This window comes from Bidens hawaiensis, unplaced genomic scaffold (genome assembly GCF_021521415.1).
Source record: "Bidens hawaiensis isolate Kalapana, Puna unplaced genomic scaffold, B.hawaiensis_p1.1 tig00005806_1, whole genome shotgun sequence".
NCBI lineage: Eukaryota > Viridiplantae > Streptophyta > Magnoliopsida > Asterales > Asteraceae > Bidens > Bidens hawaiensis.
Genome location: NW_027491382.1, coordinates 5,208 through 293,565, shown reverse-complemented (window position 1 = coordinate 293,565; position 288,358 = coordinate 5,208). Strand labels below are relative to the sequence as shown.

General features: G+C 38.1%; 1 protein-coding gene and 1 non-coding gene across 2 annotated transcripts; one reads left to right on the top strand and one right to left on the bottom strand.

The window, feature by feature from the left end:
• Positions 1–12,538: 12,538 nt before the first annotated feature.
• Positions 12,539–14,772, bottom strand: LOC143630747 (uncharacterized). The gene is made up of 4 exons (XM_077099671.1): positions 14,488–14,772; positions 14,345–14,376; positions 13,738–14,260; positions 12,539–12,661 (listed from the first exon to the last, which is right to left on the bottom strand). The coding sequence occupies exons 1-4, from the start codon at positions 14,770–14,772 to the stop codon at positions 12,539–12,541; spliced, it is 963 nt and encodes a 320-aa protein (XP_076955786.1).
• A 27,230-nt stretch (positions 14,773–42,002) lies between these two features.
• On the top strand, positions 42,003–42,108 carry LOC143630756 (small nucleolar RNA R71). The gene has a single exon (XR_013153231.1). It is a non-coding gene; the product is annotated as a small nucleolar RNA R71 (small nucleolar RNA).
• Positions 42,109–288,358: the final 246,250 nt, after the last annotated feature.

Here is a 288,358-nt window from a genome sequence, read left to right as displayed (position 1 = left end):
GAATCAGTAAAAGCGGTGAGTTCAAACTTATCGTCCTTGGGGTACCACAACCCGATGTCGGGATTTCCCCTCAGATAATGTAAGATACGCTTTACTGCCACTAGATGAGTCACTCGGGGACTCGATTGGTACCTGGCACACAAACAAACAACAATTTAAGAATGCCGATTTCACATCCATCTGATAAACCTTAAATCTTTTATAGGCTGCATAGGCAAGAAAAATACGTATAGCCTCCAGTCGTGCCACAGAAGCATATACTTCAGTGTAATCTATGCCTTCTTGTTGATTGTAACCAAGAACAACCAATCGTGCCTTGTTTCTCATGATTACCCCGCGATCGTCCTTTTTGCACTTAAAAACCGATTTAGTCGGAATAGCCTTTTTCACACGGTCGGGTTTATCAATTAAGTCCCATACACCCAGTCGAATAAACTGTTGCAGTTCCTCCTGCATTGCTTCAACCCAAGATGATTCCTTGAGTGCCATCGTGACACTTTTTGGTTCAATCTGTGAGAGAAAGCAAGTGTATTGTGCAATACTAAGGATGCCCGAAGAGTGCAAATCCGCATAAGCACAAACTGTCGAATCCTCAGTAGGAGATAAGTTACACTCAACTTGATCATCACATACATTAGCTAATTGGTGTCCTGTACCAACCCCGTCGTTCACATCACCAATTATTTGTTCCTACGAATGATTATAATGAATCATTAAGGAAGGATTAGCATGTACAGATACGTTGTTACTCAGATTGGTGATATTTTCCTCTGCCGTGTCTAAAGAGACAGTTGGTGAGTCATCATCAATTAGAATAGGCTCGTTTGTGTCTATAGCGTCATCTAATGGAATTGACGATGAATCAACAAAATCAGCTTCATCGGATGACTCGGAAACCTCATTTGACAATTCTGATACATTAGGAGAGTCATCAACATCGACCGAAGAAGGTCTTGGAATAGGAAGACATTGTTCTTCCAAATATGATCTTACGAAATCTTCAGGTACTTCTTCAACTACTGATGTAAACCAATTAAATAATCCGTGGTAATCGAACATCCAATCGGGACCCGTACCGGTTGGAGGTGTAGTATAACTTTGGCAATAAACGTGATACTATTCTTCCACACAACCAGAAGAGATATTGAAGATTCATTTCTTAGGAGAATTGTATCCCAAAAAATAACCCTCAAAAGCCTTTTCATCAAACTTTCCAGCATCTCTCTTCAATACAGTACACGGACACCCGAACGGTTCCAAATACTTTAAGTTCGGCTCACGATTGTTCAGAAGCTCATAACTTGTCTTCTTGAACCTCTTTACAGTTAGTATGCGATTCAGTGTGTAGCACGCTGTATTCACAGCTTCGTTCTAGAATTGAACGGGTAGCTTAGAATCAGCAAGCATCGTTCTCGCAGCTTCAATCAAAGTACGATTCTTTCTTTCAGACACACCATTTTGTTGAGGAACATAAGGTGCACTGAATTCCCGATGAATTCCTTTCTGAATGCAGAAGAAATCCAATACATTATTCTTAAATTCAGTTCCATTAACACTCCGTATTCATCTGACATTCAGTTTGTAAAGTGATTCGATCTTCGTTATAAGGTTCTGAATTAAGATAGGCGTCTGATCTTTCGATCCCATAAATAGAACCCATGAGTATCGTGAGAAATCATCAGTAACCACCAAGCAGTATAAATCACCAGCTATACTAGCACGATTCACTGGACCAAAGAGATCCATTTGAAGTCGTTCTAGTGGTGTAACAATCGAGTTAAGTGACTTACTTGGATGTGATTTCTTCTTTTGTTTCCCCTTTTTGCATGCAATGCAGTGATCATTAATCTTGGAATTCTTAAGTGAAACACCATCCACCAGATCATTTGAAATGAGAAATTTCATTTTTCGTATGTGAATGTGCCCCATGCGTCGATGCCAAAGAATAGAATCGTTTTCTGTATCTTTCGAAACGAAACATGTAGCCAAGGGCGAAACACTTACATTACAACTCATGTCTAGTACATAAATATCATTTGATCGAGGTGATCTCATGACAACCATATCTTTAGGAATCGTGTATCCCGATTGAAGAATAACTCATTCCATGTCTATGAAAATTGTGGTAAACTTTTTATCACATATCTGTGATACGCTCAACAGATTATGATCCACCTTTTCACAATAATTAACCTTTTCAAACGTCACTTTCCCGCTTGAAACTTCTCCTTCCTTAGTAATCATCCCACCGTTGTTACCAGCAAACGCCACGTAACCCCCTTGAATATCTTTGACGTTATTTAGAAGATTCAGGTTTCCAGTGATATGCCGAGAACATCCACTATCCAATAACCACTTGTGATTTTTCACGGATCTAGATGAACTCTACACAACAAGGTAAAGATATTAGTTCAAAAAGGCAGCCCAAGCCTCAGTCTTGGGCTCTCCCTTTAAAATTTTTGGAGATTAATTTAACTTAAAACTGACATTCGGGACTTGAGAATAAGTGAAAGGTTTCTTGGTTTTCTTCTTTAAGTACCCATCAGGTATTCTTCCTGAATCAGTATTGTTACAAATAGGTTGAGCATAGTCAACGAATTTGTTTGATACATTAACAGAATCAACCCGAACCACTTTCTTCGGATTGATATTAGAATACATTATGACACACTCATCAACTTGATTTTCTTTTAAATTTTGAAACAAATCAGTCTTTTGAGTTGATGAATGTTTGATATCATCTATCTTTGCTTTACATCTCTTTGAAACATGACCAGGTTCACCACACTTGAAACATAACCAAGGATCTAAAGATTTGAGTGGTGAACTACTTATTTTGGTAGCAAAGATTGATTAGTATCAATCTTGGGTTTCTCAAACGTTATCGACTTTGGAACTTCATGTTTTAACCCCTTTTTGTTTTTATAAAATTCAATATTTGTTGAGTTCGAAGAATTTTCCAATCCTGAAGATTTGATAAATTTAATGTGTTTGAAAACATTACTTTGAGATTTCACTTGAACATTAGCAGATTTTGATTGATAGAATTTTTGTTCAAGTTCGATAACTTTTGAAGTGTCATCCTGATATACACTTTCAATCATTTTGGGTTTGAGAAGGTTCAACGGAACTTCCTTGTCCGAAAAGACTTTGGATAAACCCTTTAATTTATACACTTTCCCATTTGAAGAAACAGACTGAGGATTGACGAATTTCATCAACTTCTCATCAGACACAGTCGGTTTATCTGACTTCTTCGGTTTAGGAATTACACTAGGAATTTTCACTGAATTATCCAAAGGCTTTGAGCCATAAACGGATTGCTCAAACTCTTCAGGTTCACACAGAATATGATTGCCAGCAGGTATATTCTTGTTTTTGACAATCTCATCTGGTTCAGACAACTCCTCGATAGAACTGTCCAATTCATTTTTGGTAAATACAACTTTACTTTTGATATGAATCTTTTCTCAAGTAGTTTTGGTTGAATCAATATCCTCAGATTCAACAGTAGGCATTTCTGAACATTTTTCCACATCAGGAATGCTACTGTAATCTTCCTTAATAGGAGGAGGAATCTCGACATATCCCAAACCCGCTTTTCCATTTTTCTTATGAGAATTGTTTACTTCAATGATCTCATTTAATAGAAATGAGAAATCTCGAAATTTTCCAAGTTTATTTTTAAGTTCCATAACTTCATTTCTAAGATTTGAAATTCAAGTTCGGAGTCGTAGAATCTCCTTAAAATGTTGTTCAACCACAATTATCTTACACTGAATCTCATCTTTGAGATCATGATTGCTTTCAGACAGATTTTGAATTTTTAGAGTAGATTGTTCTAGTAATTTGGATTTCTGTCTATAACATTCATTGATCATAAAGTGATCTTTTATGAGTTTAGTGTTATGATTTAAAGCTGTTTCAAGTTTTTCTTTGAGTTCAGCACATTCAGAACACTCAATCTCAACAGAAGAGGATTCAGATACATTAACTTGAGATGTAGGACATACCTCTTCGATCTTAGCCATACAAGCATAAGATTCACTTGATCAGGAATTGACTAATCAGATTCGATTTGCACAGATGAACTCTGATCAGAATCAGTTTCAGAGTCCGAGGAGTCACTTTCTCCCGATACATTATCACTGCTTGCATCTTCAAACTTCTCAACTGGTTCAACAACAGCAAGGTTGGCTTGATTTCCCAATAACCTTTGAGACCTGTCTAAACCATCATTTGCTACAAGAGCTTGAGTGTTGTTTGACTTATTCTTGTCAGCTTCTGAAGAACTCCTTTTACTTTGATCATTTCCCAATGAATTCTTACTTGGAGATCTCTCAGCATTGCATGGACCTATAAGGCCTCGACCCCGGGAACCCTACAGTTGGCATTCATACAAAACAATTATAAAAATATTTAAACTTGAAAATAGCTCATTCCATTAAAACAACCAATTTAGAGTATAATTCAGCAGAAAACATAAATAATAAAATAAGTTCCCAAAACCTGGGAAATAAGCCCAAAACCAATTTAAATGTATTTAAATAAATGTTAAAGAGAAAAGGTTTATTATTATAGAAACATCCTACTAAGCATGCCCTTCACCGTCCAAGTAGCTTCGTGCACGTCCAAGCGGTAATGCATCCACCTCCTAACCTGAAACTCACACTGACATGCACACAAAGTCAGCTTGAGCTGAGTGAGTTCAAGTTTAAAATAATTAACATCAATAATTAATAATCATAATAGTCACTTCAAATGTTTTAAACTAAAAAAGGGATACATCAGTTAGGCCACCATCTTCAATAAATAATCATCCTTATATATATATATATAAATATCCTTATAAGTGCATCCCTATATATATATAACATCCAAGTAATAACATCAGGGTCAAGCAAACGTACAACCCAAACACGTAACATCTCATCAACGTATGCAAACACAAAGTAGGCATACGTGACGTCCGTAGTCGATAACGACTACTAACATCGCCAAATATTGGCCATAAAATAATACATACATACTATAACATCCAAAGGCCTACCATATACAAGAAAGCCTATATAAAATAGTTTAAACGTTTCATCAAGAAAAATCGCTTAGGTGTGCATACTAGCCCAAAACTTAAAAAGAGTTAAAAGGGGCATCATGAACTCACATGAAGTCAACCAAACACCTGCAACGAGCTAGAGAATCTCTAAGTGCACACTTACAAGTAAGAGCCTGTAATTTGTACACAACGCATTACTAAACAAGCCCGTAATAACACACTCGTCTAACGGACCGTCCAAACCCAATTGTTTTGACCTAAGACCTAGCCCATACTCATTTTACTTTACCTCAGCCCCTAAGACCTTTCAATTAACCACTCCCACCCTACGATCATGGTCGGGGCTAACCACGATGCACAACTCACCCGTTTGTGCCCTAATCGAGTCGAATACGTGCGTAATAAATCCTTAATTCAATTGCCAAACAAATCAGCCCCATATGGACCAAATTCCCATCTTAAACTGTCCATGTATCATAATTATGTCACCCGAGTCAATATGGTTGGCGGTTTCTTTACACAACACTCAATTTAACGTTTAAACAACAATTTTGCGCGCAACTGACTAGATTGACTAACCACCAACCAAATCAGCCCCGAGTACAAAAGAAATAATTTTCTCACAGCACTTAAGTCCATCTAGGGCTATGAAAACTGATTCGGTTCAGAATTCAATCGATTAACACATCAAACTCAACAATTAACGATTCTACACTCGATAAACCCTAGTTTTCGAACTAAAATCAATTGACCGACCTAAACACCTACAATGACCTGAAATTTTAATATGACGTAAATGCCATACCTGAGAATCTTTCTACTCCAGAAGCCCTAATTTTTATCCACGGGAAGCGGGTCAATTGATCCTCAGCCGAAATCTGCCATACGAAAAGAATCGGCAAAATTGAGCATCAATACGACTAGGATTGAACGAAGGGAGTGTTGGGATTGTAGTACACACCTTGAACCACTTCTAGTAGCTTGGAATTGATCAAAAGTTGAAGAACAAAGGGGGGGGGGGACTGCTAGCTGCGCCGATCGGACCACAAGGAAAGGGAGGGTTAGGGTTTTTTGTTTAATGTTATAATATAAAAAGTTTCATTCTAGCCCCTCCAAATTGAAGTATATGGCATCTTGGAAGAAAATTTAAATGCTTTAACGTACCGGAATGACGAGAGGGCTTCTGAGAAAGGTCGGTTAAATCCCGAGAATTATACATACTTTACATGCTTTAAATCTTTAAACCGGAAATTAACGGGTGTTACAGGACCCGAGTACTCTTTTCTTGGTTTATCACATTCTTTGGCAAAGTGACCAAAGTCCCCGCAATTATACCTTTTAACCTTTCTGACAATCATTGCCATATTCCATTTGAGATCCATTAGTTCAAGATGATTGGGATCAATTTGAACATAGTCTTCATCGGTCAACTCACTTGTTGCAACTTTGCTACCAACCAGTTGTTCATATGAAGTCATGAATGCACACACAAAAGCAAATTGCTGTTCAGCTTCTTGAAGATTTACTTTTGGCAACGAACTTGAAGCATTTACAGAAGACTCAAACTTTGCACCCGTTGCCATAAAGCATACATTAGGTGAGCTGTTTAAATTAGATGTCTCATCTTGAGCTTGAGTGAAGAAAGCAGTGATTGGGACAGAACTTGAACTTAAAGAAGTGTTTGCTGGCATTGCTCCACCATAAAGTGAAGGATTCTGGTTTTGATTATCCTTCAATGAGTTTTGGCACTTCAACTCAAATTATGTTTCTTCAATCTTGTTAATAAATTGCACTGTAGTGAGCTCTGCGTTACGAAAGAAACCACTCTTTTCACACAAACAGGAATGTAGAATATGATGAGGGCAATGCGTTCTTCAGTGCATCAATTTTATCGGCTTCAGTTGGCTCAAGATTTACACTTGCCATTTCCATAACAAGATGACTAAAACGATTAATCATCTCTTCCACAGTTTCATTCTTCATCAAGATAAAATTTCTAAACTAAAACTTTACAAGAGTTTTCTTACTCTCAAGCGTATTACCCAAGCTTCTTCTTTTCAGAGTATCAAATAAAGATGCACAACTCTTTATAGTGCTATATTGATGAAAAATTTGCTCGGGCAAAGCCATGGTAAGGGTAGAATAAGCCTTTTTCTCATTCTCAAAATCTTTCAGTTCTTGTGCTTCATAATGCTTAAATTCCTTTGGAGTCCACCCCATATTGTTACTACCAACAAGAGGTGCTGCATAAAAAACAACGAGATACCGTACGCTGCTAGGATGCACCGATCCCAAATGAGCACGAAACCTCGGTTCCCATCGAGCAAAATCTGACAGTTTTAGCAGTTTTGGACACTTGTTATGACTACCAATCTCGTTGTCCATCGTCAGCATTTTTGCATTAAAGCATTCTGGGATGCCAATGCATAGATTGAAGCATTCTGAGAAACCATGAGATAACACTTTTGAAACTTAGAGGACTAAACTTGTCAACATTTAAAACTTATGGTTACTGTTCAAACGAATGAGAGAACAGTAACGAATGTGTGGTATAACGAATGGAGTGATATTTGTTACCAATTCAAGTGTTTGTGAAGAGTAATGAATGTGAATGGTAACAAATGTGAAGGTGGTGATTGAGTAGCGAATAAGATTTTAACGAATGCTGATTGACTAATGAATGTGGTTTAAGCGAATGTTGAATAACGAATGAGGTTTAAGCGAATGTGAAGGAGTAGCGAATGATCAGTTAAGTAACGAATGAGTATTCAAAAATTTCAAACTCTAGATCTTAGTCTGTACTGGTTCAAAATCCTTGATACCTATAATAAACGATTCGTAACTCAAATCCGAACCTTACTAGGTTAGTCCGTAATCACAACCACTTCAATCCGAACCTCAATTGTTCAAATTACCAACTACCATTGACAATCCTATTCAAAACTTCAAATCAATATCAATTCCGTCAAACACTTCACTGATGTGCGTCTTATAACCATATAACAATGACCCTCACAACTAAGCTTTAAATATAAAACGAAAATCCTAAAACCACACACAACCGGCAAGTGTATCGATCGCAAGTAGTATAGACCTAGGAAGTCCGAGTATCGAACACGTGGACACGTAAGACGCTAACGATTACTAACCCTAGACAAGACCTACCTTAGAATAATATTTAATTGATTTTTGATTTTTAATTACTTAACTAAACTAACCCAACTGACTGACAAAACTTACCAAAAATAGAAAACTTAACGGGGAACTAACTGTGTTAACTTAGGATGGAGAAAAACGTCTACCTAGGTCTGAATCAAACTGTAGGCCTAACAAGCGAATGGATTGAATGATATCAAGACATCGGTCCCTAAAGATGACACGACTCAGTATCGCTCGGGCTCACTGGATTACCTCTCGGTCTCACTCAACAAGCCTAAACTACTCAAAATCGACTAAAACGACCAAACCGGGAAACAATTATTAACGTGTTCTAATGTTGACTCACCTCTCGGTCTCACCAACACTCGACCCTAATGGCGATGATTACTACACAACCAAGGATAGAGGAACAATTCAACTTAAACCAAAATAGATCAACTAGTCGCTCAAAACACCTAAACCTGACAAGAAACAAACTCGCTCTCGCTCAATCCTTATTCTAGCATGCAAAGGCAATGAGACAACCCTAACTTCTTATCATCTCTCAGTCTCAAAGAAGGTGCCTAACCGCTGTACTTAATCCAATAAATCATGCAACAAAACTCTACGGTTGTTCCTACCGCAAACAAACCCTAAACACAAAGTCTAGAATCAAACAAGCACCGATCAATCAATACAAAACTAATCAACCGACACACGGGGTTTATGCAATGAACACCAAAATTTCCAGCCACTAAACACAACCTATTTCATGTCTAAATCAAACTTTACAATAACAATTCAAGTCTATCAATCAAACAATCCATAAAACTCATCAAACACTAACAATTAACATCATTCCTAGGTAGAACTAACAAGTTTAGCTTCTCATAATTTTTGGACAGCAGCAAACACTTAATAAAATCATCAATAAACTCATCCCAATCATATTAACAATCATTCAATGATCAAAAAATATCAATAACAAGTCAATATCTCAAGCAATTGCAAAACTACTAATCAATTGAACAAGTATATTAAAGATGATGAACAATGTTACGAAAGAAAGGATATGTAGATGAATAGGGGCTGTTCTTGGCTGCTACAACTGATGAGAAACGTCCCCGAGGCTTGGTTCTTGTGTCTTCTTCCTTCCCTAGCCGTCACACGATCAAACCCTAGCCGAACAACACTTTTTTCTTTCTTTTCCCTCTGTTGTGCTTGCGATCGGAAGCCAGCTGCCCAAGTTAGGGTTTTTTATCTTTTTTTATTATAATATTAACAAGAGGCTTGGGCTTTTCCATGACGTAAACGGGCCGGGCTTTGAGTTTTACTTGAAAACGTATGCGTAAAAGGCTCGTAAACTCTTCGAAAAGCTCGGTTTTTCTTCCTTTCACCCTTTGCCTAGAAGATAAATAAAAATATGTAAAACCTATCTAAAACAAGTTAAAATACATAAATTGTAATACAATACGTAGATAAAAGGCGCAAAAAATACGTGAGTTTTGCAACACATCATTCACCAATTCACTTCAATCCGAACTCAAATCGAACTCAAATCATCCATAACTAGTTACTATTACCTAATTAATGGTGCAATTACACATAGAACAATCCAATTACAATTAAACAGAAACCTCTGTTTTACCTAATCAATGAATCCGATCAATTCATGATGAAAGTGATACAATACTTGACGATTATACGATTAAACAATGAATTACATCAAAGATCAGATCACAGGCTTTGATACCACTTGAAAGAGCCGGTAAGGATCTAGATCTTATGATGACATTGATGAATTCATTGAATATGTATACAATTAGGAACGAATACATTATGTGTGTGTAGTGTGTGTGTTGAGAGCGTATTTTGACAGAGTAATAATGCAAGAGAGGAAAAATATCAAAACTGTTACATTAATGAATATCTTACAGGGTATTTATAGGGGATGGCCACATTCGTTAAGTTAACACTTAACGAATGTGTCATTCGTTACTTTAAACCATATGAATGTGCTACTCATTCATTAATACATTTAACCATAACGAATCACCCTCATTTGTTATCTTATTCGTTAATCAAGGTTAACAAATGAGCTTACATTTAATACGAATGTGTTACATTCGTTACGAGGTAACGAATGTAACTTACAATAGAGCGAATGTGCTTATATTTACATTAAAGCCCATACATTATAAGATAATTACATTAATACCCTAATAAAGACCGAGACGTACAAAACATGTATTAACAAATTCCAAACAATTAAACAATTAAATCTCTAGCCAAACCTAACATGTTTCTTTTATTTATCTCATGAAACATCCCATACACATTTACATCTTAATCCGGTGCCTTAATCACAATTATTAATACCCGGACACATGTGCAATCCTACTATAATAAGCTCATGCAACTGTCAAACCTCCACCTACAATTGTTTTAGTAATTATGCAAATCAAGAGGTCTTATCTCGGGTTGTAATGAGGCCAAGGGTTAAGGTGTGGAATGTGAATTTTGAAAGTAGCGTATGCGATCAGATCCTGCCAAGTTATTACATACAACTAATCAAAAAGCTAAAACTTTTCTAACTATAATACTGATTTTTTTTTCACTATATAAATTGACTTCATGTTATTATTTTTTTTTTCCACTTGAATAAACTAACAATTTACTATTTCTTCATACTTCTTCAATAATGCAACAATTACATAACATACCTATTAACTAGACCAGATCTTTTCACGATTAAATATTTCAAGGGTAATCGATAAACAATAAGCACTACGTTCAAAATTGGATATCTAAAGACCAAACCCCCACCCCTCTCATTGCCCACGCTCATATTTGTAATGTATGAGGCCCAACCCCCAAGACCCACACTCTCACTCATCCCAGAAGAGGTTTATCCTAATTGCCTCTATCCTTTTTGCATGCATACCAAGCTAAGGTCTCGGAAAGCAATCAGTGTACGAGTTCTAACAAGGAAGGTCACATTTTCCATCTCACTACTATATGCACCCCGAGTCTCGAATTACTCCTATTACATGAGATAACTAACTCAAAACATGTCACCTTTAGCTAGAAATTTAATAGAACTCGTACCCAACAACTAAGACATAATCATACAAAGGAACCTGACCATGATAACGGACCTCAATCTCACTATCACATTTCTTTTAAAATTTATTTATTTATTTATTATTATTTACTGTTTTTTTTGTTTTTTTTTTGTTTTTTTTTGTTTTTTTTTAAGATTACAAAAATTTTTTTCATCTCTCATTCCCACACTTGAGATACATTGTCCTCAATCTAGGATCTTTATTTAAAACACCACTGACAAACACAACCCTTAAATCCAAACTTGTCATTACTCTACGCAACCTCTTAAACCCAAACATAAACATAAAATAAGATACAAAAATGTACAAGGGAACACCTGATTCGCTGCCGACGCAGCTCAATAGTAGGGTGGTTGCGGTGGTCCAAAGATGGACGTCATTACGTCCGTGAATTCGCCAAAACCAAATGCCCCTTGATCCTCTCCACCAGCTTGACCTTCTTCCTGAGCTTATCCTGAACCTTGAGTTTGACGCGGATCCAACCATTCTGAATGATGCAATGGTGGCATGGGATAATTCACAGTACCGTCGTATGGCGGCAACGTGGTGTAGTCAACAATCGGTGGGTCCGCCACCACAGGTTGCCCCAAATGCCATGCTTCATGCATTCGTCTTTGACGATCATCCTTATACCGATGGTTGATCTCTTGTTGTTCAGCATAAGCGTGGGTCCGGTTCCACACTTCTTGGCGATCATACATTTGCTTTTGGGCGCGTTCCATGCTTGCGCCCATGAATGTTTGGTGATCAAATGATGCTTGGGCTGTCTCGAGCCAATGATAAAAACAATGCTTCCAACATCGTACTCCAAGTTGGATGCTTGTCTGGTTGGAATTACAAGTCATTCAGAGCTGGATATACATAATTGTGTTGAGGCTTACTATCAAATCTTGCAATCTGCCTCAATGTTTCAAATGACATGGTTACTTCAATGTTGTTGACAGTTCCAATAAGCTTCATCGCCGAAGGTTTATTAAATAATGGACACCTTAAGGTTGCCACCCATTCTTCAATTTCATCGATAAAAATATACTTCTCATTATAATCGTAACACTTGAGAGCTGCTTCCCAACCCAATGCTTAAATCGATCAAAAACATCAAACGGCCCAAACTCCCGTTCTGGAAACACCTTCTCACATATAAATGCATCGGACTTCTTTGTCAATTTATTCATTTTCTCATGAAACAACTCTGGTTGCTATCTCAAATCGTGATCTGTTAGTGGCCCATGAGTCCAGTCCGGTTTAACATAGTGCACCTCCGCCTTTTCGCTTGTTCGGCGGCGGTGTTGCTAGAAGAACATGCAATTCCGTTTCCTTTATCTTTACCAGAACGTCCCATCTAAACACAATGACAAACATTGACCAAATTAGTATTCATCCCCATATACATTCCCACACTTGCTTGTTTCCATGGTTGTGAATATATGAAAGTCATAAACCATTTTCACAAAATTTTGACAGCATTTCATTTAAACATAGAACATATCCCATTTTCAACTTTTGTCAAACTATATTTTTCCATACCATGTTCACAACCATAACACAATTTCAAACTAACATCAAACTTTCTCATATTCAACAAGCAAGTGTAAGCAATGTACAAACATGTAATCATAACTAATGAATTTGGTAGTAATTGAGTGTAGAAAACATACGTTTAAGTCGGATTAATACTCTATCACACTAAACACTAAACACTTGCAAAACCCACTTGTTCAAAATTTTCAGACAAAAAATGTCCAAAATCGAACCCCAAAAAGTTAAGATTGATGAAAACCGAGCAAAGAATGTGATTCCTTGTGAAAGTCTAGTCAAGTTTTACCCGAAAATCGTTGATTTTGGTTAAGATTTGAAGAAGATATGAATTTAGGGATTAGGGTTTGGTGGAGGATGAATGAAGAAGATGATTATGATATGAATGGAAGGAAGAAGAGATAAGTGTGTTGTGTGGATGGTATTTTTCGAATTTTATTATTATAATTTTTTTTATACAGCTGCGTTGCACCCCGACCCTTCATAGTCCACCTTAAGCTACGGTAGCTTCCTTAGCGTAACAAGGCTGCCGTAAACAGAGGTTGGCCAGCGTAAGGTTTCATGTCCACCGTAGCTCATGGTGGACACCGTAGGCTACGGTGGCACCTGATGGGAATTTTTTTTTTTTTTTTACTAAAAACTAAATAAAATTATTTACAAAACAAAAACTAAAAATTACCCTCTCCCTCATGAAAAACCCAAGTTGTCCTCAACACGGTAAAGAAATTACTAAAAATTTCCCACACTTGATTTGGACACACTCTTAAACAAGAACGGTAATATTTTTAAAACCAAATTTGAACAAAAACTAAACTAAACTATAGAACAAACCTGGACCGTTTAATTGGTTGTTTCCTCAGGTGACCGCAACAGGTAGCCCACCTTGTCCACTTCACACATGTTAATATCCCTACCCTCCAAGTATGGTTTAAGTCGATGTCCGTTCACAGTTTGTCTTGCTTGATTGTGCAAGTCTTCAATTTCCACATCACCAAACTTTCCCACTCTTGTTATAACATATGGTCCCATCCATTTGCTTTTCAACTTTCCGGGAAAAAGCTTAAACCGTGAATTATATACCCACACCTTTTTCCCTTTTTCAAAAACCCACTTTCTCAATTTGGCATCATGAACTTTTTTCAACTTATCGTTATATGCCGATGCACATTCATAAGCCTCATCCCTTATCTCTTCCAATTCTGTCAACTTCAACTTCCTCAATTCACCGGCTTCATTATAATCCATGTTCACACTCTTAATAGCCCACAACGCCCGGTGAGCCAACTCCATAGGCAAATGACATCCTTTCCCATAAACCAACCGATAAGGAGTTGTTCCTATGGACGTTTTGTAAGCAGTTCGATACGCCCATAGTGCATCATCCAACTTCACTGACCAATCCTTCCTATCAACCCGCACCGTCTTCATCAATATTTCTTTAATTTGTCAGTTGGACACTTCAACTTGTCCACTTGTTTGCGGGTGATACGGAGTAGCAATACGATGATTCACATTATACCGCTTCAACAATTTCCCGAAATTGAAGTTCTTAAAGTGTATTCCACCATCGCTTATAATCACTCTCGGGATTCCAAATATTGCAAAAATATGGGATTGAACAAACTAACATACCACAGCGTGATCATTGGTCCTTGTTGCTATGGCCTCAATCCACTTTGAAACATAATCCACTGCCACTAAAATATATAAGTACCCACAAGAATTTGGAAACGGGCCCATAAAGTCAATTCCCCGTACATCAAAAATGCCAACCACCAATATGGGTTGCAACGTCATCTCATCTCGTTTTGAAATTCCGCCCATCTTTTGACAATTAATACAATGGCGGGCATATTCACTTGCATCTTTAAATATAGTGGGCCAATAAAACCCACTTGTAAGAACTCGATAACCCATCTTTTGCCCACTAAAATGACCGCCGCGGATGAATGAGATGTGCCCAAAATCTCTTGAACTTCCAATTCGGGAATGCAACGCCTAATGAGTTGATCGGCACCAACTTTGAACAAATAGGGATCATCCCAAAAATATTGCTTGACTTGGGATAGAAATTGGCCCAATGTTTCGGTATCTCACCCGTGGCCCGATAATTAACAAAATGAGCATACCAAGGTGTAGTGAAAACGGCTAACAATAGTTCATCCGAAAATCTTTCATGGATTTCATGTGAATCATCAACACCTTCCAAAGGAATCCTCGATAAGTGGTCCGCCACCACATTTTCACACCCCTTCTTATCTCGGATCTCCAAATCGAACTCTTGTAACAATAAGACCCAACGAATCAAACGGGGTTTTGCATCTTTCTTCTCCATGAGGTAACAAACCACATTATGATCCGAGTAAACCACCACCTTACTTCCCCATATGTATGACCGAAACTTATCCAAGGCATACACCACTGCAAGTAATTCTTTTTCGGTAGTGGTGTAGTTCAATTGTGCCTTGGATAATGTTTTGCTTGCATAATAAATCACCAACGGCTTCTTGTCAATTCTTTGACCCAATCGGTGCTACAACCCACCTTCAATCCTAGGTCAGTAATATGTATGCTCCTGATAAAAAACGAGGGTTCTGTGTTTATGTAAAATGATGCAACCATGTTGTTCTGTTTATTCTTCAAGTTTTAATTGATTCTCTGTTATCACTGTTAGATAGAAGTAGAATGTGACGTCATATGTTCTTGAAAAGGGACCCTAATAGAAGTGCTTTGAGTTTGAAATTATCATTCACGTTCCAAGCTTGTTGTTTGGTTTATCAAATGCAAGTCTGGTGTACACAAATTTCATAATAATTCCAATAATGCCTATACCAAATCCTTATACCATTTACTTTCCATTAACTCCTGTTCATAATACCTGAACATGATCAGTGCCTTTTAATCATTTATTTTCTCCAATTCAAGAGCCCCTTGTTGACCCATCAAATACCATATTACAAATATAATAAAGCTGGTAAAACAGTTCCAACTATGAACCTGCGTTCTTTCACTACGTGTTGAAGCTATATTAAATTTGCAAGCTGTCTTGATGCCGAATTTCAATATGCAGTTTTTGATGAAGTTATTGCTATTTATTTAGTATTTTCCTTAATTTTTTGCCATTACAAATTGTAATTAGTGATGTATTTGAGATGATATTATTATTAAATCGCCATGGATGGAGAAAAAACACGTCTGGTTGATGGAAGAGAAGAGAAGAGAGATTATGTCTGATCATGATTGATGGAAAAACAGACACGTATAACAGGCAAAGACACTTGGCAAAATGAAAAATGAGAAAACCATGATACAAACACTAAAGCCCATAATACAACAGTTGACTGCACAATTCTCCCATAATTGTTATTATATAAATTAATTTTTTGAATCAACGAAAATTGGACATTTTTATAAGTTGCACAAATGTGGTCTTATGAAAAAAAAAACATTGCTATCGATATACTGACAACATAACAAAATGGGGAAGAGTAGACCTAAAAGCATTCCTAAAAATGATTTCTTACAATTGTTGAGCTGATGGAATAAGAATAAAAATGTGTTAGTAGCATTCTTAAAACAAAGTCTATATTACTACTATTCGACATTTAGATCCGTCTCTTAATGTACCTGGTCAACTGAGTTGCATATATAATTGTACATGCAGAAGCATGCTTGTATGCAAGTAATTCATGTGTCTCAAAAATATATGCATACGAACGGCCCATAAAGGTTTGCTAGGATTCGTGACGAGATGGTAATATGTTTTTGTTTGTACGTGTTTTTTGTTTTTCTAGTTGTTTCATATGTTTTGGTTGATATTTATGTTGGACTCGTTCTGCCCAAGACACATATTATAATTGATGTGGCTAGTATGTTATGATCCAAGTGGGGTCATACCCAATAACAAGCTAGACAAACATCAATTATATTTGTTTATATATGATATAATCATAAGTAAATAAATATTGACAATTATGTTATTTGGAAAAAGGGTTTCTAAATACAATGTACTTGTGAAATGAATAAATCATATGGATAATTTATATTTTGAGAGAGAACATTCCATAGTGTTATTTAAGATAATTAAATAACAATATGTGAAAATGGTTACCTAGTATGTTGCCTATATGTTGTGTTACACTTATAAGTAATAAGTTTTATAACACAAATATATAAATGGAAGGTTTAAAAATAATAATAATAATAATAATAATAATAATAATAATAATAATAATAATAACAAGGAAGAAATCTCTTTCTCTCTTATTATTTTATTGTTATTTCAAATGTTAGTGGAGACATGCAAGGTTTCTAATTGGTGCCATGGGTGGTGCCAAAAGATACACACTTACTTCCTCTTTCACTCTCATTTTTTGCAAGTAACAAAAAAGTTTTCTACTCTCTCTCTTTTCTCTCTAATTTTCGGCCAAGAGGAGGAGCCAATGGATGAAGAAAATTTTTGAGTGCAAATCCAAGCTACAAGGTGTTTGCTTGAAGGCTTGAACGGTATACAAGCTTGAGGAACTCCTATCTTGAAGTTCTAGCCTACCATTCATCATCCCTTTCACATTTCCTTGGTTTTGAAAGGTAGTCTTAACATACATGGACTTATAGTGACATGCATGTGTTTGATAGTATGTGTTTCGTATTTGGATCCGGGTTTGGGTTTTGCATGTATAAAATTGGTTTTATAAACTATAAACTAACAAGATTTAAAACATTTATCCGCTGCGTTTTTGGTAAAAGTAAGGTTTTATCACTTTGATAATCTTGTTAAAACCCAACAACGGCATTAAGAACCGCTTATACGAATGCATGCTTCATTAGACCCAAAAATTTTCGGGTTTATGGTGGGTTTACCATATGGCCGAAAGTTTTTGGGGTTTTGGTTTCTTCATGGTTCTTCAAGGTTATACTTTACATGCATGTGGTAATCTTGAAAAACTAAGTCATTTGGATGATTGTTTACTTTGTTTGGACAAAATCCGAAACTTTCGGTTTGGTTAAGGTTGGGCCGAAAGTTTTGAGGGAAAGGGGAACCATTTTTTGGTCTTGGATTATTGCATATTTGGATGTGTAATAGATGTTCATAACCTAGCCATGGCCTTGTGTTTGGTTGTATGATTGTGTTGTGGTTGATAATTTATTCGATATGGTTGTAATATTATTTGGGTTTTGTAATCTATTTATTCATTCATTTGGTTTGTAATAATTAATAGGTTAGATGTATTTCTTTTACTAGAAAATTGTATTAGGATATATTTTGTAAAAGAAGATGCAAGGAAGGAAACCCAAGTAAAAGATGGAGACCACAACACAGAGTGAACATTTGAAGCATTTGGATGCGGGATCAAGTGGGAGTTCACCGACACAAGTTCATGTTCTTATAGGTCCCTTAGGAGAGACCTTTTTGACACACTTGTCTTCGGTCAACAAGTGTAGTCAACATTAGGAGGCAATGGTTATGAACTTGTGCTTGTATGTTTTATGCTTGCATGGTTGATTTTCTTTTGTTTGTGTTATTGCAATATGGTTTGCTAACTACTTAAAATCAACAACTAGCATAAAATTGGTTCCTTAGAACTCGTTAGGTAATAAAAATTGGTTTTATTAAAGTTTATTGATTTCTTAATAAAATGGGTTTTATTAATAGAAACTTTGAAAATGGGTTTTTCAACTAAGTACCATACATTTGAATATATGCAAATTAAAGGTACATAAATTGTTTTCCAATCTAGAATTTAGAAAACGAAAATCCCTTTATAAAATAAGTCGAACACCATCCTTTTATACAACACTCGAATCACTTGGGAACTCGATATGTGATAAAGGTCATCTAACCATGTTGGAGGAAACTTGGGAGTTTGAGGTGAGTTTACCATATAAGTGGGATAAGGGTCACCTAACCACTAGTATATGTAAACTCACATGTGTGTATAAGTAGGATGACTTAAATTGGAAACCATGTGAATAGGGCCACCAAAACATGGTGTACAATGGTGTTGATGGGATTAAACATGCCAACTAAACATAAGATGTTTAACCGATCCCATAAAACTAGAAGTTGCAAAGGGTTGCAATCGTTAAGCGTTGACTACCTTGTTAATTTAAATAGTAGGATAAAGGTCACTTAACTACAATTTGAATGTAACGTTGGGTTCTAGATTTTAATCATTAATTATCTTGGAGACATAAAGGGTATTAAAGATTAAAATAATTGATATCGAAAATACTAAAATTGAGCTTTGTTATGTTTGTAGATGGCCGCAATCAACAATCCACCTAACGTTATTATTCCACCCGTAAATAACCTATCACTAAGATCTATTCTCGATAAGGATCGTCTAAACTATACCAACTTTATGGATTGGTATCGTAACTTGAGAATCGTTCTCAAGTAAGAAAATAAATACTATGTAATAGACGAACCTATTCCTGATGAACCTAGTGTTGATGATGCCGAAAAATATAATAATTGGGTAAAGCACAATGAGGATTCGGTGCAAGTTTTTTGCCTCATGTTGGGAACAATGATTCTCGAAATTCAAAAGGATTTTGAACTTCATGGGGCAAACGACATGATTACCCAACTTAAGGAAATGTTCCTTACACAAGCTAGGGTGGAGCGCTTCGAAATGGTTCGAGCGCTTCATGCATGTCGTATGGAAGAAACCCAATCCGTTTCCTCCTATGTGCTTAAGATGAAAAGCCACATTGATCATCTCGAGCTCCTTAATTATCGTGTCTCAAACGAGTTACCCACGGATTTGATCCTAAATTGGCTAACCAAGAAATTTGAGACTTTTGTTATGAATTATAACATGAATGGGTGCGACAAGTGCATTGGTGAGCTTCATGCAATGCTCAAGACGGCCGAGACGAGAATGGATAAAAAGGTTTTACCCGTTCTCACGATTAATGAGGGAGGCAATAGGAAGAGGCATCACCCGGAACCTAAGGCAAGGTTGCCAAAGGTAAGGGACAAGTCATGGCTAAGTTCAAGGGAAAGGCGAAAGCGGGACCACCCAAACCGAAGGAAAAGAAACCAAAGGTTTGCGGGGAGGATCCGTGTTTTGGATGTGGGGAGATAGGACATTGGATGAGGAATTGTCCAACCTATCTCAAAGAGTTAAAAGGTAAGAGAGATGCGGGGCAAATCTCGGGTACAACTTTCATGATTCATGTTGATCTTAATATTATTTCCTCTAAAACATGGGTATTGGATACCGGATGTGGAACTCATAATTGCAATTTGTTGCAGGGGTTCAAAGGAAATGAAGGACTCAAGAAGGGAGATATTAGTCTCTTCATGAGCAACGGAGCAAAGGTTGTTGTCGAAGCCCGAGGGGACTACATTTTGAAGCTTCCAAATGGTTTGGAAGTTATTTTAAATAATTTTTTGTATGCTCCTAGTTTGACTAGGAATATTATCTCCGTTTCTTTGTTAAGACAATATGGTTATGATTTTAAGTTTATGGATGATTGGATTTATGTTTTCATGAATGATGTATTTTATTTTAAAGCAATGCCATCTAATGGCATTTATGAATTGCTTCATAATAACACATCTTATGATAACATGTTATACCAATCAAGCACCAAAAGACTCAAAATGGATTTGAGTAAAACTTATCTTTGGCATTGTCGCCTTGGTCATATAAACAAAGATCGCATACATACACTTCAAAAGAATGGTCTTTTGGAATCAAGTGAAGGTGATTCATTTGATTAATGTGAGTCTTGTATGTTAGGAAAGATGACCGAGGACCCCTTTAGTGGGACAAACGAGTTATTAGGTATCATACATTCGGATGTACGTGGTCCTTTTAAGGCAATGACAAGGAATGGTGAAAGATACTTCATTACCTTTATTGACGACTATAGTCGTTATAGGTATGTGTACTTGTTAAGACACAAAGATGAAGCTTTTGAAATGTTCAAAATCTTCCAAAATGAAGTACAAAATCAACTCGATAAAACCGTCAAAGTACTTCGTTCGAATAGAGGAGGAGAATACCTAAGTGATGCTTTCCAAGATCATCTTAGGAGTTGTGGGATCATCTCACAACTTACTCCACCCGGAACACCACAACACAATGGTGTATCCGAAAGGAGGAATCGAACTCTATTGGATATGGTTCGATCTATGATGGCTAGAAGCAGATTGCCTCTATCATTTTGGGGTTTCGCTTTGCTCTCCAAGGCCCGTATTCTAAATATGGCCCCAACCAAGAAAGTGGACAAGACACCTTTTGAAATATGGAATGGAAGGGCTCCATCATTATCATATTTAAAGGTATGGGGTTGTGAGGCTTATGTCAAGAACAACACCTAAAACAAACTTGAAAGTCGATCCACTAAGTGTATCTTTGTAGGATATCCCAAAGATTCTATGGGATATTATTTCTACAACCCAACCGAGCAAAAGGTGTTCGTTGCTCGAAAGGCCGAGTTCTTGGAAACTAAGTTCCTTATGGAAGGTACTAGTAGAACGGTGGAACTCGAGGAGGATCGAGAACCATAAGCCGATACACGTTTGGTTGATACTAGCAATCATCAAGAGGTTGTTGAGAATGATCAAATGGTTGATCAAAACACACAAAACGTCAGCAAATTCGATAGAATTAGTCATCCACTCGAATGATATGGATTTTTCATGGATGGATGCTATGTCGTAGATTCGGATGAACCCACCACATACCGTGATGCAATGTCACAATCCGATTGTGACAGATGGCTTGAAGCCATGAATGTTGAGATGCAATCCATGCATGATAACCAAGTATGGGATTTGGTTGTACCACCTCTTATTTCCAAACCGGTTGGAAGTAAATGGGTTTTCAAGAAGAAAACCGATATGCATGGAAACTTGGATACTTATAAAGCAAGACTTACTCAAACTCATGGGGTTGACTATGATGAAACTTTTTCTCCCGTAGCAATGCTAAAGTCTATTAGGATATTTTTTGCCATAGCCGCACATTATGACTATGAGATATGGCAAATGGATGTCAAAACCGCTTTTCTAAATGGGCATCTTGAGGAAGATGTCTATATGGTTCCACCAGAAGGTTTTGTCGATCCTAAACATCCTAACAAAGGATGCAAGTTAAAGAAATCAATCTATGGATTGAAACAAGCATCTAGAAGTTGGAATCACCGTTTTGATGAAAAAGTTTAAGAAATTTGGATTCATCAAAAATGGTGATGAAGCTTGTGTGTATAAAAAAGCTAGTGGGAGCATCATTACCTTCTTAGTATTGTATGTTGATGACATACTACTATTTGGGAATGACATTCCAATCATGGAAGGTGTAAAAGCATGGCTTGGAAGTTATTTTTCCATCAAAGATCTTGGTGAAGCCGCCTATATTTTGGGAATAAAGATCTATAGGGATAGATCAAGGCGGTTGATAGGTTTAAATCAAAGTGCATACATTGACAAAATCTTGAAAGGGTTCAAGATGGAAAACTCTAAGAGAGGTTTGGTACCTATTCAAAGAGGAACGATATTGAGTACATCTCAATGTCCAAGCTCAAAGGATGAGCACGAGAAAATGAATGGAATCCCATACGCATCGGCTATTGGATCCGTCATGTATGCAATGGTATGCACTAGACCGGATATGTCATGCGCTTTAAGCATGACAAATAGATTACAACATAATCCGGGAAGTAGCCATTGGATGGCGGTTAAGAGTATATTGAAAACCTTAGAAGGACTAAGGACATGTTTCTAATATACGGGTCAGGTGAGGAGGAAATCGTTGTAAAGGGTACACGGATGCGAGTTTCCAAACCGATCGAGATGATTCTCAATCACAATCGGGATATGTTTTCATTATGAATGGTGGGGCAGTCTCTTGGAAGAGCTCAAAACAAGATGTGGTAGCTTTGTCCACCACATAATCGGAATACATCGCCGCCTCATTGGCAGCTCATGAAGCTGCATGGATTAGGAAATTCATTGCCGACCTAGGGGTGGTCCGTACCATTCAGGACCCTCTAGAAATCTTTTGTGACAACGAGGGTGCGATTGCTCAAATCAAGGAAAGGGTTGCACATCAAAAGACGAGGCACATTGAGCGGAGGTTCAACTACATAAGGGATGAAGTTGAAAAGGGAAAGATATGTATTCGCAAAGTTCACACCGATCTAAACATTGCGGATCCACTCACGAAGCTCCTTGAAAGGCCAAAGCATGAAGGTCACACTTGTGCCTTAGGACTTCGATATTCTAGTGATTGGATATGATCGAATTTTGTATTTGGATATCGGAACAATTGTTATTTTGACTCATTCATATGATTATGGTTTATGATTATGACATTTTGAGTTATGTTCCATTTTTGCATGTTTAGATCCATGATTAAGTTACTTATTCTAAATGTCAGTAGTCGCTCATATTTGTGGGAGCAAATATGAAGGTAAGACTATTATGAACTTGGATTGGTGGATATTCATAAGGTATGAATATAGAGCAAGGGTTGCTGCCAAGGTTCATAGATATTTATGGGATATAAATATTGGACTAACCCGCTCTCAAATGTTACTACATGGAATCTTTGTGATTGATCATAAGTAAATTTGAGGAAAGGCGAATATCATAGTATCCTCCGACCTGAGATACATATTGGGTCTTGATATTCACCAAGTATTATGCTTTGACTTAGTTCTTCGCTGCTCTGAAACATGACGGTACATAAGTCTAAGATCAGGTATGGTACTAGGTGATTGTGAAAGACGTATGTAGTCAAAAGGGGATTTGTCCCTCTTATTCGTTGAGAGTAAGATGTCTAAGGCCTGCTAAGTTAAATCAACAGAGAATGATCACTCTATGTCTTTGGATTTGACATGACGTCTGAGGCAAAAGGATAAATGATAGATTCACCTAAATCATTTCAAGTAAGGGACTTGAAGGGGATGATGTTATTGAATGGCAATTTGTCATGCATATTAGGAGTAGTAAACCGTAGTTAGGCGGTATTTGCTACTTGCATCAATCTTCTATGTATCTTGTGCAAGCGGGAGATTGTTGGACTCGGTCTGCCCAAGACATATATTATAACTGATGTGGCTAGTACGTTATGATCCAAGTCGGGTCATACCTAATAACAAGCTAGACAAACACCAATTATATTTTTTTATATATGATATGATCATAAGTAAATAAATATTTATGTTATTTGGAAAAGAGTTTCTAAATACAATGTACTTGTGAAATGAATAAATCATATGGATGATTTATATTTTGAGAGAGAACATTCCATAGTGTTATTTAAGATGATTAAATAACAATAAGTGAAAATGGTTACCTAGCATGTTGCCTATATGTTGTGTTACACTTATAAGTAATAAGTTTTATAACACAAATATATAAATGGAAGGTTTAAAAATAATAATAATAATAATAATAATAACAAGGAAGGAATCTCTTTCTCTCTTATTATTTTGTTGTTATTTCAAACGTTAGTGGAGACATGCAAGGTTTCTAATTAGTGTCATGGGTGGTGCCAAAAGATACACACTTACTTCCTCTTTCACTCTCATTTTTTGCAAGTAACAAAAAAGTTTTCTACTCTCTCTCTTTTCTCTCTAATTTTCGGCCAAGAGGAGGAGCCAAGGGAGGAAGAAAATTTTTGAGTGCAAATCTTAGCTACAAGGTGTTTGCTTGAAGGCTTGAAGGGTATACAAGCTTGTGGAACTCCTATCTTTAAGTTCTAGCCTACCATTCATCGTCCCTTTCACATTTCCTTGGTTTTGAAAGGTAGTCTTAACATGCATGGACTTATAGTGACATGCATGTGTTTGATAGTATGTATTTCGTACTTGGATCCGGGTTTGGGTTTTGCATCTATAAAATTGGTTTTATACACTATAAACTAACAAGATTTAAAACATTTATCCGCTACGTTTTTGGTAAAAGTAAGGTTTTATCACTTTGATAATCTTGTTAAAACCTAACAATTTATGCTATCATGAATATAGAAATATGATAATTGTATCAAGGAATTTTCTACCTTAGCCCAAATGTTTGAACGTGCACGTAAAAGGATAGAAGGACGGCACGTGTGTGTAAATAACACGACCAGAAAAGTTGTAAGTTTGTATTTCGATGCCATGTTATTTCTTTTGTTGAAACTAAACTAATTTTTATCAAGGGTGTTTGTTTTTTCTTTAGGTTTTGGGTTACTCGGGTCTTTTACAAGTGGGACACGTCAAAACTGTTTTGGGTATGTTTAGAAATAAGACAGGTTATCTAAATATATTCAACTTTTAATACTTACAAATCAGTAACTTGAAATTGGCATGATCTTTGATTTGGTAAACAAATTCAAGTTCTACCCATTATCTAAATATATTCAACATCAAAATTCCCATATCCACAAACAAATTGAATCAACTTTTCAGATAATTTTTTTAGCCCCACTCTAATTAGTGTAAAATTTTTGTTTATGGTTGCTTTTTAGTTGAACAGCTTTCCACTGAATAAAATGATATTTCTTGACTTCACAGGTACTGTGCGACAACTATAGCTGACGAAACTATACAACCGCTGTGCCCAAACAAATTGTTCATATATGATTTTGACCAACATAGCCTGCTAACAGGTAACCCTCTGTTGTTTATATTCAGTATATATATTCTATTATTTGTTTCACAATTAGTGATGGAAAAGTGGGCAAGTTAGGCGTGTTACATAACAAGTCAAAACGGGCCATTTGGGCATTTTAAAGCTAAACTCATAAGACTTGGTGTATTTCAGGGTGAGACTATCCAAGAAAAAAGACCAAGTAATGTATCAACATTTTATGTAAGCACCAACTAGAGGCATACACGTAATGGCTTTAGCCTATAAGCCTATCTTTAAGTATATTTGTAGTTCAGAAAACCTGTCTATATATGTTAATATATTAGTTTGATTTTTCTATACGTTTTGTAACCTTTGTTTCACATAGCTGTTCTCTTTTTGTAAATCGTTATAGGTAAGTGAAGCTAGAAACTTCAGCAGAGAAGAAGTTGAAATGAGCTCAACTTTTCCGGTGTTTCCGTATATATGAACACACAACAAGTGCTCATGTATAATGTCAGAACATCCTCAAAAATGGTCATGTTAGTCTGGTTCGCCTTGCCTGCTTTTATATGCTGGTGTTTTGTCTAATTGTTAGTTGTTCGGGTCATTTTCTTATACATGTTTTTTCTTTTATATTAAGAACAATGACTTCATAAATGAAAGAACTTTTAGATTTGTTGGAATCCATACTAATGCTTATTAATATGGTTGATGATGGCATGATAAATATCAAGAGAAGCTTTGTAGCTAAGATTTATGGAAGTGAAATTCTCACCCAAAAGAACGTATAGACTCATAAAAGCTTTGGAGCCAAGTTTTATGGAAGTGAAATTATTACCCTAATGAACGCTTAGACTTGTCGTGTAAACTTGGAATATATTACATATTACACATTTTTTTTTCTAGCAATTGGAATATGTTTTGGATTGAACTTATTATTGAAGTTATAATATTATGAATTCCACATTTACACTTTTATCAAGCTTTTATTTTATATATTTGTAGATCATTTGATTTATGCCGCACAAGTTTTTATTAGATTGTGGCAAAAAATTGTGCCACTAAAACTAATATGGATATGTAACTAAGATTATTTTTTAAAGACATAAAAATTGTGCCACAAAAGTCTATTTTTTATACTGTGGCAAAAAAGAAAAATGCCACTAAGGCTCATAAACTTTGTGCGGCATATAAAAAAAATGCCACTAAAAGGCTTTAATGTCACCGCTTCTAGTGGCACTTTTTTTGTGTGCCACACATTCTTAAAGTGGTCTTTAGTGGCACTTTTTTTTCCTTTTAGTGATATTTTTTGTATGTCACTATATGGCATTTTTTTTGTAGTGTTTGGTCAATAAAAGGTAACGGAAAATGGTCTTTTGAAGTGGCTGCATTTTATTTCCTATAATTGATGCACACTCGCCACCCGGCTACCGGTCAGGTAGCGATTTGTTCACCACTTTCATCTTTAATTACCTGGATGCCTGACGTGAGGTCGAAGACTCACTCAAAAATAAACCAATTACAACTAAATAGATAGCTATAAGTGGGTGTCGAACACAGAAAGTTTGTGGAATATGTGTTACTAAAGTAGCTTAGCAATTAAACTAATATAAAAGTAAATGACAAAAAGTAATCTTCAAGTTGATTTTGATTGAGTTTTATGAACTAAAATAAACTAGCAAATAAGTTGTACACAATCGATTAAACAAGTATTCCTCTTGGAGTTCGGGTTATTACGTAACACTCTTGTTAAAGTTCAATGGATAAACCATAATATCCCGGTTTTTTGTAAATATAATTGTTTGTGATTAATCAAGAACTAAGTACACGGATTCCTAGAACGCGAGGTTGCTACTTGGTAATCAATCAATATGTTTAACCCTAATTCCTTCCACTAAATCTCAATTGTCAACGACACCAAGAACGTATAGATTGCAATTAGGTTTAAACGATATGGACAATTTCCAAACAATCACATAAACATCATGATTATCCTAACATAAACAATTAGACAATCAATCCAATGTTCAAGAACAATTAACATAAAGTGCATTGTAAATAACCTTACATCCAAGAGAAATACCAAAGAAATTAGCCACACATGGTTTGGTTGATCATCATTGCTTCAATTGTATTGTTCGTAAGAATCAAACACACAAACTAATGATTGTTATCACCAAAAACAATGTCTTGGACTCTAGAAATCGCCCTAGGGTCGTCCTAATTGAAAGATATCTCAAAAAACAACCAAAAACGGCCGAAAAGGTGGCCCAAACTCGGAAGTTATGAGTCGGACCGTGGTCCACGGTCCAGACCGTGGGCCACGGTCCATCCACGGTGCATAGAATGACCACGGTACGGTGAAAACTGTCATTTTGGAGCTGGGTTGACCGTGGTCCACAGTGTTGACCGTGGGCCACGATGGAGTTTTTGCTCATTTTCTTGTTTTCTTCATATCTTTCTCGTTTCAACTCCGTTTTCTTCGCCGTTTTCACCCACGTTCTCGTAATTTTATCCTCTACCCCCCTCCTACCTGCAAACATATGAGTAACCCTAGTCAACAAATTCCATGAAATTATGTTGGTTAAGCCAATGCATTTATATCTTTTAACTCGCTTAACGGCTTCCCTACGAGTCACTCGTCACATTCCCACACTTAACCGTTGCTTGCCCCCAAGCAACACTTCAAACAACAATTGTTTTCAAACTACAACCACCAAACATACCAACAATCCCGGTTTAGTCAAGGTCCCAAATCATACACCAATCCCTCATTATTAGAGGTTTGCATTAGTGTCACTTAATATTATATTTAAAACATAGAATTCTAGTCAACCTTAACATGCTTTATTTTTTACTCACACATAACACACCGTCACTCATTAACTCTCTTGTCGGTGATTGTTCCATATATTACAACAATACTCGATTCTCCTTGCATACGCTTGTACCATCATCAAATCTCCACCTATTCATGCTTTAACACAAATGCAAATCAAAAGATCTTAAACGGGTTGTAATGGGGCTAGGTATAAAGGTATGGAATGGGAATATTGAAAGTGGCTCTGGCGATCCGATCCGGCTTATTACATCAAAACTAAATGAACAATAAAATAAACGACTATATACATTACTAACTTGCATCACAAACTCGATACACACTACTTTGGACATTGAATCCCAACTTTTTCTTTCTTTTTTCTCTTTTTTCTTTTTTTTTTCTTTTTTTTTTCTTTTTTTTTCTTTTATTTTTCGAGTAAACATAATACTTAATACTTCCTATTGATTAGTACTATAACAATTACAAATACAAAGAAATACCTACTAAGCCGGATCGTCTAGCAAAATAACATCGGGGTTTGATCAAATAAAAAGAATGGGTCCAATAAAGTTTTCTAAGGGAACCAACCCCCCGCCCCTCTCATTGCCCACGCTCATATGTGTAATGTATGAGGCCCAACCCCTAAAACCCACACTCACGCTCATCCAGACGAGGCTTAAACCTAATTGCCTCTATCACTTTTGCACTTATGCCTAGCTAAGGTCTCAAAATGTATTGACAGTACAAGTTCAAACGGAGAATAACCAATCCATCACCGCTCTTTAATTTCCCAATACTCAAGTGAATATGGACATGTTATGCGGGTTATTATACCGAAAGCATGCTAACCTTGACTAAAATAGTACTCAACCTCATTTTTAAAACAACTAAGTGAACCTGACTTTCAAGGAATTATGACCATGAAAATGGACCAAAACTTTACCCCGCCATCTTACCACTTTCCGGTTTTCTTCAATTTTTTTTAAAAATTTTTGAAAACGAAAAATTCCCCCATCCCCACACTTGGGATACATTCTCCAATGTATGGGTTTGAGAAAATAAAACAAAGACATTACTATTTAAAACTCCACTTCCATTCATGAAAAACCCGTGTTGTCCCCAACATAGTGTCGTAGAGAAATCCCTAAGAATTTCCCCACACTTGGTTTTTGCTGAGATGGTAGCTTAAAATACCATTAATAACAAATAAACTAGAAATTATAAAGCAAAATAAAAATAAAAATATACAAAATGTACAATTACCACCTTTATGAAACATTTATGGCATTCAAGGTAGGTGACTGCCCCTCTCCCCTGCAGTCTTCTCATTATAAGCACGCTCTTTTTCAAGCAACTGTTGCCAGTCTTCCAGCAAACCAGGGTCAGGCCCGAACATCTTCATCGTCCACCTTGGATCATTTAAGTTAGGTGGATGTCTCACTCTCGTCTTCCTTGGTCGGCCACCTTTTTCTGCCACCTTCTCACTCTGTTAATGTTCAACTTTTTTCTTCTCAACTGACCCGTCAATCACAAAACACTCCATTTTCGTGTGATCCTTTCTCAAGGATACACACTTGTTAACAGAATCCGCCTTCAAGCTTTCCTTGTCAACAAGAGGGTCAGTTGTATTTTCAAATAATAATAACCATTTATCACGATTCCCACATTTAATTCCTAGGGTCCCCTTAGCACAATCAATTTCTGCAAGTGAAGTGGTGAGGAAGGGTCTACCCAATATGACCGTGGGTTGCATATTAGTTACATTTTTAGCATAATCAAGTACTAAAAAGTCAACCGGGTAACAGATATCCTCCACATGTACCATCACATTATATATCGTGCCTCGGGGAAGTGTATGGGTTTGATCCGCTAAAAGCACGGTGGTGTTTACTTTTTGTAGCGGACCAAACTCATACTGGTCATATAAACTACCGGGCATGATACTAACACAAGCTCCAAGATCTAGCAGTGCCCGATCAGTTTTAAATTCACCAATTTGGATTGATAAAAGGGGCAGTCCTGGGTCTTGAAGTTTACTCGGGATAATATTATTATCAACCCTCTCATCCCTTATTTTGGTTAATTTGTGATTTAAACATTTATCATAAGAACAATTTTCACAAAAAGATATTTCATTCGGTTGTAATTCAGAGTTATTTTGAAACAGTGTTTCATAATCACTCACATTTTCAGTGTCATCACTAATCTCTTCCACCACCACCTCAACAAACTGTGGTGTTGGATCAACTTGAACACTAGAAATTCCAAAATTAGGTAAAAGACTTCCGCATTGATATGCACATTGTTCTCCTTCTTTAAGCTCGAGCGGTTTTTCTTCAAATTCTCAACATCAGTTGCAAGTTGACCCATTTGAGTGGTCAACGATTGAATGGCTTTGTCACGGACTTCATCCTTTTGCATGCGCACTTCATCAAGTTGATTTCTCCTTTGCATGTCTTGTTGTATCATCCTAAGCATATCCATGACTTCATTCCCACTTGAAGAACTTTGATGTGTTGTAAAACACACGTATTTTCCGCACCTTTTATCTACGTAATATATTATATTTTATGTGTTTTTACTCGTTTTAGATAGGTTTTACATACATTTATTAATCTTGTAGGTTTTGGGTAAAAGAAAGGAAGAAACCGGGACTTTTCAAGCTTTTTACGAGCCTTTTACGCATACAAGTTCAAGACAAAGCTCAAGGCCCGACCCGTATGCATCATGGAGGCCCAAGACCATATTATATTATATTATATAAAAAAATAAAACCCTAATCAGCCAAGAGAGCTGCTGATCGGATACAGCAGCACAACAGCAACACAACAGCAGCCAACAGCAGCAACAATAGCAGCAGCAACAGCAGCAACCAACAGCAGCAGGAAGAAAAGAAAAGAAAAAAAAAGTGTTGTTCGGCTAGGGTTTCATCGTGTGACGGCTAGGGAAGGAAGAATACACAAGAATCTAGCCTCGGGAAGGTTCGACATCAGTTTACACAGCAAGGAACGGCCGGGAATTCATCATATATCCTTCATTTTTTCACATTGTTCATTACTTTGATTATCTTGTTCAATTGTTTACTAGTTTTTGCAATTGATTGGTAGATTGAATTGTTTATGAGTATTGTTGATTGTTGAATGATATTTGAGATGATTAGTAGGAGTTTTATGATGTTTTATTTGATCAATAGCTGCTGTCCAAAAACTATGTTCGGCTAAACTTGTTAGTTCTACCTAGGGAAGATGAAAATTGTTGAGTTTTGATGAGTTTAATGGATTGTTTGATTAATGGACTTGAATTGCTATTGTAAAGTTTGATTTAGACATGAAATAGGTTGTGTTTAGTGGCTGGAAATTTTAGTGATTCATTGCATAAACCCCGTGTGTTGATTTATTAGTTTTGTATTGATTGATCGGTGCATTGTTTGATTCTAGACTTTGTGTTTAGGGTTTGTTTGCGGTAGGTACCACCGTAGGGTTTTGTTGCGTGAATTTGTGATTAAAGTACAGCGGTTAAACATCTTTCTTGAGACCGAGAGGTGACAGGAAGTAGGGTCGTCACATTGCCTTTGCATGCTAGAATAGGGATTGCGCGAGAGCGAGTTCGTTTCTTGTCAGGTTTAGGTATTTGAGCGACTAGTTGATCTATTTTGGTTTAAGTTGAATTGTTCCTCTATCCTTGGTTGTGTAGTATTCATTACCATTAGGGTCTAGTGTTGCTGAGACCGAGAGGTGATCCTTCATTAGAACACGTTAGCAATTATTTCTTGGTTTGGTCGTTTTAGGCGAATTTGAGTAGTTTAGGCTTGTTGAGTGAGACCGAGAGGTGATCCAGTGAGCCCGAGCGATCCTTAGTCGTGTCATCTTTAGGGACCGGTGTCTTGAAGTTATTCAATCCATTAGCATGTAAGGCCTACAATTTGATTCAGACCTAGGTAGACGTTTTTCTCCATCCAAAGTCACTTCAGTTAGTTTTCCTTTAAGTTTTCTATTTTTGGTAAGTTTTGTCAGTCAGTTAAGTAGTTCAGTTAAGTATTTAAAAATCAAAAATCAATATAATATTATTTTAAGGTAAGTCTTGTCTAGGGTTAGTGATCTTTAGCGTTCTAACGTGTCCACGTGTTCGATACTCGGACTTCCTAAGTCTATACTACTTGCGATCGGTACACTTGCCGGTTGTGTGTGGTTTTAGGATTTTCGTTTTAATATTAAAGCTTAGTTGTGAGGGTCATTATTATAGGGTTATTAGACACACATCAAGTTTTTGGCGCCGTTGCCGGGGACACGGTTTTAGGCGTTTTGAGAGCAATCCGAGTTAGGACTTATCTTTTTTGCTACTTGTAATTATTTTTGTTTTATTTTGTTTATTTGTTAGAATAGTTTAGATAATATTATTCCTAATTATAGTTATATGTGACAGACTCGATCTCTAGGACCACCCGACACGGAAGCATTTCCCGAGCCAGAGAGAGTTTCCTGAGAGACGTCGTCCCGTTTCACCTTCATCCACTTCTTCATCCGTTGACCCCGACGATAGGGATAGGATCATGGGCGACATTCCACCACCGAGGAGGACAGTTGCGGACCGGGCCCGGCCGGCCAATGCTGGCGCGAGATCCAGCATCGCACCACCCGCCATTGCAGATCCCGTCGAACATTCTGAATACCATTGCTCATTCTGCTCAGTTTCACGGGTTGCTTCATGAGAACCCGCACTCTCATCTCACTCGCATCGTGCGTATTTGCGACACTTTCCATCTTGCGGGCGTTTCCGAAGACGCCGTTAAGCTCCGCGTCTTTCCGTTTTCTCTCGCTGATCAAGCGAGTCTGTGGCTCGAGTCCCTCCCACAGGGCTCTATAGCTACTTGGGCTGCCATGCAGACCCAATTTCATGAAAAATACGATCCTCCGGCTAAGGCCGCTCGTTTGCGTAACCAGATACATTCTTTCCAAATGGAGGACACAGAGGGTTTTTACGAGACCTGGGAAAGATTCAAGAATCTATTAGCATTGTGCCCGAACCACGGCTTGCAAGATTGGGTAGTCATCAAAAAGTTCTATAATGGAGTGACGTACGCGACGCAGAGTATGCTCGACACGGTGGCGGGAGGAAATCTATTGACAACCAAGGACCCCGACGAGTGTATCGCTTTACTCAATGGGCTAGCTATGAGTGGGTACCAGAGACCACCCGCCAGAGGAGGTAAGACCGTCGATTCCATCTCACGAGGCATGCATTCGGTGGACACGACCACCGCACTGACGGCACAAGTCGAGGCATTGGCGAAGATGGTGAAGGATATGCAGACGAAGAACAAGTTGTGTGATCTCTGCAGAGGGGCGCATGATACCGTTCAGTGCCCAGTCAGTTCCCAAGAGGAGGCCGTAGACTTCGTAGGAAATCCAAACCGAAATCCAAATTCTTTCAATTCGTATAATTCGGGATGGAGGGGAAATCAGAACTCCAACTGGAGGAGCGGCAACCAGTCCGGTTATCAGCAGCGTCAGAGCTTATTTCAGGATGCCGGTGAGGGAGCGAGCAGTGGGGAGATGAAGCCCACTTTGGAGGAGATGATGGCGCAACAAACGCAGAAGCTGTCAAAACTTATGTCACGAGAGGATTCCCGACACAAAGAGATGCAGGAGAAGCTAGAGAGCACGACCAGTTCATGAGGAATCAGGGAGCGTCAATTCAGAGTCTCGAGCGGCAGATGGGAGAGATAGCGAGTAGGTTGAACGAGAGGCCGCAGGGTTCACTACCAAGTAACACCGAGTAGAACCTAAATGGATTCGCCAAAGCTGTGACAACGAGGAGTGGTGCAGGGGCACGAGAGGAGCCCGGGATTCAGCAAAGAGGAGTCGTCGAGGAGCTTGTAATTGTAGAGGAGCAGGTGGATGAGGAGATTCAGATGGAGTCTCCAACGGCCCAGGTGCATAGGAGAAGCAGCTCAGGGAGTTCAGCACAGGCCGAGAGACAGCAGCTACCAAGCAAGCTGCCGAGAGTCTACAAGCCCAGAGTACCATACCCCGGAAGACTCCGCCGAGACAGAGATGAGGAGCAGAATTCCAAATTTCTTGATCTTTTGAAGCAGCTTCACCTTAACATTCCATTCCTTGAGGCACTGACTCAGATGCCTAAACACGCGAAGTTCCTCAAGGATATCCTTTCGAATAAGGTGAAGCTTGCTGAGGTCGCTTCCATCCCATTGAGTGCTAGCTGTTCTGTTGTCTTACAACGGAAATTACCGGAAAAGATGGCCGATCCAGGGAGTTTCACGATTCCCTGCATCTTGAGTGATGATACGGTTATTCATGTGATGGCCGATCTCGGTGCCAGCATTAATCTCATGCCGTATTCTGTGTATCGCAAGCTGGGTTTAGGCGAACCGAGGCCTACCAGGATGAGTATCCAGCTTGCTGATCGTTCTGTGAAATACCCTCGAGGGGTGGTCGAGAACACGCTGGTTCGTGTCGACAAGTTCATCTTCCCAGTGGACTTTGTCATTCTGAAACATGAACGATGATGATAGCGCACCACTTATTTTAGGCCGACCATTCCTTGCCACTGCACAGGCGTTGATCGACGTCTGCGAAGGTAAGTTGATTTTGAGAGTTGGGGATGAGAACGTCACCTTTGACGTTCGACAGTCACTGAAACACCCCAAGTCTGCTGATGACTCACTGTACTTTATTGATACCATCATGGAGCATGTTGGGGAGTTTTTCAGCGAGATCTGTGGAGGATTTGCCTCTGACACTCAGATTCTTGATAGGGACATTCCGGAGATTGAGATGGTTGCAATGACCGACCAGTCAACGGAAGATGACGCCGAGTCACATCACCCTGAGTCTGAAGTGTCTGCTGAGATTGTACGTGACGATCCGATGGACCAACCTTCTGTCGAGAGCCCCCCTCCTTCTTTAGAGCTTAAGGAGTTACCTGCCCATCTGGAGTACGCGTTTTTGGATGAAGAGAGGTAGTTGCAGGTTATTGTCCCATCTGCTTTGACGGAGGTCGAGAGAGAGAGACTGTTGAGTGTGCTTCGAGAGCATAAGGAGGCCATTGCATGGAATATTATCGACATCAAGGGTATCAACCCTTCGTTTTACACGCATAAAATCCTCATGGAGGATAATTATAGGACTGTCGTTTAGCCGCAGCGGCGGCTTAATCCGAAGATGCAGGAGGTCGTGAAGAAGGAGATCATCAAACTCCTTGATGCGGGGATCATTTTCCCCATTTCTGATAGTTCGTGGGTTAGTCCAGTCCAAGTGGTTCCTAAAAAGGGTGGCATGACTGTCGTCACCAATGAGAGGAACGAGCTCATTCCCACTAGGACTGTGACCGGTTGGAGAGTCTGCATCGATTACCGCAGACTGAATGATGCCACGAGGAAAGACCACTTCCCTCTACCTTTCATTGATCAGATGTTGGAGCGTTTGGCAGGTAAGCAGTACTACTGCTTCTTAGATGGTTTCTCCGGGTACTTTCAGATTCCTATTGCTCCCGATGACCAGGAGAAAACCACGTTTACTTGCCCATACGGTACGTTTTTCTATCGACGTATGCCATTCGGACTTTGTAATGCTCCAGCCACATTTCAGAGATGCATGGTGGCTATATTTCATGACATGATCGAGGACTCCATGAAGGTGTTAATGGATGATTTTTCTGTATTTGGGAGCTCTTTCGATCGGTGTCTCTCCAAACTTGAGAGGATGTTGGCCCGATATGTTGACACCAACCTAGTTCTTAACTGGGAGAAGTGTCATTTCATGGTACGCGAGGGCATCGTTTTGGGGCATCGTATTTCGAGTTCGGGATAGAGGTCGACCGAGCGAAGGTCGATACTATCTCTAATCTTCCCCCGCCCACTTCCGTGAGAGCCATCCGGAGTTTTCTGGGTCATGCTGGGTTCTATCGCCGGTTCATTAAAGATTTTTCTAAGATTGCGAGACCCATGACCAAACTCTTGGAGAAGGATGCCCCATTCGTGTTTTTTGAGCAGTGTATTGAGGCGTTTGATCTTTTAAAAGACAAACTCATTAACGCCCCAATCATGATTGCTCCCGACTGGTCGCTTCCTTTTGAGTTGATGTGTGATGCGAGCGACTTCGCAGTCGGAGCGGTTCTTGGACAGCGGAAGGACAAACACTTCCATCCGATTCACTATGCTAACCGGACCCTGAATGGTGCACAGGAGAGTTACACCACCACCGAGAAAGAGCTTTTAGCTGTGGTGTTTGCATTCGACAAATTCAGGTCCTATTTTGTTCTGTCCAAGATGATTGTGTACACGGATCATTCTGCCATTTGTTATCTCTTTAGCAAACAGGATGCTAAACCACGCCTTATCCGATGGATCCTCTTGCTTCAAGAGTTTGATATTGAAATCCATGATAAAAAGGGGGCCGAGAATGTGGCGGCCGATCATCTTTCGCGTCTTGAGGGAGCTGAGTTAGGAGAGCCGGGGGTCAGGATCAATGACCACTTTCCGACAGAGAGTCTTATGTTTGTTTCGGCTCAGGATGAGGGTTTCCCATGGTTCGCCGACTTTGCAAACTATCTTGCTGACGGGGACTACCCGAAGATGTCTTACCAGCAAAAGAAGAAATTCTTTGATGATGTCAAGTTTTACCTGTGGGACGACCCGTATCTTTTTCGTATAGGTGCTAACCAGTTGATCAGGAGGTGTGTTGACGTTAAGGAGGGATGGCAGATTCTGAGCCATTGCCATGTTGGACCGACAGGAGGTCACCACGGTGCGAGTTTGACGGCAAAGAAGGCGTTTGATTGTGGTTTTTATTGGCCTTCGATTTTTAAGGATGCGCACGCGTTTGTGAAGAGTTGTGATCGTTGCCAGCGTGTCGGCAACATCTCGTCGCGAAATGAAATGCCCCAGAATGCTATTCAAGTTTGTGAGGTTTTCGACGTGTGGGGCATTGATTTCATGGGACCGTTTCCATCTTCGCGTGGGAACAAGTATATACTCGTGGCGGGTGATTATGTCTCGAAGTGGGTTGAGGCCAAGGCCTTACCCACTAATGATTCCCGAGTTGTACTCCGTTTTCTCAAGAGCCTTTTTGCTCGTTTTGGTGTCCCGAAGGCGTTGATCAGTGATAGTGGAACTCACTTCTGCAATGCGCAGATGGAGAAGGCGTTGCGTCGCTATGGGGTCACCCATCGGCTTGCAACCGCCTACCACCCACAGACTAGTGGGCAGGTAGAAGTGAGTAACCGGGGGATCAAACGTATTCTTTAGAAAACGGTTGGTTCGAATCGTCGGGATTGGTCCGACAAGCTGGATGACGCGTTGTGGGCCTTCCGTACAGCCTACAAAACTCCGACCGGTTCCACACCGTTTCGGATGATTTATGGGAAGGCCTGCCACCTGCCTGTTGAGTTAGAGCACCGTGCTTCTTGGGCCCTACAAAGGGTCAACTTCGATATGTCTGCCGCAGAGAGCACTCGTTTCCACCAGTTGCACGAGTTAGAGGAGCTGAGAGATCACGCTTACGCGCAGTCATTTAGGTATAAGGAGCGGACGAAGGAACTGCACGATAGGAAGTTGAAGGGTAGCAAGCAGTTCAAGTGTGGGGATTTGGTTTTATTGTATAACTCCCGGTTGAGGTTATTCCCGGGAAAGTTGAGATCCCGATGGTCGGGACCGTTCACTGTCACTAAGGTCTTCCCGTACGGCACTGTTGAAATAGAGGATAAAGGTGGGAAGTTTAAGGTGAACGGTCATAGACTGAAGCACTACATTGGCGAGCCGGTGACTGACCAGACGGTCGAGGTATTCTACCTTGACGCGCTCTCCGTGACTTAGATGCGACGGATGCACACTCGGGAGACTGCCCGAGTTGTAGAGTTTGTATTTATGTATTTGTGTGATGCTATCTGTTTTCTTTGTTTTTTCTATTTCAGGTTGTTCCAAGATGAAACCGCTCGTACTCAATCTCCATTTGAGTCGGTCGATTTAAGGAGTATCCTATATATAAAAAAATGTTTATTTCTTTATGTTTTTGTTTTCCGTATTGTACGCCGCTACATGCGAGCGATTTTGAGTTTTGCAGGTTATATTATACGCATGGTAGCTATGATGGCGTCTTGGAATAGGTTCTCCCGAGGTTGCGGCCCCGAATGAAATGCTATACGGTCGTTTGGACACCAATCTGCTGTTGAAGATTCTGCACACAAACCAGGGGAGTAACCCGTTCTTTGTTTTTACTCTTGTATACTTTATTTTTATTTTCTGTTTTATTTTTATTTTATTTTATTTCTTTTCCTTATACTCATCGAGGACGATTTCGTTCTAAGCGTGGGGATGGGGTTTATTTTACTTAGTTGTAAAAAAATTTTTGAAAAAAAATAAAAAATAAAATAAAATAAAAATTTGAAAAAATTTAAAAAATAGTCCCTTGAAAATTGTTTTCTCTACGTTAATCAGGAGATGATATTATTACCGAGTAGTGGTTATTTTATAAATTCTTGGTGGTTTCAAAAATATATATATAATAAATAAGAACAGTGCCCATTAGACCCGCACGTAATGTATGGTAACCGAACTGTTTGGACTCAGTAATCGTGTGTCGGTAGGCTCAGCCTTTGAGAATGAAAGGGCGGTTTGGTTGTTGACCTAATTGAACCTTTTAAATGGCCCGACTATAGTGGGAAACATCTTAGGGGTTTTGTTTGTTTAACTAAGCTCGTGACAGGACTAGAATGAAAAGCCGGGTCATACTCAAGCCTCGAGTCACATGATCGTCTGTATATTATTTGTATAATCTTTTGTATATGTGTCTATTCCTGTGAAGCTCCGTACTTTGTTGCGCGGTGGCGCAGACCTAAGCCTTGATGCATTTCTGTAGTTTCGTCCAACATGGTAAATAAAAAAAAAACAAAAAAAAAATGCAAAAAAGCCAAAGGCAGAAAAAAATTATTTTAAATCAAAACCACCATGAAGGAAACTACTGTCGGTCGATCTTGACCAAGCTAGAGTTTATAGGTTGTATATGAGTCAAAATGTTTTAATCATGTGGCAATAGGTTTAAATCAAGTTGGGGTGGCTCGACCCGGTAAAACCATAATGGAATTGGTGAATTGGCAACAGGGCTTTTAGGTGTGGGTTCCACTTAGTCATACAAATTAATAGAATTGTCACGCCTTATTTGCCTCGGTAAGTATTAGGGGCATGGGTTTAAAGTGGACAGCAATACCAGCAATCGACCTGATCTAGCTTATTAGGTGAAAGTTGGAAGAAATATCTGGGTAACGGGTCACTTGTTCTAATACTTAAAAAAAAAAGAAAAAAAAAATATTAATAATAATAATAAATAAATAAAACCAAGAGTTGTCGGTTGAACTCGGGTATGATCCTGTGTAGTATTCTTTTTCAGGGACGAAAAAGTCTTAAGTGTGGGGATATTTGATGTATTGTAAAACACACGTATTTTCCGCACCTTTTATCTACGTAATATATTATATTTTATGTGTTTTTACTCGTTTTAGATAGGTTTTACATACATTTATTAATCTTGTAGGTTTTGGGTAAAAGAAAGGAAGAAACCGGGACTTTTCGAGCTTTTTACGAGCCTTTTACGCATACAAGTTCAAGACAAAGCTCAAGGCCCGACCCGTATGCATCATGGAGGCCCAAGACCATATTATATTATATTATATAAAAAAAATAAAACCCTAATCAGCCAAGAGAGCTGCTGATCGGATACAACAGCACAACAGCAACACAACAGCAGCCAACAGCAGCCAACAGCAGCACAGCAGCAACAACAGCAGCAGCAACAGCAGCAGGAAGAAAAGAAAAGAAAAAAAAGTGTTGTTCGGCTAGGGTTTCATCGTGTGACGGCTAGGGAAGGAAGAATACACAAGAATCTAGCCTCGGGAAGGTTCGACATCAGTTTACACAGCAAGGAACGGCCGGGAATTCATCATATATCCTTCATTTTTTCACATTGTTCATTACTTTGATTATCTTGTTCAATTGTTTACTAGTTTTTGCAATTGATTGATAGATTGAATTGTTTATGAGTATTGTTGATTGTTGAATGATATTTGAGATGATTGGTAGGAGTTTTATGATGTTTTATTTGATCATTAGCTGCTGTCCAAAAACTATGTTCGGCTAAACTTGTTAGTTCTACCTAGGGAAGATGAAAATTGTTGAGTTTTGATGAGTTTAATGGATTGTTTGATTAATGGACTTGAATTGCTATTGTAAAGTTTGATTTAGACATGAAATAGGTTGTGTTTAGTGGCTGGAAATTTTAGTGATTCATTGCATAAACCCCGTGTGTTGATTGATTAGTTTTGTATTGATTGATCGGTGCATTGTTTGATTCTAGACTTTGTGTTTAGGGTTTGTTTGCGGTAGGTACCACCATAGGGTTTTGTTGCGTGAATTTGTGATTAAAGTACAGCGGTTAAACATCTTTCTTGAGAACGAGAGGTGATAGGAAGTAGGGTCGTCTCATTGCCTTTGCATGCTAGAATAGGGATTGCGCGAGAGTGAGTTCGTTTCTTGTCAGGTTTAGGTATTTGATCGACTAGTTGATCTATTTTGGTTTAAGTTGAATTGTTCCTCTATCCTTGGTTGTGTAGTATTCATTACCATTAGGGTCGAGTGTTGCTGAGACCGAGAGGTGATCCTTCATTAGAACACGTTAGCATTTATTTCCCGGTTTGGTCGTTTTAGGCGATTTTGAGTAGTTTAGGCTTGTTGAGTGAGACCAAGAGGTGATTCAGTGAGCCCGAGCGATCCTTAGTCGTGTCATCTTTAGGGACCGGTGTCTTGAAGTTATTCAATCCATTAGCTTGGTAGGCCTACAATTTGATTCAGACCTAGGTAGACGTTTTTCTCCATCCAAAGTTAGTTAAGTTAGTTTTCCGTTAAGTTTTCTATTTTTGGTAAGTTTTGTCAGTCAGCTAAGTAGTTCAGTTAAGTATTTAAAAATCAAAAACCAATATAATATTATTTTAAGGTAAGTCTTGTCTAGGGTTAGTGATCTTTAGCGTTCTAACGTGTCCACGTGTTCGATACTCGGACTTCCTAAGTCTATTCTACTTGCGATCGGTACACTTGCCGGTTGTGTGTGGTTTTAGGATTTTCGTTTTAATATTAAAGCTTAGTTGTGAGGGTCATTATTATAGGGTTATTAGACACACATCAAACTTTGACCCGAAGACCCACTTTGACCACTTCTCGATTGTTGAAATTGACTTTGACAGCCTTGATTGTTGTATTGTTGGTGTGGAACATAATTTCCTTGATTCCCTTGGAAATTTGGATTGGATTGAGTAGCCGGATTCCCATAAAGAAATTTGGGATGATTTTTCAACCCGGGGTGGTAAATGTTTGAATTCATGTTATAATTTTAACCACCTCCCCCTTGACTTTGAAGTGCATTCACCTCCTCCACTTGTACTTGTCCCACCATACACACATCTGATACATGGCCCAACTCATTAAAATTTGTACAAACATCAATTCTTTGGTTAGTGGTTTGTACTCCTACATCTTTTACGGCATGGACTTGCGGTCTTCCAATTGCCGGCCTTGCTCTCCTTGCGGTTTGAGCCTTTCTCTTTGATGTGACCGACATTTACTCCAAGAATGCCCAATCATCGTGTTCATAATTGGTACCGAATGTACCATTTGTGATTGAAATTAAATCCCGCTCATCTTCCGTATTCAACCCCTCATGAAAAGCATTTAACAACTCCCAAAGAGCAATGCCATGGTGAGGACAATTCTTGATCATCATATTGAATCGCTCAAATGCTTCATGAAACATCTCACCCGATTGTTGTTGAAAGCTTCTCAAACTTCGTCTGGCATCATTTGTCTTTTGGGCCGTGTAAAACTCTTCCAAAAACCTTTTTTGCATCTCGGCCCAAGTGTAAATTGATGCGGAAGGCAAAGTGTAGAACCATCTCTTTGTCTTATCTTCTAACGAGAATTGGAATAAAACAAACTTAACCTTATCCCGTGAAAAGCCTTGACCCCTGATCATGTTGCACATAGAATCATATGCCTCTAAGTGAAAATAAGGTTCTTCGGTTGTTAAACCCTTGTACTTGGGTAAACTTTGGAGTGCGTTGGTTCTAACCTCAAATGTTCTTCCATTTTGATTTTGAGGAATGACCACCGGAGATGGGTTATTGGTGATGATCGATCGAAAATGAGCTTCAATTGCCCTAACCATTTCTCTTTCATGACGTCTTGGTACCCCCAGTGGTACTCTCGGTTGGCCCATTTGTCGGAAAACGGGCCTTTGTTGAAATTGCGGTTGGGGATTTGGTTGTTGAAATTGAGGTTGTTGATAATGTAGTTGTTGTGGAACTTGTTGCAATGGTTGTGGTTCTGTACTTGATTGATATTCGGGCCACCCCATTGTTGCGGTTGAAGTTCGGGTCCATACCCAAACTGCCCTTGCACCCTCAATTGATTCCCATCAACTCCACTTGCATATCCTTCTTCAAACTCTTCATACCCTTCATTGTTATCGTGATAACGTGGCCCACCAAACGACTGCGGGCCCAACCTAAGACCCAGTGAAGTATGGATGATGGGTGGGTCTTGTGGTAATATGTATGGTTTATTATAAGGTGGGTTTTGTTGAGATTGGAAAGGTGATTGTTGTGGTGTGTTTGATGATTGTCCTTGAATAGGCATGAAGTTGGTTAAAGGTAGAAGGTTAGCTGGTGGTTAAAAGCTGAACACGGTTGAGGTAGGCTCACTTGTAGGGCTTGTAGTGGTAACGGTTTCATTGGGAGGAGGGTTTTCCGGGTTGATGGGTGGTGGCATAGGTGGTACAGATTGACCCGAAGCCATGTTTGTGGTGTCAGTTGTTCGACTGCGTGTGCTTGGTGACCTGATAATCTTATTCTCCCTTTGAAGAATCAGATTCTGACAAGCAGTTCTTTCAATTTCCAGATTAAATGCTAACGGTGAAGAAGACCGCAAGCGTCGCGTATGCATATACCTATAAGTACCTGCACACTAGCACAACCAGTGTAAAACTGACAATAACAATTAAACAAAAACTACAAAAAAATAACACACGTTGCGCTCTACTACTCCCCGGCAACGGCGCCAAAATTTTACGTGAGGTCGAAGACTCACTCAAAAATAAACCAATTACAACTAAATAGATAGCAGTAAGTGGGTGTCGAACACAGAAAGTTTGTGGAATATGTGTTACTAAAGTAGCTTAGCAATTAAACTAATATAAAAGTAAATGACAAAAAGTAATCTTCAAGTTGATTTTGATTGAGTTTTATGAACTAAAATAAACTAGCAAATAAGTTGTACACAACGATTAAACAAGTATTCCTCTTGGAGTTCGGGTTATTACGCAACACTCTTGTTAAAGTTTAATGGATAAACCATAATATCCCGGTTTTTTGTAAATATAATTGTTTGTGATTAATCAAGAACTAAGTACACAGATTCCTAGAACGCGAGGTTGCTACTTGGTAATCAATCAATATGTTTAACCCTAATTCCTTCCACTAAATCTCAATTGTCAACGACACCAAGAACGTATAGATTGCAATTAGGTTTAAACGATATGGACAATTTACAAACAATCACATAAACATCATGATTATCCTAACATAAACAATTAGACAATCAATCCAATGTTCAAGAACAAATAACATAAAGTGCATTGTAAATAACCTTACATCCAAGAGAAATACCAAAGAAATTAGCCACACATGGTTTGGTTGATCATCATTGCTTCAATTGTATTGTTCATAAGAATCAAACACACAAACTAATGATTGTTATCACCAAAAAAATGTCTTGGACTCTAGAAATCGCCCTAGGGTCGTCCTAATTGAAAGATATCTCAAAAAACAACCAAAAACGGCCGAAAAGGTGGCCCAAACTTGGAAGTTATGAGTCGGACCGTGGTCCAAGGTCCAGACCGTGGGCCACGGTCCATCCACGGTGCATAGAATGACCACGGTACGGTGAAAACTGTCATTTTGGAGCTGGGTTGACCGTGGTCCACGGTGTAGACCGTGGGCCACGATGGAGCTTTTGCTCATTTTCTTGTTTTCTTCATATCTTTCTCGTTTCAACTCCGTTTTCTTCGCCGTTTTCGCTCACGTTCTCGTAATTTCATCCTCTACCTCCTCCTACCTGCAAACATATGAGTAACCCTAGTCAAAAAATTCCATGAAATTATGTTGGTTAAGCCAATGCATTTATATCTTTTAACTCGCTTAACGGCTTCCCTACGAGTCACTCGTCAATGCCGACTTTCTTTGGGACTACCTGTGTTGGAGTTACCATGCACTATCTGAAATGGGATAGATAATTCTCGCATCCAACCACTTGATTACTTCGTTTTTCACCACTTCTCTCAAGTTGGGATTCAACCTCCTTTGAGTTTCCCGAGTAGGCTTTGCATCATCCGTGGTGATGATTTTGTGCAAGACTATGGATGGACTAATACCATTTAAATCTGTTATAATCCACCCAATAGCCGCCTTGAAAGCGTTCAACACTTCCAACAACCCTTCTTCTTGAGCCTCATTCAAATTAGAGGCAGTGATAACTGGCAGCGTCTCACCTTCTCCCAAAAATGCATACTTGAGATGACTTGGAAAGTCTTTCAATTCCACCTTGGGAGGACAAATCAATGAGGGTTTAGTATCCGAATTGATTTATGTTGGTAGACTTTCAACCTGATGAGTCCACAGTGGTCTTCTGTCTTGCAATGCCAATGCATCTTGCTTCCTTTCCTCCAACTCCAATGCACAAATGTGAACCTGTTCAGAATCATCATAAACACAAATATCCAACATACCTTCCTCATACTCCTGTGGTACACACCCATCTATAATATCTGCCATAAAACATTCTTCACTAGCCAAAGAATTAGAAATATTAGTAAACACATTTAAACGCATTTTTCTATTTCCGAAGGCCATATCAACTGTACCATACCGGCAATCAATAATAGCATGAGCAGTGTTTCAAAATGGCCGACCCAATATGACATTTTGTTGTTGTGTTGGGTCAACCGACGATTAATACAAAATCAAAAAGTCAACAGGATAATAAAATTCCTCTACTTTACAATAACATCCCGCACTATCCCCCAAGGAAGTTTAGGAGACAAATCAGCCAATACAACTGTGGTCCCAACCCTTTTAGGTGGACCAAAATCGTATTGGTCATACAAACCCCCCGGTAGGATACTCACACCCGCTCCAAGATCCAATAGCGCCCGTGACATTTGAAAGTCACCTACTTGAATGTTGATCAAGGGCGCTCCCGGGTCTTGCAGCTTATGTGGGAGGTCACCCGTAAGAATTGCACTCACTCGTTCAGTTAAATCAACTCGTTTAGGAACTTTTTGTTGTCTTTTCTGAGTACACAATTCTTTTAACAACTTTGCTTAGGTGGGTACTTGATTTATTGCCTCAAGTAAAGGAAGATTAACTTTAACCTATTTGAATGCCTCCCACATCTCCTCATTTTGAGGACCCCGTTTTAAAATCACGTTTTTCTTGCCCGGATCTTGCAAAGCCGAAGGAAATGGAATTGCAACCTCTTCCGCTTCCTTGCTTTTATCATTTAAAATCTCCTTTTGATCCGAATTTTGTTTGAAAACGTGGATGGTTTAGGAGGTTGAATGGGTGAAGATTGTTCATCTTCACTTTCTACCCCCGTCACCTCCTTTACCACACCTTCAACTAATTCTAGCGTGGCATTGATTTTAAACTCCTTTCCACTTCTTAAAACACTTACCTGATTAATCGTCACATTGCGAGAAGTAGTATGAGTGATGTTCACCTTGGCGTCACTCGGGAGTTGATCTTTGTTCTTCTTCAAATTGGATACCTCAGTTGCAAGTTAGCCCATTTGAGTTGTCAATGATTGAATGGCCTTGTCGCGAATTTCATCCTTTTGTACACGAACTTCATCCAACTGATCCTCTTTTGCATCTCTTGTTGCATCATCTTTAATATGTCCATCACTTTATTCCCACTTGATGAACTTTGACCCGAAGACCCACTTTAATTACCACCAGACTGCTGAAATTGACCTTGATTTCCTTGGTTATTCCCACTTTGAACATTTCCTTGATTAAAGTATTGTTGACGAGGAAGAAAATGGGTTTGAGACGTCCCTTGGAAATTAGGATTGAGTTGAGTTGATTGATTTCCATAACGAAAATTTGGATGATTCCTCAACCCGGGGGGTAAGTGTTTGAGTTCATATTATAATTCCAATTACCACCTCCTTGACCTTGAATGGCATTTGCCTCTTCAACTTGCCCTTCCACACCTGGACACGTATCACTAGCATGTCCCAACCCATTACAACTTGTGCACACATCATACACTTGATTAGAAACTTGAGGTGCTTCATTATTAAAGGCATGCACTTGTGGTCTTGTAATAGCCGGCCTTGCTCTTCTTGCTGTTTGAGAATTTCTCTTTTATGTGACCAACATTAGCTCCAAGAATGCCCAATCATCTTGTTCATAATTGGTACCGAATGTACCATTTGTGATTGACATTAAATCTCGCTCGTCTTCCACATTCAACCCCTCATGAAACGCATTTAGCAACTCCCACCAAGCAATTCCATGATGAGGACAATTCTTGATCATCATGTTGAACCTCTTGAATGCTTCATGAAACATTTCACCCGATTGTTGTTGGAAAGATCTCAAACTTCGTCTCGCATCATTAGTCTTTTGGGCTGTATAAAACTCTTCCAAAAACCTTTGTTGCATCTCGGCCCAAGTGTAAATCGATGCGGATGGCAATGTGTAGAACCATCTCTTCGCCTTATCCTCCAAAAAAAATTGAAACAACACCAACTTTACCTCATCCTGTGAAAACCTTGGCCCCCGACCGTGTTGCAAATAGAATCATATGCCTCCAAGTTAAAATAGGGTTCTTCCGTTACAAGACACTTGTACTTCGGTAAACTTTGGAGTGCATTAATTCTAACCTCAAATGTTCTTCCTTGGGGGTTTTGAGGAATAACCACCGGAGATGGGTTATTGGTGATGACCGGTCAAAAATGGGTTTCAATTCCCCTAATCATTTCTCTTGCAGGCCGTCTTGGTACCCCTAATGGCACTCTCGGTTGGCTCATTTGCCTATACATGGGCCTTTGTTGCACATGTTGTTGAAATTGCGGTGAGGCCCACCCCATTGTTGCAAATTCTGTTGCGGTTGTGGTTCGTGTGCATACCCAAATTGCCCTTGAATCCTTAATTGATTCCATCAATTCCACTCGAATATCCCTCCTCAATACTCTTCGTACCCTTCAATATTATCACCAAATCGTGGCCCACCAAACCAATGCGGGCCCGTCCTAAAACCCAATGAGGTATGGATTATGGGTGGGTCTTCCAGTACTGTATATGACTAATTACAAAGTGGGTTTTTTTGAGATTGGAAAGATGATTGTTGTGGTGAGTTTGATGATTGTCCTTGAGTAGGCATGAAGTTGGTCAAGGGTGGAAGGTTAACTGGTGGTTGAAAGCTAAACACTGTTGAGGTGGTTATACTTATGGAGCTTGTAGTGGTAATGGGTTCACAGGATGGTGGGTTTTGTGAATTGATGGGTGGTGGCATTGGCGGTACATTTTGTTCCGAATTGATGGGTGGCATCAGTTGTTCGAATTTGTGTGCTTGGTGACCCAACAATCTTGTTCTCCCTTTGAAGAATCCGATTATGACGAAAAGTTCTCTCAAATTCAGGATCAAATGCTAACGGTGATGAAGACCGCAAGCGTCGTGTATGCATATACCTGTAAGTAACACTAGCACAACCAGTGTAAATCTGACAATAACAATTAAAGAAAAACTAAAAAAATAACACACGTTGCGCACTACTCCCCGGCAATGGTGCCAAAATTTAACGTGAGGTCGAAGACTCGCGTAAAATTAAACCAATTACAACTAACTAGATAGCCGTAAATGGGTATCGAACACGAGGAGTTTGTGGAAAATGTGTTACTAAATAGCTTACAATTAAACTAATATAAATGTAAATGACGAAAAAGTAATTCTCAAGTTGGTTTTGATTTGATTTTATAAACTAAATAACTAAACGAGAGTTGTAAACAATTGATTAAACGAGCATTTCTCTTGGAGTTCGGTTATTACGCAACACTTTTGTTAAAGTTCAATGGAAAAATCATAATATCTTGATTTTGGGTAAGTGTAATTGTTTGTGATTAATCAAGAACTAAGTACTCGGATTCCTAGAACGTGAGGTCGTTACTTGGTAATCAATCAATATATTCTCAACCCTAATTCCTTCTACTAAATCTCAATTGTCAACGACACCAAGAACGTATAGAATGAAATTAGGTTAAAACGATATGGACAAATTACAAACAATCAAACAAACATCATGATTATACTAACATAAACGATTAGATAATCAATCCAAATGCAAGAACGATAAACGTAAAGAGTTTTGTAATAACGTTACAACCAAGAGAAATACCTAAGATTTTAGCTACACATGAGTGAAATCATCATACCAATGTTTAATCCAATGCAATCAAAGATTATGATGTTAATCCTCAATTAGAAACACCCAAAATATTGTTCCAAAGCACCAAAATCCCCCACACCAATTATCTAGTTCGGAATAACCTTCAAAGTATGTCAAAAAGCACTTATAACATAAAATTCGAGTTGTAACTGCCATCAGTGTCAGGGTCCTCCGTAAGCTATGGTGGCCACCGTAGCTTACGGTGGCTTTGAAACCCATTACACCAGAAATGTTCTGTTTACGCCAGTCCTCCTACGCTAGATCCTAACGTAGCTTACGGTGGCTACCGTAAGCTACGGTAGCCTCAATTCCTTATCTCTTATGCTTCTTTGACTTGTTGACTTCTATCTTCAAATCCCAAGTCCTTTGCTCCTCTCCATCATAGTTCCCTTAAATCACCTTTTCTCAGCGCTTGTACCTGCAAACACACATAATATACTGTAGTAACCTAAATCCTTCAATTAACACGTAAACGCACATGTTTTAATTAGATTTACTACACTTAAGGGTGGCTTTACAATCCACCCGTCAATAACCAATTTTACCACTGAACTATAAGATAGTTCTATCATCTCTTCTTCCTGATTGATTGGTACCATTCTGAGTTCTTGCCCTTTTGGTGGTTCAGGTTCAGACTGTTTGTGCAATTGGAGTTTGTTCTTCAGTTTGTGTTCTTTTTAAAGCCTCCAATGCAGCCCTTATTGCCTCATCAACTTCCTTCCTCATTCTCTCTTCTTCTTCTTCTTGTGGTTTCTTCTTCATCTTAATGAGTGTTTTAGGCACCTCTTGATCAATCTCCTCCTCTTCCTCTTCAGCCAACACCCTCTCTCATTCTTGATTTATCAAATTTATCACAGTCTTGACTGATTCAACTTCTACCATATCTGGATCTATTACATCATCCTTCTGAAGTATTTCATATCCAGAAGTTACTTTTGGAGTGGATTTAGGGTGAAGATCTTCTTCTGTCAAAGCAATCCCTTTTCCTTTCTTCATTCTTTTCTCCATTTGTTCTGGGGTTTCTTCTTCTTTATTAGACTCCCCCTCTTCCTGTCCCCCTATTTTGGTGCATCTGACGTCTTCTCAACCTCAGAGTGCTACAGGGTTCGAATCTTCAACAAGGCCTGTTGCAGGGCAGTCTCTAAAGCCTTGTTCCGTACCTCCAGCACTACATTTTTCTCCTTCAGCGTAATGTTCGCAAAATCCAATTCTGCATTTTCTAAAATAAGATCATAGATGTCCGGGCTGGATGGTGGTGTTTCCTAAGTGGGTTTAAAATCTGGTTCAGAGAATGGTTCAGGTGAGGAGGTTTCTAGTGATGGTAGTTTGTAGGATTCAAGTTCTGTAGATAAGGGTTGGGAAGTTTGAATGGACTCGGTATGTATAGGTTCTTGTAGAGGAGGGGTTGGTGTTGAGATATGTGTGTCTTGAGCAGTTTTGCCTGGTGGGGACAGGTGGGGTTGAGACGATTTGGTCTTGAATAGGAGATATAGGTGGAGTTGGAACAAGAGTTTCATTAATTGGTTCAGGCCCTTAATTTATGGTATCAGTTGTGGAAGGAGATGAAGGAATGTTGTCATTAGCAGGCTTGGATTCAAGTGAATCAGTATCATCATTTTGCTCTACAGGGTTTGGTGAATCTGGTGGAGTGATTTTCTTAATGTTGTCAGTGACATTTGATACCACATTGGCTATAAAATCAACTTCATCAATATGCTCAGGTGCCATGTTACTAGGACCCACAACTAGTTCATCAACTGGTTTAGTAACCTCAATTTCTGGTCCTGTATCACCATCTTGATTCTCCATGTGTACATCAGATTCTGCACCTATAAATGTGACCATCTCATTTCCAACAGGAGCTTCCACACGCTCATTCATTTCAGCATTATGACCCAGATCCTCAACATTTTCGGCTTCAAGAGCAATTGGTTCATTGATAGGGTCATTACCAGCACCATCACCTCCATACCCTGATCATTATCATCATCATTTCCACCATCATTTCCTCCAACATTCTCATCATCTTCACCCTCGTCATCATCTTCTTCACTATGTCCTGGGTGTGAATTACATCAATGGCACCCAATGCAGGAACTAGTAACCAAGGGAGAACATCCCAATCATTTTTGTCATCAAACTTGCTCCTGACATCCTATATCCTCTGACATATGTTTGGGTCTTGCAACCTCAATACTTCTCCCGTCAGCTATAGGTTCTGTAAAGACCTATTGATGAGTATCTGTAGAAATCTTGGATACATCAGAAATCTTTGATTCACAGCCTTCTCAGCATTTGAAACCAACCCATTAAAGATGAATCGTGAAAAGTTGAATGGTTGTTGGTATAGAATGGCTACTGTCATTGTTTCTAACTCTCTGCTCAACATAGTCTAAGTCCCTTTCCTTGGAGATAGGGACTGAATCACATGATGTATTAGGAATCGGTAAAGTAGGGGAAAACTTCCCTTTTGAAATTGTCCTTCTTTAACATCCGCTTGATATCCCATAGTTTCTTGGAAGATCCTCAGCAATCTTGGGACCAAATACGATGGCTGCACCTCATGATTGTCATTTAATTGTAATGCCACTCTGATCAATGCTTCAGTGATTTCAATATCTTGATTTAGGACAGAGGCTTCAATCCTCTTCCCATTGACATCATTAACATAAGTGACCGAATTCCAGAAATCAGTGATGTGATTTCTATAAATCGTTGGATTCTCTGTCAAAGCTACCCTCAGGTTGGAATTTTGGAGGAAATTGAGCATGAGCTACAACTACCTGTTCTCATTATCTACCTCCAATTGGGCACACATATTATGTCTCTTTTCGAATTTCATGGCCATCAGTTCTGTAAAGTAGAAGAATAGTCAGTATACATAGATGCATAAACGATAGTCGAGTGTAGTAAGAGAAGAATAGTGTCTTCAGTAACTTTTTCCGTAGTCGTATGCGTACCTCCACAATTAAATTAAACAATCAGTAACCGTTCAATAGAAACCCTAATTTCAAAACTTGGGGTTAAGATAACGATAATCGATATCTTACCAAGGTCGAAACAGAGCTAATGGCTATAATCGAAGTAGTATAACAAATAGATGGTCTGAGTAAGCAGGGGATGAACGAGCAAGAGGGTTTTTCAATTAGGTTTAAAGCGGGAGAGGAAATATGCGAAAAATTTTCTAAGTCCTCCTTTTATACCTAACGTTTGGTTGGAACAGTACTCTTTTGTCGTCTAGTACACGACAGTTGTCATTTAATTCAAATTAGCTGTACCACCCTTGCTCGAGCAAACAACCAAATAACCAGCTGTCTCCCACTGTACTCGAGTACTCATCTTAGAACATGCTCGACGTACAATAAAACTTTGGTTATGAAATGTTCATTTATGGTTTGCTCAAGAGTCAGTATACTCGAGTAAACTTAGAAAATGTTTATCCTTTTGAGATTTTTCAATACAGTATTCGAGTACACCCATGCTCGAGACCCTTAACCAGTATCCAACTTTTCACATAATGTGAAGTCACACACATGCTCGAGTATATGGTCATGCTCGAGATTTTCTCAAATCACTACAACCTTAAGATGCAATCTTAGTATGCTTGTGAGAACAAGCATGCTCGAACAAGTTTTACCAATTTCTAACACTCAACATTTATGCTCGAAGTATATAAGAATTAATCAGTTGATCATTCATACGCGAGACACACTTAGAACAACTCTTACTCGAACATACTTAGATAATCCTGTGAATGCTTATGGTGGTAGAGTACATGCATGCTCGACAACACTTATTCTATCCTTCCAGTTTGTGCTCGAACAATTGAGCCTAGTCTAGCACACACTTTTGCTCGAACTGCTTAACCAAATTTATCCTTCAATTTCTTAAGCTCGAACTCATAACCTTAAGTAGCTAGCACACAACCTTGCTCGAAATACCTAAATCAAATGTATCATTAAATTTCTTAAGCTCGAACTCATGACCTTAAGTATCTAGCACTCAACCTTGCTCGAAATACTTAACAAATTCTTTCCAACTCTCAAGCTCGAATCCTGATGCCAAAGCATTTAACATGCAATCATGCTCGAAATACATAACATCAATTATCATATCATAGTAAGAGCTCAAAAGTAAGATGCATGTAGAAATACATAGACGAATTTAACAGTTCATTTAGCATACTCGAAGCAGTTTATTCACACATACAGGCAGGATTCTTTACTCGAAACACTTAAAGCTTTTCAGATTTGATTTTGAAAACCAACAAATTATTTGCCTATCAGTCTAGACATTTTTCACACAAACTTTGCTCAAATTTCAACACTTCAAAAATTGGGAATTTGGACACTGAGCTAACTCAAGCATTTTAGTCTATGGTGAAGTAAGAGATCAAATTTCAGTTGATGTTTCATTTAAAATGTTTTCATAGAAAGATCTCAACATGGGATCATACTCTTTTGAGCAATGTCACAACACGTCATGGTCAGTATTATTTTAACTTAAGCCAGGTTGACAGCAGGTATACTTAGCATAATTTTCAGTGCTTTCTGTGATACTTATTAATTCCAATTAAGGCATAATATAACAATGGTTATTACTATATTTTCAGGTTGTCTCTAATCTCTACTCAAGGCTTATTTAGCTTTCTCCAAGTCACCCCAAGTTGACTTCAACCCAATGAAGTATGGTCAGTACATTCTAAATCTTAAAATAAACTAAGCTTTACAAAACTTTCAGAAGATAGTTTTTTTTTTTAACTTGTCTTTAGCTCCTTTTTGTAGCTTTAAGCTTTACTTTACTAGACATTCACATTGTATGAATTTTCTTAATAATAATACATTAATTCCTAATTGACCAATACTTCAAGAGGCTTGTGTATGACTGGATAATTACCTTTCTGCCCATCATTCGAGGAGATATGCTAGAGAGCATACCCTATCTTCTAATGTTTAACCACGTCAGACTTAGCAGGATTTAGGTTTATATCACATAGGCAAATACACATTATGGAAAGCTACCATACCATGTCAGTGACTGTACTTCAAGCCTTTTAAACTGATAATTCATGTGTTAGTTGTCTCAAACAGTTTTCTATCATTTCCCAAAGGTTGGATAAAATTTCTATCCAAAAACCTTTAAGCTTCTACAAAGCTTGTAACTGAATAATCTTATCATATCTCCTATGAGATCACCAAAAACAGTTTTGCTTAGTCAAAAACAATTTTAAAGTTTAAAAGCCATTTCTTCAGAGAGTTAATTTTAAAACATGATTTGGAAAAAAAATGTTGTCTTTTAAGAATAGTTGACATGCAAACACTTCAATACTAGCACACAAGTTCAGACAATTCATCCAGACTTGATGAATCTTTCATTCGAGCATACAAGTCTTATCGAGCAAACTTGAAATATGTCATGTCAATGCGTGTGCTCGATGGAAATAACTTGAAATTTATCATTACAATCCATGTGCTCGATGAACTTCATAGAAGTTTCATTCTGCTCGAGTAATAGACATGTGCTCGAAATACTTGGAAAGTTTTCCAAAGCAGGTGTATATGCTCGAGCAGCTGAGACATGTTATCTTTGCTCGAAATACATAGATAAGTCTTCAAGTGGCACTGTTTGTGCCCGAGGAGCAACAAGCATAGATTCATGCTCGAAATACTTAAATCTACAAAAAAATATATCAAGTAAGCACAGATCTAAGTACAGAGGATATCAATCAGTAAATACAAGATATTTTCTCCATAAACAAGTCAAAAATCATGATTCATTCGATCCAAATTATCAGTCAAGCATAGCAACAAATCATTCAAACATTCACAGTGAGTGGTATAGATGGTTAGTAAGCATCTCACTCAAGCACACATCATCAATCAGATTTCATCAGCATTTATCATACCTAGGCATTTTAACAGAAAGTGAAACCTGTTTTTATCTAAAGGTTTGGTAAACAGGTCAGCCAAATTATCAGATGTATCTACCCTTTTCATTTCTATTAAGCCTTTTTCACATCAATCCCTAATAAAGTGATGCCTAATCTTAATGTTCTTAGTTTTAGAATGTTGAACAAGATTCTTAACAATGAACATAACACTAGTATTATCAATTAATATAGGAGTGAGTAAAAAATTTAGACCATAAACCAGCAGTTGATTTTGGATCCATAAAACCTGTGCACAGCATGCAGATGTAGCACTGTATTCAGCTTCAGTAGTTGAGATGGACACAGTAGTCTGCTTCTTGCATTGCCAAGACACCAGCCTGTTTCCAAGAAACTGGAAGCCTCCTGAAGTTGATTTCCTACTCATGTTGCAACCATCATAGTCACTATCTGTGTAGGACATCAAGTCAAAAGAGGGGTTCTTTGGGTACCAAATCCCTAAGTTTGGTTTTCCCTTAAGATATCTAAATATTCTCTTTACTGCCAACATGTGTGAGACCTTGGGGTTAGCTTGAAATCTTGCACAGACACACACAACAAACATAATATCTGGCCTAGATTCTGTTAGATTCATCAATGATCCTATCTTGGCCCTATACTCATGCTGGTCTACTGGCTCCCCCTTTTTATTAGGTACCATCTTCTCATGTGTGTCCATTGGAGTGGACACTGTCTTGTAATCCTGGCACTTGAATTTTTTAAGAATTTCTAGAACATACTTTGATTAATTTATGAAGATGCCATCTGCCTTCTGCTGCACTTGAAGTCCAAGGAAGAAGTTCATTTCTCCCATGGAACTCATTTTGTACTTTGACTTCATCACCTGTTCAATGTCCTTACACATATGTTTATTTGCAGAACCAAAAATGATGTCATCAACATACACTTATACGAGCAGTAGATCTTTCTTCCATTTCTTGTAAAATAGAGTCTTGTCTATAGGCCCACGGCAGAAGCCATTATCCAACAGGTGATGTAGTCCATATAAAGCTTTACTTAGCTTGTACACCTTCCTGGGATGAATTGGATCTTCAAATCCATGTGGTTGTGTCACATACACTTCTTCATCAATCTTCCCATTTAGAAATGCAGACTTGACATCCAATTGATAGACTTTGATGTTCATGGATGCTGCATATGCTAGGAAGATTCTGATTGCTTCTAGTTTTGCAACTGGAGCAAAAACTTCTTCAAAGTTTACTCCTTCATCTTGTAAGCACCTAGAGCAACCAGTCTTGCTTTGTTCTTGATAACAATCCCTCTTTCATCTTTCTTGTTCCTGAAAACTCATTTGGTGCCAATTGCATATTTTCCTCTGGGTTTGTCAACCAAATCCCAAACATGTAAGTCTCTAAACTGATCCAACTCCTCCTGCATAGCTTCCACCCAGCTGTTATCTTTCAAGGCTTGATATATGTTCTTTGGCTCAACTTGGGATAGGAAGCAAGCATAAAGACATATGTTTGCTCTTTCAGAAACACTTCTAGTCACTCTTACATGCAGGTCACCAATTTTGTTTTCTGCAGGATGGTTTCTTACAACAGCGGTAGTCTAAACAACTTGTTGTGCTAAAACTTCTGATTCAAGATTTGTCATATTCATATCATCAGTTTCATTCTGAGGAATTTCTTCAGGTTCACTAGTATCTTGGTGTATAGTGTATGTAGAGGAGGATGCCTCATTAGTTCCAATCTAAAGAGAATCAAACAGAGACTAAAATCTGTCTGTTTGTTCTTGATGAATCTGCTACTGACTCTGCAGTGGTTCACTCTCCACTTCAATGGTGCCTTCATTTGATACTTCAACTACAGATTCTTGATTAGTTACTTCCATCTCAGTTGGTCTACCATTTCCTCTTTCAAAGTTGAATCCATTTTCTTCTGAGGTAACAATTGACCACAAGTTGTCCAAATCAATTTGCTTATGTTTTCCGATCTCTTCAATGCTTGTTCTGTACATGCTGTCATCCATGTCTTCATTGTAGATTTTGAATGATTTGATGATCTTTTCCAAGTAAAAAAACCATTTAGGTCCATCCACATTGTTAAAGTGAATTTCACTGAAGATAATATACGAGGATTCAATCACCACCATGTGCTCCTTGACATAGACTCTGTAAGCCTTTGAGTGGGATGAGTAGCCCACAAAGAAGCATTCCAAAAATTTTGATTGGAATTTGTTGAGATAATCTTTTGTGTTCAGCAGTGAGAATCTACATCCAAAGGGCTTCAAGAACATCACATAAGGTTTTCTTTTGAAGATTATCTCATATGGAGTCTTGTTTTGAGTCTTGTTCAACAGAACCCTGTTTTACATATAGCAAGCAGTGTTGATAGCCTATGCCTAGAAAGTAACTGGCAGATTTGCAACAGCTATCATGGTCCTTGCAGCTTCAATTAATGTTATATTTCTTCTTTCCGCAACACCATTCTACTCGGGAGTTCTTGGAGCACTATATTGTTGAAAGATCCCTTTAGAACCGTAAAATTCTTCCATAAGTCCTTTTTTGAACTCTATTCCACTGTCACTTCTAATCACTTTCACCCTTCTTTCAAGTTGATTCTCCATTTTCAACACATAAGTCTTGATTTTCTCTGGAGTTTCACCCTTGCTTCCCATGAAAAAGACCCATGTAAACCTTGAAAAATTATCAGTTCTAACTAGGCAGAATCTCTTCTTTCCAATGCTAGGAACACTTATAGGACCAAACAGATCTATGTGAAGTAGTTCTAGCACTTCATCAATTGAGTTTATCATTTTGCTCTTTTGGGATGAGTTATGTTGCTTTCCTTTGACACATGATGAACATATTTCCTCTAGTTTGAATTCTCTTGTAGGGAGACCCAAAACATGTTCACCTTTCACCAGCTTGTTTATGTTCTTTAGATTGACATGACACATCTTCCTATGCCACAGTTTTGATTCATTTTCAGAGGCTTTGGAAACAAAACATGAACCACCTCTAGATATTGTAGTATTCATTCTGAGCTCATAGAGATTTCCATTTCTTAGAGCCATCATCATAATCATCTCAGGTGGGATGACAAATTCAGGCTTGAGAATCAAACAATGTTCATCATTAAAAGCCACTTTGTATCCTTTGTCACATACTTGAGAGATGCTGAGTAAGTTATACTGTAGTCCTTCAACATGCAGCACATTCTCAAAGGATACTTTGCCATTGGTGAGAGTGCCTCTTCCTACAATCTTTCCTACATTCTCATCACTCCCAAAGGCAACTGGTCCTTCATGTTTTCTTTCATAATTCACCAGAGCTGCTCTGTCACAGGTCATGTGCCTGGAACAACCACTATCCATATACCATATATCATCTCAATTCATGGGCTGTTCCTGCAAAAACACACACAAGAAGATCAGTTAGATTCCGAGTCACAAACTACATCAGTTTGCAAGTCAGAGTCAATTGGAGTTTCAACAGGAGTTGGAAGTGGATCTTCATAGACTATTTCACATTCATCATCTGAATTTGAGTCTGAATCAACTGGTGACTTGATGCTATTTTAAGTTTGATCAACCACATAGTCTTTCCATTCCTTCATCTCTTGTTTAGTCTTTCATTGATATCCTCTTGGTTCAAATCCCTGTTTTAGGACAAAATTTTCATCTCCATTTAGAACACCAGGTCTTAACTTTGCTTTCCCTTTATCACTAGACCTTTTTCTCTTCACAGTTTTGCTTGAGACCATTGGTTCTTCCTTGATCTTCAGTACAGATTTTAATCTTTTCTCCAGGGTTAATCTGCTTCCTCTCCATCAAAAGAGTTCCTTTCCCCATTCAGACACTTCTCATACATTTCCTTATAACCCTTCATGTCAAATCCACTCACAATATCAGGAATTTCAAATGTTTCTTCAGTCATCCAACAAGAATCAGTGTGATGTCCGTAGGCATCACACTTCTTACACCACGCTTTTGCAAAACTTCCCATGTCTTCAAGTAGTTGTTTGTCCTTAATCCTGTCACTGGGCTTGGGAAAGTCAAAACCTAAGGAGGTTTTGGGACATAAGGAATTGGTGAAGTCCATCTTGATGGGTTTGCTAGTGTCAGGTATTTGAGTATACTTTTCTTTCAAAAACACAATCTTCTTTAACTTGTATGTAGTTCTTGAAGGGATTCCTTCTTGCTCTTTTCCATATCTTCTCATAGGCACAAAATCAACATCCCCAATGTCAAAGAGTTCATGGTTTGAAAAAACTGAATAGATTGGCGGATGGGTTTGATCATATGAAGATTTTCTTGATACATCAGTCTTTCTTTTGATCTCAGATCTGTCACAAATATCAAACACCACATGTTCTATCCTCATCTTTTCATAATGTTTCTTGAGCTTAGGGGTTATCTTAGGCAACTTTGGAATCCTTTTATCATCTCTTTTGCTTGAATTCTTCTTCTTTTGTTTGCCTTGTGAAGATTTGTCACTACTGCTTATGCTCCCTTCACTGGAGTATTCACTCCATCTCTTCTTTTTGCTCAAATCAGTATTCTTGACTTCCTTAACATCTGCCTTCTCAGGTTCTTTCATGACAAACTCTCCATCTTTGCTCACAGTTAGGTTCTCATATTGTTTCACAAACTCAGGTTTGTCCTCTAACACATTCTTGAACTGCTTCAAGTACTCATTCCTGCTTTCCTTATCTACTTTCTGTGGATATTTATCACAAAAAGGTGGTGGTACCTTCTTGTATTTTTCTTCTTCGGTCATTTTGTCCACATATCCAACAATGTTACAAGTTGACACCAAGTTCTTTAAGAAGTCCATTTGTATCAATAACTCTGCATTCTTGAGTTTTTCTTCAGCATACATCTTCTTTAAGCCTTTAATCTCAACACTCATTATGGATTGTGTCATGTAGGCTTGCATGCAGTCTTATTCTAAACTCTTTATTTGATTTTCATAGGTGCCTTCACTTGACTCAAATGCATTCAGGATAGCCTCTTTCCTTCCACACTCTGTTTTCCACCTACCAATCTCCTGATTTAATCCATCAATGGTTAATAGAAGATCAGAAATAGAATGTTCAGAATGTATCTTTGAATCAGAAGATTCTCCTTGTTCTTGCACTTTTGCCATAAAGCCACATTAGCCTTTTCCATTTTAGCCTCATGATTGCTCCAATCGAAATTCCCATCCTGTGGTGCCCTTGTAACAGCAACATTTCCCTGGTCTCTTGCTTGATTCACAACATTTGTATTTCCTTTGTTTTGGTTGTTTTGAATACGTTGTTGATTGTTTCTTTGAGACTGAACTTGTTGTTGGGGTCTGTTCTAATTTTGGCAAGGATTTTGATTAACCATTTGATTTCTCTGTTGGGATCCCTGGTAATTCTGATACTGATTTTGATAGAATTGGTTTTGATTGAGTTGATTACTAAACTACTTTGGTTGATTACATTCTCTAACAAAATGTCCTGGTTGCTGGCAGTTGTAACATATGACCTTTGATTTATCAAATCCTATTCGGTCATTTAGCCCAGAAAACGATGATCTCCCAGTTTGGTTATACAACCTCTTGCTTCTGACTGCCAACATTGCAGCTTGACATTTTATATCCATGTCCTCAAGTTCATCTGCATCATTCTGTTCTAAGTCTTCCTGCACTACACTTGTATGAATGATGTTCGTTGCAACAAATGCATTGTAGGAATCAGTAAACATTGAGAATAAGGCCTGATAGTCAGTTTCCTAGCCTAAATTGTTCTGCACATAAGGAGGATGTCCACTATTTGTAGAGGCAACATCATCCTCAATTAGTTGGACATTGAACCTTGATTGTCCTCCACACACAGAGCCTGATTCAGATGGCTCTTCTACAATAGGCTGTTGGTTAGACTTAAGATTGAGATTTTCCATAGGTGCCACTAAAGCATTTGCCATTGGAAAGCTAGGTTTCTCTTCTCTTATCATATGATTTTCTATCATTTCATGTTCAGCAGCCTTCAGGAATGCTATTACATCATCCAACTTGAAGCTGGGAAAACTTGCTTTCTCCTTGATAAATTTGCTGGCTGTGTACCATCGTCTAGATAGTGAAGACAACAGTTTCTTTTTAATTCAAAATCAGAAATTAGTAATTCAGTAGTTTTGATTTCATTCACTATGGTCATGAACCTCTGCAATACTGACTTTAGTCGTTCACCTTCCTTGAATTTGAAAGGGTTGAGCTACTGCTTCAGTCTGACTTTCTTGATATCTCTCAACTTGGTGTTTCCTTCAAACATATCTATGGCAGTATCATACATCTCCTTAGCTGTTTTGTGATGATTAACACTGGTCAAAATCTCCTAAGATAGACCAATTTTTAACAGAGACAAGGCCTTATCATCCCTCTTCTTCATTTTGAGTTATACTGTTGCGTTGTTGTTTGCAGCGTCGGATGGAACATATTGTCTTCTCTAATTGAGGTCGACAGTTCAGGGTTGTTATAGTTCAAAGCAGCTTCAAACAGCACCTTCCATTTGATGAAGTTTTCTTGACGTAAAAGACATAGAATCTTGTTTTTTGATACTTCTTGATCATCCATCCTGCTCAGATTTGAGATTTTAAAGATGAAAACATGCTTCAAGCTTTATCACAAACCTTCAGTCCCGTGGCCTTTAGTGAGCTTCGACAGCTCTGATACCACTAGTCAGGACAGTTAATCTGGTGCAACCTTAGATAGGTTGACAAGAGCACACAGATCTATTACCCAAAGGCCTATCGAATGTAAGGCCCCGTTTCCGGTAACCCTACTTTGGTGTTGGATTTACTCATAAATACAGTTATAAAATAAAAGTTAATTAAAAACTTTTCGCGGAATACTTAATATTAAACATTCTTACATAACATAAGTACTTGTCTTAACGAAATACATTAAGTCTTAAACAATAAAATAAACGACACATGAATCTTCCGTCTTCGATGCCAGTCTTCATCCATTTGCCACGTGTCCCCCCTCATTCTACTTACCTGCGTGCATACTAAAAGTCAGCTACGCTGAGTGAATTCTAGTTTAACAAGTTATAGGATTATTCTACACATTTGTACCCGTAGGTACCATTCTTACCTTTGTCCTGTTCTTGTTTCCTTTCGTCTTACATTCACATTACTTTATTCTTTCATTAACAAATAATTATTCTTACACATTCTTTTATTTACAAACAAACATTACTTTATTCTTTCCTTAATCTTACTCTTTCTTACAAAAATACAGTTATTCTTACATTCTTGCATAGATATTATAAGGGTCTGCCACCCGAGCTCTTGTACCGATATCATAGAGTCAGCCACTCTATTTTTGCCCAGGTATTATAAGGGACTGTCACCCTGACTCTTACATTATATTATTTCTAGACTCTTACAATCATGTTAAGTTAGACAACTAACACATACAAGTTCTAACATTTTTCTTTCATTCTTGCATTAGTCATTCTCATTAGTCATATAAGTATATATGTTACTAGTCTTACAAGTATGCACATAGCCCCGAAAACATTTTAAGAGAAATGGGGCTAGAACTCACCTGAAGTCGGTTTCTCTCGCCATTAATGGTAATGCCCTTCCTTAGCTGTGCACGGCTAACTGTACAACACATTACGCGTATCTATTATCCATTACTACTACTTCATACATCTAAGTTAATGAAACCCTCAGCTAACGGGGGTCCGGGGGCAGCGCCCCTACTAGCGGGGTCTAGGGGCGGCAACCCCTAGCAGGGTCCAAGGGGCAGAGCCCCTGGCTGGAATTTTTATTAACATGTCCTTTATCAAAAACGCATCAGAAAATGGATTTCATGAAATTTCGCTTGGCTATTTCACATGGAATTTCGCATGGAATTTTGCTTCACATAGGAAGTTTCACTTCGCATGGGATTTCTCTTCGCATGCGATTTGGCTTCGCAAGCGATTCGCTTCACATGCGATTTCGCTTCGCATGGCGTGCGATGCGAAATTCTTGGATTTCGCATGTCATGCGATGCGAAGCCCTTTTTCATACAAAAAACCCCTTTTTACTTCATTTTTACTATTTTAAGGCCATTTTCCTCTGAGACTCTTATTTAACACCCGATTCTACTCTTTTTATGGGTTTTGGGTCATACCAACTTTGTATACCCATGTTTTTCATGGTCCGAACATCATCTTTTGTCCTATAACACCCCCGTGAGGTTATAACATACCAAGTTTATGTTTTTCTTACGTTCTACAACCCGATCTATCGTTCTATCAGTTTGCATGTCGAAATCATCCACGAAACTTAACCTTGTTGGCCAAAACTCACCTTTGGCTTCGGGTTCGGTTCGGATCTGGACAACTCGTAGATCTGAATGTGTTCTTGTTATTTGAAGATACTTGAACACCAAATTCTTCCTTACTTTAATTCCGGATTTGGATTCGGGTCTTGAGAGAGAGTATGTGTGTGTTTCTTGAGTGTGTGTGTGTGTGTGTTTGTGTGTTTTAAAAGGAAGAAAAGAAATGAAGAAGTGGTTAGGTATATATATAGGGGTTTCATGGGTCCCACCACCCACTCCCAATTCCAACTCTCAAACACTTAACACACGACTATTTTAACGACACACAGCTATTAACAGTATTTTTTGTTATTTAATATTTAACAAAAGTTGGATGTTACAAGTCTACCCTCCTCAAAAGAGGTTTCATCCCCGAAACCTAACTATTACTACTAAACAAATGCGGGTAAAACTTGCGCGTCTCTTCTTCGACCTCGCAAGTGGCATCCGATCCCTTACGGTGCTTCCATAGTACTTTCACCAAAGGAATAGCCTTACGACGAAGAAGCTTCTCCTTGCGGTCGACTATCTCAATTGGCTGGTCAACATAATTCAACTGTTCGTCCACCTCGATGTCCAGCAGTGGAACATGGGACGTGTCATCAGCTTGACATTTTCTCAAGTGAGCCACTTCTAGCTCTTCAGGTTGGTCTAGCTTGTAAGCCACTTCGCCCACTCGGGCTAAGATTCTGAACGGTCCAATGTACCTCGGACTCAACTTCCCTTTCTTCCTAAAATGAATAATCCCCTTCCAAGGCGAGACTTTAAGCATCACATGGTCCCCAATATTAAACTCAATCGGCCGTCTTCGCTTATCGGCTATGACTTCTGACGATCTTGAGCAGCTTTCATCCTGGCCTTAATTTGATCAAATCTCGAAGAGGTTTCTTGCACCACTTCTAAACTTCCAATTTCTTTCTGACCAATTTCCCCCCAACATATGGGAGTTCTGCAACGTCTTCCATACAACATTTCGAAAAGAGGCATGCCAATACTTGAATGATAACTGTTGTTGTAAGAGAATTCTGCCAAGCGCAAATGATCATCCCAACTTCCTGCAAAGTCTAACACACAAGCACGTAGCATATCCTCAAGGGTTTCGATAGTCCTTTTAGACTGCCCATCTGTTTGAGGATGATACGCCGTGCTGATATTCAGTCTTGTTCCAATGGCTTCGTGGAACTTCTTCCAGAATCTTGAAGTAAAGGGTATCCCTGTTTGACACAATCGATAACGGCACCCCATGCTTTGTAACCACTTCCTTGACGAACACGTTTGCCAACATTTCTAACGAGATAGCTTCTCGTATAGGCAGAAAGTGAGCACTCTTTGTCAAACGGTCCACAATCACCCATATGGTATCATGGTTTCTAGCTGTACGCGGTAACTTAGTTATGAAATCCATGGTGGTGTGTTCCCATTTCCATTCCAGTATCTCCAACGGCTGCATCTTTCCATATGGTTTTTGTTGTTCGGCCTTAACATGTAAGCTAGTTAAACACTTACTGACATAATCTACTACTTCATTCTTCATACCCGACCACCAGTAGTCCTTCTTCAAGTCTATATACATCTTGGTAGATCCTGGATGAATAGAGTATTAAGATTTATGGGCTTCGCCTAGGACTCGATCTCTAAGATTCCCATGACGTGGAATCCACATCCTGTCAAACCTAGTTTTTACGCCATGAGTATTATCTATCAACTCGTTCTGCTTCCCAAAAATCCTTTCTTTCTTCATCAATCCTTCACCTACCAACACTTCTGACTGCACCTTGCTGATCTCTTCAAAGAAATCTAAGTTGATTATCAACTTATAAGACTTTACTGTCGCGACGACTTCTGCGTTCTTCCGGCTCAAGGCTTCAGCAACTACATTAGCCTTCCCCGGGTAATACTTGATATCACAGTCATAGTCCTTTATCAGTTCTAACCACCTTCTCTGCCTCATATTCAGCTCTTTCTGCTTGAAGAAGTATTTCAAACTCTTATGATCTGTATAAATAGTACACTTAGTACCGTACAAGTAATGTCTCCAAATCTTGAGAGCATGCACCACAGCTGCTAACTCTAGGTCATGCGTCGGGTATGTGCTTTCGTGAACTTTCAACTGTCTAGACGCATAGGCTATAACCTTCCCTCGTTGCATCAACACGCAGCCTAACCCTTGATGTGAAGCATCAATACAGACTACCAAATCTTCTTCACCATCTGGCAGAACAAGAATTGGAGCCTGGGTGAGTTTTTTCTTCAACTCTTCGAATGCTTCTTCTTGACACTTACCCCAACTGAATACTACAGTCTTCCAGGTCATGCCGATCAACGGTGCGGCTATCTTGGAGAAGCCCGGAATGAATCTTCTATAATAGCCGGCTAACCCTAGGAAACTGCGTATCTCAGTCGGGTTTCGCGGAGTCTTCCAATTTTTATCGCTTCAATCTTAACTGGGTCCACAGTAATCCCCTCAAGATTAATTATGTGACCTAAAAACTGTACTTCTCGTAACCAAAACGCGCACTTGGAGAATTTAGCGTACAACTTCTCCTTTTTCAGCACTTCTAATACCTCTCTCAGATGCTCGGTGTGATCAGACTCACTCTTTGAATAAATTAAGATATCGTCTATGAAAACGATAACAAACTTATCCAACATTGGCCGACATACCCTATTCATCCTATCCATGAATGTTGCGGGAGCATTAGTGAGACCAAACGACATCACGAGGAACTCGTAGTGTCCATACCTCGTCCGAAACGCTATCTTAGGGATGTCTGCCTCTTTCACCTTCAGCTGATGATAACTTGATCTGAGATCTATTCCTGAGAACCATCTTGCACCTTGTAACTGATCGAACAAATCATCGATCCGTGGCAATGGATATCTATTCTTCACAGTAAGCTTATTCAAATCCCTGTAGTCAATACACATTCTGATGCTTCCATCTTTTGTTTAACGAACAGCACCGGTGTGCCCCACGGGGAGACACTCAGCCTTATAAAACCTTTTTCAAAGAGTTCTTGCAGTTGGGACATCAATTCCTTCATCTCAAACAGCACCAAACAGTAAGGTGATTTCGCGACGGGCTGAGCTCCCGGTATTAATTCTATCTTGAATTCTACTTCTCGTTCCGGTGGTAACCCCGGAAGGTCCCCAGGGAATACTTCTGGGTAGTCACACACTACAGGAATGTCTTTCACTTCCTTCGTCTCGGCCGTAGCTTTGACAACATACGCTAGGTAGGCACTGCACCCTCCCATTAACAAACCTTCGGCTTTGATCATCGAAATGACGTTAAGCCCTGAACTTTCTTTATCACCATAAACCATTACTGTACTGCCATCCGAAGACTTTAGTCTACCAATCTACTCTTACACACTATCTGAGCCTCAAATTCAGACAGCTAATCCATCCCCAATACTACATCGAATCCTCCTAAGGTCATCACGTATAGGGTAACAGGGAATTTGTGTCCTTCCAACTCTATCTTACAACTCTTAACCATTCTCATAATTTTAACCGAGGTCTCACTAGTGGTTTTTATCTTAAAAGTTTCAGGCACATGAAAACATTTCATCTTTGCTGTCTTACAAAACGAGGTAGCTACAAAACTCCTAGTCGCACCTGGGTCAAACAACACAGAAGCAGAAATACCATTTACTAAGAAAGTACCTATCACAACATCAGGGATATTCTTGGCCTGTTCCTGGGTAAGCATGTAGGCTCTCATCTTTAGCCTGTTCTGGTCAACCACTTTCTTACCACTTCCCCCAACTTCATTTGCGGTGCATTCTCTTGCCATATGGCCAGTCTTTGCACACTTGTAACAGACAGGCTCGCTATTACAATCACGAGAGTAGTGCCCTATCTTCCCACACTTGTAGCAAGTGTTCACTCCTGAGCCCCACTTACACTCTCTCCCATGCATCTTTCCACAAGTCTTGCACGGCTTCCTTTCCCACACTTTCTGTATCTTCTCTTTTGAATGTCATGAATGGTATACTCACGGTGTGTCATCTTTCCTGACTTCAGATCCATGAACTTCATCTCCGCCCTCTCAACTTCAGCATCCTCACAGAACTTCTTCATGACCATCTCCTTCAAATCTTCCCACCTCAAAGCTTTAATCTCAGCAGCAGTCTTCCTTTGCTCTACTGTCTCCCACCAAAACATAGCTTCATCCCCAAACGATTGGGTAGCAAAACCCACTGCTCGGTTGGGGCGAAACTCGCTAATTCGGATAACCTTGTGCATTATGGTTATCCATCGGAGAGTAGCGATGGCATCCCCTGTACCAGACAGTTTTGGCGGGTCACAACCCTTAAACAACCTGTAGCTGCACCCACCTTGGCCTTTCTTACCATCACCGACCTTCACAGACTCATCTTCACTTGATTCCTCTTTCTCAGCCTTTTCGTCCTTCTTATTACCTTCCCCAGTCTTCTCAATAGTTTCTGCACGGCTCCCAGTTGGCTTTTTCTGTTGAAGTTGCTGCACTGCAGCAGCTACTACTTGGGTAATAGCAGCTTGAATCGCCGGGTCGAGCTGATTTCCTTCGTCTCGCGCAGTCACACTTCTCTCTCCATCAGACTCGACAATCGGTTGCTCGGGGGCTATTTGGGTAACACGTGGTTTACCACGGTGACTCTTGCGACTCCCTTGTCCAGCAGTCTTCTTAGCACCAGCCATTCGTATTCTATAAGAAAACACAAACGTCGTCACTTTAGGAATTGTTTAGTATAGGGATAGTAAGGCTAACAGGTAATAACAGTGGCCAGTTGTGATTAGCTGATCACAGTACTCTCCATGTCCTACACACTTCCCTTTGTGAGTCCACTTGTGCTAGTTTCTACGTATAATAGTTGGTTGATCACACGTTTCACATCATCGCACACAAACAAGCAATTCTAAATCTGGCTATTAAGTTAGCTTTCTTACTCATTCTTTACTATACACAAGTTCATCATCAACTTACTCAAGATGATTAATTTTTAAGCATTCTTGGGAGACACATGGCATTCTTGGACTGACATCTTCTTTCTTTTCTTCCTTAAGTCTCATTCTCTGTTCTAGTTAAAGCATGAAGGATGCTTATTCTCTCGAACTTATGCTCTAATACCAACTTGTAAGTCCCCATTCCCTGTAACCCTACTTTGTTGTTGGATTTACTCATAAACACAGTTATAAAATCAAAGTTAATTAAAAACTTTTCGTGGAATACTTAATATTAAACATTCTTACATACCATAAGTACTTGTCTTAACAAAATACATTAAGTCTTAAACAATAACATAAACGACACGTGAATCTTCCGTCTTCGATGCCAGCCTTCATCCATTTGCCACGTGTCCCACCTCAAGCAACCCGCCTCATTCTACTTACCTGCATGCAAACTAAAAGTCAACTACGCTGAGTGAGTTCTAGTTTAACAAGTTATAGGATTATTCTTACACATTTGTACTCACATGTACCATTCTTACCTTTATCCTGTTTCTCTCGCCATTAATGGTAATGCCCTTCCTTAGCTGTGCACGGCTAACTGTACAACACATTACACATGTCAATTATCCATTACTACTACTTCTTACATCTAAGTTAATGAAACACTCAGCTAACGGTGGTCAGGGGGCAGCGCCCCTAGTAGCGGGGTCTAGGGGCGGCAGCCCCTAGCAGGGTCCAAGGGGCAGAGCCCCTGGCATGAAATTTCGCATGGCCATTTCGCATGGAATTTCTCTTCGCATGGGAAGTTTCGCTTCGCATGGGATTTCGCTTCGCATGCGATTTCGCTTCGCATGGCGTGCGATGAGAAATTCTTGTATTTCGCATGGCATGCTATGTGAAGCCCTTCTTCATGCGAAAAACCCCTTTTTACATCATTTTTACTATTTTAAGGCCATTTTCCTCTGAGACTCTTATTTAGCACCCGATTCTACTCTTTTTATGGGTTTTGGGTCATACCAACTTTGTATACCCGTGTTTTTCATGGTCCGAACATCATCTTTTGTCCTATAACACCCCCGTGAGGTTATAACTTACCAAGTTTATGTTTTTCTTACGTTCTACAACCCGATCTATCGTTCTATCAGTTTGCATGTCGAAATCAACCACGAAACTTAACCTTGTTGGCCAAAACTCACCGTTGGCTTCGGGTTCGGTTCGGATCTGGACAACTCGTAGATCTGAATGTGTTCTTGTTATTTGAAGATACTTGAACACCAAATTCTTCCTTACTTTATTCCCGGATTTGGATTCGGGTCTTGAGAGAGAGTATGTGTGTGTTTGTGTGTTTTGAAAGGAATAAAAGAGATGAAGAAGTGGTTGGGTATATATATAGGGGTTTCATGGGTCCCACCACCCACTCCCAATTCCAACTCTCAAACACTTAACACACGACTAATTTAACGACACACAGCTATTAACAATATTTTTTGTTATTTAATATTTAGCAAAAGTTGTATGTTACATCGAATATCCCGGCGGAATCAGGATATTCAATGGATGGGAACGAATGTGTGATATAATGACAAACAAAACGATAAAAATAATATCATTAAGAACACATTCAAAGACAAAGATTAACTGTATTAAATGTATCATTTAATGAGACAGTAAATGGAATGTCTAGGGTTTCGTGACGGCTACGACGGTACGAGGAAACAAAGAGAATATTCATTGGAATGTTTGTGCCCTCGTGTTGCATGCGTTGTCAGCATGTAGGTTCCCCCCGGGGCGTCGTTGATCGATACGAGATCCGCACGAGGTCTAGGAGTGCGGAATCCTCCTAGACTCGTTTATTGGTGTAAAGATGAAGAACACAAACACGTACACGAACAAATACACGAACAAATACAAGAACGAATACAAGAACGGGATAATCAAATCTGCAGATTCTTATATAATAATCAAAACACGTTACATACCGTAACCAAACAGAAAACACGACTGACCCGAGGTGAGCTCTACCTCGGGTCGTCTCACACGACTCTCCTTGTCTCTTACTCTCTCTAAACAAACAAACTTCTCAAAACACACACTAATTTCTGGATTCTTAAAACTAAACAAGACACACGCATATATATATATAAACTTCAGTAGGCGTCAGTAGGCGAAGTTGTTACTAACTTCGCCTATGGCGAAGTTGTGATAACTTCGCCTAAGGTGAAGTTGTCCTAACTTCGCCGTTGGCGAAGTTGTTCTAACTTCGCCTAAGGCGAAGTTGTTCTAACTTCACCTATGGCGTCTCCGCTGGTCTGAATTACATAGCGACGGTCACAAAATGCACCAACAGTCTCCCCTTTGACCGTTGCTCTCAATTCTAACAAACACAAAAGATCATCTGGTACAAAACATGCACCAACAGACTCCCTCTTAACTGATGATCTTCTGTTTGCTCATCAACCAGCCGTGTCTGAAACTGTCCTGTAGCTTCACAAATCTACCAATCACCCAGCGTCTTCCATATCAGATCTCCCCTTCAGTGTAAGCTTCTCCGACTATAAAGATTGAGGTCTTTGAAATGCATGCATCCTCGTGCCAATAGATCATCTCAACCAATCACGTGAGTCCATCTGACTTCACCAACACGTGAAGTTGGGCGTCCTCCACAACTTCACCAACTCGTCGGCATACGATAAGGTTTAATCTTCAACTACTCAACATCAAGTGATCAATTTCATCATAAAACCACCTTGACAGAATCTAACACATGACCATTAATTAATCCGAAGCATCTTCAATCACCAGGGATAACGATCAAGAACATAAACACTTTAGTTCCCGATTAAATCCAACCTGTTCTAGAATTTTCACTCTAATAAATAAGCATCACGTTTCAGGATCCAATTCTCGAACGCCTTGAAAATAACATAAATAATATACTCTGACCGCAATCCAGTAATGACAAAAACCTTCAGTTCAATTTGACTTTCTTCAGTTGGTCAACCTCGAACAACAACAATTTCATTGCCCACAAACACCCAAATATGTGTCAATATCCAGTTTCAATCAATATCCCATTCACAAACTCAACTTCATATCCAGAGTTGACACGTATTTGTTCACACGTAAGACCCAGAGATAACAAGTTTCACTCGTTGACGGAACAACATCTCCGGTCTCACAATAATCGTGTACACCTGGCCATACAGACGAAAACACCAAAATACTTTTTTTTTTTTTTTAAACTCGTTAACTTCGCCTAAAGTTAACATCGCTCCTCCTTAACTTCGCCTGTCCATAACTTCGCCTGGCTGAAAAGCGAACTTGTGAGGTAGGCGAAGTTGTGGATAACTTCGCTTAACCTTATATCTTCGCCTAAACCATACGAACAGTGACGGCAACTTCGCCTGATGAACAATAACTTCGCCTGCGGCGCTGTTCGGCCAGAAACGCACAGAAACGTGCCAGAAACACCAAAACGCAGAACTCGAACCATAGCATAAGAGCCTAAGGCTCTGATACCACATGTAGGTTCCCCCCGGGGCGTCGTTGATCGATACGAAATCCGCACGAGGTCTAGGAGTGCGGAATCCTCCTAGACTCGTTTATTGGTGTAAAGATGAAGAACACAAACACGTACACGAACAAATACACGAATAAATACAAGAACGAATACAAGAACGGGATAATCAAATCTGCAGATTCTTATATAATAATCAAAACACGTTACATACCGTAACCAAACAGAAAACACGACTGACCCGAGGTGAGCTCTACCTCGGGTCGTCTCACACGACTCTCCTTGTCTCTTACTCTCTCTAAACAAACAAACTTCTCAAAACACACACTAATTTCTGGATTCTTAAAACTAAACAAGACACACGCATATAAATATAAACTTCAGTAGGCATCGTAGGAGAAGTTGTTCATAACTTCGCCTATGGCGAAGTTGTGATAACTTCGCCTAAGGTGAAGTTGTCCTAACTTCGCCGTTGGCGAAGTTGTTCTAACTTCGCCTAACTTCGCCGTTGGCGAAGTTGTTCTAACTTCGCCTAAGGCGAAGTTGTTCTAACTTCACCTATGGCGTCTCCGCTGGTCTGAATTGCATAGCGACGGTCACAAAATGCACCAACAGTCAGCATCTCTTAAAATGGAAACCTAGGATGCATTTATAGACCCTGACATTCCTTCTAGAATCCCTAATCATTAAAAAATGAAATACAAAAACAAATACAAGTGTAATAGTCTTCGAGCATGATATGTATCTTGCTCGAGTAGACTCAGTATGCAAGGTATGCTCGATGAGTGTCTTCGAGCATACTTTACTTAGAATATTTTCACAGAAAATATTCTCCTCTAGCAAGCTTCATTCTTCTTGATCAATCCTTGCTTTGCTCGAACTAGTCCATCGAGCAAGCTCATTCTTCTTGATGCCTTCAATCCTATCTTGAGACTTATTGAACAATATTTAGCATGCTCGGATGTAAATCTTGCTCGGGGGACTGAACCATGCTCGAAGTCCATGCTTTGAGCATATGACATCTTCTTATTGCATCCATGCTTGTCACCATGTGCTCGGACATCCTGTGCTCGGATCACTTGGTTAAAACTTGAATGCTCAAGTTGTTTGCTCGATTGGCAATACATATTCGATAGAAGAACACTCTTGCTCGTTGAAGTGTAGCTTGCTCGAAGCCATCAACACTTAGAAGAATTCACCAGAAATGGTTCTAAAGACCATGCTCGAGGTACTAAACCATGCACGACAGTCCAAGCTTGCTCGAAGTCCATACTTAGCCGATTTTTAGAGGAGGTTGAGAAGATTCCAATCTTCCTTATCAAATATCCGACTCAATAATCTCCCCCCCTAAATTGGAACAAGCTCAGATGCACCAAAACACACATGCAAACAGTCACACATGTATCTGTTCGCATGAAGCGGACCAACAATATGTTATTTCTTTGTAAACTGAATGAACTAATGGTTTGCATGATAAGATTTTTGGAACGGGTTCATATGAAAACTGTATCTCAAGATGAATGTGAATATATGCAGCGGTAGGAGTTTAATGGGTTCGTGGTTCCAACAATGCTATGTCGAGTATGACCAGGCCCAGATCATTTCCCGTTTAGATTGAATTTTCAAAACCAGATCCGGACCATATATGGAACATGATCTATTAAACAGGCTTCACTATTCTGGTACACTGGTTAGGCAGGCTTGACTCATGAAATGCTCACCCCTAGTCCGATAAATTATTATATGACATAATCTAAAGATTATGATTTATAAAGATACAATGCTTAGAAAGTGCAGGTGAAAAATATACATTGCGTATATGTAATACATATATATAAGGTTGGTTCGAGGCTATGATTTGATTATGAACAACCCCATCGTACTTATATTAAATATTATATTCATTTTTTTCTTCTATACCACATTAACACCAGCAAACAGTTGATGCAGACTTGAACGTTATCGTATCTCCAAGCCATATGTTTTATGGTCCTCCTTCAGTTTTATAAACTCCTATTTTATTTTCAACAACGCATTTTTCTTTTCTTGGTCACTTCCTTGATGTCAAATCTTCATCACCTGGTTTACAAATTAAATTAAACAGTTAGTGTTTATATGTAATTCATATATGTAATAATGTATTCCTACATATATATATGTTATACATCATTACGACGCATATGTTATACAAACATATAATTGTGTTTAAATAAAAATATACATAATGGAGATATTGTATGTATGTTATATACCTAAACAAATGTTGCATTCACATTATCATTGCAATTTTCAAATACACTACGCATATGCATTATTAATAAATACACGTGGCTACACTGAAATTGAAAAATACATATTACATATACGCATTATAACTAAATGTATACACTTACACCAACATTACTATTTTCAGCACTACATATATGCAGTATTAACATGAATGTAATACTGCATATATGTACTACATGAATTTAATATATCAAAATTGCAAATGTGTGCAGTCTGCCATATATATATACATTAGTGCTGCATATATGTACTGCATCAGTGCTGCATATATGCAATATATCATCACCATGTATAACATATACAGATCATATATATTCTAAATTGTACCTCTTCATCATAATTTTCCTCCCCATACTCATCATCTTGTATTCCTTGTCCACTATTAACATTTGTTTCATTTTCGTGACCTTGCTTGGTCTTAATGCTTGTGAAATATATGTAAGGTCATTGATATGAATGTATGCAATCACAATACTATACGCATTATGTAATAAAATATCTAAAGCGTACCATATCAAAACTGTTATTTTCATCATTGTTCTCCGAATCAACCTTGTCCATTGTCCAATAACTTCCCATGTTTCACTTTCGGCTTATTCTCTTTACTCTCTTGTTTTCATTTTTATATCACATATGCAATGTCATAATATAAAAAACGTGTAAAAATTTTGCGAAATGTAGCTGCAACAGTTATGACAAAAAAGTTAACATGATAGTGGATTATGATTCGAGTACCAATTGTCAAATTCATTAAATGTGTTTTACCATGAAGAATATGTAGCTTAAAATTGGTGGGCATTTCATCAAACAGTTGGAGGGCATGCTGAATCGAACGACAAATTAAGCCTATATTGATCAAATAAGCACAAAAAATGAACAATCATATACGCAATATAACTAAAACGAGTTTATTTACAGATATGCATATAACTAAACATATGCATTTGCATTAACATTACTATTTTTAACACTAAATATATGAAATACAACAAAAAGATATGCACTAAAATACATCATTTATGTACATATATGCAATATTAGACTGATCATGTAGGATACCTAAATTGATATCAATAAGTGTCACTACATAACGCATCGTTCGTAACTTTCGTCAACAGTTAATGTAATTAAGTTCATCAACGTTATGCTGTTCTTCGTAAAAAAAACAGAGTAACGCTGTAAAATGCTTGTAGAATGCCTAATTGACAATGATAAAGTGTAAATTGAATAATAAATAATGTTTACCTGCTAGTGTCTCTGAGTTTTTTGCTAGGTTTGGTAATCAATTGGATGAAACGGAAGATCAAAATGGTGATTTTGAAGAAACCCCAGTTATTGGTGAGCAGTAAGATGATGCGTGACCGGTGATGAACAATATTTTTTGATTTTGTGCAGTTCCAGTTTTACCCTCCTTCAAAAAAACCCATATTTTTTTTCTTTTTCTCCCCTTTCTTTTTTTAGCCATTGACCAACTAAAGATCAATGGTTCTAATGGAGTTCTCTAGTTCTCTCTTTAGGGGGGAGTTCTCTCTTGATCTCACCCCTATATATATATATATATATATATAATTTTTAATGGGGTTTATAAAGGTTTGGTGTTTTGACCGAAAATAAGGGTTTTTTGAGAAAGAAGTTTTAATATGATATGGCGGTGTGCGAAGTTCTAGCGTTATGGTTGCTAGCAGTATAAATTTCTTTAACAATTATAACCAATCTTCACATGGTATTTTGAGACATCGCTCTTTAAAAAATTATATATACATAATTGTTGCCATCCTTCCCTATATTTCACCCTTAACTGACGTCTCCCACACAACCCAAAACTGACAAACCTCTTTCATCTTTCTATCTACAATGGGTGATCAAACAAACACAACCCAAACATTCATTGTGAACACAACATTAAGAAACCTCATCATTGTTTCTTTCCTTGTTTCCCTCAAGCTAACATGGCAAATTACCTTGGGTGGTAAACCCAAATTAAAGCCCTGCTTCATGGTCTTCACCTATAAAAATTCGTTGGCGCCCCCAAATTGGTTTCGACAAGACCAACTACTCTTTGGTTCCCTAGTTGGTAGTTCATAACCACAAATCTTTCCATTGGTAACTAATGCTAATTCTAAAACCTCTCTCGAAGTGTGAAAGATTCTCACTACCTCCTATGACTCACCATCTAGAGGCCATATTGTTAGAGCATAATGTCTATTGCTAGGGTCTTAGATGTCTTAGATATGATTGTATTGGGCTTAAAATGTCAAATGTATAGTTTGTATATTTGGATAGCGCATAAGTCTCAAGGTCCACTTATGCGCCGTATATCATATCTGCTCCTTGTAGTCTTTCATGTGTTTCCTATAAATAGAAGGTTAATATGCAGTTTCTTAATAAGTTCAAGAAATTTGCCATGTTGTGCCTCCATTATTTTTACTTTTTCAGTCGGGCTGGATAAGGAATTAGGGGAACATATGGTTTCACATGTTCTATGACAGGTTTAGATTTAGTTGGTTTTGGTTTATTGTTGGGTGTGCCAAGATCCTCGGTCTCACCTTCAGATTGGATAGGTGTAACTTGTGAGTTGTTTGTAGCAATTCTAAAACTTCTTAGGGTTATGGCATTGGCTTGAGAATTAGTAATTATGTTACTAGGTGGTCCTCCAAGCGGTCTCTCGGAAAGTAGCTAGGCTAACTGACCTACTTGGTTTTCTATCTTTTGAAAGGTAGCCTTCAAGTTCCTTAGCTCTACTTTGTTCTTTAGGAATCGGTCATCGGCCATTTTGCTTGAAGCTTCAGTACTTGCTATGAGTTGCGTTAGAAGATTCATCACTATAGATCCACCATTCGACTGTTGGCTAGCACTTGCACCTTGGTTCTAGTATGGTTTAGGTTGAGAGGGTTGGTTTTGATTGAAACGTCGTTTTTCAAAGCCAAGTGGATTTTGTTTGTTGGCCCATATTCAAAGCAATTTTGGATTTTGAAAGTTCCACATATTCGAAGCAATAGGGAAATATGAGATAAAGGATCTTCATCGAGAAGTCCATGAAATTGGACAAAGTTTTCAATCATATGAATGGTACTAGATTTGATTTTGAATTTTGCAAGAATTTCGGATGGTGCAACGCCATTTCCAATGCCGCAAGTGTCGTCTTACCTTATTGGCTTTTGCTCAACTCGTTATCTAGTTCTGCCAACAACGGTTCCTCCTGGTTTTCCTTGGTTGTTATATCTCCTTTCGGTTCGTCCTTACTTCGGATGCTTTTCGTGCATAAGAGCGTGTTCTTGGGTGAAAGTGGCGTTCGGGTTCGGAAAGTCGTGAAACGAGTTCGGGAGTAGATGTAGAGAACATAAAGTAACAAGGAAAGTAAAATAGAAAAGTCTAATATCACAACTAAAAATAAGCTAAACTAAGCAACTTATAAAACTAGTAAGATAAAAATAAAAATTAAAAATAAAGAAGATAGGAAAATATTTTTGTTCTTTTTTTTCTGATAAATTTATAAATATATACACTATAAAAAGGTTTAAAAAATAATTGGATTGTTTGAAAAATTCATCAGGTGTCCCCATTATCGACGCCAAAAACTTGAGTCGATGTGTGGTGGATATGAAAAACTTGTGAGTTTTTCAAAAGGTTATTTCACACAATGTCTAGTTTTAAATTGATAAAAATGATTTTTTATCTTAAGTAAACCACACACAAGTAGGTAAGCGTACCTATCGTAAATGTAGAATAGTATAGTTAAGAACCAAGTATCGATCCACGGACACACTTGTTTGATTTTTACTACTAAATCCTTGTACTTATTTTAACCGGAAGTAAAAATTATTGTAGTTTTGGTTTAACAATGTAGTTTTTAAAAGAAATTTAAAAGCATAAATTAAAGACAATATTTTTGGGTTATTATACTTTTAAAGAGATGACCAAGGATAAAAGTGTATCATGTTGGTAGACACTCCTCTTAACTTGGTTTAATAATTAATTAGTAAACATATGATATATACTTGCTATGGTAAATAAAGGTCGGGATAACACCTTATTCCTAAACTATGCTATTCAATAATAATTAAAAAAAAGAGATATGCAAAGCTTCATGACCTCCACTAAAGCATCATTTTATGTAAGCAAGTGATTTGTACTAAGTATTTATAAGATAACTTACTTTAAAGATGAGATAACCCCTTAAATTACTAAGTGAATTATCCTTGATATTTTAGTAAAAACAACCTTTGTATTATACTTAAAATACAATTTGTAAATGATCAACCTTGAGTTACCTAGTATTAGCCCACACAACTCTTGGACAATTAAAGAACTCATTTAATAACCATCTAAGGGTTGTTTAAAATAGGTTATGTTTCACACTCACTTGACAAATAATTAACCAATTCTAGTGGAAGAACCTCAATAATCTGTTTTCACAACATTGTCAGCATTCTCATTTTAAGACGATCAATTACTACTAATACTTCATTTGGTCCATGTTCATATTAGGATTTATGTTATCAACCAAGCCCTTAGAAGAATGACAGATTCCCGACTTATCATCAAGCACGTTACTTTAGGTCTCTTTTAAAGCTTATTATCCAAGGACTCAAAAGAGTGGTAGTTCCCTGGCTTATCGTTAAGCTAGTCACTTGGGGTATCTTTTAAAAGTATTTTCACATTCCTCATCAAGTGATAATTACAACATAACCTTTACTTATCATAAACCGGTCATATGTTTAACCAATATTATTAAACTTCAATTAAGACTCATTATAAGCCAAGATTATACTATTGAAGTTTAGCCAATAATAAGCATAATGTAATACATTAAAGTAAAAGACACAAACATGATCAAATTAGAACAATCTAACAAATTTGGATGACTAATCTTTGATGCTAATAACTTTTCCAAGAACTTAATCTCCTTGATATTTAAAGGATGGATGAATGGGTAACTCCCTTATTAATGGTAGTGAAAGGAGGTGGTTGAAGTGGATTTAATGTTCTTAAAAGTTATGTTAAATGTGGTGGATGAGAATTCAATTTAAAGGACGAGCTAGTGACTCAACACAGCCCATGTTGAGCGGTGCAAGACCGTGTTGATCAGTTTCTCTTATTTTATTTAATGCTCATTGTTAGATGGTACAGAAGGAGAGAGAACACAGCCATGGTGAGCCTCGAAGTGTTCATTTTTGTCTTTTCTCTTATACTATCAGCATGGGAGTGTTAAGAGTCAACATAGGCCATTTTGAGCTTCAGAACCTTCTATTTTGTCTTTTCCTCTGATACTTTCAACATAGGGTGTGTTGATGCTAACATGGCCATGCTATGACTTCCTAAATTTTGTCTTTTCTTCATATGTTCTTAACATGGCCATGCCTTGATTCAACACGGGGTGTGATGAGTTCATTTTCACAGTTTTTCTTCATTTTTCTTCGTATATCAGCTCTATTTACTCCTTAGGGTTATTTTTACCTAGAGATAAAAATTATAAACATTAGTGGTAATTTATTCTAATATAATTACCGATGTTACAACTATTTGGAGATATTTTAGTGTGAAAATATGTATAAATTTTTATACATCAGCTTTCCTTTGGATCTGAGTTGAGCATTTGTCTTTTAGCCATGGGTGTCGTGGCAATCTTGGAATCTAGCATCTCAAACTTGACCAACATATCTTCAACATATTTACCCTGATGCAAAAGAATTCCATATAAACTATGAAGAACTTGAAGACCCAGGAAAGTGGTCATCTCCCTATCAGAAATCATTTCAAATCTTCTCTTCATTACTGTCTCAAACTCTACACACAAGTTATCACGTGTGGATCCAAAAATGGTGCCTTCCACATAGATTTGAACCACTGTAATATCTTTCTTGACCATCTTGATGAATAGGTTCTGATCAATATTTCCCCGTGTATACCCATGTTCTAGAAAATGATATATGTATACCCGTGTTTATCCAACTCGTAGACAAGAGTTGGATGTTTTGGATCTTCAAACCGTGGTGGCTGGTCCCCATAATTTCTTTGTTGACCTCACCATACAAAATATGTTGTCTTGACATCCTTATGATACAATGTAAATCCCATGAATAATGCATATGCCAAGAAAATTCTTATAGCTACAAGATAAGCCATTGAAGCATAGACTTCAGTATAATCAAGACCTTTAACCTGACGGAACCCACGAACCACAAGTCGTGCTTTATTTTTCACAATCACCCCACTGTTATCTTGTTTATTACCAAAAACCCATCTTGTGTCAAGTGACTTCTTGCCTTCAGGTAACTACCAACTTTCAGACTTTCAACTAATCAAACTGATTCAGTTCTTCGTGCATAGTATCAACCTAACTTAATTCCTGTAAAGCCATATCAATACTCTTTGGCTCTATTTGAGATATGAAACAAGAGTAGAGACATTGATTAATTTCACCCCTTTGATTTTTGGTTGTAAACCATGTTTCAACTGGACAAATAATATTCTCGACTAGGTGATTTCACTGAACACTCGTAGGAATCGAGTGAACTGGTACTAATGTTGAGACTAGAAGATTCGATTGTCCTTTTGTTGAGCCAAGAATCGAACTTCCCAATCGAGAAGGTGAAGAATTGTTAAAATAGGATAACAATAATTTTTTTTATATGGGGGGGGGGCGCCCGCTAAAAAGGGGCTAGGTCCGCCAGTTTGGCATGCATTATGCCGTTTCGGGCATAAATACGCTGAAGATCAGTTTGTTCCAAAAAAAAAAAAAATCACGTGCGTCTGCTATAAGCTGATGTTACCTGATTAGGGCTGTTCACGAGCCAAGTCGAACCGAGCGAGCTTCTGCTCGAACTCGGCTCGAACTGTAACCGAGTGGCTACGAGCAAGAAAGCATTGCTCGAACTCGGCTCGAATTGAAATCGAGTGGCTCGGCTCGGCTCGTTTTCGCTCAGACTGGAATGAAGAATACTAGAGGACTAAATTTTAAGACGGAGAGTGGCCTGTGAATAGCCGTTAGCATGCGACTCGGATTAGGTTTCTTCGATTCAACGACGTGTATAGAGCGGAGGGGAGCCGTGGCATGGATTGCGACGGTGTGGATCAAGAGAGTGACGGCCTGATATTGTGATGGTACTGGATTGAATTGATGCATGTTAGCATTTAGGGATTTGGTTCATGTTGAAGGAGATTGTGACTGCTTGGTGGTGGTGGTGGTGGTGGTGGTGGATGCATAGGATAGGATAAGGGCATTCTGAAATTTGGCCATTTACGATATTGTGTTACTTGCACCCACCATTGCATATTATTTATTATTTATTTAATATTTCAAGTAAACTAATGTAAATATAGTTAAATTTAATATATTCAATATTACTTATAAAATTAAATATATCTTTGTACATATATAATTCTAAGTATATATACAATGATATGTATATATATATAAATAATAAAACAAAATTAAAATATTCGAGCCGAACCAAACCGAGCTAACCCTTTCTTGTTGCTTGGCTCGTTTACAAACCGAACCGAGCAGAGCAGCTCGTTTACAATCGAGCAAAAAAGCGAACGAGCAATTTCCGAGCAATTTTCGAGCAAGCGGCGAGCGGTTTGGACGGCCCTAGCCTGATGACGTTCTTGTTTCCGTTTCAGATGCGGGCTGATCCAACAATTAATTTCTAGCCCATATATTGCCCTTTTATTTATTTCTAACTTCATTAGACCCATGATCCATGTGGCTTCACAAAACTCCTGAATCCTAATAAACAAATCGATTACTTCACCTATATATTAATTACAACAGTGATCAGTTAATTGTATCATCTAATTTTCTCTGCTTCATTATTATCATTATTAAGAATCAAGTCAAGTAAACCCTTCCACGACCCAGAAGGAAGCCAAACACCAAAAGAAAGTTACATCAAAATGAAATTAATCCAGCTAAACCAATTTAACGAGTTACATTTCGATCTATTTTTGAGCAATAGAAAACCCAAAGATTTGACATCATTAATAACACATCTTCCCTCAACTTCCATACTTTCAAAAAGTTTGTCATTTCTGGCCTTTCAAATACTCCAAACAATAAAAATCACAGCATGGAACCTCATTTTCCCAATCCCCTAACCCCGCTTAAGATCAAAATTCTAGTTATTCTCTAACCGAGAAAGCATAGAGCAGCTGGACTTTACACTACGAGTTAATCGCTAACCATACCCCTGTAGAAACCGAGTAGCATGTAAAAAGATGACCTTTAGTCTCAAGATCAATGTTACAATACACAGATGCATGGTTCGGAACTGGAATATTACACTGTCTTTATTGGATTCTATCAATTTCTGCTCTCCAAGCATGGATTTTATACTTATCCTGGGTCCACTTGTAGGAATATGGGACACTTTTTATATTAAAATTAATACAAATAATAACGAAACTCTCGTTATTAACATAAGAAAATAAGTAGTACAAATATCGTAATATAAAATATAATAAACAATGAAATAACATAATAAATATGTTGATGATTCAACTCAAGAACCTCAAATAGTAAAGTCTTTAACTTGTTCTTCAGCAACATTCTCTTGTAATCTTCTTGACACAAACTTAAACAATAAACTTTCCAACTTTTACTACATCAACAACTTCTAGTAGTCTCTTTGGCTGCAAGAATGAACGAAACAAAAGTTGACGGTTGAGTCTGAGGCACGTGTTCAACATGCTTCCCTTAAAATAGATTCCGCGCCTCTACATAAGAAAACGCGTCTGTCTCCCAGGGTACAACAGCCGAAACAGTTAGTACGGCCAGAGATGTCCACGCGCCCGAGGTTACATTGGGGTAATTAAAGTGTAGTGTTAGAACTTATGGAACAAATAATAGAATAAAGAAGTAAATAAATCAAGTAGAGAAACTCATCTCTATAGGTTTGAAAACTCATATTTATAGTTTTCCAACATATGAGTCTTTAAATATTTCTTCTTCACCAATAACTCTTCTTGCATGCATGCATTTTCCATTGAATTTCTAGCTTGTATTTTTTCTAGCTTCTTTCAAATAAGGCACATAGCCTATTATATACATAAGAGTTAAGGGTGAGTAAAGTCTCATTTAATTAGAAATTTAATAATCTAATAAAAACTAATCAATTGTCATCAAAAGGCTCTACTCAAGAGTTTCATGACTAAATGAAGAGTTTAATATTAATTATTCTAATTAATCTTCATTAGCTATATTTAATTTTCCAACAATCCCCCGCATGATTGGAGATTGATCAAAACACACCCAAAAGTCCAATAGAACCTCGACAGTCGAGTATTGCAGGATAGGTAGGTGTTAGCTTTGAACCTTCCTTTGTGAAGCATACTTAGTCTCCTAGAAGTAGTAGACGTGATGTCCTTGCACAAACCCCCATTTGTGTAGACGACAATACACTTCACATAATACTCTCCTTAGCCAGGCACATCCCCTCATTGTCGTGTCTATTATGGTCCTGAAACACAAGCCTGGTTTTGTGAAAGCTCTAGGAATTGCGCGCCCCACAATTTCATTCAAAGCGGCCCCACTTCTCTTTCACATAGGTGATTATCCTTAAATCATTAAAAGCATTAAGGTTATAATGATTTACATAAATCATTAACCATATATTATGCTTAGAGTCACAACATGTCACTGTGGTTATAGGAATGGACTAGGAAGTAATTAGACTCCCTTGATAATTTAGGAGGATATATATATTAGCTTATGTGTTAACTTATACATAAGCTGCGCCCCCACAGTGACCACCCGTAGATATATAATTAGGTTGTTCTATTGAACTTAGATCTTGGGATCTCCAGTCAACTAAGTTCGGTTTCCTTCATATACCCTTTTTCATGAGCTTTAGTCTCATTCCACAACTTGATCTCTACTAAACCCTCAAGTTTTTGGATCTATAACATTATCTTTGACTTTGTCTAGTTACTATAGATAATTTGCATAGTTGAGATCAGTTGTCATGATGTGTTCTTAACTTATAAGTTAAGTGGCCACCTGAATCTCGTTATAATATTTGTCTTTGTAAATACACTTATTATTAAGGCAAACACATCTCCATTATGCACTGCGACCTTTTTGTCCTCCACTTAGTCGTGTGTTTGCAATGTTAGATTGGATTAAAAGAATCCTCATTGCCAAACCTTCCAAGATTAAATGCAATACACCTCCACATTTAAGTGCTATTGGATAACATCATCCAACTTTTGAATGAGGTAAAGAAAGGTTCTTCCTTTTTACATAAGTTTGATAAATCATATCAATAACTATTTCTATATACTTCTAAAGGGTAGTTTCTTAAATAGCTTCCCCCCCCCACCCCACATTTCTTGCATTTTGATATAGTTTATTTAACTTGACTTACGAAGACAACTCGAAACTCATGATTTGAACAAGACCATGTCTTTGTATCAATGAGTTAATCAATGCTTACTAAAAAGGAAAACTTTCATAAGTTAATTATCAAACATCACCAACTTAGAAAGATTCTAAATCACCCTCTAAGGCAAACCTAGAAAGTTAAGGTCTTTTTAAGATCCTCATAAGTTGTATTATTTCCTTATATTGAATGAAAACCCACTTCAAATTTGTCTATACAGAAACTCATTCACATGCTTGTGTATCTTTTGAATGTTTCACGTTAACTAGTCTTCGCAAAGCACCATAATTAACAAGTACTAGTCTAGCATGCTATAGACTACAATATTTTAGCATGTGAACAAAAGATGCATCATTCTGATTCTTCACAGACATAATATTATTACAATATTACTTTGAAACATTAGCTTAGACAAAGTTATGAGACTTGTTCATAATCCCCAAACGTTATTTTTTTTTTTTTGGAAAATCTCGCAAGTTAGTGCATGTAGCACATAAATAACTTCATCATTCATTTAAGGAAAATAATTGTTTTTCCTTTGATCTTCAAGAGTTCACCATGGACTTATATGAACATTAAACACAAATAATTCATCACCAACGAGATAAAGTCACTATAATGTTGAGATAAAGTCAATTGGATTGACACTTAAACTCTTGAAATTCACATTTGCTTCTTAAAGCCATTTATTGAGATACTCTCCCAATATGAAAGACAACACTCTCACATAGTTAAACAACATGGATGGTGGTAGAAAATCTACATATCCATCAATATTATAAGAATATTTTAATGAACATATATTTCTTTATATATGATCAATGTGTTTATGATTCACACTCGGTGAATTTCCAAAGATATAATCTTTCATGAATTTTTTAAGAATTTAAATATCTCGTCAGGATATATTAGTTCATATTAATTCATATATTATAATTCATACTTAATGAACTTCCAAGAAGTTTAATTTCTTATGAACATATATTAGTTTATATGTTATTATTCACACTTAGTGAATTTCCAAGAAGTTTAATTTCTCATTAACATATATTAGTTCATATTATAATTCACACTTAGTGAATTTCAATGATTTAAATATAATATTCTTGTGTATTTCATTTTAATACACTCACCCAGTTCTTTCATGACCTTCTCAAAATGTATTTATACATTTGATGTCTCATCTTAGACTTTAGTTAATAAACTCACAAGTTGTTTCTTATGCAAATTCTTCTTGCACTATCCGTTTAAAATTATCCATTTTGTTTTAAAATGCTAATTTAATCCGTTGTATAATTGCATGTGTTATTCGAAGATATTGAACACAAAATAAAAATACAACCGAACATACAAAATAAAGTGTAAAACACTTTTTAAAAGCAATGCAAACGGATAAAAAGACGACATCTAGATAACGAATCTCAAAGTGTTATTATCTTTAACACCTTCATTGTTCAATCGAAATCATCGCAATGATATCCTTTTATGACATGACTTAGAGGTACTCCCTCAATAGTTCCTTATGAACTCATAAGGATAAGATACTTGTTTCATCTTGAAACTATATATTTAAACAATCAAAATTTGTCCAAAACAACAAGGTGTTAACTTAAAGCACGTTGTGAATTTTAACAGAACTTATGTTCATAAGAACAACAAGTTTTAATTTTATCGTTTATTCTATAAAATAATTTGTTTCTTTTGAAAAGGTTTAAAACCGTTGGTTTCACAAAAGAAATCGAATCTAATACGCACGTTAGACTATTAAAATGTTTGGACAAGCGTTGTTTAAAGTTATAAAATAACTCTTGCTAACACACTTATTATTAGAAAAATTAAGCATCGAGAGAAAACTTTTTTTAAACTATTTGTGAACCCTGAGAAATAAGCAAGTTGTTATCAGACACCAATTTATCTAGATGTCGTCTTTTATGTGACTAGCCACCATATTACACCATTTATGTGAACCTTGAGAAATAAGCAAACACCAATTTAACCTAAATCAAGTTGTTATCAGAGAAAACCAAATCACACGAAATAAAAAACAAACATAATATTCGTCCGATCAGAGACGATAACAAAATCCAACAAAAATTTAACCTAAATAAAGCATAATATGATGAAAACATACCTATTTGTACCTTGCCTGATCTTAAATTTTAAACAACAACAGCAATCATCAATCCCTCAACCATAAGCGACTCAGATGGCACAGGTAGTTTAAAAAACCCGATTCAGAAACACAATCGACGGTAGCATAGGAAACGCAATTGCTCAGAGGTTGCGTCAACAAAAGGAGGAGGTCGAGAGAAGAATTGAGTTGTGGGTATTTATGAAGTTTGAACAGTTTGATAAAGCATTCAATTGAATTAATGATGGAAGGGTAAAAGTTGGATCATATTAAATTTTGTATATGATTGCAATTAAGGTCGCTAGAGGAAGCTTTAATGTAGCCAGAAGTATGCAGCACATTAAAGTTTAACGACGTCTCACTGGAAATTGCCACTTACCATTTTATCTTCATTATATATATATATATATATATATATATATATATATATATATATATATATATATATATATATCATCCCTTCCCTGTATAAGAGAGATTTCAATTAAAAACCCCTTTGAGTGAACTCTAAAGAACTCAGTGTAACGATTTTTTTTTTTCGAATTTTTTTTAACACATGCGTAATATATGTAAGTTACATACACGTAAAAAAATTACACAATTTTTTACGCACCGAGTCGACTTTTTACACATGTGTAACGGACGTAAAAGTTAGTGTAACCACTTACATATTTATTCTCTCTCCTACTTTGACTTTTTTGCCAGATTTGATTTCAACCACATATTCCAATCCATTTAATTAAATGTGTGGCCTAGAATTAAAGTTTTTAAGTTGTTAAAACTCACCATGTTCTCAAAATATCATTCCCCTGTATATATATATATATATATATATATATATATATATATATATATATATATATTATAAGAAAATAAAATAATAGTATATTAATACTATACTAGAAATAATATACTAGTGGTAGCATTTAATAAACATTTATAGTAGATAGACTAAATAATAATAATAATAATAATAATAATAATAATAATAATAACTATTATGATAAAGATAATAACCCTAAATACGAAATGATAACACTAATAACGAAAATAGTATAATAAAAGGTTATAACTGGAGATAACCCCTTCTCTTACTGGTCCTTAACCTTAATTCTACGTCTCCAGGAAGTCCTATCCTGAACCATGTCCTCAGAGAGGTGCAAATCTAACAAATCATACCTAATCCTCTCGTCCTAAGCCAATTTGGGTCTACCTCTACCCCTTCTCCCCTCTACAAATCTAGTTTCCACTTATCTCACAGGAGCCGTTTGTTGTCTTCTTTTTACATATCCAAACCATCTCAATCTCCCCTCTCTTATTTTATCTGTTATACTAGCTACCCCTAGTCTATCCCGAAACGTCTCGTTTCTTATTCGGTCTAACCTTGTGTGCCCACACATCTACCTTAGCATCCTCATCTCCGCTACCTCAAACTTACGCGGATGTGTCTTTTTGATGGCCCAACAATCTGTTCCGTATAGCATCACTGGTCTAACCGCAACCCTATAAAACTTTCCCTTTAATTTAGTTGGGAACCTCCTATCACACAATACCCCAGTGGCAGCTCTCCATCTACACCATCCTGCCTGGACACGATGGACTACATCACTCTCTATGCCCCCATCACTTTGTACAAACGAACCTAAATATTTGAACTTGGTTGACTACGGAACCCCTTGGCCTTCAATGGTGATTTGAACGTCCTCGTCATCGTTTACTCCACCAAAGTCACAGTAAAGATACTCCGTCTTTGACCGACTAATCTTTAATCCTTTATTCTTTAAAGTAGCTCGCCACTCCTCTAGCCTTATGTTGAGATCTTGTTTACTCTCGTTGATCAACACAATATCGTCTACGAAGAGCATGCACCATGGGACAGGCTCCTGAATTGACTTTGACAACTCGTCTAGGACTACTGCAAAAAGAAACTTGCTCAACGCTGATCCCTGATGAAGGCCTACCTCCACGGGGAAGAAGTCAGTATCCCCCACAGCCGCACAAACACTTGTTTCAGACTTGGAATACATATCCTTAATTATCTCTATGTATTTTCCAGGAACCCCTCTACCCTCAAGGCTATCCCAGAGAAGTCGGCGTGGAATACTGTCGTACGCTTTTTCTAGGTCAATGAACACCATATGTAGGTTACGCTTTCTCTCTCTATACTTTTTCATTAATCTTCTTAGGATGTGTATCGCCTCTGTGGTTGACCTTCCAGGCATAAAACCAAATTGGTTCACTGATACCAGAGTTTCTCGTCTAAGTCTAGCCTCAATAACTCTTTCCCAAAGTTTCATAGTGTGACTTAGGAGCTTGATACCTCTGTAATTACCACAACATTATGCGTCTCCTTTCTTCTTATAAATTGGGACTACGACACTACGTCTCCATTAATCTAGCACGTTATCGGTTTTTAAAATAGTGTTAAACAAAGTAGTTAACCAAATAGCTCCTTCCTCTCCCAAACACTTCCATACCAAGATTGGTATGTTGTTTGACTAGCTACTCAAAACTAAAAATACCCAAATTGGTCACTTTCTAAACGGTTGGATCCAACAAATTAAAACCGACATTCGACTGAAGTATCTGACACTTTTTCGATTTTGAACCAACCACATCCAGAATAACCACGCAAACGGTCGCTCCTAGCCGTTTGGTTCTAGTGCCAACCGTTTATTAAACAGTCGGTCTCTGACTTTTTAATAAACGGTGGGCCCTATAATTAAACAGTCAGGCCCTCATATGTATTCCACTGGGCGCTCATATCTCTTCCGTTGGGGCTTCATGCCTATTATGTCCGGCCTTCATATATATTTTGTGCTTAAACCAAGAACTCGGACAAATTCATGCGCTTTACCATTCACTTGATAAACTACACGAACAAATTTCAAGACGATAACTGAAACCGAATTGCTAGAAGCGGTGTTGCCGAGCCACCTGACTAACTGAAGTACTTTGTTGATGACGGCCCGAGCATCCTTTTGAATCAAATGCTAAATATGTGCTGAAGTGGTGCTCTCGATAGTTTGTACGAGTTCGACTTTTTTTTGTTGATTAAACATCTTGATTAATTGATTCTTTCTTAATTTGTATGTATTTTTGGCTATTTCTTTTTTGTTATCTACGAAAAATTATGCAGGTTTATTGGTGGGAGGACCTAGTTGTTGCTTTGATTCTTTTTATAGTTGTTGCATCAGTTATAGCTTTGTTTCCTACACATGCTGCATCAATCAGTCATTAAAACGAGTAGTTTGATGTCAGATTTGGTTCAGAAAACAGTGGGTATTATTATTAATCATATGCATTTTTTTATTAATTATTATATATGTTTGAGTTAATGGCATTTTCGTCCTTGTGGTTTGCTACTTTCGCGACTTCAGTCCAAAGTTTGAAATTTTGTCAATTTAGTCCTTATAGTTTTAAACATTAGCCAATTACGTCCCCTTGTCTAACGACATCCAACTATGCCGTTAGTTTAAGGGGTATTTTTTTCTTTCTCCGTTTTATTTTTAGTTAACGGTGATTTTCGTCCCTATGGTTTGATATTTTTGCCACTTCAGTCAAAAGTTTGAAATTTTGTCAATTTTATGTTTAATTTAATTCAGATTTTTTTTTTGTCTATAACCCCTAAGAGCACGATCCACATCCAAAACCATAAGCGTCGACCAAAACAGGTCTGCATTCACTTTGTCGACAACAATAATCATACCCCCCCCCCCCGTATGTAACGTCCGTTAATTTCTATTAGGTGTTGGAAGCTATGTAGAGTTTGTATAATTTTTTGGGTGGTTTGATCCGGCATTCTTCGGAGACCTCCTTGTCACTTCTGTAAGTTAAATTTCTTAACCTTTCACCCATGTTATCACAATTATCAACTTCGAGGGTCTAGAGTGTAAAATTTAGTTTTATAACATGAAAAACCCTAACCTACCCCCTATTTCCGATCGGCAAATCCTAGGGGGGTTCTCCTCGTTTTTTGTGCATTCCGATCATCCTCCAGCCGCCCAAGTTCAATACCAGTTTAATGCTAACCTTATGCAAGTCTTTTACACCTAAATTCATCATTAAATCTCCCTTATTGATCGAAAATCGCTTGTTTTAAGCTTAACCGGTGGCTACCCTTTTAAGCATCTTTGGAGGCTGTTTTAATTGAAGCTCTTGCTTCATCATCTTCCTAGGCATGTCTTGTGTATCATACTTTAGTATCATGAGCTTTGACATTCGTTAGATTGGTCAATTGTTGATAAAGTGAAAACTAGGATTCGGTTAACTAGTTTGCAAATTGTTGTGTCTAGTGCGTTGTTTGAGGAAATTAACAACCAATTCAGATGTTGTAGCTTCCGTATGGTTTGTTGGCTGTGAAAAACTAATTTTTTAGGTTAATGGTGCTGAATTGCTCGTCGGTTGCTCAAACAGGTCGGTACAACGCAAATTCGCGTTTATTTGTTAGTTTGTGTGTTGTGCATGCGAGTTGTTGGCTACTCAAACGGGTCGGTACAATGCAAATTCGCGTTTATTTGGTAGTTTGTGCGTTGTGCATGCGAGTTACCGACCCATCCAACTCGTGAGGTGTCGTGTGGACACGTTGGCTGTGATTTTATTAAATTTGGTCCACAAGGGGGCTGAGTTGGTTGCTAAGTGCATAAACAACTCGTAAACGCGCATATTTGATACAACTATCAACTTTCGGGGGTAGTTTGGGAATCCTTTGCCCCCAGAATTATTTAAGGACGGGTTCGGTTAATACAAAGCCCCGGTGGCTGTTGCAATTCAAATTAATGAGGACGAGGCTTAAGGCCAATAAAACCATGTTAAGACGCCTCGTAGGATAAGCGAGTCGGTTCGGTTCTATTAGTAATTATTGTTCGTAATCCGACAAGCGTTTGATTTATGGGAGTACTTAGGGGTTCTTTAGCTCGTTGTTGATTGAGTGGCTCGTGTCAGGTGAGTTCATGATGCCCTTTTTAACTCTTTTCTCATTTTGGGCTAGCATATACACCTAATTGGTTTTACTCGTTTAACTGTTTAAATGATTACGCGTAGGCTTACTTGTATTATTGAATATCTTGGGATGACTTATATATATATGTATATGCATATGTTACTCTATAGCCTACGATTGGTATTATTAATTAGTTCTTTGTGTGTATGGTGATTTTGGACGGGCCAAACTATACTACTCGGGTTCTTAAAAACCTTGGCAAGTTCTTAAATCCCTTGGGGGGGGGGGGGTGGGGCTCGTGTGGCATAATCATCATTATAATTAGTTCTTTGTGTGCATGGTGATCTTGGCCGAGACAAACTATACTACTCGGGTTCTTAAATCCCGTGGGGGGGGGGAGCTCGTATGGCATTATCATCATTATAACAGGTTCTTAAAATCCCTTATCATGTGCTTAGGCCGTATGCATGTTCGACCGCGATTATATTATTTGGTTATTATACCTATATGTCTTATCGTTGTACATTTGCCTATTATTCCATATACTGTTTTATACTTATAATCTTGGAATCATTTATACATGTCATTTATTAAAACTTGAACTCACTCAGCTCAAGCGGACTTTGTGTGTATGTTAGTTTGATTTGCAGGGTAAGGATTTAGGATTATCGCTTGGCCGTGCTAGAGACTACTCGAGGTAATTCCCTGAAACCTTACTATATCGATAAAACTAAAATCGTTTCTTTGGTTAATGCTAAATAGTTAGGGTTTAGATATTAACATATCGTAGTAAACATCCTGGTCGAAATCAACATCAAGAGGTCGAATATCCCACATTTCCATGTTTGCTCAAGAAATCGATACACTAGATCGGATGTGTGTTCCTCAAATCGTGGTGTTGTTCTTGAATTCTTCAAATCGACAACTTTACGGGTGAATTCGTCGAATTCAAGAACAATACCACGATTTAAAGAACACACATGCAATTTAGTGCATCGATTTCTTGTGCAAACACGGAAATGCGAGATATTTGACCTCCTTATGTTGATTTCGACCCATATGTTTGCTACGATATGTTAATCTTTAAACCCTAACTATTATGCATTAATCAAAGAAAAGAAGATTTTAGTTTTTTCGGTATACTTTGGTTTTAGAGAATTACCCTAACCACTTTACCAATGAATTCCATCATGTAGCAAAAAAAAAAAAAGCTGAATTAAATTAAACATAAAATTAACAAAAATTCAAACATTGGACTGAAGTAGCAAAAGTATCAAACCACGGGAACGAAAATGACCATTAATTAAAAATAAACAGGAGAAAGACAAAAATACCCCTTAAACTAACGGCATAGTTGGATGCCGTTAGACGGGGGGGGGGGGGGGGACATAATTAGCTAATGTTTAAAACTAAAAGGACTAATTTGACAAAATTTCAAACTTTGGACTGAAGTGGCGAAAATAGCAATCCACAGGGACGAAAATGGCCGTTAACTCTATATGTTTTAACAAATTTTTAGTTACAATTAGTTCGAGTCCAAATGAAAGAAAAATTGAAAAATAACGGACTGCAAGAGAAGACTTGGAACATCGAATAGAAGAAATGCAAAACTAGTGTATGGAAGATGGGGAAACGTTATAAATATCAAGATTAGTGCTATATTGTGAACCATTTGAATTTAAGTTATATTTGTGGTTGATTTGTAAAATTTGTTTTGTATTATATATAAGTTTTTCTGCATTTTTAGCATTTTTTTTGAACGACAAAAAAATTTTATAGAATTAGAATACAGCTCAGCAAGCAGCTAGGCAATAAAACACCAGAAACAGAAAACAAAAAACCACCCAACTACATTTTGAACCCCTTCCATTCATCCTAAAACAAAGCCAATCTAGTCCTACATCGAATCCACAAAAAATGACCATTAACAAAAAATATACAGGAGAAAGACAAAAATACCCCTAAAACTAACGGCATAGTTGGATGCCGTTAGACGGGGGGGGGGGGACGTAATTGGCTAAAGTTTAAAACTAAAAGGACTAATTTGACAAAATTTCAAACTTCGGACTGAAGTGGCGAAAATAGCAATCCACAGGGACGAAAATGGCCGTTAACTCTATATGTTTTAACAAATTTTTAGGTACAAGTAGTTCGAGTCAAAATGAAAGAAAAATTGAAAATAACGGACTGCAAGAGAAGACTTGGAACATCGAATAGAAGAAATACAAAACTAGTGTATGGAAGATGAGGAAGGTTATAAACATCAAGATTAGTGCTATATTGTGAACCTTTTGAATTTAAGTTATATTTGTGGTTGATTTGTAAAATATTTTTTGTATTATATATAAGTTTTTCTACATTTTTAGCATTTTTTTGGAACGACAAAACAATTTTATAGTATTAGAAAACAACTCAGCAAGCAGTTGGGCAATAAAACACCAGAAACACAAAATAAAAAACAAAAAACCACCCAACTACATTTTGAAACCCTTCCAATCATCCTAAGACAAAGCCAATCTAGACCTACATCGAATCCACAAAAAATCTTGAGCTTTTATCTTCTTAACCAATTCCGTCATGACAACCGGCTTCCCATCAAAAGCCAAAGCATTACGAGTCTTCCATAAACACCATATTGTAATTAAAATGATAGCATTTAGAGCTTTGGCCTTCTGCTACGCTAAACCAGAATGTTTATGTATGTCCAATAGGTCTCTAAAACGGAATGCGTAAACGCTCAGGATTTTACACCATTTGCGAGATAATCTGCCATAACATTTGGGCCAAACCGCAAGAAACGAATAAGTGGTAGACACTTTCCTCAATTTCTTCACAAATCAGACATATAACTGATTGGTGGATTAAGTTCCTCCTCTCCAACGAAGTTCTTACCAGAAGTCGCTCCATTTCAGCCCTCCACGCAACCACTCCGATCTTCAATGGGACACAGTTGTTCTATTCAAATAGATATTCTGGAACCCCTCCAAAATATTCGGCTAGTTTTAGTTTGACACTTCGAACCGTGAACCCATTCTGTTCATCTAGCAACCACCTGTACAAATCTCCACCCTCTTCAAAAGACACCGAAGATCAAGCCAATAACAATTGTCTTAGCTCGTCTAGTTCAGTAGCCCAAGCCGGTAATCTGACCCAGTTCCATGTATTACAGACCTCATTATCTATAATACAGATTCTGTCAGCAACACTACACGTTTTTTCTTCTTCAAGATCAAACAGTCACGAGAATCTTAAGTAAAACGGGTTGTCTCCTAACCAAGTAACTAGTCAGAACCACGCACCACCTCCATTTTTAATCGAGACTCGTATAAGATCTTGCAAATTAATTCCGGTCTCAACCAACTGAGATGAAATGCTAACAATTTGTTTCCACGGTCCCGTTAGTGAAACGTTAGCCAGGATGGCCTGCCAAGAGTTTGAATTATGGTAACTACCCTTCTCCACAGACCATCTCTATCTATTTTGAATCTCCACCACCATTTCGCGAGCAATGCGAAATTCATGTCCCTTAATGAACCGAACCCCAGACCACCATATTTCTTCTCAGCAATGACTTTATCCTAAGCTATTCAGTTCATCTTTGCCTTCTCTTCAGAATCGTCCCCCAAAAAAACATTCATCTTATCCTATCCAGTTTTTCTAATACACCCACCGGAGCCTTGAACAACAAAAAATATTATGTCGGAAGAGAGTTAAGAACCGATTTTAGGACCGTAATCCGCCCTTCAACTGATAGGTTCTTACCTTTCCAATTTGATGAGCGGTTTCTTAAGAGTTCGATCAGCGAATCCCATAACTTAATAAGATTCATATTACAACCAATAGGCAATCCAAGGTGAATAAACGGGAATATCCCTTCTTCATATCCAAGAATCTCCGCCAACTCCCTTGTTTCTCTTGGTTGTACACACGTTCCAAAGACCAGAGTTTTAGACATATTAATCTTTATGCCTGACACTAAATAAAAAAATCTTAATATACGACATAAATTCTATGCATTTGCAACTTCCCATTCACCAACGAAAATAACATCATCTGCATTTTTAGCATAACTAATCATGATTCTTTTTTGGAATATGCAGGAGAAGAAAATAGAAAATAAAATATTATTAAATGTTTTGAAAATGCATAGGAAAATAAAAATAAATAAATATTTGATGCGTCGGAAATGCGTAGGCGAATATAAAAAATAAAAAAGGAATAATTAGATGGCATCATAAATAACAAAATACATTAATATGCGTATGAAATATGTAAGAAAGTGAAAATAAATGTTTTAATTATTGGTGTTGAAATGCGTTGGAAACTTCCAACAGACTTTTTTGTAGATAACGTGTTAGAAATGCATAGAAAAATATTTTTCATGAGACTTTTTCCAAAAAACTAGTTTTTTTGGAAATATATATGTTGGAAAGGGTGATTTCCTACGCATTTCCCATGAAAAATAGCGTAAGAAGTCAACAGCTTTTCTAGTAAAGTTTGTGTGAGTTTTGGTAGGTGTGAGAAAGGTCACCAGAAGGGAGTTTACCTCGGGTGGATCAAGCTTAAACGTGCATGTATTTCGGTCACGAATTATTCATTCGCTTATCAATACTAATACAATTTCTTGCTTGTTTGTTGTTGATTCGATCACAAACAAACACATTCCTCTCATGATTATCAAGAACAATCTCCTGACCATGGAATTTACATCAACTTAATTGCCCCATGTCCATGTGCACTCCGAATGATTATCCTCTTGGAGTCTTCGGAAAGTACAAATGTTCGTCGTCCAATTGTGCATTGATATGGGCTATGCCACATAGGCCGAGGGAACCCTCAAACATCTCCAGATATAGATAGTCCAATGTGGATAAAATAATTTTTCAGTATCATTTCAATATAATTACTTTACTAGTAAATGACTTTTGAACGGCAGTTGTACAAAGTATGTGGTTTTTGAAGTCTACCATCTTTGGCTGTTTAGGGTGCCGCTTTCACAGACGTGGAGGCACCCTCAACAAGGGCGCCAGTGGAGGATTAATCCAACTTGAGATTTTACATGAAGTCAAGGCCGTACCTCTAAGTCGATCTAGTATGTGATGTTTGAACTTTTTATATATAAATAAACTTTTAAAAATCTATGTAAGTAATATAACAGTTTTTAGCTTTCTTTTATATATAATCAGTGTTTAGCTTTCTTTTCTTTATTTTCCCTACATTATCTATTATCTAATATATATAAATAAGAAGTTTGGTGCCACTAAGCCGCCATTATGCCACTTGGCGGCACCTAATTTGTCCATGGATTTTTGTCTACAACCCCTAAGAGCATAATCCACACCCAAAACCATACGCATCAACCAAAACAGGTCTACATTCACTCTTTCGACAACAATAATCATACCCCCGCTTGTATGTTACGTCTGTTAATTATGTTAAGTGTTGGAAGCTATGTAGAGTTTGTATAATTTTCGGGTTTGATCCGGCATTCTTCGGAAACCTCCTCGTCACTTCTGTAAGTTAAATTTCTTAACCTTTCACCCAAGTTATCACAATTATCAACTTCGAGGGGCTAGAGTGTAAAATTTACTTTTATAACGTGAAAAACCCTAACCCACCCCCTATTTCCGATTGGCAACTGCTGGGGGGGGGGTTCTCCACGTTTTTTTGTGCATTCCGACCATCCACCGGCCTCCCAAGTTCAATTCCAGGTCCGTGCTAACCTTATGCAAGTCTTTTACACCTTAATTCATTGTTATATCTCGCTTATTGATCGAAAATCGCTTGTTTTAGTCTTAACCGGTGGTTGCCCTTTTGAGCATCTTTCGGGGCTCTTTTAATTGAAGCTGTTGCTCCATCATCTTCCTAGGAATGCATTGTATATCATACTTTAGTATCATGAGCTTTGGCATTCGTTAGATTGGTCAATTGTTGATAAAGTGAAAACTAGGATTCGGTTGACTAGTTTGCAAAGTGTTGTGTCTAGCGCGTTGTTTGAGAGAATTAACAACCAATTCGGATGTTGTAGCCTTGGTATGGTTTGTTGGCTGTGAAAAACTAATTTTTGAGGTTAATGGTGCTGAATTGGTTGTCGGTTGCTCAAACGGGTCGGTACAACGCAAATTCGCGTTTATTTGGTAGTTTGTGCGTTGTGCATGCGAGTTACCGACCCATCCAACTCGTGAGGTGTCGTGTGGACTTGTTGGATGCAATTTTATTAAATTTGGTCCACACGGGGCCGAGTTGGTTTCTAGGTGCATAAACAACTCGAAAATGCGTATATTTGATACAACTAGCAACTTTCGGGGGTAGTTTGGGAATCCTTTCCCCCCAGAATTATTTAAGGGAGGGTTCGGTTAATACAAGGCCCCGATGGCTGTTGTAATTTAAATTAGTTAGGACGAGGGTTAAGGCTAATCAAACCATGTTAGGACGCCTCGTAGGATACGCTAGTCGGCTCGTTCTATTAGTAATTATTGTTCGTAATCCGACAGACATTTGATTTATGGGAGTACTTAGGGGTTCTCTAGCTCGTTATTGATTTAGTGCCTCGTGTCAGGTGAGTTCATGATGCCCTTTTTAACTCTTTTCTTGGTTTGGGCTAACATACACACCTAATTGGTTTTACTCGTTAAACTGTTTAAATGATTACGCGTAGGCTTACTTGTATTATTGAATATCTTGGGATGACTTATATATATATGTATATGCATATGTTACTCTATGGCCTACGATGGGGGGGGAGGCTCGTGTGGCATAATCATCATTATAATTAGTTCTTTGTGTGTATGGTGATCTTGGCTAGGCTAAACTATACTACTCGGGTTCTCAAATCCCGTGGGGGGGAGGCTCGTGTGGCATTATCATCATTATAACGGGTTCTTAAAATCTTGTATCATGTGCTTAGTCCTTACGCGTGTTCGACCGCGATTATATTATTTGGTTAGTATACCAATTTGTACTTATCGTTGTACATTTCCCTATTATTCCACATACTGTTTTATACTCATAATCTTGGAATGATCTATGTCATTTATTAAAACTTGAACTCACTCAGCTCAAGCTGACTTTGTGTGTATGTTAGTTTGATTTGCAGGGTAAGGATTTAGGACTATCGCTTGGACGTGCTAAAGACTACTCGGTCGGTTGAAGGCATTCCTCGTCGAGACCTTATAATAAAAAGAACATTTTACCTTATATTTGGTTATGGGATTTTAATACTTAACTTTTTCAATTATTTATCGTTTGGTATTTTTCTCGGTTTTGGGGAATTTTTGATACTTATGATTTTTCCGCTGTTTATTTGCTCTGAACTTGTTTTAAATAAAATGAATTACTTTGGGTTTTAAATTTTTGTGAAATCTTGGAAATGATTACCAACTGTAGTATTCCCGGGATTCGGGGTCTTACATCGTATTTAGTTTCTAGTCATTTCCTAAACTCTCCCCATGGTGGAATTCATTGGTAAAGTGGTCAATGCAATTCCCTGAAACCGTACTATACCGATAAAAGTAAAATCGTTTCTTTGATTAATGCATAATAGTTAGGGCTTAGATATTAACATATCGTAGTAAACATCTTGGTCGAAATCAACATCAGGAGGTCGAATATCCCGCATTTCTATGTTTGCTCAAGAAATCGATACACTAGATCGCATGTGTGTTCTTCAAATCGTGGTGTTATTCTTGAATTCTTCAAATCGACAACAACTTTACGGTTGAATTCGACGAAATCAAGTACAATACCACGATTTAAAGAACACAGCGATTTAGTGCATCGATTTCTTGAGTAAACATGGAAATGCGGGATATTCGAGCTCCTTATGTTGATTTCGACCCAGATGTTTGCTACCATATGTAAATCTCTAAACCCTAACAATTGTGCATTAATCAAAGAAACGATTTTAGTTTTTCGGTATAGTTTGGTTTAAGGGAATTACCCCGACCACTTTACCAACGAATTCCATGATGGACTGAAGTAGCAACCAAAAAAAAAAACTGAATTAAATTAAACATTAAAATTGACAAAATTTCAAACTTGGGACTGAAGTAGCAAAAGTATCAAACCACAGGGACGAAAATGACCATTAAAACGGCATAGTTGGATGCCATTAGACGGGGGGACATAATTGGCTAATGTTTAAAACTAAAAGGACTAATTTTGTTGGACTCGTTATGCCCAAGACACATATTTTTATTGATGTGGCTAGTATGTCATGATCCAAGTCGGGTCATACCCAATAACAAGCTAGACAAACACCAACAATATTTGTTTACATATGATATGATCATAACAAATGAATATTAACACTTGAGTTATTTGGAAAGGGGTTTCCAAATAAAATGTACTTGTGATATAAATAAATCATGTGGATGATTTATACTATGAGAAAGAGCAATCCATATTGTTGTTTAAAGGGGTTAAGTAACAATATGTCAAGCATGTTACTTATATTGTGTTATGTTGGGAAATAACACTATTAAGTTTTATGATATAAAAGAAAATAAAATATTGATAATATGAAAAAGGGAAGGAAGGGCTGCCCCCCCCTCTCTTTTTCTCTTGAATATTATATTATTATTCTCCACTTAGTGGAGGCATGCAAGTGATTTCATTGCTCCCTTGGGTGTTGCCATATTTGAAAGACTATATCTCTTTCTTTCTTGTATCTTTCTCTTATAATATCCATACACAAGAAAAGCAATAGAGGAAAACTCTCTCAACTCCTCTCTTCTTCTCTTGGACGGCCAAGAACAAGACCAGAGGATAAATCCTCTACGCTCCATTCTTCTCTTCCTCTCTTTGGACGGCCAAGGAAAAAGGAACCAAGGATAAGATACAAGTGTTGCCAAATCCTAGCTACAAGTGGTGTTTGTTGGAAAGCTTGGGGTATGCTAGCTTGAGGAGCTTCATATTCAAGTTCTTGCCTTCTTCATCATCATCTCCTTCCTCTTCCTTGGATTTGAAAGGTAGCTTTAACATGCATGTACTTTTAGTGACATGCATGTGTTTGATAGTATGTAGTTCCTATTTAGATCCGGGCTTGGGTTTTGCATGTGTAAAATTGGTTTTATACATATCAATTAACAAGATTTAAAATTTATATCCGCTGCGTTTTTGGTAAAATAGGGATTTTATCACTTTGATAATCTTGTTAAAACCCAACAATGGCATCAAGAGCCGCTTATACGGATGCATGCTTCATTAGACCCAAAAATTTTCGGGTTTATGGTGGGGTTTTACCATATGGCCGAAAATTTTGGGGGTTTTGGTTACTCCATGGTTTTTCAAGGTTATACTTTACATGCATGTGGTAATCTTGAAAAACTAAGTCATTTGGATGATTGATTGTGTTGTTTGGACAAAACCCGAAACTTTTGGTTTTGTCATGTTTGGCCGAAAGTTTCAAGGGTCAAGGGGAACCATCTTTGAGTCATTGTGTTATTACATATTTGGATGTGTAATAGATGTTCATAACCTAGCCATGGCCTTGTGTTTGGTTGAATGTTTGTGTTGTGTTATTTATTCATTCGATATGGTTGTAATTTATTTGGGTTGTGTAATCTATTTATTCATTTCATTTGGTTTGTAATAATAAGTAGATTAGATGCATTTCTTTTACTAGAAAAATGTATTAGGATATATTTTGTAAAAGAAGATGCAAGGAAGGAAGCCCAAATAAAATGGATGGAGACCACAACACGAGGGTGACACCTGGAGCAATTGGATGCGGGATCAAGTGGGAGTTCACTGACACAAGCTCATGTCGTTTTGAGTCCCTTAGGAGAGACCATTTGACACACTTGTCTTCGGTCAACAAGTGTGGTCAACATTAGGAGGCTATGGTTATGAACTTGTGATTATGTATTTTATGCTTGTGTGGTTGATTTACTTTTGTGTTGTGTTATTGCAATGTGGTTTGCTAACAACTTAAAATCAACTAGCATAAAATTGGTTCCTTTGAAATCGTTAGGTAATAAAAATTGGTTTTATTAAAGGCTAATGATTTCATAATAAAAATGGGTTTTATTAATAGGAACTTTGAAAATGGGTTTTTCAATTAAGTACCATACATTTGAATGCATGCAAATGAAAGGTACATAAAAAGTTTTCCAATCTAGAATTTATAAAACTAAAAATCCCTTTTATAAAATAAGTTGAACACCATCCTTTTATACAACACTCGAATCACTTGGGAACTTGGTGTGGGATAAAGGTCACCTAACCGCATTAGAGGAAACTTGTGAGTTGAGGTGGGTTTGCCATATTTGTGGGAAAAGGTCACCAAACCACTTGTATGTGTAAATTCACACGTGTGTGTAAGTAGGACGACTTAAATTGGAAACCATGTGAATAGGGTCACCGAAGCATGGCGTACAATGGTGTTGATGGGATTAAACATGCCAACTAAGCATGAGATGCTTAACCGATCCCATAAAACTAGAAGTTGCAAAGGGTTGCAATCGTCAAACGTTGACTACCTTGTTAATTTAAATAGTAGGATAAAGGTTACCTAACTACTATTTGAATGTAACGTTGGGTTCTAGATGTTAATCATTAATTGTCTTGGAGACATAAAAGGGTATTAACGATTAAAATAAATGATATCGAAAATAATAAAATTGAGCTTTGTTATGTTTGTAGATGGCCGTAATCAACAATCCACCTAACGTCATTATTCCACCTGTTAATAACTTATCACTAAGATATATTCTTGACAAGGATCGTCTAAACTATACCAACTTTATGGATTGGTATCGAAACTTGAGAATCGTTCTCAAGCAAGAAAAGAAATACTATGTATTAGAAGATCCAATTCCCGATGAACCTAGCATTGACGATGCCGAAGACCATAACAATTGGGTTAAGCACAATGAGGATTCAGTGCAAGTTTCTTGCCTCATGTTGGGAACTATGATTCCCGAGATTCTAAAGGATTTTGAACTTCATGGGGCATACGACATAATCACCCAACTTAAGGAAATGTTCCTTACACAAATTGGGGTGGAACGCTTCGAAACGGTTCGGGCGCTTCATGCATGTCATATGGAAGAAACCCAATCGGTCCCATCTTATGTACCTAAGATGAAAAGCCATATTGATCATCTCGAGCGCCTTAATTGTCGCGTCTCAAACGAGTTAGCCACGGATTTGATCCTAAGTGGCTTAACTAAAAGGTTTGAGACATTTGTTATGAATTATAACATGAATAGATGGGACAAGAGCATTGGTGAGCTTCATGCAATGCTTAAAACGACCGAGACGAGAATGGGTAAAAAGGTTTTACCCGTTCTCACAATCAATGAGGGAGACAATAAGAAAAGGCATCACCCGGAACCCAAGGCAAAGGTTGCCAAAGGTAAGGGACAAGTCAAGGGCAAGTTCAAGGGAAAGGCTAAAGTGGAACCACCCAAACCGAAGAAGCTAAAGGTTAGCTCGGAGGATCTGTGCTTTGGATGCGGGGAGATAGGGAATTGGATGAGGAATTGTCCAACATATCTCAAAGAGTTGAAAGCTAAGAGGGATGCGGGGAAAACCTTGGGTACAACTTTCATGATTCATATTAATCTTAATCTTATTTCCTCTAACACATGGGTATTGGATATCGGATGTGGAACTCATATTTGCAATTCATTGCAGGGGTTCAAAGGAAATGAAGGATTCAAGAAAGGAGATATTAGTCTCTTCATGGGCAACGGAGCAAAGGTTGTTGTCGAAGCCCAAGGAGACTACACATTAAACCTTCCAAATGGTTTGGAATTTATTTTGAAAGATATTTTGTATGCTCCTAATTTGACTAGGAACATTATCTCCGTTTCTTTGTTAAGACAATATGGTTATGATTTTAAGTTTATGGACAATGGTATTTGTGTTTTCGTGAATGATGTCTTTTATTTTAAAGCAATGCCGTCTAATGGCATTTATGAATTAGTTCATGATAACACATCCTATGATAACATGTCGTACCAATCAAGAACCAAGAAACTCAAAATGGATTTGAGTAAAACCTATCTTTGGCATTGTCGCCTTGGTCACATAAACAAAGACCGCATACATACACTTCAAAAGAATGGTCTTTTGGAATCAAGTGAAGATGATTCATTTGATAAGTCTGAGTCTTGTTTACTTGGGAAGATGACAGAGGACCCCTTTAGTGGAACAAACGAAGGGGCAAAAGACTTATTGGGTATCATACATTTGGATGTATGTGGTCCTTTTAAGGCAATGACAAGGAATGGTGAAAGATACTTCATTACTTTTATCAACGATTATAGTCGATATGGGTATGTGTACTTGTTAAGACACAAAGATGAAGCCTTTGAAATGTTCAAAGTCTTCCAAAATGAAGTACAAAATCAACTCGATAAAACCATCAAAGTACTTCGTTCGGATAGAGGAGGTGAATACCTAAGTGATGCTTTCCGAGATCATCTTAGGAGTTGTGGGATCATCTCACAACTTACTCCACCCGGAACACCACAACATAATGGTGTGTCCGAAAGGAGGAATCAAACTCTATTGGATATGGTTCGATCTATGATGACTAGAAGCACATTGCCTCTATCATTTTGGGGTTTCGCATTGCTCTCCGCGGCCCGTATTCTAAATATGGCCCCAACCAAGAAAGTGGATAAAACACCTTATGAAATATGGAATGGAACGGTTCCATCATTGTTATATTTAAAGGTATGGGGTTGTGAGGCTTATGTCAAGAACAACACCCAAAACAAACTTGAAAATAGATCCACTAAGTGTATCTTTGTAGGATATCCCAAGGACTCTATGGGATATTATTTCTACAATCCAACCAAGAAAAAGGTGTTCGTTGCTCGAAAGGCTGAGTTCATGGAAACTAAGTTCCTTATGGAAGGTACTAGTAGAACGGTGGAACTTGAGGAGGATCGAGAACCACAAGCCGATACACGTTTGGTTGAAACTAGCACTCAACAAGAGGTTGTTGAGAATGATCAAATGGTTGATCAAGACACACAAATCGTTCGCAAATCCGGTAGGATTAGTCATCCACCCGAAAGATATGGATTTTTCACGGATGGGTGCTATGTGGTAGATTCGGATGAACCCACCACATACCGTGATGCAATGTCACAATCCGATTTTGACAAATGGCTTGAAGCCATGAACGTAGAGATGCAATCCATGCATGACAACCAAGTATGGGATTTGGTTGTACCACCTCTTAATTCCAAACCGGTTGGAACTAAGTGGTTTTTCAAGAAGAAAACCGATATGCATGGAAACATGGATACTTATAAAGCTAGACTTTTAGCAAAAGGTTTCACTCAAACTTAAAGGGGTTGACTATGATGAAACTTTTTCTCCCGTAGCAATGCTAAAGTCTATTAGGATATTGTTTGCCAAAGCTGCACATTATGACTATGAGATATGGCAAATGGATGTCAAAACCGCTTTCTTAAATGGCCATCTTGAGGAAGATGTCTATATGGTCCAACTCGAAGGTTTTGTCAATCCACAACATCCTAACAAAGTATGCAAGTTAAAGAAATCAATCTATGGATTGAAACAAGCATCTAGAAGTTGGAATCACCGTTTTTATGAAGAAGTTAAGAAATTTGGGTTCATCAAAAATGGTGATGAAGCTTGTGTGTATAAGAAAGCTAGTGGGAGCATCAGTACCTTCTTAGTATTGTATGTTGATGACATACTACTATTTGGGAATGACGTTCCAACCATGGAGGGTGTAAAAGCATGGCTTGGAAGTTGTTTTTCTATCAAGGATCTTGGTAAAGCCGCCTATATTTTGGGAATAAAGATCTATAGGGATAGATCAAGGCGGTTGATAGGTTTAAACCAAAGTGCATACATTGACAAAATCTTGAAGAGGTTCAAGATGGAGAACTCTAAGAAAGGTTTGGTACCTATTCAAAGAGGAACGATATTGAGTAGGTCTCAATGTCTAAGCTCAAAGGATGAGCAAGAGAAAATGAATGGAATCCCATACGCATTAGCTATTGGATCCATCATGTATGCAATGGTATGTACTAGACCAGATGTGTCATATCGCTTTAAGCATGACCAGTAGATTCCAACATAATCTGGGAAGTAGCCATTGGATGGCGGTCAAGAGTATATTGAAATACCTTAGAAGGACTAAGGATATGTTTCTAATATACGGTTCGGGTGATGAGGAACTTGTTGTAAAGGGTTACACGGATGCGAGTTTCCAAACTGATCGAGATGATTCTGGAACACAATCGGGATATGTTTTCGATATGAATGGTGGGGCAATCTCTTGGAAGAGCTCAAAGCAAGACGTGGTATCTTTATCCACCACGGAATCGGAATACATTGCCGCCTCATTGGTAGCTCAAGAAGCTGCGTGGATTAGAAAATTCATTTCCGACCTAGGGGTAGTCCGTACCTTCAGGACCCTCTAGAGATCTTTTGTGACAACGAGGGTGCGATTGCTCAAATCAAGGAACCTCATGCTCATCAAAAAACGAGGCACATTGAGCGGAGGTTCAACTACATAAGGGATGAAGTTGAAAAGGGAAAGATATGTATTTGCAAAGTTCCCACCGATCAAAACATTGCGGATCCACTCACGAAGCTCCTTAAAGGCTAAAGCATGAGGGTCATACATGTGCCTTAGGAGTTCGATATTCTAGTGATTGGATATGATCGAATTTTGTATTTGGATATCGGAACAATTGTTATTTTGAGTCATTTATTTGATTATGGTTTATGATTATGACATTTTGAGTTATGTTCCATTTTAAAATGTTTAAATCCGTGAATAAGTTACTTATTCTAAATGTTCGTAGTCGCTCATAATTGTTGGAACAAATATGAAGGTAAGACTATTATGAACTTGGATTGGTGGATATTCATGGGATATGAATATAAAGCAAGGGTTGCTTCCAAGGTTCATAGATATTTATGGGTTATAAATATTGGACTGACCCGTTCTCAAATGTTACTACATGGAATCCTTGTGATTGATCATAAGTAAATTTGAGTAAAGGCGAATATCATAGTATCCTCCGACCTAAGATACATATTGGGTCTTCATATTCACCAAGTATTATACTTTGACTTAGTTCTTCGGTGCTCTGAAACATGATAGTACATAAGGCTAAGATCAGGTCTGGTACAAGGTGATTGTGAGAGACGTATGTAGTCAAGAGGGGATTTGTCCCTCTTATTCGTTGAGAGTGAGATGTCTAAGGCCTGAAAGTTAAATCAACAGAGAATGATCACTCTGTGTCTCTGGATTTGACATGACATCTGAGGCAAAAGGATAAATGATAGATGTACCTAAATCATTTCAAGTAAGGGACTTGAAGGGGATGATGTTATTGAATGGAACTTCGTTATGCGTATTAGGGGTAGTAAACCGTAGTTAGGTGGTATTTGCTACTTGCATCAATCTTCTATGTATCTTGTGCAAGTGGGAGATTATTGGACTCGTTATGCCCAAGACACATATTTTTTTTGATGTGGCTAGTATGTCATGATCCAAGTCGGGTCATACCCAATAACAACCTAGACAAACACCAACAATATTTGTTTACATATGATATGATCATAACAAATGAATATTAACACTTGAGTTATTTGGAAAGGGATTTCCGAATAAAATGTACTTGTGATATAAATAAATCATGTGGATGATTTATACTATGAGAAAGAGCAATCCATATTGTTGTTTAAAGGGGTTAAGTAACAATATGTCAAGCATGTTACTTATATTGTGTTATGTTGGGAAATAACACCATTAAGTTTTATGATATAAAAGAAAATAAAATAATGATAATATGAAAAAGGGAAGGAAGGGCTGCCCCCCCCCCTCTCTTTCTCTCTTGAATATTATATTATTATTCTCCACTTAGTGGAGGCATGCAAGTGATTTCATTGCTCCCTTGGGTGGTGCCATATTTGAAAGACTATATATTTTTCTTTCTTGTTTCTTTCTCTCATAACATACCATACACAAGAAAAGCAATAGAGGAAAACTCTCTCAACTCCTCTCTTCTTCTCTTAGACAGCCAAGAACAAGACCAGAGGATAAATCCTCTACGCTCCATTCTTCTTTTCCTCTCTTTGGACGGCCAAAGAAAAAGGAACCAAGGAGAAGATACAAGTGTTGCCAAATCCTAGTTAGAAGTGGTGTTTGTTGGAAAGCTTGGGGTATGCTAGCTTGAGGAGCTTCATATTCAAGTTCTTGCCTTCTTCATCATCATCATCATCTCCCTCCTCTTCCTTGGATTTGAAAGGGTGCTTTAACATGTATGTACATTTAGTGAAATACATGTGTTTGATAGTATGTATTTCGTATTTGGATCCGGGCTTGGGTTTTGCATGTGTAAAATTGGTTTTATACATATCAATTGACAAGATTTAAAACTTATATCAATTGCGTTTTTGGTAAAATAGGGATTTTATCACTTTGATAATCTTGTTAACACCCAACAAATTTGACAAAATTTCAAACTTTGGACTGAAGTGGCGAAAATAGCAATCCACAATGACGAAAATGGCCGTTAACTCTATATGTTTTAACAAATTTTTAGGTACAATTAGTTCGAGTCCAAATGAAAGAAAAATTGAAAAATAACGGACTACAAGAGAAGACTTGGAATATCGAATAGAATAAATGCAAAACTAGTGTATGGAAGATGAGGAAACGTTATAAATATCAAGATTAGTGCTATATTGTGAACCTTTTGAATTTAAGTTATATTTGTGCTTGATTTGTAAAATATGTTTTGTATTATATATAAGTTTTTCTGCATTTTTAGCATTTTTTTTAAAGGACAAAACAATTTTATAGAATTAGAATACAGCTCAGCAAGCAACTAGGCAATAAAACACCAGAAACAGAAAACAAAAAACCACCCAACTACATTTTGAACCCCTTCCAATCATCCTAAAATAAAGCAATCTAGACCTACATCGAATCCACAAAAAACCTTGAACTTTCATCTTCTCAACCAATTCCGCCTTGACAATCGGCTTCCCATCAAAAACCAAAGCATTACGAGTCGTCCATAATCACCATATTGTAATTGAAATGATAGCATTTAGAGCTTTGGCCTTCTTCTTCGCCAAACCAGAATGTTTATGTATGTCCAATAGGTCTCTAAAACTGAATGCGTAAATGCTTGGGATTTTACACCATTTGCTAGATAATTTGCCATAACATTTGGGCCAAACCACAAGAAACGAATATGTGGTCGGCAGTTTCCTCAATTTCTTCACAAATCAGACACAAATCTGATTGTCGGATCAAGTCCCTCCACGCAACCACTCCGATCTTCAATGGGACCCAGTTGTTCCATTCAAAAAGATATTCTGGAACCACTCAACCATATTCGGTTAGTTTAAGTTTAACACTTTGAACCGTGAACCCATTCTGTTCATCTAGCAACCACCTGTACAACTATCCACCCTCTTCAAAAGACACTGAAGAACAAGCCAATAACAATTGTCTTAGCTCGTCTAGTTAAGTAGCCCAAGCCGGTAATCTGACCCAGTTCCATGTACTACAGACCTCATTATCTATAATACAGATTCTGTCAGCCACACTACACGTTTTTTCTTCGTCAAGATCAAACAGTCTCAGGAATCTTAAGTAAAACGGGTTGTCTCCTAACCAAGTATCTAGTTAGAACCGCGCACCATCTCCATTTTTAATCGAGACCCGAATAAGATCTTGCAAATTAATTCCTGCCTCAACCAACCGAGATGAACTGCCAACAATATGTTTCCACGGTCCTGTTAGTGAAACGTTTGCCGGGATGGCCTATCCAGTTTTTCTAACACACCCACCGGAGCCTTAAACAACGAAAAATAGTATGTCGGAAGAGAGTTAAGAACCGATTTTAGGACCGTAATCCGCCCTCCAACTGATAGGTTCTTACCTTTCCAATTTGATAAGCGTTTTCTAAAGAGTTTGACCGCCGAATCCCATGACTTAATAAGATTCATATTACAACCAATAGGCAACCCAAGGTGAATAAACGGGAATATCCCTTCTTCACATCCAAGACTCTCCACCAACTGCCTTATTTCCCTTGGTTGTACACACGTTCCAAAGACCCGAGTTTTAGACATATTAATCTTTAAGCCCGACACCAAATAAAAACATCTTAATATACGACATAAATTCTACGCATTTGCAACTTCCCATTCACCAACGAAAATAACATCATTTGCATTTTTAGCATAACTAATCATGATTTTTTTTTTTGGAATATGCAGGAGAAGAAAATAGAAAATAAAATATTATTAAATTTTTGAAAATGCATAGGAAAATAAAAATAAATATATATTTGATGCGTCGGAAATGCGTAGGCGAATATAAAAAAATAAAAAAGGAAATAATTAGATTGCATCATAAATAAAAAAATACATTAATATGCGTATGAAATATGTAAGAAAGTGAAAATAAATGTTTTAATTAGTGGTGTTGGAAATGCGTTGGAAACTCCCAACAGACTTTTTTGTAGGTAACGTGTTATAAATGCATAGAAAAATATTTTTCATGAGGCTTTTTCCAAAAAGCCAATTTTTTTTGGAAGTATATATGTTGGAAATGGTGATTTCCTACGCATTTCCCATGAAAAATGGCGTAAGAAGTCGACAGCTTTTCTATTAGAGTTCGTGTGTGTTTTGGTAGGTGTGAGAGAGGTCACCAGAAGGGAGTTTACCTCGGGTGGATCAAGCTTAAACATGTATGTATTTCGGTCACGAATTATTCATTCGCTTATCAATACTAATACAATTTCTTGCTTATTTGTTGTTGATTCGATCACAAACAAACACATTCGTTTCATGATTATCAAGAACAATCTCCTGATCATGGAATTTACATCAACTTAATTGCCCCATGTCCATGTGCACCCCGAATGATTATCCTCTTGGAGTCTTCGGAAAGTACAAATGTTCGTCGTCCAATTGTGCATAGATATGGGCTATGCCACATGGGCCACGAGAACCCTCAAACATCTCCAGATATAGATAGTCCAATGTGGATAAAATAATTTGTCAGTATCATTTCAATATAATTACTTTACTAGTAAATGGCTTTTGAACGGCAGTTGTACAAAGTATGTGGTTTTTGAAGTCTACCATCTTTGGCTGTTTGGGGTGCCGCTTTCACAGACATGGAGGCACCCTCAACAAGGGCGCCAGTGGAGGATTAATCGAACTCGAGATTTTACATGAAGTCAAGGCCGTACCTCTAAGTCGATCTAGTATGTGATGTTTGAACTTTTTCTATATAAATAATATAACAGTTTTTAGCTTTCTTTTATATATAATCAGTGTTTAGCTTTCTTTTCTTTATTTTCCCTACATTATTTATTATCTAATTATATAAATAAGAAGTTTGGTGCCACTAAGCTGCCATTAGGCCACTTGGCGGCACCTAACTTGTCCATGGATTTTTGTTTTTTCGTTTTTGTATCGCAACGAAAATAATGGAAGCCAATCGAACGCCAATTATGTTTTTTTGTTTGTTTTAACTCCGATATCGTAACGAATGTGACGGAAACCAACAGTATAGACTCACCGCCTCAACGCCTGGACCAACAGCGTTCAGATTTTACCGATGCCTTAGTTTACCGACTACGCCATCCCATTGGTCAACTCAACGCCCGAGACCGACAACGCTCGTTTTTACCATTGTCCGAGTTTACTAACCGACGCCACCCATTTGTCCACTCATTTTTTATATTTTATCATTTTCTTAGCTAAGATACCGTAACAAATATGGTTGAAACCAACCAAATTGGTGTCCCCGCAAGTGGCACTTGGTGGCACCTTATTAGTCCGTGAATTTTGTTATTATTTTTTATTTGTTTTTTTGAGTTGAGTTACCATAACTAACGTAATGGATACCAAGGAAATGTCATTAGTGCCTGCATCATAACGAATCTGAAGGAAACCGACCGAATTTGTGTAGACGCACCGCCTCAACGTCCGTGACCGACAACACTCAGGTTTAACAACACGCAAAATTTACCGACCGACATCCCCCCTGGCATCCATCATTAGGGCGCAACTGCCCTATTGGGCCACTTGGTGACATAATATTAGTCCATGAATTTTGGTTTTTTTATTTAGTTTAGATAACATAGCAAACATACTGGAAACCGACCAAATTAAAGTCAATTTTTTTTTACTTTTGGTACCAAAACGAACCTGACGAAAACTGACCGAATTCGCGTAGACTCACCACCTCAATGCACGCGACCGACAACGCTAATGTTTTACCAACACACAAGTTTACCGGCCGACATCCCCCCCCCAATTAGCCTCTGGTCCACCTCAATTTTTTTATATTTTTCAATTTTTAGCTCCTGTTTAGTAACGAACGTAATTGAAACTGACCGAATTCGTGTCGTGTTACCGCCTCAATACCTAGGATCGATCGATAACACTTGATTTTTACCACTGCCCGAGTTGCCGACCAAATAAATATCGTTTTAAACACTTTTGTTCTTTTTTATATGTTAATTTGACGCATTAATTTTTTGGGTTTTAACGCTCAAATTTTACCAACGATGTCTACACCGTAAAAGACGCAAACGATAACAACTGAATTCGTATCGATTCACCATCCTAACGCTCGGGTTTCAACGTTGGAGTTTTGACAACTGTCCCGGCGCAATACGCCAGATAAAAAAAACTAGTTTCCGTATAATTTTTGTTGAAACAAAACCAATACTGTGGTCTTTAGTTTCACAATATTTTGAATAGGACTCCGCTATTAATAAATTTTATATCAAAATATAAATAAAAATGTTTAACTTAGTATTTAGACCTGTTTTTCAGAGGTTAAGAAAATATACAGACAATCTGAGTGAAAATTCTCATAAGATCATTCCTCAAGTTGACTTTTATTCTTCTAAATATGAAGCGTTCACATCAAAAAAAAATAAATGGAAACAAGTTTACATATTAGTAAAGAACAAACAAATTAGATTATAATATATATTAAAACCTATTGTTGGTGTTACAAATATTTTTTTTAGAATATTTTATTTTATTTTTCAAATATATATTTTTGTTTAAATATGCTTATTTTACGAATTTGTTTTTTGTGTTTAATTCAAGTACCACAACCAAACTAATCGATACCAACCAAAATCGCGTCCAATAGCTGCCACAGCGCTTAGGTTTTGCCGATGCCGCAACGCTTAGGTTATGTTGCTTTAAATATGTTCAATCAATGAGTTTACTTTTGTAACCCCAATCGACGACGGATTATACGTCAGGCCGGTACGTTGATTGTTTATAAATTCATAAGAGTATTAAAGTGACAATATATTTATTTCATTTCAAAAATTGCAAGTAAACAATTGATCTAATCATTTGAATATATTAGTATCACATTAATTGATTTCATATTGAATTATGAATCAGTTAATATTATCAAAGTGAAATAGCAGTGGAATTAATCAAGGCAATGGAGGTTTCATATAGAAGAACACTTTTGTATTAATTATAATCAAATGATTACAACCTACTGCTCCCCCCTCAACCTTAGCTCATCATTCACTCTGATTTTCTGGTACAAGAGTACATTTATCTGGTGAATTTTGTGATGTGTGAAAAAGTATTAATGAAGAAGAGACTCTCTTAATCATTTTATACAAGTTGTTTATATTAATTCTGATGAACTAATCTAAACAACTATCTATTAAAGAATCCTATGAAAACTACTAATCTTGTTGAAACAATTGATGTTTAATCAATCAGTTGTTTGCCTTCAGTCTTTTGGGTCTTCAATAGTTTGATGAGCAGTTGTTTTGTCTTCAGCCTTTATATCTAGTGTTTGACTTGGTCAGATGTTTTATGAGCAGTAGTTTGACAAAACCATAATTGAGAACAACTGATGTTTGAGCCATCAGTTATTTGGTTTATGGCCATCAGTTATTTGCTAGGTCCAACAATCTCCCCTCCCCCTGAAATGATGATGTAAAAACCTTTTCATATTGTGCTCCATTGTCTTATTTTAACAATCTCTTCAGGCTGAATCTTCAATCAAATTCTAAAATTTAGCACCTAGGCTGTTATCATCTTCCATATGCAATGGAAAGTCTGTTAGCATATACAAGTCTTTTTCATCCAACATGGGTACATCTTACAGATCTACCCTTTTTTAGTCTCATTTTCCAAGGTCACAAAGGAGTAGTTTTTCTTTTACTCCATTTGATAATCTTTGACTGGACCTTCAATTGTTGAAGTAGAAGATGTTATCAAAGAAGATGATAAGGGTGTAACATCTCGGATTTTTCTTACTCGTATTCCTTTACATATAACCCGATTCAGAACCATTATTCGGATCCTTATTATTAACAAAATCAAATATTTATAAGTAATTAAGATTGTATTTTCATTTTTTGTATCCTTTATGTTTCCAAAGTTGTTCATTTCTTGTTTTAACTCTAAAATAATCAAAAATCAGGTTTTTTTATAAAGTTCAATGACTAAAATTGCCAAACAACAAAACTCCCACCCCCTAGGGTCGGGGCGTCTCGCGGCCAAGGGAGGTGATGGCTGTCGCGCGGTGCTTTAGGTTGCCTGTGCAGATCTTTTGATTATTTTGCTTTCTTAGTTCGTTTTTGGTACAAATTCGCTTAATTTTAGACCGTATCGCTTGAATTAAGACCAAAGAAAATTAACTTGGACTAAGTACTTGTCCTCCTACATTACCCCTTCATCAAGAATGAAATTTGGCTACATATATAGTTGATTTGATCATTAAAGCTTTATTCGGTTTCTTAAACGAGTAAACTAACTAAAATTGGTTCGTTTTTTTTTATTCTATATAAACACAACATATTTTTTCTGCCACAACTTCCCCTAAACCCTAAATATTATATTCTAGCCGTCATTTGCCTCTAACCTTCATATTCTTGCTCGTTTTTGCCATATTACACGGATAAAAAAGCTTTGATGGTTGACTTTACCGTTACTTCAACCTTTGACTTCACTTTTTGGTTGATTCATATATTTTCCGGGTAAGTTGTAAGCTGTAAATCATTCATATATACTCCTTAGTTGATAACCCTCAATAGATTTATGAGATTGAGGGGTATTGACTGATCAATTTGACTTAAACCTGGTCAAGGGCATATTGGTCAATAAGTTTGACTAATCAATTTCTCACGCTTCTGGATGGAACCGACTTTTGGTCCAGAAGACTTTTATTTTCATATCGATTTTTTAAGGTAACTAACCAAAACCCGACTCCCGACTCGCTGTTCGGATTCTAGTCACTACCTACTCCCTTAAACGTTTAAACTATCATAACCGGAATTCTAGACATCCGTTTGTAACGATTCCAGTGGCAATGATTTTGATTTTACTCATATTTATTTATATCAAAGTTTTAGGTTTTTTTGATTTACTTCGTTCGACACGTTAAAGGATGATTCATTTATTTGTTTATCATTTACTCTCATTCTTGTTCACTCGCTTACGCAATAAGGTGAGTTTGATCATTCCCCTTTATTTTACTATTTTTAACATTTTGGGGACATATGCGTATCTATTTATATTTTGTATCATATATATACACAAACTTGCAAACATAATTATTGTGTGTATTTCAATTAAATGTTAATTGCTATTTGCTTATGTGTTTACATTCTATTATGTCCGGAGAGGTCATAATAGCCTAGTAGCCATATATATACATAAGCTAATTACTATTTGCTTATGTATTTCAATTAAATCCTAGTAGCCATAGCCCGTGTTCATGAGGCATGGTCAACCGACAATCACTTTAGTATGTTAGTCATAGTAGCTAATGCCCGATTCGCTAGGCAACAGCCAATTGACACATTATTTGTTTATGGTTTGATTGACTATCACTCACATTATTTTGTTTGCGCATTTATCATTTATTATATATTATATATTTATTGTTAATGAAAACTGATGATCATCTCACTCAACATGTGTTGTTGACAAATGTCTTTATTTTCTACGCATATGCAGGTTAACAGTTGATTTGAAGCTAAGGTGAAGAACACATATAAAGACCTTAGGAAATATAACAGAGAATGTTTGCTCTATTGTTTAGTTTGGGATTATTATTGTTATATTTAGAAATTGTGCACCTTACTTGAAATTTGAAATAAGTAATTTAACAGATATTGTCATATTTTTATTTATGATAGTGCCTTGAATTATGAACAATCAGCTCACGCCCTGGCATTTCCGCCTTAGGTTGGGTTGTGACAGAGGGTAACTTCTAAATATTAAAGTCAAGCCCAATTTTGGCTTCTCTGTGAATATACTTTATTGCCTGTAACACCTCCTCACCTGTTTGTCTTTTCCTTTTGGCTTGCAAAGCCAAATCGTAGTTTTGATCCCTTCAGTAGTATTTGAAGTCACCATGACAACACTTTGGGTCTTCCTTTTCCTTTTGAGTATTTTGATTTTTGATAATGCTTTTGGTTCAGGTTACCTACCTGGACTTTTCTTTCTTGCTTGCACAAGGACCATGTATGCAACCCTTAGCTTATCAATTCTCCATTTGGGAGTTTCTCTTATGAAATGAAACTCTACTTCATCTAGTCCCATTTTCACCTTGAGGACTTCTCTTTGCTTATCCTCATTCAATATTTCCTTGGCAATCTCCCAATCGGGTTCAAGATGATCCTGATTAGGGTCTTCAACAAGCTTTTTAATCCTCTTACATTTAGCATTTAGTTCTTCATCCATCCTCTGAATTTCTAGAAGATACTTCGTACTTAGCATGCTCTTGAAGCCATATAAGTGCTCACTTCTTTACTTCAGACAATAGACCCTTACTAGCAATTGTTTTTTCGAAAACAACTAAGCTTCTCTCATAAGCTTCTTGCTCAAGGTCTCTTGTCTTCAGAAGCTCTTGTTGGTAAACTCTTGCAGCTTCCTCATCAGACATGATTTTTGCTGCTCCTTCTAATGCCTTTGCATCCTCTTTCTCTTGAAAAGAGATAAGGTCTTCAACATTTTTAGGCTTGAATTTCTTGGAAGGAGGAGATGGTGGTGAGTCAACTCCTTTTGGCAGGATTAACTTTCTTCTTTTTAAACTACTGTCATGTTTTGATTTCAAGGTTTCAACAACTTTTGGAATAGCTGTTGGTTCCTGAAGAACCTTGGGTGCTTCAACAGTCTTGAAACTACCGTTGGTCCTTGTGGAGCACCAGCAATTTTTTGAAGCTTCAACAGTTGAAACAACTGTTGGTCTTTGTTGAACATCAACAGCTTGGGAAACTGTTGGTGAAACAGTTGATTGTCGTTCATCAGTATTTTGAATTGCTGGTGTTTCTCCTAATTCATTAGTTCCTTGAGAAATAACTGGTCTTTTTGATCCTTTTTTCCCTTTCCACCTTTTTGAGACTTGAACTTTAGTCATTTTGTCTTTAATGAACTTGTCTCATCAGGTTTTTATCTTAATTTCCAATCTAAAGCCTTCTTTTTTGCCTCTCTTTCATTCTTTAGCATCTATCTCAGCCTGGCCTGTTCTTCAACAACTTTGTTTGCACTTTCATTAGGCTTCTTTTCAGATGCTTTTTGTGACGCTTCTAGGGCATTCTCCCCCCATTTTTGGCATCAACAGCAGCATCAAACTGTTCTTTGAACCATGGTGCAGGAGGAGCAATGCCAACGAGTTCAGCCAGCTGATTTCTTTAGTCTACCATTTGTTTTGTTAACTCATTTCCATGAGTGTTTAAGGATTTTCTCAACATTGTTGTGTCAGTTTTGACCTTTGTTTTAAGAATTTGGAATTGGTTTATGAGGAAGGATTTTAACTTAGCATACGCTGAAGAAGAGGTGGTTATATCCTCTGATACGCTAAAGCTTTGTGTAGCTGGTGACTTTTTAGTGACTAGTTAGTGGATGTAGGATTGAAATTCACTCTGGATGGAGACCAACAGTTGGGTATGATCTGAGGTCTGGGGTCTTACAACTCAATAGTCTTACAACTCAAGAAAATAATTAGTGGGATCTATTTTTGTAACTGCTGCTGCAGATGCATCAATAGTTTATGTAAGGCCCCGAACTCCGGGAACCCCACAGTTGGTAATCACACAGAACACTTGTGATAATAATTAAACTTAAAAACAATTCTTTGCATTAAAATAGCATTACAGAGTATAAATCGGCGGAAAACGTAAATAGATGAATGAGTTCCCAAAATCAAAATTAAGTATAACTTTTAAAAGTCCTTTGAAATAAAAGGTTCATAAGTAATTCTTCATTCCAGTATGCCCTTCACCGTCCAAGTAGCTCCGTGCACGTCCAAGCGATAAGGCATCCTCTTCCTAACCTGAAACTCACACTAACATGCACATAAAGTCAGCTTAAGCTGAGTGAGTTCAAGTTTTAAATAAGTAGCAACAGTTTTAATAATCATTCCAACGATTTTAAAACAGCAAACGGAAGTACATCGGTTAGGTCACCACATTCAATAAATAGTCATTCTTACGTGTGAGCATCTCTATACGTGCATTCCTATATATATCAATATATATATACATATAACATTCAATAATAACATTCAGGGCCGAGAAAACGTATAACCCAAACACGTAACATTCAGCGCATGCAAACACGAAGTAGGCATACGCAACATTCAGTAGTCGAGACGACTACAAACATTCAGGTTCGAGCAAACGTACAACCCAAACACGTATCATTCGGCGCGTGCAAACACAAGGTAGGCATACGCAACATTCAGTAGTCGAGACGACTACAACATTCGCCAAATATTGGCCATTCTAAATATATATATACATACACATTCTATAACATTCCAAGGCCTACCGATACTAGCAAGCCTATGTAAAACCATTCAAAATATTTCATCAAGTAAGAAAAACACTTAGGTGTGCATGCTAGCCCAAAACATAAAAAGAGTTAAACGGGGCATCGAGTACTCACCTGAAATCAATCGAACACCTGCAAAGAGCTAGGAAAATCCCTAAGTGCACAATCACAAGCAAGGGCCTGTAAATTATACACAACACGTTACTAAACTAGACCATAAGAACACTCTTGCCTAATGGGCCGTTCAAGCCCAACACTATAGCCCAAGGCCCAACAACTTGGCCCAAGGCCCAACAACTTGGCCCAAGGCCCAACAACTTGGCCCACGGCCCAACAACTTGGCCCACGGCCAAACAACTTGGCCCAAGGCCCAACACTTGGCCCAAGGCCCAACAACTTGGTCCAAGGCCCAAGGGTAATCAAATCGGGTCGAATGCGCGTGTAATAAACCTTAAAACCATTTGTTAAACGAATCAGTCCCAAATGGACAAAATTCCATTTTAAATCTTTTTATTCATCAAGATTATGTCACCCGAGTTGATAGGGTTGATGGTTCCTTTTTACAACTCTTACTTTAACGTTTAAACGAAAATTTGCGCACCGCCGACTCGATTGACTAAGCACTAACCACAACAGCCCCGAGCATCAAAAAAAATAATTTTTCCACAGCCCTTAAACCCCCCTAGGGCTGTACAAACTGATTCGGTCAGTCACCTGATCAATTAACGCATCAAACTCAACAATTTGCAATTCGACACCCGATAAACCCTAGTTTTCGAACTAAAATCGATTGACCGACCTAAACACCACCAATGACCACGAAATTTTAACATGATGTAAATGCCATACCTGGGGATCTTTCTACACCGGAAACTCTAATTTTTATCCACGGGAAGTGGGTCAATTACACCTTGGCCGAAAATCTGTCCAACGAAAAGTTTCGGCACAATTGAGCATCAAAACGATTAGAGATGAGCAAAAAGAGTGTTGGGGATTGTACTACATACCTTGAACTACTTCTAGGAGCTTGTAATAGATCAAAAAACCGAAGCCATGAAAGGGGGGAGGGGCTGGAATGGGCCGATCGGCAGCTGCAGCTAGAGTTTCTTCCCTTTTTTTGTTTAATGATATATTACAATTATGTTTTATCCGAATCCCTCGAATTTGCAAGATTTGGCGACTTGTAAGTAAGGTTAAGTGTATTAACGTGGCGGGGATTACGTATAGGTTCTCGAGAAACGTCGGTTAAGTCCCGAGAGTTATACATATTTTACACGTACTAAATCATTGAACCAGAAGTTTGACGGGCATTACAAGTCCACCCCCTTACAATGGGATTCGTCCCCGAATCCCGAGGCGACAGAAACAACTGCGGATACAGCCTCATCATCTCATCTTCGGATTCCCATGTAGACTTGGAACCTCTACGGTGCCTCCACTGCACCTTCACTTGCTTAACCACCTTGTTCTGTAACCGCCTTTCCTGACGGTCAAGTATAGCAATAGGCTCCTCCACATAGTTCATCTTACTGTCAAGCTCAATATCCTCAAGAGGCACATAGGCCTCCTCATCCGCTAAACACTTCCTCAAGTGGGACACATGGAAAGTAGGACGAATCCCCGCGAGCTCATCGGGCAAATCCAGCCTATATGCTACCTCACCGACTCGGGCCAATATACGAAACGGGCCGATAAACCTCGGACTGAGCTTCCCCCTCTTAGGAAAACGAATAATGCCCTCCCAGGGAGAAACTTTTAACATAACCCGATCCCCAGCCTCAAACACAATAGGCCTTCACCTTTTATCTGCATAAGACTTCTGACGATCCTGCGCGGCCTTCATAACTGCTTTTGACCAATGGAACCCCAACAGACTGGAGTCCTACACCTCCTACCATACAACATTTTAAACGGTGGCATCCCAATCGTGGTGTGATAATTGTTATTATACGAGAACTCTACCAACGGTAAGTGACGGTCCCAACTACCACCAAAGTCGATAACGCAAGCCCGCAACATATCATCGAGAGTCTGAATGGTCCTCTCGAACTGACCATCCGTCTGCGGGTGATAAGCAGTACTGATGAGGAGTTTGGTGCCCATCTCCTCGTGAAACCTTTTCCAAAACCTGGAGGTGAAACGCGTATCCCTATCCGAAACAATAGATACCGGCACCACGTGCCTAGAGACGATCTCACGAATAAACACATCGGCCAGCTGCTCAGAATTAAAAGTCTCTCGAATCGGCAAGAAATGAGCGCTCTTGGTCAATCTATCCACGATTACCCTAATGGTGTCATAATTACCACTAGAGTACGAGGCAATTTAGTCACGAAATCCATAGTAAGATGCTCCCATTTCCACTTTGGTATTTCCAACGGCTGAAGTTTCCCAAATGGCTTCCGATGCTCGGCCTTAACTTGTAGACATGTTAAACACTTACTCACGTACTGAGCCACCTCAAACTTCATCGCAGGCCACCAATAATTCTTTTTCAAGTCTTGGTACATCTTGGTTGCGCCCGGATGAATGGAATAGCGCGACTTGTGCGCCTCATCCAAAATTTTATCTCTGAATCCCCCATACCTCGGTACCCATAAACGACCATCCTTATATTTCACCCCGTCACCAACGTCTTCGAACAATTTCTCCTGACCCCAAACACGTTCTGACATAATCCATTCCACCTGCAAAGCCTCATTCTAAATGCTGGCTATTTGCTTTAAAATATCGGGTTTAAGGATAAGCTGGTAAGATTTTACACGAATCGGCTTCGGTCTCTCCTTCCGGCTCAATGCGTCAGCCACCACGTTAGCCTTACCTGGATGGTACATAATCTCCAAATCATAATCCTTAATCAACTCCAACCATCGACGCTGGCGCATATTCAGTTCCTTTTGTTCGAAGAAATACCTTAAACTCTTATGATCGGTATAGATAACGCAAGGAACACCGTACAAATAATGCCGCCACAACTTAAGCGCAAACACAACGGCCGCAAGCTCCAAAATCATGAGTAGGATAATTCGCCTCGTGAGGTTTCAACTGTCGTGAGGCATAAGCGATGACTCGACCTCGCTGCATCAAAACACACCCAAGCCCCTGATAAGAGGCATCAGAATACACTACCAAATCATCGGTGCCATCAGGTAAAGCTAAAATCAAGGCATGCGTCAATCGGTTCTTCAACTCGAGATAAGCCTCCTCCTGCTCAGTACCCCAAACGAACTTAACACTCTTTTTAGTTAACCTGGTCAGCGAAGAAGCAATTTTCGAAAAGTCGGGAATAAAGCGGCGGTATACCCCGCCAAACCCAGAAAGCTACGGATTTCAGATAGAGACTTTGGAGACTCCCATTCATTCACGGCTTCCACCTTTTGCGGGGTCAACCAAAATACCACTCGGGTTAATAACATGACCCAAGAACTGAACTTCGTGTAACCAAAAAGGAACACTTAGAAAGTTTCGCATACAACTTGTTCTTTCCCAGAGCTTCCAAAACTTCCGTGAGATGACCGGCGTGATCGGATTCGCTTTTGGAAGATACCAGAATGTCGTCGATGAACACAATAACCGAACGATCGAGCATCGGCCTACACACCTAGTTCATAAGATCCATGAACGCAGCCGGTGCGTTGGTCAAACCGAAAGACATCACGAGGAACTCATAATGCCCATAACGAGTGCGGAAGGGGGTCTTAGGAATGTCTTCCTCCCGAATCTTCAACTGATGATACTCGGATCTAAGGTCGATCTTAGTTAACCAACTAGCTCCTTGGAGCTGATCAAATAAGTCGTTGATCCTTGGGAGAGGGTACCGATTCTTAATAGTGAGCTTATTCAATTCACGGTAGTCAATGCACATTCGCATGCTACCGTCCTTATTCTTAACGAATATGACCGGGGCACCCCAAGGTGAGATATCGGTCGAATGAAGCCCTTGTCGAGCAAGTCTTCCAACTGGGCCATAAGTTCTTTCATCTCATTCGGTGCTAGACGATAAGGGCTCGAGCAACGGGTTTTGCGCCTGGCACAAGATCTATCTGGAACTCGACCTCGCGGTCCGGCGGCACATATGACAAATCATCTGGAATTACATCCGGGAAATCCCGAAAGACAGGAACATCACCGACAGTAGCCCTAGACACGGAAACAGATTTTCCTACGGCGACCTCAACTTCAAACACATCGACTACGCGCTTTGGTGAGTTATTCAACGAGGAACAGAAAGTGGTAAACACAAAACTTCTACTGGCGCTCGAATCAAATAAGACTGACGCCGGTAATTCATCAAGTAGAAAGGTATCTGGGATAACATCACGCCCCTACTTAGCTAAACAGTTGCTCACACATTCTTGAAGAAGTGAGGAATTTAAGCGGTCAAGTACCAAGGAACCCAGAGTGACAGTATGCTACGCCTTAGCTAAACAATTACGTGCAAAGCGTTCGAGAGGATGGGAAACAAACAGGAGAATTGTCACACCCCGACTAGCACAATGCGGAAGCGTAAAACGGGAATGTAACAGACACCTCTGATATCAACACATTGTTTATAAAGAAACATTACAAACATATTTACAATATATTACATTTCTTTGTTCTATCATTGTTTTACAGTCTAGGTGGTACAAACAAAACTAATTCGTTAACTAAACGTTCTTACTACTAACACCCTTGCTTCTATTCACATAGCATCGACCACACACTTCAGGCAAGTAACAGATCACCAAATTACTCCGATTTAGGTACACCTGAAAAGCAGTTTAAAACGGGTCAACTACTAGAGTTGGTGAGTTTCACGAGTTTCAAGAAAACAATAATGAGTATTCACAATTCAGCACTTGTAATCATGAAATAAGTATGTATGTATGTAAATGATGTATGTGATGTAATTATGCTAAGCTACAGTGAAGCCTGGACTGTTCGTGTTGCGTGCCTCCATTTCCCACGCTCAATCAACTAATGTGGCCCCTTTCCGCCCACAACATGCCCCGGTAGCTATGTCTAACACTACATAGCCTATTTGTATAAATATGGTCATGCGCAAACGGAGCTATGTGACACGGCAACCAGGCCGATTCCGTTTGGGTTTGTCAAACCAATAGTACTATTCACAAGCCACCGGCTCGAAGTTAATCACTGTGATCGTGGGGAATTTCGTGTGTTAGCACTTAGATAATTCACATCATTACATGTTTCAGGTATGTATATGAAATCAAACATGCTTTTTACCCCAAAAGTTCGTAAATCAGTTTAAAAGTGGGGTCATGAAATTCACGGTTTAGTAGATAATCAGTACTGTATCAGTTCGTGGTTTGTTCGGTCCGCTATCAGTAGTTCCTATAATCAATATTATAATAATTTTAATATTTTAATATTATTATAATCTCAATACTAAACTGGGCTGTATAACTAATCTGGGTGTAGCTGGAATGTCCAGAAAGTGGCAATAGGCTTAGGTTGTGATGTTGTTCAATGTCTAATACTTAAAACCGAACTTGGCTCAGATTCTCGATTTCCCAGCTAAGCCAAGTTGCTCGTTTACGCGTTCAGAAAACAGTTATGGGAAAATAAGCTTGGGTGAATGTATTGGTTAACAAAATGATTAAGTTATAAAGAAGGATCACCTATTAGGGTCCCGGATTAGCCACGGGGCCCGTTTTCGTTTATTCAGTTTTATTTGAGAAGAAACGCGCACAATCCACCCGGATTGTCCAGGTTTCTCATAGAAAAGTTCATTTTCACTTAATTAGTCCAAAAATATAATTTTTGATCACTCTTGGTGTTTTGATATTCCCGCAGATTCGCTAGTCGCAAACTTGCCGGTTTTTATAAAATATGAATTTGTTTAATATTCAGATTAGCATAATTAATTAACAGTTAATCATTAAATTATGAAAATTTAGCCACTTTTCAATTGAAATATGTAGATTTTTATAAAAAAATTTCTGGAATTTATTTACTGATTTATTAATTTATAAAAATTCATTTTATCAACTATATTTCGTCTGAAAATCGTCCGTTTACCCCAAAAAATTTCCAAAAATTCCACAGAAATTCCTGAATACTCAAATCATGTTCCAAAACAACCTGTATCAATTCCAGAATGTAAAAAGCTCGTGCAATATTCTTTTCGGCCCAAATTCGACAGTAAAAATTCATACGAACGCAAATTAACAAAATACCTTTAAACTTTTCCAAATGATCCCAAAATTAATTTGTGATCAAAATACATCGAATCTGAGTTCCCAGAAAAAGTTCATAATTTTTGAAGTATTTTAGCTATTTTTCCCAAATAAACGTCCCAATTCGGTAATAAATTCGCCAAATTTCTCGGATGGTCGAAAAATTACCAAATTTGAACAGGGACTCATTGACATGGTCCCTGATGTTCCTGAAAAAATTTCAAGTCCTAAAAATATGCACATCACAACCTTAACCTAAATAGCCCGTAAGCGAGTGTTTCGGCATTACCTTAGCGGGTTTGGCTCGTTTCCGACTCTTTAATCAAGTTTTCAGGTTCTTGTGCTTCTAAGAAAGCTAGGTACAAGTCCTTATCACAAACTAAGCAATATTTCATCAACATAACAGCCCTTAAGTTAGGGTTTCGGCTAGTGCACAAAAACGAACTTTTGAACCGTAAAAACGTCGTTTCAACCCTTTAATCCATGTTTATGGCCAAAAAAAACTATCAAAACAGGTTCCTTACCATGTGTATGATCAAACCATGTTAATGGACCATTTTTAGGGTTTTTACACGGTTAGGAATGATTTTTAGTAACCAAGACATGTTTTTATGGTATTAAACAAGTTTAAACAAGCATAAAAGCTACTTATTTAAGCCCCTTACCTTAGGGTTTGAAGGTTTTTGGCTGGAAAAGAAGTGGTGTCCAGAGTTTTCAAGAAATGATGTTGAAAATGGCTTGAATCTAGTTAAAATGTGAAAGAATAAACAAGGGGGGGTGGCGGCTGCGGCCGGGATTCCTTATGGGCCCCCCTTTGGGCTGTTTTGGCCCAATGATCTGGTTTCTCCAGCCCAAATACGAAAAGCCCGGTCCAAATTTAGTTCGGGTTCGGTTTTTGGCGCGAAAAACTTATCGGGTGCGTTAAACAACGCGAAAACGAGTGTTTTTCGGCTAGTTTTGTGTAAAATTATAAAAACATACTATATGTTTGTAAAAATCAAAAATATTTTCACGGATCGCTTAAAACATTTCAAGTAAGTGTTTGGTAAGTCTTTTTCGCCTTATCGGATGATACAATGCTTGGTTTGTAACTATCTTTCGCGTTTAAATCTATAACGGGTAGTTAAACGAGCATATTTTCGTTTAACTTGTTTGCTATCAAACTAAGACCATATTTCTAATATTTTAGCTTGTATAGATCGTATATCACTTATAGATAGCCCCCCCGAGATATCTGGGTCATAACCTGACCCGATCGGTTAATCGTTCGTTTGTTACGCAAAAGGCGTTTATTTGCTTAATCGGTAAATACGTACTGAGGTGTACCTTGTTTTGGCTCAAATGTCACAAGAATCTAGGGAATAAGATAAAATTTAACGCTAACGACTTGAGAGTTAGCCAAATCCTATCCCTACAAAGACGGAACCCTAACATACTCAGACATAAGTGGTATTTAAAACATGGAATGTAAGGGTAAACTGCTAATAACGTTGATCAAGTGTTATTAGTCGTTTACTTCACCGGCCCGTTCTAAGCACCCCTTGTCCCTAACCACATTAGCATTCTATCTAACACTTTACATTTAATCACATAATGGAAACTTTCAAATTCAAAGAATTGACTAAATAATTTAAAGTTACCTCTTGGCTTGCAGCTACTCGCGGTGGGCATACTGGTCTCTTTTCTTACAGTTCGAGTCAAAGCATTCGGGGATGCTCGGATCCTTTGAACCATGGCTCAAATACCAACTTGTAAGGCCCCGAACCCCGGGAACCCCACAGTTGGTAATCATACAGAACACTTGTGATAATAATTAAACTTAAAAACAATTCTTTGCATTAAAATAGCATTACAGAGTATAAATCGGCGGAAAACGTAAATAGATGAATGAGTTCCCAAAATCAAAATTAAGTATAACTTTTAAAAGTCTTTTGAAATAAAAGGTTCATAAGTAATTCTTCATTCCAGTATGCCCTTCACCGTCCAAGTAGCTCCGTGCACGTCCAAGCGATAAGGCATCATCTTCCTAACTTGAAACTCACACTAACATGCACACAAAGTCAGCTTAAGCTGAGTGAGTTCTAGTTTTAAATAAGTAGCAACAGTTTTAATAATCATTCCAACGGTTTTAAAACAGCAAACGGAAGTACATCGGTTAGGTCACCACATTCAATAAATAGTCATTCTTACGTGTGAGCATCTCTATACGTGCATTCCTTTATATATCAATATATATATACATATAACATTCAATAATAACATTCAGGGCCAAGAAAACGTATAACCCAAACACGTAACATTCAGCGCATGCAAACACGAAGTAGGCATACGCAACATTCAGTAGTCGAGACGACTACAAACATTCAGGGTCGAGCAAACGTACAACCCAAACAGGTAACATTCGGCGCGTGCAAACACAAGGTAGGCATACGCAACATTCAGTAGTCGAGACGACTACAACATTCGCCAAATATTGGCCATTCTAAATATTTTTGACTCAATGGGCCGTTCAAGCCTAACACTATGGCCCAACACCATAAGAACACAATCTTGCCTAATGGGCCGTTCAAGCCCAACACTATGGCCCAAGGCCCAACAACTTGGCCCAAGGCCCAACACTTGGCCCAAAGCCCAACAACTTGGCCCACGGCCCAACATTTGGCCCAAGGCCCAACAACTTGGTCCAAGGCCTAACAACTTGGCCCAAGGCCCAAGGGTAATCAAATCGGGTCGAATGCGCGTGTAATAAACCTTAAAACCATTTGTTAAACGAATCAGCCCCAAATGGACCAAATTCCATTTTAAATATTTTTATTCATCAAGATTATGTCACCCAAGTTGATAGGGTTAACGGTTCCTTTTTACAACTCTTACTTTAACGTTTAAACGAAAATTCGCGCACCGCCGACTCGATTGACTAAGCACTAACCACAACATCCCCGAGCATAAAAAAAATAGTTTTTCCACAGCCCTTAAACCCCCCTAGGGCTGTACAAACTGATTCGGTCAGTCACCTGATCAATTAACGCATCAAACTCAACAATTTGCAATTCTACACCCGAGAAACCCTAGTTTTCGAACTAAAATCGATTGACCGACCTAAACACCTCCAATGACCAAGAAATTTTAATATGATGTAGACGCTATACCTGGGGATCTTTCTACACTGGAAACTCAAATTTTTATCCACGGGAAGTGGGTCAATTACACCTTGGCCAAAAATCTGTCCAACGAAAAGTTTCGGCACAATTGAGCATCAAAACGATTAGGGGTGAGCAAAAAGAGTGTTGGGGATTGTAGTACATACCTTGAACTACTTCTAGGAGCTTGTAATCGATGAAAAAGCCGAAGCAATGAAACGGGGGAGGGGCTGGAAGGGGCCGATCGGCAGCTGCAGCTAGGGTTTCTTCCTTTTTTTTTGTTTAATGATATATTACAATTATGTTTCATCCGAGTCCTTCAAATTTGCAAGATTTGGTGACTTGTAAGGAAGGTTAAGTGTTTTAACGTAGCGGGGATTACGTAAAGGTTCTCGAGAAACGTCGGTTAAGTTTCGAGAGTTATACATATTTTACACGCGCTAAATCATTGAACCGGAAGTTTGACGGGCGTTACAGTTTGGATAGGTTTCTCCTCTTCAACCAAAGTTGATGACTTGGAATCCTTCATTCTCACAAGGATCTTGCCCCACCCCGTCTTAGGGCCTAGAAGTTTGACCAATAGTTGGTACCTGTTTTGTAAATATATTAGAGTTTCGGGTTGTTTTAGCGGAATACTTTATTTATAATAAAACATTAACTTATTTTGAAATCTTCTCGGACTATAAATACCCGAGTATTTAATTTACATTTCTTATTTAATCTGCTTATAATATTTTAATCATTAAAAACTGAGCCATCTCCATATAGCGAGCACTTAACTCATTGAGTGACTCTAGGTGTTTACTAGCTGTGCTAAACTTGTTTCCTTAAATGTGTGAGAAAAATACATTAGTGATATGATGGTGAATCGTTGATTTTAAAAACATTTAACAAACCTTTGATTGACAATATAGTTTCCCTGAACAAACTCAGAATGGATGTCTCTTATTCCTAAGATTTATACAATTGCCATACACACACAATTCAAAGGTTCTCTAGGAACTAATGCCCATTAGAGAACTAGTTATGACTGCTAGCCTGCGGCCACATAGCCTTGCTAGATAGATATGTTTGGATCCAGACACATGTATAATCGATCTGAGTTTCTTTTATTTTTTCATCTTGTATGATAGGGATCACGCAATCCCATACAAATATTTGACAAACTTGTTAAGATAAACAAACCGTTTATCTTATTGACTGATTGTAAAAGGTTTAACGTATTCACCTGAGATTGTCTGTTCTGAATTATGTGGTGACCTCGTTTGAAAACGTTTGTAAATGATTGATGTTTAACCTTTAATTAAATAGGTATACATAAATACCCGGATCGTCTCTTGATCCGACTATATACCTTTAGCCTGATTTGATAGCTTTAAACCTTGATAGATGATTTGTTTGCATAAACTATTTATACCTGTAGTCTTTATGCTTATTTACCAATCACGTACTATGTTTCTTCTTCATGAAGAAACATCTATGGTAGGTTTCTTCTTCAAGAAAAAACAACAATTTGACTATAATTTTTGTATATAAAATCTTACATTTCTTAGTCATGAAAAAACATTATTTAGACTATACCCCTATTATATATAAAGATTACGCTTCTCAATCATGAAGAAACCTTATTTTGACAATATCCTCATGGATATAAATTTCTATATTTCTTAATTATAAAGAAACATTACTTTAACTATGACCTTTGTATATGCAAAGCTTATGTAAACATCAATTGGATCAAGGTTTGGGCTATACCATCGACCTAGGTCTAAGCCTTTAAATATATTAATAAAATGATAATGTCACACCCCGATCCAGGGCCTAGGAGTGTTACTGTCAGTTGGTACCTGTTTTGTAAATATATCAGAGTAGCGGGTTCATTTTAGCGGAAGTTTTTAAATATTAAAGTATTAATTTACATTATCAAAATGACTCGGGAATTTAACACCCGAGTTTCAGTGTTACAAAAACAGTGATATCAATAATACAAGGATTTATAAGTATTCAAAATGAGCCATCTCTAGTGATCTTCTATGACTCCAATCCTTGTATACCATCTACTGCGATCTAATTACCTGCAAGGATGGGAAAAACATGTCAGCTATGTGCTGGTGAAACGTTGACTCGATAAAACAGTTTATAACAGTCGTTAAATACAAATATAGTTTTCTGTTTCACAAACTCAGTAGGAACACATGTCATTCCTTGTTTGGAGACAACTTTCCCCTAGGCAAGGTAACCCTGTTGGAGAATTGGTTATGACTGACTTGGTTTTATCTGTCAATTATCATTTATGTTTGGATCCCGACACATGTGTATTCGGTCTGATTTGATTTTTATTATCTATTTTGTATTATATCAATTTTAGAGATTTTATCTCATGCAAACATTTATCAGACTCTTTGTAATAAACAACCTGTCTATTACAAGAATAAAATCAGTTCAGACAGTAAAAGGTTAACGTGATCACCTTGTTTTATCTATTGGAAATTTCAGATTCCTCAGCTTCCGTGCTATCAACCTATATTTGTAATAGGCATGCATAAGTACCTAGTTGGTATTATTCAGCAGACTTTAAGTCTGTTTAAATTTAGCAGACTCGAGGTCTGATCAGGAGACTTGAAGTCTGATTCAGTTCAGCAGACTCGAGGATTGATCAGCAGACTCTTAAGTCTGACTTAACCTTAGTATAGTTATAGTCGTTTTATGAAAATACTTTGGATTTACATATGACCTTTGGAATAGAACGCTTTGGCCTAATAAAGGATATCATGTTGGCAAACTTCTCCAGGTAAGCAAATGGGTCTCGAGGTTGATTGGGATGTATACGAATTGCTTTCCTTAGGCAAGAAGAGTCTACTAATGATATCCCCCTTCCAGTTACTACGTGCCCGTCAAAATAATAGTTTTGATAACATTACTTCACATGGAAACAACGTCTTTACTTTATAAAACATTACTTGGAAAATATTAACAGTTTAATGACTATATCCTTAACTAAGTCATAACTATGTATTCAAAGTAACTAGTAAAGTAACTTAACCTTAATCCTACCTTAAACGGCTAGTCGAAGTCAAAGACTAAGAAAAACAATAGCACATCGGCTTGTGCTTTGTTTACATAATCAACAGCTCGTTTAGTAGCGTAACAACACCTCGTTTCTTCGCGAGAACAGCCCTCGGAACCCCGGAACTTCCTAGCACACTTCCTGATGTTAACTATGTGAAAACTAGGGTGAAAATGGGATGAACACGACTGAACTCATAGTTGCCCTATTTATAGCCGAAGTTGTTCATATTCGCGTATCGCGAAGATGCAGCCTATGGCGGTTCGCGATACGCGAAGTTGCATGTATGGCGCCGCAATCTTGCATGTCAATCCCGTGGTGCCACGTGTCACCATGTCACTGTATAAGCTTTGAATCGTGTGCCAGCAACTTCGCGATACGCGAAGATGCTCAGCTTTGCATCTTCACGATACGCGAAGATGCATAAATTTCAGAATTTTATTTTCAGTTCTCCTACTCCCAGATTTGGCATTTTATGCCCTTTAACTTCTAAAATTTACAATTTTGGCCCAAAACTAGATTGGGTATTTTCATGGTGTTTCATCCTCCCCACCTTTAGAAAAATCTCGTCCTCGAGATTTATGTGAAATGAAGTGGATACTTTGTTTTAATTACGGACTCAAGTTCCCAAGTAAATTCCAGACCTATCTGCGAATTCCATCTAACTTTTACCAATTTCAATCTTTTACGCTTCAGGAACTTGATTTGACTATCTTCAATCCGTATCGGCTCCTTTACTAAATTGAGTTTCTTATTCACTTGCACGTCTTTTAGAGGCATAGCGAGTGTCTCATTAGCTAAACATTTCCGTAGGTTCGATACGTGAAACACGTCATGGATTCCTTGCATCTTTTCGGGTAACTCAAGGCGATAAGTTACAAGGCCAATTCTTTCAACAATCTTGAATGGTCCAACAAAACGCGGACTTAACTTCCCTTTCTTGCCAAAATGAATCACACCTTTCCAAGGTGATACTTTGAGCAACACTTTATCTCCTTCTTCGAATTCCAACGGTTCTCGTCTTACGTCAGCATAACTCTTTTGTCTATCACGTGTTGCTTTCAATCTTTCTCGGATTTGAATCATTTGGTCAGTTGTTCGTTGAACAATCTGGGGACCTGCTTACGGATTATCACCAATTTCAGACCAACATACAGGTGTTCTACATTTCCGTCCGTATAGTGCTTCGTATGGAGCCATTTGTATGCTTTGGTTATAACTATAGTTATATGAAAACTCCATTAAAGATAGGTGAGTATCCTAGCTACCACCTAAATCTATAACACAAGCACGAAGCATATCTTCTGAAGTTTGAATCTTTCTTTCGCTTTGTCCATCTGTTGTGGGTGATAAACAACATTCAAATTTAACCGCGTACCCATTGCCTTTTGAAAGCTTTTCCAAAAATTGGAGGTAAAACGACTGTCTCTATCCGATATAATTGATAATGGCACACCGTGCAATACTAGAATGTTTTCCACATACAGCTGTGCCAACTTGTCCATACTAAATGTTTCTTGAATACGAATGAAATGAGCAGATTTGGTCAATCTATCAATAATAACCCAAATAGCATCATTTTGTAATGACGTCTTAGGTAATTTCATAATGAAATCCATGGTAATCATGTCCCATTTCCATATCGGGATTTCAGGTTGTGTCAATAAACCTAATGGCTTTTGATGCCCGGCGTTGGCCTTTGAACATGTTAAACATTTTGCTACATACAAAGCAATCTCTTTCTTCATTCCAATCCACCAATAATCATCCCTAAGATTATGATACATCTTATCACTACCCGGATGCATCATATACTTTGATTTGTGAGTTTCTTCTAAGATTTTCTCCCGTAAATGTCGAATCATCGGCACCCAGATTCTTTTCCCTAATCTGAGTATCTCATCATTGCCTTTTACCAGCTAATCTATCTTACCATTCTCTTTCTCGGCCTTTATATTCTCTTGTTCTAGTGCCAACTTCTGAGCTTCCTTAATTTCGGTTAATAAATCAATTTTGAGTTCTAACCTCAAAGCTCGTACTCTTTTTGGCTTTTACTGCTCCTTTCTACTCAAAGCGTCAGCTACCACGTTAGCTTTACCCTCATAATAAACAATTTCACAATCATAGTCATTAAGCGTTTCCATCCATCGCCTCTGTCTCATATTCAATTCTTTATGATCAAATATATGCTTCAAACTCTTATGATCAGTATAGACAGTGAACTTTACACCAAATAAATAATGTCGCCATAATTTCAACATGAAAATTATAGCTCCAAGTTCAAGATCATGTGTGGTGTAATTCTTTTCATGAACTTTTAACTGCCCTGACGCATAAGCAATTACCTTTTCCCCTTGCATCAAAACACACCCCATTCCTGTATGCGAAGCATCACAATATACAATGAAGTTATCTTGCCCTTCAGGTAATGCGAATATAGGTGCATTTGTTAATTTCTGTTTAAGAGTTTCGAATGCCTCTTCTTGCTTAGGTCCCCATTCAAATTTAACAGATTTTCGAGTAAATGACGTCAATGAAACCGCTATTCTAGAAAAGTTTTGTATGAATCTTCGGTAATAGCCAGCTAACCCCGGAAAAATTCGAACTTGCGTCGGGGTCTTGGGTTTCCCCTATTTCATAATGGCTTCTATTTTCACTGGATCCACTTGAATACCTTTTTCATTAACAATATGTCCGAGGAATTGCACTTCTGACTGCCAGAACTCACACTTTGAAAATTTCGCGTAAGGCTTTTCTTTCCTCAATGTTTCCAATATGGTCTTAAAATGAACTTGATGTTCTTCTTTCGTATTGGAATATATTAGAATGTCATCTACGAAAACGATAACAAATTTTTCCAAATATGGGTTACAGATTCGGTTCATCATATCCATAAACGCTGATGGAGCATTGGTGAGTCCAAAAGGCATAACGGTGAACTCATAATGTTCGTATCGGGTTCTAAATACAGTCTTGGATATATCTTCTTCTTGAACCTTCAATTGATGATACCCAGATTTTAGATCAATTTTGGAAAAACAACTTGCCCCTTGTAACTGATCGAAGAGATCGTCTATTCTTGGAAGTGGGTATCGATTCTTGATCGTCACTTTATTCAATTCTCAGTAGTCGATACACATTCTCATGGATCCGTCTTTCTTCTTTACAAACAGAATAGGAGCTCCCCAAGGTGAAGAACTCGGTCGAATAAATCCCTTCTCCAATAATTCATCCAATTGCTTCTTCAATTCTTTCATTTCAGTTGGTGCTAATCTATAAAGAGATTTAGCAATTGGAGCCGTTCTCGGAACTAAATCTATCTTGAACTCCACTTCTCGATCCGGTGGAATTCCAGGCAACTTATCAGGAAATACATCCTTAAACTCTTAGACAATTGGAACCTCTGCTATTTTTTTAGACTCAGGTTCCTCGGTTACATAAGCCATAAATGCTAAGCAACCTTTACCCAAACAGTGACTTGATTTTATTTTTGAAATAATTCCAATTCTACAAGAGTCCTTTTCGCCAGCTATTCGAATAATCTTCCTATTTGGAGTTAAGATTTCAATAGCCTTTTCATTACATAATATTCGGGCTTGGTTTACGGCTAACCAATCCATTCCTAAGATAACATCAAAGCCAGCTAACTCGATAGGTAATAATTGTACTGGCATATCATGTCCGGCTAAGGAAATATAACTACTTAATACCTCAGATATCTTGATTAAAGATCCATTCGCCGTTTCTACTTCATATTGATTATTTAACTTAGTTAGAGGTTCATTTAACAGATCACAAAATTTATAATCAATAACACTTTGATTGGCTCCTGAATCAAACAATACTCTAGCATAAACGTTATTGATAAGGAACGTATCAGTATACCCTTCTTTTCTTCATCCTTGTTTCTGATCATAAAACTTTCATTCCCTTTCTCAAACCTTCTCTTCTCATCATTCTCTCTCTTCTTCTCCAGTATACCCTTCTTTTCTTCATCCTTGTTTCTGATCATACTTTCCAATAAATACCCTGCAAATTCAGTGGCAGACTCGATGGTAGCAGGCATGCGTGATCTTACATGATCACGAATCTCTTTTGGTAACCCATTAATATACCGCGTCACCTTGTTATGTTCTGGTGTAACCAGTTGCGATACAAGTCGACAATACTCAAGGAATTTGGTGTTGTATTCCTTGATATTTGTACCAATGACTTTTTTGATTCCAAAGCTTGGTTTTAATCTAATCAACTTCTTGGATGGGACAAAACCTTTGCTTGATTAATTCCTTAAAAGTCTTCCATTTCAGGTTATACATGTTACTCCTACCCTTGATCTCAATTAATGTATTCCACCACTCCAGCGCATCTCCTTTGAACATCTGAGAAGATTACTGGATACTTTCCTCCTCGGTGCATTTACTTATAATCACTATGGATTCCCTCTCCTCAATCCATCTGAGAGTAGTTTTTGCTCCTTTGTCCCTATAGAATTCTTTGGGTTTATACATTTGAAAATCCTTAAAGGTGCATCCCATGCTGACTTTAACTCTTTTTATCTTGCTCGGGACATGTTCAGCAGTGGAACTTCCATAGCCTTCCTGTTTCCTTTCCTTATCATCTTTTGTCTTTTCAGTATCTTTCCTTTTTGAATGTACCGATACACTATGGCTTGGCTGTGTTTGTTTTACTGATTTTGATTTGGCCAGACGTTTATGAATTTGTTGTACGGCCTTGTACCATTTTTATTAGAGGAGTTATAGCTGCCTTGATTAGCGGGGAAACCGGTTCTTTTATCATATCACGAATGCCTCCAATATATTCTTCCGGAATTGAATTATTATTGTTTTCAGGGGTCTTTGCTTTGTCAGCTTGACTCCCTCGACTTACTCGGGTTTCTTGTTGTTGTTCAGACATTCTGTGAATCACATAAATACATGGATTTAAAACACAAAACATAGGATTTTATTCATAACAGTATAGAAGGATAGAATAATACAACATGTTTAAACAACATTATTTATATAATCCTAATTGTTGTCCCATTTCTTAACTAGGTTCTTCATTTTGTCACATTTCTTGATGATCTTGTTGCTTATCCTTTGCTTTTTAACCCTCTCATTTTTTAGTTCGTCCATCACCGAGTTAGGAGGGTTAGGATATCCTACGGGTGCGGATGCAGAAGGAAAAAGATAAGCGGTTTCCCTTGGATACAGGTGAGGATTTGCTACATAAGCCTGCATTTCTTCATCGGGAATATTCGTTGTATAGAATTCCTCGATGAGACGGGCCTCCTCCCGTATCTCGTTTGCTTGCTTAGCCTCAGTTGGTATAGACCTTGGTATGGTGGAAATCCAGGAACCTCAGAATAGTGGATTGGTCCTTGAGTTGGTTTTGCTAGAATTTGGGCACCTAGTGGTGGTGATCCAAAATGCCACAGACTCTGGTTAGAATGACAATTCATCCAGCTAGAGGATTCAGTATTTGTTTCTTGTTTTTCCCTACTCTGAACTTCCATATCATATGGATAGTAGTTTGGGGTAGCAGTCAGCGGAACACTTTCTGAAGTATCACTTGATATTTCAATTGACATTTCGGGGCTTCCCGGAGCATTTACTGGTTGGCTTCTGTAAGACAGGTAAGGATTGATTTGATTGATAGGGTAATGGTTCATCTGCTTCATCGGATTTGGATTCATCGGGTTATTAAAGTTATTCAGATCAGCCAGGTTTGTGTACACCGGTTCAGTCGGGTTCACCGATACAGTTGGCCACTTAGGACTAAAATTTGTGCTAGATCAATCTGACGGCTCGGCATCGGGGGCCGGATTTGACCTCCTTGCAACCCGATGTTGTTGTCCGTAATAATTTGTATACGACATCTGCATATATATAAACTTATGGATATGTAGACTACCAATCATAACTTATCCCTACTTATTAGATAAATGGTTAAAGCTTTGTTACTAATTTATATTAATACCTAATTCGCTGAAACCGATGGCTCTGACACCAACCTGTCACACCCGATCCAGGGCCTAGGAGTGTGACTGTCAGTTGGTACCCGCTTTGTAAATATATCAGAGTAGAGGGTTCACTTTAGCGGAAGTCTTTAAATATTAAAGTATTAATTTACATTATCAAAATGACTCGGGAATTTAACACCCGAGTTTCAGTGTTACAAAAACAGTGATAATAAAAATACAAGGGTTTATAAGTATTCAAAATGAGCCATCTCGAGCGATCTTCTATGACTCGAATCCTTGTATACCATCTACTGCGATCTAATTACCTGCAAGGGTGGGAAAAACACGTCAGCTATGTGCTGGTGAAACGTTGACTCGATAAAACAGTTTATAACAGTCGTCAAATACAAATATAGTTTCTGTTTCACAAACTCAGCAGGAACACCTGTCATTCCCGGGATTTGTACCACTGCCCTACACACACAATTCAAAGTTTCCCCGAGTACATAGCCCCTATTCGGAGACAACTTTCCCCTAGGCTAGGTAACCCTGTTGGAGAACTGGTTATTACTGACTTGGTTTTGTCTGCCAATTATCATTTATGTTTGGATCCAGACAGATGTGTATTCGGTCTGAGTTGATTTTTATTCTCTATTTTGTATTATAACGATTTTAGAGATTTTATCTCATGCAAACATTTATCAGACTCTTTGTAATAAACCACCTGTCTTATTACAAGAGTAAAATCAGTTTAGACAGTAAAAGGTTAACGTGTTCACCTTGTTTTATCTGTTGGAAATTTGAGATTCCTCAGCTTCCGTATCCTATCAACCTATATTTGTAATAGGCATGCTTAGGTACCTAGTTGGTATTATTCTGCACACTTTAAGTCTGTTTCAGTTTAGCAGACTCGAGGTCTGATTAGCAGACTTGATGTCTGATTCAGTTCAACAGATTCGAGGTCTGATCAGCAGACTCTTAAGTCTGACTTAACCTTAGTATAGTCATAGTCGTTTTATTAAAATACTTTGGATTTACATATGACGTTTGGAATAGCACGAAGGATATCACGTTGGTAAACTTCTCCAGGTAAGCAAACGGGTCCCGCGGTTGATTGTGATGTATACGAATTGCTTTCCTTAGGCAAGAAGAGTCTACTAATGATATCCCCCTTCCAGTTACTACGTGCCCGTCAAAATAATAGTTTTGATAACATTACTTCACATGGAAGCAACGTCTTTACTTTATAAAACATTACTTTGAAAATATTAACAGTTTAACGACTATGTCTTTAACTAAGTCATAACTATGTATTTAAAGTAACTAGCAAAGTAACTTAACCTTAATCCTACCTTAATTGGCTAGTCGAAGTAAAAGACTAAGAAAAACAGCAGCACTTCGGCTTGTGCTTTGTTTATAGAATCAGCAGCTCGTTTAGCAACGTAACAACACCTCGTTTCTTCGCGAGAATAGCCCCAGAACCTCCTAGCACGCTTCCCGATGTTAACTATGTGAAAACTAGGGTGAAAATGGGATGAACACGACTGAACTCATAGCTGCCCAATTTATAGCCGAAGTTGTGCATCTTCGCGTATCGCGAAGATGCAGTCTATGGCGGTTCGCAATACGCAAAGTTGCAAGTACGGCGCCGCAATCTTGCATGTCAATCCCGTTGTAAGTCCCCGTTCCCGGTAGTCTTATATTCGGTGTTGGATTTACTCATAAACATAGTTCTAAATCAGAGTTAATTAAAACTTTCGCGGAATAATTAAAACTTCATGCATTACATTACAAAACAAAAAATCATGTCTTAACATACAAGTTGTCTTTTCGTAAATAATAACATAAAATAGTCATGAAACTTCTTCATGAATGCCAGTCTCTTTAGCTCGTGCCATGTGTCCCTTCTCAAGCCAGCTGCCTCAACCTATTTGCCTGCGTACATACAAAAAGTCAGCTACGCAGAGTGAGTTCAATTTAATCAAATAACATACATTACATTCATACCATACTCATACGTGTCCGGAGATACGTATTCATACCTTATTTACTATCACTTCTTTCATACATACTTTACATACATGCTTACGCACTTACATACTTTCTTTCATAAAACCCTATGGTATACCATAAGCTATTCTATCTTAAACATCATAGATATTATAAGGGTCCGGTCCCTAACATCACAGATATTATAAGGGTCTGGTCCCTAACATCACAGATATTATAAGTGTCTGGTCCCTAACATCATAGATATTATGAGGGTCTGGTCCCTATCATTAAATATATTTTAAGGGTCTGGTCCCTAATATCACAGATATTATGAGGGTCTGGTCCCTATCATCACAGATATTATAAGGGTCTGGTCCCTATCATCACAGATGTTATAAGGGTCTGGTCCCTTCTGTCTCGAATAACCATACCTTTATCATTCGGGCATACTTTACATGTTTTCTATTTATAACTATGTATACATACTCGTTCATACAATCATTGTGTAACAATTCATTCAATACACAATCATACACGTATCATACCCTTACCAATCAAGTATGTGTATTATCTACCACATAGGAGTATGCACACAGCCCCGAAAACATAACAGATAAATGGGCTAGAACTCACCTGGAGGCGGTTTCTCGCGCCGTTAATGGTAATGCCCTTCCTTAGTTGTGCACGGCTAACTGTGCAATACATTACGCATGTCAATCATCTGTTACTAGTACCTCTTATATCTATGCTAATGAAACCCGCAACTAACAGGGGTCATGGAATTTCGCAATGGAAGAAATTCTCATGGAAGAATTTCGCTTCTCAGGAAATTTCTCTTCTCATGGGGATTTCTCTTCTCATGGAATTTCTCTTCTCAAGGAATTTTTCTTCTCATCGGATTTCTCTTCTCATGCGAAGAACCCAATTTTTTTTACATTCTTTTTGCCATTTTAAAGCTATTTTACTCCGTAACTCTTCCTTAGACCTGATTTTACTCTTTCTCAACTTTCGGCACATTCTGACCCCATGCACCTGATCCTGAACCCGTATTTCTCATAGACCAAACGTCACCTTTGAGGTTTATGTTTGAAATCACTCGAATAGACCAAAACCATATCAAACGAACTCGGAATTGAGTGATTCAAGTGGCCATGCGACCGGGTCGCCAAGATCTACCAGTGCCGCCAGCTGCCGCCTCTGGAATCCCCCGCCACCGTCGCTGGAAAACCCAAACAGTTGCCGAAATACTTCATTTCCCACTGTTACGGGTTTGCTGATAAAACCGTGCTTCCCGACTTCTAATCGAAGATCCGTATAGTGGAAATCTTCGTTTTTATCCTATTAACACTCAGTTAAAATTTGAGACCGATCCGACGGCTAGATCTCCGGGAATCACCGGATCTTTTTGGGTTGCTCTCTCAAAAAACGGGAGTTTGGGTGAAGAATCAGGGTGGAGGTGATAAGGTAGTAATATAAGATGATGACTCTATTTATAGGAAGTGGGTAGGGTTCCATGTTTAACTTTTGACCTAATAACACTTTACCCCCTCGTATTTAGATGACGTGTGACCTTTATAATACATTCAACCTCGATCCTTCTAAATATCTCATGAAACTTGGGATGTTACAAGTCTACCCACCTTGTAAGAGGTTTTGTCCTCGAAACCTGCTTAGTCCTTATAAAAGGAATACCTCCTGTATTCATATACTTTTCTGAGCCACCTTAGTTTCCTTGTTTATCGGTTTGTCCTTTGTCATACAATCATTGAGTGATTCTCATGAGTTTTAGCTGTCTTTGGTAGCTTGTCTATGAAGTCCTCGATGGATACTTCCTTCTCTAGACTTATCATGTCCGCATCATTTCCTTAAGCATGATTTTCTTGCTTTCCCCTCATATGGAAACACTACACCTACTATCACAACACTTCGCACAAAATGACCCCTCTGCCCAGTCACATCCTTTAGCAAATATACTGATTTGCAATACGCTCAAAGCATATTAATTCCATAAAATGAACCCTTCTCAGTTTCTTCTTAAGGATATCTCCCTGAAATCCCTTTGTCTATTCCTTAAGTTAGAATACCTTATACAATCCTTGAGCACAATCGTGACATAATTTGACGGAGAACTTCTTAAATCACCATTTAATTCTCCTTCCTTTTGTAGCTCATTACTAAGACATAGGGTTCATGAGTTATAGCTTTCGAAGGTAGCTTGATCATGAAGTCCATGTTGATGCATCTTCCATTTATTGACTAATCAAGTATCGTGTTGTCCTATGAACCAATTGTTTCCTGCTGCATATCAGGTTGGCCCGATATATCATAACTATTTTCTTTAACCAACTTCCTTTCTAGGCATGTCTTGACCTTTATATGGACATTTATAATACTATTCCATCGTTACCATTCTAGATGACTTCTCACTCATGATCACATGATTATCAGTCACAACACTATTCATTCGTTTTAAGACTCAATTCATAAGCCTAACCCAATGGATATCCGCCTTCTCCATGAGTTGCATGTGTATCAGGTATGACATAATCCCATAAACAGAATTCTAAACCATTCCTACGCCTTACTTACATGTCTTTACATCTTCCGTCCTTAGTTTTATTGCATCATATTGATGTGTTTCTGCTGGTTCCATCTTCATAACACTTGCGATTGTTCTTATATCTGTAGGCCAGGTATCTTGTCCTCTCATAGTGTCACATACCATGAACTCATCTTTAATCGACTTCTACTTAGAGGTTTTACCTTCAGTATCTGCCTTCAGTGTAACCAACATCTTTCCTTTCACAACCTCAATGTAAACCGAGCATCTTCGTCCGACGCAATTGATAACGACACTCTCTGGCTTACCGCCACCTTGCTGATGTATACTCTAACTAACATTTTCGACGAGATAGCTTCTCGTATTGGTATATAGTGAGTACCTTCCTTCAAACGGTACACAATCACACATATGGTATCATGGTTTCTAGATGTACGCGGTAACTTAGTTATGGAATCCATGGTGATGTGTTTTCATCTCCATTCTGGTGCTTCTAATGGTTGTATCTTTCCATACGGCTTCGCTCTTCCTTGACTTGCGAGCAGGTCAACACTTACTAACATATTCTATCACTTTGTCCTTCATACCCGGCCACCGGTAGTACTTCTACACATCTTGGTGTAACCCGGATATTCTTCCTTTTTTTATTATTATCTAGACCTCATCATTTATAACTTTTACTGCACCTTGCAAATCTCACTCTTGAAATCTGAAGTGCGAACTAAATTATACGACTTAATTGTCGCGATAACTTCTTAACCTTTATGGGTTACTGTGTCAGCGACCACATCGGCCTAACCAGGATAATACTTGAATTTGTTTTTCAATCCAAATCCTTTGTCAACCCTAACCATATTCTCTGCCTCCTATTCCGTTCTTACTTCTTGAAGAAGTACTTCAAACTCTTGTGATCAGCATAGTTGGTACACTTGGAAACTTAACATACAGTTTCTCTTTCTTCATTTCTCACACTTTCCTCAAGAGACCAGCATGGTCGAACTTATTCCTTGAATAAATCAAAATTATCGTCAATGAGGGCAACGACAGATTTGTCCAACATTGGACGACGTACCCTATCCATCATAAACATAAATGCTGCCAGAGCATTCGTCAATCTAAACGACATCATGAAAAACTTGTATGTCCATATCGCGTTTGAAATACTGTCTTAGGGATGTTTGCCTCTTTCACCTTAAACTGATGATCACCAGATCTTGAGATCTATTCAGAAGAACCAACTAGCATCTTGTAACGAATCAAACAGATCGTTAATCTATGGCAACAAATATCTATTCTTCACCGTAAGCTTATCCACTCGTGGTTATCTATACACATTCTTATACTTCCATCTTTCTTCCTCACGAACATCACCGGTGCACCCACCAGGAAAACACTCGGTCTTATAAAACTTTTATCGAGGAGTTCTTGTAGTTGGGACACTAACTCTTTCATCTCGGATGGTGCTAGACAGTAAGGCGCTTTCACGACGGGCTGTGCTCCTGGTATTAGCTCAATCTGAAATTCTTTATCACCGTACACCGTCGTCGTACCACCATCCAAAGATTTTGATCTTAACAATTCACTCATACAGACTATCTGAGCCTTAAACTCAGATGCCTAATCCATTCCCAACTGGGTCGAGCCCTCTTAAGACCATTGTAACATCCCGAAATTTAACCCGGTGACCAAAAATCTATCTTTCGTAAATAAATGATATTTTCATTATTTTAAAAGATTTCAGATATTTTATTTAAAGTTATTTTATAAAAGTTTTTAGAAAAATGTTTCGTTTTATAAATTTTATGAACTCGACCCGTCTTGACCCGTAGGAAAAACCAACCCGAGCCAAAACCCGAACCCAAGAAACCGAGTATATAAACGTAAGTTCAAGACAACTCCCCCATTTTTTCTTCTTCTCTCCCACTCCCACACCCAAACGCTCTCATTCTAGAAAGAGAAGCTAGAGAGAGAAAGTGTTCAAAACGCAAATCCGAGCCCGGAATCTTGTAGCAATTCGTTTTTGGTAAGTCCCTCTCGAAAATCATCCGTTTTCATAACCATTTTCGGCCTCAAATCGAGCAAAAACACCCATTTTCGTTTCTAGAGTATTCGGGTCAAAAACCGTCTTGTTTTGGTGTCAAAATGCAGGTCTTTGTGTATAAAAACACTAGGAATCATTAGTTCTTTCAATCCCGAGCATTTCCATGTCAAAAACTTTGATTTTGGGTGAAAAATCATGAAAATCGCGAAATCCCGTAGGTTTCTCCGTCGCCCGGCTTGAAGGCGTCGACTCAGGACTCATTCGGTCGAACCAGTCGACCGAACCAGTCCATTCGACCGAATAGGGAAGCAACCGAATGGTCCCCACCTCATTCGACCGAATGAGATTCGTATTCGACCGAACGAGTGTCTATTCGACCGAACAAGTGCCATGTTCGACCGAACGAGTTTTCCCAGCTGGTTCGACCGAGTGTGTGTCTAGTTCGATCGAGTGTGCCTCAGATTCGACCGAATGTGTGCCTATTAGACCAAATCAAGCCAGAACCAAGCTGTTTTCGTCTTTAAAACCTAGTTTTTGCTCGAGGTCGCGTAAGCTCGTTTTCTTAGACTTATAACGCGTTGTTAACCTTATATATATATGTCAAATTCTAGGCTAAGGAGATCTATTGTAGCACCATCCTAACCCGAGATCAAGGTGAGTTCATAACCCCTTTTTAACTGTATTGCTTTATCAAACCACGGGGTGGAAATATGCAAAAACACTTTACTTCAAAACCTTTACACACTGTTTTCTCTGCTTTTACTCGCTTTCACTTATAACTAAACGTAATGTAAGCACTATCACAATTACTTTACTTACTCTATAAATTGTATTACTCTATGAACTGCTGCTCTATGAACTGTTGCACTATACATGTTCGCTCTACGCGCTATTGCACTATGAACTATATGCTCTCTACACTGTTGCTCTATGAACCACGGCCACTATCACGACTGCTTTGGGTATCCTGCGGGACCCATGTAAGTCTCGCTCCACTACTGACTCGACGGCCTTGGATTCTGTGTGAATCCATGTAAGTCTCGCCTCTCTCTCGCGTGGCCTCTTATGTGTATTATGTGTTATTACTTGCTCTTTTGGTCTATCTGTTATGCGCAATTATCTTGAGTATTATGAACTATTGCGTTGCCTCACACACATCGTAACTCTGGACTCTCCTCTCCACTCAATGACCCACGTGCACGCTTTTCGCGCACTATTATGAACTGTAATGATCCATGTACCCGCACTACGCTTTTACTTATGATCTGTCTTCTCACTTTGGATTTATAAACCAAAAAGCACAACAAAATATGCTGTAGGAGTGGTGGGTTAGCCGCTGGTACACCCTATATATAAACCCCTACAACCTATTTTGGTGCGCTTGTTCTTTTTCTAACTATTTTTCCTAAAAACCGGGATCATACTCAAACATGGTAGAACAAGTTGTAGGAGTGGTGGGTTAGCCGCTGGTACACCCTATATATAAACCCCTACAACTTGGTCTAGCATGCTTGTGTATGAAATCCCTTTTTCTTTTTACCACAAACTTATGTTCTCACTCAACTATTTTTGTAGTTGACGTTTTCCTGCATATTTTTAGGTAATGCTGATAGATGAAGAACAGGGATTTCTAGATGGCCTTAGGAGAAGACCGAAGGCGTAGTACTAGATTTAGTATCTGTTGGACAATTGTGGTGTTATTTGTATCTTTTGAACAATGTAACTTGAATATTTATGTATGCATTTCATTTAGACTCTTAACCTGTGTTATGGCTTATTCAATCTGCGACTTCGTCCACGCCCTTGGCTTTCCGCCTTTGGCCGGGGGTGTGACAACCATAACATAACTAGTAGCAAGGAAATCACATCCTTCTAGTTCTATTTTACAATTCTTAACCACTCACGAGATTTTAACTAAAGTACCACTGGTGGTTTCTTCATAACAGTCTCACGTACATAACAATATTCTTCCTAGTGTTCTTCTTTCACACTCGCTACACTACGTAGCTTCATCCTTTTATGCCTTTTCAATTAGGATTCCTTGACAGTCATCCGTAATTCTCGATCATTTCTACCTTCTCAGCATTCGCTTCATCACCCACAATCCCAACAAGTTCCCTTATATAGTCAACTATTGCCTGTATACTACATGTTTAGCTCATTTCACTTGACTTGTCTCAGTTTCCTTCATGTTGCTTCCACTTGGATTTCCAATTTGGGTAGCCTTTAAATGCTTCCGCGAGCGTTGTTGGTATTGAAATGTGAAACAATTGAGCAAATCCCTTAATGTTTTTGGCTACAAGCTCCAAATGTGATCCTTCTTCGTTACTTCATTCGGTTGGAATTCTACTTCTTTCGTATATCACGTTGTCACACATTTCTTCAAAAGGTGTCAGGTTGACACGTGTCCTACCGTAGCATCAAGTACGACGTCCTCGTGCTCGTCTTTTTAAAACATTCGTCCTATCTTTTCTCTAAGGAACACAAACTTTATCACTCCAGGAATTAGTTAGCACATGATTTGTAAGGTAAGTAGTTAATGACAGTGGCCAAGTGTAATTAACTCTTTACATTACTCCTCAGGTCCTACATACTTTCCTTGATGATTTCACTTGTGCTAGTTTCTACTACCCAATCATGAAAACATACAAATATCCTACATTCTTATCCCTAGCATTTAAGCTAGCATACACACCTTTTTCTTTAGCAAGTAAGCTAACATACACACATCCTTCTCTAGCAATTAAGCTAACATACACACATTCTTCTCTAGCAATTTAAGCTAGCATTTATACATTCTTATACTTTCATTTAACATGCATATACATACATTCTCAAATCTTTACATGAACTTAATCATGTACTTTACCGTTCTCGAGCTTGCTTGAGCGACACATGGCATTCTCGGACTGGCATCTTCCTTCTCTTTCTTCCTTAAGTCCTATTCTCTATTCGAGTCTAAGCAAGTAGGATGCTTATTTCTCTCGAACTTATGCTCTGATACCAACTTGTATGGCCCCGCTCCCGGTAGTCTTTCATTCGGTGTTGGATTTACTCATAAACATAGTTCTAAATCAGAGTTAATTAAAACTTTCGCGGAATAATTAAAATTTCATGCATTACATTACAAAACATCAAATAATGTCTTAACATACAAGTTGTCTTTTCGTAAATATTAACATAAAATAGTCATGACACTTCTTCATGGATGCCAGTCGCTTTAGCTCGTGCCATGGGTCCCTTCTCAAGCCAGCTGCCTCAACCTATTTGCCTGCGTGCATATTAAAAGTCAGCTACGCTGAGTGCGTCCTAGTTAATCAAATAACATACATTACATTCATACCATACTAATACGTGTCCGGAGATACATATTCATACCTAATTTACTATCACTTCTTTCATACATACTTTACATACATGCTTACGCACTTACATACTTTCTTTCATAAAACCCTATGGTATACCATAAGCTATTCAATCTTAAACATCATAGATATTATAAGGGTCTGGTCCCTAACATCACAGATATTATAAGGGTCTGTTCCCTAACATCACAGATATTATGAGGGTCTGGTCCCTTTCATTAAATATATTATAAGGGTCTGGTCCCCTAACATCACAGATATTATGAGGGTCTGGTCCCTGTCATCACAGATATTATAAGGGTCTGGTCCCTATCATCACAGATATTATAAGGGTCTGGTCCCTTCTATCTCGAATAACCATACCTTTATCATTCGGGCATACTTTACATGTTTTCTAGTTATAACTATATATACATACTCGTTCATACAATCGTTGTATAATAATTCATTCAATACACAATCATACATGTATCATACCCTTACCAATCAAGTGTATTATCTACCACATAGGAGTATGCACACATCCCCGAAAACTTAACAGATAAAGGGGCTAGAACTCACCTGGAGCTGGTTTCTCTCGCCGTTAATGGTAATGTTCTTCCTTAGTTGTGCACGGCTAACTGTACAATACATTACGCGTGTCAATCATCTGTTACTAGTATCTCCTATATCTATGCTAATGAAACCCTTAACTAACGGTGCTTATGGAATTTCGCATGCAAGAATTTCTCGTGGAAGAATTTCGCTTCTCATGGAATTTCTCTTCACATGGAATTTCTCTTCTCGTGGGAATTTCGCTTCTCATGGGAATTTCTCTTCTCATGGGATTTAGATTCTCATGTGATTTCTCTTCTCATGGGATTTCTCTTCTCATGAAGTTTCTCTTCACATACGAAAAACCCGTTTTTTTACATCGTTTTTGCCATTTTAAAGCTATTTTACTCCGTGACTCTTCCTTAGGGCCTGATTTTACTCTTTCTCATCTTTCGGCACATTCTGACCCAATGCACCTGATCCTGAACCTGTATTTCTCATAGACCAAACGACACCTTTGAGGTTTATGTTTGAAATCACTCTAATAGACCAAAACCATGTCAAACGAACTCGGAATTGAGTGATTCAAGCGGCCACGCGACCGGGTCGCCGAGCTCTACCAGTGCCGCCAGCTGCTGCTGCTAGAATCTGCCGCCACCATCGCCGGAAAACCGAAACAGTTGCCGGAAAACTTCATTTCCCACTGTTACGGGTTTGCTGATAAAAACCATGCTTCCCAACCACTGATCGAAGATCCGTCCGGTGGAAATCATCGTTTTTATCCTATGAACACTCAGTTAAAATTTGAGACCGATCCGATGGCTAGATCTTCAGGAATCACCGGATCTCTGTGGGTTGCTCTCTCAAAAAACGGGATTTTGGGTGAAGAATCAGGTTGGAGGTGATGAGGTAGAAACATAAGATGATGGCTCTATTTATAGGAAGTGGGTAGGGTTCCATGTTTAACTTTTGACCTAATAACACCTTACCCCCTCGTACTTTAGATATCTACGTGTAACCTTTATAATACATTCAACCTCGATCCTTTTAAATATCTCATGAAACTTGAGATGTTACACCCGTGCTGCCACGTGTCTCCACGTCACTGGAAAAGCTTTGAATCATGTGCCAGCAACTTCGCGATACGCGAAGATGCTCAGCTTTACATCTTCGCGATACGCGAAGATGCATAAATTTCAGAATTTTATTTTCAGTCCTCCTAATTCCAGATTTGGCATTTTAGCCCCATTAACTTCTAAAATTTACAATTTTGGCTCAAAACTAGATGGGGTATTTTCACGGTGTTATAGATAACTTAAGCAAAACTCCTACCTTGCACGGGTATTTGGAGTTTACACGCCTAAGCTTGAACGAGCAGCACTTCTACTCTATTTCGTAAACTTGGGCTTAAAACGTCAGAACCTCCAGACTTAGCACGCACTACAAGGCTTGGCACGCAAACAGATGTTATGTGTATGTAAGAGAGAGTGCTTTGGTGTGAAGAGGAATGTGATGTGAACCCCCTTTTATAGGCAATTTTGAGCTATGTCGCATATCGTGATAGGCTCATCACCAAGTCACCGCGTAGCGCGATGACTCAACTTCTCTAGAAGCTACCATGTGTCGACTCATCGCCTGCCACGCATGCCACTTGTTGACACATGGTTGGACACGTGTCACCTCGCTTTGAAGGTTACATCTCGTATGGCTACGGACTTCTGGATTGTTTCGTCGTGTAGCGCGACATCGCCCAACTCTCGGGTTTTGTGTGACTTCGTCGTGTATCTCGATGGGCTCCTGTGTCCATCGCGTAGTGCGACGGGTTATAAAACTCAAATTTTCATTTTCAGTCCTTAACTTTCCAAAAATACTAAGGCGGTTCACGGTGATGCGAAGTGCAAAGTGCACCATCAAAGCGTCACATTGCGCCCATCGCCCGTGCCCATGCGCGTCGGGTGCTTAGCACCGTTGCTAAGACCACTAAATGTGTCTTGCCACACAAGAATATTATGATATGAACTCATCTCCTTAGAAGGAGCTCATAAGTTTTGTAATTTATCAATGTGGGAGAAATATCTCTTTCATATTTATACCTATATGAAATGACTCCACTTTCTTTTTTCTTCCAATGTGGGATGGACCTAATTTTCTCATTTTTAATTTCTCCACCATCTGTTGAAAATATTTTTTTTGATACTTAACTTTCAAAGTTTGACATCTTTGGCCCAAAATTTAGAAGGGCTTTATGGGAAGTTAAAGATGTCATTGCTGAGAATTTGGCTTTTAGTTGATTTACCATGTTCGAAATTAGTTTTTGGTAATACGTTCATGAGGTATACCAATAGAAATCCTGGAAACATTAAAAATGGTTTATTGAAGAGGAAGTCATAGCTTTTGCATTTGTAATCAAATATTTGAAAAGTGATTTTGAAAAACAGTAATTTTCTCTAGTTAGAATGGAGTAAGCCAAGTTTTGAACATTTATAATGGAGTAAGCCAAGTTTTGAACATTGGGTGGTAACTCATTCCAACCAGTTGTCTTACACGACATACACTAAAAGAAAGTACGGAATAAGAATTTCATTAAAGGGGGGAAGATGTTTTTAAAAAGTGTGGCTTTCTGAATTAAAGCCAGATATCCCCATTCAATGAACTCTACTTTTAGAGTCTGTGCTGCGTATATTTGTGTGTGATCATCATCATTCAACTCCAGATGCTAAGAAATGGGGGGATGATTGCACTATTACCTCAGTCTCTCTTACCTTCGATTTGATAAACAAAAGCGTCTTGTTATCAATATCATACTGGATGCAGCAAGTTTCCAGAGAATGTTTGGGAGTAAATATCAGAATCAATCATTAAAATATTGTAATAAGGGCTACCTGTGATTATCCCGATAATGGTGTTATATTCTGAATAATTAGGATTGGTTATAAGGAAAGGTAACATATAGTGTGGGTTCTTGATCTAGAGGTTTCTAGGGTTTTGAATCATTTTAGCAGGCATGTGCAAGGTCAGAGATAAAGGAGATGATTTGTGAGTATGAGTGGTGAAGAATTGAGGTTTATCATAGGCAAAGATTTATTTAGGATTAAGAAAGATGATTATGGAAAAAAAATTGTGATTGGAGAAGTTTAGGCTGATTAACAAGTGGGTCAGTTAAAAGTTACCATTGTAACCGTTGTTCCATTGAAACAATGGCTAGTAAAACTAAACAACTATTGGATGATGAAACAATTGATGTTTATCATTGAGCTGCAGTTTTGAACAAAACTAATCAGTCTTTTATAAATGCTGATTGAAATCAGTAGTCTTGATAAAAAAAATTGTTTTAAACAGTTGCTTTCAATATTTTTATCAACACTAGTTTAGAAAAATACTCTTCTTGAAAACATTGTCAGGAGTTTGGAATAAAATGATCAGTCCTTTTGAAAACAATAGTTTTCGATTTTTTTAAACATCAAAATAGATGTTCAAACAGTTATTTTGAAAAATTGGAAACAATTTTCAAAAATTAGTTGCAACCAATTGCTTTTATTTTCAAAAATGGTTTTTCAAAGTTTAACATTCCCAATCTGAAAACCAGTTTTTGAATAGTAGTTTTATCATGTGATTTGGTGAACACAGCAGCTAACTGATTTTCATATGAGACATGTTCAATTGAAATTAAACATTTTTCATAGAAATCTCTTACGAAGTGATGTCTAATCTCAATATGCTTTGTCTTTGAATGCTGAACTGGATTTTTATGATGCTCAAAGCAGCTTCACTATCAAAGTTTAATGGAATTTTTAAAGTTGTTATCCCATAATCCAGCAATTGGTTTTGTAGCTAGAGTATTTGAGTAATGCAGCTTCAACAACTATGTACTTAGCTTCAACAGTTGAGTTTGAAACATGATTTGCTTCTTACTCTGCCTAGACACCAATGCATCTCCTAAGAACTAATATCCTCCAGATGTTGATTTTCTTGTCAATTGACAAATTGCATAATCACTATCTGTAAAAACCAACAAGATAGGTCTTTGTGCTGGATGGATACCAGATTCCCAAGGAAGGTGCTCCTTGGAGATATCTAAATATCCTTTTAACAACAATCAAAAGAGATTCCCTTAGGGAAGCTTGATATCCTGCTCACACACACAGGTTGCATGCGTTATATAAGGCCTAGATGCAGTTGGATACATTGTAGATCCAATTAAGCATCTATACAGGGTTTAATCAACATACTTGCCAGTTTCATCAAGTGATAATGGATCAATTTTGCTCATTGGTGTGGAACTTACTTGCAATAAGTTATTTTAAACAGCTCAAGAAGATTTTTAACATACTTTGATTTATCTAGAAAAATCTCATTTATAGTTTGTTTGACTTGCAAGCCCAAAAAGTATTCTAAATCACCCACGTTACTCATTTCAAATTTCATATTTTATGAGCTTTATAAAATCATCAACTAATTTTAGATTTGTGGATCCAAATAGATGTCATCTAAATAAATCAGAATTAGATGTAAGTCTTTTTCCTCCGTTTGAGAAACAAACTTTTGCCAATTTGTCCTCTTTTAAAGTAATTAGAAATAAAAAACGAGGAAAGTCTACGATACCAAGCCCTTGGAACTTGTTTAAGTCTATAAAAAGCCTTCATCAATTTGTAGACATAGTTTGGATTGAATGCATCCTCAATTCCTGGTGGTTGAGAAACATATGCCTCTTCTAAAATGTCACCATAAAGAAAAGCTCCTTTTAACACCTTGAGGTTGTAAGTGATTGCATATGCAAGAAATAACCTGATAGTTTCAAGTCTTGCAACGGGTGCAAATATTTCTTCATAGTCAATACCTTCTCCTGTAGAAAGCTTTAAATTACTGACCTTGCTTTGTTCTTGATGACAATCCCTATTTCATCAGTCTTGTTTCTAAATACCATTTTGTACCAATAGGAGTAACACTTTCTGGTCTTAGGCATAGTTTCCACACATGTATTTTGGTAAACTACGTGAGTTCCTCTTGGTAGGTTCAAGCTGACATAGAAAGCCCGCAAAGAAAGAGACATTTGCTTGTTGATTTATGGTGAAAACATCATGTTGAATATCTCCAATCATCTGTTTTTAAGGATATGATGGATGAAACACATAAAGAACAATGTCTCTTATGGTATTTGAGGAAGTTTGTGGTGAAACTACTGATTGAGAACAAGTGTTAAAGGTAGGGCATTGGTGGTAAACAACTTTTCTGTGATACACCTAACGGACTAGCAACATTTGGATGTTAACGTATTGAAGTAGTATCAGTTTCTTAAACATAATCAGTTATACTTCCTTAATTTCTTTGCTTAGCAGATTGAGCATGATCAGTACTTTTGATGAAAGTGTTGTTTTCTGTATCAGTTGCTTCAAATATGTATAGCGTTTCTTAGTGAGTGCCTGTGTCAGCATATTCATTAGTTTTAGGCTCATACTGTAAGACATGAAGATTAAAAATATCGGCTAGATCAACAGGGATTTAATGTTTCTTCTGCAGTCCTAGTCCTAGAGTTAAAAACTTTATAGGCTTTAGATGTAAAGGAATAGCCTACGAAATAACCACAACAAATGTCACACCCCATTTAGCAAATAGCGGAAGCGTAAAACGAAAATGTAACAGACACCTCTGGTATCAACCACAATGTTTTTAAAGAACAATACAAAATAATTTACAATATTTTACGTTGATCTAACTTTGTTTACAACTAGGTGATACAAACTAAATCCAGCCCGTTAAGCAGCTTTACTTCTTACTAGCACACTTGCATCAATTCACCCAGCATTGATCGCAGTCAAACACGTCATACATTGACTTTCTAGTCCAAGTCTGGTATACCTCAAAAACATGTTAAAATGGGTCAACTACAAGTAGTTGGTGAGTTTCACGAGTACGTATGTATGTACATTCGCAAGTACATTTGTTTGTAAATGTTTATGATGTAATTATGCAAAGCTACAGTGAATCCTTGACTGTTCGTGTTGCGTGCCTCCATTTCCCACGCTCAATCAACCATTGTGCCCCCCCTTCCGCCCACAACATGCCCCGAGTTGCTATGTCTAACATTACATAGCGTGTTTGTATAATTATGGTAATGTTCAAACTGTGTTAAGTGTGACACTACAACTAGGCCGTTCCATTTGGGTTTTTCAAACCAATAGTACTATTCACAAGCCACCGGCTCGAAGGTGATCACTGTGTTAGTGGGGACTTTCGTGTGTTAGCACTTAGATAATTCCCATCATCAAACAATTCCGAGTATATAGATATGTATCAACATGTTTTTCACCCCAAAAATTCGTAAAAACAGTTTAAAAGTGGGGTTATGAAACTCACGGTTTAGCGAATGATCGGTACTGTATCGGCTCGTGTTTCGTCTTACTCGCTCTTACTTAGTCCTTATAATCAATATTATAATAATATTTATATTTTAGTATTATTATAAACTTCATACTAAGCAGGGCTATATAACTTATCTGCGTATAGCTGTTACACCCAGAAAGTGTCAATAGGCTTAGATTGTGATGTTGTTCAATGTCTAATACTTAAATCAAACATGGCTAAGTTTCCCCGTTTCACCAGCTAGGCCAAGTTGTTCGTTAATGCGTTTAGAAAATAGGTACGGGGATGTAAACTTGGGTAAACGTGTTGGTTAATAAAATGATTAAGTTATAAAGAAAAATCACAAATTAGGGGTCCGGATTCGCTACGGGGCTCGTTTCTGTTTATTCAGTTTGGTTTGGAGAAAAACACGCACAATTCACCCAAATTGTCTGGATTTCTCACAAAAAGTTTGTTTTTACTTAATTAGTCCAAAAATATGTTTTTTTGATCACTCTTGATGTTCTAATATTCCAAGGGGTTCGTTAATCACGAACTCGTCGATTTTTATCAGAATTGAATTTGTTAAATTTTCAAATTAACACAATTAATTATCTGCTCTTCATTATTTTAGGAAAATTTAGCCACTTATCAATTAAAATATTTAGATTTTTATAAAAATATTTTTGGAATTATTTACCGATTTATTAAATTATAAAAATTCATTTTATATGCTATATTTAGCCCGAAAATTATCCGTTTAAACCAAACGATTTCCAAAAAATCTGACAAAATACCTGAGTGATCAAAATAATCTCCAAAACAACCTTTAGAGTTTCCAGAGACTAAAAACCTTGACAAATACCCTTTTCGAGCCAAAAACGATTATGAAATCTCGAATAAACACGAATCAACAAAACATATTTAGGGTTTTCCAAATGACCCCAAATTTCGTATGTGATCATATTATACCAAATATGAGTTTCCCAAAAACTTTCATAATTTATAAAGCATTTTAAGTATTTTTCCTAAATAAACGTCCCAATTCGCTAATAAATTCGTCAAATATTCTCGGATGGTCGAAAAAATACCAAATTTAGACAGGGACTCAGTCATATGGTCCCTGATGTCCCTGCAAAACTTTATAACCTAAAAATATGCACATCACAATCGAATCCCAAACAACCCGTAATCGAGCAATTAGACGTTACCTTTGCAGTTTTCGCTCTCTTAATCCAATTTTCGGGTTCTTGTGCTTCTATATAAGCTAAGTACTGGTCGTATATCACAAACCAAGCATGTTTCATCAATATGGCAGCCTTGAACTTAGGGTTTCGGCTAGGGTATTAAACCGAACTTTTAAACCGTAAAAAATGTCGTTTAAACTCTTTAATCCGTGTTTATGGCCAAAAAAAACTACAAAACCAAGTTCCTAACCATGTGTATAATTAAAACATGTTTTAATTAAACATGATTAATTCAAGTTAAAACTGATTAAAGTTGCTATATAACTTAAGCTTTGGCTGGTTCCCTTGAAGAACAACAGTAATTTAATAGTTTAGGTTATGGAAATGTCTTAAAAAAATATCTAAGTTTTCTTGATTTTAAAGGAAGCTAAGTAATACGAAATTGTGGGGGGCAGCGACCGGGAAAGAAATGGGTCCTCTTTTTGGCCCATTTGGCCGAATTTTCTTTATTTACGTGCCCGTATGTGTAATTCCGAGTCCAAATTTATTTTGGGTTCGGTTTTTTTCATGAAAAATATATCTGGTAAGACAAACAGTGCGAAAACAATCGTTTTTAGGCCATTTTTGTGTAAATTTATAAAAACATACTATACGTTCGTAAAAATTAAAAATATTTTCATGGATCACTTAAAACATTCCCATTAAGTGTTTTGTAAATATTTTTCGGCTTAACAGATGATACAATGCTTGTTTTGTAACTCTCTTTCGCGTTTAAACCCATAGCGGGTAGTTAAACGAGCCTGTTTTTGTTAACTGGTTTGCTATCGTACTAAGGCCATAATAACAACATGTTAGCTTATATTAAACGTATATCACTTATAGATGCCCCCCTGGGATATCTGGGTTATAACCAAACCCGTTCGGTTATTTGTTGATCGTTACGTAATAACGTTTAATCGTTAAATCGGTAATTGTGTGTTAATGTGTACCTGGTTTTATCTCAAATGTCAAAATAAACCTTGGCTGCAACTTTTGAAATTGAATCTTTTATATTGAAAATAAAACATGGGCAACCAATGGTTTTAAAAATAAGATTAGTGGTTTGATTCTGTAAAGAATCTCAAACTCTGTTTTCTGAAGTCTTTAATTTATTAAAATCCTGTCATGAACATATCCAGCAGTTTTAACTATTTCTACCTAGAAATATAATGGTAAGCGTAAGGGAGAAAGCATGGATTTGGCGGCTTCTATGAGTGTCATGTTCTCCACTACTCCATTTTAACTATTTCTGCCTAGCCTGAGGGAGAAAGCATGGATTTGGCGGCGTCAATGAGTGTCATGTTCTTTCTTTCCACTACTCCATTTTACCGAGGCTATCTTGGAATGCGTAATTGCCTGATAATGCATTGTGAGATACCAAAAGTATGTAGCACTTCATTTTTTAATTTAGTTCCATTGTGACTTCTTAGGATTTTACAGGTAGATCAAATAGTATCTCCACTTCTACAATGAAGTTTTTGACCTTTCTAGATGTTTCATCCTTTGAGGCAAGAAGAGTGTCCATGTATATCTTGAGTAATCTTATACAATCACAAAACAATACCTTTTCTTTCCAAGACTCAATATTCTAACTGGTCCAAAAAGGTCTATGTGTAAGAAATGAAAATAACAGTAGATTTAGATACTTCTATTGACTTATATGGAACATTATGTTGTTTGCCTTTCAAACAAGCAACAAATGTTTCATCACAAAAATATTCTTTCATAGGTACACCTCTAACCAGTTTTTTCTTGGTTAGATTGCTAATTGTTTGCAAATTAACCTGGCCTAATCTCCTATGCCACAAATCCATTTCTTTTTTTGATGCTCTAGTAAGAAAACATGTTGCAATAGGGATGTGATTTATCCTTTTACATGTCTATAGCATAGACATTGTCACTCTTACAAGCAGTTAACAAACTGTTTTCTGCAACAAGTATTTTAATCTGCTTTACACAGTCTGAGTTGACAATTTTGCATGCTTTCTTGGTAAAAAAAGCACCATAGCCTTTATCACATATTTTGATACATTCAACAAATTTAATTTCAATTTATCAATTAAGTTAACATTCTCGAATTTTAACTTACCTGCTTCCAATTTCCTTGATCCTAACACATTTTCGTTTTCATCATTTCCAAAGGAAGATTTGTGGCTTGGACAGTTATTGAACATGGAATGTTCTTTAAAGCCATAATATTTGCTTCAACATATTCAAACTTTCTTTTTGGTTGTAGAACTTTGATTTTGGGCGTGAAATTAGTCTTTTTGTGTTCAACTACTTTCAAGAATATAAAGCTTTTTATTAGAATATTGTTTTTGTGACACACATCACAAAAATTTGGAAACATTCTTTTCTTTGAACCATTTTTAAATGTTTTCTTTTTTTGTTACACCCAATCTATCATTTGTTCCTGGTGACTTGTGTCCAGGTACAGATATTGGATTAAACATAGTTTGAACAGTATCAGTTGACTCAATATTGTGTTGTGTAACAACTGATCTAGGAACAAATGCAGGAGTAGTTGCTGCTAGCTTTGTGGATTCAATATTTTTTGAAACTAGTGACGCATTTGAAGCTTTAGTCGTTTGAGTTGAAACTACTGATGTTTTGGACACATCAGTTTTGAATGAATCCTCAGTTGTTGATGAAACTACTGATGGATTATACTCAACCATTAACTTTTGACCAGTCAATTATGTAAAAGAAATTTGCTTGAATCCTTTCACTGCATCATTTGTTTGAGACTAGTTTCCATTTTTATCTTGATGAGAAATATTTAATGGAACAGTATTTTGTGAAACAATTGTTTCAGCTTGGTAAATAAAAATAGCTTCTTCTTCAAGCTCATCAATGCAATTACAATGAGTAATTGGGAATAATCCTGAGGTTGCTCGGTGTGATTATACCCAAATTTCACATTGCTATTGCACTGATTGCTCAATAACATTTGGAAACCCATACTAGATTCAATCCAGTTCTTGAAATTGACTTGAGTTTTTCTAATGTTTGCTTACATTTATTGTATTTGATTAACAAATTTTCGACATAAGCATTCTTATCAAGCAAATCATAATTTAGTTTCAAGATCTCTTTGTCTTTTTTTCACATAACTTGAGATCCATATCAGACATTGATTTTGAAATAACTATTTCAAGTTCAGTAACTTATTTTAACAACTTCAAGTGTGATATTTTTATGTTAGCAAACGAAATGATACACTCATTTGAGCAAAATTTTTGACACACTTTAGGAGTTACCACATTCATAGAGGTTGCAAGTGCCTTTTCATTAGTATGACCACTTGTTTGAGGTGTAGTTGATGTGCCTGCAACATATTCTTTCACCATCATCACTTTAATGATTTCACCCTTGAAATTTCCTTCAACTCATTCCCCTCTATAGACTCAACATATGTTACACCTTCAACATGTATCATCACAAAAGCCAAATCATTGTCACTCATCTCCTCTGGAAGACTACCCCAGTATACAAACACTTGAGAGAAAAAAAAACTTGTTTTAGTGTTGTCTTGGGATGAGTATGATGAACCAGGTGCATTAATATTTGTAGGTTGAGCTTATGCATGAATAGTTTGAATGATAGGAGTTTTACCATAATGCATTTGATGCATATGCTGAAGAGTTTGCAAATGCTGATACCGAGGGACTGTATTTTGCATGTTTGAAGTTTGAGGAAAGTGTGCCGTGGAATGATTATTGAAGTTTTGTTGATGAGCATTTGGGTGTGATGGAGAATTTGGATAGGTTATCAAGGCTGGCCATGATTGGGATTAGTTTGCATCCAAGATCTGCATTCTCTAGCAAAATGTCATAGTCTTTTACATATGTTACATGTCATTTTCGATTTGTTAAAACCATTTTTTTTTCCTATTATGATATCCTGGAAATTTTCTTCAAGTGATATTATAGAACTTGTTGGTTCTGGGTGTTAACAAATCCATTGAGTTCAAAATTTGCATCTCCTCTTGATTTAGAATCCATGGTGATTCACCATTATATGATCTAGTCTTGTGATATTATCGTTTGATGATGATTAGAAATCACTGTGTGTTGAGAGTGAAATCAGGCAGAGTAACGGGAGAGAATTCAATAAAATAGGAACTGATATAAATGAATACGATTACAGGGGTATATATAGAGGGGGTGACTCATTCTCTATACACGTATAGCGAATGAGCCACGTTCGCTACACCATTTGTTAAACATCCTTAGCCAATGGCCTTATATGTTAATCCTCTCATTCATTAAACATTCTTTAACAAATGAGGCTACAAAACTGTTCTCATTCGCTATACATCCCATAGCGAATAAGAACTGCATAATTTCAAAACAATCCCTATACATTCAATCTATTACAAAATACGTTAAACAAAGAATGAGACGAAAACTGATCTATCAACAAACCACCCCTCGTCTCGAGCTTTGTCGTCTTCAACTCTTGAATCTTTTTGTCTTCCAATCCGCACAGCTATGAATTCCAAATACATGATAAACATGAACAACACATTGGAATTGCATAGCCAGCTCATTCTCTTTGTTGTGCACTCATCTGATCTGATTGTTGAATAACAAGTCATTATCAAACTCAGATAGGTTAACCAGCCACATCGGATCCAATATCCGAATAAACTCCAATTCAGCACTCGAACCTAAAGCAATCACGGCTTCACATGTACGATCATTATAATACCACCTGTTGATGCTCTTATTGTGACATTCGTGACAAAACCGGATACGCCTAAATATTCAAAAATCAAATAATCGTTTAACTGCTTATTGCGTAACGAACAAACGGATAATCAAACGGGTCTGGTTACGACCTAGATATCTCAGGGGTCCCATATATAAATGATATACGTTTAATATAAATTAATATATTAATATTATGGCCATAGTTCGATAAGCAAACAAATTAAACGAAAACATGCTCGTTTAACTACCCGCTATGGATTTAAATGCGAAAGATAGTTACAAACCAAGCATTGTATCATCCGTTAAGCCGAAAAAGACTTACCAAAATTTATTTGAAATGTTTTAAGCGATCCGTGAAAATATTTTCGAATTTTACAAATGTATAGTATGTTTTTATAAATTTACACAAAACTGGCCAAAAAACACTAGTTTTTGCACCATTTGTCGCACCCGATATGTTTTTCGCGCCAGAAACCGAACCCGATGTAAATTTAGAATTGTGCTTTCACGTATGGGCTTTTAAAATATGGTATATGGGCTAAAATGGGGCTCAAGGGGAGGCCCAACCCCTACGGCCGCTACTTTTAAAATATTATTATTATTATTAACCTACTTAATATATATAATTAAATCCAAGATATTTTGATCAAAATTTTCCAGAAACAACTTCATCCTCTGCTGTTTTTCAGGGTTTTCAACAAAAAACTAGGTAAACTTGATCAATTCAATCAATTTTTTAGCCTAATTAATCATGTTTAATAACATATAAACATGGTTTAATTGCCAAAAATCATTCCTAACCATGTAAAAATCTTAAAAATGGTCCATAAACATGTTTTGATCATACACATGGTATGGAACCTGGTTTGATAGTTTTTACGGTTCAAAAGTTCGTTTTGACACCCTAACCGAAATCCTAAGTCAAGGCCTGTTATGTTGATGAAAGTTTTGCTTAGTTTGTGACATAGGACTTGTATCTAGATTTTATAGAAGCACAAGAGCTTGAAACCTTGATTAGAAGGGCGAAAACGAGCCAAACCCGCTAAGGTAATACCGAAACACTCGATTACGGGTTGTTTAGGTTAAGGTTGTGATGGGCATATTGTTAGGTTTTGAAATTTTGTAGGGACATCAGGGACCATATCATTGAGTCCCTGATCAAATTTGGTAATTTGTTGAACATTCGAGAATATTTGGCAAATTTATTACCGAATTGGGATGTTTATTTGGGAAAAAAGGTTAAAACGCTTGAAAAATATATGAAATTTTGTGGGGGACTCAGATTTTGTATAATCACATATGAAATTTGGGATCATTTGGAAAAGCCTATCGGTGTTTTGTGCATATGCGTTCGTGTGAATTTTTATAGCCGAATTTGGGCCGAAAAGAATATTGAACAAGGTTGTTACATTCTGGAATTGATACAGATAGTTTTGGGATATAATTTGAACATCCAGAAATTTTTGTGAAATTTTTGGAAATCGTTTGGGATAAAAGGACGATTTTCAAGCAATATATAGTAGGAAAAATGAGTTTTTATAAATAATAAACCAGTAAATAATTTCAGAAATATTTTTATAAAAATATACATATTTTAATTGATAAGTGACTAAGTTTTCATAATTTAATGACTAAGGTCAATTAATTATGCTAATTTTAAAAATTAAACAAATTCAATTCTGATAAAACCGGCAAGTTCGTGATTAATGAACCTGCGGAAATATCAGAATACCAAAAGTGATAAAAAATCATATTTTTGGATTAATTATGTTAAAACGAACCTTTTTATGATATACCTGGACAATCTGGACAGATTGTGTGCGTTTCTCCTCGAATCAAACTGAATAAACGGAAACGGGCCACGTAGCAAATTTAGAACCCCAATGTGTGATCTTTCTTTATAACTTAATAATTTTATCGACCAACGAATTTACCTAGGCTTACTTCCCCATAACTGTTTACTGAAAGCATAAACGAACAACTTGTCCAGCTGGGAAAACGGGGAAACTGAGCCAAGTTCGGTTTTAAGTATTAGACATTAAACAACATCACAATCTAAACCTACTAACACTTTCTGGATATAACAGCTATATCCAGACTAGCTATACAGCCCGATTTAGCATTGAGATTATAATAATATTAAAATATTAATATTATTATAATATTAATTATAGGGACTAAGTGATAGCAACGAAAATGAACCCCGAGCTGACCTCACACTGAGTGCCTAAAAACAGTGAGTTTCATGAACTCACTATTAAACTGCTTTTATGAACTTTTGGGGTGAAAAACATGTTAATACATATCTATATATACTCTGAACTGTTTGATGATGGGAATTATCTAAGTGCTAATACACAAAAGTCCCCACGAACACAGTGATTAACTTCGAGCCGGTGGCTTGTGAATTGTACTATTGGTTTGACAAACCCAAACGGAGCCGGCATGTGTTTCTGAGACTTTAACCCGTTTGCACATGACCATAATTATACAAACACTCTATGTAGTGTTAGACATAGCTACTTGTGGCATGTTGTGGGCGGAAAGGGGGCCACAGTGGTTGATTGAGCGTGGGAAATGGATGCACGCAGCACAGACAGTCAAGGCTTCAATGTAGCTTAGCATAATTATATCATAAACATACAAACAAACGTATTTGTGAACGCACATACATACATACTTGCGTATTTTCAACTGTGATTGTTGTACACAAAACTGATTTATTGAAACTCATGAAACTCACAACTATTTGTAGTTGACCCATTTTAACATGTTTTTCAGGTATACAAGATTTGGGCTAGAAAGTCAATGCGCTACTTGTTTGACTTGCAATCAATTGTGGGTGAATTGATGCAAGTGTTCTAGTAAGATGTAAAGTCGCTTAACGGGCTGGAATTAGTTTGTATCACCTAGTTGTAAACAAAGTTAGATCGATGTAAAATATTGTAAATTAGTTTTCATTGTTCTTTATAAACAATGTGGTTGATACCAGAGGTTTCTGTTACATTTCCGTTTTACGCTTCCGCAAATCTGTCAACGGGGTGTAACAGAATTTGGTATCAGAGCCATTGGTTATAAAGAATCAGGTTATCCCTTTGGATACCTAAAATATAACCGTAGGCTCGATTAACTCTGGGAAAATAAATAATAATTTAATATTATATATTGATGGATGTCGGGATGAACTCGTAGGGTAACTGAGTTATTGTGGCTCGGAACATAATAACAGACTTGCTTATACGAGGGAATTCGGGGAGAAGTCGCGGAACGTATGGGTAGGTAAAAATGGCAACATATGTGTATAAAAGATAATGTTTAAGTATATATATATATATATATATATATATATATATATGTAACACGCATATGTGCTTATCTAAAACAAGGTGTATGAATACGTGTACGTACTGTACTGTCGATAATGGTAAAATCTTATTATAATGAATATTATATTTGATTTTAATCAATGTTAACTCTTATTATAATTAAAACTATATTTTATTAAAACTAATATTTGTATTTTATCATAACTAATGTTATATCTGGTCATAACAAATAAAATATTTTATTTTGCCTTAAGTAATAATATCCCTTTCTCTGATTCATTTTATCGAAACATATTATTCTTATAATTTAGCCGTTACACCGGAAGATATCGAGATTTGGTAGCTTTACGTCGGATAAAGAAACTGATGTTGCCTGTAAATGAGAATACTAGAACGTTATATGTAGACCAAATCAAATCTTAATGTATGATCAAACCGCGGACCGAGCGTAAATTAAAGGCCAAGAAAGAAACCGGGGTAGGTGTGATCTACATACGTCCATCTCAAGGGAACACGACACTTCTCGATTCAAGCCTAATCTTTATCTCGTATACCAGTTTCTAACAGTAAAGTGAACTGTTTTCTATTCATCTTTCCATTTCCATTGTTTAAAAATAAATACTACTCCCAAGAAAATACTTAGGAAAGAGTATGGTTTATTAAATTAAAAATATAATAGCTATCCTATTAAATTTTAATAATATAACAAGTTGTGACCACCTACATATATCCTACTCCAGTAATGAAAATAATAATTCCTCCATACCTCACTAGTACCACCGACCTTGATGAACCTTATTAACTAATAAATTTATCAAATCATCTGTGCATGAGTATCTCTTACCATTTCCGATCAGTTTATCATGAAAAAAAAGAAGCCTCACGCTAGCGGACCAATGATGTATCTTGGCTTCTAGGGAACATACTTACTCCCAACTAATAAATCACCACTTTTAGTAGACTCGGCATGTTTCTGGGTACTGAATGACCTGATGAAAGAATATTCTATAGTTAAATTTAATATCATCTAAAGGTCAAGGGGAGTATATTAATGCATCCCGATTATAACAAATTGTTTAAACTCATAACGGATAAATGTAAACTCACGGGAGATGCATGATAAAACAGCTACCCAATGATGGAATTATATCGGAATAATTGTTGTGCAAGTTGTGAACTATTTATGATGATTGTAATGTGTGCTCGGATAGATAAGGATAATATGGTACCGTTGCGTATGGTTTCGATACTCCATGCAAGCATATGGTGGTGTGCTATTTGATATGGAGGACGATTTGGATCTATTAGTACAAACATTGACCCTTACCGGGTTAAAATTACTTATCACGGGATGACAATTTTCTATGTATATATGCAAACAATGGCCTTGTTAGGCTAAATCTATGTACTATCCTGAGTATATGGATACATGATTTGGTATGTGTAATGCCTTTCTGCTATTTGAATTACCTGACTATTATCTAATGTGATTCCTTGCTCAATGGCTTATAGGGAAAATTACTACTATGTGAAGTTTAGTTGTTTATCATTATAGAATGGCCCCGAAGAAAACAAATACGTGATTTAAGGCAGTTGTGGCCGAAATGATTGTTTGGCAACTGCAGATGATAACCTTGACAATCGCAACGCGATTCGCTACTGGCATTGATGTGTGTCTAATAACCATATACAAATGACCCTCACAACTAAACTTTAATATTAAAACGAAAATCCTAAAACCACACACAACCGGCAAGTGTACCGATCGCAAGTAGTATAGACCTAGGAAGTTCAAGTATCGAACACGTGGACACGTAAGACGCTAACGATTACTAACCCTAGACAAAACCTACCTTAGAATAATAATGAATTGATTTTTAGATTTCTTTTAACTTAACTGAACTAACCTAACTGACTGACCAAACTTACCAAAACAAGAAAAGTTAACGGAAGACTAACCGTGTTAACTTAGGAAGGAGAAAAACGTCTACCTAGGTCTGAATCAAATTGTAGGCCTAACAAGCTAATGGATTGAATGATATCTAGACACCGGTCCCTAAAGATGACACGACTAAGGATCGCTCGAGCTCATTGGATTACCTCTCGGTCTCACACAACAAGCCTAAACTACTCAAAATCGCCTAAAACGACCAAACCGGGAAACAATTGCTAACGTGTTGTAATGAAGGATCACCTCTCGGTCTCACCAACACTCGACCCTAATGGAAATGAATGCTACACAACCAAGGATAGAGGAACAATTCAACTTAAACCAAAATAGATCAACTAGTCGCTCAAAACACCTAAACCTGACAAGAAACAAACTCGCTCTCGCGCAATCCGTATTCTAGCATGCAAAGGCAATGAGACAACCCTAACTTCCTATCACCTCTCGGTCTCAAAGAAGGTGCCTAACCACTGTACTTTAACCAAATAATCATGCAACAAAACCCTACGGTTGTTCCTACCGCAAACAAACCCTAAACACCAAGTCTAGAATCAAACAATGCACCGATCAATCAATACAAAACTAATCAATCAACACACGGGGTTTATGCAATGAATCACCAAAATTTCCAGCCCTTAAACACAACCTATTTCAAGTCTAAATCAAACTTTACAATAACAATTAAGGTCTATTAATGAAACAATCCATAAAACCTATCAAACACTAACAATAATCATCATTCCTAGGTAGAACTAACAAGTTTAGCCGAGTATCATAATTGGGCAGCAGAAAACACTTAATAAAATCATCATAAAACTCATACCAATCATCTTAACAATCATCCAACGATCAACAATAATCATAAACAAGTCAATCTCTAACACAATTGCAAAACTATGTAGTCAATTGAACAAGTAAAATAATATGATGAACAATGTAAAAGATGGAAGGATATGGAGTGATTCCGGGCTGCTCCTTGGCTGTAAAATTGATGGTGAATGATCCCGAGACTTGCACTTGCTTCCTTCTTCCTTCCCTAGCCGTCACACGATCAAAACCTAAGCCGAAAAAACTTTTTCTCCCTTCCTCCCTTGCTGAAAGTTGCGATCGGCTAGTAGCCTAGCTGCTGGGGTTTTTTTATTTTTTATATATTATATTATAATGTAAGATTTGGGCCTCCATGATGCATACGGGCCGGGCCTTGAGCTTTGTCTTGAACTTGTATGCGTAAAAGGCTCGTAGAATGCTCGAAAAGCTCGGTTTCTTCTTCCTTGTAACCCATAACCTACAATATGAACAAACTTATGTAAAACCTAAATAAAACGAGTTAAAATACATAAAATATAATATATTACGTAGATAAAAGGTGCGGAAAATACGAGTGTTTTACAACACATCAGGCATTAATACGATAATGAATACAAATTAAATGACAAACACTAATACGGTCGCGAATATTATTTCGCCGCCCAATACTAATACGGTTACAAATGTTATTTTCATGCTAAATACGAACATTGTCACAAATAATACTCCCCCATCGAGCACTAATGCTACTACCAATAATGATAACTTCCCCCCACTAAATGTCATTGGCAACAAAAATCTTTTACCGAACATGAATACTAGTCGTAACAACCGTGATGCTTCACGACGGGAATACTTGTTTAAATGATTTAAGTCATGCAAACATGTAAATTTTAGTGGTACTAAAGAATCCAATGAATTAGCAAAATGGATCGAAGCAATAAAGTCTGTTATCTATACCAGTAGTTCTCAGCAAATTGTATCGGTGATCACGTTATTATTACCCTACTTAGCCAGACCCTTATGTGGTAGAAAAAGATTTTACGAATTCAGGAATAAAAGGCAATTATCCGCATGACTTGGGCAAAACTTAAAACCATTATATAAAAATATTATCGCCCAAGGAATGAAATATAGAAATAAGAACACGAACCGAAAAATCCAAAATGAAAAGGCGAGCCAACCGGAAGGCATAAACCGTTCTAATGATCTGATTCGACTAATAATATGGTTAGTAATCTGGAAGTATAGACCTTAGTTAATCCAGTTAGCCACTTAACTTTTGAGAATACCGGGACGCAAGCCGGGATGGTAACTTTGAATTCGGACAGTAAAGGTGTGTTGAGAGTACCGGGAAATCATCTAATATAAAACTAGCTAATCACGAAACAGGAGTACAAGAGCTACAACAATTTAAACTTGCACACCCTACAACTCAAAGTAATTAGACAATCAACTCTAGTTCATAATTAAACATATAAAATGAGCCTTTGCTAAAGGGTATGTCGAATGAAGGCATGTCATAAAGGCGGGAAGATTGGATACTATGCCTGTAGCCATGAAGCCATTATGAACATTGTAAACCAACCATTTTAACCTCATCACTTACAGTTATCCCAATCGTAACCAATTAGATTACAAACAATCACAAACCCTTAGGTTTACTATGAGTGTGGAAGTACGAAATGTTTCAAAAGGAACAGTCCCAAGTTAAACAAAGAACGAACATCGACGTCTAATTCGGCTAGAGGCCGTTTTAGTGATTAGATCAGATAGTGCATGACAAGATTTAATTGTGATAAAAGAATACAGGTGTAAATTCTAGCTAATATGCTTCAGTTTCATTTGATATAGATACCGAGAGAAGACTTATTCTCTATTGACTTCGTATCCCTGGAAAATATACCGATTAGTGATCCCTATGCTATAGAACTCACTATCGATAAATCTATAACTACTAACCAAATATTCAAAATTGTCTATTTACCTTATTGATCTACTCCCAGTAAAGTTAGGAAACTTTGATGTAAATCCATCATTGGTGAGTTATTTGAGTATAAAGCACATATCAATTGTAAGAAATAAATAGTTAAGATTCCTCTATCAGATAATTAAAAGATTACAGTACAAGGAGAAAAATCTGGCACTATATTATTCCTTGTGTCCCAGCTCGAGGTGTTAAATTGTTTACACCAAGAATGTATGGCATCTCCGGATAAATGTAACCATAAAAACCCCAATAAACATATAGGAGACATTCCTGTAGTACTCGAATACTCCAATGTCATTTCTGATGAACTACCCGGAATACCACTATTCGACAAGTTGAATCCCGAACTGACTTCATCATGGGAACAACTTCAATTACCCAGGACACCTTATCGTGTGACACTCTCCAAAATGTAAAAATTATTTGGACAGCTACAAGAATTTTTAGACAAGGACCTTGGAACCTAACTATCATCATTGGGGAGCATCGGAGCTGTTGGTAAAGAAGAAGGATGAAAGCCTAGGATGCGCGTTGATTACTGGGGAACACACAAATTGTCAACAAAAATCAATATCCTCTTCCATAATTAGGCAACTGGTTCAATCAACTCCAAGGGGCGAATTACTTCTCGAAAATTGATCTTTGATCTGGCTATCTTCAAGTTAAAATTCAACAGGACGATGTTTCTGAACAGCGTTTCAAGCTCGGTATGGTCACTATGAACCCTTAGTTATGCCCTTCAGATCAATTAATGCACCCACGGTTTTCATGGATCACCCGAACAAAACTGGTAAGCACCAGAGTCACCAAGAGAAATTCGCCAAATTTTAGGATTAGCCGGGTATTATCGACACCTTATTGAAATTTTTCCAGCATAGCTCAACCTTTAACTCTATCAATCCAAAAAGACCGATTTTATGATTGGGGAGAAGAAACTGCTCTCCAATTGCTAAAAACGGACACTATACCAAGCCCGATACTAAGTCTCCTAAAAGGAACGAACTGACGACCTTGTAGTTATTTGTAAGGCATCCCGAAAAGATTTAGGATGCGTACTTCCCGAAAAGATTTTACTTCCCACGACCTAGAATTGGGAGTGGTTATTTTTGCACTTAAAATCTGAAAGCACTATCTATATGGCACCCAATGTACAGCTACATTGACCCCAAGAGCCTACAAAATAGTATAAAAAAAACAAAAAAGAAAACAACAAAAATTTGCTTGGGAACAAAGGGAACTTTGAGAAGAAAAATGATGAAATTCTATACCTCAAACAAACGGAGTCTAGATTCCAACTTTTGTTAAACTATGTGAACTGATTATAGACGAAGCACATAAGTCCAAAAATTCTATTCATCTAGGTGCCGATAAAATGCACAAAAATTCAATTAAATATTATTGGTGAGCCAAATGTCTGACTCGTGCTAGAATGAAAACAGAGAATCAAAAACCCTCAGTACTGTTATAACAATCGGAAACTCCCGGTAGAAGTGGGAACATATTACTAGGAGCCTCGCAACACCCTTTCATAAATCATCTCTAGAATGCAATATAATCCGGGTACTAGTTGACCCACTAACTTAATTTGCACACTCTCTCCCGATCCATAACAACTACACGACTGAAAGGAACGCCTACAATTATGTCAACAAAATCATACCTCGACATGGTATGTCTAATTCAATTACTTCGGACGGAGATAGTCATTTCGTCTCTTATGTTCTGACAAACTTAAGAAATCAAATCGGTTTAACCACGACATGTTGTTCGCAAACAAACGAACGATTTGGACAAACTATACAAACACTAAAAGAATTACCAAACCTTAGAGAAATTTAGAACCATCATTTCCACTGATCTAATCCTCGAATACTAATAGTTATCATAATATTATACGAGCGGCACGGTAACCGGTACAATACGAACAAGAACATGAATTGATACTTTATTAGACTGAAAGTTGACAGCACTCAAAATACGAAGTCCAATTTGATTCCGGAAACCACAAATAAAACTATATCGATGTACATAACAAATTGTTGACCTTTAGTGTTATTCGAGTTGAGAAACTAATAAGTCGACATCAACATATACGGAACCATACGAAGTAATCCTGAAATTTAATCTCATAGCAAATTGACTAAAACTATATTTAGTGTCTAGTTTTAGTCTTACTAGTAATTTCCGATATACCGAAACAAACAAGTGCCTTATTGACGAGGCGGCGATAGTACCGCTTGGAAAATCACACATAACTAAATTTTGTTAAGAACCCATAAAAAAAACAAGCGGGAAAGTCAAACAGTTACGACTCAACAGAATTTCAATGGTTAAAGTTTGGTAAAATACCTTAATGGGAAATTATATATATTGGAAACGAAAACAAATACTCCTGGTTGTCCCTAAGGAGTGTAAACTTGGCATAATCGAATTTCGGGGATGAAAATTATTAACGGTGGGAGAATGTGACATTAGTGACAAAACCGGACACGCCTCAGTATTCAGAAATCAAATAATCGCTTAACCGCTTATTGTGTAACTAACGAACGGATAGTCAAACGGGTCTGGTTATGACCCAGATATCTCGGGGGGGCCATCTATAAGTGATATACATTTAATATAAATTAATATATTAATATTATGGCCTTAGTTCGATAAGCAAACAAGTAAAACGAAAACATGCTCGTTTAACTACCCGCTATGGATTTAAACGCGAAAGATGGTTACAAACCAAGCATTGTATCATCGGTTAAGCCGAAAAAAACTTACCAAACATTTATTTGAAATGTTTTAAGCGATCCGTGAAAATATTTTCGAATTTTACAAACGTATAGTATGTGTTTATAAATTTACACAAAACTAGCCAAAAAGCACTCATTTTCGCACCGTTTGTCGCACCCGATATGTTTTCGAGCCAAAAACCGAACCCAATGTAAATTTAGAATTGGACTTTCACGTATGGGCTTTTAAAATCTGGTATATGGGCTAAAATGGGGCCCAAGGGGAGGCCCAACCCTTGCGGCCGCCACTTTTTTAAATATTATTATTATTAACCTACTTAATATATATAATTAAATCCAAGATATTTTGATCAAAATTATCCAGAAATAACTTCATCCTCTGCTGTTCTTCAGGGTTTTGAACCAAAAACTAGGTAAACTTGATCAATTCTATCAATTTTTTAGCCTAATTAATTATGTTTAATAACATATAAACATGGTTTAATTTCCAAAAATCATTCCTAACCATGTAAAAATCCTAAAAATGGTCCATAAACATGTTTTGATCATACACATGGTAAGGAACCTGGTTTGATAGTTTTTTTGGCCATAAACACGGATTAAAGGGTTGAAACGGCATTTTTACGGTTCAAAAGTTCGTTTTTACACTCTAACCGAAACCCTAAGTCAAGGGCTGTTATTTTAATGAATATTTGTTTGGTTTGTGACATAGGACTTGTATCTAGCTTTTATAGAAGCACTAGAGCTTGAAACCTTGATTAGAAAGGTGAAAACGAGCCAAACCCGCTACTGTAATACCGAAACACTCGATTACGGGCTGTTTAGGTTAAAGTTGTGATGTGCATATTTTTAGATTTTGAAATTTTTTAGGGAAATTAGGGACCATATCATTGAATCCCTGTTCAAATTTGGTAATTTTTCGACCATCTGAGAATATTTGGCGAATTTATTACCGAATTGGAACGTTTATTTGGGAAAAATAGTTAAAACGCTTGAAAAATTATGATATTTCTGGGGGACTCAAATTCTGGTATATTTTGATTACATGTGAAATTTTGGGATCATTTGGAAAAGTGTATGGGTGTTTTGTGCATATGCGTTTGTATGAATATTTATAGCCGAAAAGAATATTGAACAAGGTTGTTACATTCTGAAATTGATACAGATGGTTTTGGGATATAATTTGAACATCCAGGAATTTTTGTGGAATTTTTGGAAATCGTTTGGGATAAACGGACGATTTTCTAGCTATATATAGCAGGAATAATGAATTTTTATAAATTAATAAACCAGTAAATAATTGTAGAAACATTTTTATAAAAATCGAAATATTTTAATTGATAAGTGACAAAATTTTCATAATTTAATGATTAACGGTTAATTAATTATGGTAATTTGAAAATTAAACAAATTCAATTCTGATAAAAACCGGCAAATTCGTGATTAACGGACCTGCTGGAATATCAGAACACCAAGAGTGATCAAAAACATATTATTGGATTAATTATGTAAAAACGAACATTTTTATGAGAAACCTGGACAATCTGGATAGGTTGTGCGCGTTTCTACTCAAATCAAATTGAATAAACGGAAACGGGCCTCGTAGCGAATTTAAAACCCAATGTGTGATCTTTCTTTATAACTTAATCATTTTATCGACCAACGCATTTACCCAAGCTTACTTCCCTATAACTGTTTTCTGAACGCATAATCGAACAACTTGCCCAGCTGGGAAAGCGGGGAAACTGAGCCAAGTTCGGTTTTAAGTATTAGACATTGAACAACATCACAATCTAAACCTACTGACACTTTCTGGATGTAACAGCTATATCCATACTCGCTATACAGCACGATTTAGCAATGAGATTATAATAACATTAAAATATTAATATTATTATAATATTAATTATAGGCACTAAGTGATAGCAAGGGAAACGAAACCCGAGCTATTCTCGCATTGAGTGCCTACAAAACAGTGAGTTTCATGACCCCAATTTTAAACTACTTTTACGAATTTTTGGGGTCAAAAACATATTGATACGTATCTATGTATATTCTAAACTGTTTGATGATGGGAATTATCTAAATGCTAACACACAAAAGTCCCCACGAACACAGTGATTAACTTCGAGCCGGTGGCTTGTGAATAGTACTATTGGTTTGACGAACCTAAACAGAGTCGACATGTGTTGCTGAGACTTTACCCCGTTTGCACATGACCATAATTATACAAACACGCTATGTAGTCTTAGACATAGCTACTAGGAGCATGTTGTGGGCGGAAAGGGGGCCACAGTGGTTGATTGAGTGTGGGAAATGGATGCACGCAGCACAGACAGTCAAGGCTTCACTGTTGCTTAGCATAATTACATCGTAAACATTCAAACAAACGTACTTGTGAATGTACATACATACATACTTGCGTATTTCCAACTGTGATTGTTGTACGCACAACTGATTTCTTGAAACTCATGAAACTCACCAACTATTTGTAGTTGACCCGTTTTAACATGTTGTTCAGGTATACCAGACTTGGGCTAGAAAGTCAATGTGCTACTTGTTTGACTTGCAATCAATGCTGGGTGAATTTATGCAAGTGTGCTAGTAAGAAGTAAAGTCGCTTAACGGGCTGGAATTAGTTTGTATCACTTAGTTGTAAACAAAGTTAGATTGATGTAAAATATTGTAAATTAGTTTGTATTGTTCTTTATAAACAATGTGGTTGATACCAGATGTGTCTGTTACATTCCTGTTTTACGCTTCCTCAAATCGCTCAACGGGGTGTGACACTTTATAACACTTTGAGGTAAAGTCTTCAAAGGAACTTTCTTCAACGTCCGCGGCGGCTTCACATTCAAAACTAACTTTCTCCACCCAGTCCAAGGATCTATCTCTTCTGCATACTTACGTGTCAGCACTTGAGGCTTGAAAAACTTAAACCCGTTATTGACTTCTTGGAGAAGGTGATGACAGAACCAACCTACAAGCTGATTGTTTCCATGATTCTTGCAAGGTTTATACGCCAATGTACGGACATCCCAGCACGACATTGAGATAATATCATTGATATGCCCAAAGTATTGAATGCCTTTCTCCCATTGTATAATACAAACCTTTAGCTCGGGCTCGTACATCCACACCACTATATCACCTATTACCGTCTTCATTGCAACAAACTTCTTTATTTGGTATGCAACCATTACCGTCAATCCACTTATTCACCCTCTTGGTGTTGTATTAGAACAAACCATGTGAGGCTTGTCCAGTCTCTGTAGTCTCAGTTTTCTTACCCTTTTCTTTTTCTTTCTCCTTCCTTAAACACAACTCGGCCTTTTCATAATGGTTAGTTGTGAAAAACGGAATCCCTTTAACAGTGCTAAAACGTGTATCCGGGTATTCCTCGGCTGCCACATCCTCAGCATCCTCCACTTCCACACCCCGTTTCTCCAATTCCTCAACATCCTTCTCATTCAAGTTCAACAATATTGCGATTTATTCTTTAGTTAAGCTGTGATCAACAAACTCTCCTTCTATCTCATCAGTATTCACCATTCTCATCACAACCCAAGACATGCAAACAAATAATATCATCTTCACTTTCAAAGTTTTGACAGGTTGGACTTCTGTTGAGTCATGATATAACACAACCTCCTTGCCACTCGACTCCCTCTCAGCAGGCACATGACAAGATGACGAATCATCTGGTTGCTGATCAAATCCTCCCGCTTCAAAATCATTGTTGTGATCCCGATCTTTCAGCTTCTTCAATATGTCATCTTTGCACTAAAGCTGTAGGATCACTTCATCTTGTTTGACACTTTTCTCCCCCTAAGCAGCCACCAGTGCTCTCAGCTATCGATTCTCCTTCTGTAAAATCGGAAGACCTCTCATCATTTGCCTCTGATATGCACGCATAGTCTCTTGAAATTTTTGATCAGTAAACATCTAGCTTTCTTGTAGATGCACCAAATTCATTAAGTGAATTTGTTGTTGTATTGTCAATTGATAGAAACCAGGATGAACAAGTTGCATAGAACCATGTGGTGAGTTAAATAACATAAAAGGTACCAATGGTCTAGACGTAGACATTGTTCCACCAGACAAAGTGGGGCTAGGAGAAGCGACAACTGGTTATGAATAAGAAGCTGGAGATTGAACTGAATATAACATTGTCTTGGGATGGAAGGGAATCTTGGATCTGAAGACGCAGTTGTCACCAAAGTAACCATCGGGTACTTGGAGAAGTAGTCACAATTGTAGTTGGAGGTCTAGACACATGAATAGATAAAACAAGAGTAGCAACAACTAGTGGAGTCCCTTACAATGGATCTTGAATAAACACACCAAACCCTGTCTAGTTCTCTTTGGCTTAGGCTTATCAACAGCAATAGCATTACCCTTAGCCTTACGTTTCCATTCCACGGCACCACTATCACCACCATCTAGACCACCATGTCCACCATTATCACCATTACCACCATGACCCTTATCACCTTCATGTTTCGAGTCTGAATTGTCGTGAATCCAACAATCAATAGGTGGTGGTAGATATAACTCACTGGCCAAATGTCCAATCAACCTTTTGTACTTCGGCCTCATCTTCTCAGTCTGACCCATGTATACTTGAATTCTTCTCATTGTGTCTTCATTCATATGATCTAGTAGAATAATATCAGCTTGATTCTCTGGGTGTTCTCTAGGTCTTTAAGCAAATCTGACAACAAATGATTGACAATCACTTGTAGAAAACACGAATAAATCAGGAACTTGTGCGTCTTTGTGGTGCAATTCTCTTTTAGATGATAAAACACCATCTTAGAAAAGTTGAAAGGCTTTTTGAGCACCAAAGCTACAAAAGCCGACTTCAACATAATCCTACACTTATCAAATCCACCTTGTCTTCCTCCTAAGCAATGAATCAACAAATTCAATAAATACTTGTATTGCTCTCAGAGGTGCGCCTTGTTGTATTGATAGGCATTCAGGTTCCCATTATACTTTACTCTCCCAAACAACCCTTTGATATGGATCCATCTTTCATTAATCAGCGGCAAGTCATTACCTATCCATCATCACCGGTAAAACAATAATATCTTTACATTTGGCCTCGTTACCCTTCATCAACAACCCGATCATTCAAAATATTTCACTTTTGTTTTCCCTCTCTTGATGTTTATCCCAAAATATGAACCTTTAAAGATATTCTATATCCTATTAGCTTGGATGCACGACTATTTTTTGGCATATGATATAAAGTCCAAGCTCCATTAGTAAATCCCAAACAATTTGATTCTTCAATCTGATGAAAAGACTCGTATTTAATTCTTCAATAAGATCAACCCGTTCAAAAATTTTCACCTTAAACAGAAGTAATCCATCGAGTACTCGTAGCCAATATAGTCAGGATCTAAGTTCTTCAAAAAGAAGTAAACTGATAGACACTCGTAGCATACATAGTCAGGTTTCAATCTATACGAATCAACCAACAATCGAAGAACAATTGCAGTCTTGAACTCAGTCAAACGTACCTTTAAAACCATTTATTACCACCCGAATTGTAGTAAATTTTCAAGAAATATTTGCAAACGTAAGAAGATACTAGTCAAATAAAATCCTTGAAATTTTTATCTCCCCATTTTCTTGATAAATTTGGCAATGTCTTGAACAATCTTAAAAAATCTCTAATAAACTCCACTTTATATCAATTGTGTTCTCCCCCTCGGCTAGTAAAAACGCGTGAAAAGTCAACCGAAAATATGTCGCAAAAATGTTCAAGAAGAGTGCCCCACTTATTAGGAATATCCTAGAAAATTTTCAATTAAGAAAATTTTTCAAAAAATTTCCCCACTATTTTTTATCAGGGACACCCGTCTTTCATGTGGTAAGCGAAAATCATCCTCATTCACCAAAATAATATCCTCATATGCTAAAAAGATCCTCATTCACTAAATAATATACTCATTGGCTAATATGAAACCACATTCACTAAATTGGTCCTCATTCACTAGATAATTGAGCAAATGGGGCCACATTTGCTAGAATAGACCTCATTCGCTAAACAAGTAAATGAATGAGCTAATACGCTAATGATTTAGAGCATGTCTTAAGTGAATCGAATGGCAAGAAATGTTATCGGATGGCTAAAACCCCAGAGCGAATGGATATGTTGTTGAGTAAACTAGTGAACGAAGGTACTGTTACTGCCGGAAAACCGTATCCCGATGGAAAACTCAGTTACGGAGGCCGGAAAAATGGTTAAAATCACTAGAAAACTCAAATCTTCATCAAATCTGTAAGTGCACGGATTTGGTGTCCGTAGCTGTTCGAATAGACTAGGGGTAGTTTAGTCATTACACATAATGTATAAAGGCTCATTCTCTAAGGTTGTTTAGCGAATGAGGCCTGATTCGTTAAAGATTAGGCTATTCGTTAATGTAAGAGCCCATTCGTTACTACAGTGTAACGAATGGCAGCTCATTCGTTAAGGTATACCCATTCGCTAAGGGTTTTTAGCGAATGGGCTATGGAAAGACCTTATTCGTTAACCTTGTTAACGAATGAGAGCTCTCATTCGTTACTATAGTTCCAACGAATGAGTCCATGCCTATATATAGGCCTTCCATAGTGAAATTGCACAAGAGATCTTTGCCATATTTATCTAATGTAACGTTACCATGCTGGATTTTCTCTGTAACGTATCTTCATCATAATGTATCAATCATTAACGTATTGAATGAACACGACTTAACGTATCGATTTGCGACTAGATTCCTGGCTCGTAAACATGTGTATAACGTTTTTACAATTGGTATCAGAGAAATTATTGGGTTAATCCCAATGTTTGACGAATGCTGTTTCATTCGCCATTTTCCTATTTCACTGTCACCCTAGACGAACTATTGCAAAATTTTTCCAAGATTTCATACCTTCTTATTATCGCAATTGATTAACATATTCGTGTTATACAGGTATTGGCGATCTCAATGATATGAATCTTATGGATTTTCATCGGGTTTTTATGTGTTAATTGATCGATGTTCTAACTGGTTATGAACCGAACAGTTGCACACTGTTAAAACTCATATATTGATGACAATTAGTTCTGATGATCATTGGTTAAGATATAAAAATGATTTCAGACCAATGTCATTGGAGTTAAATGTGAAAATTGTTAGGAAACTAACTGATACGTTGTTGATATTCATCGTCTTTGACTTTGAATAGTCAAAATTAATTTAATTTTTGACTCCTGATAGTCAAATGAAAATTTAATTTACATTCGTTACCTTTGTAACAAATGATCAGGTCAGATTCGTTAAATTGTTAACGAAAGACTATCTGTTTCACTAAGGTAGCGAATGGACAGTATATTTGATAACGAATAAGTGTAAAGAATCAGAGTTGATTCGTTAAAGTAATACACATTGATTCGTTACAATAACGAATGAATTCACGTATAAGTATGATTCGTTATTTGTAACGAATTTAAAACATTAATTGTATAACGAATGTCTCATTCGTATAAAGTAATGAATGAGATGCTCATTCAATAAATCAATATGATGTATTTAAACAGTTTGCTGAAATTTTTTTTTAACAGAAAATGGCAGAAGAGATCTTTCAACATCCAGTTCCCGAGCAAAAACCAGCAAATAATCCTGAGCCACAGCCAGAAATTCAAGCCGAACCTGTTCAAGCTCCTGTCATGCTATCATGGAACAAGAGCCATAATATTTGTGCCTATCTTGAGCCGAACTTTGAAGATTCTCCGATATTCGGGGGAATGATTAGTTTTCTAATTCGCTCGAGAATCTACAAGGCTATTTCTACCCGTACAGTTGTTTATTAGAAGATAATACAAGAGTTTTGGAATACTGCTAAGTTCAATGAAGAAGATAATCAGATAGAAGCAGTTATTCAAGAAAAACGGGTGGTGATTGATATTGGTGTGATCAGAGACTCACTGGGATTTAATGACACAGTTGATGACAGATGTGAGTTCGATAGAGCATTGATCAGAGGGTTATTTCTCCGTGTAAAGTATAATGGTGATTTGGGCAGATCTATGTACAACAAAGCGAACTTGTGTCAACAATACAAGTATCTGCTTCATGTATTGATTAATTTCTCGGTGGACGCAAGGGTGGATTTGACGAGTGCCGAGTGATGCTTCAATCTGCGTTTGTTGCCCTTGTTCTTAATAAACCATTCAATTTCTCAGAATTGGTTTATTATCATTTGAAAGAAAACATCACCAGCAGAAATAAGTTCTTAATGTATCCCAGATTTTTACAAATGATGATAAATGATCTGGTACCTGACTTGGAAAAAGATCAAGCAGACGTGATGAAGCTCGATCATATGAATGAAGAAACGATTTGACATTTGTGATCGTACAGAGGTCAGAGTTTGGCAGATCGACCAAAGTTTAAACGTTTGATTGGTCATCTAGCGAATATTGATTATGTCGCGCCACCTAATGATCGTTGGGCTCATGACGATTCCGATTCAGAACGTGAAGCTGGTGATGGTGGAGATAGTGGTGGTGATGGTGGTCCACGACGACAAGCCGAGTTAAGTTATGAATAGAAACTTAAGCGTAAAGGTAAAGAACCGATGTTGGAAAAGGGGGAGAAACTTAAGAAACAACGAGTTAGAAGGGCTTCGGGTATTGAGATACCGAGTCAGCCGTTCGTGCCTTCTACTGCTGTTTCTACTCCTATTATTTCTTCTACTGCTTCTCCAGTTCCAGTTCCACAGATTCCATGATTTCCTACTCTTACTACAAGGACAGATTTTCCTCGTTCTCCAACACCTGTGCAGATGCCTACTTCTCCAATGCCTCCAACTCTGACTTTGGCTACTACTGTGAGGCCTGATCCTCATTTTGGAGACATATTACATGCTGTATTGGCACGGATGCCTACACCACAGCCAACTACTCCTGTTACTCCAACACCGTTGCCGAGCCCTGAGCATTCGTTTATGAAATTTAATCGTCCTTAGGGTCCAATGCAACCAATGCATCCTAATTTCTATCACATGGCTCCTCATGCTCAATGGTTTCACATGATGAATCTGTTGCATTTACAGCAAAATCAAATGCAAGCAGACAGAGCTGCTAATGAGCTAGCGCAACGGAATTTGCTGAGGCATCTTCTGTCGGCTCAACGTGATAATAGGGAACTTCGATCCCTGATTGCTGCTCAGGGGGAGAGATTAGATAAGCAGGATGAGATTATTTTTCAACTGACGTGCAAAGAAGATGAATTAACGAAGTTGAAGAATAATGAAGACGATCAGGATGGTGCAGGGGGTGGGGTAGATCATCAACCGGGCGGAAGTTTCACACCGTCGGCGGGTAATAAGACTGATGCGAGTGTTGGTGGTGGGTCTGAAGCTATTAATCTACAGATTGTTCCATATAAAGATTACATGAGAGCCAAGCCAATAGATGTTATTCCGGGCAAACATGCTTCTATTTGTAGGAATGGATGGGATTGTATACAGTATGGTGAATGCTGATGAGATCGAAGAAGGAGAATTTGTTGATCATTCTTTAACGAAAGAAAAAATTGCCTTCCTTCTGGATCTAAATGATGATGAGATTGAGGAATTGGGTAAGAAAGTGGATGTGGAGATGGAAGATAGTACTGATACAGGTATTCCTCACGGGAATGTACCTGATTTTAAAGAAGTGGAAGTGGAAGATGTTACTGCTGAAGAACATCCGGAGTTTTACACAGCTAATAACAATGACTCGGGTATTCCGTTTTTCACTACTGCGCACTTTGATGCAGCAGAACGTCGGTTACAAGAAAAAAAAGAGAAGTAGAATAAAGCTGCAAAGACTAGTCACGTATCGACAACAGAGAAAAAGCGCAAACGTGCTTTGGATGGTATGTTCAAGCATAACGTAAAGAAGATGAACAAGATGATCGAGACCTTTCGTTATCATGAACAAGAGGAAGTCAAATTAGCAAGAGATCGAGCATCGGCATACCAAATGAAGAAGTACAAGCTAGATAAAAATGTGAGAGGTGACATGGTAGCATGGAAGTATGATTCAGAGCTTAAGGTATATATCGTGAAGGGAGATCTCGGGGTTTGAGATGGTTGCCTTGACTGAACACCCCCCTGATGCTGACATTGAGTCGTCTTCCTTCGATTCTGAGTTATCTACCGGAATTCATCTTGTTCATCAGTTGCTTGAGTTGGAGGAGTTACAAGGTCGTACTTACACGTAGTCAGATTGTTATAAGCAACAGGTGAAGGAACTGCAGGATCGTAATTTAGAGGGTATTGACCAGTTTAAGTGTGCGGATATGGTCGTATGGTATAATTCCTGGTTGAGGTTATTCCCGGGAAAGTTGAGACCCCGTTGGTAAGGTCCGTTTATTATTACTGAGGTTTTCCCGGATGGCACTATTGAGATAAAGGACAAAGGCGGGACGTTTATGGTGAACGGTGATGGACTGATGCACTACATTGGCGAGCCGATGACTAATCAGACGGTCAAGGTATTCTACCTTGACCCACTCTCCGAGACGTAGACGTGTGGATGCATCACTCGGGAGACTGCCCGAGTTGTAGAGTTTGTATTTTTGTTATATGTTTGTGCTATCTGTTTTATTTGTTTTGTCTATTTCAGGATGTTCCAAGATGAAACCGCTCATACTAAATCTCCATTCGAGTCGGTCGATTTAAGGGGTGTTTCATTGAAAAAAAAATTAAAAAATTAAAAATTATAAAAACCAAAAACACAAAAATATGTTTATTTGTTTATGTTTTTGTTTTCCGTGTTGTACGCCGCTACATGCGAGCGAGTTGGAGTTTTGCAGGTTATATTACGCGCATGGTAGCTATGGTGGCGTTGTGGAACAGGTTCTCCCGAGGTTGCGGCCGTGAATGAAATGCTATACGGTCGTTTGGATACTACTCAGCTGTTGAGGATTCTGCACACAAACCAGGGGAGTAACCCATTCTTTGTTTTTACTCTTGTATACTTTATTTTTATTTTCTAGTTTATTTTTATTTTATTTTATTTCTTTTCCTTATACTCATCGAGGAAGATTTCGTTCTAAGTGTGGGGATGGGGTTTATTTTACTTAGTTGTAGGAAAATTTAAAAAAAAAAAAAAAAAAAAAATAGTCCCTTGAAATTTGTTTTCTCTACGTTAAACAGGAAATGATATTATTACCTAGTAGTGGTTATTTTATAACTTCTTGGTGTTTTCAAAATATATATATATATAATAAATAAGAACAGTGCCCACTAGACCCGCACGTAATGTATGGTAACCGAACGGTTTAGACTCAGTAATCGTGTGTCGGTAGGCTCAGCCTTTGAGAATGAAAGGGCGGTTTGGTTGTCGATCTAATTGAACCTTTTAAATGGCCTGACTTTAGTGGGAAACATCTTAGGGGTTTTGTTTGTTTAACTAAGCTCGTGACAGGACTGGAATGAAAAGCCGGGTCATACTCAAGCCTCGAGTCACATGATCGTCTGTATATTATTTGTATAATCTTTTGTATATGTGTCTATTCCTGTGAAGCTCCGTACTCTGTTGCGCGGTGGCGCAGACCTGAACGTTGATGCTAGCAGAAGACAGTTTTGCTCGGCCCTCTGTTGGGCAGTGGCGCAGATCTGAGCCTTGATGCATTTCTGTAGTTTCGTCCAACATGGTATAATAAAAAAAATAAATAAATAAAAAATAAAAAAAATAAAAAAATAAAATAAAATGCTAAAAGCCAAAGGCAGAAAAAAATTATTTTAAATCAAAACCACCATGAAGGAAACTACTATCAGTCGATCTTGACCAAGCTAGAGTTTATAGGTTGTATATGAGTCAAAATGTTTTAATCATGTGGCAAAAGGTTTAAGTCAAGTTGGGGTGGCTCGGCCCGGTAAAACCATAATGGAATTGGTGAAGTGGCAGCAAGGCTTTTAGGTGTGGGTTCCACTTAGTCATACAAATTAATAGAATTGTTACGCCTTATTTGCCTCGGTAAGTATTAGGGGCATGGGTTTAAAGTGGACAGCCGGCAATCGACCTGATCTAGCTTATTAGGTGAAAATTGGAAGGGGTAACGGGTCACTTGTTATAATACTTTAAAAAAAATATATATATATTAATAATAACAATAAATAAATAAAACCAAGAGTTGTCGGTTAAAACTCGGATATGATCCTGTGTAGTATTCTTTTTCAGGGACGAAAAAGTCTTAAGTGTTGTAAAACACACGTATTTTCCGCACCTTTTATCTACGTAATATATTATATTTTATGTGTTTTTACTCGTTTTAGATAGGTTTTACATATATTTATTAATCTTGTAGGTTTTGGGTAAAAGAAAGGAAGAAACCGGGACTTTTCGAGCTTTTTACGAGCCTTTTACGCATACAAGTTCAAGACAAAGCTCAAGGCCCGACCCGTATGCATCATGGAGGCCCAAGACCATATTATATTATATTATATATAAAAAATAAAACCCTATTCAGCAAAAAGAGCTGCTGGACGGAATCAACAGCAGCACAACAACAGCAACAGCAGCACAACAACAGCAACAACAACAGCAACAGCAGCAGCAACAGCAGCAGCAATAACAGCCAATAGGAGCCCGGAACACCCAATATCCTTTCTTTCATAACATTGTTCAACAACTTTAATTCTCTTGTTTAATTGTTAACTAGTTTTGCACTTGATTGAGAGATTGAATTGTTTATGATTAGTGTTGATCATTGGATGTTTGTTAAGATGATTGGTATGAGTTTAATGATGGTTTTAATAAGTGTTTGCTGCTGTCCAAAAATTATGCTCGGCTAATCTTGTTAGTTCTACCTAGGAATGATGATTCTTGTTAGGTTTTGATAGGTTTTATGGATTGTTTGATTGATAGACTTGAATTGTTATTGTAAAGTTTGATTTAGACATGAAATAGGTTGTGTTTAAGGGCTGGAAATTTCGGTGATTTATTGCATAAACCTCGTGTGTTGATTAATTAGTTTTGTATTGATTGATCGGTGCATTGTTTGATTCTAGACTTTGTGTTTAGGGTTTGTTTGCGGTAGGTACCACCGTAGGGTTTTGTTGCATAATTTATTAGATTAAGTACAACGGTTAGACACCTTCTTTGAGACCGAGAGGTGATAGGAAGTAGGGTCATCTCATTGCCTTTGCATGCTAGAATAGGGATTGCGCGAGAGCGAGTTCGTTTCTTGTCAGGTTTAGGTGTTTTGAGCGACTAGTTGATCTATTTTGGTTTAAGTTGAATTGTTCCTCTATCCTTGGTTGTGTAGTATTCATTACCATTCTGGTCGAGTGTTGGTGAGACCGAGAGGTGATCCTTCATTAGAACACGTTAGCAATTATTTCCCGATTTGGTCGTTTTAGCCGATTTTGAGTAGTTTAGGCTTGTTGAGTGAGACCGAGAGATAATCCAGTGAGCCCGAGCGATCCTTAGTCGTGTCATCTTTAGGGACCGGTGTCTTGAAGTCATCCAATCCATTAGCTTGTTAGACCTACAATTTGATTCAGACCTAGGTAGACGTTTTTCCCATCCGAAGTTAACACCGTCAATTTTCCGTTAAGTTTTCTATTTTTGGTAACTTTTGTCAGTTAGGTCAGTCAGTCCAGTTAAGTCATTTTATAAAAACAAATTTAAAAATCAAAAATTAATTAATTATTATTCTTAGGTAGGTCGTGTCTAGGGTCGTAATCGTTAGCGTCTTTCGTGTCTTCGTGTTCGATACTCGGACTTCCTAGAGTTATATTACTTGCGACTGGTACACTTGCCGATTATGTGTGGTTAGGATTTTCGTTTTAATTAAAGCTTCGTTGTGAGGGTTATCCGACGCACATCAAGTTTTTGGCGCCGTTGCCGGGGACACGGTTTTAGGCGTTTTGAGAGCAATCCGAGTTAGGACTTACCTTTTGTACTACTTGTAATTATTTTTGTTTAATTTTGCTTATTTGTTAGAATAGTTTAGATAATATTATTCCTAATTATAGTTTTATGTGACAGACTCGATCTCTAGGACCACCCGACACGGAAGCATTTCCCGAGCCACAGAGAGAGTTTCGTGAGAGACGTCGTCCCGTTTCACCTTCATCCACTTCTTCATCCGTTGACCCCGACGATAGGGATAGGATCATGGGCGACATTCCACCACCGAGGAGGACCGTTGCGGACCGGGCCCGACCGGCCAATGCTGGCGCGAGATCCAGCATCACACCACTCGCCATTGGAGTTGCGACGAATTGGCAGATCCCGTCGAACATTCTGAATACCATTGCTCATTCTGCTCAGTTTCACGGTTTGCTTCATGAGAACCTGCACTCTCATCTCACCCGCATCGTGCGAATCTGCGACACTTTCCATCTTTCGGGCGTTTCTGAAGACGCCGTTAAGCTCCGCGTCTTTCCGTTTTCTCTCGCTGATCAAGCGAGTCTATGGCTCGATTCCCTCCCACAGGGCTCTATTGCCACTTGGGCTGCCATGCAGACTCAATTTCTTTAAAAATACGATCATCCGGCTAAAGCCGCTCGTCTGTGTAACCAGATACATTCTTTCCAGATGGAGGACACAGAGAGTTTTTATGAGACCTGGGAGCGGTTCAAGAATCTATTAGCGTTGTGCCCCAACCACGGCTTGCAAGATTGGGCGGTCGTCGAAAAGTTCTACAATGGAGTGACGTATGCGACGCAGAGTATGCTCGACACGGCGGCGGGTTCAATGGGTTTATTCAATGGGTTAGCTATGAGTGGGTACCAGAGACCACCCGCCAGGGGAGGTAAGACCGTCGATTCCATCTCACGAGGCATGCATTCGGTGGACACGACCACCGACTGACGGCACAGGTCGAGGCGTTGGCGAAGATGGTAAAGGATATGCAGACGAAGAGTAAGTTGTGTGAGATCTGCAGAGGGGGGCATGATACCGTTCAGTGCCCAGTAAGTTCGCAGGAGGAGACCGTAGACTTCATAGGAAATCCAAACCGAAATCCAAATTCTTCCAATTCTTATAATTCGGGATGGAGAGGCAATCAGAACTCCAATTGGAGGAGCGGCAGCCAGTCAGGTTTTCAGCAACGCGAGAGTTTTTTTCAGGATGCGGGCGAAGGAGCGAGCAGTGGGGAGAAGAAGCCCACTTTGGAGGAGATGATGGCACAACAGACACAGATGTTGTCACAGCTCATGGCACGAGGGGATTCCCGACACAAAGAGACGCAGGAGAAGTTCCGCGAGCACGAGCAATTCATGAGGAATCAGGCAGCGTCGATTCAGGATCTCGAGCAGCAGATGGGGGAGATTGCCAGTCGGTTAAATGAGAGGTCGCAGGGTACACTACCGAGAAATACCGAGCAAAACCCGAGAGGATTCGTGAAGGCTGTGACAACGAGGAGCGGTGCAGGGGCACGGGATGAGCCCATGATTCAGCAGAGATCTAGAGGAGGAGTTGTCGAGGAGCCTGCAGTCGATGGAGAGGAGCAGGTGGATGAGGAGAGTCAGATGGAGTCTCCGCCGGCCCAGGTGCATCAAAGGAGCATCCCAGGGAGTTCAGCACAGGTCGAGAGACAACAATCACCGAACGACCCACCGAGAGCTTACAAACCCCGTAACGAATGTAACACATTCGTCTAATTGTAAGCTCATTCTTTAACCAAGTTTAACGAATAAGATAACGAATGAGGGCCATTCGTTATCAATTAAAGTATAACGAATAAGTATGTTTATTCGTAAAAGTATCTGTAACGAATGTGGTCATCCCCTATAAATACCCTGTAACTTATCATTAATGTAACAGTTATGATATTTTGCCATTTCTCTCTCCTTACTCTTCCGAATTGTTCACTCAACATACACACTACACACACATAACGTATGCAAGCCTAATCGTATAAGAATCAACATGTGTATCGTTGTTATCAAGATCTAGATCTGTACAAGCTCTTTCAAAATCTTCAAATTAACACATGAAATTGAACACGAAGGCTCGGATTCCAAACACGAACATGAATCATTAGTTACTTTCATCAATCATCCATAAACTCAGTCAAATTTTGATGAAGCAATAAACAAAACACGAAGAAAACGACGTCACTCGAATTAAAATTCACATCGAAATTGGAACGCATCAAGAGAAATTCTCGCCTTGACACCAATTGAAAAACCGTTTCAACCTATAGCAGGATCCAATTGCATAACATGACATGCACGATAGATCAATGAGATGATAAATAGAATGATAATTGAGCCAAATGATTGTTCATATGTTGATAATCACCGAATGATTACAGATTCATACGTGCATGCATCCATAGGATTAAACTCAATCCACCTTGATATGCACCTCGAGGTGGCCTATCATTCTAGAAATATTTCGACATGGTAAGAGTAAATGTTGTAGAATGGCCAAAACTCTTAGCCTAAATGATTTTTATTAGCCTATTTATAGGCCCAAGCCCCATTCGCTGACATCACTAGAAGATGAGGTTATCCCTTCAGCGTATGCTTCCCATTCGCTAAACTCCTTAGTGAATAGGCTCTCTCTAGTAACGAATGAGCCTCCACGCTACACCATCAGCTTATAGGCTCCAATAGCTAGCGAATCGGCTTCCATAAACTAACATCCTAGCATATGGTACATAGTCTAATTAATGGACCCCATTCGCTAAACATGCCTAGCGAATGGGCCATATTACATTATAACATAATGACTAAACTACCCATAGCCTATTCGATTAGTTGTGAAAAAAAAATTATACCCTAACATAGATCAACTGGATCTATATAGTGCAAATCATCCATGATGAAGGATAGATTTCAGACATAATTTGAGGATTTTAATGAGTAGAAAAAGCTTGATTGTCAAACCCTGAACCAATACCGGTAGTTATGTCTATATGATAGTCATAGGTTTGGTCAGAAGTTTGGTTGGACCGAGTTTCTCTGCAAAAAAGTGTTGATCCATTGGTATACTCGTTAGCAGATTTTCCAATTGAGATCAACGTTTTCTTTTGACTCATTTCTCTTTTAAAGGTAAACACCATACCATGAACGATTGTTAGACTCGAATCCTTGAATTTGGTAATGTTCTCAGAATGATAGCATGACTATCCCAGTTTTTAGGTAGAGATCTCAAAAATCTGTTATTCAGAGCATGGTTTGTGTAATTAACTTCTTATCATTTTAATTCGCTAATTTATGTAGTGAACCTTTCAATTTGTTGAGTTAACCTCCCTCATGGTAAATGATAAAATGCCTCATACTGTTGTGTGAGAATTTCTTGTGTATTCTCAAGGACTTGTTAGATTCCACTAAATTTCTCTTTTAGTGCATCCATAATTCCTTAGCATATTTGCAATGAATCAACCCTTCATAGATTTCATTTGGGATTGCCATGGTAATCATCACGTGAGTTTTGGCATCCAATTCAAATTTCAGGAAGTCGTGATAAGAATAATCCTTAGGATCCTTGTTGATCACTTTGTTACCCTCTAACCGATCAATTTTTTTAGTTGAATAAGGCCCATGAACAACAAACCTCCAACAATCAGTACTTTGGTTGCATAGATGATGAGGCATTCTCTGAGCCCATATGTTGTACTAGCCTAGTACCAGCATGGGTGTTTTTGAAGTTGAACCAATATTATGAGGATGCTGTACTATCGACATGATTCACTCTTATTGATTTTTACCACAAATAGAGTAAAGAAAAAAGTTTTGCATAATACATGATTCCACAACTTGAATTATCAAATTGAGCTTAGAATTTTTTTTTCTGAATTGATTGCTATATCAATTACAAATATCCATAGCTCTGATACCAATTGTTGGGATCTTTTTGACTAATCTTAATCAATGAATACAATAAACACATCATTAAAACAGTAATCAACTGATCTAATTCTTTGAACAAATTAGTATCACATTAATTGATTTCATATGGAATTATGAATCAAGTAGTATTATCAAAGAGAAATAGCAGTGAAATTAATCAAGTCATTGAAGGTTTCATATAGCAAAACAATTTTGTATTAATTATAATCAAACTATTACAACCTATTGTTCCCCCTCAACTTTAGCTCATCATTCACTGATTTTCAGTGCAAATGTACTATGATCAGGTAATGTAGAAGAGACTTTTTCATTTTATACAAGTGTTAAACTACTGATGAGCATAAAGGTGAAAGCAACATCTAACCAATTTTGTTGAAAACTACTGATGAAGTAATCTAAATAATTGTCTATTAAGTAGTCCTACGAAAACTACGGATCTTGTTGAAACAACTGACGTTTGATCCATCAATTGTTTTCCTTCAGTCTTTTGGAGCTTCAATTGTTTGATGAGCATTTGTTTTTTCTTCAATCTTTATATCAACGGCTTGACTTGGTCAGATGCTTTATGAGTAGTAATTTCACAAAACCATAATGCAGTAAAACTGATGTTTAAGCCATCAGTTGTTTGGTTTCTTGTCATCAGTTCTTTTCTAGGTCCAACAATTGGTATAAGATCGATAGAAACATTATGGTCATTATGGTTTAGAGTGTAATTACGAATAATTGAATCAATCGAAATAGAGTTACCGTTAGCAACTTCAACCAAAAAAGAATTATTGAGTTTGGATCGAGGCAACGAAAATATACACTCAAAATCGAAAGACATAAAACTCATATCAACGCCGATATCGAATAAAACGGTTGCATAAAAGTTATTAACAAGGAACGTAACTTTCACTAATCATTGTTATGCAGGGATTGGTTTGCGTTGATCACAAAAGCTTTGCCGAGAGCATTTGGGACAGCGAGATCAGCTCGGGAAGAAACTTGAGTGGCTTATACCAATTGGACAACTCGATTAGTCATAAGCAAAGAAACTTGAGGCCGATAGGCGAGGACTTGATACGTTTGAGCCGTATAGATGGGTGGGGCAAAGGCTTGAACTTGGTATGCGAGTCGGGGACAGGTGTTGTGAAATTGGCTAGGATCACCAAAATTGTAACATTCTTGAGCGGTATGGTAAGCTTCAGAAATGGGTTAGGTTTGAGGGGCAAAATGGTTTATGGGTTGAGACACACTGTATGGCTTGATGGGGTTAGGTTAACCACACATAAGTTCGAAGCATGCATTAAGTAGGTGGCCAAAGAGGCTACATTTGGTACTTTGATTGCATGTGATGCCGAGTTGGTGGTGTCGCTGACAATTTTGGCAATAAGGGTGGGGACCGAATTGAAAATAATCTTAATATAAACAATGAAATCGAATTGAAAATCGAGTGTTCATGTACCATTATGGTTTTTTGAATTTTCAATTTAAACACAATACAAAACATTGAGTTATTGGAATCATACTTCACATGAATAACCATGACTAGTTTGCAAGTTTAAGAGTTTGAGGAGCGTAACCACTTCTTATTCAAAAGTGGTCACATTGACTGCCTAAAGCTGTGGTTCGTATGACGTTTGGTGTGGTATATTTTTGCCTAATAGGTTTCAATGCCCACACCGAACCCTCCAGGAAAGTGACCAGGTCCCGCCGTCTGTATGGGATATATGTGCATCACTTTCCTTAAGTTAAAACTTGGTGTCAAGGGTCCGGAGTACAAGCATCGTCCCCCTTCTATTTACTACATACCCGCCACATATAACCATACTTTGAAGAGGTTGAAAAATTGAAAATAGAGAAAAATGAAAATTTTGAAATGTAAAAAAAAAAATCCTTGAAAGAAAAATTTTGATTTGAAGAATGCATAAGCTTTAGAGTTGTGCGTGAATAAGTGTACGTGCTACGATATGGAATTTCGTGAATATATAATAAGCATGTCAACAAAAATATGTGGGCACATAACACAAAAGGGTATGTAAGCAGTTCGGTGCACTAAAATAAACTATAATTATTCTAGGTTGTTGCGTCTAACCACCAATCTGTAACACCTTGACTGACAGGGGATTATACGTTGGGGCGGTACCTTTATTGCTCATAAGCTTGTAACAATATTAAAGTGATAATATATTTATTTCATTTTAAATAATTGAAGTGCACATGTTTCAAACAAAAACCTATACATCGGTAAAACAAACATTATTAATTTCAAATAAAAGCTAAGGGCAATCTAGATGTCTTTGTCCTTGCACATCATCGTAACAACCTTCAGCATGCTTAAAATAATAATATTTGTTAACAAAAATGTTAGTGAACTTTCATAGTTTGATTATATACATACTATATAAATTTGGTCACAATTTTACTTCTTAAATTGTAATATTTAAACATAGTGTAAATGAATAACAAATAAATAAAGTCATCCCGTTCTTCCGACAGAAATCAAATTAATAGGGGAATGCGAACCACTGTGCGCTCCACAATAAGTTGAATAATTAGGCGGCGCATGTACGTCTCGTCAGACCCTCCCACTATGATTATGCATATCCGTATGTGTATGAGTCTCTTCCACCAAAAGCGATACACACGTTGCAAGCAAGTTCACGTAATTCATAAACATGTATCTAATAAATTAAAACAATTATGACAATGCTTGAATTGGTTTGAAACTTGTATCAATCAAACGTCAACAAAAAAAACATGACGTGCTACACCTCCAAAAAATTTGTAAAAGTAATAAAAAGATGTTATGAAAAACTCAAATGAAATGGGGAATATAGTAATATGAAGACTCTGACAGTTAAAGCGAACTAGTTGGTCCCACGAGAATCTAAACAATTTGTCCTAATTTTTAAAGTATAAATAAAATAAATACCAAATCGAAATAACCAAACAAGACACAATAGAATAGGTTTATAATGTATTCGGGATGATAAAGTGTTAATTTTGTATTAGTTTTATCTTTAACACCATAATCAATATATGTGTGTGTGTGTGTGTGTATGTATGTATGTACATACGTATAGGCTTAAGTTCATGCGAGAAATGATTTTAGTGCGAGAAGTGTAAGAAATCAATATAGACCACTATCTTATTGTAGGTTTAAATGTTTAAAAATAAATGAGAAAGTTTTAATGGCAGGTAGGGGTGTTCTTCGGGTTCGTTTTTCGGGTTTTGGGTTTTTTGGGTTGGGTTCTTCGAGTTTCAAATTTTAAATCTTGACCCGAAACCCAACCCAAATCTCTCACGGGTTTTTTCGGGTTGGGTTAATAGGGTTTCAAGTATCCTAGAAAACAAACAAACAAAAGAAAAAAAACACAAAAGCAAAAAACAATTTGAAAACTACAATGCTAAAATTAAAACAACATATTCTTCTTTGCTTATAACACAAATAATAAAATTACAAACCAACATAACTTGATAAAACAATTCAAAAGAAGAGTAACTGACTTGAGCCTTAATCGTATTCAATCGGATGTGATTTGTTTGTTCGATTTCGGTTGCTATTAGTAATAAATGGAAAATATAAATTAATAATAAACAATCGATCCATAATAGTTAGAATGGCAGCAGTCGATTAGAGCTGGATTATAATAACTTTAGTGGCTAAGACTTAGCTTATTATACATAAAAATATATTTAATTTTAAAACTAGAAGTTTATTCTGGTTTTTCGGGTTGACCCGAAACTTAAAAATCAAACCCGAGAACCAACCCAAATTACATTGATTCGGGTTCGGGTTAGTCTTTTCCCGGGTATGGGTTCTTCGGGTTCGGGTTTTTTGGTTCGGGTTTCGGATAAAAGTGACAGCCTTAATGGCAGGATTAAAAACCTTATCTCCTCGATTAATACAACTAATAAAACGAATAATTTCTCACTCCAATTAACATAACTAATCAAATTAATATATTTAATATATATATATATATATATATATATATGACATTCGTGGCAAAACCGGTTACACATTAGTATTCACATATTGAATAAGTGTGTGTGTGTGTGTATATGACATTCGTGGCAAAACCGGTTACACATTAATATTCACATATTGAATAACTGATTAACCGCTTATTGCGTAGCGAACGAACAAATAGCCGAACGGGTTTGGTTATAACCCCGATATCGCGGGGGGCTATCTATAAGTGATATAAATTTAATATAATTATATGCCAATATATTGATATTATGGCCTTAGTATGATAGCAAACAAGTTAAATGAAAACATGCTCGTTTAACTACCAACTATGAACTTAAAAGCGAAAGAGAGTTACAAAACAAGAATTGTATCATCCGTTAAGCCGAAAAAGACTTCAAAACATTTATTGGGGATGTTTTAAGTGATCCGTGAAAAAATTTTCGATTTTTACAAAAAAATAGTATGTTTTTCTAAATTTACAAGAAATTGGCCGCAAAAAATAGGTTTTCGAACTGTTTGTCGCACCCGATATATTTTCCTTTCCAAGAACAGAACCCAAAATAAATTTGGACTTGGAAGTTCACATTCGGTCATGAAAAACGAGACAAATGGGCCAAAGTGGGGCCCAAGGGGGGCCCTAAAGCTTCCGGCCCGCCATTGTTGAAAAGTCCACGCCCTTTGGATATTTTGGCTTCTTAAGCCTTCTAATACCATCCTTGGCCAAAATATCTCAGCCTAGAACCTGGAACAGATTGTTCTTCAAGTTCTTGACCAAAAACCCTAAGGTAACTTGCATATTTTGATCATTTAAACCATGTTTAACCATGTTTGATTACATAAAAACATAATTTGATTATCATAAATCACTTCTAACCATGCAAAAACCCTAAAAATTGTTCAAAAACATGTTTTGATCCTACACATGGTTAGGAACCTATTTTGATAAGTTTTTTTGGCCATAAACATGGATTAGAGGGTTTAAACGATGTTTTGACGGTTCAAATGTTCGGTTTAAAGTCCTAACCGAAACCCTAAGTTTCGAGGCTGTTGGGTTGATGATACATGCTTGGTTTGTGATATAGGACCTGAACCTATCTTACTTAGAAGCACACGACCCCGGAAATTGGATTAATAGAGCGAAAACGGAGGATAACCGCAAAGGTAATGCCGAAATATTCGATTACGAGCTGTTTAGAATTTGATTATTACGTGCATATTATTAGATTATAAAATTTTTAAGGGACACCAGGGACCATATGATTGAGTCCCTGTCCAAATTTGGTAATTTTTCGACCATCCGAGAATATTTGGCAAATTTATTACCGAATTGGGATGTTTATTTGGGAAAAATACATAAAATGCTTGAAAAATTATGAAATTTTGTGGGAAACTCTAATTTGGTATAATATGATCACATATGAAATTTGGTTTCATTTGTAAAACCCTAGCTATGCGTTGTGGATTCACGTTTATTTGGACTTTCATAGTCGTTTTTGGCTCGAAAAGGATATTTGGCAAGATTGTTAGCTTCTGCAAATTTTACAAGCAATGTTGGGAAGTTGTTTGATCACTCAAGAATTTTTCCGGTTTTTTGAAAATCGTTTGGTATAAACGGACGATTTTCGGGCTAAATGTAACATATGAAATGAATTTTTATAAATTAATAAATCAGTAAATAATTTCAAAAAAAATATTTTTATAAAAATCTACGCATTTTAATTGATAAGTGTCTAAATTTTCATAATTAAATGATAAACGGATCATTAATCGTGCTAATTTGAATGTTAAGCAAATTCAATTTTTGACAAAAACCGACGGGTTTGCGATTAACGAACCTGTTAGAATATCAGAACATCGAGAGTGATCAAAAACCATATTTTTGGGTTAATTAAGTAAAAATGAACTTTTCATGGAAAATCCGGACAATTTGGATAGATTGTACGCATTTCTCTCCAAACCGTACTGAATAAACGGAAATGAGCCCCCTAGCGAATCTAGACCCTTAAACTATGATATTTTTTTATAACTTAATCATTTTATCAACCAACACGTTTACTCAAGTTTACATACTCATAACTATTTTCCAAAGGCATAAACGAGCAACTTGGTTCAGCTGGTGAAACGGGGAAAACGAGCCAAATTCGATTTTAAATATTAGACATTGAACAACATCACAATCTAAGCCTACTAATACTTTCTGGGCGTGACAGCTATACCCACACTAGCTATGCAGCCCAGTATAGTATGAAGATTATATTAAAATATCAATATTATTATAATACTGACTATAGGGACTAAGAGATAGCAAGGGAAACGAACATCGAGCTGACATTGCCCTGAGTACCAACTAAACCATGAGTTTTATGACCCTTGTTTTCAAACTGTTTACGAACTTTTGGGGGTGAGAAGCAAGTTTATGTACGTTATCTAGCTGAAAACGGTTTAGGATATAAATTTCTGAACGTTCATATACGAAAGTCACTACAAACATAATGGTTAACTACGTGCTAGCGAAAGGTGAATAGTATTATTGATTGTTAAGTAAATGGAGATACTACGAATACCAAAACATAATGAAATTACATGTGACAACCTGTTCATAAAAACACGTTATGTAATGTTAAACACAGCAGGTTGGGGAATAACATGGTTTGTAATGGCCATGGGAACAACGTGGTCTATAATGGCCATGGGGATAACGTGGTCTGTCACAGCCATGGGGATAACGTGGTCTGTAACGGCCATGGGGATAACGTGGTCGGTGACGGCCATGGGAATAACGTGGTCTGTGACAGCCATGAGAACAACGTGGGCACTTGAGGCCACGAGGTTATTGTAGGCGGAAGGGGGGGGGGGCACAGTGATTGATGATACGGGGAAAATACTATAAGTGCATATATATGTGTGTGTGTATATATATACACACATACTATGTGGATAGACGTTGGAAATACTATAGCATAGGAAATACTTGCTATACACACACACACACACACACATTGTGCAGTGGTTGATTTTATGTGGAACCGTTGTGGGCGGAATGGGGGCCACAGTGGTTGATGTCATGTCGAACTGTTGTAGACGGAAGGGGAGCGAAAGTGGTTGATTTTCGTGGAAACACACATAATTCTATCGTAATTTCAAACTTATATCATATGTTGAGTCAGATATTCACAAAGGAAGATTGGAATCTTCTCAACCTCCTCAAGAATCGGCTAAGTATGGACTACGAGCAAGCTTGGACATTCGAGCATGGTTTTGCTGCCTCGAGCATGGTGTTTAATTGATAAAAGACTTTCTTTAGAGAAATATTCTAAGTGTTAATGGCTTCGAGCAAGCTACACTTCTTCTAGCAAGAGTGTTCTTCATCGAGTATGGATTGCCAATCGAGTAAAAAACTTGATATATCCAGCTTAAACCAAGTGTTCCAAGCACATTGGTGGGTCGAGCATGGATGCAATAAAGAAGATGTCAAATGTTCTAAGTATAGACTTCGAGCATGATTCAGTTCCGAGCAAGCTTTGCATCTGAGTACGCTGAAGATTGTTCAAATAAGTCTCCAAGACAAGATTGAAGATATCAAGAAGAACATGCTTGCTCGAGGGACTCATTTGAGCAAAGCAAGGATTGATCAAGAAGATTAAAGCATCCTGGAGGAGAATATGTTCTATATGAAAATATTCTAAGTAAAGTTTGCTCGAAGACCTGTATCGAGCATACAGTGCATACCAAGTCTGCTCGAACAAGACATAGCATACTCGAAGACTTATTTATACTTGTGTTTATTTTGTCAGTAATTATGTAATGATTAGGGCATTCTAGAAGGAATGTCAGGGCCTATTAATAGCGTCCTAGGTTTCCATTTATGAAAGGCGTGTATGCGTGGATAAGGCACTGAATACGAGAGCACAAACATTCCAGCGAATATTCCTTTTGTGTTTTCCTCGTATAGCCGCCGCCGCCTTTAGGAAACCCTATTCATTCCTTTCACTGTTCCATTAATGATATATTAAATATAGTAAATCTTTGTCTTTGATTCTTGTTCTTACTGAATATTTCTATTTCATACCTTCACTCCCATCCTCTGAATATACTTATTTCGCCGTGATATTCAGGAGGCCTTTGGGGTTTATTAGCTCTGTGTGTTCTTGTCAACCTATTTAGGTTTGCACCAGGTCCGGTCCTAACGTCATAAACTTACAAACATACATATGTACATATAAAGATATAGATGTATCTATATACATACATAAATACATTTTTACATATGCGCGTACATACAAATTATAACTGTGTGGTACGCAGAACTGACTTCGTTAAAACTTATGATACTCACCAACTATTCATAGTTGAAATTTTTTTAACATGCTTTTAAGGTATCAGAAAAGTGAAGTAGATTGAGTATGTGCTAGTGTTTGGATTGTGATCGAGGTCGTTTAAATTGATTCGAGTTAGAAATGAAGTAGTTGAAGACTAGTTTTGATTATATAACCTAGTTTGTAAAAGATGTTAGAACAATGTAATATATTGTAAATTAGTTAGTAATGTTTCTTTATGAACAATGTATTTGATACCAGATGTGTCTGTTACATTACCGTTTTACGCTTTTGCAAATCGCTTAACGGGGTGTGACAGAAGTTGGTATCAAAGCCATTGGTTATAAAGGATTAGGTTATCCCTTAAGATACCCATAATATAACCGTAGGCTTGATTATATCTAGGAAACATAATAATGAGTAACGATATATAATGATGGATACCGGGTAAGGCAGGTGAGCTATTTTGGACCAGAATGTAATAACTGACTTGCTTGTACGAGGGAATTCGAGGAGAAGTCGCCGAACATACCGATAGGTAAAAACAGCAACATACGTGCATAAAGGTGATGTGGAGTATATATGTGACGTGCTTAACTGAAACAAGGTGTATGGATACGTGTACGTACGGTACCAACGATAATATTAAATCTTATCGTAACGAATATTACATTTGATTATAATCAATATTAATTATTATTATTAAAATATTAATTTATTAAGACTAATACTATATTTTATTATAATTAATATTATACCTGGTCGTAACAAATAAAATATTTTATTTTTGCCCTAATTAATATATCCTATACATTGATCAAAGCTATCAAAAAACGTTATTTTATAACTAATTGTTGCACCGAAAGATATCGAGATCGGGTAGCTTTATGACAGATGAAGAATCAGTGTTGCCTGTAAATGAGAATACGAGAAAGCTTTAAGAGTTCAAATTGAATCTTGGAATATGATGGAACCACAACTGGGCTTAATATTCAAGGTCCAGAAAGAATCGTGGGACGCGTGACCTAAATACAATAATTTCAAGAGGATATATATAATAATTCTCAGCATGGGTCTAATCTTTATCTTTTATACTCGTTTCTTTGACATTAAACAAAACTATTTTCCGGCCGTCTTCCTATTTATGTTGTTCGAAAACAAACACTATCCCTAGGAAAATACCTAGTGATGAGTCCGATTTATCGAATTATAAATATAATAATTACCTTATTGGGTCCCCAGTTTTATTACAGACAGTGACTACCAATACATATAATGTAATAAATATATTTCAAAATGAAATACTAATAATATTAATTTCTTTACGTATCACCAGTACAACCAACCCTAATGAACCTCTCTAACTAGCAAACTCTTCAAATCATCTATGTACAAAAACCTCCAACCTTCCCTACATTTTGCCATTCCAATCAGTTTATTATACAGAAGAGAAACCCCATGCTCACAAATCGGTGACGTTCCTTGACTGGAACGGGACATACTTACCCCCAACCAATAAATTACTACTTCTACTAAACCCGGCATGCTTACGAATAGTGAATGACCTGGTAAAAGAATATACGCTATAGTTATATTTAACAACATACAGGGGTTTAGTGGGGTACACAAGTTCATTCCTATTATCACACATTGATTAAACTCATAACGGACAGATCTCTGCTTATGGGAGAGACCGAACAAAAACAATTGCCCAATGAATGGATCGTACTGGAATAATTTTCGTGCATGTTGTGAACCATTCATAATTGTTATGATGTGTACTTAGATAGATAAGGATAGTACGGTACTATTGTGTATAGCTGTCAATACTCCATGCAAGCATTTGGTAGTGTGCTTTGCTGATATAGAGGACGATTTGAATAATTTGTTACAAACATTGACCCTTAGTGTGTTAAATTTACTTGTCACTAGTTGACAACTTTTGGTATATATATATACAAACTGTAACGCCCGTAAATTTCGTTAATCGGCTCGATCGTTTATAAATGTTTGTCAAAAAGCTGGGGTTTCATCTTTCTAATTTAGAGCCTTGTAATACGCTTTAAAAGTCCGTTTGTCCATCCTTTTTCCCAAAACATCCCCTCTTACGACTTAAAGTACTATATTAGTATGTAGCACCCGACATTTTCGTTTATCGGCATGCACGTTGTAGAGTTTGTATATTTATCGGGTTTGAACCGGCTTACTTCGTGGACCTCCTTGTCATACCCGTAAGTTGAATTAATTGACTTTTCATTCAAGTTGCTACACCTTCCAACTTAAGGGGCTAGAGCGTAACATTCTTTATTATAATTAAAAAAAAAAAAGAAAACCCTAACCCTCCCTTGATGGTCCGATCGGCTGATGTGCAGCCCCTCCCACCTTCGTTTTTTCTTTTTCCAGCCACTCCCAAGGTCTAAAACTCAAATTGAAGGTTAGTTTTATGTTCCCCCAAGTCCTATACACCTTAATTGATCATATTAACGAGCTTATTGGTCGTTAGGGTTGAGTTTTGATGATAACAGTTTGCTGACAGATTCGTATTCATTTATTGTAGGGTCTGTAACGCGATGGTAATCCATTGTTTTCAATCTATTCTTGTTTCCATGATGTTCTACTTTGAGTCTAGTTTCCAGAAAGGTATAATATGTAATTTTTGGAAGAGATTTGAATGGTTTTTATGAATTTATAAAATCGAGTGTCAAAGCTGATACGGGATGACGGACTCTGGTCTGTCTTCCCGACATCATAACTCTTTTTCAACAAGTCCAAATTAGTTGGTTCCACTTCTGGAGCTAATTTTGAGTTAAGAATCAAACCCAATTGGAATCGTTTAATTTGGTTCGGTAATGAGTTTTATAAAAATAAAACCATTTTGTTGCGCACTGAAATAGCTGCACGCATCTTGCTGTGTTGGAGGAATTTCTATAATTTTTTGTGTCCACTAGAAAAATATAATAAAAATATTTTTATAAACCTAAGACATTTGTTAAAGTCTGTTAAAAATTTAATAATTTATTTCAAAGGTTATCCTATGTAATAAAATGCGTCTTCGCATGCTAAATTCTGCACGTTTTACTTGTTATTGATCGATAGGTTAGTTTTAGGCTTAACCGGTGGATATTCAATTGTGTTCTTGTCGAGGCTGTTTGAAGTGAGGTTTTTGCATCGAGATGCTCCTAGGAATGTCTAGTATAACATACTTAAGTATCGTGTTCATTGGTGTTCGTTAGATTGGTCAACTAGTTGTAGCTTGATTGTTAGTGTTCGGTTGACTATAATTGTAGTTTGGTGCGTTTAACGCGAGAGTTGAAGTGATTAATGACCAATTCAGCTCGAGGATACTCGGTTTGATGTATGGGCTGTTCAAAATTCATTTTTATAAGTTATGGGGCTGAATTGGTTGTCGGTTACTCCAACGGGTCGGTACAACGCACAATTGTGTTAATTGAATAGTTGATGCGTTTTACTTGCGGGTTACAAACCCATTTTACTTGTGTGGCGTCATGTGGACTTGTTGGCTGTGATTATATCATAATTGGTCCACACGGGGCTGAGTTGGATGTTAAAGCCTAGACGACTCCTAAACGCGCGTGTTAGTGTCACCTAGTGCTCCCGGGGGGGCAAATTGGGAATTCTTTATTCCCGGGAGTACCTAAGGGTTGTTTTGGAGAATGTGAGACCTCGGGGGCTGTTGTGACTAATTTTGATGAGTTCGAGGGTTTAGGTAACTCGAACCATGTTAGAACGTCTCGTAGGATAAACGAGTCATCTTGATGTCATTAGTATTGATTGAATGTAAACCGACAGGTGTTTGAGTTTTGGGATTACTTAGGGATTCTCTAGCTTGTGGTGAATCCGCGTCTTGTGTCAGGTGAGTTCATGATGCCCTTTTAACTCTTTTTACGTTTTGGGCTAGCATACACACCGAAATACAAATTTTATACGATTTTACTCGTTACAACGATTTGAATGGTATTACATGGCTTACTCGTGATTGTGCATTTTGAAAGCTATATTGGAATTATTTTCTACACTTTAGGATAATTTAGACTCGTTTATGGTCTTATATCCTTTAAGGTTACATACGTCGTTGATGGTCTAGACTCGAGGAAGTTAACAGGCATGGTAGAAATTGAATACGAGTAGACCTATATACTTAGTTTAGGTTGGGATGATATATATGTATGTATGTATGTATGTATGGAGGTATGTATGAGTATGTGTTACCTTATAGCCTATGGTTGTGTGATGATATTTAATTCCTCGTGCCTAAGAATGATGTGAGAAGGCTTATTGATGTGTGTGTCCATGGTGATCACGGCCGGGTCAAATATATTACTCGGGTTTTCAAATCCCGTGGTGGAGAGGCCCGTGTGGTGTGATCATCATTTTGGCGGGTCAAATATATTACTCGGGTGTTTTAAAATCCCGTGGTGAAGAGGCCCGTTGTATGTTGAGCCGTGATCGGGTCAAATATATTACTTGGGTTGTACCCGTGGTGGAGAGGCCCGTATCACGTGCTTGGATATGTGAGCTGTGACCGAGTCAAATATATTACTCGAGTTTGACCCGTGGTGGAGAGGTTCGTGTCACATGCTTAGGTCTTACCGCGTTCGGGTCAAATATATTACTCGAATCTTGACTCGTGGTGGAGTGGCCCGTGTACGTGTGTTGGACGATGAATGTATTATTTGGTGAATTATATTAATTATTTTATTATTATCCTCTCTATTGTTTAGAATTATAAGTTTTGAAATAAAGTATGAAATATTGTTTATGAAAACCTGAACTCACTCAGCTCTAGCTGACTTTGTGTGTATGTTAGTTTGACTTTCAGGTTAAGGATTGGAGGTTACCACTTGGACGTGCTGGAGACTACTCAGAAGGTTGAAGGCATTTCTAGTCAAGGATTTCAAATAAAACGGATATTTTATTTACATTCGATTTTGGACACTTGTACCCGTGTTTGGGACTTTTAATACTTCAACTTTTTCCGCTGTTATTTACTCTGAACTGATTTTAAATACAAAGAATTGTTTGGTTTTAAATTTTTGTGAAATTGTGGATGTGATTACCAACTGTAGGATTCCCGGGATTCGGGGTCTTACAAGTTGGTATTAGAGCCATGGTTTGAGGGATCCGAGCATTCCTGAATGCTTGGACTCGAACTGTAAAGAAAAGACTTGAAATTCCAACCGCGAGCAGTTCCACGTCAAGAGGTAATTTTAATTGTTTAGTCATTCTTATAAGTTTGAGAATTTCATTATGTTTATAATTGATTACGTGTTAGATGGTATGCTAATATGGTTAGGGGCAGGGGGTTCTTAGGATTGGCGGGTAAAGTAAACAATTAATAACACCTGATCAATGTTATTAGTAGTTTACCGTTACCTACCATGTTCTAAACGCTACCTGTGCTTGACTATGTTAGGGTTCTGTCTTGTATGGATAGGATATGGCTAATGCTCGTGTCATTAGCGTTAAAGTTCCTCTCGTTCCTTAAATTCTCCCCTTCATTTCTATCCTCTTGAACGCTTTGCATGTAATTGATTAGCTGAGGCTTAGAATACTATCACTCTAGGTTTCCTTACTAGTTGTTGAGCTTTAAGCTTCGTTTCTGTTTAACTCAGGCGCTAGTAAAGGTTTTGTCCCTATCGTCCTCTTGTGCGATTAGATGATTAGGTTTCGTCTCCATCCGCATCCGTTCCTGTTGGGACGGGATTCGGGGACGTAAGGAGGGTGGACTTGCAACGGGATTGTAAGGAGGGTGGACTTGTAACGCCCGTAAATTTCGTTAATCGGCTCGATCGTTTATAAATGTTTGTCAAAAAGCCGGGGTTTCATCTTTCTAATTTAGAGCATTGTAATACGTTTTAAAAGTCCGTTTGTCCATCCTTTTTCCCAAAACATCCCCTCTTACGACTTAAAGTATTATATTAGTATGTAGCACCAGACATTTTCGTTTATCGGCATGCACGTTGAAGGTTTTGTATATTTATCGGGTTTGAACCGGCTTACTTCGTGGACCTCCTTGTCATACCCATAAGTTGAATTAATTGACTTTTCATTCAAGTTGCTACACCTTCCAACTTAAGGGGCTAGAGTGTAACAATCTTTATTATAATAAAAAAAAAAAGAAAACCCTAACCCTCCCTTGATGGTCCGATAGGCTGATGTGTAGCCCCTCCTACCTTCGTTTTTTTCTTTTTCTAGCCGCTCCCAAGGTCTAAAACTCAAATTGAAGGTTAGTTTTATGTTCCCCCAAGTCCTATATGATGTGTGTCTGATAACCCTATAATAATGACCCTCACAACTAAGCTTTATTATTAAAAAGAAAATCCTAAAACCACACACAACCGGCAAGTGTACCGATTGCAAGTAGTATAGACCTAAGAAGTCCGAGTATCGAACACGTGGACACATAAGACGTTAATGATTACTAACCCTAGACAAGACCTACCTTAGAATAATATTTAATTGATTTTTGATTTTTAATTACTTAACTGAACTAACTAGACTGACTGACAAAACTTACCTAAAATAGAAAACTTTACGGAAAACTTACTGTATTAACTTATGATGGAGAAAAACGTCTACCTAGGTCTGAATCAAATTGTAGGCCTAACAAGATAATGGATTGGATGACTTCAAGACACCGATCCCTAAACATGACACGACTAAGGATCACTCGGGCTCACTGGATTACCTCTCGGTCTCACTCAATAAACCCTAACTACCCAAAATCGCCTAAAACGACCAAACCGGGAGACAATTGCTAACGTGTTCTAATGAAGGATCACCTCTCGGTCTCACCAACACTCGACCCTAATGGTAATGAATACTACATAACCAAGGATAGAGGAACAATTCAACTTAAACCAAAATAGATCAACTAGTCGCTCAAAACACCTAAACCTGACAAGAAACGAACTCGCTCTCGCGCAATCCTTATTCTAGCATGCAAAGGCAATGAGACAACCCTAACATCCTATCACCTCTAGGTCTCAAATAAGGTGTCTAACCGCTGTAATTAATCCAATAAATCATGCAACAAAACCCTACGGTGGTACCTACCGCAAACAAACCCTAAACACCAAGTCTAGAATCAAACAATGCACCAATCAATCAATACAAAACTAATCAATCAACAGACAGGGTTTATGCAATGAATCACCAAAATTTCCATCCCTTAAACACAACCTATTCCATGTCTAAATCAAACTTTACAATAGCAAAATACGTCTAGCAATCAAACAATCCATAAAACCTATCAAACACTAACAATTTTCAACTTTCCTAGGTAGAACTAACAAGATTAGCCTCTCATAATTTTTGGACAGCAGCAAACACTCAACAAAATCATCATTAAACTCATACCAATCATCATAATAATCATCCAACAATCAATACTAATCAATAACAAGTCAATCTTTAAAGCAATTGCAAAACTAGTTAACAATGCAACAAGAATAAGAAAGATTGATGAACAATAGTTTAAGGAAAGGATATGTGTTGGTTTTCGGTTGCTGTTGCTGCTGTGAAACTGATGTTAAATGACCACCGAGGCTTGTTCTTGTTTGTTCTTCCTTCCCTAGCCGCCAAGACACCAAGACCTAGCATGCAAAAAACTTTTTTCTCTTTTTTTTCTTCTGCTCTGGTCCGATCGTAGGTTCTAACCCTCATATGGTTTTTTTTTTCTTTTTTATATTATGTTATAATATGAGGCTAGGGCTTTTTCATGTTGTAGACGGGCCGGGCTTTGAGTTTTGCTTGAAAACGTATGCGTAAAAAGCTCGTAAACTGCTCCAAAAGTCCGGTTTTCTTCAATATTTCACCCATAGCCTACAAAATAAAGATTAATATGTAAAAGCTATATAAAACAAGTTAAAACACATAAAATGTAATACAAAAACGTAGATAAAAGGTGCGGAAAATAGGTGTGTTTTACAACACATCAAATATCCCCAAACATCAAAGAATATTACTCAGGATCATATCCGAGTTCAACCGGGTTATTTATTATTATATTTTTTTTTTCTTTTTAAAGTATTAGAACAAGTGACCCGTTACCCAAATATCTCTTCCAACTTTCACCTAATAAGCTAGATCAGGTCGATTGCCGGTATTGCTGTCCACTTTAAACCCATCCCCCTAATACTTACCGAGGCAAATAAGGCGTGACAATTCTATTAATTTGTATGACTAAGTGGAACCCACACTTAAAAGCCCTGCTGCCACTTCACAAATTCCATTATGGTTTTACCGGGCCGAGCCACCCCAACGTGACTTAAACCTATTGCCACATGATTAAAACATTTCTTCTCATATACAAACTATAAACTCTAGCTCTCTTTCAAGTGCACGCAGTTACAAATGCATCTCTTTTATTTTTATTTTTCTGCCTTTTGGCTTTTTAAAATTTTTTTAATTTTTTAATTTTTTAATTTTTTAATTTTTTATTTTTTAATTTTATTTTTTTAGTAATCTCAAAGTATATGGCTTTGCCTGAATAGAAACAAATACAAAAGATAAAACAGCTAATATAAACAAACGATCATGTGACTCGAGGCTTGAGTATGACCCGGCTTTTCATTCCAGTCCTGTCACGAGCTTAGTTAAATAAACAAAACCCCTAAGATGTTTCCCACTATAGTCAGGCCATTTAAGAGGTTCAATTAGGTCAACAACCAAACCGCCCTTTCATTCTCAAAGGCTGAACCTACCGACACACGATTACTAAGTCTAAACCGTTCGGTTACCATACATTACGTGCGGGTCTAATGGGCACTGTTCTTATTTATTATATATATATTTTTGAAACCACCAAGAATTTATAAAATAACCACTACTCGGTAATAAGATCATCTCCTGTTTAACGTAGAGAAAACAAATTTCAAGGGATTATTTTTCAAAATTTTTCAAATTTTTAATTTTTATTTATTTATTTATTTTTTCAAAAATTTTCCTACAACTAAGTAAAATAAACCCCATCCCCACACTTAGAACGAAATCATCCTCGATGAGTATAAGGAAAAGAAATAAAATAAAATAAAAATAAAAAAAAATAAAAAATGAAGTATGCAAGACTAAAACAAAAAACGGGTTACTCCCCTGGTTTGTGTGCAGAATCTTCAACAGCTGAGTACTATCCAAACGACCGTATAGCATTTCATTCGCGGCCGCAACCTCAGGAGAACCTGTTCCAAGACGCCATCGTAGCTGCCATGCGCATAATATAACCTGCAAAACTCAAACTCGCTCGCATGTAGCGGCGTACACAACGGAAAACAAAAACATAAAGAAATAAACATATTTTTGTGTTTTTGGATTTTATACTTTTTTTTTGGCAGTCTCCCGAGTGATGCATCCACACGTCTACGTCTCAGAGAATGCGTCAAGGTAGAATACCTCGACCGTCTGATCAGTCATCGGCTCACCAGTGTAGTGCATCATTCTACCACCGTTCACCATAAACGTCCCGCCTTTATCCTTTATCTCAACAGTGCATAAAATAGAGTTTGTCAACACGAAGGCTGGTGAGCAATTTTCATAGTTTTGGACAATAACTATATAGTATGAAATCCACAACTAGTATATGAAAACAATAAATAATAGCAACAATTTAGATAATAAAACCGTTAATAAGAATACATTGACAACAATAATGAAATCGTCAATAAGAATACATTGACGACACCTTTCTATATGGAGATACCATATATACTCGGAATTAACATATGATCATACTTTGATTAGGCTACCCGCCTTAGCATTCAAGAATTTGCACATAATCATGTAAAGCATATAACACCAAATCGAGCATTTATTTAAGTAAACATATATAATACGTGTTGTGGTTTAAGACTCAAGTATAAATCATTTGAATTTGAATAAGTATGCAATGCCACCCCCAAAACGAAAGATCGAAAACGGGGGATGAAAAAGTACTCACATTAACAAGTAACTTGAAAGATAGTGTCGTGAATAATCGGAGAGATCGGTTTAAGAGCAAGACCTATATTAAGCGCGTCTTGTGTTAGTAGGTAGTATTGGAAGGGTTTAAAATAAAATACATGATAAATAAAGTAAATAAATAAAGTTTAGGATTTAAAATGTAAATATTTGAGAAATTAAAGAAACGAGTTTTGTAAAATAAGTTTACTCGAAACCGGGTCTCGATATTCTATTCATTAGTTTTTTTCTTTTTTTTACTCAACCTTGTTAAGTAATAATGTGGGTTAAAATGCGATATTGCAAAACCCTTGGTTATAAGAATACCAAAACGAGGTTTAAACGAGTGTTCAGGTTTGTCGATTCGAGACTTGATAATTGACCAAGCTCACAGTTAACTTCCCAAAATAATAAATGTTATGAGATAACTCAATAAAATCAAAATAGACTTAACCAAGTATGTAGTTCTATTGTGAAGAACCTTAACGGTCGTTAAGCGAGTATACGACCTTATCGGTTCGAACTTGTTATAAGATCAAGTTGGTTACCGACATGCCAAGTATGTTTAGAAATTAACTAAAATTGATTTAAAATATAATCTTGAAGAAAAATATGAGTTTTGGTGGCTAAAAACACACTTGTGTGTCTTAAGCAAGTAACTTCGGTTTAGTTCGGTTTTTGGTTCGGTCCTTGACTCGGAATAAGACCGAGGATGGTTACCACATACCCAATTACCATGGAACTTGTAAAATAACTTATAAATAATAATACTCAAGTTTTACATTCAAAATGTTAACAATAAAGCTTTTAAACAAAAGTTCGGTTTTTGGTTCGGTCCTTGACTCGGAATAAGACCGAGGATGGTTACCACATACCCAATTACCAAGGAACTTGTAAAATAACTTATAAATAATAATACTCAAGTTTTACATTCAAAAAGTTAACAATAATTCTTTTAAACAAAAGTTCGGTTTTTGGTTCCGTTCTCAACTCGGGATGTAACCGAGGCTAGTCACCACATACCCAATTCCATGGAACTTGACAAATATGAACGATAAACTAAAATATGTAGAAGTTAAGCAACTATAACAAGTTATATAGTTAGATTTGTTAAATATATAAACAAGGACTACAAAGTCTTCCATGTAACCTTGCCTTACTAGCCCGGCATTTCAACCGGCCAAAACCGGAGAAATGAAAGACCGAAGGTAAACAAGGAGTGTACATTATATATATATGTTGTAACATCAAGCTTTAAGTATTGAGAAGTTAGTTAAAATGAAAGATTAGCTTATGAAGAACGACCTTAGAATTCAAGAATTTGAGAGAGAATTGAAGAAATGAGCAAGCACAAATGAAGAAGATGGGTGTGTATATATCGGGTAAGTTGAAGGGGTCTTTCATAAAGGGTGTTTCATGAAAATCGGTTGGTTATAGACCCAAGAAAGCACAAACTACAAATGGGTCCTTCAAGTCTCCATTTTGGTAGTTTTAGTCCCTGGAGTTCGTTTTGAGTGTTTTCGGGGAATTTTAAGAACCGAAAAGGGTGTTTTTTTTATCTAACAACTATAAAAAAAATATTTAACATACAATTCATCATTTTGATAATATCGAAAGGTTCGGGATACAAAACGGGTCGGGTTTACATTAAGAATACAAGTATAAAATAACCCGAAATTGACAAATGTCACAACGATGATCTCGGGTAGATAACTCAGAATCAAAGGAAGATGACTCAATGTCAGCATCAGGGGGGTGTTCAATCAAGGTGACCATCTCAACCCCCGGGGTTTTCCCTATCTAGGAAATGTGTGTCTGAGGCGGGGCCTCCACCGGGGTCACTGGAAAACTCCCCCACATGAGTCATGATCGTATCAATGAAGCATAGGGAGTCATCAGTCGATTTGGGATGCTTATGTGACTGTCGAATGTCAAACGTGACGTTCTCATCCCTGATTCGAAGGATCAGTTTGCCATTGCGAACGTCGATCAACGCATGTGCGGTGGCAAGAAAAGGTCTGCCCAGAATGAGTGAAACATTATCATCCTCATTTATGTCAAGAATAACGAAGTCCACCGGGAAGATGAACTTACCAATGCGAATGAGCATGTTCTCGACAATCTCACGTGGATTCTTCACAGAACGATGAGCAAGCTGGATACTCATCCTGGTAGCCTAAATCCTGCTTGCGATACACAGAATACGGCATAAGATTAATACTGGCACCAAGATCAGCCAGCGCATGAACCAACGTATCATCACTCAAGGTGCAGGGAATTGTGAAACTCCGTGGGTCGGCCCTCTTCTCTGGTAACTTCCTCTGTAAGATAGCAGAACAACTAGCACTCAAAGGGAGGGAGGCTACCTCAGCTAACTTCTCTTTATTTAAAAGAATATCCTTAAGTAACTTCGCGTTTTTAGGCATCTGAGTGAGTGCCTCAAGGAATGGGATATTATGGTAAAGCTGCTTCAAAAGACCAAGGAATTTGGAGTTCTGCTCCTCATCTCTATCTCTACGGACTCTCCTGGGGTATGGCAATCGGGGTTTGTAGACTCTCGGTGGCTCGCTCGGCGACTGCTGTGTCTCGCCCTGTGCTGAACTCCCTGGGCTACTCCTCTGATGCACCTGGGCCAGCGGAGACTCCATCTGAATCTCCTCATCCACCTGCTCTTCTCCATCGACTGCAAGCTCCTCGACAACTCCTCCTCTAGATCTCTGCTGAGTCACGGGCTCATCTCGTGCCCCTGCACCGCTCCTTGTCGTCACAGCCTTCACGAATCCTCTCGGGTTTTGCTCGGTATTACTCGGTAATGTACCATGCGGCCTCATTTAACCGACTGGCTATCTCTCGCATTTGCCGCTCGAGATCCTGAATCGACGCTGCCTGGTTCCTCATGAATTGCTCGTGCTCGCGGAACTTCTCCCGCGTCTCTTTGTGTCGGGAATCCCCTCCTGCCATGAGCCGTGACAACATCTGCGTCTGCTGCGCCATCATCTCCCCCAAAGTGGGCTTCTTCTCCCCACTGCTCGCTCCCTCACCGGCATCCTGGAAAAGGCTCTGACGCTGCTGAAAACCGGACTGGCTGCCTCTCCTCCAGTTGGAGTTCTGATTGCCTCTCCATCCCGAATTATAAGAATTGAAAGAATTTGGATTTCGGTTTGGATTTCCTATGAAGTCTACGGCCTCCTCCTGCGAACTGACTGGGCACTGAACAGTATCATGCCCCCCTTTGCAGATCTCACACAACTTGCTCTTCGTCTGCATATCCTTCACCATCTTCGCCAACGCCTCGACCTGTGCAGTCAGTGCGGTGGTGGTGTCCACCGAATGCATGCCTCGTGAGATGGAATCAACGGTCTTACCTCCTCTGGCGGGTGGTCTCTGGTATCCACTCATAGCTAACCCGTTAAATAAAGCGATACACTCATCGGGGTCCTTTGTTGTCAACAGATTTCCTCCCGCTGCCTTGTCGAGCATACTTTGCGTCACTCCATTATAAAATTTCTCGACGACCGCCCAATCTTGCAAGCCGTGGTTCGGGCACAACGCTAATAGATTCTTGAATCGCTCCTAGGTCTCATAAAAACTCTCGGTGTCCTCCATCTGAAAAGAATGTATCTGGTTACGCAAACGAGCGGCCTTAGCCGGAGGATCGTATTTTTCAAGAAATTGGGTCTGCATGGCAGCCCAAGTAGCTATAGAGCCTTGTGGGAGGGACTCAAGCCACAGACTCGCTTGATCAGCGATTGAAAACGGAAAGACGCGGAGCTTAACGGCGTCTTCAGAAACACCCGCAAGATGGAAAGTATCGCAAATACGTACGATGCGAGTAAGATGAGAGTGCGGGTTCTCATGAAGCAACCCGTGAAACTGAGCAGAATGAGCAATGGTATTTAGAATGTTCGACGGGATCTGCCAGTTCTTAGCAACTCCAATGGCGGGTGGTGCCATGCTGGATCTCGCGCCAGCATTGGCCGGTCGGGCCCGGTCCACAACTGTCCTCCTCGGTGGTGGAATGTTGCCCATGATCCTATTCCTATCGTCAGAGTCAACGGATGAAGAAGTGGACGAGGGTGAAACGGGATGATCTCTCTCACGAAACTCTCTCTCTGGCTTGGGAAATGCTTCAGTGTCGGGTGGTCCACGAGATCGAGTCTGTCGCATAAAAACTCTAATTAGAGATAAGATTATCTAAACTATTCTAACAAATAAGTAAAATAAAACAAAAATAATTACAAGTAGCACAAAAGGTAAGTCCTAACTCGGATTGCTCTCAAAACGCCTAAAACCGTGTCCCCGGCAACGGCGCCAAAAACTTGATGTGTGTCTAATAACCCTATAATAAAGACCCTCACAACTAAGCTTTAATATTAAAACGAAAATCCAAAAACCACACACAACCGGCAAGTGTACCGATCGCAAGTAGTATAGACCTAAGAAGTCCAAGTATCGAACACGTGGACATGTAAGACGCTAACGATTACTAACCCTAGACAAGACCTACCTTAGAATAATATTTAATTGATTTTTGATTTTTAATTTCTTAACAGAACTAACTAGTCTGACTGACAAAACTTACCTAAAATAGAAAACTTAACGGAAAATTTACTGTATTAACTAAGGATGGAGAAAAACGTCTACCTAGGTCTGAATTAAATTGTAGGCCTAACAAGCTAATGGATTGGATGACTTCAAGACGCCGGTCCCTAAAGATGACACGACTAAGAATCGCTCGGGCTCACTGGATTACCTCTCGGTCTCACTCAATAAACCCTAACTACTCAAAATCGCCTAAAACGACCAAACCGGGAGACAATTGCTAACGTGTTCTAATGAAGGATCACCTCTCGGTCTCACCAACACTCGACCCTAATGGTAATGAATACTACATAACCAAGGATAGAGGAACAATTCAACTTAAACCAAAATAGATCAACTAGTCGCTCAAAACACCTAAACCTGACAAGAAACGAACTCGCTCTAGCGCAATCCTTATTCTAGCATGCAAAGGCAATGAGACAACCCTAACTTCCTATCACCTCTTGGTCTCAAAGAAGGTGTCTAACCGCTGTACTTAATCCAACAAATCATGCAACAAAACCCTATGGTGGTACCTACCTCAAACAATCCCTAAACACCAATCTAGAATCAAACAATGCACCGATCAATCAATACAAAACTAATCAATCAACACACAGGGTTTATGCAATGAATCACCAAAATTTCCAGCCCTTAAACACAACCTTTTCCATGTCTAAATCAAACTTTACAATAGCAAAATACGTCTAGCAATCAAACAATCCATAAAACCTATCAAACACTAACAATTTTCATCTTTCCTAGGTAGAACTAACAAGATTAGCCTCTCATAATTTTTGGACAGCAGCAAACACTCAACAAAATCATCATTAAACTCATACCAATCATCATAATAATCATCCAACAATCAATACTAATCAATAACAAGTCAATCCTTAAAGCAATTGCAAAACTAGTTAACAATGCAACAAGAATAAGAAAGATTGATGAACAATAGTTTAAGGAAAGGATATGTGTTGGTTTTCGGCTTCTCTTGCTGTTGTGAAACTGATGTTAAACGACCACCAAGGCTTGTTCTTGTTTGTTCTTCCTTCCCTAGCTGCCAAGACACCAAGACCTAGCTTCAAAAAACTTTTTTCTCTTTTTTTTCTTCTGCTCTGGTGCGATCGCAGGTTCCAACCCGCCTAGGGTTTTTTTTTCTCTCTTTTATATTATGTTATAATATGAGGCTTGGGCTTTTTCATGTTGTAGACGGGCCGGGCTTTGAGTTTTACTTGAAAACGTATGCGTAAAAAGCTCGTAAACTGCTCCAAAAGTCCGGTTTTCTTCAATCTTTCACCCATAGCCTACAAAATAAAGATTAATATGTAAAAGCTATCTAAAAAAAGTTAAAACACATAAAATGTAATACAAAAACATAGATAAAAGGTGCAGAAAATACGTGTGTTTTACAACACATCACTATACACCTTAATTGATCATATTAATGCGCTTATTGGTCGTTAGGGTTGAGTTTTGATGAAACAGTTTGCTGACAGATTCGTATTCGTTTATTGTAGGGTCTGTAACGCGATGGTAATCCATTGTTTTCGATCGATTCTTGTTTCCATGATGTTCTAATTTGAGTCTAGTTTCCAGAAAGGTATAATATGTAATTTTTGGACGAGATTTGAATAGTTTTTATGAATTTATAAAATCGAGTGTCAAAGCTGATACGGGATGACGGACTCTGGTCTGTCTACCCGACATCATAACTCTTTTTCAACAAGTCCAAATTAGTTGGTTCCACTTCTGGAGCTAATTTTGAGTTAAGAATCAAACCCAATTGGAATCGTTTAATTTGGTTCGGTAATGAGTTTTATAAAAATAAAACCATTTTGTTGCGCACTGAAATAGCTGCACGCATCTTGCTGTGTTGGAGGAATTTCTATAATTTTTTGTGTCCACTAGAAAAATATAATAAAAATATTTTTATAAACCTAAGACATTTTTTAAAGTCTGTTAAAAATTTAATAATTTATTTCAAAGGTTATCCTATGTAATAAAATGCGTCTTCGCATGCTAAATTCTGCACGTTTTACTTGTTATTGATCGATAGGTTCGTTTTAGGCTTAACCGGTGGATATTCAATTGTGTTCTTGTCGAGGCTGTTTGAAGTGAGGTTTTTGCACCGAGATCTTCCTAGGCATGTCTAGTATAACATACTTAAGTATCGTGTTCATTGGTGTTCGTTAGATTGGTCAACTAGTTGTAGCTTGATTGTTAGTGTTCGGTTGACTATAATTGTAGTTTGGTGCGTTTAACGTGAGAGTTGAAGTGATTAATGACCAATTCAGCTCGGGGACACTCGGTTTGATGTACGGGCTGTTCAAAATTCATTTTTATAATTTATCGGGCTGAATTGGTTGTCGGTTACTCCAACGGGTCGGTACAACGCGCAATTGTGTTAATTGAATAGTTGGTGCGTTGTACTTGTGGGTTACCGACCCATTTTACTTGTGTGGGGTCGTGTGGACTTGTTGGTTGTGATTATATCATAATGGGTCCACACGGGGCTGAGTTGGATGTTAACGGCCTAGATGACTCCTAAACGCGCGTGTTAGTGTCACCTAGTGCTCCCGGGGGGGGGGGGGGCAAATTGGGAATTCTTTATTCCCGGGAGTACCTAAGGGTCGTTTTGGTGAATGTGAGACCTCGGGGGCTGTTGTGATTAATTTGGATGAGGTCGAGGGTTTAGGTAACACGAACCATGTTAGAACGTCTCGTAGGATAAACGAGTCATCTTGATGTCATTAGTATTGATTGAATGTAAACCGACAGGTGTTTGAGTTTTGGGATTACTTAGGGATTCTCTAGCTTGTGGTGAATCTGCGTCTTGTGTCAGGTGAGTTCATGATGCCCTTTTTACTCTTTTTACGTTTTGGGCTAGCATACACACCGAAATACAAATTTTATACGATTTTACTCGTTACAACGATTTGAATGGTATTACATGGCTTACTCGTGATTGTGCATTTTGAAAGCTATATTGGAATTATTTGCTACACTTTAGGATATTTTAGACTCGTTTATGGTTTTATATCCTTTAAGGTTACATACGTCGTTGATGGTCTAGACTCGAGGAAGTTAACATGCTTGGTAGAAATTGAATACGAGTAGACCTATTTACTTAGTTCAGGTTGGGATGATATATATATATATATATATATATATATATATATTTACACACACATATATATATGTATGGAGGTATGTATGTATGTATGAGTATGTGTTACCTTATAGCCTACGGTTGTGCGATGATATTTAATTCCTCGTGACTAAGAATGATGTGAGTAGGCTTATTGATGTGTGTGTGCATGGTGATCACGGCCGGGTCAAATATATTACTCGGGTTTTCAAATCCCGTGGTGGAGAGGCCCGTGTGGCGTGATCATCATTTTGGCGGGTCAAATATATTACTCGGGTTTTAAAATCCCGTGGTGAAGAGGTCCGTTGTATGTTGAGCCGTGATCGGGTCAAATATATTACTCGGGTTGTACCCGTGGTGGATAGGCCCGTATCACGTGCTTGGATGTGTGAGCTGTGACCGAGTCAAATATATTACTCGAGTTTGACCCGTGATGGAGAGCTTCGTGTCACATGCTTAGGTCTTATCGCGTCCGGGTCAAATATGTTACTCGAGTCTTGACTCGTGGTGGAGAGGCCCGTGTACGTGTGTTCGACGATGAATGTATTATTTGGTGAATTATATTAATTATTTTATTATTATCCTCTCTATTGTTTAGAATTATAAGTTTTGAAAAAAAGTATAAAATATTGTTTATGAAAACCTGAACTCACTCAGCTCTGGCTGACTTTGTGTGTATGTTAGTTTGACTTTCAGGTTAAGGATTGGAGGTTACCGCTTGGACGTGCTGGAGACTACTCGGAAGGTTAAAGGCATTTCTAGTCAAGGATTTCAAATAAAACGGATATTTTATTTACATTCGATTTTGGACACTTGTACCTGTGTTTGGGACTTTTAATACTTAAACTTTTTCCGCTGTTATTTACTCTGAACTGATTTTAAATACAAAGAATTGTTTGGTTTTAAATTTTTGTGAAATTATGGATGTGATTACCAACTGTAGGATTCCCGGGATTCAGGGTCTTACACAAACAAAGGCCGTTGTTAGGATAAATCTACATACTATCCTTAGTATGCAGACTCGGGATAGATCCATGTGGCACATATGTGTTATTTGAAATACTTGATTACTTGTTAAACGTGATTCCTTTTGTGATTAGTTGTGTAAGTAAATTGTTGTTAATTGTGGTATAACTGGTTATTGTTATAGAATGGCCCCGAAGAAAGCAAACACATCGTTTGAGGTAGATGTAGCCGAGATGATTGCTCGGAAACTACAGACAGTACTTCCAACAATAGCAGCACAATTCCCTACCGGTATTAATACAACTATGAATACAAATCAAATACCGAATACTAATATAACTACAAATACCTCCCCCCCCCAATAAATACTAACACGGTCACAGCTAATACTCCCCATTGAATACTAATGCTACTCTCAATAATGATAATCCCCCACCGAACTTAAACAATGGTCGTAACAACCCAAATCCCCCCACAACAGGGATATCAACATAAGAACTTCATGTTATGTAAACCTATAGATTATAGTGGTATTGAAGGACCAAATGGACTAGTGAAGTGGATCAAAAAGATTAAATCCATCATTAATATCACTAAATGTCCACCAAATTGTATTGTCAAATTTGTTACTTCTACGTTTGTAGACCATGCCCTAATATGGTGGAATACTGTAGTGCAAATTCGGGGACAAGAGGTAATCAACTATATGTCTTGGACTGAACTCAAAGATCTCATGATAGAACACTTTTGCCCGATAAATGAAATTCAGAAATTAGAACAAGAACTTTGGAATTTAGAGATGAAGGTTGCTAATCATTTGAGGTACACCCACCGCTTTAACGAACTGGCCCGTCTAGTTCCATTGTTAGTTACCCTAGAATCTAAACGTATTGAACGCTACATTTGGGGCTTAGCCACTGAAGTCAGGAGTCTGGTTAATTCAATTGGCCCTGTAACTTTCGAAAATGCCGTGTTACAAGCTGGCATTGTAACTTCTGAGTTGATTATAAGTGGTGCGCTGAGAATGCCTGAAGAATCATTTGGTACGAAACGAACCGAGTATGAGGAGAACGTCCAAGGAAGACAACAAAATAAACGTGCACGCACTATGATACAAAATTACGCCATTACCAGTTCTGATGTGAAACAAGAGAAGTATGAAAAGATGTTGCCAAAGTGTGGGGAATGTGGTTATCATCATGTAGGTGAATGTCTAACAAATGGGTGTTATAGATGTGGGAAGGTTGGACACTATGTACGTGATTATAAAACCATTGTAAACACTACGAGCCAGCTATCTTAAATATCACAACTGCACCATCCGCAACTACCTTGACCTCAACCAATTCACTTAAAACTGATATAATTAACCCAACCTATGATAAATCATCCTACTTGCTATGAGTGTGGTAGTATAAAAAACTTCGAAGGAAACTGCCCCAAGTTAAGTGGAAAACAAGTATTGACGTTTAACCAGACTAGAGGTCACTTCCATGATTGACTCGAGTGAGGAACGATCAGATCCGAATGTGATAGCAGGTACACTCGCAAATTCTGACTAGTACGCTTCAAATTAATTAACACGTGTACCAATAGAAGTTTCATTCTGTTAACTTTGTACCCTTAGAAAAATATACCGATTAGTAAATTAATAAGCCTTTATGCTATAGAACTCTCTAACGGTAAGTCTATAACAGTTACCTAAATAATCCGAAATTATTCCTTCATCCTAAGCAACCAACAATTCCTTATTAATCCACTCCCGATAGAGTTAGGAAGTTCTGATGCAATAACCATGGACTAGTTACTCGAGACAAAAAAAAATGGAAATTGTATGTAAGGACAGGACTGTCAGAATACCTCTTCCAAATAGCAAAATGATCAAAGTATAGGGAGAAAGCCCTGAAGCCAAAATGCCTTTCGCATCCCATCTTAAAGTAGATTTTTAAACAATTACGTCAAGGTATTCATGTAAACCCCAATGGGATGAACACTTTTCCAGTATTACCTAAATATTATCCCCTTAATCCAAAAAGACCGAGATTATGAACAGAAATGAAACAAAGTAATAACATATAAAAACCTTCGATCAATAAGTAATCAAAAGAAGTTAAATATGAGGTAATGGAGATGGGTGGAATTGTTAAACAATCATAATTGTGAAAACCGACGAAATTCCTTATGGCAAGAACCGAAACTTGAACTTCAAGCTTTTATGGCCTCAATTACCTGGTTATGGACGAGGAAAAGTAAGTCTAGATGTTGAGTACTAGTGTAAGGTGTAAAGTTATAAAGGAAATTATGGATGAACTGGTATGAGAAAGATCATAATCACTTGTGTTGTAAAGATATACACTATAATAAGTTAAGGTGGAATATCAAAAACCCTCGGAAATGTTACCACAGTTTGAAATACCCCATTAGACATATTATACTAATGAACACTCTCCTCCTTAAACCATTTGTAATGTGAGTATGCAAAATATAAAATACAAACTCAGATATTAAAACATACAAAAAAAAGTCATGAACATTTGAAATACCTTTGGGAAGAGAGTGCAACAATGTTGAGTTGTTTTTTGCAAACCAATCTTGTTAGCTTCATAGAGGCAGTGGCGGACCCATGATTTTTTGTCAATGGGGTCCCAATTTTTTCGGTTTACAAAATTTTTCGGGTCGGTCGTTATTCGGGTCGGGTAGAGGCGAGGAACATAATAAAACACGGAACTATGGTGTCATTGGAAACGAGTAAGTAGAAAGAATCTAAATTACAAACTAGATGAAACATACACTTTTAATTCATACCCAAAAAACATGAACGTAATCTATATATATGGTCTTACATAATTGACCAAAACATGAAAAAATAACTCTAACACAAATAAATGATAAATTATAATATACATACACAAGGTAAATAATAAAAGAATATGCAAAATCCATGTTAACATTATATATGTTGCATGGTGATAATGACTATATGAGAGAAACTAACAAAAAGCACAAATACCCTAACTGAATAACTAAGACTAGGATATTAAAAAAACAACAAAAGAGGAGTATGATGGGGCTTGAACCTACAACCTCTCACAAGTAAAACAAGGGACTTTCCACTGTACCAGTTCAATGTTAATAGTATGGGTTCCAAGTATTAATTTTTATGGGGTCCTTACAAAATTTAATATACCGTCTCTAAGTAATTTTTAAAAAACATCGGTGTCCCGGGACCCCGATCGGACCTATGTGGGTCCGCCCCTGCATAGAGGAAGTAACTTCTTAATAATATATATGTATAAATATATATATATATATATATCATCTTATAAATAATTATGTATTTAATTAAATAAAAATTATATACAAAAAATGCTCGTTTAGGCTCACAAGTCAGATCGAGACCGACCAGCAAGGCCCAAGCTCGTTTATTTAGCAAGCTTATTTTCAAGCTAATGCTCATTTAAGATCGGCTTGATTTGAGCTTTTAGGGAGACCAACTCAGGTAGCTCCTGAGCTGCTTGACTCATTTATTCCTCTGGCCACAGTTCCTTGAAAAGACATCTCATGTGGGGTAAAAATTAAGGTACGTAAGAGTGTGATTTGTAAAAACAACTCAAGATGTGAAACCCTGCATGATAGCATGTTTATCCAACAAAATAAAAAGGTTACATAAAACTTAATATATGTATATTTCATTATATATAAATTATAATATGACCATTATATCCTTCTTTCTCCTTGTACTCCAAACCCTCAGATCATAGTGCAAGTTTTCAGAAAAGGATATATATATATATATATATATATATATATATATATATATATATATATATGTATGTATATGACCTTTTGAGTACATTCAATATTATGACCTTTGTAGGGTAACTATAATACTATATCAACTTTTCAAGGGAATATATTAAATTATCCTGACTCTGAAAAACAAATGTATTAAACTGTGAATGGGCACTTTCATACATTTCTATTCCCTGTACGCTTGCATAAAATCATATTTACCCAACAAATAAATTAATGTCAAATATATAAATTACAATATGGCCATTATGCCCTTCTCTTTCTCCTTGCACTCCAAACTCATATCCCAAACATTTACTTAGTAGGACACATAACCTATATCAACTAATAAGTGAATAGATTTAGTGAAATACCTTTGCACAAGACGCCAAATAGTGAAGATAATGTTCATTCCCTAGACACCGTGACAATACAATTCATCACAAGCACTCCAAGTCTAGAATTAGTAAGTATGTTGAAAGCATATTCAACCTTGAAAGTTGTATGTACAAGCAAAAAAAAAATATTACCTCTTCTGCAGCCTGAGAGGCATCATCAAATGAGGGTTAGCTTCATCATGGTTACTAAAAGACACATGCTGAATGCCCAGCATAACCTGAAAGATTCACAATTCACTGTTGTGGTTAAACTTATTTCTTCAAGTTCGTGATTGATATCATTATTAGCCCATTTGAGTATGAAAGTCAAATATGATGTACCTTGTCGAATCGTAGGTGCAGGGCAACAAACCTTCCTTCACCCTTTATGCCTTCTGTGTCGACAACTTGTTTAAGATACTCGATGTCGGCTGCATCACCACTTACAACAATAGGGAACATGAGGCGATTAACTAGAAAATCTCCAAGATCTCTAATGGCCGAGGCGTAATATTCCCTTGTGCTCGATGCGATTCAATGGGTAATTCCCTAACCATAGATGCATCAACTTTCGCATCAAAATTATCTTCAAAGTAGCAGCAAAAGTAGGATAAAGTCCTGTTATGTTAGTATTCAAATGATTAATATAGTTTTGGTAATTACAAGTTGGACAATCAAAAATCAAAAGGTACAACCTTGTGTCTTTCCAACATTGACCGATTAAGATCATATTCCTGCATAATGTAAGCAATGTGTTTAACAAGTATTTTTCTCGTTAAAAAAGGTCATGTAACTGATGCTTACGACGTAGTATGTGTCAACTGTCATACGAGTATTACCTTCCATAGTTACATGTAACAGGCATGTCAGGATATAAACTAAGAAGAGTGCTCTTGGAAAAGTAGAAAGAGAAAAAATAAGTTGTTAGTAGCAATTAGGCGTAATACGAAGTGACCTGCTTGAAAGTAAAAAAGACAATAATTTTTTGTGAGAAAATAATTAATTGTTTGCATGAAATAAGAGATGACCTGCTAGAAAGTTAAAAAGAACTTTTTTGTGAGAAAATAATTAAATGTTTGCATGAAATAAGAGATGACATGATGATAATATGTGTTTTTGAGCTTCCTATCAAACATGAAATGAAGATTGAGTAAAGAACAACAATGTGAAAGGGCTGGATTATTATAATCTTATAAGGCTTTACATTCTATTGAAAGGGTCTGTCTAACCATATAATGTTTATAACTGACACACCTACTAATTTGTCCCCAATTTTTGAAGTATGGAACCTGCTTCCAAACTTCAGGAAAAAGATGTCAACTGCTTGATACAAAAACAACTAATAAAGCTTGTGTATCCCAGAAGTCAGCATTTCATTGTTCCTTAAGTTAGCCCAATCCTGAAATATTTTGTCATAACCCGGTAGATACCCAATGGGTTTTAGGAGTATACCCAACAAATATTTTTTATAAATTAACCAATATACTCAAAACCCGCTGGTATGTCCAACACCTACGGGTAATTACAATGGCCGTCAACACCCCAACTATGTTCAGTGTAACAGACACAATAAATATAACTAATAATGATGCAATAGATGAATAGAAATCAAGAAGTCCATCTGTGAATTGGAAATAGATGTTATTTCCAAATCAAGTAGAAGCAAATTTATCTCATGTAAATGTATCATCAAGTCACCAATACGCAACTTTATTTATAAGCAAGAAACTGTGCTCCAATCTAGTTTTCATCATTTCATGCTTGCTTCACTCTAAATAAAGGACTACAATCGTATATATATAAGCCAATTAAACCCAAATGCATTGAACCAAGTAAACGGAACTGATCATATATGAACAATAAACAAACCAACAGAATGTAATCAGTTGTATACTTTCACAACATCCAAAGAAAGTTCATGCGACATAAACAAACATGATGTGCGTCGGATAACCCTCACAACTAAGCTTTAAATTAAAACGAAAATCCTAACCACACACAACCGGCAAGTGTACCGGTCGCAAGTAGTATAAACCTAGGAAGTCCGAGTATCGAACACGAAGACACGTAAGAACGCTAATGATCGCTAACCCTAGACAAGACCTACCTAAGAATAATATTTAATTGATTTTTGATTTTTTAATTACTTAACTAGACTAACTGGACTAACTAACAAAAGTTACCTAAAATAGAAAACTTAACGACAAATTAACTGTGTTAACTTCGGATGGAGAAAAACGTCTACGTAGGTCTGAATCAAACTATAAGCCTAACAAGCCAATGGATTGAATGATATCAAGACACCGGTTCCTAAATATGACACGACTAAGGATCACTTGGGCTCACTGTATTACCTCTCGGTCTCACTCAACAAGCCTAAACTACTCAAAATCGGCTAAAACGACCAAACCGGGAAACTATCAGTAACGTGTTCTAATGTTGACTCACCTCTCGGTCTCACCAACACTCGACCCTAATGGTAATGAATACTACACAACCAAGGTTAGAGGAACAATTCAACTTAAACCAAATAGATCAACTAGTCGCTCAAAGCACCTAAACCGGACAAGAAACGAACTCGCTCTCGCGTAATCCTTATTCTAGCATGCAAAGGTAATGAGACGACCCTAACTTCTTATCACCTCTAGGTCTCTAAGAAGGTTCCTAACCGCTGTACTTTAACCAAATAATCACGCAATAAAACCCTGCTGTTGTACCTACCGCAAACAAACCCTAAACACAAAGTCTAGAATCAAACAATGCACCGATCAATCAACACAAAACTAATTAACCAACACAAGGGGTTTAAGCAATGAATTACCCAAAATTTACAGCCCTTAAACACAACCTATTTCATGCCTAAATCAAAATTTACAATAACAATTAAAATCTATCAATCAAACAACCTAACAAGCTCATCAAACACTAACAATTATCATCATTCCTAGGTAGAACTAACAAGTTTAGCCTCTAATCATATTTGGACAGACATGAACACTTAATAAAAACATCATATAACTCATCTCAATAATCAATTCAAGCATTCAATGATCAATACAAATCATAAACAAGTAAATATTTCAAGCAATTGCAAAACTACTAATCAATTGAACAAGTAAATCAAAGTGTATGAACAATGAAAAATATGTAAGGATATGAGATGTTCCGGGGCTGCTCTCAGCTGTAAAAAGCAGTGGTGAATGATCCCGAGACATGTCCTTGCCTTATTCTTCCTTCCCTAGCCGTCAAGACACCAAGACCTAGCCACACAAAAGTTTCTTCTCTCTTTTCTTTCCTGCCCAGCTTGCGATCAGCACTAGGGGGGGCTGTTAGGGTTTTTTATTTTTTTGTATATTATAATATAATGTAAGAATTGGGCTTTTCCAACATGTAATCGGGCCGGGCTTTGAGTTGTTTCTTGAAATCTCATGCGTATAAGGCTCGTAAGCTGCTCGAAATGCTCGGTTTCTTCACCCATAACCTACAAGATAAAGATTAATATGTAAAACCTATATAAAGCAAGTTAAAACACATAAAATATAATATAATACATAGATAAAAGGCGCGGAAAATAAGTGTGTTTTACAACACATCAAATATCCCCACACTTAAGACTTTTTCGTCCCTGAAAAAGAATACTACACAGGATCATAACCGAGTTCAACCGACAACTCTTGGTTTTATTTATTTATTTATTATTATTATTATTAATATATTTTTTTTTCTTTTTAAAGTAATAGAACAAGTGATCTGTTACCCAAATATTTTCTTCCAACTTTCACCAAATAAGCTAGATCAGGTCAATTGCCGGTATTGCTATCCACTTAAACCCATGCCCCTAATACTTACCGAGGCAAATAAGGCGTGACAATTTCATTAGTTTGTATGACTAAGCGGGACCCACACTTGAAAGCCCTACCGTCACTTCACAACTTTCCATTATGGTTTTACCGGGCCGGATCACCCCAATTTGACTTAAACCTATTGCCACATGATCAAAACATTTTCGACGCAAAACCTATAAACTCTAGCTTGGTCCTTGATCGACCGACAGTAGTTTCCTTCATGGTGGTTTTTATTTGAAATATATATATTTTTTTTCTTTCTCTCTTTTGGCTTTTTGTTTTGCCTTTTGGCTTTTTGCAATTTTTATTTATTTATTTATTTTTTTGTTGAAAAGTCCACCATATTGGACGATATTACAAACTGCATAAAGGCTCAGGGCTGCGCCACCGCGCAACAAAAGGCCAAGCAAAACTGTCTTCTACTATTTGCAGGAATAGATACGTATACATAAGATTATACATATAAGTACGTATACAAAAATTAGGTTTTTATATAAAGGTGATCATATGACTCGAGGCTTGTGTGTGACTCGGCTTTTCATTCCAGTCCTGTTATGGGCTTAGTTAAACAAACAAAACTCTAAGATGTTTCCCACTAAAGTCAGGCCATTTAAAAGGTTCAATTAGGTCAACAACCAAACCGCTCTTTCATTCTCAAAGGCTGAGCCTACCAGCACATCGATTACTGAGTCTAAACCGTTCTGTTGCCATGCATTACGTGCGGGTCTAATGGGCAATGTTCTTATTTATTATATATATATATATATTTAAAACACCAAGAATTTATAAAATAACCACTACTCGGTAATAATATCATTTCCTGTTTAACGTAGAGAAAACAAATTTCAAGGGACTATTTTTAAAAATTTTTCAATATTTATATATATATATATATTTTCAAAAAAAATTCTACAACTAAGTAAAATAAACCCCAACCCCACACTTAGAACGAAATCGTTCTCGATGAGTACAAGGAAAAGAAATGAAATAAAATAAAAATAAAACAGAAAGTAAAAATATAGTATACAAGACTAAAACAAAGAACGGGTAACTCCCCTGGTTTGTGTGTAGAATCTTCAACAGCTGAGTAGTAACCAAGCGACCGTATAGCATTTCATTCGCGGCCGCATCCTCAGGAGAACCTGTTCCAAAACGCCCTCTTAGCTACCATGCGCATAATATAACCTGCAAAACTCAAACTCACTCGCATGTGGCGGCGTACATAGAAAAAAAAACATAAAGAAATAACCGTATTTTTGTGTCTTTGATTTTATAATTTTTTTTTTAATAATAGAACACCCCTTAAATCGACCGACTTGAATGGAGATTGAGTACGAGCGGTTTCATTTTGGAACATCCTGAAATAGACAAAAATAAATAAAACAGATAGCACAAATAATTAACATAAATACAAACTCTACAACTCGGGCAGTCTCCTGAGTGATGCATCCAGCACGTCTATGTCTCGGAGAGCGACTCAAGGTTGAATACTTCGACAGTCTGATCAGTCATCGGCTAGCCAATGTAGTGCTTCAATCTGTGACCGTTCACCTTAAATTTCCCGCCTTTATCCTCTATCTCAACAGTGCCATACGGAAAAACCTTAGTGACCGTGAACGGTCTCGACCAACGGGATCACAACTTTCCCGTGAATAACCTCAACCGGGAGTTATACAATAATACCAAATCCCCGCACTTGAACTGCTTGTTACCTTTCAACTTACTATCGTGCAGTTCCTTCGTCCGCTCATTATACATGAATGACTGGGCGTAAGCGTGATCTCGTAGCTCCTCTAACTCGTGCAACTGGTGGAAACAAGTGCTCTCCGCGGCGGACATATCAAGATTGACCCTCTGTCGGAGTTTTGTGGAACCGGTCATCCGAAATGGTGTGGAACCGGTCGGAGTTTTGTAGGCTGTACGGAAGGCCCGCAATGCATCATCCAACTTGTCGGACCAATCCCGACGATTCGAACCAACCGCTTTCTCAAGAATACGTTTGATCCCCCGGTTACTCACTTCTACCTCCCCACTAGTCTGTGGGTGGTAGGCGGTTGCAAGCCGATGGGTGACCCCATAGCGTCGCAACGCCTTCTCCATCTGCGCATTGCAGAAGTGAGTACCTCTATCACTGATCAACGCCTTCGGGACACCAAAACGAGCAAAAAGGCTCTTGAGAAAACGGAGTACAACTCGGCCATCATTCGTGGGTAAGGCCTTAGCCTCGACTCACTTCGAAACATAATCAACCGCCACGAGTATGTACTTGTTCCCACGCGAAGATGGAAACGGTCCCATGAAATCAATGCCCCAAATATCGAAAACCTGAATTGCATTTTGGGGCATTTCATTTCACGAAGAAATGTTGCCAACCCGTTGGCAACGATCACAACTCCTAACAAACGGGTGCGCATCCTTAAAAATCGAAGGCCAATAAAAACCAAAATCAAAGACTTTCTTCGCTGTCAAACTCGCACTGTGGTGACCTACTGTCGGTCCAACATGGCAATGGCTCAGAATCTGCCATCCCTCCTTAACATCAACACACCTCCTAATCAACTAGTCATCACCTATACGAAAGAGATACGGGTCATCCCAAAGGTAAAACTTAACATCAGCAAAGAATTTCTTCTTTTGCTGGTAAGACATCTTCGGGTAGTACCCGTCTACAAGATAGTTCCCGAAGTCGGCGAACCATGGAAAACCCTTATCCTGAGCCGAAACAAACATGAGACTCTCTATCGGAAAATGGTCATTAATCCTAACCCTCGGCTCTCCTAACTTAGCTCCTTCAAGACGCAAAAGATGATCGGCCGCCACATTCTCAGCCCCCTTTTTATCACGGATTTCAATTTCAAACTTTTTAAGCAATAGGATCCATCGGATAAGACGTGGCTTAGCATCCTGTTTGCTAAAGAGATAACCATAGCTAAAAGCTCTTTCTCGGACATAACAAGATGGGAACTGAATTATCGAAAGCAAACACCATTGCTAAAAGCTCTTTCTCGGTGGTGGTGTAACTCTCCTGTGCACCATTCAAATCGGATGGAAGTGTTTATCCTTCCGCTGTCCAAGAACCATTCCTACTGCGAAGTCACTCACATCACACATCAACTCAAAGGGAAGCGACCAGTCGGGAGCAATCATGATCGGGGCGTTAACGAGTTTGTCTTTTAAAAGATCAAACGCCTCGATACACTGTTGAGAAAACACAAATGGGGCATCATTCTCTAGAAGTTTGGTCATGGGTCTCGAGATCTTAGAAAAATCTTTAATGAACCAGTGATAGAACCCAGCATGACCCAGAAAACTCCAGATGGATCTCACAGAAGTGGGCGGGAGAAGATTAAAAATGGTCTCGACCTTCACTCGTTTGACCTCTATCCCCGCACTCGAAATACGATGCCCTAAAACAAATCCCTCGCGTACCCTAAAGTGACGCTTCTCCCAGTTAAGGACTAGGTTGGTGTCAACACATCGGGCCAACATCCACTCAAGGTTGGAGAGACAATGATCAAAAGAGCTCCCAACCACAGAAAAATCGTCCACGAACACCTCCATGGAGTCCTCGATCACGTCATGAAATATAGCCACCATGCACCTCTAAAATGTGGCTGGAGATTTACACAGTCCGAACGGCATACGTCTATAGGCAAACGTGCCGTATGGGTAGGTAAACGTGGTTTTCTCTTGGTCATCGGGAGCAATCGGAATCTGAAAGTAACCGGAGAAACCATCCAAGAAGCAGTAGTATTGCTGACCTGCCAAACGATCCAGCATCTGATCAATGAAGGGTAAAGGAAAGTGGTCTTTCCTCGTGGCATCATTCAATTTGCGGTAATCAATGCAGACTCTCCAACCAGTCACAGTCCTAGTGGGAATGAGCTCGTTCCTCTCATTGGTGACGACAGTCATGCCACCCTTTTTAGGAACCACTTAGACTGGACTAACCCACGAACTATCAGAAATAGGGAAAATGATCCCCGCATGAAGGAGTTTGATAATCTCCTTCTTCATGACCTCCTGCATCTTCGGATTAAGCCGTCGTTGCGGCTGAACGACAGTCCTAAAATTATCCTCCATGAGGATTTTATGCGTTCAAAACGAAGGGTTAATACCCTTGATGTCGATAATCTTCCATGCAATGGCCTCCTTGTGCTCTCAAAGCACCCTCAACAATCTCTCTCTCGACCTCCATCAAAGCAGATGCAATAATAACCGGCAACTTCCTCTCCTCGTCCAAAAACGCGTACTCCATATGGGCAGGCAAATCCTTAAGCTCTAAGGAAGGAGGGGGACTTTTGATGGAAGGTCGGTACATTCGGATCGTCTCGTACGATCCCAGCAAACACTTCAGACTCAGGGGTATGTAACTCGGTGTCATCCTCCGTTGACTGATTGGTCATGGCAACCATCTCAATCTCCGGAATGTCCCTATCGAGAATCTGAGTGTCGGAGGCAGATCCTCCACAGATCTCATTGAAAAACTACCCCAACATGCTCCATGATGGTATCAATAAAGTACAAGGAGTCATCAGCAGACTTGGTGTGTTTAAGTGACGTCGAACATCAAAGGTGACGTTCTCATCCCCAACTCTCAAAATCAACTTACCCTCGCAGACGTCGATCAACGCCTGTGTAGTGGCAACGAATGGTCGGCCAAGAATAAGCGGTACACTATCATATTCGTTCATGTCCAGAATGAGAAAGTCCACCAGGAAGATGAACTTGTCGTCACGAACAAGCATGTTCTCGACCACCCCTCGAGGGTATTTCACAGAACAAACAGCAAGCTGTATACTCATCCTGGTTGGCCTTGGTTCGCCTAAACCCAGCTTGCGATACACGGAATACGGCATGAGATTAATACTGGCACCAAGATCAGCCAGCGCACGGACAACCGTATCATCACTCAAGATACAGGGAATCGTGAAACTCCCTGGATCGGCCATCTTCTCTGGTAACTTCCTCTGTAAGACAGCATAACAACTAGCACTCAAAGGGATGGAAGCTACCTCAGCCAACTTCTCCTTATTCTACAGAATATCCTTAAGGAATTTCACGTGTTTAGGCATCTGAGTCAGTGCCTCAAGAAATGGAATATTAAGATGAAGCTGCTTCAAAAGATCAAGAAATTTAGAAATCTGCTCCTCGTCTCTATCTCTACGGAGTCTCCCGGAGTATGGTACTCTAGGTGTGTAGACTCTCGGTGGCTTGCTCGGTAGCTGCTGTCTCTCGGCCTGTGCTAAACTCCCTAGGCTGAACCTCTGATGCACCTGGGCCGGCGAAGACTCCATCTGAATCTCCTCATCCACCTGCTCCTCTACAACTACTGCAGGCTCCTCGACTACTCTCCCTTCGGGTTTTGCTCGATGTTACTCGGTAGTGTACCCTGCGGCGTCTCTTTCAACCGATTCGCTATCTCTCCCATCTGCCACTCAAGACTCTAAATCGACGCTCCCTGATTCCTCATGAACTGCTCGTGCTAGCAAAACTTCTCCTGGGTCTCCTTATGTCGGGAATCCTCTCATGTCATAAGCTGTAACAACATCTGCGTCTGCTGCGCCATCATCTCCTCTAAAGTGGGCTTCTTCTCCCCACTGCTCGCTCCCTCATCGGCAACCTGGAATAGACTCTGACGCTGCTGAAAACCGGACTGATTATCGCTCCTCAAGTTCGAATTCTGATTACCTCTCCATCCCGAGTTATAAGAATTGAAAGAATTTGGATTTCAGTTCGGATTTCCTATAAAGTCTACAGCCTCCTCCTGCGAACTGACTGGGCACTAAACAGTATCATGCCCCCCTCTGCATATCCCGCACAACTTGCTCTTCATCTGCAAGTCCTTCACAATCTGCGCTAACACCTCGACCTGTGCCGTAAGTGCGGTACTCGTGTCCACCGAATGCATGACTCGTGATATGGAATCGACGGTCTTACTTCCTCTTGCGGGTGGTCTCTGGTATTCACTCATCGCTAGCCTGTTAAACAAAGCGATGCACTCATCCGGGTCCTTCATCGTCAGCAAATTTCCTCCCGCCGCCGTGTCAAGCATGTTCTGTGTCATGTATGTCACTCAATTATAAAATTTCTCTATAACCGCCCAATCTTGCAAGCCGTGGTTCGGGCACAACGCTAATAGATTCTTAAAACGCTCCCATGCCTCGCAAAAACTCTCGGTGTCCTCCATCTGAAAAGAATGAATCTGATCGCAGATGAGCGGCCTTAGCCGGAGGATCGTATTTCTCAAGAAATTGGGTCTCCATGGCAGCCCAAGTAGCTATAGAGCCCTGTGGGAGGGACTCGAGTCACAAACTCGCTTTATCGATGAGCGAAAACGGAAAAACACGGAGTTTCACGGCGTCTTCGGATACGTCGACAAGATGAAGGTGTCGCAGATAAGTGCGATGCGAGTGAGATGATGATGCGTATTTTCATGAAGTAACTCATGGAACTGAGAAGAATGTGAAATGGTGTTCAGAATGTTCGACGGAATCTGCCAGTTCGCGTTAACTCCAATGGCGGGTGGTGCGATGCTGGATCTCACACCGGCACTGGCCGGACGGGCCCGGTCTGCAACTGTCCTCCTCGGTGGTGGATTGTCGCCCATGATCCTATCCCTATCGTCGGAGTCAACAGATGAAGAAGTGGACGATGGTGAAACGGCGCGACTTCTCTCACGAAACTCTCTCTGGCTTGGGAAATGCTTTAGGTAGGGTGGTCCTCAAGATCGAGTATGTCGCATAAAACTATAATTAGAAATAAAATTAGCTAAACTATTCTAACAAATAAGCAAAACAAAACAAAAATAATTACAAGTAGCACACAAGGTAAGTCCTAACTCTAGTCGCTCTCAAAAAGCCTAAAACCGTGTCCCCGGCAACGGCACCAAAAACTTGATGTGCGTCGGATAACCCTCACAACTAAGCTTTAAATTAAAACAAAAATCCTAATCACACAAAGACCGGTCGCAAGTAGTATAAACTAGGAAGTCCTAGTATCGAACACAAAGACATGTAAGAACGCTAATGATCACTAACACTAGACAAGACCTACCTAAGAATAATATTTAATTGATTTTTGATTTTTTAATTACTTAACTTGACTAACTGGACTAACTAACAAAAGTTACCTAAAATAGAAAACTTAACGACAAACTGTGTTAACTTCGGATGGTGAAAAATGTCTACCCAGGTCTGAATCAAACTGTAGGCCTAACAAGCTAATGGATTGAATGATATAAAGACACCGGTTCCTATAGGTGACACGACTAAGGATCGCTCGGGCTCACTGGATTACCACTCAGTCTCACTCAACAAGCCTAAACTTCTTAAAATCGGCTAAAACGACCAAACCGGGAAACAATCGTTAACGTGTTCTAATGTTGACTCACCTCTCGGTCTCACGCACACTCGACCCTAATGGTAATGAATACTACACAACAAAAAATAGAGGAACAATTCAACTTAAACCAAATAGATCAACTAGTCACTCAAAACACCTAAACCGGACAAGAAATAAACTCGCTCTCTCGTAATCCTTATTCTAGCATGCGAAGGTAATGAGACGACCCTAACTTCTTATCACCTCTCGGTCTCTAAGAAGGTTCCTAACCTCTGTACTTTAACCAAATAATCATGCAACAAAACCCTACGATTGTACTTACCGCAAACAAACTCTAAACACAAAGTCTAGAATCAAACAATGCACCGATCAATCAACACAAAACTAATTAACCGACACAAGGGGTTTAAGCAATGAATTACCCAAAATTTCCAGCCCTTAAACACAACCTATTTCATGTCTAAATCAAACTTTACAATAAAAATTAACATCTATCAATCAAACAGTCCAACAAGCTCATCAAACACTAACAATTATCATCATTCCTAGGTAGAACTAACAAGTTTAGCCTCTAATCATATTTGGACAGCCATGAACACTTAATAAAAACATCATATAACTCATTTCAATAATCAATTCAAGCATTCAATGATCAACACAAATCATAAACAAGTCAATCTCTCAAGCAATTGCAAAACTACTAATCAATTGAACAAGTTAATCAAAGTGTATGAACAATGAAAAAGATGTAAGGATATGAGATGTTCCGGGGCTGCTCTTGGCTGTAAAAAGCAGTGGTGAATGATCCCGAGACTTGTCCTTGCCTTCTTCTTCCTTCCCTAGCCGCCAAGACACCCAGACCTAGCCGCAAAAAAGTTTCTTCTCTCTTTTGTTTCCTGTCTAGCTTGAGATCGGCACTAGGGGGGGGGGGGCTGTATGGTTTTTTATTTTTTTGTATGTTATAATATAATGTAAGAATTGGGCTTTTCCAACATGTAATCGGGCCGGGCTTTGAGTTGTTTATTGAAATCTCATGCGTATAAGGCTCGTAAGCTGCTCGAAAAGCTCGGTTTCTTCACCCATAACCTACAAGATAAAGATTAATATGTAAAACCTATATAAAACAAGTTAAAACACATAAAATATAATATAATACATAGATAAAAGGCGCGGAAAATCAGCATGAATACAAGTGGCAAGATGGGTGCTTTAAGACATTTTGAACCACCTACAAAATCCAATCACACGCATCACCAAGCACGTTAAACTCTTGCTAATTAAACATCAATTAGTTTGAAAGAGACCCCAAACTGAATTAAATTAAAAGCATACGGGTGCAATTAAACGGAAACCTAGAATTAAATGAAATAAATAAGGGAAAACACAATTAACACTGTGTAGCAGGAAGAAATTTTCAACGAATTTGAGTTAGAACAAACAAATTGTGATGAATAGGATTTGATTTAAGCCCTATCTGAACAACCCAGTAACTGACGAACAAGGGCATTTAATCGAAGAGCAGACAAGTGTTTATACTTATTAGTGGCGTCTCTTGACATGGTACAAGCATTCAATTGAATTGTGTAACATCGCAAGAGAAACTGTAATGTCGCCCGATGATGGTTGGGTAAAAGTTAGTTTAATTTATATATTAATTAGTTAATTTTAGTTAACTAATCGAATGAACATTGGTACTTCAAGCGTTGTTATATGTTTTTAGGACATTAGAAGCTTTGGAGCTTAATGAGGATATTTACGGGCTTGGAATGAAGATCGAGAACTGAGATATTGGACGTGTACGCATCACGAGGCATTCAAGAAGATTAAATAAAAAAATCAGAAGTTTTACATCTTCGCGATACACGAAGATGGAAAGAAGGGCAATTTCGCGATACGCGAAGTTGCCGAAATCTAGCCGCGACCATTTCGTCCTTCGCGATACGCGAAGAAACACTCTTATCATCTTCGCGATACGCGAAGATACTTATGTCGGCCAAAAATTTAGGTTTGCCTTATACAAACCCCTTAACCTCCCCATTCGGATTATCACGACTTCCAGAGGCAAAAGAGGCTGCTTAGGACGATTTTCCACCATTCCAAGGCTTCCGGTTCATCTCGGGTTTGCATGTTCATCAAGATAAGTGATATAATTAATATGTCGATGCTTGGCTAACTTTCTTGTTCATTCTAGGGTAGGTTTTTGTGTATTTTAACTTCTGGCCAGATTCGTATACTTAATGTTTATGAGCTTGATTGAGTTATTGCTTTGGTCTTGCTTAATTCTTGATTGATTATTTAAACAATTTGTGTTTGGGATTATTAATTAATACATTACTTGTTTGGTTATGTTCATCAACATTTTGGGTTTAAGATCTTGTGTCATTGAACTAGTTATCATTAAATCTTGTCTTTTAATTGGTTTTAACAAACATAAGTTGGTAATTAGGTAAACCGAGTTCAATTGTGTCATCAATTCGGTTAGGGTATCGTTTGACATCACAATCAAACTATTAGGTTTAGTAATTACTGCTTAATCAAGTGAATCTGGGATTAAGTTGAATGTCACAATAATCGAACCTAGAATGAATGCTTTTAATAATATTGTTTACAAAGTTTTTAAGTAATAATTAGTCATAATTAATATTTTTCTAAAAACAAACCGCTTGACATCGTCTGTCCGCCTTAGTTAATTAATTAATTTAGTTATATTAAATTAGCATTTTCCTTGAGTCCCTGTGGAGATGACCTTACTTACCCGTACTAGTTATAGGTATTTAAGTCCTTAATTAATTGTTTTTGAGTAGACCGCGACAGCCTACGTCAAAATGGCGCCGTTGCCGGGGACTCAACGCTCAAAGTGCTAGTTTTGTGTTTTCTTTTATTTTGTTTTTAGTTTTATTTGTTCGATTTTACACTTGGTTTCTCTGTGTCACACCCGGCCCTGAGCGGCGGAAACAGCCGGGCGCGCGCGAGTGGGGATTGATAATTAAGCACGGGCCATTGCAAACATTCAAAGATTTTCATTATGCATGAAATGTTTAATACAAATACATTACATTGTTTAAAAATTACATAAAACATCCAAGTATAAAAACTGTTGAAGATTTCCACGTCATATCCCCTTGCGCGGCGGGAACAACCATGCGCATCAAAGGGATATAACTAAAATCTTCCAAAAAGCTAGTTTTAGATGTTCAGCGTGAGGTGCTCTATGTGTGACTCCATGCGCTACCTAGTTATCTCCTGAAAGACACGTGAAACATTTGAATCAGTATAAACTGAGTGAGTTCACAAGTTTTAGTAACTTGATAAATCGTATCGCGTCATAAACATAATAGCATCATTGAAACACATGCTTAGTAAAACAGTTAACATAATCTGATAAAAATCGTTCCGCGGTTTACGCGCGAACATTTCTGGGAACTGTGCTCGTCTGTGTAAGTGGCGCTGCCACTACGAGCGAAACAAGTACTACCGTCCCGCGGGTTACGCGCGGACACATCTGAAAAACCGTGCTCGTCTGTGTAAGTGGCGCTGCCACTACGAGCGAATAATACCGTCCCGCGGGTTACGCGCAGACGTTGTGCCGGAAAACAAGGCGCTCGTCTGCGTAAGAGGAGCGACCTCTACGAGCGGGCTCAAACCCATAGTACTGCCCCATGACCATACTAGGCACTCGTCTGTGTAAGAGGTGTGACCCCTACGAGTGGGCGGATCAAACCAGCAGTCCCTACCCTTAGAGTTCCAATGGTAAAGTGATCACTTACTCGAATCTGGTGCACTAACATCGAAAAAAAAAAAACCATAGATAACCGTTCGCATTGCTCATCATGAAACATAACTTAAACACATAATCGCTTGCATAGCTTGTAAGTATACCATGATAAAACATTATTTAAGTACGTGTCCCTCGCCCCGAAAACAGTTTAAAAATAGTGAAAACAGTGAAAATAGGGGCTGTGAGACTCACCTGTGGTTCTTGTTAAGGGATTAATTGAGATTCGGGTTTTCTTGGTGTTGGCCTTTGAATTGAAGGTCTAGTAACAGGATCGGATGCTTGGGAGATGATTAGTGCAAGTTTGCAGTTCTTAAGAGAGAAGTTTGAAGTGTGTTTGGGTGATAACTTAGGTTACATATTTATAGTCAAACTCAAGGGAACACAATCCCTTGCTTTAGGGGATTGTAATCTTTTCATATCTAGGTGTAATGATGATAAAGTATGGAAATTATTATTATTTATTTAAAAGTGGAGTAGTGGATAAAAGATTTTGATTTGATTTGGTCAGGACATGCAGGTCTGGGGTTGGTGAGAATAGGGTGGCTGACAGTTGACTTTTCATGTTACAGTGTGCTTTTTCAGGTACTTTTGTCAGTGTACAGTAAAAAGTGGAAAATCTCTGAAACACGCTACTGTTTCCTTTTGGGCGGGAGTAATCTCCTTACGTCTGGAGAATAGACTGAGTGTTCTGTGCGTATCACTTTGTGCGCATAGCTTTCGGCGTGAAGGACATTTCTTTGCTGCGGGTAGGCACGTAACCTTCTCGCAGTTAGGGACATTGAGTTTCATTTGTAGATTCTCCAGGTGGTCTTGGTATTTCAACATAGTGATCAGTTATGTTGAAGTCAATTCCATCTTGGAGCTTCAGACAAACTAGCTCTCAATGTTCCCGCCATGCGGGGAGGTTAGTTCCCTTCCGCACGCGCATAAACGATTTAGGATGCACCCGCCTTAGCATCATGCGGGATGGTCAACCCATTAGACAACATAACGTTAAGGTACATGAAAACATAAAGCCAAAACATTCGCGCATGGCGCATATAACACATGCCCACGCTGGTTCTTAACATGGTGCGCTCGCGCAGGGCGCACATAACAAATGCACGCGCGGTTTCTAATATGGCGCGCTCGCGCAAGGCGCATATAACATAATTACCTAATATTTAGGTTGATTACTTGGTTTAAGGGATTGGGAATTTACCGGGTGTCACATTCTCCCCCTGTTAAGCGAATTTCGTCCCGAAATTTAGGAGACGTTGCTGGCAGAAGCCATGCTCTGAAAGAGGTGTGGGTATTTCATGCGAATCTGGTCTTCTCTTTCCCAAGTGAATTCAGGCCCACGCCTCGAGTTCCATTGAACCTTTACTAACTTGATTCTGCTTCTGCGTAACTTTTGTTCTTTCCAACCGGTTACTGCTATAGGTTCTTCTACGAAGTGCAGCTGCTTGTCGATGTGAATCTCTTCCAACGGCAAAATCAACGTTTCGTCAGATAAGCACTTTTTGAGGTTGGACACATGAAACGTATCATGAACTCCACTGAGTTCGGCGGGTAAACGGAGTTTATAAGCAACCGGACCGATCCTTTCCAGGATCTCAAATGGTCCAATGTAGCGCGGATTCAACTTTCCTCGCTTGCCGAAACGGGGGACTCCTTTCCATGGAGAGACTTTCAAAAGTACTCTATCCCCTACTTGAAACTCCAACGGTTTCCTTCGCACATCTGCGTAGCTCTTCTGTCTGTCGCGCGCTGTCTTAAGGCGATCCCGTATCTGAAAAATCTTGTCTGTTGTTTCTTGGATCAATTCTGGACCAGTCATTTGCTTGTCACCCACTTCAGCCCAGCACAGTGGGGATCTACACTTGCGCCCATACAAAGCTTCAAACGGCGCAGCCTTGAGGCTTGTGTGATAGCTGTTGTTGTAAGAAAATTCAACCAATGGGAGATGAGTATCCCAGCTACCTCCGAAATCGATCGCGCATGCGCGTAGCATATCTTCCAATGTCTGGATTGTTGTACTCATATCAAGGCGATTACCTAGAGCTCCTTGTAACGATCTCCAAAACCTTGATGTGAACCGACTATCTCTATCAGAAATGATGGACACTGGGACTCCATGTTTTGAAACTACTTCTCGAATATACAATCGGGCTAACTTTTCCATCTTATCGGTTTCCTTGATCGGCAGGAAGTGCGCTGACTTAGTTAGCCGATCCACAATAACCCAGATCGTGTCGTAACCCCCAGGTGTCCTTGGCAGTTTGGTGATGAAGTCCATAGAGATTTGTTCCCACTTCCACATGGGAATTTCTGGCTGCTGAAGCAACCCTGATGGTTTCTGGTATTCAGCCTTCACCTTCGAACACGTCAGGCATTTACTGACATACGTTGCGATGGCGCCTTTAAGATTGGGCCACCAATACAGCGTTTTAACATCTTGGTACATCTTGTCTGCGCCAGGATGTACGGAATACCGCGTCTTGTGAGCTTCGTTTAATACTTGCTCGCGCAATCCTCCCTTGAGAGGGACCCATATGCGGTTAGCAAAATATCGAGTGTCGTTCTCTTTGATCTCCAAATTCTTAATCATACCTCCAAGGGGTTCGTTTTTAACAAACTCTGGTTTCAAGGCTTCTTGCTGAGCGTCTCGGATGCGGGTAGAGAGATCTGTGTGAATGGTCAACCTTAGGGCCTTGACTCGTAGCGTTTTTATTCGCTCCTTCCTACTTAGCGCGTCTGCTACTACATTCGCCTTTCCAGGGTGGTACTTAATTTCACAATCATAATCATTCAACAACTCCACCCATCTTCGTTGCCTCATGTTTAAATCCTTTTGATCAAATATATGTTGAAGGCTCTTGTGATCCGTAAAGATTATACACTTTGTACCATAGAGGTAATGGCGCCAAATCTTTAGCGCGAAGACAACCGCTCCAAGTTCCAGATCATGCGTTGTGTAGTTCTTTTCATTGGTCTTGAGTTGGCGCGAGGCATACGCTATGACTTTGTCTCGCTGCATAAGGACACATCCGAGTCCCTGATGTGAAGCGTCGCAGTAAACGACGATGTCATCCGTCCCCTCGGGCAGAGACAGAATTGGCGCACTACATAACTTCTGTTTTAACATTTGAAATGCTGTTTCCTGATTTTCGCCCCAAACAAACTTCTTGTCTTTCTGAGTTAGCGCGGTCAGAGGTAGAGCTATCTTGGAGAAGTTCTCAATGAAGCGTCGATAGTAGCCAGCTAGTCCTAGGAATTGCCTCACCTCAGTTGGGGTTTTTGGCGCTTCCCAGTTTTCGATGGCGTTGACTTTGGAAGGATCAACGTGTATTCCTTTCTTGTTTACAACGTGACCGAGAAAGTGAACTTCTCTAAGCCAAAACTCGCACTTGGAAAACTTCGCATACAACTTTTCTTTCCTCAACAATTCCAAAATCAATCTCAGGTGTTGCTCATGCTCGGCCTTGGTCCGAGAGTAAATCAGAATATCATCTATAAACACAATCACAAACTTGTCCAAGTATGGTTTGCACACGCGGTTCATCAGATCCATGAATACAGCCGGCGCATTAGTTAGCCCGAAAGGCATCACTAAGAACTCATAATGGCCGTATCTAGTTCGGAAGGCTGTTTTCGGCACATCTTCCTCATGGACCCTAAGTTGGTGATATCCTGACCGTAGATCTATCTTCGAATAATAACTGGATCCCTGCAACTGGTCAAATAAGTCGTCAATCCTCGGTAAGGGGTACCGATTCTTGACTGTCAGCTTGTTCAGCTCCCTATAGTCAATACACATTCTGAACGAACCATCCTTCTTCTTAACAAACAGTACTGGAGCTCCCCAAGGTGAGAAGCTTGGGCGTATGAAACCCTTATCCAATAGTTCCTGTAACTGATTGGATAGCTCTTGCATCTCAGATGGAGCTAATCGATAAGGCGCTCGAGCTACTGGCGCAGCTCCTGGGACTAAATCAATACGAAATTCTACTTGTCGCGGCTGGGGCAATCCGGGCAAATCTTCAGGAAAAACTTCTGGAAATTCGCGCACTACTGGTAAGTCTTCAATTCTTCGCTCATCTCCTTTCTTCTCTACGACATGCGCCAGGAAGGCGTAGCACCCTTTCCTTAGGCACTTGCGCGCCTTTAGGCACGAAATCAGTTTTGTCGCAACTCCCCTTCTTTCCCCTTGAATTACCAAGGTTTCTTCGTTCAACAGTGGGATCCGAACCTGCTTCTCATGGCAAATAACTTCCGCGCGGTTCTCGACTAACCAATCCATACCTACCACGATGTCAAAACTTCCCAAGTCTATTGGCAACAAGTTAATATTGAACCCGTGACCTCCCATGACTATAACACATTGTTCAGTTCTTTCGTTCGCGCATAACTGCCTTCCATTGGCTAGTTCTATTGTATAAGGCGTGTCTAGCCTACTGGTTGCTAAGCCTAGGGAGTTTTTAAACTCAGCAGATATAAAACTTAGGTCAGCGCCAGTATCAAATAAGACAGATGCAAAATGGCCGTTAAGCAAAAACGTACCGGTTACCACATTCGGCTCTTCTTTAGCTTCACCCGCGCCGATCACAAAAGCTCTCCCGCGAGCTTGGTTTCCCCTTTGCGGGCAATCCCGACTGAAATGCCCTGGCTTTCCGCATGCGTAGCAGTTGTCATTGGCTCCAGCTTCTTTAGCACGGCAATTCACCGTCTTGTGCCCTGACCTGTTACATTTGGCGCACGTGACGCTCGCGCATTCACCCTCGTGGTGAAACTTGCATTTGTTGCACCATGGGTAAGGCCCACTGTATCCTTTCCTTGATGGCTCTGCGGCTTGGATCGCGTAAACCCTTGCGCTTTCCTGCTTCTTGAACGGTGGCTGCTTGGAGTCGGACCCTCGGTGGTGAGAGTTCCATTTCCTCTTGGAGTCAGAGGTTCGCTGCTCGTTTCCGCGCGTAGTCAACATACCCGCACGGACCGTATCCCTTGTAAGGGTGATGGCCCGCGCTACCGCTTCATCAAAGGTTGGAGGCGCTGCGGCGTTGAGCGGAACCCTAACAACAGGAGGTAACCCAAAGATATACCTCTCGATCTTCTTTTCCTCCGTGTTTGCCATGTCTGGTACCAACTGGCAAAGCTCGTTGAACCGGTTGTTGTAGGCGTCGATATCCGTTCCTACCATGGTGTGGTTCCAGAATTCCTGCTGCAGACTCTGGATTTCTGCGCGAGAGCAGAACTTTCTCATCATCATTTCCTTCAGTTCTTCCCAGGTCTTGTGAAGAGCAACTTCTCGCCCCAAAGTCTTCACTTGAAGTTTCCACCAAGACGAAGCTGCTTCTTGGAACATGCATGTCGCGTAAAGAACCTTCTGGTTCTCACTACATCTGCTAATGGAGAGAACTGTCTCCATCTTGTCAATCCAGTTGTAGAGCCCAATGGCCCCTTCGGTACCCTTGAATGGCCAAGGCCTACAGGCCATAAATGTCTTATAGGAGCATCCTTTGTCCAAGGCTCCTGAATCGGGTTCTGGGGTCTCGTTCTGACGACCCTGACTTGATTCGGCCTTGCTGGCCTCATGTGTCGCAATCGCCTGCGCGATTATTTCCGCGAGTTCCTCGGGTGTCATGGTAATTCCCTTGGCTCTGGTTGGAGGCATTCTCGCTTTAAAAGAGTGAAAATATATTAAACTTAGCGCATGTACTCTGAGCACGTAATGTTCTTTATCTTTATTCACTAGACACTGTGTGACCCGTGTTCCTAAGTGTGTGTATAGTTTCTTTTGAAAATATTTTCTTTGAAAAAAATATTTCATGCGATTCCCCAACGGTTATAGTCTAGGTTAAAACTTCTTTTCCTAGTTCGCTATAACCAGTGCTCTGATACCAATCTGTCACACCCGGCCCTGAGCGGCGGAAACAGCCGGGCGCGCGCGAGTGGGGATTGATAATTAAGCACGGGCCATTGCAAACATTCAAAGATTTTCATTATGCATGAAATGTTTAATACAAATACATTACATTGTTTAAAAATTACATAAAACATCCAAGTATAAAAACTGTTGAAGATTTCCACGTCATATCCCCTTGCGCGGCGGGAACAACCATGCGCATCAAAGGGATATAACTAAAATCTTCCAAAAAGCTAGTTTTAGATGTTCAGCGTGAGGTGCTCTAAGTGTGACTCCATGCGCTACCTAGTTATCTCCTGAAAGACACGTGAAACATTTGAATCAGTATAAACTGAGTGAGTTCACAAGTTTTAGTAACTTGATAAATCGTATCGCGTCATAAACATAATAGCATCATTGAAACACATGCTTAGTAAAACAGTTAACATAATCTGATAAAAATCGTTCCGCGGTTTACGCGCGAACATTTCTGGGAACTGTGCTCGTCTGTGTAAGTGGCGCTGCCACTACGAGCGAAACAAGTACTACCGTCCCGCGGGTTACGCGCGGACACATCTGAAAAACCGTGCTCGTCTGTGTAAGTGGCGCTGCCACTACGAGCGAATAATACCGTCCCGCGGGTTACGCGCAGACGTTGTGCCGGAAAACAAGGCGCTCGTCTGCGTAAGAGGAGCGACCTCTACGAGCGGGCTCAAACCCATAGTACTGCCCCATGACCATACTAGGCACTCGTCTGTGTAAGAGGTGCGACCCCTACGAGTGGGCGGATCAAACCAGCAGTCCCTACCCTTAGAGTTCCAATGGTAAAGTGATCACTTACTCGAATCTGGTGCACTAACATCGAAAAAAAAAAACCATAGATAACCGTTCGCATTGCTCATCATGAAACATAACTTAAACACATAATCGCTTGCATAGCTTGTAAGTATACCATGATAAAACATTATTTAAGTACGTGTCCCTCGCCCCGAAAACAGTTTAAAAATAGTGTAAACAGTGAAAATAGGGGCTGTGAGACTCACCTGTGGTTCTTGTTAAGGGATTAATCGAGATTCGGGTTTTCTTGGTGTTGGCCTTTGAATTGAAGGTCTAGTAACAGGATCGGATGCTTGGGAGATGATTAGTGCAAGTTTGCAGTTCTTAAGAGAGAAGTTTGAAGTGTGTTTGGGTGATAACTTAGGTTACATATTTATAGTCAAACTCAAGGGAACACAATCCCTTGCTTTAGGGGATTGTAATCTTTTCATATCTAGGTGTAATGATGATAAAGTATGGAAATTATTATTATTTATTTAAAAGTGGAGTAGTGGATAAAAGATTTTGATTTGATTTGGTCAGGACATGCAGGTCTGGGGTTGGTGAGAATAGGGTGGCTGACAGTTGACTTTTCATGTTACAGTGTGCTTTTTCAGGTACTTTTGTCAGTGTACAGTAAAAAGTGGAAAATCTCTGAAACACGCTACTGTTTCCTTTTGGGCGGGAGTAATCTCCTTACGTCTGGAGAATAGACTGAGTGTTCTGTGCGTATCACTTTGTGCGCATAGCTTTCTGCGTGAAGGGCATTTCTTTGCTGCGGGTAGGCACGTAACCTTCTCGCAGTTAGGGACATTGAGTTTCATTTGTAGATTCTCCAGGTGGTCTTGGTATTTCAACATAGTGATCAGTTATGTTGAAGTCAATTCCATCTTGGAGCTTCAGACAAACTAGCTCTCAATGTTCCCGCCATGCGGGGAGGTTAGTTCCCTTCCGCACGCGCATAAACGATTTAGGATGCACCCGCCTTAGCATCATGCGGGATGGTCAACCCATTAGACAACATAACGTTAAGGTACATGAAAACATAAAGCCAAAACATTCGCGCATGGCGCATATAACACATGCCCACGCTGGTTCTTAACATGGTGCGCTCGCGCAGGGCGCACATAACAAATGCACGCGCGGTTTCTAATATGGCGCGCTCGCGCAAGGCGCATATAACATAATTACCTAATATTTAGGTTGATTACTTGGTTTAAGGGATTGGGAATTTACCGGGTGTCACACTCTGTGTTTCATGTGTGTTGGTAACTCACAATGATAGTGATGGACATGAGATGCCAAATTTTGTAAGTTACCGAGAGGAGGAAGACTACTATTATGATGAGTACCCCCAACCGATATACGAAGAAGTCCCTCAATATTATAATCATGGTGTACTTATCAAAGGAATTATCAGCAAGATTAAGAAGATTCCTCTGGTAACAATGAAGAGTCTATGAAAGACGTTATGGATTTTCTAAAGGAGATGGAGAGAGATCAAGAAGCTTAGAATAAGACTTTAAATCAAAGGTTAGATCTTCAAGAAATGTCTAACGCGGCCCAAGATGAACTGATGAGTCAACTATTAGAAGAGGTGGCCCAAATTAAACGAGAAAGTGAGAAATTGGCTAGTGGTGTCGTGGTGGATAATGAAGTGATAGATGAGGTTCAGGGACTTTTAGAGCACAAAGTGGAGGAAGAGGTTGTGGATATTAATACCACACCAACTCCGTCAATTACCAATGAGGGAATGAATGTTGTGGTTGTGGTTGAACAAGATGACATTGAGGGACAAAGTTCAGATCTTTTAGGGCATGAAGTTGAATGTTGAAACCAGGTTGAAGGCATATCGACCTTTGAAGAGCATGTGATTGAAGCAGCCAGGTGAATCCCAATTGTTCTTTTATAATAATCACACCAATAAACAAAGTTGGGGGAAATGGTTCAAGTTCAAGGAAAAGGAAGGTAGAGGTGAAGGATAGTGGGCACGATATTAAGAAATGAGCCTATATTGGTTCTACAGATGTTTCAACCACAAAGAAGAAGGCGTGGACACAACACCTTAAATACCGACCTTGCACGGGAAACTCGGTCGGAAAATGCTCGGTTCGGCCCAGATCAATGTCTCGAAGATAAGAAAGAGTGTGTGAGCTCGACGTGTTCTCTACCGAGCATATGTTGGAAATTGTGAAGGTAAAAACGCAATCACAGTGGCCCGTTTTGGTTTATCGTGCATGCTAATCATGAAGGAGGAAGCAGAGCATTGGGACCCTACCTACCGAGCATATGTGGGAAATTTGGTAGGCAAATGTTCCATTAGACCACCATAACCAAGAAATCAGGTAATGGTCCGGCTGAAGACCTTAATAAAAGCTAAGCGCTAACCGGGAGGAAACCCGGCCTTGTATTCAGGTACGTGTATATTTTTGTTGTGGTTGAACTTTGTGGGTTTAGTTCACTTTAAACCCTCATGAGACCATACTCGTCCACCCGGGCTACCAGGGGGTTTAAAGGGCTTGTTTCATACGCTAAATGCAATCATGATTCCTACGAAAGTGAGTTAGGTCTTTTAACATTTTTACTCGTTTAACAAATTTGGTTATGAAATTAATTAATCGTGGTTGGTAATTTAAAATTAATGGTTTTGCAAACGGTTTAAATGACCTATATTTTAACATTTGTGAGAAACTTGCTTCTACATGTTTGAGAGTTTGCAGGTTTTATTTTGAGAATTGAGGAGGTAATGTTCACCGAGAGATCACCGAGGGCACGAGAGGTTGCACATGAGAGTTTTTCTTATTTATCAGGTGATTTTGTTTTCATAACTTTATTAGTTTTATTAGTTTTTGTGTTAAAGGTGTGATTGTATCACATTAAGACCGGTTTTTAAATTTGTCGAGGTGAATTTTAAACTTGTCCCTATTATTAATTGCTAATTTTTAAACATTGAGGACAATGTTTGCCTCAAGTGTGGGGATGGGGGAGAAATTGAAAATTTAAAAGTTTTAATGTTCCTTAAATTAAGATTTTGTCACAATAGTAGAAAATGATAGAAGAATCGGGGGTTAATTTTCAAAATAATCATATAATAAGAGATAAATAAAATGGGAACGCACTTAATTTGGGATGTGTCGGTAGGCTCAGCCTTGAGAATGAAAAAATAATTTGGTTGTAGACTTAATTGAACTTTAAAATGCTTGATTTTTAGTGGGAAACGCCTTCAGGGTTTTGATTGTTTAGCTAAGCCTGTGTAAGAACTGGAATGAATGATTTGGCCATACTCAAGCCTTTCTATTAGATTTGATCACCAAAAATATATTTTAATATGAATAGTCTGTAGTATAATGGTTGGATAGGCTTAACATTAGAGTATGCTAGATGGCTTGTGATATAAATATAAATGAAAGTACTGCTAGTTAAGTGGCTATAACTTCATAGGCATATGGTTTTATAGCCTTAAATCCTGTAATGATGGGATGCCCCGGGGAACGAAGACCATGGGTCGGTATGCGGTTTTTCATTTGGTATGCGTAAATCCTAAGTGGATTTATTCATATTAAATAAGCTTAAAAAGAGCAAACCTACATATTATCTGCCAATTCATAAGTCAATAAACATGATCACAAAAAGTGCTTTCAAATTACAAATTCACTACTGACTTGATCATCCACACTGTTAGTCATATGGGGTCCCCGTGCTCGCATCTCATTACCAGTAAGAAACGGACCACACGGGACACGTCATATGTAAGCCTTACAGATGAATTCGTGCTTACTCACGTATGGTGATGGACTTCGGGGTATTGCTTGATAACGGGGGTATGTCATGTAGTGGGGGCTATTTACTAGTTGGTTACCTAATTGTACCTTAATCATATCTAATGGCTATTTTGGTAGACTTTAATATTTAAGTTTGGGTTTTGGTTTTGATAAAATATCCAAGATTGTCTTAGCTATTACATATAGGCTTGAAAAATTGTACAAATATGCAAAATTTTGATCATCTAATCTTAAGGTTTAATTCAAGTTGGGTTGGTCTGGTTCGGTAAAACTATAATGAAGCATGGTAAGGTTCAGGGCTGAGGTGTGGGTTCCATTTTAATCATATGAATTAATAAAACAGTCGCACCTTATTTTTCCTGGTAAGTATTAACGAGTGGGTCGCAATCGTGGTTTGTTGTGTTCTTTGTTCTTAATTAAGATAATCTATGAAGTATTTTGAAAATAACTTCTGATTCTGATTCCATTGCAAAATCTTTTTCGGGACGAAAAAGGATAAGTGTGGGGATGTGATGGTTGGTTAAAAGTTAGTTATTTTATATATTAATTAGTTAATTTTAGTTAAATAATTGAATGAACATTGGTACTTCAAGCGTTCTTATGTGTTTTCAGGACATTAGAAGCTTTGGAGCTTAATGAGGATATTTACGGGCTTGGAATGAAGATCGAGAAGTGAGATATTGGACGTGTACGCATCACGAGGCATTCAAGAAGATTAAATTAACAAAAATCTAAAGTTTTACATCTTCGCGATACGCGAAGATGCAAAGAAGGGCAATTTCACAATACGTGAAGTTGCAGAAATCTGGCCGCGACTATTTTATCCTTCGCAATACGCGAAGAAACACTCTTATCATCTTTGCGATACGCGAAGATGCTTAAGTTGGCCAAAAATTTAGGTTTGCCTTATATAAACCCCTTGACCTCCCCATTCGGATTATCACGACTTCCAAAGGCAAAAGAGGCTGCTTAGGACGATTTTCCACCATTCCAAGGCTTCCGGTTCATCTCGGGTTTGCATGTTCATCAAGATAAGTGATATAATCAATATGTCGATGCTTGGCTAAGTTTCTTGTTCATTCTAGGGTAGGTTTTTGTGTATTTTAACTTCTGACCAGATTCGTATACTTAATGTTTATGAGCTTGATTGAGTTATTGCTTTTGTCTGGCTTAATTCTTGATTAATTATTTAAACAATTTGTTTTTGGGATTATTAATTAATACATTACTTGTTTGGTTATGTTCATCAACATTTAGGGTTTAAGCTCTTGTGTCATTCAACTAGTTATCATCAAATCTTGTCTTTTAATTGGTTTTAACAAACATATGTTGGTAATTAGGTAAACCGAGTTCAATTGTGTCATCAATTCGGTTAGGGTAACTTTTGACATCACAATCAAACTATTAGGTATAGTAATTATTGCGTAATTAAGTGAATCTGGGATTAAGTTGAATGTCACATTAACCGAACCTAGAATGAATGCTTTTATTAATATTGTTTACAATGTTTTTAAGTAGTAATTAGTCTTAATTAATATTTTTAAAAAAGCAAACCGCTTGACATCGTCTGTCCGCCTTAGTTAATTAATTAATTTAGTCATATTAAATTAGCACTTTCCTTGAGTCCCTGTGGAGACGACCTTACTTACCCGTACTAGTTATAGGTATTTAAGTCCTTAATTAATTGTTTTTTAGTAGACCGCGACAGCCTACGTCACCCGAGGATTGTCGGCTGTAACCTACATTAAAGTTTGGTACCCTATATTAAAGTTTAGCGGCGTCTCTGGCATTTAAGTTTACAGTGTCTTAAAAGTGTAAAATTACCACTATCCTCATAAAAAATGCTTTATCTACCTATATATATATATATATACTAGATTTTATCCTCCGTATTACGGGGGTTGTTATACATTATTGGTTTTTAATATTTATATATGTATATATGGATTTTAATTTTATTTATCATAAGAAAGTTAATAATTAATATACTTGAGGTTTGATAATGAAATGGTTTCACAAATTTATAATATGTTATAATCCGGTTTAAAAGCTATCTGGGTTTGGTGATACCCGTTTCCCATTTATTTTCATTATTATAAAATTGTTTCTTAAGTATATATCTTTTTTTAAATAAAATAAGATATTAATTTTTAGAATATTCCTATTTTATAGGAGTTTCATATTAAATATTTGATGAGATTGTTTTTTAATATAAAGAGATGTTATAACAGTTTAAGAGCTATCTGGGTTTGATGAGACATTTACCCGTGAATTCGGGTCAAATGCGTGAGAAGCCTTCATTTACAAATAAAGCAATCTGATGGCTTAAGATAATGGTTGTTTAAATTTTTTGTTTTTTAATACTTAATATTTAGATTTTAATTTTCTTTATTGTAAGAAAGTTAATAATATACTTAGGGTTTGATTATGACCCGTTTAAAAACTATCTGGATTTGGTGACCCATGACCCGCTTATGTTTTTTAAAGTAAAGTTGTTTATTAATTATAAATAATATATTTTTCTTTTTAAATTGGATATAAATTTTAGTATATCCCTATTTTATAGGATTTTCATATCAAATAATTAGTAAGATTAATTATTAATTTAATGAGATGTTATAACCCGTTTAAGAGCCATCTGGTTTTAGTAAGACCCATACCCATGAATTTGGGTTAAATCAATGAGAGACCTCCATTTAAAAATCAAGCAATCTGGTGGCTTCCATAAAAGGGGGGAGCGACCACATCGCGACACATAGGATTTTAGGGCTTTCTTTTATATATATATATATATATATATTCGGGTGGAATCTAGAGAGAACTAATAAAAATTATTTTTTTTAAAACATAGTTTGCGATTTTTTTTTTCATTCCTCCTTCTAATAAGATAATATTGTTCTTAAAAAAAAATAAAACAAAAAACAAACCGTCGATATAGTGCATATGTGCACTAATGTGTATTGCATATATACCATAGTGTATTATTACATATAATACAACAAAATTACATTATACAATACACACTATTGAATATATGCAAATACAATACTAATAGTTGTACTCAAAACACACTATCGCGTATACGTAATACAACACTAATGCACATATGCACTATATTGTTTTTTTGTATTTTTGTATATAATATAACGTTATTGCACCAATACAATACAAAAAATTGCATATATGCTATTCAACATTATTGCACATATCAAAATACACACTAGTACACATATGCAATAAAAAAAAAGTCGATGTATTTCATATCTACAACGAGTTTTTTATTATTATGTTTTTATTTTTTTTCGAGCGCATGGTAACAAAATATAAGAATAATGCCAAAAACGGAAATTTAAAAATATTTTTTTTAATTAAATTAAAAAAATTTCTTTATTAGTTCTCTAGTTCTCTCTTTAAGAAGGAGTTCTCTCTTGATCCTCTCCCTATATATATATATAGATATATATAGAAACATGATCAAATACACTAACATGCACACAAAGTCAGCTTATGCTGAGTGAGTTCAAGTTTTAAGTAAATAACATCAATAGTAATAGTTAAGATAGTCAAACCAAAAGTTTTAAAAAGTAAAAGGGTGCATCCATCCAATCATCATTACCAAAAACTAAACATCCTCATACATACATATACAAAATGTATATGTAAACATCCTTTCAATTACATCTCTATATATATCACAGTATGTATATATAACATCCACGTATAACATCAGGGTCGAGCAAACGTACAACCCAAACACGTAACATCAGTGCATGCAAACACAAAGTAGGCATACACAACATCAATAGTCGAAACGACTACAACATCGCCAAATATAGGCCAAGCAATAATGTATATACATATATATATATTTAACATCCCAAGGCCTACCATATGCTAGCAAGCCTATATAAATTCGTTTAAAAACATTTCATCATGTAAGAAAACACTTAGGTGTGCATGCTAGCCCAAAAGTAAAAAGAGTAAAAAGGGCATCATGAACTCACCTGAAATCAATCGAACACCTGCAACGAGCTAGGAAATCCCTAAGTGCACAATCACAAGCAAGGGCCTGTAAATTATACACAACACGTTACTAAACTAGACCGTGAGAACACTCTTGCCTAATGGGCCGTTCAAGCCCAACGCTTTGGCCCAAGGCCCAACAACTTGGCCCAAGGCCCAAAAACTTGGCCCAAGGCCCAACAACTTGGCCCAAGGCCCAAAAACTTGGCCTAAGGCCCAACAACTTGGCCCAAGGCCCAACACTTGGCCCAAGGCCCAACAACTTGGCCCAAGGCCCAACAAGTCGAAGCAATGAGAGGGGGGAGGGGCTGGAACCTGCCGATCGCCACTGCAGCTGAACTAGGGTTTAGGTTTTTTTGTTTAGTGTTATATCATAAAACTTTTTCATTCTAGCCCCCGGAAAATAATAATAATGCAACTTGGGAGAAATGTTGAGCGATGAGATGTACCAGGATGACGTAAAGGCTTCTGAGGAACGTCGGATAGATCCAGAGAATTATACATACTCTACAATCCTTAATTCTTGAAACCGGAATTAACTGGCGTTACAGATCAACCCGCGGTGGTTCCGAGGATTTCGTAAGATATATGATGTTAATAATTTAGTTTATTCGAACAAGACACTTATATCTTCCTTAAGCCTCTGATTAAGTATTTGTCATCTATATCTTAGCTTTATATTTCTCTCTATATAACGGGTAGTAGTACTTTATCTCGTGTGGATCAAAGTGAATATATTTTTGATATTTTCAGAACAAACGAGCAACTAAGGTGAAGTTGCAATTGATTAAAAGGCCATTGTTTGACTTTGATTAGAAAGAGAGATGATATGCATTGTGTGGTAACTTTTGTATAATGTATATAATGTTTGTGTGTAAATGATTGGAGAATAACTCATTATTGAAAGTAGGTTCTGAGTGTACAGTGGTCAAAGAGCATTTACAAGAAATTGAAGGTGATAGATCACAAATTTCCCAAGACTCAACCTGTGAGCTGAGTAAGTCTTTCATTCAAATAAGAAATGCAGTTGTGTTATTTCTCGATTTAAAATGCTATGTTAATACTGATAATGATTTGTTTCTAACACAAAAGTTAACTTTTATTTTGTATGTTCATAAATGCTTGAATTTATAATACTTTTGGTGCCTTTTATTATGGTTTGGTTTTTCTGCGTTATTTTCATCTTAGATGATATAATTAAGGATGGAAGTTATGTATGTTCAATTCACACATGTTTAACTTAAGTTGGTCCAAAAATGGCATATTTGTTTTAGATCAATAGCATGGAATGAGATTGTTGCCGAACTACTTTCATTAAGCATTTTGTTGAGTCACTACAAAACTGCAATGTTAGTTTATTCTGTTATAAGATTGAATTATTATTTGTTTTAGTAGTGCAGTTGATGCCATAACATACTTTATTTTACATTATTGTCGGAAAGTATGACAACTGTACCTTTTATATGAGGTAAAGGAAATTGGTGGATCTGGTTTGCATCTTTACCAACTTTGACCCATTACCTAGCCACTTTGACCCACTCATCTTGCCACCTGTTAGTAAAATGATGCGTTTGGGCTGGATTTCATTACAAGCAATGCTAGATCTGTTGTAACTTTGCTGCAAGAAATCCAAGAAATGTATCAGAGGGGGGCAATGTTACAAGTAATGGATAATACCAAATTTAAAACAAGGTAGAAGGTAAAAAGAATGCCGAATGCATGTCTAAAATTTGTGTACTTTCATTTCACTGTATGATTCTTCCACCAAATTTTCATCCCTTATTTTGTAAACCCTCATGGAAGCATTGCCATTTCTTAGTTTGACATGTTGGATATAGTAAATGACACTGAACAACCCATTCTTCTCTAATATATTTATTTCCAAGTTAGTAATCTTTACCTTACTTCTATCCAGTGATACAGAAGACCATTGACCAATGAAGAGTCAAAGGATGAGAAAATTAAGAATTATGCAAATGAATATGACAAAAAGGATTATGAGGACCAGCCGACCAGGTATTAGTTATGATTTACTACCATCATTGCTAATCCAATCTATTGACTTAAGAGATATATAAAGTTGAGCAGAGTTTATAAATTGTATCTATAATCATACAATACAACTCAAATTAACCATTTTTTTTATTTAGGAAAAGATGACTTTTGAAGAATATGCAAAGGTTAATGATGAAAAGAGAAAAGCTTAATAAAACTTGAAATTAAAGAAAGAAAGGTGGAAGCTAACAAAGAGCTTCTGTCCATGCAGCAACTATCCAACAAGAAGACCAGTGATGACATCTTTGTTAAATTGGTGACTAATTTATATATTAATAAAAATTCTTATTTATTTATAGCTACATTTTGCAAGCATTATAATGTTTTTTTGTTTTATTAAATATTGTGTTATGGATTTAATTGGGGGGTACGAATAATAAAGTCATATGAGACTTTGAATTGCTTGAGAGATTGCTTACAACTCTACAATTCGTTTTCTTGTGTTGAGTCAGATTTTAGTAAGGAAGATTGGAATCTTCTCAACCTCCTCAAGAAATAGGCTAAGTATAGACTTCTAGCAAGCTTGGATCATCGAGCATGGTTTACTGCGTCGAGCATGGACTTTCAGCATATTCTTCTAAGTGTTGAAGGCTCCGAGCAAGCTACACTTCTTCGAGCATGTATGTTCTTCTATCGAGTATGGATTGCCAATCGAGCAAACAACTTGATCATTCAAGTTTTTGCCAAGTGATCCGAGCAGAGCATGTCTGACCACATTGGTGTCGAGCATGGATGCAATAAGAAGATGTTATATGTTCTAAGCATAGACTTCGAGCATGGTTCAGTCCCCCCCCCCCCTCCCAACCCTAGCAAGATTTACATCCAAGCATGCTAAAGATTGTTCAATAAGTCTCAAGACAGGATTGAAGAGATCAAGAAGAATATCCTTGCTCGATGGACAAGTTCGAGCAAAGAAAGGATTGGTCAAGAAGAATGAAGCATGCTAGAGGAGAATATTGTCTGTGTGAAAATATTCTAAGTAAAGTATGCTCGAAGACACTCATCAAGCATACATTGCATATTGAGTCTGCTCGAGCAAGATACGTATCATGCTCGAAGACTCTTACACTTGTATTGTTATTTGTCTTTCATTATGTAATGATTAGGGAATTCTAAAAGGAATGTCAGGGTCTATAAATAGCATCCTAGGTTTCCATTTAGGAAACGACTGAGCGCATGAAATAAGAGAGAAAAACATTTCAAACGAATATTCTCTTTGTCTGCTTGTATCGCCGCCGCCATCACGAAACCATAGACATTCATTTGACTGTTACATTAACTGATATATTAAATGTAGTGAATCTTTGTCTTTGATTTTATTCTTAATGACTATATTTTATTGTTTCATTGTTATATCTCAGACCTTTGTTCCATCCGTTGAATATTCTGATTCCGCCGAAATATCCAATAGGCCTTTGGGTTATTAGATCTGTGTGTTCTTGTAAATCTATTTAAGGTTAACACCAGATTTACGGTACTAACAAGTGGTATCAGAGCTGTAGAAGCTCGCTGAAGGCCATGGGACTGGAGGTTTGTGATAAAGCTTGAAGCTTTAAAAAGTTATCGTCTGTCAAATTTCAGATCTGAGAAAATGGATGATCAAGAGGTATCAACAAACAAGATTCCAAGATTACTAGGACAAGAACAATTCATCAAATGGAAATTCCTATTTGAGGATGCTGTCAACTATAATGACCCCGAGATTTGGAATTCAATCCAAGATGGACAGTATATTCCCTCCCTTGCTGCAAACAACAGTGCCACCACTGAAAGCAAGATGATGAAAAGAGACGACAAGGCACTGTCAATGTTAAAACTAGGTCTCTCTTGGGAAATATTGACCAGTGTCAACCATCATAAAACCGCTAAGGAAATGTATGATACTGCTATTGACATGTTTGAGGGTAACACAGAGCTCAGAGACATCAAAAAGGAAAGATTGAAACAATAGTTGGATCGATTTATGTTCAAAAAGGGTGAACGACTAAAGTCAGTATTGCAGAGGTTCATGACCATTATGAAAGAAATCAGAACAACTAACTTACTAATTTCTGATTTTGAGCTGAATAAGAAATTGATGTCCTCATTGTCTGGAGAATGGTACATAGCCAGCAAATTTATTAAAGAAAGGCAAATTTTCCTAACTTCAAGTTGGATGATGTGAGAGCATTTCTAAAGGCAGCTGAGCATGAGATGATATAAAACAATATGATAAGAGAAGAGAAGCCTAGCTTAACAATGACAAATGCTTTAGTGGCACCTATGGGAAACCTCACTCTTAAGTCTCATCAACAGCCAATAGCGGAAGAACCCGCTAAATCGGGATCAATGTGTGGTGGAAGCCACGTAAGATTCAATGTCCAATTGATTCAAGATGATGCTGCTTCTACAGCAAGTGGAAACCCTCCTTACACACAACTCATGTCATGGAACAGATTATCAAGCACTATCCCCATCTTTAGTGATTCTTATCATGCCTTTGTTGCAAAGAATATGATTAACACTAGTATAGTGCAAGAAGATCTTGAACAGATAGATGTAGACGATCTTGATGACATGGACATAAAATGGCTGGCTACAATGTTGGCAGTCAGAAGCAAAAGGCTGTACAACAGGACTGGGAGATCATCTTTCTCAGGACCTAATGACCTAATCGGATTTGACAAATCCAAAGCCATTTGTTACAACTGCCAGCAGCCAGGGCATTTTGAAAGGGAATGTAATCAACCAAAGCACTTTGGTAATCAAGTGAATCAAAACCAATTCTATCAAAACTAACATCAAAACTACCAAGGTGGACAACAGAAAAATCAACTGGTAAATCACAATCCCTATCAGAACAACAACATACCCAGCAATAACAAATTCAGCCTCAATAGAGAACAAATCAGACTCCAATTCAGAGAAATCAGAACAGAGGAAATGTTAATGCTGTTTGTCAGGGTAGAGACCAAGGAAATGTTGCAGTGACCATAGTGCCAGAAGATGGGGAGTTTGACTGGAGCAACCATGCTGCAGAGATGGAAAAGGAAAACTTTGCATTCATGGCTAAATTGCAGGACAATGGAGAATCTTCAACATCACAGGGACAATCTAAACTCTCTATTCCTGATCTTCTTATAACTATTAATGAACTCAATAAGGGGATTGGAATGTGGAAATCTGAGTGTGGAAGAAAAGAGGCCTTTCTGAATGTCTATGAGACTAGTGAAGCCACATATGAAAATCAGATTAAGAGTTTGGAGGAAGATTGTATGCAGGCCTTCAAGACTCAATCAAGGATGACTGTTGAGATTGAAGGTCTGAAGAACATGTATGCTGATGAAAAACTCAAAAACTCAGAGTTGCTAATTCAAATGGAGTTTCTGAAGAATCTTGTGTCTACTGGAAATATTGTGGGATATGTTGAAAATATGACACCTGAAGAAAAATACAAAAAGGTACCACCACCTTTTTGTGACAAATATCCTCTAAAGGTAGACAAAGAGAGCAGAACTGAATATATAAAGCAGTTCAAGAGCATGTTTGAAGATAAACAAGAGTTTGTGAAGCAGTATGAAAATGTAACTGTGAATGACGAAGGTGAATTTGTTCTAAAGGAGAGTATGGAGTCAAATGAAAAGGAATTGGAAAAGAATGTTGGTAAGAAGAAATGGAGTGAATACTCCAGTAAAGAAAGCAACTGTAGTTGCAAAAGTGACAGATACTCATATGACAAGAAGAGAACAAGAGGACTTCGAAGAACAAGAAGAATAGTGAACAGATTCCAAAGCTACCAAAACAACCCCTAAACTTCAAAAACACTATGACAAGATGAGAAGGGAACACAAGGTGTTTGATATATGTGAAAGACCTCAGTCACAAATCAAGAATGAAAAATCAGTGGGATACACATATGATCAACATCCTCCCATTTATCCAGTGTTCTCCAACCATGAGCTGTTTGACATTAGGGATGTTGAATATATACCAATGAGAAGGTTTGTAGATGATCAAGTAGCAAGTTCCTCAAGCCCTCCAACCAAATTGAAGAAGATCACCTTTGTCAAAGAAAAATATCCTCAAATACCTGATGTCAGCAAACCAATCAAGATGGAATTCACTAATTCTTTATGCCCAAAAACATCTTTAGGTTTTGACTTTCCAAAGCCCAGTGACAAGATCAAGGATAAGCAACTGCTTGAAGATATGGGAAGCTTTGCAAAAGTGTGGTGCAAGAAATGTGATGCCTATGGACATTACACTGATTCATGTTGGGTGGTGGAAGAGACATTTGAAATTCCTGACATTGTCAGTGGATTTGATATGAAAGGATACAAAGAAATGTATGAGAAATATTTGAATAGAGAAAGGAGTTTTCTGATGGTGAGGATAATAGGTTGAACCTGGAAAGGAGGCTCAAGTCAGTTCTGAATATTAATGAAAAATCAAAGGACTCTGACAAGACTGTTAAGGGAAAAAGGTCAATTGAAAAGGGAAAATAGAAAATGAGACATGGAGTCCTTAATGGAGATGAAAAATTTCTCCTAAAACAGGGGTTTGAACCAAGAGGATATCAATGGAAGACCAAGCAAGAGCTAAACAACTGGAAAGACTTAGTGCTTGATAAGATTGAAGAAAGTATCACGTCACCAGTTGAACATGAGTCTCATTCTGATGAATCATGTGAAGCAGACTATGAAGATCCAGTTCCAACTCCCGTTGAAGTTCAACATGACTCTGGCTTACAAACTGATCCAGTTTGTAGCTCAGAATATAACTTTTTTAATTTCAATTATTATTATTATTATTATTATTATTATTATTATTATTATTATTATTATTATTATTATTATTATTATTATTATTATTATATAACTGATCTTTATGTTTATGTATACAGGAACAGTCCATGGATGGAAATGATATATCGTACATGGATAGTGGATGTTCCCGACATATGACCCATGATAGGGAAGCTCTAGTGAATTATGAAAGAAAGTTTGAAGGACATGTTGCAGTTGGGAGTGATGAGAATGGAGGAAAGATAGTGGGAAGAGGCACTCTAACAAATGGCAAAGTATCTTTTGAGAATGTGCTGCATGTTGAAGGATTACAATATAACTTACTCAGCATTTCTCAAGTGTGTGATAAAGGATACAAGGTTGCCTTCAATGATGAACATTGCCTGATCCTCAAGCCTGAATTTGTGATTCCACTAGAAATGATCATGATGATGGCTCCAATGAATGGGAACCACTATGAGCTAAGAATGAAGTATACAATTTCTAGAGGTGGTTCATGCTTTGTATCCAAAGCTATTGAAAATGAGACCAGACTGTGGCATAGGAAGATGTGCCATGTCAATCTCAAAAACGTGAACACACTTATAAAAGGTGAACATGTTGTGGGTCTTCCAACAAGAGAATTCAAATTGGAAGAAAAATGTTCCTCATGTCTCAAAAGAAAGCAACATAAGTCAACCCATAAGAGTAAAATGATAAATTCAATTGATGAAGTGCTGGAATTACTTCACATGGATCTGTTTAGTCCTGTAAGTGTTCCAAGCATTGGTAAGAAGTGATTCTGTTTAGTTATCACTGATGATTTTTCAAGTTTACTTGGGTTTTCTTCATGGGAAGCAAGGATGAGACTCCAGAGATAATCAAGACTTATATATTAAAGATGGAGAATCAACATGAGAAGAGGGTGAAAGTGATTAAAAGTGATAATGGGTCAGAATTCAAGAATGGACTTATGGAAGAATTCTGCACTTCTAAAGGGATCTTTCAACAGTACAGTGCTCCAAGAACTCCTGAGCAAAATGGTGTTATAAAAAGAAGAAATAGATCATTGATTGAAGCTGCAAGGACCATGATAGCTGTTGTGAACTTACCAGTGACTTTCTGGGCAGAAGCTATCAACACCGCATGCTCTGAGCAAAACAGGGTTCTTTTGAACAAAGCTCACAACAAGACTCCATATAAGATTATATTTAAAAGAAAACCTTATGTGAAGTTCTTAAAACCTATGGTTGTAAATGTTCATTGCTGAACACAGGGGATTATCTAAACAAGTTTCAGTCCAAATCACTGGAATGTTTCTTTGTTTGGTATTCAACTCAATCAAAGGCCTACACAGTGTATGTCAAAGAGCACATGGTGGTCATTGAGTCATCTGACATAATCTTCAATGAAAATTACTTTAACAATGTAGACGGACCCAAATGGTTGTTTGACCTGGAAAAGATGATTAAATCATTCAAGATCTACAATGAAGACATGGATGACAGCATGTTCAGAACAAGCATTGAAGAGAAAGGAAAGCAGAAGCAGATTGATCTGGACAAGCTATGGTTATCAGTTGCAACTGAAGAAAAAGGATACACCTTTGAATGAAGCATCCAAGGACCAAGTGAAATGGAGATCAATGATCAAGAAGCTGCAGTTGAAGTATCCAATGAAGGCCTAAGTGAAGTGGAGAGTGAACCACTACAAAGTCAATAGCAGAGTCAACCTGAAGAAACAGACAGATTTGAAGACAGATTTCAGTCTTTGTTTGATTCTATTCAGATTGGAACCAATGAAGCATCCTCATCTACAGATACTCTAAACCAAGTGACTACTGAATCTGAAGAAATGCGTCGGAATGAAACTGATGATGTGGATATGACAAATCTTGACTTAGTAGAAACAGTACATTAGATTGTTCAGACTACCTCTATTGAAAGAAGTCATCCTGCTGAGAACATTATTGGTGCCCTGCATGAAAGTGTGACAAGAAGTTCTTCTGATAAGGCAAACATCTTCCTCTATGCTTATTTTGTATCCCAAGTAGAACCAACGAACATCAACCAAGCTTTAAAGGACAACAGCTATGTAGAAGAAATGCAGGAGGAGTTGGCTCAGTTCAGAGACTTACATGTTTGGGATTTGGTTGACAAACCCAGAGGAAAATATGCAATTTGCACCAAGTGGGTCTTTAGGAACAAGAAGGTTGAAAGAGAGTTAGTCATCAAGAACAAAGTAAGGTTACTAGCTCTAGGGTGCTTACAAGAAGAAGGAGTATACTTTGAAGAAGTCTTTGCCCCTGTTGCAAGACTAGAAGCCATCAGAATATTCCTAGCATTTCTAAATGGGAAGATTGATGAAGAAGTTTATGTAACTCAACCACCTGGATTTGAAGACCCAATCCATCCAAACAAGTTGTAAAAGCTAAGTACAACACTATATGGATTACATCAGGCTCCTAGAGCTTGGTATGATGAGCTTTCAAACCACCTTTTGGAAAATGGCTTATGTCGTCGAGCCATTGATAAAACTCTGTTTTATAAGAAATGGAAGAAAGATTTACTGTTGGTACAAGTGTATGTTGATGACATCATATTTGATTTAACAAATGAAAAGATGTGTAAAGACTTTGAACAAGTGATGAAGTCAAAATACAAAATGAGTTCTATGGGAGAAATGAACTTCTTCCTTGGACTACAAGTACAGTAGAAGGCAGATGGCATCTTCATAAATCAATCAAAGTATGTTCAAGAAATGCTCAACAAATTCAAGTGCAAGGATTACAAGACAGTGTCTACACCAATGGACACACATGAGAAGATTGTACCTGATGAAAAGGGGGAGCCAGTGGACCAGCATGAGTATAGGGCCAAGATTGGATCATTAATGTATCTAACAGCATCTAGGCCAGATATTATGTTTACTATGTGTGTATGTGCAAGATTTCAAGCTAACCGAAAGGTCTCCTACATGTTAGCAGTGAAGAGTATTTTCAAATACCTTAAAAGGAAAACCAGACTTAGGAATTTGGTACCCAAAGAACCACTCTTTTGACTTGATGTCCTATACAGACAGTGACTATAATGGTTGCAACATGAGTAGGAAGTCAACTTCAGGAGTATGCAAGTTTCATGGAAGCAAGCTGGTGTCTTGGCAATGCAAGAAGCAAACTACAGTGTCCATCTCTACTACTGAAGCTGAATACATTGTTGCATTTGCATGCTGTGCATAGGTTCTATGGATCCAAAATCAACTGCTGGATTATGTTATGAATTTCTTACTCGCTCCTATTTTAATTGACAATACTGCTGCCATGTTTATTGTTAAGAATCCTGTTAATCACTCTAAGACTAAGCACATTAAAATTAGACATCATTTTATTAGGGATTGTAGTGAAAAAGGCTTAATAGAAATGAAAAGGGTAGATACATCTGACAACTTGGCTGACCAGTTCACCAAACCTTTAGATAAAACTAGGTTTCATTTTCTATTAAAATGCCTAGGTAAGATAAATGTTGATGAAATCTAATTAAAGATGTGGGCTTAAGTGGGGGCTTACTGACTATCTGTTTGTTGCTAACTGTGATAAATTGCATGATTTGTTGATATATGCTTGACTGACAATATTGATTGAATGAATCATGTTTAATGAAGTGCTTGTGTGAAATATAATATGTCTTTGATATTCATTTCTCTTGTACTTAAATATAGGCATACTTGATAAACTTTGTGATTTAAGTATTTCGAGCATGGATCTGTGCTTGATATTATGTTTGCTGCTCTTCAAGCATAAACAACTTTACTTGCGAACTCTCAAGTGTTTCGAGCACAAGACATATTTCTACTGCTCAAGCATGGACATATGTACTAGAAACTTTCTAAGTATTTCAAACACATGTCTATTACTCGAGCACAATGATTAAGTCTTGAACTTTCATGAAGTCCTTCGAGCACATGCTTTGAAATGATAGATTTTAAGTTTGCTTGATAGGATTCTTGTGTGCTCGAGTGAAAGTTTACTCAAGACTGTGAGTTTGCTAATTGTGTGAATCTTCAGTGCTGTTTGTAAGTCTTATGTGCTTAAAGGATAAAATGTCTTTAAAATCAAGAGCAACGTGGATTTTTTTAAGAAAGTGAATTTGGAAAAAAAAAACATAAATGACTTTTGACTAAGCAAACAGTCTTTGGTGAACTCATATGAGAAATGATAATATTATTCAGTTACATGCTTTGAAGAAGCTTAAAATATTTTCTATATATAGATAATATCCAATCTTATGGGAAATGAGAGTACATTGTTTAATCTTCTAACACATTTTAAAAGGTTTCTGTTCAGTCATTGACAATTTGTATGGCATCTTCTCATGAGTGTGATTGCCTATGTGATACAAATATAATGATCATGCTAAGATAGATGTGGTGATACATTTAAAGATTAAGGTAGGTTCACTATCACATCTCTCAGGATGATGGGCAGAAAGGTAATTATCTAGTCATACATGAGTCTGTTGGTGTTTTGGTCACCCAAACAGATTTATTTTCTTATCTGAGCAGAAATAAAAGGATAAATATAAATACCAGCTTATAAAAAAAATAAATAAATAAAAATCAAGTATTACAAATATAAATTCAAATTAAGACTTAAAGGGGATCCAAGAGAACTACAAGGGTGGGGCATACAAATAAGTCCTAAACACCCTGAATGTAAGGCATGTAAGTCCGGATGGCATGTAAGTCCAACGTTCAACCTTAAAGTTTGATATTTTATAAATCTGCTCAAATTTTAAAATCATTTTGACCAAGGCATTAGGGGGTTGAAGTCAATTTGGGGTGACTTGGAGAAAACTAAATAATTCTTGAGAAGAGATTAGGGACAACCTGAAGTCCAAAGTGTTGACCATTCAATCCTTATGCATTAATTGAACCTTAAGTATATCACAGAAAGCCATGATAATCATACTAAGTGCTAATACCTAATGTCATCCTGACTTAAATCATAATAAGGTCGACCATGAAGTGTTGTGAAGGTAATTGAACAATATAATCCCATGTTGAGATCTCTCTAAAATGTTTTGAAAAGAATTTTGACTGAATTTTGATCTCTTATTCACCTTAAACTTAATCTTGAGTCACGTCTTCCATTATAAATCTTAATGATTTCAACAAAGTTTTTGTGTCTACATGTTCAAAGTATTGGACAGATGTTTGTCTGTTTCAAATCTAAGTTCTGAAATAGCTAAAGTGTTTTCGAGCTTGATACTATGCTTAACACTTTCTGTTGCTCTTCGAGCACAATGATTTGCTTGGAAACCTTTTTAAGTATTTCGAGCATAGATATCGCATTTGTTGCTCTTTGAGCACAATGATATGCTTTGAAAACTTTTATAAGTTTTTTGAGCATAGATATCTCATTTGATTGTTGATCTTAAGTGTTTTCGAGCATGCATGTACTTCACAAGCATATATTTCACAACAAAAAATCTGTTAGATATTTCCAAGCGTTGTCGAGCATGCATATACTCTATGAGCATAGGTGTCCACAGGAAAATCTGTTAAGTATGTTCGAGTAGGAGTTGAGTTGATGTTTTGAATGTGTCTCGAGTTTGAATGATTGACCGATTATTTTAATGTACTTCGAGCACAAGCATTGAGGGTTATGATTGAAATGTTTTATGTACTTTCGAGCATGCTACGTATCATGAGCAAGCATATTGGATAGATTAATAAGATACTCTCGAGTATGAGCCTACACTCGAGCATGTGTGAAAGTTCTTTTTAACTGAAATTTGGCTAAGGTATCGAGCACAATATCTCGAGTATACTGGTCTTCGAGCACATCATAAATGAACAACCTTTCTTTTAAAAGTACGTCGAGCATGAATTAAGATAAGTTCTCGAGTACAGTAGGAGACAACTGTTTATTTAGCTGTATGCTCGAGCAAGGGAGGTACATTTAAAATGAATTAAATGACAACTGTGGTGCACTAGACGACAACTCAGAACTGTACTTACCAAACGTTAGGTATAAAAGGTGGACTTAGAAAATTTTTCACTCATTTCATTTCCTTCTTTCAACCTAATTAGAAAACCCTCTTTCTCGTGTATCCCCTGCTTACTCTGAATATTTATTTGTGCTCGATTATTACTCGGAAATTCGCCATTAGCTCTGTTTCGACCTTGGTAAGAGATCGATTATCGTTATCATATCCCCAAGTTTTGAAATTAGGGTTTCTATTAAATGTTTACTATTCAATACCTTGATTTTACAGGATCGCAAACTACTACTGGTGTGCGTCGGACGATATGTTTATAAAAATGAATGACCCTGACAACTAAGCATTAAATCTAATACCTTGATTTTTTTTTTTTTTTACAGGTGATCATGTGACTTGAGGCTTGAGTATGACCCGGCTTTTCATTCCAGTCCTATTCCGAGTTTAGTTAAACAAACAAAACCCTATGCTGAGTCCCAACAAAGTCAGTTAATTTAAAAGGTTCAATTAGGTCAACAACCAAACCGCCCTTTCATTCTATAAGGTTGAGCCTACCGAAACATCGAACATTGAGTCTAAACTGTTCGGTTACAATATATTACGTGCGGGTCTAATGGGCACTGTTCTTATTTATTATATATATATTTTGAAAACACCAAGAAGTTATAAAACAAACACTACTCGGTAAAAATATCATTTTCTATTTAACGTAGAGAAAACAAGTTTCAGGGGACTTTTTTTTCGAATTTTTTTATTTTTTATTTTATTACTTTTTTTCATAATTTTTCTACAACTAAGTAAAATAAATCCCAACCCCACACTTAGAACGAAATCGTCCTCGATGAGAAAAAGGAAAAGAAATAAAATAAAATAAAAACCAAAATAAAAATATAATATACAAGAATAAAACATAGAACGAGTTACTCCCCTGGTTTGTGTGCAGAATCTTCAATAGCTGAGTAGCAACCAAACGACCGTAAAGCATTTCATTCGCGGCCGCAACCTCGGGAGAACCATGCATGTAATATAACCTAAATAAACTCAAACTCGCTCGCATGTTGCGGCGTACAAAACAGAAAACAAAAACATTAAAAAGTAAACGTATTTTTCTGTTTTTGGTTTTTATGAATATAAATATATAGCTTTTTTTTCATGTTAATAATAGAACACCGCTAAAATCGACCGACTCGAATGGAGATTGAGTATGAGCGGTTGCATTTTGGAACATACAAATAGACAAAAATATATAAAACAGATAGCACAAACAAATAACATAAATACAAACTCTACAACTCGGGCAGTCTCCCGAGTGATACATCCAGCACGTCTACATCTCGGTGAGCGACAGTCTGATCAACCATCGGCTCGCCAATGTATGGCTTCAGTCTATGACCGTTCACCTTAAATTTCCCGCTTTCATCCTCTATCTTAATAGTGCCATTCGGGAAAACCTCAGTAACCGTGAACGGTCCCGACCATCGGGATAACAACTTTCCCGGGAATAACCTCAACCGGAAATTATACAGTAAGACCAAATCCCCACACTTGAACTTCTTGTTCCCCTTCAACTTTCTATCATGCAATTCCTTCGTCCGCTCCTTATAACTAAACGACTACGCGTACGCATGCTCCCTCAGCTCCTCTAATTCATACAACAGGTGGAAACGAGTTCCTTCTGTGACGGACATATCAAGATTGACCCTCTTTAGGGCCCACGAAACACAGTGCCCCAACTCAACTGGCAGGTGACAGGCCTTCCCATAAGTCATTCGAAACGGTGTGGAACCGGTCAGAGTTTTGTAGGCTGTACAGAAGGCCCACAACGCATCATCCAATTTTTCGGACAAATCCCAACGATTCGAACCAACCGTTTTCTCGAGAATGTGTTTGATCCCCCCCATTACACACTTCCACCTGCCCACTAGTCTGTGGGTGGTAGGCGGTCGCAAGCCGATGGGTGACCCCATAGCGTCGCAAAGCCTTCTTCATCTGCACATTGTAGAAGTGAGTACCTCTATCACTAATCAACGCCTTCGGGACACCAAAACGAGCAAAAAGGCTTTGAGAAAACGGAATACAACTCGGGTATCATTCGTGGGTAAGGACTTGGCCTCAACCCATTTCGAAACATAATCAACAGCCATGAGTATGTACTTGTCCTTACGCGAAGATGGTAACGGTCCCATGAAATCAACGCCCCACATATCGAAAACTTCACAAACTTGAATAGCATTTTGGGGCATTTCAATTCGCGACGAGATGTTGCCGACACGCTGGCAAGGATCACAACTCCTAACGAACGCGTGCACATCCTTAAACATCGTAGGCCAATAAAAACCACAATCAAAGACCTTCTTCGTTGTCAAGATCGCACCGTGGTGACCTCTTGTCTGTCCTACATAGCAATGGTTCAAAATCTACCATCCATCCTTAACATCAATGCACCTCCTGATCAACTGTTCAGCACCTATACGATAGTGATACGGGTAGTCCCAAAGGTAAAACTTGACATCAGCAAAGAATTTCTTCTTTTGCTGGTAAGGCATCTTCTAGAGGTACCCGTCCGCAAGATAGTTCGCGAAGTCGGAGAACCATGAAAAACCCTCATACTGAGCTTAACAAACATGAGACTCTTTGTTGGGAAGTGGTCATTAATCCTGACCACCGGCTCTCCTAACTCAGCTCCCTCAAGACGTGAAACATGATCGTCCGCCAGATTTTCGGCCCCCTTTTTATGACGGATTTCAATATCAAACTCTTGAAGCAACAGGATCCATCGGATAAGACATGGCTTAGCATCCGGTTTGCTGAAGAGATAACAAATAGCAGCATGATTCGTGTACACAATCGTGTTGGACAGAACTATATAGGACCTAAATTTATCGAATGCAAACACCACAGCTAAAAGCTCTTTCTCGGTGGTGAGGTAACTCTCCTGTGCACCATTCAAGGTCCGACTAGTATAGTAAATCGGATGGAAGTGTTTTTCCTTCCGCTGTCCAAGAACCGCTCCGACTGCGAAGTAGCTCGCATCACACATCAACTCAAAAGGAAGCGACCAGTCGGGAACAATCATGATTGAGGCATTAACGAGTTTGTATTTTAAAAGGACAAACTCCTTGATACACTGCTCAGAAAACACAAACGGGGCATCTTTCTCCAGAAGTTTGGTCATGGGTCTCACAAGAAAATTTTAATGAACCGACGGTAGAACCCAGCGTGACCCAAGAAACTCCAGATGGATCTCACAGAAGTGGATGGGAGAAGATTAGAAATGGTCTCGACCTTCGCTCGGTCGACCTCTATCCCCGCATTCAAAATCCAATGCCCCAAAACGATGCCCTCGTGTACCATGAAGTGACACTTCTCCCAGTTAAGGACTAGGTTGGTGTCAACGGATCGGGCCATCATCCTCTTAAGGTTGGAGACACAATGATCAAAAGAGCTCCCAAACACAGAAAAATCTCCATAGACTCCTCAATAATGTCATGAAAAATAGCCATCTTGCATCTCTAAAATGTGGCAGGAGCGTTACACAGTCCGAACGGCATACGTCTATAGGCAAACGTCCCGTACGGGCAAGTAAACGTGGTTTTCTCCTGGTCATCAGAAGCCATCGGAATCTAAAAGTACCCGGAGAAACCATCCAAGAAGCTGTAATACAGCTTACCTGCCAAACGCTCTAACATCTGATCAATGAAAGGTAAAGGAAAGTGGTATTTCCTTGTGGCATCATTCAGTCTGTGGTAATCAATGCAGACTCTCCAACCGGTAACAGTCCTAGTGGGAATGAGCTCGTTCGTCTCATTGGTGACGACAGTCATGCCACCCTTTTTAGGAACCACTTAGACTGGACTAACCCATGAACCATCAGAAATGGGGAAAATGATCCCCGCGTCAAGGATTTTGATAATATCCTTCTTCACCGCCTCATGTATCTTCGGATTAAGCCGCCGCTGCGGCTGAATGACAGTTCTGAAATTATCCTCCATGAGGATTTTATGAGCGCAGAACGAAGGGTTGATACCCTTAATGTCGATAATGTTCCATGCAATAGCCTCCTTGTGCTCTCTCAGCACCCTCAACAACTTCTCTCTCTCTCGACCTTCGTCAACGTAGAAGCAATAATAACCGACAACTTCCTCTCCTCGTCCAAAAACGGGTACTCCAAATGGGAGGGAAAATCCTTAAGCTCTAAGGATGGGGGGGGGGCTCTCGATGGAAGGTCGGTCCATCGGATCGTGTCGTACGATCCCAGCAGGCACTTCAGACTCAGGGGCATGTAACTCGGTGTCATCATACTTTGACTGATTGGTCATGGCGACCGTCTCAACCTCCAAAATTTCCCTATCGAGAATCTGAGTGTCAGAGGCAGATCCTCCACAGATCTCACTGAAAAATCCCCAACATGTTCCATGATGGTATCGATGAGGTACAAGGAGTCATAAGCTGACTTGGGGTGTTTAAGTGACTGTCGAATGTCAAAGGTGACGTTCTCATCCCCAACTCTCAAGATCAACATACCCTCGCAAATGTATATCAACGCCTGCGCAGTGGTAAAGAGTGGTCGGCTTAAAATAAGCGGAACACTATCATCATCGTTCATGTTCAGAATGAAAAAGTCCACCGAGAAGATGAACTTGTCGACACGAACAAGCATGTTCTCGACCACCCCTCGAGGGTATTTCACAGAACGATCAGCAAGCTAGATACTCATCCTGGTAGGCCTCGGTTCGCCTAAACCCAACTTGCGGTATACGGAATACGGCATAAGATTAATACTAGCACCAAAATCAGCCATCGCATGAATCACCGTATCATCACTCAAGATGCAGGGAATCGTGAAACTCCCTGGATCGGACATCTGCTCCAGTAACATCCTTTGCAAGACAGCATAACAACTAGCACTCAAAAGGATGGAAGCGACCTTAGCTAACTTCTCCTTATTCGAGAGAATATCCTTAAGGAACTTCGCATGTTTCGGCATCTGAGTAAGTGCCTCAAGGAATGGAATATTAAGGTGAAGTTGCTTCAAAAGATCAAGAAATTTGGAGTTCTGCTCCTCATCTCTATCCCTGCGGAGTCTCCCGGGGTATGGCACTCTAGGATTGTAGAATCTCGGTGGTGTGCTCGGTTCTCAGCTTGTGCTGTACTTCCTGGGCTGCGCCTCTGATGCACCTAGGCCAGCGGAGACTCCATCTAAATATCCTCATCCACCGGCTCCTCTCTATCAACAACTGCAGGCTTCTCAACTACTTCTCCTCTAGACCTCTCCTGAATCACGGGCTCATCTCGTGCCCCTTCATCGCTCCTCTTCGTCACTACTTTCGCGAATCCTTTTGGGTTTTGCTCAGTATTACGCTGTAGCGTACCCTGTGGCCTCTCATTCAAACGACTAGCTATCTCTCCCATCTGCCGCTCAAGATTCTGAATCGACGCTCCCTGATTCCTCATGAATGACTCATGCTCATGAAACTTCTCCTGGGTCTCTTTATGACGGGAATCCTCTCGTGTCATAATCTGGGACAACATATGCGTCTGATGTGCCATCATCTCCTCTAAAGTGGGCTTCTTCTCCCCACTTCTCACTCCTTCACCTGCATCCTGGAATAGACTATGACACTGCTGGAAACCGCACTGATTCCCGCTTCTCCAGTTGTAATTTTGATTGCGTGTCTATTCCGAATTATAAGAATTGAAAGAATTTTGATTTCGGTTTAGATTGCCTACCAAGTCTACAGCCTCCTCCTGAGAACCGACTGGGCACTGAACGGTATCATGCCCTCCTCTACATATCTTCCACAACTTGCTATTCGTCTGTAAGTCCCTCACAATCTTCGCCAACTCTTCTACCTGTTCCGTAAGTGCGGTGTTCGTGTACACCGAATGCATGCCATGTGATATGGAATTAATGGTCTTACCACCCTTGTCGGGTGGTCGTTGGTATCCACTCATAGCTAACCCATTAAACAAAGCTATGCACTCATCCGGATCCTTCTTCATCAGGTGGTGTTTGGACTTTGAGAGATGGGTTCAGGATTAGGTGCATGGGGTCAGAATGTGTCAAAAGTTGGGAAAGAGTAAAAATCAGGTCCTGAGGAAGAGCCACGAAGTAAAATGGCTTAAAAATGGTAAAAGCGAAGAGAGGCAGGCATTTCGCTTCGCTCGGCCATGAGAAGCGAAACAGCCATTTCTCTTCGCTTAGCCATGCGAAGCGAAACGCTTCCATGTGAAGCGAAACAATTTCATGTGAAACGTTCTTTCATGCGAAGCGAAACGCATCCATGAGAAGCGAAACGCTTCCATGCGAAGCGAAACAGTCCCATACGAAGCGAAATTCTTCCATGCGAAATTTTATAAAATTCATTTTCTGATGCATTTTTGTTAAAGGACTGTTAATGAAAATAAAATTTTTCCGAGCTGATCTGGGGCACAGCCCGTCGCGAAATTCTTCCAGGGTTACCACCAGAGTGAGAAGTGGAATTCCAGATAGAATTGATACCAGGAGCACAGCCCGTCGCGAAAGCACCTTACCGTTTGGCGCCATCGGAGATGAAGGAATTGATGTCCCAATTACAAGAACTCCTCGACAAGGGTTTCATAAGGCCGAGTGTTTCCCTGTGGGGCGCGCCGGTGTTATTCGTTAAGAAGAAGGATGGGAGTATGAGAATGTGCATCGACTACAGGGAGTTGAATAAGCTTACCGTGAAGAATAGATATCCGTTGCCCCAGATTGATGATCTGTTTGATCAGTTGCAAGGTGCTAGTTGGGTCTCACGAATAGACCTCAGATCGGGTTACCATCAACTGAAGGTGAAAGAGGCGGACATCCCTAAGACAACATTTCGGACGCGGTACGGACGCTACGAGTTTCTTGTGATGTCATTTGGTCTAACCAACGCTCCCGCGACATTTATGGACATGATGAACAGGGTATGTCGGCCGATGTTAGACAAGACGGTTATCGTTTTCATTGACGGTATATTAGTTTATTCAAAGACCGAGGCTGACCATGCTGAGCACCTGAGGGAAGTACTGGAAGTTTTGAAGAAGGAGAAATTGTATGCAAAGTTCTCAAAGTGCGCATTTTGGTTGCGAGAGGTGCAGTTTCTAGGTCATATAATCAATTCAGAGGGGATTACTGTGGACCCAGCCAAGATCGAAGCGATAAAGAATTGGAAGACTCCGCGAAACCCGACCGAGATACGCATTTTCCTAGGGTTAGTTGGCTATTATAGGAGATTCATTCCGGGCTTCTCGAAGATAGCCGCACCGTTGACAGGTATGACCAGAAGGACTGTGGTGTTCGATTGGGGTAGGTGGCAAAAAGAGGCGTTTGAAGAACTAAAGAAGAGGCTCACGCAAGCTCCAATCCTTGTTCTGCCCGATGGAGAAGAAGATTTGGTAGTTTGCACAGATGCTTCATATCAGGGGTTAGATTGCGTGTTGATGCAACGAGGGAAGGTTATAGCTTACCCGTGTAGGCAATTGAAAGTTCACGAATGTACATACCCGACACATGACCTAGAGCTAGCCGCTGTAGTACATGCCGGGAACGGGGCCTTACATATATATGTATATATATATAAATTATAGAATGGCCAATATTTGGCGAATGTTGTAGTCGTCTCAACTACTGAATGTTGCGTATGCCTACTTTGTGTTTGCATGCGCTGAATGTTATGTGTTTGGGTTGTACATTTTCTCGGCCCTGAATGTTATTATTGTACGGATGGATGGTGATCCTGGCGGGGTGTGACATCTGTGGCAAAACCGAGTACACCTTAGTACTTACAAACTCGAATAAGCGTTTAACCGCTTATTGCGTAACGAACAAACGAATAACCGAACGGGTGTGGTTATGGTCCGGATATCCGGGGTTGCCATTTATAAGTGATATACGTTTAATATAAGCTAAAATATTAGTAATATGACCTCAGTTTGATAGCAAACAAGTTAAACGAATACATGCTCATTTAACTACCCGCTATAGATTTAAACGCGAAAGATAGTTACAATCCAAGCATTGTATCATCCGTTAAGCAGAAAAACACTTACCAAAAACTTATTTGAAATGTTTTAAGCGATCCGTGAAAATATTTTCGATTTTTACAAACGTATAGTATGTTTTTATAATTTTACACAAAACTAGCCGAAAAACACTCATTTTCGCTCCGTTTGTCGCACCCGATATATTTTTGTCACCAAAAACCGAACCCGAAATAAATTTGGACTCGGCATTTCACGTTCGGGCACGTAAATCGAGAAAAGGGGGCCCAACAAGCCCAGCCCGCCAAAAAAGACTTTTTTACCCTTGGTTTTCCTTTAAATATTAAACAAGTTCAAGATATTTTGAAGTCATTTTCTTGTGAAGAATCTGGATATCAACCTGCTCTTCTCAAAACCCAGCAAGAACTAGGTAAAGATGTCATAAATAATCGATTTTCGGCTCGTTTAAACTCGATTAATACCATATAAACATAGCTTGATTGCCAAAAATCATTCCTAACCATGTAAACCTTAAAAATGGTCCATAAACATGTTTTGATCATAAACATGGTGAGGAACCTGGTTTAATCGTTTTTTTGGCCATAAACACGGATTAAAGGGTTGAAACGGCGTTTTTACGGTTCAAAAGTTCGGTTTTGTGCACTAGACGAAACCCTAAGTTAAGGGCTGTTATGTTGATGAAAAATTTCTTGGTTTGTGATATAGGACTTGTATCTAGCCTACATAGGAGCACAAGAGCTTGAAAAGTTGATTAGAAAGGCGAAACGAACCAAAACCGCTAAGGTAATGCCGAAACACTCGCTTACGGGCTGTTTAGGTTAAGGTTGTGATGTGAATATTATTAGGCCTTGAAATTTTTCAAGGACATCAGGGACCATGTCATTGAGTCCCTGTTCAAATTTGGTAATTTTTCGACCATCCGAAAATATTTGGCGAATTTATTACCGAATTGGGACGTTTATTTCGGAAAAATAGCTAAAATACATCAAAAATTATAAAATTTTTGGGATAAACGGACGATTTTCAGGCGAAATATTGCTAATAAAATGAATTTTTATAAATTATTAAATCAGTAAATAATTCCAGAAATATTTTTATAAAAATCTAAATATTTTATTTGATAAGTGGCTAAATTTTCATAATTTAATGATTAATGGTTAATTAATTATGCTAATTTGAAGATTAAACAAATTCAATTTTAATAAAAACCGGGAAGTTCGCGATTAACGAACCTGCGGGAATATGAAAGCACCAAGAGTGATCAAAAATCATATTTTTGGATTAATTAAGTAAAAACGAACTTTTCTATGAGAAACCTGGATAATCTGGATAGATTGTGCGCGTTTCTTCTTAAATCAAACTGAATAAACGGAAACGGGCCCCGAGGCTAATCCGGTACCCTAGTATGTGATCCTTCTTTATAACTTAATCATTTTATTAACCAATACATTTACCCAAGCTTATTTCCCCATAACTTTTTTCTGAACGCGTAAACGAACAACTTGGCCCAGCTGGGAAAACGGGAATCTGAGCCAAGTTCGGTTTAATTATTAGACAATGGACAACATCAAAACTTAAGCCTATTACCACTTTCTGGGTGTTCCAGCTATACCCAGATTAGTTATACAGCCCAGTTTAGTACCGAGATTATAATAATATTAAAATATTAATATTATTATAATATGGACTATAGGGACTAAGTGATAGCAAGGGAAACGAACCCCGAGTTGATCTCGCACTGAGTGCCTACAAAACCGTGAGTTTCATGACCCCTCTTTTCAAACTGCTTACAAACTTTTGGGGTGAAAAGCATGTTCATATGAATTATCTATCTGAAAACGGTTCAGAACGAAAAATACCTGAACCTTCATATATGAAAAATTCCTACAAACATAAGGATAAACTACATGCTGAGGAAAGGTGATTATTATCGTGATTGATATATTAAATGGAAACACTACGAATGCCAAAACATAATGAAATCATACGCTATATAATGCTAAACAAAACAGGTTGAGGAAATAACGTGGTCTGTAATGGCCATTGATGAATAACGTGGTCTGTAATGACCATGGGGCTATTGTGGGCAGAAGGGGGGGCCACAATAGTACTAAATTAAAGTTGAGTATGGACTATGAGCCAAGTTCTGCTGCAACTTATAAACTAAAGTTGAGTATGGCCTATGAGCCAAGTTCTGCTGCAACTTACTAAACTAAAGTTGAGTATGGCCTATGATCCAAGTTCTTCTGCAACTTGTTAAACGAACTTACTTGATTATGACATGAATGTTAAGAAAATAATGTGATTATGTGTATTGTGGGCGGATGGGGAGCCACAGTATTTGGTGATACGTGATAAATACTATATGTGTATATGTGTCTATATACATGCTATGTGATTAGCCATAGGAAATACTATGTGTCGAGTATACTAATTATTTGCGTGTACACTATATAATGTTTGAGTTTACGTGGAATCATTGTGGGAGGAAGGGGGTCCACATTGGTTGGTTAAACACATAAATTGGAAACAGGTAGTACAAACAAACAATCACGATTTTACCGAAATTTCGAATTCATATTATAAACTTACATGTGTGCATATGCACACACAAGGATATGGCTGTACATATTTATACAAACGTAAATACATATTTTTACATATGCGCGTACATATAAACTATGACTGTGTGGTACGCAGAACTGATTTCGTTAAACTTATGAAACTCACCAACTATTCATAGTTGACCTGTTTTAACATGCTTTTCAGGTAATCAGATATGAGAAGTAATTTCCTATGCGTTACGTGTCTGATTGGTGATTGATGTCATGGGCATTTGAGTTAAAAGTAAAGCAATTGAAGAGCCGGTTTGATTGTATCACCTAGTTGGTAAAAGATGTTAGAACTATATAATATATTGTAAATTAGTTAGTAATTTTACTTTATGAACAATATATTTGATACCAGTTGTATCTGTTGCATTTCCGTTTTACGCTTCCGCAATTCGCTTAACGGGGTGTGACAGAAGTTGGTATCAGAGCCATTGGTTATAAAGAATTAGGTTATCCCATAGGATACCTATAATATTGTCACACCCCGACTAGCACAATGTGGAAGCGTAAAACGTGAATGTAACAGACATCTCTGGTATCAACACATTGTTTATAAAGAAACATTACAAACTACTTACAATATATTTCATTTCTTTGTTCTATCATTGTTTTACAGTCTAGGTGATACAAACAAAACTAGTTCGTTAACTATATATTCTTACTAATAACGCCCGTGCTTCTATTCACATAGCATCAACCACACACTTCAGGCAAGTAACAGACCACCCAATCATTCCGATTTAGGTACACCTGAAAAGCAGTTTAAACGGGTCAACTACTAGAGTTTGTGAGTTTCACGAGTTTCAAGAAAACAGTAATGAGTGTTCACAAGTCAACACTTGTAATCATGAAACAAGTATGTATGTATGTAAATGGTGTATATGATGTAATTATGCTAAACTATACTGAAGCCTGGACTGTTCGTGCTGCGTGCCTCCATTTCCCACGCTCAATCAACCACAGTGGCCCCTTTCCGCCCACAACATGCCCCGATAGCTATGTCTAACACTACATAGCTGGTTCGTAAAAATATGGACATGTGCAAACAGGATAATGTCTCAGAAACCGTGCTGGCCCCGCCTGGGTTTGTCAAACCAATAGTACTATTCACAAGCCACCGGCTCGAAGTTAATCACTGTGTTAGTGGGGACTTTCAAGTGTTAGCACTTAGATAATTCACATCATCACATGTTTCAGATAAGTATATAGATATAAGCAAACATGCTTTTCACCCCGAAAGTTCGTAAAACAGTTTAGAAGTGGGGTCATGAAACTCACCATTTAGTCGATAATCAGTACTGTATCAGCTCGTGGTTCGTTCGGTCCGCTATCAGTAGTTCCTATAATCAATATTATAATAATATTAATATTTTAATATTATTTTAATCTCAATACTAAACTGGGCTGTATAACTAATCTGGGTGTAGTTGGAACGCCCAGAAAGTGGCAATAGACTTAGGTTGTGATGTTGTTCAGTGTCTAATACTTAAAACTGAACTTGGCTCAGATTCCCGTTTTTCCAGCTGGCCCAAGTTGTTCGTTTATGCGTTCAGAAAACAGTTATGGGAAAATAAGCTTGGGTAAATGTATTGGTTAATAACATGATTAAGTTATAAAGAAAGATCACATACTGGGGTCTCGGATTAGCCACGGGGCCCGTTTCCGTTTATTTAGTTTGATTTAAGAAGAAACGCGCACAATCCACCCGGATTGTCCAGGTTTTTCATAGAAAAGTTCGTTTTTACTTAATTAGTCCAAAAATATGATTTTTTATCATTCTTGGTGTTTTGATATTCCCGCAGGTTCGTTAGTAACGAACTTGCCGGTTTTTGTAAAAACTGAATTTGTTTAATCTTTAAATTAACATAATTAATTAACCGTTAATCATTAATTATGAAAATTTAACCACTTATCAATTAAAATATGTAGATTTTTATAAAATTATTTTTTGAATTTATTTACTGATTTATTAATTTATAAAAATTCATTTTATCAGCTATATTTCTCTTGAAAATCGTCTGTTTACCCAAAACAATTTCCAAAAATTCCACAAAAATTTCTGAATGCCCAAATCATGTCCCAAATCAACCTGTATCAATTCCAGAATGTAAAAAGTTCGTTCAATATTCTTTTTGGCCCAAATTCGGCTATAAAAATTCACACGAACGCATATAAACAAAACACCTTTAAACTTCTCCAAACGATCCCAAAAATCATATGTGATCAAAAAATACATCAAATCTGAGTTTTCAGAAAAATTTCATAATTTTTTAAATATTTTAGCTATTTTTCCCAAATAAACGTCCCTATTCGGTAATAAATTCACCAAATATTCTCGGATGGTCGAAAAATTACCAAATTTGAACAGGGACTTATTAACATGGTCCCTGATGTCCCTGAAAAATTTCAAGGCCTAATAATATGCACATCACAACCTTAACCTAAATAGCCCATAAGCGAGTGTTTCGGCATTACCTTAGCGGGTTTGGCTCGTTTCCGACTTTTTAATCAAGTTTTCAGGTTCATGTGCTTCTAAGCAAGCTAGGTACAAGTCCTATATCACAAAACAAGCAATTTTTCATCAACATAACAGCCCGTAACTTAGGGTTTCGGCAAGTGCACAAAAACAAACTTTTGAACCGTAAAAACGCCGTTTCAACCCTTTAATCCGTGTTTATGGCCAAAAAAACTATCAAAACAGGTTCCTTACTATGTGTATGATCAAAACTTGTTTATGGACCATTTTTAGGATTTTTACACGGTTAGGAATGAGTTTTAGTAACCAAGACATATTTTTATGGTATTAAACGAGTTTAAACAAGTATTAAAGCTACTTCTTTGAGCTCCTTACGTTAGGGTTTGAAGGTTTTCTGGAAACTCAAGTTTAGAGCTGCTTGGACCTCAATTTTTATCAACTAAAATGAATAAACAAGCTTCCTAAATAAGTTTTATAAAAGAATGGGGGTGGGGGTGGGCTGCGGCCGGGATTCCTTATGGGCCCCCTTTGGGCTGTTTTGGCCCAATATTCTGATTTCTCAAGCCCAAATACGAAAAGCCCGGTCCAAATTTAGTTCGGGTTTGGTTTTTGGCGCGAAAAACTTATCGGGTGCGTTAAACAGCGCGAAAACGAGTGTTTTTCGGCTAGTTTTGTGTAAAATTATAAAAACATACTATATGTTTGGAAAAGTCAAAAATATTTTCACGAATCGCTTAAAACATTTCAAGTAAGTGTTTGGTAAGTCTTTTTCGGCTTATCGGATGATACAATGCTTGGTTTGTAACTATCTTTCGCGTTTAAATCTATAGTGGGGAGTTAAACGAGCATGTTTTCGTTTACCTTGTTTGCCATATCAAAATAAGGCCATATTTCTAATATTTTAGCTTGTATAGATAGTATATCACTTATAGATGGCCCCACTGAGATATCTGGGTCATAACCCGACCCGTTCGATTAGTCGTTCGTTTGTTACGCAAAAGGCGTTTATTTGCTTAATCGGTAAATACGTACTGAGGTGTACCTTGTTTTGGCTCAAATGTCACATTCTACCCCCGTTAGAAAATTTCGTCCCCAAAATTTGATTATTCAACCTTGTCTTTGTTTGGAAACAAGTGCGGGTATTTCTTTTTGAATTCGGATTTCCGCTCCCACGTGAATTCGGGTCCCCGTTGTGAATTCCATCGAACTTTGACTAGAGAGATTTTGTTGTGTCTTAATTCTTTTATTTTTCCCTCTAATATTTCCACCAGTTCTTTAATGAATTTCAGTTTTTCGTTTATGTTTAAGTCTTTTAATGGCACGAATTCGGTTTCATCGTTAAGACACTTTTTCAGGTTCGAAACGTGAAAGACATCGTGAATAGAACTCAACTCCACATGAAGTTTCAGTCGGTAAGCTACCGGACCTATCTTAGAAATGACTTCATATGGCTCAATGTATCGTGGAGCTAGTTTACCGGTTTTTCCGAATCGAATGATGCCTTTCCACGAGGATACTTTCAGAAAAACTCTGTCGCCTATTTCAAAGGATAACGGCTTTCTACGAACATCAGCATAGCTTTTCTGTCGATTTCGGGCGATTTTTAATTTTCTTGTGATTTTACGGATTTTGTCAGTGGTTTCTTGAATCAAGTCAGATCATGTAATTTATTGTCTCCGACTTCAGTCCAGCACAAAGGTGATCTACATTTTCGTCCATACAATGCTTCATATGGTGCTGCTTGAATGCTACTATGATAGCTATTGTTGTACAAAAATTCAACCAGTGGAAGATGTTGATCCCAATTTCCACCGAAGTCTAGTACATAAGCGCGAAGCAAATCTTCTAAAGTTTGAATTGTTCGTTCAGATTGACCGTCGGTCTGGGGACGGTAGGCGGTACTTAGGTCAATTCGGGTTCCCAAAGCTTCTTGTAAGGCTTGCCAGAAACGAGAGGTAAAATGGCTATCACGATCAGAAATGATTGAAATGGGTATGCCGTGTCGGGATACGACTTCATTGATGTAGATGTGAGCAAGTTTTTCGGTTGTGTAAGTGGTTCGGATTGGAAGGAAGTGTGCGGATTTGGTTAGTCGGTCAACTATCACCCATATTGCATCATTTACTCAGGAAGTTTTTGGGAGATGTGTTACAAAATCCATGGTAATTTGTTCCCATTTCCATTGTGGTATTTCCGGTTGGTGAAACATTCCCGAAGGTTTTTGATATTCAGCCTTAACCCTCGCACAAGTTAAACATTTACTAACGTACGTGGCTATATCCTTCTTCATACAGGGCCACCAATAGTACTCTTTCAAGTCCTTGTACGTCTTATATGTTCCAGGGTGAATGGAGTATTTGGACTTACGGGCTTCGTCCATGATCAAGTCACGCAGATTGCTGAAAGTGGGAATCCAAACTCGGTTTTTGTAGTATAGAATTTCGTTAGTTCTTTCTTCAAAATGTTGTTCGGTCCCATGCAAGTTTTCATCTTCCAAGTGATCTCCTTTAAGAGCTTCGTTTTGAGCAATACGAATTTGCTCGGTAGACTGGTTTGGACGATCATTCCAAGTGCTAGGACCCGTAGTGGTTTGATCCTGCCTTTTCTGCTCAAAGCATCTGCTACTATATTAGCCTTGCCCGGGTGGTATAGAATCTCACAGTCATAATCATTCAACAATTCTACCCATCTCCTTTGTCTCATGTTTAGCTCTTTCTGGTCAAAAATATGTTGTAGGCTCTTATGGTCGGTGTATACTATACATTTGGTGCCATACAAATAGTGCCTCCAGATCTTGAGCGCAAAAATAACCGCGCCCAGTTCCAAATCATGGGTGGTATAATTCTACTCGTGCACCTTTAATTGTCGAGAAGTGTATGCTTTGACTTTGTTTCTTTGCATAAGTACGCACCCTAAACCTTTCCGGGATGCATCACAATAACTACCAGATCATCAGTTCCCTCTGGAAGACTTAGTATCGGGGCTTGGCATAGTTTCTGTTTCAACAATTGAAAAGCCGCTTCTTGTTCTTCTCCCCAAACGTAAGCACGATCTTTTTGAGTCAAAAGGGTTAAAGGTTGGGCTATGCTGGAAAAATTAGCAATAAAACACCGATAATACCCAGCTAAACCCAAAAATTGGTGAATTTCTTTTGGTGACTTTGGGGCTTGCCAATTTTTGATGGCTTCAATCTTACTCGGGTCTACATGGATATCATGTCGGTTAACAACGTGCCCTAGAAATTGTACCTCTTGTAGCCAAAATTCACATTTCGACAGCTTGGCATACAACTTTTCCTGCCTCAATAGCTCCAAAATAGTTCGTAAATGCTGCTCGTGTTCCTCCTTGGTTTTCGAATATATCAGAATATCATCAATAAACACGATAACGAATTTGTCGAGGTACGGTTTACAGACTCGATTCATAAGCTCCATGAAAACTGCGGGTGCATTAGTCAGTCCGAACGGCATAACTAAGAATTCGTAGTGGACATAACGAGTTCGGAACGCCGTTTTAGACACGTCTTCCTCTTGGATTTTAACTTGATGATAACCGGAACGAAGGTCAATTTTCGAGAAATAGTTTGCCCCTTGAAGTTGGTCAAACAAATCATCTATTCGTGGAAGAGGATATCGGTTCTTAATGGTAACTTTGTTTAATTCCCGGTAATCGATACACATTCTAAAACTTCCATCCTTCTTCTTTACGAACAATACTGGTGCTCCCCAAGGAGAATAACTAGGACGTATAAAACCCTTATCTAACAACTCCTGTAACTGGTTGGATAGTTCTTGCATTTTAGAAGGTGCCAGCCGATAAGGTGCCTTAGCAATAGGGGCTGATCATTGAATTAAGTCAATGCGGAATTTAACCTGTCGGTTCGGTGGTAGTCCAGGTAAATCATCAGGAAAGACATCGGTGTATTCACGTACAACGGGAATCTCTTCTATGCATTTCTCATCCGGGTTCTTTATAGTCACGTTTGCCAAGAATGCCATACAACCTTGGCGTAAACATTTCAACACTTTGAGATGAGACACGAGAGGTAATATCGAACCAGACTTCTCTCCCTGTACCACGATCACTTCACCATTCGAAAAGGGAATTTTAATTGTCTTGTCGTTACACACAATCTCCGCCTTATACTTGGTTAACCAATCCATGCCGACAATAACATCAAAACTTCCTAACTCTACCGGGAGTAGGTCAATAAGGAATGGGTGGTCATTAAGAATAATATGATAGTTTTGGATTATTTGGTTGACAGTTATGGAGTTACCATTAGCGAGTTCTATAGTATAGGGATTTGTTAGTTCACTAACTGGCATGTTACCCAGGGATACAAAATTAGTGGAAAAAAAGCTTCTATCGGCACCAGTATCAAATAATATAGAAGCATATTGATCAGAAACAACAAATGTACCTGTTACCACGTTCGGGTCTTGTCGTGCTTCTCCTGACCCAATAACAAACGCGCGTCCCCGAGACGCACTTGAAGTCGATGCTTGGTTTCGACCGGTGACTGCTCCTCGATTCAGCTTGGGGCAGTCCCTTCTAAAGTGTTACGTGCTCCCACATTCAAAACAAGCACGGCGATTCACTACAGTTGAGTTTTGCTGGGCGGGTTGCTGACGAATCGGTTGTGGTCTCGGTAGTTGGGAACGACGGGGTTGGGTTTTCTGGGCTGGTCGGTTTACCATCTCCATACCGATTCGACAATTGGGACCACCATTGTGTCCAGTCCTTCCACACCCTTGACATATTATCGGTCTACACTCGCCCACATGATGAAAATTACATTTATCATATTTTGGGCACGGTCCCTTGTACCTGTCTCGTTTCACCTCAGAAATACTCATGACATAATTTTGTATTGTTGGGCGCGCACGTTTATTTGCTGGTCTTCCTTGTGATCCTGATCAATAATTGGTTCGCTTCATACCTGATGATTCCCCGGCCATTCTCAATACTACATTTCTTACCAAGTCAAAAGTCATAATGCCGGCTTGAGTCACGGCATTCTCGAACGAAGTGTGACCCACAGAGTTCACCAAACTCCTCACTTGCGGGGCTAAACCCCAAATATAACGTTCAACTCGTTTATTTTCAGGAGTTACTAACCATGGTACTAAGCGGGCCAATTCATTGAAGCGGTTCGTATATCTCAAATGATCCGCTCCTTTCATCTCCAAACTCCAAAGTTCGTGTTCTAATATTTGAATTTCGTTCTTTGGGCAGAACTGTTCCAGCATCAGTGTTTTGAGTTCAGCCCATGTCATGCGATTCACCGTATCTTGACCTTTTATCTGTACCGTAGTGTTCCACCACTTTAATGCGTGATCAGTAAATGTAGAGGCAACATACTTGACAATGTTTTCGGGTGGACAATTGCTGATATTGAGGACAGATTAAGTCTTTTCGATCCATTTGATTAATCCGTGTGGCCCTTCAGTGCCCTTGAAATCAATCGGTTTACAGGCCATGAAGTTTTTGATCGAATATTCCCTACGATGGGGATTAGGGTTGTTATGGTTATTTTTTGGGTTCGGTGGGGGATTATTGTTGTTGACATTATTTGCATCAGGTGAGGGATTATTATTTCTAACTGTTTCATTGTTGGTTAGGGGAGCATTATTTTTTTGTTGCTGGTTTGTTTGCACATTTGCGTTTACACCGGCAGTTACTTGTGTTACGATAAGTGGGATTACTGCCTGCATTTGCCGAGCAATCATCTCGGCTATTTCTGCCTTAGTCATTGGGTTTGCTTTCTTTGGGGCCATTCTATAATGATAAACAAATATAAGCCAATTAGTACTAATTCCAGTCTACGGCAATGCGTAATAATAATCCCAATAAATGTTGTACAGGTAAATCAGGTAACATACTGACATTTCACAAATTGTTCTGTACATTGATAATAAAAGGTACATAGACTTAGCCTGATAAAGGCCAGTGCTTGCATGTATATATCAAAATCTGTCACTAAGTGACGGTTAGACTTAACCCTGTAAGTGTCGGTGCTTGTAATAATGTACAAAATTGTGCTCCACGTTAACATAACATACTGCTATATACATACATGGAGTATCAAAAGATCATGTACACATAATTGTAATATTCCGCATCTATCCATACAAACGATAGGCTAGCCACAAACATACAAATAACAACACCGTAATCACCCAGTAACAGTTCCACAGCCGAACTGTCACCCTATCCAAACACCAGTGGTGGTAGGCATCTGACTGCTGCAAGTTCAGTACTATCTGGTGTAACGTCGATAAGTACTGGGTCACGTCCCTCCTCTCTTGGTTAATGTTAGCTATGGCTATCGAGTGGTCTATCACACGGTCAGTCAGGACAGCCATCCAAGAGTTGTTTCCTGCATTTGGGAGATCAGGGCGAGGGGTAGGTATACTCAATGAACGGGAAGATGAAGTATCCGCCCTAGGACGTGAAGGTCCTCCCCGGTCGTGGGTAGATTTGAATGGAATCGAGGTAGGGTCAATCGGGGTTACCCGAATACGAGAAGTCTGTCGGACTCGCGCAGTAGCTGAAGTCGTCGGCGACAGGTGAATAGGTGGAGTGGGTGATCGGGCTACTCTAGCAGGTGAACGATACTGACTGTTAACTTCGTCTTGATCCCTACGTGGTGACCTGGGTGGATAACAATCACATCTGTAGCTGGACAGATCAGACACATTCCTGGGTAGCTCTCTACAGATAACTTCTTCTTCCACCTCTTCCTCCTCCTCCTCCGGTTCCTCTTCTGGGTCCTCCTCTTTTGGATCCTCCTCTTTTGGATCCTCCTCTTCTGGATCCTCCTCTGATTCTTCCTCGGGATCTGTAACACCCCGTAACCGCAGCGGAAACGTACACGGGATGCAACAGACACATCTGATATCAACAGCATTGCTCATAAAGAAAATACCACTACATTAATTTATAACATATTACATTGTTGCGAGTTTCATTACTGTCTAGGTGTTACACACATATTTTACCGATAAGACATTAATAAATTCATTACAAAACATAGAGCAGCAAGCTTCCAACAGGTAGCACAGATAGTTAAGCACACATCAATCAATCCAACTTGGGCATACCTAGAAAACATGTAAAGAAAACGGGTCAACTACGAATAGTTGGTGAGTTTCACTAATTTAAATAAACACTGACAAATCATTTTAATAATCATTTATTAGCAATATAATCATGCTGGGAACTATGTTACCCCAGAACATTTCCATTAACTTTCTGGGAACTATGTTACCCCAGAACAATAATAACCCCTGGGAACTATGTTACCCCAGAACAATAAATACCCCTGGGAACTATGTTACCCCAGAACAATAATAACCCCTGGGAACTATGTTACCCCAGAACAATAAAAACCCCTGGGAACTATGTTACCCCAGAACAATAACTACCCCTGGGAACTATGTTACCCCAGAACAATAATAACCCCTGTGAACTATGTTACCTCAGAACAATAATAACCCCTGGGAACTATGTTACCCCAGAACAATAATAACCCCTGGGAACTATGTTACCCCAGAACAATAATAACCCCTGATAAACAATTTATATATTATGTGCATCAAACCATATATATATAAATATACAGGTATTTCCATACGATCGGTATGTACTTAAATACTTTAAATAAGACATGTTTTCCGCCCCGGGAAAATATAATTAAAACAATTCATTAAAAGGGGCTCGTGAAAACTCACATTTTTGTGAGTCGGTGAGTAATATATGGAACAGCTACGTGCCTGGATCTGTAATATAATATCTAGTCGTTACTATATAATTCCCATAACTTAAATACGTATCAATCGGTACATCTGGGAACATTGTTAACCCAGTACTGTACTCGATTCGGGGACAATGTTAACCCCGTGACACTTCTAAGGACTCAGATTGTGACATTGCTTAGAGTTTGACAGTCAATTTAATTAAGGTGATGAAATTATAGCTCGGTTTGACACCCCGTTTGGCCGCGGGGCCCGTTTCCGGTATTTCGGTGCCGGAGACGGTAAAATCGGGTAAAATTACCCAAATCATCCGAATTATTTTCGGATGATTTATTTTTACTTAATTTACTTAGATTTATGAAAATAGTCCATTTTTAAAGTTTTCGTGTACCAGTCAGCTCGCTTATGCGAACTTGCCGGTTTACACGTTTTAAGCTTTAAAGACTTGTTTTTATGTTCTTTTTAGCACAAATAATTACCCGATTAGTCTCGGGTCTTGAAATTTTGCACAAAACTTATTTTGACAGAAAGAAAATTTTACAAAATTTTTCCAGATTTATTTTCTTATATTTACATTTATTTATCTATTTTTAAATCTTATTAAAACACTAAATATGTCAAAAATACCAAAACACTTTAGAAAAATCCCAAATTTTTCTGAGATGATCTCTGTCATCCTCATAACTTCCTGGAATTTTTCCAGATTTATTTTCCTAGATTTACATTTATTTATCTATTTTTAAATCTTACTAAAACACTAAATATGTCAAAAATACCAAAACACTTTCGAAAAATTCCAAATTTTTCTGAGATGATCTCTGTCATCCTCATAACTTCCTGGAATTTTTCCAGAATTTAAAACTTATTTTTCAAGCCATTTTCACCCAAAACCGAGCTAGAAAGCCCTAGAACTCGTTTCACCGAAAAGCCTACTTAGACTTTTCCAACTGAGCTCAAATTTTGTGGGTGACTTTTATATGTTATAAAAAGCTTATCTTAAATTTTCCAGAATTTTTCATCATGTTTTGCTATTTTTCACTATTTTTGGCCAAAACCGAGCATTAAATTCACCAAATATTCATCTTTTATCCAAAAATTACCAAAAATTCACAGATCTCATATTTTCATGTGTAGATCATCTCTGTGAATTTTCGTGACCCGACTCTAAGCACACGAAAATCTGTCCAAATTTCATATACACACGAAAACCGAACTATTTTGTGTTTTCTAGCTTTAGATCGCAAGGATCTCGGTTTCTAGCCTTTGCTAGCCGCTAGATACAACACTTACAAGCACATCAACACCACACCAAGCAAGTTATACCCACAATCAAGCCATTTCTTTCCTAGTGTCGGTTAAAACATCAAAACAACGATTTTAACCGTAAAAATCCGTTCTCGACTCTTTTTTCTCATTTCTTGGACCAAGATCCCTTGTATAACTTGTATACATCTCTTGGTCATGCAAGAGTCGGTTTCATCTCGGATTTTGACCCGTCTTTCACATGGAAAATTCATTTGACAAGATTTCAACCGTAAAAATTCGTTATAAACTCTTTTAACTCATCACTTGGATCAAGATTCTTTGTATAACTTGTATACATCACTTGATCATGCGAGAATCGGTTTCAACTCGGGTTTTCACCCATTTTTACATTTGAAACCTTCTTTTCTCAAGATCCTGAAGTTAGAAAACAAAATTCAAGCTTAAAAACATATGTTATACCTTCAAATCTTGGTTAGAACTTGGGTTCTTTGGATGAACTTTGAAGGGTTTGGAGAGTTGAGAGTGTTTTGATTGTGCTATGTTAGAAAAAAAAAAGAAATGAATGTGTGAGTGTGTGTATTATGGCCGGCCCTATGGGTGAGGTGGGGGTGGGCCCCACAAGTTCAATATTAGCCACACATTTGGATTACACAATCCGGATAATGTTGTGGATAATCTGGCTCAGTTCGTTTCTCGTTTAAACTCGTAATTCGGCTTAAAACGAGCCTAAAATGGTTGTTTTTCGGGTTAACATAAAATTTATATAAAACTGATTTAAAAACTTTAAAAACTTAACCCATGACATTAAAACATCATATTATTAATAATTACGCATCTTTTTCGGCTTGATTGATCGTCTCTTGCTTGATTTGGTGTTAAAGGTTTCGTTTAGCGTACCGACGTACCATTAAATCGAAATCCTTTTTCTGTGCTATAATTCACCTATCCCGAAGCATTCATACCTCGTAAACATCACTAAACATTATATACTTCGTCTATAATGTAATTCCCGGTTCGTTCGGGTTTCAATAATCATTCATTGATTAATTGTAATTCCAATACGATTCACTATATATATGAGTATGATTCATATTGTGAATCATATATACTCGTATAAACGTACTATAACTCATATAATCAGTATTAAATAACACGTAAATAGTATATTCCGGCTAGGGTATACCTGAATTTGCCGGAATCGTTACATTCTCCCCCCGTTATAAAAATTTCGTCCTCGAAATTTTATGCGTCAACTACTTCCTTTTGAGGAAATAGGTGGGGGTATTTCTTCTGAAATTCATCCTTTCGTTCCCAAGTAAATTCTGGGCCTCGTTGCGAATTCCATCTAACTTTGACCAACGAGATCTTATTGTGTCTAAGTTGCTTGATCTTACCGTCCACTATTTCGATGGGCTCCTCTACGAAGTTGAGCCTATCACTTATTTGAACACCCTCTAAGGGTAACACCGATGTCTCATCCGCCAGACATCTTTTCAAATTTGACACATGAAACACGTTATGAACTGCACTTAGTTCCTCAGGCAGTTCTAGTCGGTAAGCTACCGGACCGATCTTTGCAGTGATGTTGAATGGTCCAATGTATCTAGGGGCCAACTTCCCCGCCTTTCCAAATCTGACCACTCCTTTCCAGGGTGATACTTTCAAATATACCTTTTCACCCTTCTCAAATGACAACGGTTTTCGACGGGTATCGGCATAACTCTTCTGCCGATCCCGCGCGGCTTTCAAGTTGTTCTTAATTTCAAGAATCTTGCTGGTCGTCTCCTGGACCAGATCCGATCTAATGACCTGCGAGTCACCCACTTCAGACCAGCAAAGTGGTGATCGGCACTTACGTCCATACAATGCTTCATAAGGTGCTGCCTTTATACTGCTATGGTAACTGTTATTATAGGAAAATTCAACGAGTGGGAGATGTTGATCCCAATTTCCCTTAAAGTCCAGTACGCAGGCACAAAGCAAATCCTCCAAAGTTTGAATGGTCCTCTCAGACTGACCATCGGTCTGAGGGTGGTAAGCCGTGCTTAGGTCAATACGTGTTCCCAATGCTTCTTGAACAGCTTGCCAAAGTTTGGAGGTGAAATGGCTATCCCTATCGGAGATGATCGAGATGGGGATGCCATGACGAGACACTATTTCATTTATATAAATTTGCGCAAGTCTCTCGGTGTTATAATTGTTTCTAATCGGAATAAAATGTGCCGATTTGGTTAATCTATCCACGATTACCCAAATTGCATCATTTCCCCGGGATGTCTTAGGGAGGTGTGTCACGAAATCCATTGTGATTTGCTCCCATTTCCATTCGGGAATCTCCGGTTGTTGTAACATTCCCGAAGGTTTCTGGTGCTCCGCCTTAACCCTCGCACACGTCGTACACTTGCCGACGTATGTGGCTATATCCTTTTTCATACCTGGCCACCAGTAAAATTCTTTCACATCCTGGTACATTTTATCCGATCCCGGATGTATGGAATATTTCGATTTATGCGCTTCGTCCATGATTAATTCACGAAGGTCATGGAGGGTCGGAATCCAAATCCGGCTTTTGAAATAGAGAATTTCGTCCACACGCTGTTCGAAATTCTTCTCGTTCCCGAAAAGTCCTTCTTTATCCAATTGGTCCTCTTTCAACGCCTCGCGTTGAGCGACTCGAATCAAATCCGAAAGGCTCGATTGGACTACCATTCCCAACGCTGGCACGCGTAGTGGCTTAACTCGATCTTTCCTACTCAAGGCATCGGCTACAACGTTAGCCTTGCCGGGGTGATATCGGATGTCACAGTCATAGTCACTTAGTAACTCGACCCACCTTCGTTGTCTCATATTCAGTTCTTTCTGATCTAATATGTGCTGCAAACTTTTATGATCAGTGAAGATGGTGCACTTTGTACCGTAGAGGTAGTGTCTCCAGATTTTAAGTGCAAAGATGACTGCTCCCAGTTCCAAGTCATGAGTAATGTAGTTTTTCTCATGAACTTTCAACTGTCGAGACGCATAGGCTATGAACTTTTTATTTTGCATCAACACGCATCCTAACCCTTTACGGGATGCGTCACAATATACAACAAATCCATCGTCTCCGTCGGGGAGACTTAAGATTGGCGCTTGTCACAATCTTTGTTTTAGCGTTTGAAACGCCGTTTCCTGCTCTTCACCCCATTCATACTTCCGATCCTTTTGAGTCAGGAGGGTTAAAGGTTGGGCGATGCTGGAAAAGTTCTCTATAAATCGACGATAGTATCCAGCTAAGCCTAAGAATTGGCGGATTTCCTTCGGAGATTTAGGCGCTTGCCAATCCTTAATTGCTTCAACTTTACTCGGATCAACGTGTATTCCTTGGTGGTTTATAACGTGACCGAGGAATTGCACCTCTTGTAACCAGAAGTTACACTTGGAGAATTTTGCATACAACTTCTCCTGATCCAAAAGCTCCAAAACTAACCTCAAATGTCGCTCATGTTCTTCTTTACTTTTTGAATATATCAAAATATCGTCAATAAATACAATGACGAATTTGTCGAGATAGGGTTTACAGACTCGGTTCATGAGATCCATGAACACCGCTGGCGCATTTGTTAGCCCAAAAGGCATAACTAGAAATTCGTAGTGGCCGTAGCGAGTCCGAAACGCGGTTTTTGGGATATCCTCCTCTTGAATTCTAACTTGGTGGTATCCCGATCTAAGATCAATTTTTGAGAAATAGCTCGCACCTTGTAGTTGGTCGAACAAATCATCGATTCGGGGAAGAGGATACCTATTTTTGATGGTTAATTTGTTCAATTCCCTGTAGTCAATGCACATTCGAAGGCTTCCGTCCTTCTTTTTCACAAATAGTACAGGTGCACCCCACGGGGAATAGCTGGGACGAATAAATCCCTTATCCAACAATTCCTGCAACTGGTTGGATAATTCTTGCATCTCGGACGGTGCAAGTCTGTAAGGGGCCTTAGCAACAGGGCCAGCTTGTGGTAACAGATCGATTCTGAATTCGACCTGTCGGGTTGGTGGTAATCCAGGAAGTTCCTCTGGAAAAACCTGTGGAAATTCGCGTACCACGGAAATATCGTCCACCCGTTTTTCCTCAGAATCAGCGGCCGTCAGGCTCGCTAGATACGCCACACATCCCTGACGTATATATTTCAACACCTTGAGGTGGGATATAAATGGTATCATGGTGCCGGATTTTTCTCCCTGCACTAATACCTCCTCGTCATCCGACACCCGGATCTTGACGGTTTTCTTTTCACAGTTTATTTCTACCCTGTTACGTGCCAACCAATCCATTCCCACTATCACGTCAAAACTACCCAATTCTACCGGTAACAAGTCAATCAGGAAGGATTGTTCGCTCTGAATAAAAGGGCAATTCCGAACAATCCGATTAACTATCATGGTTTTACCGTTAGCGACTTCTACGGTGTAAGGTTCTATGGTTTCACCAATAGGAAGGTTTGCTATCGAAAGGAATCTAACGGAGACAAAACTTCTATCGGCGCCTGTATCAAATAATACAGAAGCGTAATGATCAGAGACGAGGAAGGTACCTGTCACTACGCTGGGGTCCTGGCGCGCCTCGTTCGCTCCCATCACAAATGCTCGGCCTCGCGCCGGATTGGACGACGATGGCTGACCCGCGAGTTGTCTCCCGTTTCCTCCCTGATTCAGTTTCGGGCAGTTCCTTTTGAAGTGATCCGTGCTGCCGCATTCGTAGCAAGCACGGCTAGTGGTCACCATCTGGTTTCCTTGCGGGTTCTGCTGTCGGGCTGGTTGAGTTCTAAATGGTTGCGCCCGAATAGGTTGTGGTTGACGGTTCAGGTTGTTCAGATTTGTCTTACAATTTGGTGCGTAGTGTCCAACCCTGCCACACCGGTGGCACACCACCTCCTTGCACACGCCACTATGGTGGTAACCACATTTCCCGCACCTAGGAAACGTTCCCTTATGCGGTTCTTGCCTTCCGCCCAAACTAGTCATGGCATAGCTC

Coding starts and splice junctions, on each gene's coding strand:
- LOC143630747 (XM_077099671.1), bottom strand. CDS start 14,772: ATGGGTTATCGAGTTCTTACAAGTGGGTTTTATTGGCCCACTATATTT. Junction 14,261..14,344: donor AATCATCGTATTGCTACTCC/GTATCACCCGCA, acceptor GCGGGTTGATAG/GAAGGATTGGTCAGTGAAGT. Junction 12,662..13,737: donor ACATGTGTGAAGTGGACAAG/GTGGGCTACCTG, acceptor CATTGTGTTTAG/ATGGGACGTTCTGGTAAAGA.